At 43.3% G+C, this 249,860-nt stretch overlaps 5 protein-coding genes across 16 annotated transcripts; 4 read left to right on the top strand and 1 right to left on the bottom strand.

Annotated features, from left to right (window-relative positions):
- Positions 1–5,258: 5,258 nt before the first annotated feature.
- Positions 5,259–20,170, top strand: ZNF883 (zinc finger protein 883). 4 transcript variants are annotated; one of them, XR_007477863.1, is made up of 3 exons: positions 5,259–5,313; positions 6,370–6,455; positions 16,341–16,698. XR_007477863.1 is itself a non-coding variant. In XM_049710990.1 (3 exons), exon 3 carries the CDS (start codon positions 18,877–18,879, stop codon positions 19,900–19,902), a length of 1,026 nt encoding a protein of 341 aa, XP_049566947.1. In that variant the 5' UTR covers positions 5,259–5,313; positions 6,370–6,455; positions 18,406–18,876; the 3' UTR covers positions 19,903–20,170. The 4 variants fall into 4 exon arrangements, 2 of the variants coding, with proteins under 2 accessions (XP_049566947.1, XP_049566946.1); XM_049710990.1 differs by lacking the exon at positions 16,341–16,698 and adding an exon at positions 18,406–20,170; XR_004483042.2 differs by having other exon boundaries at positions 5,288–5,401.
- Positions 20,171–40,755: 20,585 nt separating this feature from the next.
- On the top strand, positions 40,756–48,794 carry LCN9 (lipocalin 9). Its single transcript, XM_033427425.2, is given in 6 exon segments — positions 40,756–44,630; positions 44,993–45,129; positions 45,854–45,927; positions 46,621–46,731; positions 47,534–47,579; positions 48,456–48,794. Coding segments are annotated over 6 exon segments (522 nt in total). The 5' UTR covers positions 40,756–44,534; the 3' UTR covers positions 48,514–48,794.
- Positions 48,795–125,126: 76,332 nt separating this feature from the next.
- On the top strand, positions 125,127–135,158 carry SLC46A2 (solute carrier family 46 member 2). Of its 2 annotated transcripts, XM_004269328.4 has the most exons (4): positions 125,127–126,387; positions 127,755–127,838; positions 128,252–128,408; positions 134,297–135,158. In XM_004269328.4, exons 1-4 carry the CDS (start codon positions 125,268–125,270, stop codon positions 134,361–134,363), a joined length of 1,428 nt encoding a protein of 475 aa, XP_004269376.2. In that variant the 5' UTR covers positions 125,127–125,267; the 3' UTR covers positions 134,364–135,158. The 2 variants fall into 2 exon arrangements, with proteins under 2 accessions (XP_004269376.2, XP_049566928.1); XM_049710971.1 differs by lacking the exons at positions 128,252–128,408; positions 134,297–135,158 and having other exon boundaries at positions 127,712–127,826.
- Positions 126,742–248,489, bottom strand: SNX30 (sorting nexin family member 30). 8 transcript variants are annotated; one of them, XR_007477860.1, is made up of 13 exons: positions 248,063–248,489; positions 202,752–202,943; positions 191,701–191,811; positions 181,082–181,240; positions 176,800–176,995; positions 175,217–175,416; positions 158,720–158,806; positions 148,916–149,068; positions 143,488–144,172; positions 138,850–138,957; positions 137,559–137,654; positions 132,259–132,448; positions 126,742–130,073 (listed from the first exon to the last, which is right to left on the bottom strand). XR_007477860.1 is itself a non-coding variant. In XM_004269329.4 (9 exons), the coding sequence occupies exons 1-9, from the start codon at positions 248,216–248,218 to the stop codon at positions 145,279–145,281; spliced, it is 1,314 nt and encodes a 437-aa protein (XP_004269377.1). In that variant the 5' UTR covers positions 248,219–248,489; the 3' UTR covers positions 139,129–145,278. The 8 variants fall into 8 exon arrangements, 4 of the variants coding, with proteins under 4 accessions (XP_004269377.1, XP_033283319.1, XP_049566935.1 ...); XR_007477861.1 differs by having other exon boundaries at positions 138,850–138,932; XR_004483045.2 differs by lacking the exon at positions 143,488–144,172.
- On the top strand, positions 149,182–149,701 carry LOC101271350 (ubiquitin-like protein FUBI). The gene is given in 2 exon segments (XM_033427432.2): positions 149,182–149,523; positions 149,526–149,701. Coding segments are annotated over 2 exon segments (396 nt in total). The 5' UTR covers positions 149,182–149,234; the 3' UTR covers positions 149,633–149,701.
- Positions 248,490–249,860: the final 1,371 nt, after the last annotated feature.

Genomic DNA, 249,860 nt, shown 5'->3' with positions numbered 1-249,860 from the left:
GTGTCCTCCCAAAATTCATATGTTGAAACATAATCCTCATTGTAAAGGTATTTGGAGGTGGGGCCCTTGGGGGTAATTAGGTTTTGAGACTGGAGCCCTAATAAATGGGATTAGTGTCATTATAAAAGAGACCTCAGAGAGCTCTCTTGCCCCTTCCACCAAGTGAGGTCGCAGGATAAGATTGCTGTCTATGAACCAGCAAACCTCATTAGAGTTGTAAATCTACCAGAGCCTTGGTCTTGGACTTCACAGCCTCCAAAACTGTGAGAAATTTCTATTGTTTGTGAACCATCCAGTCCATGGTATGTGTTCTGTTTTAGCAGCCCAAATGGACTAAGACATGCACTGCTGGTAAGAGTATGAATCATCTCAGTCTTTTAGAAAGATAATTAGACAATATCTAAAATTTATTTAATCCTCTGTGATTGTGTCCTAACCAAATAAGGGTGTGGATAAAGATCTGGCTATAAGTGTATTTATTTCACATTTGTCTATGATAGCAAAAATTGGAAATAATATGCTAACTATTGTGGAAGGAAAATAAAAATGGAGTCAGTATTGCTAAGAGGGCTCTCTAAAATGGAGCCAGGATGCCAATAAGGAAGTGTAACAGGCACATCTCAGCCTGGATGGAATATGACCTTTGACCACTTATTGTCATGATGAAGTCATCCAGACATCTGCTAGAAACTCAAGATACCTACCCTAAAATGACTCGTGATTTCTTAAGGACAAAGAAAGACACATCAGAGTCAATCACAGTTCTTGCCAGGCAACTTTTAACAACCTCATGGCTTTTTACCTTTATCTTTAAGATATCTTTATCAGAGAGTCTTTATCTGACTCTCTTCGCTAGAATACTCTTTCACGGACACCTGAATCTGTGTCTCCCGAGCTGCAATTCTTAAGACCCCAAATAAACTCTTCTTATTTGCAGACTCCTGCATTATTTTTTGGTCGACACTATTCAAGTATTTTATTTAGACTCAGTTTGATGGAAAACTATGTTACTGAGATAGGCTGGACCTGGTACCGTTTACTGGAGTGCTTGCAAGAAACTACAAAGGACTAAAAATAACTGCATTCATGCTAGTTGGGGCAAATTATGAACAATAAGATACAAAAAGGCCAAAACCCGATTGCCACTTCTGAGGTGCCTGGAGCAAAATCAGAATACTGTGCATGATCCCTGCATATAGCACCACCAAGGGAGTGGGCAGATCACCTAAGTCATCCCTGCACCCCAACCCACATATCACACCCTACTCTCACCCTATTTAAGGAACCAGCTCGCCCCTCCTCGGGGAGAAAGGAAGGGCACCTGTTACTTGTTTTCACTCCCTAGTGCTGCAGCACGAGTTCCAATAAAGCCTTGCCTGAATTTCTCGTCTGGCCTCTTACCAATTTCTATTGATTAAAGAGTCCAAGAACTTGGGTCAGTATCATTACCATTAAAATAATACTGTAGAATAATATTTAAAGACATGAAGGAATATTTACCAAAAAACGAAATTAAAAAGCACTTTTCAATATATCACATTGCTCTATTTTTAATTTTAAAAGCATATATAATGCATATTTAAGCATATGTAATTATATATAATTTGCACATATACGCATAGAAATAGCCTATTATGTAAAAATATAATAGTGGGTATATAGAGTGGGATTTTATCTGATTTTAATTTTGTTCTTTTTTCTTATCTCTATTTTCTACAGTCTATATATATTCTTTGTATATGAAAAAGTTAAATATGTACATTCCTTTTAAATTAAATCCATTTATTGGACTTATTCTCAAAAATAGATGTGGAGGAGGGCACAAATTAATGTACGAGGATTCACCAAAGAGTACTATTTTTGGTAGTGATAGGGCTAGAGTAGGATAATTAAATAGTTAGTTTAAAAAAACCCACTAGGGGATTAAAGATAGAAAGGGAATTTTAAGGGCGTTTGGGAGACTGTTGTAAGCTAATGACCTCTCAAGGAAAAATCCAGTAACCTAGCAACAATCTACCTTGAAGGAAGACCAGGTGCATTCAAGCGCCAGGCACACTCAAGCCACAAGTCCTGATAATTAAAATGTAAGATAGTAGATACGGATCTACATCTTGTTACATGAAGTCAGGGAGTTAATGGTTCTTGAAGAGTATCATTTCTGCATGTAGCCACGACAGGAATGTAGGTGAAAGGGGACATTATACTGAAACTTGAGATGAATTACCATATTTTAGTATATATCACCACCCTTTTGCTAATATACATATGATTTAAATAGCACTATGACAGTCTTGGTTAGACCATATAGGGTCAAAGAGGAACTAATGATGTAAGCCTTGATGTCTACCCAAAAATGCAGAAGAAGGTGGTCTTCTCCCCTCCCCACCTTTTCTTTGATTATAAAAATGTAGCCCTTTTTGTTTTCAAGGCAGAGCCCTCTCAACAGGCCGATTGTCTCCCACAAGCATACTATGCTAATAAACTCACTCTTTGTCTGTCTCTTGCTGAATCCTTTCTGCATTGAGACAAAAGAATCTGAGCTTCAGTAAATTCTGACACCAGGTGAGTAGTTTTAATTAAAAGACAGTGGGTTCGAGTCCCCTCCTAAGTATAGGGATCAGTGGGTTCAAGTCCCAATCTGAGGTTTGGCTGGACTTGAGTCCCATCTGAGAAGGAGTGCAAGGAGTGCAGTTTCAGTAGCATTAAAGTGAACATAACCTAACAGAAAGACAAAAAAAGCTAGAAAAAAATTATCACAAAATATGGCCTCATTCTTTTTTTTTTAAATGAGGGTGTCTTTCTTTCCTCCTTCCTTCCTTCCTTCCTTCCTTCCTTCCTTCCTTCCTTCCTTCCTTTCTATCCTTCTGGCTGCGTTGGGTCTTTGTTGCGCGCACAGGCTTTCTCTAGTTTCAGAGAGCAGGGGCTACTCTTCGTTGTGGTGTGCAGGCTTCTCATTGCAGGGACTTCTCTTGTGGAGCACGGGCTCTAGGCACGTGGGCTTCAGTAGTTGTGGCACGTGGACTCAGTAGTTTTGGCTCATGGGCTGTAGAGCACAGGCTCAGTAGCTGTGGCTCATGGGCTTAGTTGCTCCATGGCATGTGGGATCTTCCCGGACCAGGGCTCAAACCTGTGTCACCTCTGTTGGCAGGTGGATTCTTAACCACTATCCTACCCCTCTAGGTGGTCACAAAGCACCGAGCTGATCGAGATGCAGTTGCTTCCCACTAGCTATCTGTTTTACATTTGGTAATGTATATATGTCAATGCTATATATGTCAATGCTACTCTCTCCCTTTCTCCCAGCTTACCCTTCCTCTTCCCCGTGTCCTCAAGTCCATTCTCTACATCTGCCCCTTTATTCCTGTCCTGCCCCTCGGTTCATCAGAACCATTTTTTTTTCTTAGAGTCCACATATATGCGTTAGCGTACTGTATTTGTTTTTCTCTTTCTGACTTACTTCACTCTGTATGACAAACTCTAGGTCCATCCACCTCACTACAAATAATTCAATTTCATTTCTTTTTATGGATGAGTAATATTCCATTGTATATATGTGCCACATCGTTTTTTTTTTAACATGTTTATTGGAGTATAATTGCTTTACAATGGTGTGTTAGTTTCTGCTTTACAACAAAGTAAATCAGTTATACATATACATATGTTCCCTTATCTCTTCCCTCTTGTGTCTCCCTCCCTCCCACCCTCCCCATCACACCCCTCTAGGTGGTCACAAACCACCGAGCTTATCTCCCTGTGCTATGTGGCTGCTTCCCACTAGCTATCTATTTTACGTTTGGTAGTGTATATATGTCTATGCCACTCTCTCACTTTGTCACAGCTTACCCTTCCTCCTCCCCATATCCTCAAATCCATTCTCTAGCAGGTCTGCGTCCTTATTCCCGTCTTACCCCTAGGTTCTTCGTGACCTTTTTTTTCCTTAGATTCCATGTATATGTGTTAGCATACAGTATTTGTTTTTCTTTTTCTGACTTACTTCACTCTGTATGACAGACTCTAGGTCCATCCATCTCACTACAAATAACTCAATTTCGTTTCTTTTTATGGCTGAGTAATATTCCATTGTATATATGTGCCACATCTTCTTTATCCATTCATCTGTTGATGGACACTTAGGTTGCTTCCATGTCCTGCCTATTGTAAATAGAGCTGCAATGAACATTTTGGTACATAACTCTTTTTGAATTATGGTTTTCTCAGGATATATGCCCAGTAGTGGGATTGCTGGGTCGTATGGTAGTTCTATTTGTAGTTTTTTAAGGAACCTCCATACTGTTCTCCATAGTAGCTGTATCAATTTACATGCCCACCAACAGTGCCAGAGGGTTCCCTTTTCTCCACACCCTTTCCAGCATTTATTGTTTGTAGATTTTTTGATGATGGCCATTCTGACTGGTGTGAGGTGATACCTCCTTGTCGTTTTGCTTTGCATTTCTCTAATGATTAGTGATGTTGAGCATCCTTTCATATGTTTGTTGACAATCTTTATATCTTCTTTGGAGAAATGTCTATTTATGACTTCTGCCCATTTTTGGATTGGGTTGTTTTTTTTTTTTTTTTTTTTTTGATATTGAGCTGCATGAGCTACTTGTAAATTTTGGAGATTAATCCTTTGTCAGTTGCTTCATTTGCAAATATTTTCTCCCATTCTGAGAGTTGTCTTTTTGTTTTGTTTATGGTTTCCTTTGCTGTGCAAACACTTTTAAGTTTCATTAGCCTACCTCCTAGAGAAATGGAAGTAAAACCAAAAATAAACAAATGGCCTCATTCTTGGTTCCAGACAATCTCTGTCTCTCTCTCCAAAAGGAAGAATGAGGCTGTCAGAGAGATTTATTTTTAGAATGATATATATGCACCACAGGGTTAATAGTGATTATCTCTCTGTTATGGAATTCCATCTAGTTTGGGTGGGTTTGGTTTTTTTTCTGTCCTTTTTTGCCTACCTGTTGAATAAACGGTTATTTATAAATAATCGATTGATATAATGAATAGGCGTTACTTTAAGAGGGAAAAAGTTTGTTAACGAAAAACTTGCATCCCTTTAGACTTCTTTTTTCTTTAGCGAAAAGAAAAGCTTATTTCCCCTTTTTTCCATTTAAATAACGCAGGAGCAACGCACATTCACAACTTGCAAGGATATGGAAAGGCAACTCCAGAGCCCAATAAGCGACACTGCGCGCAGACGCCCTGCCTTTGCGGAGGGTGCTGGAAAATGTAGTTCTAGGCGGCTGAGGGCGCATGCGCATTTGTTGGTTTGCAGGTTCCGACTGAGTCCTTTATTTTTCGGTGGAGCTGGTGAGCTCGTTTTTAACCCGACTTGTGCACGCGGGTGGGAGTTAGGGAGGACTCAGCTTCGGAATAACGTCCCCACCCCAGGGATGAGGTGGGGCTGGAGGGGCCTGAGAGAATGCTTTGGTCGGGCTTGGTTTGGGGCGGGGTGGGGTGGGGGTGAAAGGCGGAGATTAGGGCGTCGGGGTTGGTGTTTGGTTCTCGTTGGAGTCGAGTGCAGAGTAGTGACCTGTACTCCGAATCGGTGTTATGCGGATGTAAGGCTGTCTCTGGGTTAGAGGGAGGCAGAGCCCTAGCTGTGCCTCCCCGCCTTAAGGGCCAAGAATTTGGGCTCTCACTTCTGGGTGGGGGGCTGGGGGGTGGGAAATCTCGAGGAAAGAGCTGGGGGCTTTGGGGGCTTTGGCAGTAATGGAATCGATCGGGCAGATAAATACCCGGACGGGAGGGGCGGGCATCCTGGACTTTGGCAGGAAATTGCAGGAAAACTGATCTAGGAACTAAGTGGCCCTAGAATTTAGGGCTCCGAGCATCCAATTCTTTGCTCTTTTAAATGAAATGCACCTCGCCTAGAGGTTGTTTTTTGTTTGTTTTGTTTCGGTGAATTCCTGAAGCCTCTTCTGTAAAGAGCTGTGGGAATGATTCCCTACTTTCTGTGCGCAATGAAGAGCTGTTGATTGTTGTTCATTGAGATGGCATTTGTGTGTGAATGAGCTTTCAACAACTTAAAATGCTTTGCAAATATTACTATTTTTATTAATAAACGGGAGAGGACTGATGTAGTAGGTATCACCCATCTTGAGAGGGCCAGAGCTTTGGAGTTAACCCTGTGTCTGGATCGCAAGATTGGAGCCATGCCCCTAGACACTGCTGAGAATATAGTGACGGTGTCAGAGCCCCAGACAGCAATGTCAGTGGCCTTTCCCTTTGTACTCTGCAGGGAAGAAGTTTGTTCCTAGACTCATTCTGACCTTATTTTTAGGGAGGGTTTGGGTTACATCCAGGTGGTTAGATAGGGGTTCCATAAAGCAATCCTGATTTCTGAGGGCCCCTTTTCTTTTGCAGCTCTGTTTTCTTAAGTTTCTACTTGACTGGATAAGATGGAATTAAGAAGGAGGACCTGACCATTGGCCCCTGATTACATGTCTTTGGTGAGCAAAACTTTTCAAGCCTTTTGTATTTACCTTGCTGGGTTTAATTTCTAAAGTTAACATCTGCAGTTTGAAAAATCACATGTAGTTAAATAGCCCTTGAAATTCTCTTATATTGCTTATAATTTATATGTATGTGTTGTGTGTATATAACCATGCAGTAATGTATGTATAAATGTACCCAAATATATCCTTTAAACATTAAGATAACTCTTACCCTGGCAAAATGCTCATTTATGAGAGCATTGTGAGAATTGAGACTGAGGAAACAGCAGAATCTCCCATCTCACACTTAACTCCCGATAGCATATTTTCTTGAGCCTATTTGGCAAATTTGTACACATAAAACATACAAGTGAATCAACTTGGCTTTATTTTTTCTTTCCTGAAATATCTCTGTGCCCAGAGGGAGGAAAGGGTTTTTTTCATTCATTGAATAAATATTAGTTAAAGGCAAAAGCCAGGTAATTTTTGAGGCACTGGTGATACCTCCAATGAGTAAAGCAAAGTCCCCACGTACATGGAACTGACAGTCTAGGATGAGCACACAGACAATAAACAATATACAGTGTGTCAGATGGTGGCTGTTGGAGGCAACTGCAGTATAGTAGTGATGTTAGGGAGGGCCTGGGACAGCTGCTTTTTCATGTATGGGGTCAGGGAAGGCTTCTCTAATAGTGTGACATTGAATAAAGACTTGAAGAAAATGAGGATGTGAGCCTTGCAGATATCTGGGAGGGGAAAAGTTCCCAGAGAGAGGAAACAGCAAATGCAAAGGCTCTGAGGTGCAAATGTCCTTAGCCTGTGTGGAGAGCATCAAAGAGGCCATTGTGGACAGAGGAGTGAAGACATAGCATAGTAGAGGTTGAGATGACAGAGGTAAGAGGGGTCCAGATCACACAGGGCTGTGCAGGCAACTTGGAGGAGATTGGCTTTTACTCCGAGTGAGAAGGGAAGCCATAGGGAGGTGGTTGTAGTTGTTATTGTTTAGTCAGCTCTACTGAGGTGTAATTTACATACAATTTACTAATTTTCACAGGAGGATTTTGAGGAGAGAAGTGACATCATTTGACTTATATTTTAAAGGAATCATTTTGGATGCTCTGTTGAAAACAGACTGTAGGGGATCAAGAGGAGACTAGGGACACTGGTTAGGAAGCTAAGGCAGTAATCCAGGTGAAAGATGATTTCCTCATTCCCTTCATTCTCCTGCTGTTTAAGGGAACCGTCTGACACTTCACTCACATCAGACCTTCAACCCCTCCCCCACCTTCACTCTCAGTGATGATCCTGATTTCTATTTCACTGAGAGAAGAGAACAAGCAGAAAAAAACTTCCAAAGTTACCACCACATCCACCAGCCTTCCTGGAAACATTTCCGTAGAGTCTGTCCTCCCTTCTGTTACTATAGAGAAAAGGTCTGTGCTCTAATTTATTTCCAATTAAATGTTACTTGTGCATTAGATTCCACTTCCTCTCACCTACCCAGGACAGTGCCTAGGGTAATCACTGGGCAAAATTCCTGGTCTGTCATTTATATATATTTTTTGTTTATTTGGGTATATGGACAGCATTAATTTTTCCAGAAAAATAGAAAAATTCAAATATGAAACACTGATTTTTAAAAATTATAAATGACCTAATATCCATCAACACTAATTTGCTCTGGAAGAAATCTTTACACATATATTATGCCTTTATCATTCTTCCGTTACAAGGGAGCTTCTATTAAACGTTTAACTATAACCTCATTGGAAGAGAATTAAACACACAGGATTTCCTTCCTTTTCATAAATATCTCTTCCTATTGTTCTGTTCCTCACCGCTTTCCAAGATCCTGTCTCATTTTCAGTTTAGTGTACTTCAAACTTAGAATGTTAAGAAAAGACATCTTAGCCAATTCTCAAAGCTCTGATATGTATATGTTCAACCTGGGTTTAGATCATTTAAATCTATCTTGATCTCACTTCAATTGCAAACATAGTCCAGTGTCATTAGTGAATGTAAATTTTCTTTACAGACAATAAATTGCATCTGTCAACCACGAGGCTTTCCATTTTAAATGTTTATAGTTATCTACCTATTTGATTAAAAGCTAATACATTATCGTGATAATCATTAGCTAAACATTTATTTATTTATTATTTTTAATAAATAAATAAATTTATTTATTAAATAAATTTTAATTTATTTAAAGTAAATAAAGGGAAGTCCCTAAACATTTACTTTATAATGTATTCATGTCTTTCTAAACACTCAGTGATTTGAATGGCTCATTGTTCTTTTAATAAAATCTCTCTACAGAATTCTGAACCAATGACTTAAAAATCATTTTTTTCCCTCTATGAATTTGGTTAATAATTCAAAATTATTCTTTGAGCCATTCTTTTCATTTTCTCTTCAGAAATAGTGTTTGGATTATTTTTAAGTGGAGAGAAATAATATTGAACTCAAGAATAGGGTAGAGGCTGTAGTCCTAGCCTGCCAGTGGCTAACTGTGTGACATAAGCAAGTCTCTTGTGACTGTTGCCTTGAATTGCACATCTTGGAGAAATTAAGGAAATTAACCTTAATATTTCCTGAGCCTCTTTCTAGCTCAAATACTCTGACATTATGACATCAGTTGTGAGGTTTAGAAAGCAGGAGCCTCTAGCATCTGGTCCTTGTGTTCATCTTCTTGTCTTTACTGCTCTAAAAGCATCAGAGTCAGCCTTGAAAAAGCAAAGAATTCACAGTTGGATGGTCTGAAGGATTGGCAAGGATTAGCACAGTCACCCATCTTTGCCTGACTGATTGCTGGGGTGGTTATGAGTTGAGAGCATAGTAACCACAGGGCGTTTTTAATAACAGATGCCAGGTCGCCAGTATATCAGAAAGTAAGAAAGACAGGGTCTAGAATCACATTTTGGTGGGTATTCATGGGTTCTGCCTGGCAACTTAGATCCAGAAGCCACAGATTCAGCAACAACAGCAGAAATACAGTTTAGAATTCTGATAGGCAGGCTTCCAGAGCCTAAACTGATAAAGGAGTAAATATCAGTTTATAGACTATTCATCAGCGAGTACGCATTAAAACAGCTACTGTGTGAGGGGCACTCTACTAAGTACATGGGGATTAAAAAAAAACGCAAAGAACTGGTCATAGTCCTCGCGCAGAACTGTAAGAGCTGACCACAGGAAACATTAACTCGAACTTTGCTTTGCAGTTAGAAGACATTCAAAAATCTTGAATCGAAAAATGTAACTAATAGTGGTTTAGCTGGAGATAGGTCTACATAGAGGAAGGGGAACCGATTAAATGATATTTCAGGATCCTAAAGCCTACCCAGTTCTGAACTTTATAGCAATATCGTGAGACAGTCTGGATACTTTTATACGATGTTGAGACATAGAAAAAAATAGTCTTGAATCCCACTTCTTTAAGATAGCAGGTAACTATCAGCACGCTGTAGTACAAAGACCACTTGATTGGGAATCAAGAGAAAATTTTATACATTCACTAGTTCAAGAACTACTTATTAGTTATGTAATATATGCCAGGTTCTGTGTGTGGCCCTGAGGACAAAAGAGTATATAAGTTAGTCCTATATAACTGTCCTCAAGAAACTTAAAAGTCTAAGGAAGGAAGACAAGACATTGGAAGTAGAACATTGAAGTATAATGACTGTAGTAATTGGGGAAATATAAGGGGCTGTGAGTTAAGTTTTGCAGGTAACATAATTATTATTAATATATATAATTTAAATAAGAATAAATTATTATCATGAACCTGGTATGATTGTAATGTGACTTTAATACATATAAATAAGTGTCCTTCCTGGGAAAGATCTCCTCCCCTTACAAAGGCTATTTTGGCTTAGCATCTATTTCCCCACATGCTAAAACAGCCTGGATATTATATGCTTTTAACATTTTTGCCAATTTGATGTTTGAAACATAATTTACTTTGCATTTCCATGATCAAAAGTGAGATTGAAAATTTTGTTATATGTTGGTCATTGGTGTTTCTTTTGTAAATTTCCTGTTCATATCGTTTGCCCATATTTGTATTGCATTATGTTTTCCTAACTGACTTGTAGGAACTCTATATAACTAATGATCTCTTCTGTTTTATTAGTTGCAAATATTTACGCCCAGTATGACTTTTCACTTTTAATTTTGTTGATTGCCTTGTATGTTTGTGTAGTCAAATCTGAGAGCTTTTTCCTATATAACCTCCAGGTTTTATATATTTTTAAGGACTTTCTCATGCAAGATTATAAAAATATTCTGATATTTTTCTGATTGTTTTATAGATTTATTCCTAATGTCTATTGCAATTATAATTTATTTTTATAAGGTAGCAGTGGTACGTTTATTTTTTCCCCTAGATTGGTAAGCCAGTTGTCCCAAATCATTTGAATTTCCTTCTTTCCCCAAATATTCAAAATGCCCTGTTTAGCATATATTAAGTCCCTATAAATAATGGACCTATTTCTAGAGTCTGTTCTGTTTTATTATTCCTTCAGTCTATCCTTGTTTCAGTAATACAATGTTTTAATTAATGTAGCTGTATGTTTTGTTACCTAGTATGGACAAATCTCCCCTCATACGCATGTTTTTTCTTTTTCAAAAATATGTGTTATATATATTAAGTTGGGGGCATATTAGTTTCACAGGGCTGCTGTAACAAAGTACCACAAACTGGGTGGCTTAAAACAATGGAAATGTATTGTCTCACAGTTCTGGGGACTAGAAGTCTGAAATCAAGGTGTTGGCAAGGCCATGCTGCCTCTATAACCTGTAGGGGAATCCTTCCTAGCTTCTGGCGGTTTGCAGGCAGTCTTTGGCATTACTTGGCTTACAGCAGCGTAATTTTATCATCACATGGTACTCTCCCTGTGTGTCTCTGTGTTTTTGCATGATCATCTTCTTATAAGGGCACCAGTCATATTAGATTGGGGCCTACCCTACTACAGTGTGACTTCATCTTAATGTATATCTGCAGTGACCCCATTTCTAAATAAGGTCACATTCTGAGGTACTAGGGGTAAGGAGATATATATATATGTATGTGTGTGTGTATATATGTATATGTACATGTGTGTACATATATATGTACATATATATGTGTGTGTGTGTATATATATATATATATATATATATATAATTTTTTGGAGTGGGGGACACATTTAACTCATAACAAGAGAGAACTGGCATCTTTAAATTATTGAATGCTTTTCACCCCAAAACATGGATTTTTCAGTTGATTCTCTTCAACTGTTGAGAGTCAGCAGTGTTGCTGCTTTGAAGTTACTGTGCCTGTTTCTTAAACTGCTTTTAAGATTGTTCTCTGCCTCTGATTTTAGAATTTGGCTATGATATCCTTGGGTGTGCTTTTCTTTAGATTTAGCTTCCTTATGGTTTGGGACTTCTTGAATCTATAACTCATCAGTTGGGGATATCTTCCATCCTATTCCTTCAATTATTGTGTTATTTCTATTCTCTCCTCTTGTTTTGAGACTCCTGTTATACGCATGTTAAACCTCTTGAGTAAATCTCATAGGTCCTTTATGCTCCAATCCTTTTATTTATTGGTGCCTGTGAGATCTTAGTTCCCCTACCAGGGATCAAACCTGGACCCCATGAGTGAAAGCTGGAGTCCTAATCACTAGACTGCTAGGGAATTCTCTCTAATCCTTTTTTTAAAAGAGATAAGCTTATATGAAAAGATACATGAAAAGAACTATGTAAACTGCATCATCAGGAAATAAAACATAAAATAAGACTAAATAATGGTCAAAAGAAAAACATAAGTTATAGGAAAATTGTTGTGGTGAAACAGGAGATTAACTGAAATACAATGGGATAACTTTTTGTTTCCTTTGATAAACTTTTTATTTTACAATAGTTTTAGATTTACAAAAAAGTTGCAAAGATGGTACAGAGTGCTCCCTGTATTTCACAGCCAGTTTTCCCAATTAACATCTTACATTAGTTTGGTACATTGTCACAATTAATGAATGAAGGTTGATACATTATTATTAACTAAAGTCTGCACTTTATTCAAATTAACTCAGTTTTTAACCTAATGTCTTTTTTTATTTCTAAGATCCTGTCCAAGATACCATGTTATATTTAGTCATCATTTCTTTTTAGACTCCTCTTGGCTATGATATTTTCTAATCCTTTTAAAAATTATCCTTAGTCTTTTTTTTTAAACCTCTGTTCTTCAATTTGTTTATTTTTATTGATCTTTCCCTTAGCCCAATCTGTTGTTTTATCCATCCAATTGAGTTTTTAATTTCAGATATTCTGTTCTAAATGCTTATTTGATTCCTTTTGGTTGATTCCCAATTGCTGTTAAACTTTTTCATTCTTTTTTCTACTTTGTCTATCCTTCTATTTTGTTTTCTCTTGATATTGGTCAGTGGTACTAACACTTTGTATGTTTACTAAGTGTTGTTGTTTTTTTTTTAATAGATCCACCTTTGTTTCCTTTTCTTTTTTAAAAAATTAATTAATTAATTAAATTTTGGCTGTGTTGGGTCTTCATTGCTGTGCACGGGCTTTTTCTAGTTGCGGTGAGTGGGGGCTACTCTTCGTTGTGGTGTGCGGGCTTCTCACTGCGGTGGCTTCTCTTGTTGCGGAGCGTGGGCTCTAGACATGCGGGCTTCAATAGTTGTGGAGTGCCAGCTCAGCAGTTGTGGCTCGCAGGCTTAGTTGCGCCGCGGCATGTGGGATCTTCCTGGGCCAGAGCTTGAACCCGTGTCCCTTGCATTGGCAGGCAGATTCTTAACCACTGCGCCACAATGGAAGCCCTGTTTACTAAATTTTGATTATGTGCTTGTTGTCATGATAAAAGCACCATAGAGGTTCAAGCTGATGTCATCTTTCACCAGGAAGGGTTCTCTTTTTTTCTCTTTAAAGTAGATAGGATCATCTCAGCCAAGCTGAGTTAGTGCTGGGTTGCAGTTTTGATACGATTTATTTTACCTCTTGGTTGCTTCCTTTCCTAGGATGTGGCCCTCCTGGGCACTCAATTGAAAATGTGGCAGCTCTTTGTCTCCTCAGTCCTGAAAAATTGTGGGAGATTTACTTCTGACATTCAGAGGTTTTCAGCCTAGCTCTCCAGAGCCCCACCCCATACAGCTTAAAAATTCAGATTCTTTGGGAAGAATCTGGTCATGTCGGGGCTTCCCTGGCTGTCCAGTAGTTAAGACTCTGTGCTTCCACTGAAGGGGTCATGGGTTTGATCCCTGGTCGGGGAATTAAGATCTCGCATGCCACATGCCGTGGCAAAAAAGAAGAAGAAGAAGAATTTGGTCATGTGTTTGAGGTCCCTTCCATCCTAGCCAGTTGTAAATGCCAAAATCTATACTGGTTCCTTTGCCCTTCTTGAGTGGCCTCCTGTGAGGCATCAGTCTTGGATTCTCAGCCAGAATTGGTAAGAATTTAGGTCCTCTAGGTGAAAAGTGGCTGTGTATCCTCAGCATCAGTTTATTACTCCTCTGGAGCTTTCTTTTGCTTGTTTTGTTTTCAAGCTCCTCCCAAGTCTCCATTAAACTTTTCTTTCCAAGTAGAGGACATATCTTTTAATATCAAACCGTGTATCTGTTTTATCTGTCCTATTACCTAAAGAGGGTAGCACAAGGGAAGTTATATTGCAGTGTGAAATATGACAGAGTGATATCAGCGTTTTCTGGGTAAGTTGATTAGCTGTTTGACATCTGAGGTATCTCACTGTGGCACTTATCTTGGTGAATTACTTACCATCTATGGTCTGATGCTCATATTTGCAGTTTCAGAAACTTGAAGTTAGTGTAGAGATAGATTTAACCATGTAAGTTTACAAGTGACCGATGAGTTAAACGGAAAGTGGATTTATATTACATTGAGATCCAGAACTACCAAGGAATTCATATTTTTATGTTGTCTGGCAAGAAAGAAAAAAAAAGGAAACAAAATTCTAATCCTAATTTTGCTTGGCAAGTGTGCAGTTATACCAAAGGGAGTTAATGGTGTGATGCAAATATGTAAAGCTCTTAGATAAAGGTATCATATTAGTTCTAGCCCCACAATAAACTCTACCTGCTTACTGAGATAAACAGATCTAGCTAGTATTTGGTGCTAGTCTCTTTTCTTCCAGGTTTTGTGTGAATAGGAGGAGCCTACAATTTTTTGTATCTCTAACACCTCTTTTTTCTATGTTCTGTTACCATCACTTTACTTTTTTTGTTGTTTGTTTGTTTTTGTTTGTTTTTGCGGTATGCGGGCCTCTCACTGCTGTGGCCTCTCCTGTTGCGGAGCACAGGCTCCGGACGCACAGGCTCAGCGGCCATGGCTCACGGGCCCAGCTGCTCCACGGCATGTGGGATCTTCCCGGACCGGGGCATGAACCCATGTCCCCTGCATTGGCAGGCGGACTCTCAACCACTGCGCCACCAGGGAAGCCCCATCACTTTACTTTTGATTGATCTTTTATAGTTGATAGATAGATAGATAATTTCTTATTTTCAGTGTTTTTGTAGGGAAACTTCAGAATTGCTTCCGTATACTCTCAACAGATACATAGTAGGCACCAAATAAGTACTTTTGGCCACTCTTGAATCTAGAACTTTAGAACCCTGAACTCTCTTTGAACAACTTCCTAGCCCTCTACTTTGTCATTTTGAGTTATTAGCTTTACTCTTTCTTTCATAAGTAGTTGCATGAATGATCCCTTAGAAGGTATTTGTTTGCTGTTCTGGGAACCAGTGGCATTGAAGGGTGTGCCAGTGTTTACCTTGTGGTAATGAAAAGAATCAAACCACTGTCAGATACTATAAGTGATAACAACTGCAGGAGCCTTGTCTCATGGGTTAAGTATAGCTTTGTAATTACTAGAGACTGCCATGACTTTTTCCTTAAACGTCAAAATGTGTGGGATTATGGGATTTACAAGTGTTTATCTGAGCTGGGCTTTGAGTTTAGGGACCAGAGATCTTAAAATTTTATTTGTGCATGGAGACAAGATATTTCTTTTATTATTAAACAGATGATTGCTCTTTTCTTCAAAATATTGTACGTAGATAACTTTATTATGTTGCCTTAGCAGCATCAACATTCCTATATTTCATAGTTCCTGAAGATAATTTAGGATACAATTTTGAGAGCCATCATAAACACCCAAGCCCATATCCTTCACCAAGATTCTGAGCATCAGCTTTTCAAATCAGATATTATCTTCTAAGTAGGAAGAACCATATTAATAGATAACAGAGGAAAAAATGGAGAAATGTCACAAGAAACTTAGCCAAGAAAGAATCAGATAACTAACAAGCAAGTCGCAAGAAATCCTTGTAAATAATACTTCATCTGTCCATTGTGGTGGTGGTACCAATGATATTGGTACTAGGTGGTAGATTTGGAAATGCTGGTTAGTGTCCACTGTGCAGAGCCCCCTCTTATCTGTATATAAAACAGAGTTCACCCAGTGGGAGCAACATTCAACTTCATTTCTACATATCTTTATTCATCTTCTCACATATCTTTGTGATCTCAGAAGGAGGGATAACCCTCTTTCATTTATTTATTTATTTATTTATTTTTTGCGGTACGCGGGCCTCTCACTGTTGTGGCCTCTCCCGTTGCGGAGCACAGGCTCCGGATGCGCAGGCTCAGCGGCCATGGCTCACGGGCCCAGCCGCTCCGCAGCATGTGGGATCTTCCTGGACCGGGGCATGAACCCGTTTCCCCTGCATCGGCAGGTGGACTCTCAACCACTGTGCCACCAGGGAAGCCCCCCTCTTTCATTTATTAATGAATCTCTCTATTTGTACCCCAGACTCCATTATTTTATACTTGTTTTAGGACCTTGATTTAATGATTATTTCATAATTCAGTGTCTCCCTCTTCGAATTTTAGATATCAAAAGTTTTTCTGGGTTTCCCTGGTGGTGCAGTGGTTGAGAATCCGCCTGCCAATGCAGGGGATGCTGGTTCGATCCCTGGTCCAGGAAGATCCCACATGCCATGGAGCAACTAGGCCCATGCACCGCAACTACTGAGTCTGTGCTCTAGAGCCCGTGAGCCACAACTTCTGATCCTGCATGACACAACTACTGAAGCCTGCGCCTAGAGCCCGTACTTCACAACAAGAGAAGCCACCACAACGAGAAGCCCGCACACCAGAAAGAAGAGTAGCCCCCACTCACCACAACTAGAGAAAGCCTGCATGCAGCAACAAAGACCCAACACAGCCAAAAATAAATAAATAAAATAAATAAATTTATTTTAAAAAAAGTTTTCCTTACTTTTGAAAGAACATCTTCTGTAATGATGCTCTTTTATTTACCTTTTAATTTTATTCTCTGCTTTCATTATCAAACTTTCATACTCATACCTAACAGCCTCAATTCTATTCAACTTTAATCTTTGAAGTTAGACTCTTATCATCTATTTTTCTACTAAAATTATTTGGAAGAGACCCCTGAATCCTGAATTCTTTCTTGATAGAGATCTGTTCTTAGTCCTTTCCATATTCAAACTTTCAGCTGCATTTGATATTTTGTCTTTGCTTGTGTGACATTGCTAGATTATTTTCTGTTTTAATCTCTTTCCAAGTGCTTTTTCATTAGTTTCACTTCCTCCCTAACACAAATGCATGTCTTTTAAGGTTTATATTTTACTTGTTTATTTTTTATCCCAAAGAACCATGCATTCTGATATCCTCAAAAATAGTCCTTCCATGTCATTAATTCCCTGATCTATTTTTTCAGCTCACATATCTCATTTGAATTCCCCATAGTTTCCATGCTTAGAGTATATTGCTACTTGAATGTCCCACTTCACTTTAAATCACTTTAAACTCAATATGGTAAAAAGTGAAATCACCAAATTTCTCTAAGTAGCCTCTTTTTCCTTCTTCAGTATTTCTATAATTTGTACCAGTATTATTGGTACTATTAGTTCCTCTAAGTACCACTTAGGGGAAGTACCACTATTACTTCCAGCTTTCTTGGCTAGAAACCAAGTATCTTTATGAATCTCATTTTGTAAAAATTCCTCATGATCAATGTTAGTATATTTTTGTTTCTTTCTTCCTTTTTATGTTTTAGATTTACTCCTATACTAAATTCTTTTGTATTATCTAATCCAGGCCCATGTCATTTATATTATACTTTCTTGCTGAATTTGATAGCCTTATTCTATTATCCATTTTATTTATTTATTTTTGTTTTAATTTATTTTTGGCCACATTGGGTCTTTGTTGTTGTGTGTGGTCTTTCTCTAGTTGCGGTGAGCGGGGGCTACTCTTTGTTGCAGTGCATGGGCTTCTCATTGCAGTGGCTTCTCTTGTTGTGGAGCATGGGCTTTAGGCGCATGGGCTTCAGTAGTTGTGGCACACAGGCTCAGAAGTTGTGACACATGGGCTTAGTTGGTCTGCAGCACATGGGATCTTCCCGGACCAGAGATTGAACCCGTGTCCCCTGCATTAGCAGATGGATTCTTAACCACTGCACCACCAGGGAAGTCCCCTATTATCCACTTTATATGAAATTAACAAGCACTTCATCTAAAACATCACACATTTATTGTGTTGCTACTATGACAGAAAACTTCAATTTTTCTCTCTCCTACTACATGACATTTCTCTGTTGGTCAGAATTTGTTATTATATGACTCCATTTCATTTTTCCTTTCTTATTTTTTCCTCTGCTTTCCAAAGACATATATTTGAACTAGTATCATTGACTCTTTGTCATGTCATGTACTTTTTATATCTTTGTTTTTAATTATACTATGAATTTTATCTCAGTGCTGTCATTTCTTTTACCACACTTATCTATATTAATCCTTTCCTTCTTTAAACTTCCATATTAATCAGACCCAATACTGTATAATCTTTTGTTTTATCAGCAGTGGTTTATTTTTATTATATATTTTTCTGTAACTGATGAGTGAGCTTTGTTTTCCCCTTTATATTCCAGAGGGAAGAAATGTTGTCTTCTGCTTAATCCTGAATATTATATCCAAAGTCAGAGCATTAATTCCAAAGCAGAAAGCTTCTGAAAAACAAATAGTGTCATGGCATGATGTTAGAACATTTTTCAAATGATGGTTCTACACATTAGAAGAATTGGAATTCAATAACCAATTTGAGAAACACAAATAAAATTAAATTATAAGGGAAAAATAATTCAAGAGGAAAATCATGAATATAACAGTTTGAGGGAAATATTAAATCTCAGCTCAAATCTTTTAAACAACTGAGAGTTTCTAGAAGATAAAGACCTCATAATTATGACACAAGTGGAGCTTAAAACATAATTCTGCTTCAATAGATTTTTTTAAAAGGCAACTTATAAATGAAAAATAATTTTAAATATAAGAAAGGATGCATTTGTACCTCAAACCTTATTCTGGAAACAATTTAAATGTAAACCCATAATTCAGTATTAATGGAATCTGAGAAAATTTGTATGAGAAAGAAATGTAAATGTAAACTATGTGGTAAATCCTTCAGCCGAAACACTAGTCTTATTCAACATCAAAGAATACATACTGGAGAGAAACCTTATGAATGTAATGAATGTGGAAAAGCTTTTAGTCAGAGCACTAACCTTATTCAACATCAAAGAGTCCATACTGGGGAGAAACCTTATAAGTGTAATAAATGTGAAAAAGCTTTTAGTCATAGGTCATCCCTTAGAAATCATGAGAGAATACATAGTGGAGAAAAACCCTATCCTTGTAATGAATGTGGAAAAGTTTTCAGCCATATTTCAGCCCTTACTCAACACCACAGAATTCACACTGGAAAGAAACCATATGCATGTGCTGAATGTGGGAAAACCTTCAGCCGGAGCACACATCTTATAGAACATCAAGGCATTCATTCTGGGGAGAAATCCTACCAGTGTAAGGAATGTAGGAAAGTTTTTTGCCACAGCTCATCACTAATCCGACATGAGAGAACTCACACAGGAGAAAAACCCTACAAATGTAATGAATGTGGAAAAGCCTTCAGCCATACCCCAGCCTTCATTCAACATCAGAGAATTCATACTGGAGAGAAACCCTATGAGTGTAATGAATGTGGAAAGGCCTTTAATCGGAGTGCACATCTTACTGAACACCAGAGAACTCACACTGGAGAGAAACCTTATGTTTGTAAGGAATGTGGAAAAACTTTCAGCCGAAGTGCACACCTTACTGAACATCTAAAAATACATTCTGGTGTGAAACCCTATCGATGTAATGAATGTCAAAAACTATTTTACTATAGAACATCACTAATTCGACATCAGAGAACTCATACAGAAGAGAAACCCTACCAGTGTAATGAATGTGGGAAAACCTTCAGCTTAAGCTCAGCCCTTACTAAACATAAGCGAACACATACAGTGGAGAAACCTTATCAGAGTAATGAATGTGGGAAAGCCTGCAGCCATAGGTCATCCCTTAACCCTGAGCACTCACAGTAGTAAAAAACTCTTAAGATTGTTATGCAAGAAAAACTTGAGGTAAAATACTCATTTACTCAATATTATAGTGTTTGTACTGAGAAGAAACACTGTTCTTGTAATTCATCTGAAAAATGTGTTATCATTGATATAAAAATTTATAATGGAAACAGTCATCTCTAAAACTGAAATTTGTCTTTTAAAGACATTTAGGAAATTAGTTTTAGAGATAATTTATTACCAATGTATATATTTGCTTATAATTAAAGCCTTTTCAGATACACAGAAGTTTTAGATAGATGATAAAAATTCTTTATATATAATATTTTTAGTAGTTCTTATCTTATTTTTAAATATTAAAGTAGCACCTTTATAGAGGGTTTGAATTTTAAATTTTGACAAGTTTAATTAAGCCATAGATAAGAATGCTTTCCCCCACAGAGATAATATGCATTATTTTCCAGTATTCATGGAATTAAAAAAATTTTTTTTTAATTTATATTTTTGGCTGCGTTGGGTCTTTGTTGCTACTCGCAGGCTTTCTCTAGCTGCAGCGAGTGGGGGCTACTCTTCGTTGTGGTGTGTGGGCTTCTCATTGTGGTGGCTTCTCTTGTTGCGGAGCACTGGCTGTAAGTGCATGGGCTTCAGTAGTTGTTGAATGCCGGCTCAGTAATTGTGCCTTGCGGGCTTAGTTGTTCCGCAGCATGTGGTATCTTCCCGGACCAGGGCTCGAACCCGTGTCCCCTGCATTGGCAGGCAGATTCTTAACCACTGCACCACCAGGAAAGTCCTGGAATATATTTTTTTAATGGACTATATATATGGCTACAAAGAAAATTTCAACAAATTCTCCCTGAGGGAAATATTCAAACCTTCCCTGTTTATTTATATATTTTTACCACAGTGAGATAAAAGAAAAGAACAACAACTGAAAATAGCACCACAAATTATTTAGAAATTAAAAATAGTTTTCTAAGTAAGTTTTGTGTTAAAGAATAAATCCAAACAGAAAAAATGCAATTATTAGAAAATAATAAAACTGGAACATAAATTTTCAATTTGAAAAGATAGGCAACCAAATAATAATATAAGCCCAAAGAATAAAAAAGGAATGCATTAATAAAGATAAAAGAATACATTAATAAACTAAGTACAAAAAGTACATTTGATAAGTCAATATATAAATTCTAGCAAGTAGGATAATGGGAAAGAAAGGAGAAAACACAATTCTAGGAGTAAGGAAAGGAATATAAATACAGATAAAAGGGAAGTTTAATTTTCTAATTCAATCATTAACAAGTCAAATCTAGCAGTTTAGTAAAATTAATACTGATATTTGTCATAGCACTTCCAGACTAGTTCAAAAGGAGAAACGTACATTAATAAAGAAAGACTGTATTATACTAGATGCAGTAAAAGGATTTGGCAATATTCTACAGTCATTGGCATTGTTTTAAAGTTAGGAATAGAAGGAAACTTCCTTAAATTGATAAGAGATATTTACCAGAAACCTACCAAACACTGCATATAACTAGAATGTTCTTATCAGAAGCAGGAACAAGACAAGTGATGCTTAATGTCAGCACTCTTAGCAATGTTCTACAGGTCTCAGGTAATTCAATAAGAGACAAAATTCTGAGCCAGTAATATTTAAAAGGAAGAGAAAAAATCCTGACATCATGAGATGATATATTTGGTAGCTAGAAAATCCAGCTAGTAGGGCACATATATATTATCAACAATGCCCAAATAAAAAGCTTTCTTAAATAAAAGAAATTAAAAATGTAATGGAAAAAAGTGACAGTCACAGTATTGACCAAAAAAAAATCTAAAAATGCCAGGAATAAAAAAAAATTCCAAGAGATGATTATAGGATAAATTTGTTTCTAAAGGACATAGAATATTATAATAAATGAAGAGGCACGATTAGAAAAATTGTATAAAGATGTCAGTTTGTTTTAAATTTATCTTTGATTTGCAAGCTTAAATCAAAATCTCAGTAGAGTTTTTAAAAATCACAGCTTTATTGAGATATAGTTCTCATACCACATAATCCAATTTTTCAAAGTACAATTCAGATATTAACATATTCACAGAGTTGTGTGACTGCCACCACTATCTAATTTCAGAATATTTTCATTACCCCAAAAAGAAACCCGTACCTATTAGCAGTGACTCTCCATTGCTCTTCTCCCTCCAGCTCCTGGAACTACTCATCTACTTTCTTTTTCTGAGTATTTGTCTCTTCTGGCTTTTTTATTTCAATAAAATCACAGAATATGTGGTCTTTTGTGGCTGGCTTTCACTTAGCATTATGTTTTCAAGGTTTGTCCATGTTGTGGCACACATCACTACTTCATTTCTCTTTATGGCTAAATAACATTTCATTGTATGGGTATACCACATTTTGTTATCTGTTCATCAATTGATGGACATTTGGGTTGTTTCCACTGTTTTGTTATTGTGAATAATGCTGCTACAAACTTCCACATATAAATTTTTGTAATGTCATGTTTTCAGTTCTCTTGCACATATATACCAGGAAGTGAAATTCTTGAGTCTTATGTTAACTCTGTGTTTAAACTTTTGAGGAAATGCCAGACTATTTTCTAAAGCAGGTGTACCAGTTTTCAGTCCCATCAGCAACATATGAGGGTTCTTATTATCCCCTGTCATTGTCAATACTTGTTTTTTTCTGTGAGATAGACATATATACATATACATAACAATATATATATATTTATATACATATACATAAATATATATGTATATTTTCTTTGAGGAAATGTCTATTTGGATTCTTCAGGCATTTTAAATTAGGTTATTTATCTTTTTATTGTTGAATTTTAAGAGTTCTTTATATATTCTGGATACTGGACCCTTATATATCTAATTTGCAAATATTTTCTCCCATTCTGTTGATTGTCTTTTCACTTCTTGATGATGTTCTTTGAAGCACAAAAAGTTTCAATTTTGATGTAGTCCAGTTTACCTATTTTTCTTTTATTGTGTTTCCTCTTGTTATAACCCAAGGTTGTGAAGATTTACATATTTTCTTCTAAGAGTTTTACAGTTTTAGCTCTTTTAGGTCTATGATCCATCCATTTTGAGGTAACTTTTTAATATATGGTGTGAAGTATGGGTCCAACATCATTCTTTTGCATGTGAATATTCAGTATTCTCAGCACCTTTGTTGAAAAGACTGTTCTTTTAATTGTCTTGGCATTTAATTGTCCTGGCATCCTTGTCACTCAGTGGGATTTAAACATGAAATTTAGGGCTTCCCTGGTGGCGCAGTGGTTGAGAGTCCGCCTGCCGATGCAGGGGACATGGGTTTGTGCCCCGGTCCGGGAGGATCCCACATGCTGCAGAGCGGCTGGGCCCGTGAGCCATGGCCGCTGGGCCTGCGCGTCCGGAGCCTGTGCTCCACAACGGGAGAGGCCACAACAGTGAGAGGCCCACGTACCACAATAAAGAAATAATAATAATATCTCAAAACAGAGAAAGAATGGACTATTCAATAAGTGATATTGGGATAACTGGCTATTTATTTGGAAAAATACCTCATAACATACACAAAATTAAATTCCAGAAGGGAATAATTGAATGCCGTCTTGGGGTAGTTTTCCAGAAGACAGGAACTGGGCACACAAATCTGAGGTTTTCTTCAGATCCTTCCGTAACTGAGGCAGGAGATAGATGGGCCCCAGGCTGAGCAGCTTGGAGTTTGCCCCCACCGTGGACAGATACTCCAAAATAGCAGAAGGGAGGAGAAGCTAAGCCCTGCCCAGATAAGAGACCAAATATTTCTCATTCTCAAGGTCAAGTAGACCTTCCTGACTACACATGAGCAGAAACGCTCCTTGAAGGTCAAAAAGGGGGGTGAGCGCCAGAGCATAGTAGGTGATGTCAACCTACCCATAGGCCTCTTTGCTAGAATCCATCTTGCCTAAGAGATGCGTGTGCACACGTGGGAGGACCCTGAGATATACCAAATATGGACTCAGAGCAGGCAAAGCAAGATTATTGGCCAAAGGAAACCAGGAAGAAATGCCCCATAAAAGTGATTCAAACTATCACAAGGGTGCAACTCTTTCTCTAAGCCCACTCGTTTTTCTGTGCACCCGTACTCCTTTTCCTCCTAATAACCCTTTACTCCTTTCATTGCTTTTCATCTTTGTGGGAATTCTATCCTGCAGAGCTGAAGAGCCAGGGCCTTGTCACTGGCCACTGGCCTAGTGGCTAGGATTCAGTGCTCTCAGTGCCGCTGTCCGACCTCAATCTCTAGCCAGGAACTGAAGCCCTCCTTCAAGCGGCTGCAGTCCGAGGCCATCCAAGATCATAACCCCTATTGGATAAACACAAATTTTAGAGTTTTGGAAAAGTTTTATTATAACTACTGATAGAATTATAATGGCATGTCTCTTCAAATCACTGCAAAAATTGGAAAAACACTAGAAAAGGAATAAACCTAAAACAAAGGAACAAGTAATATTGGGTATAACCATTTTATCAGTGAAGATCCCTTTTAAAAGTTGCAGCTTTTAGATTAGATTTACAGGAAGGAAAACTAACCTTTGTTGGTAGCTAAATTAAATAGTGTAGAAATTAAGGTGCTAAGGTTATCTAACTCATCCATGGTTACCCAGCTTTTAAGGGCAGGACCAGGATTACAAAACAAATACATCTAAAATTATGCAAAAACTTTCACAATAAAAAGGTAGACAAAAAGAAATCTGTAGGGCTCTGATGACAAACCTTGTACGAATTTTGCGATGACACCATACACAAGGGCCTATGCCATAGGGTAGAGCCCATTATTGGGCAGAATACGGACATAGGAAGCCAAAGATATGCATTTTCATTTTCTAGGACTGATGTAACAAATTACCAGAAACTGCATGGCTTAAAACAACAGAAATTTATTGTCTCTCAGTTCTGCAGGCCAGAAGTCTTAAATCAAGATGTTGGCAGGGCCACATTCCTTTTGGAGCCTCTACAGGAGAGTCCTTCCTCACCTTTCCAACTTCTGGTGGCTGTCAGCATTCCTTTTGGCTGCATCATTCCAATCTCTGCCTCTATCTCCATGTGACTATCTTCTGCCTCTTCTCTTCTGTGTTTGTCTTCTCCTCTCCTGTCTCTTATCAGGGCATTTGGATTTAGGGCCCACCTGGGTAGTCCAGGGTGATTTCACCCCAAGACCCTAACTTGTATCTGCAAAGACCTTTTTTCCAAATAAAGTAATATTCACAGGTTTCAGGGGTTTGAACATAGACATATATTTTGGGAGACCACAATTCAACCCACAACAGTGCATGAAACTGGAGGACAAATATGAATCATAATCGAAGCAGAAAGCAAACAGATGAAGGCATTCTGAGTTTTAGGATAAGAGGTGGGGCAGATATTGAGGTAAAAAATCCTGACTATGTTTGTCTATAAATTAGCACATGCATGTAAAATTAGACCAGGGCAATGATTTTCAAACAGGAATTCCTGGAGGTACATGGAAAAATACATGTAGGTATGGTTTGGAGATAATAAATTTCCATATTCTCTTTCCTAAAGTTTATTATCTGAAAGCAAATCTGTATTCACAACAACTCTTCTCTAGGTTTACATAAGAAAAGTATACTCCTCACTCATCCCACACTTCACTAATGCATACCAGACAAAATGGTTATCATTTTCTGGTGATAAATGAAGACACCATAAAGCCTTATGGCTTCCTTCTGTCAAGGGTGAACTATGGGATTAGAAATGATGTACTTTGGCCAATGTTAGGATTTCTAAGATGAGATTATAGTAGAAGTAGGAGGAGGAGTAACTAAATTTTTAAGAACTTCACTTTTTTAAAAAAATTACCCCAACTGTTGCCAAAGAATGTATCGCTCTTGAGGGAGGGTCCCTTGAGAAGACAAAAAGAACATAAAAATATTAATGCTAAAAACAGCCTTCTTTTTTCTGTTTGTTTGGGGTTTTGTTTCGTTTTTTTGGCCACGCTGCACAGCTTGCGGGATCTTAGCTCCCTGACCAGGGATCAAATCTGTGCCCCCGGCCCGCCGCAATGGAAGCTCGGCGTCCTAACCACTGGACTGCCACGGGATTCCCCAAACAGCCTTCTTTATGTAATTAAACAAACAATTATTTTCACCTGTTTTCAACCTTCATCCCCAAGTGTTTTTAGCTGGAAAGGAAAGCATCTTTGAACAACAGTAGTAAAGGTAGTAGTAAAGGTCTGCGGCACTATATTTGGTCATCCACTTGACAGGAAGTGACAGGTGGTCTGAGATAAGGGCCTACAAGGATTCCCGACTAGTGGCAAGTAGCTTGGTTGGTTGGCAAGAGGCCTGAAAGGATTAAGATTGGGATATTGTGGACAAGGAAGTCTGGGCAAGAGGCTTGTGCATGGGGTTGTGCACCAGCTGTAGACTTTTGTGTCTCAGAAACAACCCCCTACAGAAGAGGCACTCAACAACTGGATGTACTAGCAAATGTCAGCCAGGCTCTGTGTTTTTCCACCACAGTGCTTGTGCAGTGGGCTCATGAATTGAGAAACCATGACTGCAGAGATGGAAGTGTTACATAAAAGACTCAACAGTATGGTCTCCTTCTCACCAAAGCTGATCTAGCTAATGTTGCTGTTGAATACCTGAAAGTTCAACAGCAGAGACTGACTCTAAGCCTCTGTGGTAACATCTCTAAAGAGATCAGCCAGCCACTTGATGGCAAGTTGATTACAATGGGCACATTCCATCCTGGAAGAGGTGGTGATTTGTTCTTAACGGAGTTGACAACTAACCTGGGTGTGAGTTTGCCTTTGCTGTGTGCAGTGACTCTGGCTGCATAATTGAGAGCTTACTGAATGCCTAAGTTATGGATGTGGGATCCTCCAAATCATTGCCTAAGACCAATGTACCCATTTTTAAAATTTATTTTAAAAAATTTATACAATTTTATTTTATTTTAAGTTTTTTTTTAATTAATTAAATTTATTTTTGGCTGCGTTGGGTCTTCATTGCTGCACGCGGCCTTTCTCTAGTTGCGTCGAGTGGGGGCTGCTCTTCGTTGCGGTGTGTGGGCTTCTCATTGCGGTGGCTTCTCCTGTTGCGGAGCATGGGCTCTAGGCGCGTGGGCTTTAGTAGTTGTGGCACTTGGGCTCAGTAGCTGTGGCTTGCGGGCTCCAGAGCGCAGGCTCAGCAGTTGTGGCGCATGGGCTTAGTTGCTCCACGGCATGTGGAATCTTCCCGTAGCAGGGCTTGAACCCGTGTCCCCTGCATTGGCAGGTGGATTCTTAACCACTGCACCACCAGGGAAGTCCCCCCAAAATTTTATACAATTTTAAAGGTTACACTCCACTTACAGTTATTACAAAATATTAGCTATATTCCCCATGTTGTACAATACATCCTTGTAACCCATCTTATACCCAGTAGTCTGTACCTCCCCATGTTGCCCCCTGCCTCAACTGGTAACCACTAGTTTGTTCTCTATCTGTGAGTCTGCTTCTTTTTGCTTATATTCACTAGTTGGTTGTATTTTTTAGATTCCACATATAAGTGATACCATATGTCAATAGTACTTGTCTTTGTCTGACTTATTTCACTTAGCATAATGCCCTCTAAGTCCATCCAGGTTGCTACAAATGGCAAAATTTTGTTCTTTTCTATGGCTGAGTAGTATTCTGTTGTATGTATATAAATGTGTATATGTATATATATATATATATGTATATATATCACATTTTCTTTATCCATTCATCTGTTGATGGACACTTAGATTGCTTCCATATCTTAGCAATTATAAATAATGCTGCTGTGAACATTGGGGTGCATGTATCTTTTTGAATTACTGTATTTGTTTGTTTGTTTGTTTCAGATATATACCCAGGAGTGGAAATGCTCGGTCATATGATTATTCTGTTTTTAATTTTTTGAGAAACTTCCATACTGTCTTCCACAGGGGCTGCATCAATTTACATTCCCACAAACAGTGGACAAGTGTTCACTTTTCTCTACATCCTCACCAACCAACATTGTTATTTGTGTTCTTTTTGATCATAGCCGTTCTGACAGGTGTGAGGTGATATCTCATGGTGGTTTTGATTTGCATTTTCCTGATGATTAGCGATGTGGAGTATCTTTTTGTGTGCCTGTTGGCCATCTGCATCTCCTCTTTGGAAAAATGTCTATTTAGTTTGTCGATGAAAAATTAATCAGTCAATCTAAGAAATAAATGGAAAATTTTATTTGAGCCAAATCTGAGGGTTATAACCAGGGAAGAGCATCTCAGAAAGTTCTTAGAAATATTCCACTGGTTAGAAATCAAGGCAGAGTTATATGAGTCTCTTGAGACAGAGGGCTGTACATCAAATGACATATTATTGACAGTTTACATAATCCAGATCTAAGCGTCATTATGGTGGGTCATGTGTACCCTCACAGGATCAAGAAGGAATGTTACCTTTTAAGGAGTTGTCTTGTTGATGCTAGGAGAATGTTGCTTTTTATGGTTGAGGAAGTATTATTGCCAGTGGGGGAGGTGTGGTTGATGCATAATGCAGATACACAATGCACAGTGTGGGGAGAGAGGAGGTTAAAGGGCAGAAAAAAATTTATGTTTAAATATTTCTTGTCTTGCCATAGAATATAAATTTTATTTCACAAGTTCTTCTGCCCATTTTTTAATCGAGGTGTTTGTTTTTTGATGTTGAGTTGTATGAGCTTTTTATATATGTTGGATATTAATCCCTTTTTGGTCATATCATTTGCAAATACTGTCTCCCATTCAGTATGTTGTCTTTTTGTTTGTCCATAGTTTCCTTTGCTGTGCAAAAACTTTTAAGTCTAATTAGGTCCCATTTGTTTATTTTTGCTTTTATTTCCTTTACTTTAGGAGACAGATCCCCCCAAAATATTGCTGCAATTTATGTCAAAGAGTGCTCTGCCTTTGTTTTCCTCTAGGAGTTTTATCGTATCTTGTCTTACATTTAGGTCTTTAAACCAGGTCAGTGTACCCATTTTTGGTGAAGGCTGTGTGAAAATGGGTGTATGATCAAGGAATCCACTGGTCCTCCCGTATGCCGTATGACCTACCAGCTGCCATTCTAGTAGAATTTTCAGCTGGCCTCTTCAAGACTCAGCTAAGCCACCAGTTTAGGAATGACACTCTTCAGAGTTCAAGTGCTGTTGTCCAAGTTGTGGCACATACATTGGAGCTGTGCCCCCCAAGTTGTCCTCCATCCCTGAGCCAGAAAAGCTCAGTTCTTTCCCTCCTGAGTAGGGAAAACCCAGTCCCTCACCTCCTGGGTGACTCTTTTATGTTCACACCACTGCCACGCTCACACAGAACCCTTCACTTCTGGTCACCAAATGTGTGGGTTTGTTGCCTCACAACAAGCAGTTCTGCACAGCACCAGCTGGTGTCCTGTACTTTAACTCAACTCTAACACTATCTACTTGGCAATGGCATCAGATCCCGCAGGCTGAGGGCTCGGTCCCATGAGACTGCTCCCACCTTAATCGGACGCCAGTCACAAGTAGTAGGTCCCTGAGTTACCCACAACTTCTGTCTGGTTTGGCTACAAATCAGAGGTTCACACGGCCTCCTCCTCAGTTTCAATTGATTTGCTAGAGTGGCTCACGGAACTCAGGGAAACACTTATTTACGTCTACTAGTTTATTAAAGGAGATGATAAAGGATACAGAGGAGCAGCCGGATGAAGAGATACATACGGTGAGGCCTGGGAGGGTCCCGAGCTCAGGGGCTTCTGTCCCTGTGGAGTTGGGGTGAGTCACCCTCCCGATGTGGATGGGTTCACCGACCCAGAAGATCTCTGAACCCAGCACTATTAGGACTTTATAGGAGCTTCCTCACACAGGCATGATCAATTATTAATTCCATTTCTAGCCCCTCTCCCCTCTCTGGAGAAATTGGGGTGGGGCTGAAAATTCCAAGCTTCTAATCATGGCTTGGTCTTTCTGGTGACCAGCCACCCTCCAGGAGGCCAATCAGAGTCGCCTCATTAGAACAACAGATACGCTTAGTGCTCTTATCACCTAGGAATTTACGAGAGTTTCAGGAGCTCTGTGTCAGGGACGGGGTCAAAGACAAGCATTAAAACAAGAGATGCTCTTAGTGCACTTATCACTTGGGAAATTACAAGGGTTTTGGGACCTCTGTGCCAGGACCGGAGACAGAGACTAATACACATTTTCTGTTATCTCACAGCCCCCAGTGGCTGTTAGACACAGGCCCAGGAACGAAGGGTTAAAGTAGGACCAGCTCCTGTCACCATCACTCCCAGAGTCCCACTTGTCCTTCCTTTCCCACAAACTTAGGCTGTGCTGGAGTGGAGGTCCTGTTTTCCGGGGCAGGATGTCCACTGAACGTGAAACTATGACCTACCACTGGTCTTTAGGGCCCTCATGTCAGTAGATCAGCTGGTACAGAAAGGAGATATTGGTGGGTAAACTGTGTGACCCCAACCGGTTAGATATTTTCTATTTGTCTCTCTGTTGTTCTTTATTCTTTATCCTATAAAAGCTTCATGCTTTCTGCCCCGTTTTGCAGTTCTCTGAAAAGAGACTGGCCACTTGATGAAGTGTTTAATAAAGTTTGTCTGTATCATCTAAGTGTTTGACAGCAGCAAGAGCAAGTGGTGCAGAAGGGCCAGGCTAGGAGAGTTCAGGGCCTGCTGTGGGTGCTTCCTCGATCTTACTCCTCTTTTCAGAGTGAAAATGGTCCCGGATGAGAAGATTCATATTGGTAGAAAGCACCAGCCTGTGGGACTCGGGCTTTAAATGAACTACCGCAGCACACCCAGACCTCCCACCTCTAACCATTAGCTGCTTCGGGCCTGCACACAGACAGAGGCTGTCAAAGCACCACGTGCCCTCTGCCTAGAGGGAGGATCTGCCAGGTCTGGGACCCTGGCACTGAGGGGCACCAGGGGGCCCAAGGAGCGGAGCAGTGGAGGTCATGCTGGAGGTGCCCACCTCCTCTATTTTCAGTTTACTTTGCTTTCCTTCTACAAGCCTTATGGAGTGAAACGTTGGGTCATTGATTTTTAGACTTTTCTTTTTTCATAAAAAGGAAGTATTTAAAAGCACAAATTTTCTTCTAAACACTGCACTAGCTGCAGCCCACAAATTTTGATATATCACATCTTCATTGTCATTTAACTGACCCAAGTATTTTCTAATTTTCTTGTGATATCTTCTTTGGCCCAGGCCCTAGCTGCCCATTCCCAGCTCCAGTGGGCTTCTGGGCCAAGCTGGATGCCTTCATCTCAGCCCATTAGGTATTCAAGCCAATCTCACCTTCCTGTGATCCTGCCCCTGTGCACTTGGCCTTAGAGGCAACTCGCACGTGCACACACACACACACACACACAAACACACAGCACCACCATGCTCCAAATGCCAAGTGTGGGGCCTGGGCCCTCTGCAGTGCCGTCTGCTCTCCAGCTCAGGTTTGAGTCAGGTTTGTCCTTTCCTCTCCCTTCGGTTGGGCACAGTTGCCCCTTCACTTTCTTTTCATGGTCTCCATTTTCTTCTCATCACCTGCAGAGGTTTCTTTCTTTTTTTTATTTTAAATTTAAGTATAGTTGATTTACAATGTTTCAGGTGTATAGCAAAGTGATTCATATATATATATATATATATATATATATATATATAAAATTCAGGTTCTTTTCCATTATAGGTTATTACAAGATATTGGATATAGTTCTCTGTGCTATACAGTAGGTTCTCGTTGTTTATCTATTTTATATTCAGTAGTGTGTATCTAATTTATCCCTCCTTCCCTGCTTTCCCCTTTGATAACCATGAGTTTGTCTTCTATGTCTGTAGGTTTGCTTCTGTTTCGTACGGAAGTTCATTTGTATCATTTTTTTAGATTCCACATATAATTGATATCATATGATATCTGTTTTTTTTCTTTGACTTACTTCGTATGATAATCTCTAGGTCCATCCATGTTGCTGCAAAAGGCATTATTTCATTCTTTTCTATGGCTGAGTAATATTCCTGCAGAGCTTTCTTGACCGGCCTCCTTGACCTGTTGCCATGGCTTGGTGAGGGCCCTGTGGGGAGAGAGGGAAGGAAAAGACCGAGTGGGTGGCTGATCTCGCGGCGGAAGTCTGGCGGAGCGGGCATTAGACCAGGCATCCAGTGGCGCCAGAAGTGGCCTCACTCTGAGAGCTTTGTTGCCGCCTAGCGGCCACTAGCCTCAACTACAACTTCCCAGGGCCTTGCCTGCCGGCAACTGCTGATTCTTCGGATGAATAAAGGAGTTTTGGCCTCATTTTAGTACGGAACCTGAGACCAGTATGGAGATTTCTTCTGGCCTGGTGGTGAATGAGGAAGTCAGAATTTAGACTCGAGGGCATGTCAATTAGAATGGGAGAAAATAAAGAAATTAATTAAATTCCCATGTGCAGTGTGGGACCTTGGGCTGTGCACCACCAGGGGGCACTCACAGGAGGCTGGACCCCGGAACCGACAGCTCGCCCAGGGCTACGACCCCCAGTGCACCCATGTGCATGAAGAACGTGAATGGAGGCTGGGCACGCAGGCTGCCAAGACAGGTGGCTTGAACCCAGACTTTACATTATTTGGTCCCTTTAAATACGATTTACACTGGAACGTCATAGTGTAATATTACATTATATTTTCTTCTAAAAACTTACATTTTCCTTGGAGTTGTTATTTCTTTATAGGTTTAGTTTCTTCATGTACATTTCCCTTATTCGGGTAGCTGGCAGAAGTGTAAATTGCCTTTTAATTATTTCTTTTCTTCTTCCTCTTTCTCCGTTTTTTCCTTCTGCCCCTCCTCCTTCTTCTTTTAAACCTGGAGACATACTCCTGGAGCTTTTCACTCTCTCCAGTCAGGTATTTGCGCTTGTGCCAACTTTGCTGCTTTGGTCTTGGGATGATCCTTTCCCATTATCCTAAGAGTTCCTCTTGCTTCTCTCTTGTGTATCATCCCATTTCCCATATCTTTCTTTTTCTTTGTTTCCTTCCTCATTTCGTGAATATCTTCCTCCAGAAACTTCCTGATAGAGGATACAAGGAAGTAAAAATGTTCACTCTTCATCTGTGAAACTGTCTTTATTCTCCTCTTACCCTTGATGGATAGCTTGGCTGGATGTAGAACTCTAGGTTGAAAAATCATCTTCTCTCAGAATTTTGAAGACATTTCTCCACCATTTTCTTACTTCCAGTGGTCCTGTGTGGAACGCCATCCTGATTTTGTATGTGACTTATTTTTTTCTTTGTAACTCTTAGGTTCTTTTGTTTTTCTCAAATTTAAGTGGGATGGTCCTGGCTTTTAGATTTTTTTCATTCATCGGCATGTAAATCGGTCGTTGTATCATTTTACCTTCCACCAGCAATGTATGAGAATCCTGGTTGTTCCACATTCCTCCAGTATGTGATGTTGTCAGGTTTGGGGTTTTGCCTTTTTTTTTTTTTTTTTTTTTTTTTTGCCATTCTGGTTAGCACATAGCAATATCACATTGTAGTTTTAATTAAAGAATGTAAATAAACAATAAAATATCAATTTGGTCTCCAAATTACTTAACCAAAAACGATATTACTACTCTTTTTTCTTCGGTGGGAGCAAACATAAATGACATTTTGATATTTATCACATTATTGCTGAAAGTTTAAATTTGTGCAGGCTCTTTGGAGGGCAGTTATCTATTCAACAAATCCTCACTTACTGTCTGTCCTAGGCGATGAGTATAATGGGGAATAAGACAAGTCCTGCCTTCATGGGTGAGACAAATGATAAAAAAGTAATTAAATACAAGATCTTATATATCATTATCAATGCTAAGAAGAAAACAGATAGGGTGCTACAAAGTAAAGCACAGGGGTCGGCATACCTAGATGGCAGGGCCATAGAAAGCTCTTCAGAGAGGTGATGTTTAAGCAAATTTGGATACGTATCGAAAGGTCAAAGGTGCTTACCTCGTGACCAAGAACTCCCACTTCGAGGAATCCAGATTACAGAAGTACACGCACACAGATACATGTGTGAGGATGTGTACCAGTGCTTCCTCTCTTGTCCCACCAAGACTGCATCTTAGCTCACAGCAGCCAGTGTGATCTTTGGAAAACTCAGACCTGACCATGTTCCCCTCCCGGCTTAAAACCCTTCAATTACTTGCACTTTGGATAAAGTCCAAACTCGTTACTTTATAAATCCCACAATAATCTGACCATTCCCTGGCTATATCTTAACTCTGTTTCATACCATTCTTCCCCTGCTTCTTATGATCCAGCTGCCCTGGTCTGTTTTCTGTTCTTCACATAAGCTAAGCCTTTACACATACTGTTCCCTCTGTCTGAAAGCTCTTGCCTGGATTCTTCCTGTGGTTGGCACATTCTTGACCTCAGGTCTCAGCCCAGGGCTCATTGCTCTCTGAAGGTCATGGTAGTCAGATGTGGTGATGGACAGATGGATGCAGAGGTGCCCAGCGGATTCCAGCTGGTAGTTTTCTCCCTATGCTCGCCCCACTGTGTCTGGCTCTTTTTTCCGACTCCTGGCCCTGCTGACAGCCTCAGGCCCACCCGCAGCAAAGGCAAGGGACGTGATTCAGGGATCCCACCCACATGGGCACCGAGAAGCTGAGGCTCGTGAAAGCTGGTCAGTGCAGCCAGTAAAACAGGGAAATGAGATAATTCAGAGGCTTCCTGCCTGTTATGCTTCTTGGCCCCCAACACACATTGGGCAAAGTGGCTGTGATGATTTGCACCTGGGAGGAGAAAAAAGACTGGATATCCACAAATTATCCAATTTGAACTATCTGAGGGAGAGTAAATTAATAATTTTTATGGATTATTTCTGAGATGCAATTTTCCGAGGTCTTTGATTGGCTGTTTTCCTCTTTTCAGAAAAGTTGAAAAATGTTCAGTTGAGAGGATGCAACAAAAAACAACTTTTGCACGAAACATACAAAGCAGGATTTTTGACATGCCGCATAGCCAGTGTCTTACTATTCGTTTATTCTTTATTTGCCATGTGTTCATTTAGCTCCTGCTCTGTGCCAGGTGCTGTTTTGGGCATTAAGGACACAGCAGGGAACAAGCAAACAAAATCTCTGTACTTGGGGAGTTTATATTCTATTCAGAGAGACAGACAATAAGCAAACAAATGAAACAAATGTATAATAAAATTGCAGGGACGATGTGCTATTGAGGTACTAAGCAGGCTACGCAGTGACTTTGGGAAGAACAAGCCTTGCCACCGGGTAGGAGAAATGTGTTTTAGAGGAAATAGCAATCGCAAAGGTCATGGGATGGAAACAAGCTCGACATGTTCAGGGAACAGCAAAAAGCCCAGTGAAGGAGGGAGCCAGCCAGGACATGAGGGTGGGCTTGGAGAGGTCAACACTGGAAGCAGTTTGGATGGTTTTTCTAGGAGTGATGGAAAGATCGAGATTTTCAGCAGTAAAGTGATCTCATTTCCATTTTTATAAGTTTTCTCTGGAAATTGTGTAGAAAATAGGTTACACTTGTGAATGAAAATCAACCAGATGAAGATTCGAGCCAATAGCCATTGCTGCAGTTCTCAAATTTGTTAAAATAGCAGACATTCCAATTTTTAAAATATAAATTTATTTATTTATGGCTGCGTTGGGTCTTTGTTGCTGTGTGCGGGCTATCTCTAGTTGTGGCGAGCGGGGGCTACTCTTCATTGTGGTGCACGGGCTTCTCACTGCGGTGGCTTCTCCTGTTGTGGAGCACAGGCTCTAGGCACACGGGCTTCAGTAGTTGTGGCGCGCAGGCTCAGTAGCTGTGGCTCGCAGGCTCTAGAGCGCAGGCTCAGTAGTTGTGGCCCATGGGCTTCGTTTCTCCGCAGCATGTGGGATCTTCCCGGAGCAGGGCTCGAACCCATGTCCCCTGCATTGGCAGGCGGACTCTCAACCACTGCATCATCAGGGAATCCCCCAGACTTTCCAGTTTTTAAAGGTCGCCATAATGGGTAACACTTCTATACTCTGCTGAGACTCTTCAGCTAATAGTTGCAAATTATATTTACATGTGTGTATATGACAAAAATAAGCCTTCAGTACTCCTGACCTCAGAAACCTCACAATGCACAGAGGAGGAGAGGAAGCCGTAAGAGGCTGCGCCTGCGGGCCCAGGAACAGCCAGTGTGGCTGTGGGGAGCAGGTCATCCCTCCGGCTGGCCACTAGGGGGCAATCCTACACCTTGCTGCACTTTCCGCCTCTGCTCCGCTCTGCGCTGTCTTCCTCGTCTGACTTCAACCAGCTTCAGCTGTGTCCCAAGCTGCTGATGGAAAATGTGGTTATGAATTCTTTCCCTTTCATCTCTGGATGATCTGGGCCAGATCCAAGCATGGACAGTTGCAGAGATCTTGGAGAGGCTGCTGCCCCTCTAGCTTCATAGTAACAGGTCTTTCTAAGGCCACCTGTTATCTTCAGAATACTAAATTACACAGACCTTTTTTCAGTCCTCATTTTACTTGGCTTTTCAACAGCATTTGACCTGCCCCTTCCCTCCTTCATTTTTCTATATACTAAATTAAAACTTTATTGAATAAAGAACCCTCTCCAAAACACATGATTGGATGGACTACATCACATGCAGTTAGACTGAACGCTACAGTCGTTTAACATGGAAAATCACACAAATCGGCACTTCTACAGAATCTAAAAAAGAATGGATATATGCATTTGTTTAACAGATTCACTTTGCTGTACACCTGAAGCTAACACATCATTGTAAATCAATTATACCCCAATAAAAATTCTTTTAAAACTTGGCAGTTCTCACTGTACAAAGCTGTTTATATACCTGCTTTATAATAAACAAAGTGTATGTTACTAGACTTGTAAATAATGTATTTGAAGAAACTGGTAGATTTTTAAAGCATATATTTAAAAAAATCTGTTCCATATATACTATTCAAAAAATTTTTCATTGTTTTACATTCTAAATAAAACCTAAATGCCAACATCAAAACTATGGTCATCCCAGAAAATTGACTCTCAAACTCAGACTGCAAGTTCTGAATTAATGTCTATTAAGTGAATTAAGTAAGGCAAAAATCAGGAAATACCACTCATTTCCAAATTCATCTTGGCACACTTAATAGTCCAGTTTTAAGGATTTCTTTAAGCATTTTTAAAAGTTTCTCACATTAATGACAAAAATATATTTTAAAATTCTATGTTTTATATTGAAGTATAGTTGATTTACAATGTTGTGTTAACTTCTACTGTATAGCAAAGTGATTCAGGTATACACATATATACATTCTTTTTAATATTCTTTTCCATTATGGTTTATCACAGGATATTGAATATAGTTCCCTGTGTTATACAGTAGGACCTTGTTGTTTATCCATTCTATATATAATAGTTTGTATCTGCTAATACCAAACTCCCACTCCATCCCTCCCCAGCCCCCTCCCCCTTGGCAACCACAAGTCTGTTCCCTATATCTGTGAGTCTGTTTCCGTTTCATAGATAAGTTCATTTGTGTCATATTTTAGATTACACATATAAGTGATATCATATGGTATTTGTCTTTCTCTCTCTGACTTACTTCACTTAAGTATGATGATCTCTAGGTCCATCCATGTTGCTGCAAATGGCATTATTTCATTCTTTTTATGACTGCATAGTATTCCATTATATATATATACCACATCTTCTTTATCCATTCATCTGTGGATGAACATTTAGGTTGTTTCCATGTCTTGGCTATTGTAAATAGTGCTGCTATGAACATAGGGGTGCATGTATCTTTCTGATAAAATCCTATAATTTAAGAAAAATAATTACATGTCAGGAAAAGAAAATCATTAATGTCAACAGTAGCATCACTACTATTCAGTTGAACCATAAGAGACTGCCAATTATCAACTGTCTCTTCACCTATAAAAGGAAAATTTTATATGGTTCAACTCAATACATGTCATGTTTTCTGCAGTTGTCCCCTGAATATGATCCAATGAGTTTGGTATAGGTTTCTGAGTAAGCTGGAGAAAGCTGGAGAAACTAACAACAAACAAAATTGTCCCACTTCACATTGAATTAATTAAAATTGAAAGATTATTTCCTTTAAAAAAGACGTTTAAACTTATAAGCAGATCTTAACTGTTCACCTGTGTTATCATGATTCTTATCAATACATCACAAACAAGCAACTTTCTAAGTGAAAACAGCTAAGACACTTTATTTTCTCACTAGTTCTTTCTCCTGGAGGAAAATAAAATCTCTCCTCTTCTGCCACCTTGTGGCCACTTCATTTTCCTGCTTTGCCAGTTTTTAATAAAAGACTCTGAATGGTCTTATGAAGACTTTGTTTTTCCAAAAGAAAAGTATTTGGTTCCTTGGCTTAAAGGACTTGCTTCTTTTCAAGATGCCAGGCAAAAAGGAGAATTGGTAGGCAAACTAGATTTGGTGTAAAAAGTATAAATTTAGTGCCTGTTGTGTACTAAGCCCAGGAGGAAACAGAAGAACGGGGACCAGTTATTTCCCTTTGGAGCTCAAGTCAGTCTCTGGTGGGGAAGAGATCAAGACAGTTGCCTGACGCAAGGCCATAAGCGAAAGAATGAAAAGAAGAGCAGTGTTTTTGAAGGGGATTCACTCAGAATGCAGCTAGGATGCCCCAAGCTTTCTCCTGGAACGCTGGGGTTGCCTATGTTATAAGCTTATTTTTTTCCCTCCTGATGGTAGGAAAGCTCCTTGTCTTCAACTTCCCTACTATTATTTGCACTGGGCCTGGACACTCAGCAAAGACTAGTTGGTTCCCAATAAGGGTGCCCTGGGACAATCTCTTTCTCCAGAAAATAGATGCGCTCACTGTGGCTGGCAGCCGCAAAAAGCAAAGACCTATTCTTCAGACAAGATCCATCAGCAAAATGAGGCTGTGTTTCAGGCACGGAATAATCTGGGGAATTGCTAAAATGTTTGGAAATAAAACATACTTTTTTGTTTAGCAAAACAGGACTGTGTAGTGTACGCATCCTCCATCCTTTGAAAACACACACACACACACACACACACACACACACACACACACACACACCAGAGAAGCATTAATTTGTTGTCAGAAGGTGTACATTTGCAAAGCCCTGTAGATATGGTTCAGTATTTCCCAGTGGGGATGAAACAGTTCCACTTCGTAGGGGGCTGGCCTAAGCACTGCCAAAGGTTCTCATCCCTGGACCCTGGGCACCAAATGTCGGTAATCCTCTCCAGTTACTGTAAAAACCCAAAATGCCACATCCACCACCCCCATTTCCAAAATCTCTCCCTGGACTAGTGTTGGCCGTAGTTAAGAACCACTGAATCTTCTCATTGTATCAATTGAGGCCCAGAGAAGGGAAGGAACTTGCCTAAGTCACAGACAAGACACTTAGCAAACAGCCAGAGAAGATTTATTGAAAGTCTATTACACAGGGAGACTTACAGGCGGAGGGAGCACAGTAAATACAAAATGTGACCTGTGTTCTCAAAGAGAAGGGGGAGAGAGTGAAAGAACTACTATTTATTGGGGACCTATTGCATTCTAGCCCTTTCTAAACCTTTTCACATTATCTTTGCAACGACGCTGAGGAAACTTGAGTCGCACAGAGATTAAGTGTGGAAGCAGAATTTGAACTCAGGCTTTTCTGACTCCAGGGCCTGTCTTTTCACAATTACCTTTCCAGTGTGTGTAAACACAGAAACCAGTGTTTTAAAAAGTTATCCCCAAATGGAGAAAAGGTAAAAGATAACCATGTCTCCTTTCAGAGTCATACAAGAGTGCTACCTAATAAGCCGTCCTACCTGGCTCTCTTTGTTGTGGTCCGAGCGTGGGTTGGAAAAGAATTTCCAGATACAAGGCAGAATGTAAGGAAGACAGAGTTTTCGCTGCAAGGACAGCGGGCCGACTTCCCAGTAGCCAGGGAAAGTCGACCATGAGCACGGCTTGTCTGTTTTTATAGCCAGGGAACAAAGGGACTTCTGAGTTGCCTGCTGATTGGATAGGGTCTGCATGTTTCCAGTGGGATGAATACCTTTCTGTATATGGGATGGGAAAGGGACAAGGCGTGCTGCTTGGGAAAGCTCAGAGATGTTGAGTGGTTGCTGTGTGACAGAGTGATAAGGGTCTGGTAAGCCTCTGTTCCGGTGACGTTGGCCCTTTGAGTTTATCTTGTTCTTTGTCCTTGGAGCACACCACACTCTTGGCAAATGTGACTGTGTTTAACTTACTGTTTACTGTTGTTTAGGGGCCAGGCTCTGTGAAGTTAGAGATTAATTGATAAAAAACTGAGAAGGTGCAAATTATTTTTGTCTGGTAAATATGTAAATGCTTTCTGTCCAGTGGAGACAATAACCACAAAGGCTGTGTATTTATTGGCTTGTAGGACATTAACCATCTGTGTCTAACTTAGAAATTTTATCCCAGCAGTTTTTTCTTTCACTGACTTATACATACATCAGCTTCTCATATCCTCCTTTGAATCAGCTGTCATTCTTTTGGGTCCTTCAAAAATGATTTAACATGGACTTCCCTGGTGGCGTAGTGGTTGGGAGTTCGCCTGCCGATGCGGGGGACACGGGTTCGTGTCCCGGTCTGGGAAAGATTCCCACATGCCGCGGAGCGGCTGGGCTCGTGAGCCATGGCCGCTGGGCCTGCGCGTCCGGAGCCTGTGCTCCGCAACGGGAGACGCCGCGGCAGTGAGAGGCCCGTGTACCGCCAAAAAAAAAAAAAAAGATTTAACATTAAATCTTTGACACAGGCTCACTATATAGCTGTATGAGAGTTATATTCTTTAACTCTTTGAGAATTATGTTTTGACAGTAGCACAATCCAATAAGGGACGGACTGCTATAAAGTAAGCGTGAAACTCTAGGTGCTGTGGGGACATACAAAGGATGAGAAGAGTGAGCCCTGGGGAGTCAAAGGAATTCTTGAGCGGGGCCTTGGAGGAAGGGTAAATTTGAACAGGCAGAGAAGGGAGGGCTTTCCAGAAGGGGTTGCAGCATGAGGAAAAGAAGAAAGAAGTCAGGGGTTTTTGTAGACGCTACAATTAAAGGAGAGGCACCTAGTTTGGTCTTTTTCCTCAGGTCATGCTCCTGACCTTATAGGATCCAGAATGTGAAGATTAAAAGAAAATGGACCACTGTAGAAGCTCAGTAAGGGCAGGAATTTGAGCTATTTTTGTCAACAGTGTACTCTCAGAGCTTGGACATAGTAAGCCAACGATGACTGCTTGTTGAATAACTAACATGATCAAAAGTAAAGAATATGATTAGCTTCCATTAACTGACCACTTACTATGTGCCAGACACTATGCTAAGCTCTTTTGAAAAAATTTTTATTTTATATTGGAGTAGAGTCGATTTACAATTTTGTGTTAGTTTCAGGTGTACAGCAAAGTGATTCAGTTATACATACACATGTATCTATTCTTTTTCAGATTCTTTTCCCATATAGGTTATTACAGAATATTAAGTAGAGTTCCCTGTGCTATAGAGTAGGTCCTTGTTGATTATCTATTTCATATATAGTAGTGTGTCTATGTTAATCCCAACCTCCTAATTTATCCCTCCCTTGCCCCACCTTTCCCCTCTGGTAACCATAAGTTTGTTTTTAATGTCTGTGAGTCTGCTTCTGTTTTGTAAATAAGTTCATTTGTATCATTTTTTTAGATTCCATATATAAGTGATATCATATGGTATTTGTCTTTCTCCGTCTGACCTTCTTCACAGTATGATAATCTCTAGGTCCATCCATGATGCTGGAAATGGCATTATTTCATTCTTTTTTATGGCTGAGTAATATTCCATTGTATAAATATACCACATCTTCTTTATCCATTTATCTGTCGATGGACATTTAGGTTGCTTCCATGTCCTGGCTATTGTAAATAGTGCTACAGTGAACATTGGGGTGCGTGTATCTTTTTGAATTATGGTTTTCTTCAGATATATGCCCAGGAGTGGGATTGCTGGGTCATATGGTAGTTCTATATGTAGTTTTTTAAGGAACCTTCACACTATTCTCCATAGTGATTGTACCAATTTACATTCCCACCAACAGTGCAGGAGGATTCCATTTCCTCCACCATTTATTTGTAGACTTTTTGATGATGACCATTCTGACTGGTGTGAGGTGATACCTTATTGCTGTTTTGCTTTGCATTTCTCTAATAATTAGTGATGTTGAACATCTTTTCATGTGCTTTTGGGCCATCTGTATGTCTTCTTTGGAGAAATGTCTACTTAGATCTTCTGCCCATTTTTTGATTGGGTTGTTTGTTTTTTTTGATATTGAGCTGCATGAGCTGTTTGTATATTTTGGAGATTAATCCCTTGTTGGTCGCATAGTTTGCAAATATTTTCTCCCATTCTGTAAGTTGTCTTTTCATTTTGGTTATGGTTTCCTTTGCTGTGCAAAAGCTTTTAAGTTTAATTTGGTCCCATTTGTTTATTTTTGTTTTTATTTTCATTACTCTAGGAGGTGGATCCAAAAAGATACTGCTGTGGTTTATGTCAGAGAGTATTTTGCCCATGTCTTCCTCTAAGAGTTTTACAGTGTCTGGTCTTACATTTAGGTCTTTAATCCATTTTGAGTTTAGTTTTGTGTATGGTGTTAGAGAATGTTCTAATTTCATTCTTCTACATGTAGCTGTCCATATGCCAAGCTCTTTACATAAATAATTCCATGAGACACTTACATTGATGATATGAAGCAGATTTTCTTATTTTTCAAATTAGGTCCAGCCTATGGCAAAATGGTTACATGAATGATTTTTATCTTTGGGACTCCTTAACCCTTTCCCAAAGGGCACAGAATCCAATACTTATGATTATTCTTCCCACTGTCCAAACTCTCTTCCAGCCTCCCCAAGCCCGGTGGTGTCAGTACCATTGGAATAAACTGGTCCTACTACTGACCAGCAACTGATGTGCTACCAGGAGAGTCCCAGATGGACCTCTGGGTAACCTGGGCCCATGTGTATGTAAGTACTTGCTCAATTTTGATGAGTGAGTCTGGAGGTGACAATCACTGTTATCCTTGGGTTTCTTACCTACAGGGAACCCTCGTGTTGTGGTAGAAATTTCAAACTAGAAAAGAAGGAAAGGGTTTCTGCTTCCACCCCTAACCCATGTGGGAAGAGAACTCTGGATCCCTTTTGACAGGACTGCCTCTTTCTGGATATTAGGATGGTGTGCCAGACATAGACATGTATTGCTCAGATTCCCTCTTCACGAAAGGGCTCATTGTGCAGCCTTGAGGAGTGTGGTTGGCTCACAGCCACCACTGTTAACTGGTTCAGATCGGCCTCAACTCCTGAGCTGAGGTAGTGGTCTTCTTGGGGTGGCCTCATCCACTGACTGTACAAGACTGTGGTACAAGGTCCCATCCATTTCTGCCTAACACGGGACTCTTCTCACATGCTCAGAGATCCCTGCTGGGCTGACAGAGACTGTCAGATCTGTGTCATGGTCTGGCAACTCCCCTTCCCTAATCCCATTTCCTCCTTTTTCCTTTCACAAGTGTTACTCCCAGTAAGCCTTTTATACTCCTAAATCTGTCTCGGGATCTGTTTTCCGAAGGACCCAGATGACACAGATGGGATGCTGTTAGCTCCAAGCAACCTTTCATCAGTGAAGAGAATGGATATTTTAGAACTGGATTTGAGCCAATACCAGCAGAATATAATCACCCCGGGTGCCAGGGACCAAGGAGTACTTCATGTGGCACATGAATCAAATAAGCTCTATTCCTTGGTATTCTTCTCGGCACTGACTGTGTCTTGCTATTATATAAGGTGGCTTGAAGGTTCCTACTGGCTTTCTCAATGAGTGATTTGTTCAGTTAATTAAGAGTGTGACTAAAGACAAGGTCACTAAGTCCGTTTCCAGTCAGCTGTTAGTTTCAATCAAGTTGCCTGTTATAAATGGATTGTCGTCTGGTCATATGTGGACTCCATAAGCCCTTGACCCATGCTGAGTCATGACTTAGGCTAGTTGTTTCTCAGCCTCCTGGCAGACTGTCACCCTTCCTGTGGGTCACTTATAAAATGCTCTGTGCAGTATTTTGGTTTGGGGCAAGGAAGTCTTAATGTGGTTGGTGACCAGCTACTTAACTTCCGGCCACACATGGGAGGGCATAGTTTTTGCTTTTTTGGTACGGAAGCATCTCCTAATTCCTTATTAGAAGAGCAATACTCCTCAAATTATCCATTCATTCATCAAATATTTTTGGACCAAGAGAGAGTTGCTACTTGCCCTTCCCTTGATCAGGCTCACAGCTACATCCCTAGCGTCACATTTTAGGGAAATCTACATGCAGCTTCTTCAGTAATAACTACCAGCCAGACACACCTGAGGGTCTAAAGCAGTACTTATTCCTCTTCCATCTGTCCTTCATGCTGAAGACATCAAGCCTCAACCTGTGTCGTGGAGTCAATAATTATAGGGGCTCTGGGATCAGATAGTCTTGGGTTCAGATATGGGTTCTCCCACTTCCTGGAGGAAAGGTGGTGCCTTGTGGACAAAAAACTGGACCCAGAACAGATATAAAAACAGAGGCCCTGGGGAGAGGAGCCGCCGTCAGGGAAAGACTCACTCCCAGTGACTGCAGAGAAGACAGCGCTGTCCCCTGCCGAGATGAAGCTGCTGTTGCTCTGTCCGGGGCTGACTCTAGTCTGTGCCCACAAGGAAGGAAACCCTGGTGTTGTGAGAAGCAACTTCGATATTTCAAAGGTAGGGGCAGTGGAGAATAGTGACTTTGGATTTTGGGGGGTAGTTTGGAGGGTTCTGAGGCAAGGTGACCCTCCTGGAGGGCAGCAGTTCCTTGACATATTAGGCAAAAGCGGTGATTTCAGACCTTAGACTAAGGGCAGCTGTGCCATGTTAAAAGACGACAGCACTTGGGGACCTCCATTCTCACTAGAGGGACAGTTGAAAGAGTCCTAGGTGTGTGGTGCCAATTGACCTGAGCTCTAATTTCATCTTCACGTCACCGTGATGAGTCCTGGCCCACAGGCCAGAGTTCAAGGAGACAAGTGTTCATGTTGTATCTCTTTCCTCTTTTCTCACCCAATCATTTTATTGATTTATTGCAGATTTCAGGGGAGTGAGATTCCATTCTCTTGGCCTCAGACACTGAAGAAAAGATAGAAGAAAATGGTAGCATGAGAGTTTTTGTGGAGCACATCCATGCCTTGGAAAAATTTTCTTTGTTCTTTAAATTTCATACAAAGTAAGTGGGTTTTTTGCTTGGGAAGGAAAAAACAGAAGCCTGAATATGGTCTTGGACCTCTAAACACACACACACACACGTATACATACATTCTGGGCCTGCACCTAAAATCAGGGTCCATCATCTGGCACTGATTTGGGGTTTGGTGAACCTGTGGCTTTTCTAGATTCAGAGATAAGAATTGGTGACAGGCATGAATTTAAACGGGAGTAGAGGAGGTAAGGGGTAGAGGGGTATCAGAATCATTAGTGTGGCAAGACAGCATAGGTTAAGAGCACAGGATTCAGAATCAACAGCCTATCTCGTTCTTGAATCTATATGTGTGACCAAGAAAATTCATCTGTTTCTTCCCCAATTTTCCCTAGTGTAAAAGAAGATGATAATAATTGTCTCTCATGGTTTTTTGTGAGGACCAAGTGCAGTTATGTTCGTAAGGCACATATCTAAGAGGCTGGCACATGGTAAGAACCCAGCTAATTCTCTAGACGAGTAGCTATCATAATAGTAATAGTGGGAAGTAGTGGTAGAGTAATAGTGATAGAAGTAGTTGACTCATTCTCAAAGCAGCAAATAAAGTGAATAATGTAAATAAAAGTTCTTTGGAAACTATACCCAAAAATGTTCAACAGTTAATCAGTGGAATCGTAAACTCAAGTTACAGGTAGAGTGTGAAGGAGCCAGCGCCATCAGTATCTCTTGGGCATCAGCTCATTCTGTTTTACAGGGTAAGTGGAGCATGTACTGAAATGTCTTTGCTTTCTGACAAAGCAGGAGAGGATGGTGTACATAGTGTTACCTGTAAGTATGCAAAAAAGAAAGGTCTGTCTAAATTCTACTTCCAACTGCAAGGAATTTGCTAACCCCCAGTATCTTCAGGACCTTGGTCAGTTCCTGATAGGCTTGTTTAGGTAATACAATGGGGCCATCTAATAGCCGATATCCTGAATTTGGGAGAAATGTGTGTGTAAAAGCCAGTGCCTGGCACACAGTACCATCAGGTATAGAAGGCAGTTTGGTCACATGTACCTCCTGCAACAAAAGAAAGTTGGCAGAAAAAAAAAAAAAGTAACTTGGCAGGACAGCTTCTCATTCCTTGCCCGCTTTCTGATGATGTCTGAGGGCCATTGCCACAGCACATTATTCGGGACACAGCCCTGGGTATATAATGCAATGGGGCTTATAGAGAAGACAGAGACACACAGTTGGCAGAGACGGCTGAGGGAGGGTAGGTGAGTTTCAGGGAGCATGATAGAGGGAAAGCTGCTGCTGTGGCTGAATTTTTCTACCCCTAGTGGTCAGTCTACCCGCGTTCCTTAGAAGTTGCCTCATGAATCCCAGAGAGATGCAAATGGAAGGCAGTAGATATCACTCTCTATTTCTTCCAGGATATGCACTTGAATTTGTTTTGTGGGAGAGAATAGGAAGTGAAAGGGTTTCACTTCCTTCCCATGGACCAGAGGAGTTCTGAGCTGTGTTCTGTTTCCTCCACAGATGATGAAGACAATAAATTTCGCATACTTCAAACAAACTATACTGAATATATTATTTTTTGTCTCATGAATGTCAACAACAATGAATCATTCCAACTGCTGGAGCTCTACGGTACAGTATTTTCATGCTGACACTCATCGTGGGGTGGGGAGACTGGGGAAGGAAGGAAGCCTGGAGACAGAGTGGTCTTCCCAATCTTATCCTGGGATGACATCTCTCCTCCTCTGAAGATAGATGCTCACCTTTGGTAAAATTTCTCAGGCTCAGTGTTGGGAACATGATGAATCTCTCATCATGCCAGAAAGATATCCTAAAGATGTCAAATTCAAGACAGGTTATGGGAACATATGTATAACTGATTCAGTTTGTTATAAAGCAGAAACTAACACACCGTTGTAAAGCATTTATACTCCAATAAAGACGTAAAAATTAAAGAGAGATTACATTTAAAAAAAAAATTCAAGACAGGTTATTTTTTCATCCCAAGACTTCCGCCTAAGCACCCAGTCAGTACCATTCATTTTCCCGTCTGGCTGGAGCCCCGCCCCTCTGATGAGACTCAGTGACCAATAAACAAGACAAAGCAGTTACTGTCACTCTTCCCACGCCCAAGAACCAGACGGGAGCCGCAAATCATGAAAAAGTTTGTGAAAATTTACCAAAAATATGGGATTGTTAAGGAAAACATATTTGCACATGTTTCCATATTACCAAAGTCGGTAAGTTGAGCTCTCTCTGGCTTTCTCTGCCTAAATTCCCATTTTACTGAATGGGAACGTTCCTGAAGGGAAAAATCCAAGAGACGTTAATACCCCGGTCAGTCCCCTTTGCCCTAACCTGGAGAATCATCTGGTTTCATTCTGGGAAATAAACCAGGGTTGGTATTTGAATGTGCTCTTCTCTGCCTCTGTAGATCACTGTCTCCAGGCCCGAGGGAGTGGAGTGGCCCAGGCCTCCAGGTTGGTGAGCTCTGCTGGAGAGGGGCTGGCTCAGGGATCAGTGCCTCCCAAAAGCATTAGGGTTTTATGTCCAAAGATTCCAATGAAAATAATTTGGTAAGGACGCTTTTTGGGAGAGCTTGAAATTTGGAGTTGGAGGACCTGCGTTCAGGATCCACTCCTGCTATGAGCTCTTTGAGCAAATGACGTAGCAATTAAAAGGGAAACAATGATGTCTACCTTACAGAGTTACTGTGTGGATATAATGCAGGAGAAAAGGGCTCAGTAATTGATAGTGTGCTAAAAATCATGACTTAACGTTTTAAATGGGAAAAGGGTGTGAGTGTGAAACTCAAATACATTTCTGTGTTCGTGGTCCATCTTCCAAGCCCAGAGGACCATCTCACCCTCCAATTTATGGAAAAATTTTCTTCCTTCAATCTCTTCCTTTCTTCCTGCACATCCTTAACTTCTAATCTGGGAATAGAGTTGTCTGACCTTCCAGTTGTCTTCCAACCTGGAAAATGGACTCTTGAGTTTCCTCATCTGTCTCCTGCCTCAGATTTATTGTGGGGCTTCATTAGCAACTATGGCTTCCATGAAGGAAGCACTTAGTAAAAGATTGCTATGGCTTTCGCCATGATTCCTCAATTTGTCAAAAATTCTTTAAAACTTCCAATGCTGAGGATGGCATTGCTAAGATCCTTCATTGCTTCTTTTCTTTGCATAGACTCAACTGGGGGAAGGTTAAGATGGGATCAGCAATAGAAAAAAAAAAAAGTCATTTACTTAACACCCTCCCTACTCCTATTCTGGCAAATAACATGGGTTAGAATGCAGGTTGATAACTATTTCTTCAACATTTTTTTTTGTAATAGAAATTCTCTTTGTCCTCAGTTCAATCCGAGAAGCACCTAATGAGTCTCGTTGTTCTTGTTCTCGTCGGCTTATTTAGCACTGGGTGAGTGCCACCTCACTTGGGCTCCAGGATCTTCTCTTCCATGGTCCCCACATCATCTTGCGACAAGTTCTGTGACCCGATTTCCATCACTATCGCACGTGAAGGCATCAGCTCTGCATCTTCAGGATCTCCCCTAATTATCTAGGAAGACTCATCAGCTCACCACAAAGCAAAGTTTCCTGCAAATTTCTAACTCTCTTTGCCATATTCAGCACAACAGTACCATGAATAAGACCTTCCTCTACCTGGTCAATAAATGATTCACCTTCCAGTCATGTGATTTGTCTTTGTGTATGTTAAAGAGATGTGGGGTTGACAGGAAGCAAATGAGGGGACTTCCTTGGCCCTGTGTCCATAATCTTCCTCTAGCTTCTCAGAATCTTCCCTGAGTTTCAGGATTCTCCCTTGTCTGCAGTAATTCTCTGTCCCCATGAGTGCTACCTGCCTTTTGATTTGCCCATTTCTTAGTGACCTGGTAAGACAAACTATAAGACTTGTGCTATAAATTGCTCCATCCTAGAATTCTCTTTTTCAGTGGGGGTACTGAGAGATAGATGCTGCTGGGGCTGATACCAGCTCGATATGTTTCAGAATATGCCCTTATACCCCAGCTTCTCTAACCCATCCATCCTATGAGATGGTCAGTGTCCCTTCTTTCTTTCTTTCTTTTCTTTTCTTTTCTTTTTTTTTTGGTACGGCAAATGCTTTTATTTTGTAGAAGCACATCTATGGTATCTAAGTTGAAAATTACCATGATAAGATGCTGTTAGTTTCTGAAAATCTTCATTTTTAAAATTTTATTGAAGTATAGTTGATTTACAGTTTTGATTTCTGCTGTACAGCAAAGTGATTCAGTTTTACATATATACATTCTTTTTCGTATTCTTTTCCATTATGGTTTATTACAGGATATAGAATATAGTTCCCCGTGCCATACAGCAGGACCTTGTTGTTTATCCATTCTATATATAACAGCTTACATCTGCTAATCCCAAACTCCCATTCCATCCCTCCCCCAGCCCCCAGCCCCCTTGGCAACCACAGGTCTGTTCTCTATGTCTGTGATTCTGTTTCTGTTTCATAGATAGGTTCATTTGTGTCATATTTATTTATTTATTTAATATTTATCTTATCTGCTCCAGGTCTTCATTGAGGCACGCGGGATCTTCGTTGCAGCATGCAGGTCTTTAGTTGTGGCATGTGGACTTATTAGTTGCGGTATGCATGTGGGATCTACTTCCCCGATCAGGGATCGAACCCCAGCCCCCTGCATTGGGAGTGTGGAGTCTTACCCCTGGACCACCAGGGAAGTCCCTGTGTCATATTTTGGATTGCACATATAAGTGATATCATATGGTATTTATCTTTCTCTTGGTCAGTGTTTTTTCATACTCTTGGAAAACTTCCTTCAACCACTGCTTTTATCTACTGGGAACGTGTTAAATGAGATTCCATGAAACGTGAGCAATACTTATCTGCAGCAATCTATATGTGGTACATTCAGGAGGCATCAAGGAGGCTAAGTGTTATTAACCTCTTCTTTGGGGAGCTTACAGGCTTTGGAGAAAGGGAAATTAAAGATCCTCTTCCAGTTATAATCCTTTCCCAACATCAGCTGATAATAAAAACAGTGTAAGAGTTACACATGGTTGTTGGGGCAGAGCAAGATGTGGGTAGGGGTTGTCATGCAGAAAGAATGACTCATTCATTATGGACATAAGGCTTATGTTAACAAGAGAAGGCTTTCTAGGCATCTGACTCTCCCCACATCTTACTCTGCCTACAGGTCAGAAGAGTAAGTTAAGTTCAGACTTATTGCTCCTGACTTAAGTGCTCAGTCTGGTTTGCTGAAATATGACAAAAGGCTATGTAGAAAGTCAACCAGTCATGCTAGGATCACCCATTTTTTAAAAGTTTGCATTTAAGGGACAGAGCAGCTGATACCCAGAAGGGCATGGCCTAGCATATCCTTGAGAATGCTTAGAGCATTAACAACAATAGTAATCAATGCACAAGAGGGCCACGTTGATGATGGGAAATGGCTGGAGAGTGCCCCGTGTCAGGAAACTACAGCCAATCGGGAGGCACAAAAAGACCCTCAGGGGTTCCCAGATCAAGTTGGCAGATGAGCTCACACTGAAACCTACACCTCAACCCCAAACATTTTAATGCAAATGAGGCATGAAATGTTAAGGACACTCAAAAGCAAGGAGTGAAGATCTCTGTGGATCAGAAAGAGAGCAGTTCTTTTCAGGAGGAACAAAAAGAAAAAAAACAGACAGGAATGATGTGGGTAAACAGGCCAGAGCAGCATCGTCCTCCGGGTTTGGGGTCTGGGGACAGATCTGGATCACCCATGCAGGGTTGGGGCCAATCATGTGGGGCTGCAGACTGAAGATGTGGACCTCGGAGAAGCAGGGGCTGAGCCTGAATGAATTTAGGACGGTTCCTCTCCCTCACCTGGAGTCACAGAGAGAAGCTGACTGCAAAGGAGGCACCATCACCTCTTTCTTTCATTTGAGAAAGAAAAGAGCAGTCCCTGCTCTCCTGGAATCGGCCTGACTCGCATCATGAGGCTTCAAGGTTATCACCAGCTGGCCTGATGCTCACAGCTAGGCCAAGTTATTCTGTTGGATGTAAACAATCTCCTGAAACATCAACACAGACAAGGTCACTCAGAGATCATTAAAAAAAATCGTGCAATCCAGAAACACGCCCCCCTCTTGGCTAAAATGAGTCACTACTACTTTTCTACTAATTACAGCTTTATCCTCCTGCTGGGCTTCTCTTCCTATAGATAAGATTTACTGAGATATGCATTCATAGACTTGCCCCTGCTTTCTGACAGCACCCAATCTAGAGCTTCCTTAGATCCTCCCCCAAACCCGCAGTAGGTCCTTCCTAATATGCTCCTACTGAGACACCTATGGTTCCCCTGGTGAGCGTTCTTCCTAGCTGCAGTAATAAACCCAATTTTTCAATTACGTGTATGTTCCTGGTGGTCTTTGGCTGAAGAGTATTAACATTTTTAGGACTTGAACCCAGGCCCACTTCATGCATGTGCCGCCCGGAATTCTGGGAAGCACCAAGCTAAATCACAAATGCAAGGCCTGGTTTAATGCTGTGCACTTAAGTAGCACGTAGGATGCCCCCAAGGCTTTTGGCCTGAGCAATTGGAAGGATGGAATTGCCATTTACTCCAGTTACCTAGAGGAGCCAGTTTAGTGGGGAAGGATAAAAAAATCTCTGTTTCGGACATTTAATTTGTTTATCTAGCTAGGCTACAATTCAAAAAAAGAGACCCGGGCTTCCCTGGTGGTGCAGTGGTTGAGAGTCCGCCTGCTGATGCAGGGGACACGGGTTCGTGCCCCGGTCTGGGAAGATCCCACATGCGGCGGAGCGGCTGGGCCCGTGAGCCATGGCCGCTGAGCCTGCGCGTCCGGAGCCTGTGCTCCGCAACGGGAGAGGCCACAGCAGTGAGAGGCCCGCGTACCGCAAAAAAAAAAAAAAAAAAAAAAAGAGAGACCCAACCATAATTTAGTATGGGTTGGTGAAGATAGAATTAATTTCAAAACTTAATAATAGATTTCATTATCAGTAACATAAATGTGAATTTTCTTCAGCAAATTAAAAGGAAATGTACTAAATCTATATTAACATTGTTAGATCTAAAAAACAAATTGTAAGATGAGAAAAGCCAGTTGTTGAATGATATGTGCAGTATGACACCATTTATATAACTTATTTTAAAAAATTTATTTACTTATTTTATTTTTGGTTGCATTGGCTCTTCGTTGCTGCACGCGGGCTTTCTCTAGTTGCGGAGAGCAGGGGCTACTCTTTGTTGCGGTACGTGGGCTTCTCATTGCGGTGGCTTCTCTTGTTGTGGAGCACGGGGTCTAGGCACTCGGGCTTCAGTAGTTGCGGCACGTGGGCTCAGTAGTTGTGGCTCACGGGCTCTAGAGCGCAGGCTCAGTAGTTGTGCCCCACGGGCTTAGTTGCTCCGCAGCATGTGGGATCTTCCCGGACCAGGGCTCAAACTGGTGTACCCTGCACTGGCAGGCGGATTCTTAACCACTGTGCCACCAGGGAAGTCCCATATATAACTTTAAAATAACACACAGAACAATGCAATACATTCTTTATGGATTTCTATTATATGTAAGATAACACAGCGCTTCCTATAATGTGCATACGAATCACCTGGGGAACTTGTTGAACAACAGGCTCTGATTTAGCAGGTCTGGGGAGGGGCCTGAAATTCCACCTAACAAGCTCCCAGAGATGCCAGTGCTATGCCGCCTTGGGAGAGGGGAGATGCAGGTAAAGTGAAACTGTTCTTACTTTCTTCAATTATTTTGCTCTATCTGGGTGCTAGAACCTCTCTGTTGTACTTCTGGACACTCATAAAGGTATTCATGTCCATGAGTGGTTGTTAAAATAGGTGTGTCTGTGGGGTTATGAGGGCTGGCATCTCCTATTCCACCATCTTGCTAATGTCAACCCAAATCAGTTATCATTTTACCCAAAAGACAGAAAGACATTGAGTTTTCAAAACTTTTTTATTTTTCTAGAATATCTACAGAAATCAGGGATCAAATGAAAATTACGGTGGAATTGTTACTGATTTGGGTCCTCGGACTCTTTAATCAATAGAAATTGGTAAGAAGCCAGGCGAGGAATTCAAGCATGGCTTTACTGGGTCTCGTGCTTGCTGCAGCATGCGGGAGTGAAAACAAGAAACAGGTGGCCCTGTTTTCTCCGGAGAGGGCACGAGCTCGTTCCTTAAATAGGATAACAACGGGGGCGGGTCTGCAGGTTGAGCAGGAGAGGCGGCTTATGGGGTCCGCCCACCCCTGTGGTGGTGCTGTGTGCAGGGATCGCGTGCAGTACCCTGCTTTTGCTCTTAGCACCTCAGAAATGGCTTTTTTGTATCTTATTGTTCATAATTACCCTGACTGTGCATGTGTGCAGCTATTTTCAGCCCCTTATCGTTTCTTTGTATTCTGTTGTGGGAGGAGACGTTTGTCCAGGTGCAAGCACTGCAGCAAAGGGTGCCAGGTCCCAGCCCATCTTGGAATCAGCCATCATTGGGAGCTCTACGGCTTCCTTGTCCACTTTGCTCAGGGATAGAGGGCCAAGCTCACAGCCAAGTCCCATAGGGCAGGGGTCCTCAACCCCCTGGCCAGGCCGTAGACCGGTACCAGTCCTCAGCCTGTTAGGAGCCAGGCTGCACAGCAGGAGGTGAACAGCAGGCGAGTGAGCGAAGCTTCATCTGCCGCTCCCCATCGCTCCCATTACCGCCTGAACCATCCCCCCTGCCCTGTCCGTGGAAAAATTGCCTTCCACGAAACCAGTCCCTGTTACCAAAAAGGTTGGGGGCCGCAGCCATAGGGGATTTTTCCATCATGATATTGAAATCCTAAATTGTGTTTTTATTAGTTCCTTATCACCCTACTACCACCTCACTGCCCATGAACACATTCTTAGGGCCTGAAAACAAATGGAGTCGATTAAAGGAAGGGAAATAAGTCTACTTCAAAGAGCACCACAAAATATTATTCCAAATGCAGGCAAGTGTGAGTTAGGATTGCACAGAAGATCATATGTGCTACACTCCCTTCCAAGAGTTAAAAATGTATGTTAGGAAACTGCCGCTGTATCAAAGATACAGTTAGGAAGCTCTATTCTTGGCATCCAGCTGGACAGGAGAAATGGGTCCTATATTAGTTTCTGCTGCAACAAATAACCACAAATTTGATGGCTTCAAACAGCACAAGTTTATTGTATTACAGTTTTGGAGGTCAGAAATCTGACATGGGGCTCCCTGGACCAAAACCAGGTGAGCCCAGTGTCTATAAATGTATTCAGATCATCTTCTATGTCTTTTCTTAGAGTTTTAAAGTTCTCTCCTTGGTGATCTTCTGGTGTATTCTCAGTTGTTAATTCCTATATACTTTCATAGGTTTTTTGTTGTTTATTTTTTGTTGTTGTTTTGTTTTTTGTGGTACGCAGCCCTCTCACTGTTGTGGTCTCTCCCGTTGTGGAGCACAGGCTCCGGATGCGCAGGCTCAGCGGCCATGGCTCACGGGCCCAGGCGCTCCGTGGCATGTGGGATCCTCCCAGACCGGGGCACGAACCTGTATCCCCTGCACTGGCAGGCGGACTCTCAACCACTGCGCCACCAGGGAAGCCCTAATTTTTTGTTTTTTTGACTATTAGTTATTATCATGAGTTTTTGCTGGTATAGAGAAATGTTATTGAGCTTTGTAAGTTGATCTCTCTAGCAACCTTGATGAAATTTTTCATTAGTTATAATAAAATTAGTCCTAATACTTTGTGGATTCTGTTGGCTTTATAGGTACCTATATATGATCATATTATCTGCAAGTAATGTCAGTGTATCTCTTCCAATCCTTACACTTCTCTTTTTCTTCCTCTCTTCTTATAGCTTCAGCCAGAACCTCCAGGAATACTTTAACTATTGAAACCATATTTTCTATAACAGGGGTTGCAAACTATGGCCCACAGGCCAAATTCAGCTCCCTGCCTATTTGTGTATAGACCCTGAGGCAAGAACATTTGCAATTGATGTGAGATTAGAAACACTAATTTTTAACCCCAATTAAGCAAAATGTTATTCTAAAACAGAATTGTATTCTTCTCATTAATAGGCCTGTGTTTTTCTTTAATTGTCCTCAATATTACATTTTGAATTTTATCAGAAAATTTGGAAATGTGTTTTCTCTATTACTCTATTAGTATCTACATAATATCTTCCATTCTGCCTCTTGGCGTGCAAAGCCTAAAATATTTACTCTCTGGCCTTTAGAGAAAAAGTGTGCTGATTCCCTTTTCTACATCCTGCTCTTTCCCCTGACTGTTATTTATGATAGTTATTTGTACTACGTTTTCTCCCAGATAAACAAGTTCATCAAATTGAACCCCTCAGAATGCCTTCAATTAAATGGGCATGAAATTATAGGGTTGTGGATTAAGGAGATATTTTTAAGTTGTTCTGTTACCGTTCCCCTTTAAATATTATGAATAACTTAAACCTGAATGGAGGGAATTTAGATAAATGTCAAATAAACTTCCAGAGTAAATATCAAACTAGGACACCCTGAGTTTATCTGGGGGTTTCAGAGACAATGATGAAGACTCCAAATCTCTGTTCTTGCCTTAGGGGACTTTGTCACTTGATTCTCGCGTCCCAGGACAGACATTTAGTTGAAATTGTCCACTCCCGGGGGCAGCCCCATCAGGATGCTAGCTATTGTTCTTGAAATTTGGCATTTCAGAAACATTGTTTTGTTGGTTTCAAATATGTATGATGGATCTATTTTGGTAATAGTAGACAATCACTGGCTGACCACTTGGTAAAGAAAGACAGAGAATGGAGTGCCGGGTTGTTCAGGAGAGCCTGGCCCCGGAAACAAGGTCTGGTCAGCAGTGCTGACGCGGATTATCCAGCTGCCAGGGTTCCCACAACCTAACACAACTACCTTCCTTTCCCCGTGTTTCCGTTAAACCCGAACTAGTTCTGCACACAGTTTTCCTCAAACACCCCACAAGGAAACCTATCTCTGGACCCCGGTCCTTCCTGCTTCCTTTGTATGAAATACTCGTCCCCCAGATACCTGAATGACCTGCTGCCTCACGGCCTCCTGGCCCCTCTGTGTCACCTGACACAGAGGACTCCTCCAAACCCCAGTGTAAGTAGCACTCTTTCCCCACCTTTCCTGACTGGCCTCTCATATTTCTTTGTTTATTGCCTATACCCACTCCTGTACCCACTCCCTCTAGAATGTAAATGCAACAAAGTCAAGGAGTTTCTTTTATTCACTGCAGTATCCAACAGCTGAAACAGCACTTAGCATGACACAGGCACACCATGTTTGTTGCCTCAGTAAGTGGCCTTCCTGACCTACATGGGAAGGATTAGAGAACCCATCCTCTTTCTCCCTTTTCTTGTCCTAATATTTTCCCAAGTGTGTCTCAGCTCACACCAAAGAATGTGGGGCCTGTAACATTTTTCCCATTGGTGAAATTGGAGACATGGGAACTCTAAGGAGATTGCTTCAGAAAATCTCTTCATAAAACACTGGGCTCTGGGAACCGGGCCTAGTTGTCACTCACACACACACACACACAAGAAGAGCAGGTTTAGCAGTCAACCTCTGAGAGAAGAGCAGGGAATCCATGACCCTTCTTCCCCGCCTCCTACAACCCGGCCATCGTGCTACTCCCATTCCATTTCTGTCCAGCCTCCTGGGGGTCTCGAAAAAAGCTGAGATTCAAGAAGTTACTGACATGGTAGGTACAAGACTTGTCCAGATGGAGGGAGATGGATGTTTCTGGAATGTGACCCAGTCTTCTGAGTTGAGCCTGGGTGGGCTGAAGGCACTAGAGGTCTCTGTATATACAGATAAAAATGGAAGAGCAGATTTGCAGGGTTCAGAAGAAGAGGAGGGACTGTGTGTGGGAGGCTCAGGAGACAGCCTTTGCCTGTGCTTTACTGTTTTACGTTCCCTCAAATCAGTTTCACTAATTTGACTCAGACTCTGGTAGATAAATGAGTCTCAGCTCAACAAAAACAAAGAAATTACTACATTAGTGATCATCTTGTATTATACATATATTGCTATACCTCTTCCGCAAACTGACAGCTGTGTCCACATCTCCACATTCCTTTAAGGCCAGGAAAAAATATGTAGAAAGCTTCTCCCCACCACTGAGCTGCTGCTTGCAATACTCCTTCACTGTACTTTTTCATCTCAGCCCTAAAGCAAGGAATATAATACAAATCCACTTATGTCTTCCCTATCTGTAAAAGGGGAATAATAATCATCATAATATCTAAATAATAGATTATTGTGAAGATTAAATTAGTTAATATTGCAAAGCATTTGGAATAGGGCCGGACACACAGTAAGTACTATCTAATGTGTTGGCTGTTATTATTCTTTTAATACATTTCTTGATTCAGTTTGCTAATAATTGTAATTTTTGTATCTATCTCCATAATTGAGATTCATCCATAGTGTATTTTTATTGAATGATTCTTATCAGATTTCGATTTTACGATAATGCTAACTTCATAAAATATATAAGGGAGTTTTCCACCTGAAAATGATTCAAATAGCTTTGGGAGGATTTGTTCTTTAGAGACTATCATTAAATTACAAAAAATGTATCTGTAAAACCATTGGGCCATCATCTTTGGTAACTGGTTTCTTCTAGTTTTCTATTCCTCTAGGGCTGTGATATTTGTGTCGTCCACCAAAGATTTATGTTTCTTCTAGGCACATGGAAATTAGATCTGGCCTTGTGCCTTGCTTTAATCAGTGAAAGTGAGCGGAAGTTCCATATGTCCCCGGCATCAAGATTTCTTTTAAAGCTTCCCAGGTGATTCAAAGGTGCAGCCAAAGCTGAAAAAGTGCTTCTGTAAGGATGGAATGAGTTGGTTCCACCACGTATCTCTAAACTAGAGTTCTAGAACTGGAGCCGCGGAGACCTCAATGCTCTGCAGATGCAGGCCTGCCGGCCAGGAGGTAAACAATAGGAAAGGAAATTGCAGATTGGCCCCTTTGGATTCTCCCGGTGCCCAGAGGAGCCCCAGAGAATGGCTTAGGTCCCCTCACAGGTGGCCTCCCGAAAGCCGATGGTTCAGGCTTGTCTCCACGCAGCTTGGAGAGACGCAGCCAGCGGCGGGCCCCTGGGGTGGGCAGAGGCGAGGAGTCTGGCGCGACGCCCCGAGGACATTTGCGGGAGGCCTGGCGCCGCCTGGTGGCCGATTGCACGCATCGCAGCCGCCGCCGCCTGCGCGCTGCTGTGAAAGAGCCCGGTGTCCTAGGGCCTGGGCAGGGTCCGCAGTGAAGAGGCCACGCGGCACTTTGGGAGGCCTCTTCCGGAAAGCCTGGGGCCAGGGGCTCATGCTGAGGTCCCTCGGACTCTCTGTGAGCCGGAGAAGCTAAGTCGATGCGGAGCATGGAGGGGAAGGCCACCCAAGAGGGCTGTGGGTTGACAGGGAGGTATGAGGCTGGTACAGAATCTTTTTAGAGCCTGGGTGTCTAGAATCCCCTAGACCTCTCAACGCAGGAGTTGCAGAGCTTAGAATTAGGGCCTGCAGGGGCCCTGTGTTGGCAGAACCTACAGCGGGTGGGTGTTTGGTTGTTCTCTGCTGCCTGCGGGTTAGAGGTAACCCCCAGAAGTGTTTGGGAACCAGAAGTTTTGCCTATCAGAGCCCGGGGCCTCCCTAGGTATGTTCTGAGCCCCCCCCTCAGAACCAGGGCCTGGTGGGGAACTAGCATCGCACTGGAAGCGAGTGAATTTGGAGTCTTCATTTACCCAGCGATCCCAATGCCTTTAGGAACTAAGGAAGCACCCCCCCACAACAGCCTTCCAGCCTCCTCTCTGAGGCCTGCGAGTCAGGACAGTGTGGGGAAGTCATTAGTTTTGTCCTCCAAATATAGGCATTTCCCACTTAACCTCAGAAATGAAAATCAGTTTCATGAAATCAGAGGTTCTGTGTGAAAATGCTAACTGGAAAGTTATTTCCTATTTTTAATAATAGCTTTCTTGAGGTATAGTTGATAGCCTATATATGACAACTGCACATATTTAAAGTACAAAATTTGATGTTTTCACACAGATGTTCCCATGAAACCATCACCACAGTCAGGATAGTGAATATGTCCATCGTCCTCAAAAGTTTTCTCTGTCCCGTTGTAATCCTTTCCTCCCACGGTGCCACCCAAGGCCCCCAGCAACCACCGGTCCACTTTCTGTCTCTAGAGTTTGTGTCCTCTAGAGAGTTATATAAATGCAGTCATCAGTATGTACTTTTTTGTTGTTCTACTTTCACTTGGCCTAATTATTTTGAGATTCATTTACATTGTGTTTATTAATAGTCTGTTCTTTTTTATTGCTGAATAACGCTCTGTTGGATGGATGTACCACAATTTGTTTACCCATTCATCAGCTGATGGACATTTGGGTTGTTTCCTAGTTCTTGGCTATTACAAGTAACTACTATGAACATTCATTTACAAATCCCTTTACGGACATATGTTTACATTTCTCTTGGGTTACACCTAGGAGTGGAATGGTTGGGTCATAGGGTAGGTGTATGTTTACGTTTTGTAAGAAGCTGACATATTTTTCTAGAGTGGTCATGCCATTTTACATTTTCATCAGCAGTATATGAGAGTTCCGGTTCCTCCATATCCTAACCAACACTTGGAATTTTAAGTAGAAAAAATTGTAGTGTGTTACACAGAACCCAGAACTTCCCAACAGTTACCTAAAATCCAGATAAGACACATTAAGTGCTTATATGAAATAAACAGTAAACTGTAATGTTGGGAATTAAAAAGCTTAAAACGTTGCTATTTCATCACCAAAAACTAACAGGGTTGCCTTGTGTTCACCTAAGCCTGTGATGCTTTTCTTAGAATATGAGATGCATATCACTTTTGTTGATAATCCTGAAGTTCTACCAGTTGTATGCGGAATACAATTCAAGCTCTTTCCGGATTGTTAAAAATGTTGCACTATATTTTTTTAATGTAAACATAAGTTTTCCCCCAAAGAACTGCCAAAAAACCCCATTATATTGAGAGAGACAAATATTCCATAAGGATTTGGGTATTAAAAACCAGAAGACTTGGAGAACATTCTGTAGCATATGCCTTTATTTCTGCTTTTCCCCTGGGGCACACGGTAGGTTTGCTCTCTCCACCCACACCCCGCCCTGGGAGTTGAGTGTGAACATGTGACTTGTTTGGCCAGTAACATGTTAGTAGAAGTGATGTGTGTCATTCCTTGGCAGGAGTTTTGAGAGCCAGTGTGCAATTTATCCATCTCTCCCTTTGTCGCATTGCCAGCACCCCATGGCTACTCCATCTACCTGGTCCCAGAGAATGATGGTCCAAAGTCTGGAGTCCTCAGCCATCTTGTGATGGGTGGTTTGGTTTGAGAGAGAAACATTTATGGTGGTAAGCCACTGAAATTTGAAGGTTGTTACCACAATATAACATGACTGTCCTGCCGAATACATGGAGTCAATTTTGGACACGAAGCAAAATTCCTCTAGGCTTTCAAGTTTATTGCCACAGAGTTATACCTAATATTCTCATGTATACATCTCATCTCTTCTAATTATGTTGTGAGGTATGTTGCCTTTCTCATTCTCAATCATATTTTTACTGAATATCTGAATCAATCTTGCCAGGGAGTTTTATACTTTACTGCTCTTTTCAAAGAGCCAGTTTTGGGTTTTATTTGTTCAACTTTGTTTTTTCTAATCCATCAGTTTCAACTTTTATATGAAGGGAAGAGTCTCTCATGGTAGTTAATATCATGAACTCAAATCCTGACTCTCCAGGACTGAATCACAGCTTTGTCAGAGTCTAGATATGTGATCTTGAGCAAGCTTCCTATTCCCTGTGCTTGTTTTCTCATCTGTAAAATAGGATTATGAAAGTACTTACCTCATTTGGTTTTTGTAAGGATTAACACATGTAAAACAGTGCCTAGCAATTGTATATGTTCAATGGTATTACTGTTTCTCTTTGTTTTGTTCTCTGTTCATCTTGGAAGATGGATCAGAGATGCCCTTTGGCACCACTTCTGCCGCCAGCCATCCAGACTGGTACCAGGGTAGGGGTAGGGGAGGCAGTGAGAAGTGGCAAGTGTCTGGATGTCCGTTCACAGTTTCAGAGGGCCAACTGTGCTATGTCATTTTATATAAGGGACTTGAGCAAATGCGGGGGATCCTGGAACGGAACCAATTCCCCCTGCAGATACTGAGGGATAACTATTTTTGTTTTTTGTTTTTTTAAATTTATTTTATTGAAGTATAGTTGATTTACAATGTTGTGTTAATTTCTACTGTATAGCAAAGTGATTCAGTTATATATATACATTCTTTTTCATATTCTTTTCCATTATGGTTTATTATAGGATATAGAATATAGTTCCCTGTGCTATGCAGTAGGATCTTGTTGTTTATCCATTCTATGTATGATAGTTTGCATCTGATAATCCCAAACTTCCACTCCAGCCCTCCTCCACCCCCCTCCCCCTTGGTGACCACAAGTCTCTTCTCTATGTATGTGAGTTTGTTTCTGTTTTGTAGATAAGTTCATTTGTGTCATATTTTAGGGTCCGCATATAAGTGATATCATATGGTATTTGTCTTTCTCTTTCTGACTTACTTCACTTTGTATGATAATCTCTAGGTCCATCCATATTGCTACAAATGACATTATTTCATTCTTTTCTATGGCTGAGTAGTATTCCATTGTATTGATATATATGTACTACATCTTCTTTATCCATTTATCTGTTGATGGACATTTAGGTTGCTTCCATGTCTTGGCTATTGTAAATAGTGCTGCTATGAACGTTGGAGTGTGTGTATCTTTTCAAATTATAGTTTTCTCTGGATATATGCCCAAGAGTGGGATTGCAAGATCATATTGCAACTCTATTTTTAGTTTTAGGGGGAACCTCAATACTGTTTTCCATAGTGGCTGCACCAATTTACATTCCCACCAACAGTGTAGGAGTGTACCCTTTTCTCCATACCCTCTTCAGCGTTTGTTATTTGTGGACTTTTTAATGATGGCCATTCTGACCAGTGTGAAGTGGTACCTCATTGTAGTTTTGATTTGCATTTCTCTAATTAGTGATGTTGAGCATCTTTTCATGTGCCTGTTGGCCATCTGTATGTCTTCTTTGGAGAAATTTAGGTCCCCTGCACATTTTTCGATTGGGTTGTTTGTTTGTTATTGAGTTGTATGAGCTGTTTGTATATTTTGGAAATTAAGCTCTTGTCAATCGCATCATTTGCAAATATTTTCTAGCCATTCATAAGTTTTTTGTTTTGTTTGTTGTTTTCTTTCCTGCACAAAAGCTTATAAGTCTGATTAGGTCCCATTTGTTTATTATTTGCTTTTATTTCTACTGCCTTGGGAGACTGACCTAAGAAAACATTGGTACAATTTAGGTCAGAGAACGTTTTGCCTATGTTCTAAAAGTTTTATGGTGTTGTGACTTACAGTTAAGTCTTTAAGCCATCTTGAGTTTATTTTTGTGTATGGTGTGAGGGAGTGTTCTAACTTCATTGATTTACATGCAGCTGTCCAGCTTTCCCAACACCACTTGCTGAGGAGACTCTCTTTTCTCCATTGTATACTCTTGCCTCCTTTGTTGAAGTTTAATTGACCATAGGTGTGTGGCTTTATTTCTGGGCTCCCTATTCTGTTCCATCGTTCCATATGTCTGTTTTTGTGCCAGTATCATGCTGTTTTGATTACTGTAGCTTTGTAGTATTGTCTGAAGTCTCGAGGGCTCTGCCTCCAGCTTTGTTCTTTTTCCAAATTCCTTGGCAATTTTCGGTCTTTTAGGGTTCCATACAAATTTTAGGATTCTTTATTCTAGTTCTGTGAAAAATGAGTGACAATTATTTTGAAAGAGAGCCAACAGGATTTCATGATGGATGGGACACATAGTGTGAGGGAAAGAGGAGAAAGAATGACATTCTAATAAGAATGTTAGATTTTTCAACCCAAGTGACAGGAAAAGTTGAGATGACACTAGTTGAAAACCACAGGAGTTACAGGCTTAGGAGAGAAGATCAGTTCAGATTTAGATAAGTTTGAGATGCCTATTGGACATCCAAGTGCCAATGGTGATCCACTATCTTTGCAATGCTGGTCAAGAAACAGACATATCCTCTACCCTAGAGAGGGACATTATCTGTCTTCCCAGGCTGTTTGCCACACAAACGTCACAAGATATATAGAAATGCTATTGAGGATTACCTTCCCAATGATATCCACCCCTGGTTTCTATATTGTCTGGCTTCTGGCAAGTTTTCCTATGAATATACCATTGAGTCAGCCATTATGATTAGTTAAGCCAACAGGAGCTTACACCAGATCCATTTAATTTGTATTCTATGCAGAATTAGACCTGCTGGTCATCCTGAAATATTGACCTCAACTATGTCCCCCAAGGTTCCAGCTGAACAAAGTTCAACTATCATTGTCTACCTTAGAAAGCCAAGTGGCTTTCTCCTTAATGTTCTGTATTACCCAAAACATTAATCCAAGTGGGGCAGGATGTATTAGCAATTGCACAGACAGTGTCCTTGGAAAGTTTACAGTTTGGGTAGAGGGGAGGGCCTCTGAAGTAGGATCTATCAATACATCAGTCGGAAAGCACAGGTTGACGGTAGTTACCAGTCAACTGGTAAGCCTTCAAGTTCCCAATTATGTCCATTCGGAGGGTCTGCCTAAGGACAGTCAGTCTAGTTTGTTCCCCGACACCAGCTGGCTTGTATCTATCCACCTCAGAGTGGTCAGAACCATCTGGCTGAGGATAGCAGAGTCAGCCCGTTGAATTTCTTGCAACAGTTTGGGAGAGAGATATCATGGGTTTTCCTCCTGTAGGAAGGCTTTGGGCAGGTTCACCTCCCAGATGCTGCTTTTGTTACTGAGTAAATCAGGTGGATTTGGTCCCACTGATCACCACTTACAAAATCAATTACATACTTACAAATGGTAGAAGAAAAAGGTGACTTTAATCAGAATGCCAGCAATCTGGGGAGATGGTGGGCTCAGCGTCCCCCCAAAACCACCTCTGAAGATTCTGCTCAGCCATGAAACTTTTTTTTAACATCTTTATTGGAGTATAATTGCTTTACAATGGTGTGTTAGTTTCTGCTGTATAACAAAGTGAATCAGCTATATGTGTACATATATCCCCATATCTCCTCCTTCTTCCGTCTCCCTCCCACCCTCCCTATCCCACCCCTCTAGGTGGTCACAAAGCACCAAGCTGATCTCCCTGTGCTATGCGGCTGCTTCCAGCTAGCTATTTTACATTTTGTAGTGTATATATGTATGTCACTCTCTCACTTCGTCCCAGCTCACCCTTCCCCTCCCCGTGTCCTCAAGTCCATTCTCTATGTCTGCATCTTTATTCCTGTCCTGCCCCTAAGTGCTTCAGAACCTTTTTTTTTTTTAAGATTCCATATATATGTGTTAGCATATGGTATTTGTTTTTCTCTTCTGACTTACTTCACTCTGTATGACAGACTCTAGGTCTATCCACCTCACTATAAATAACTCAATTTCATTTCTTTTTATGGCTGAGTAATATTCCATTGTATATATGTGCCACATCTTCTTTATCCATTCATCTGTCGACGGACACTTAGGTTGCTTCCATGTCCTGGCTATTATAAATACAGCTGCAATGAACACTGTGGTACATGACTCTTTTTGAATTATGGTTTTCTCAGGGTATATGCCCAGTAGTGGGATTGCTGGGTCGTATGGTAGTTCTATTTTTAGTTTTTTAAGGAACTTCCATACTGTTCTCCATAGTGGCTGTATCAATTTACATTCCCACCAACAGTGCAAGAGGGTTCTTTTTTCTTCACACCCTCTCCAGCATTTATTGTTTGTAGATTTTTTGATAATGAGAAATATCCTAAATCTATTATTTTTATTTATTTATTTTACTTTTGGCTGCGTTGGGTCCGGGTCTTCGTTGCTGCCTGTGGGCTTTCTTTAGTTGCAGTGCGTGGGCTTCTCATTGCGGTGGCTTCTCTTCTTGCAGAGCACGGGCTCTAGGTGCACAGGCTTCAGTAGTTGTGGCCCGCGGGCTCTAGAGTGCAGGCTCAGTAGTCGTGGCGTACGGACTTAGTTGCTCCGCGGCATGTGGGATCTTTCCGGACCAGGGCTTGAACCCATGTCCCGTGCATTGGCAGGCAGATTCTTAACCACTGCGCCACCAAGGAAGCCCTGGGAAATGAAACTGTTTAAAGAGAAACAGAGAAGTAATCTCAGTGAATCTTTGAGATGGGGGTCAGCGTCATCGCCATTCCCCCACGGTGTGCAGGCTTGTCAATTCCTTGTGCTCTTTCTCTAGATGCTACCTTGTTCACACAGTGTGATCACACAGTTTATTCAGGAGATTACTGAAGGGGAAGTTAGGGAGAAATCTGGTCATCTATTAATTACTTATTCTTCATTTATACTTCTTTGATCTATGGGAGGAACCAATAAATTAGGCAAGGTATTGTGTGATTAAAAGATTTGAAAGATGTGCTTGGGTCAGATATGAGTAGATCATGGGGGTGTCTGGTTTAAAAGTTAGTTACAATATAGCTTTGCTAAAGTGACAAGAAAGGGGCTTCCTAGTGAGGGCGGTTTCCTGAAAGGAGCTGCTTACAAATCCCCACTTGTCAGAACATGATTCCATTTCTATGGGATTAGGGGCGAAGGTCTATCTTCTGTAACTTCTTCATGCTGATATAGAGTACCGTATTCTCAGAGTGGAAGATGTCAACATGGACCTGTAGCATCTCTTTGCTGACAATTTTTGTTGCCCATTTACATATACAGGCAGAACAAGCTACAAATATTTTGATGCCAACAAAGATATATGGTATTATGAGCAATAATGTTAGTCTCATTCTCTTGAGGCCAGGTCCATAATTCTGGTTGACCTGGTTTGCTGGGAAACTTACAAGAGAAGGGTTAGTGTGATGAACTACAGACCCCACTGCCACAGCTAAACTGAGGCCGTGAACGACACTCCCTCCTCCACCTCCCATAGTATATTTCCCTCATCCCCCTGCTGGTCTAAGTGGCTGGAGAAGTGACCCAGATCACTGTCCCTAAGGTGTCTGTGCCTAAATCTACTATGTCCTCAGGCTGTGGCCACCGCCCTTGTCCGTTTACTACCATTAAAACTGGGCATGCAAAGACCAAGAGACACTCCATGGATCCCCCGAGCACCAAACATATTCTTTCCTGCCCTGCTGAGGAGCAGCAGCCCTGTTCACCCCTACATTTCCTTTTTCTCTTGGCACATGGGCCTGAGCAACACCATAGCTTAAAGTTTGATGGGATTCTGACTGTGTCCCCTGAAGGCAGTGGCCCCTTCTCGACATGCAAAGCTAAAGTTACAGGGTTGGGAAGCACATACGTGTGTGAATTTGGTGGGGCACAAACCTTCAGATTTCAGGGCTTTGCCCCTCCCAGAGGCAAAGCCCAATCATGGCAGCCACCCCCCAAGACCCGGCCCAGCCAGGGGAGTGGCCCTTCTGCCCTCCTGGCTGGCTCCCCTTCCTGGCTTTATCTTCCTCCATGGCGTCCTGTATGTTGTGCTTATTCACCTCAAATGCTAGAGTGTTGATGGCTGACGGCTCTCAGCTGAGTCCCCTCTGGGAGCTGGCTTCAGCTGAAGAGCTGCCTAGCCCAGAGTCACGCCCCCTTCTCCAGGGCAGCCTGAATCGAATGGCTGTGGTCAATCTTGTGGGGAGGGGAGCATAAAGGCTTGGTCTCCTTGCCTCAAGGTGGAACAGCCCTGAAGGATCATCCGAGCTGCCTATAAAATCAGCTGAGCCTTCATTGCAACCACATGGCAATTCAATTCTGCCCTCTGAGCCCCTTCTCTTATTCCCCAACGGGCGGTCATCCCCACATCACCCCACAGTAAACCTCCTGCACACAATCCCTGTCTCAGAATCTGCTTCTTAGGGAACGCAACCTAGGCTATTTTCATTTTTTTTTTTATTTTTTAAATAAATTAATAAATAAATTATTTATTTTTGGCTGCGTTGGGTCTTCATTGTTGCCCGTGGGCTTTCTCTACTTGCGGCGAGCGGGGGCTACTCTTTGTTGCAGTGTGCCGGCTTCTCATTGCGGTAGCTTCTCTTGTTGCAGAGCATGGGCTCTAGGCGCATGGCCTTCAGTAGTTGTGGTGCGCGGGCTCAGAAGTTGTGGCTCATGGGCTCTAGGCATGGGCTTCAGGAGTTGTGGCGCACGGGTTTAGTTGCTCCACTGCATGTGGGATCTTCCCACACCAGGGCTTCAACCCGCATCCCCTGCATTGGCAGGTGTACTCAAAACCGTTACGCCACCAGGGAAGTCCCTGGAATATTTTTAGAAGTTGAGAATGTTTGTCTTATTTTTAATGATTAAAAAAATACTTAAAAACTTTATTAGCCCTAAATGCTATATAGGTTAAATTATTTCTCAGTTCATTCTTATCTTTTGCAAAACAAGGTAAGGAAAGCTCTGTTGATACCTAAGTGAGATAGAAGAACAAAGAAGATACACCACTGCGGGGTCAGAAGGGCTGAGGGGGTAGGAGCAGCCAGTGCACATACATTGGCTTGGGGGCCTTGCTAATCTTGGTCTAGCTATCACTCCTGTGAGCTGTGAGATTTATGTAAAAGACCTTGTAAATGTAGTCAGTTCCAACCACATGATGTGAGACCACTGAACGCTGGGTGAATGGCCTATAGAGAAGGTGCCAATGGGAAAGCCCCACCACGCACGCGCAACAAACACTGCGAGAAGCGAAAGAAAAAGTTAGACTCAGTTCACACGGCGTGTGCTTTCTCTGAACTTTAGATGTCTCTCATTCTGGGCAACTCCATGTTACCCTCGTCACTTAATCTCCTTTCTTCTTGTTTAAAAAGCACGATTCTTTTAACAGATCCTCAAATGACCTGAATATGAATTCCCTTTGCCATCCTCACCGCCCCTCCCAGAACAGTCTCAGTTGGTCAATAAAGACTGAATCCCTCAGTGAGCCAAAGCTTCTGGAGATTAAGATGAACACAAAAGATAGGATTGAGATGTTAAACGCTGATTACAGCATGAATATAAACAAGGAAGACTTAAACCTACAACTGTCAGCTAGAAAAATCATAGATTAACTTCTGACTTCTCCATCAGGCTGTTGATAATAGAAATCAACATTTATTGAGACTTTAAAAAACATATTACATGCATTAACTCATTTAGTCCTTACAACAGCCCTTGAGGTAGGTCCTAAGATTATTCCCATTTTACAGATGAGAAAACTAAGGTATGAGAGGCTAAGGTTATACAATCAGTAAGCATCAGAGCCTGGACTCAAGCCCTAATCTGACTTCAGGGACTGTGCTCTTAGCCACAACACAAGACTGCCTTCCAGGGCAAGGAAAACTCTCTTGAACTTTTAGAAGGGAAAAATAAACATGATGAAAAGGAATTACAGCCCAAAGTTAGAGAAGAAGATAGCCCAAGAGTTTATAATTACCTGATTTAATCCTAATCTAAAGCCCAGATGAATAATATTTTAAAACATTGAAGGAATAGTCAGATCTAAAGCCAGAATAATAATTGGTCATCTTTAAGAAATATGGAAGATGATTAGAGGTGCCCAGTATGTGGTCAGGCCACTCAAGATGGCTGTTCTACACTTTGTACATCCCCTGATCCACCAGTCCCCGCTTTCCTGCTCCCTACTCACAGAAGGTGCTTCGCCCCCTGCCCCAGCTAGTGATTGTTCAAATCCTTAGGCCAGACCAGCTCCACCTGCTAGCTTATTGAAGGGCAATATCTGCCCATGTGGTGGTTGTTAATCTGAGGGGCTGCGAGGGACATGCCTCTGCTGCTGGTTTCCTTGGTAACTAATGAGCTAATCTGACGTCAATTCCCCCTATAAATGGTAGCCTCTCCTGTAAGTAGCAAGGGTTGCTGCCAGTGCCCGCCCGCCCGCCCGCCCGCCCGCCTGCCTGCCTGCCTGCCCGCCCGCCCGCCTGCCCGCCCGCCTGCCCGCCTGCCCGCCTGCCTGCCCGCCTGCCCGCCTGCCCGCCCGCCCGCCTGCCCGCCTGCCTCCCACAGTGGGGTGTTGCTCCGGGGCCTTTCGCTTCAGATGTGTAAGCTTCCCCCTGTCCACCAAACTATTGATGTCTCTGTCGCTGTCTCCAGGTTCTTTCTTTGGTCTCAAGGCTGGGCAGCTACGAGGCGTGCTGGCCTGCACAGTGCAGCCTAACAACTGGCATACCAGCCAGGAGGCCGAGGAAACGCCTGTGAGCGCCGAGATGTTGGGAAATAAGGATGGGAAATGGAAAGAGGCGGGGTGACCCGAGGTGGCCGACTGCTAGCAAATGGGGCTCTGTGGCAGCTGACCACCACAAGAGTTGTCTTCCTCTTCCATTACATTGATGATATCCTGTTGACCTCAGAGTCCCTTTCACATTTAAAAGTAGCAGCCCTGTGTTCATGCCTCATCTGACTGCACGGGGATGGCTGGTGAGTACAGACAAAATGTAAGGACCGGGGTTATCTATAAAATACAAGCGTACCCCTGACCAACCACCCATAAACAATTAGAGACATAGGCGTTAGGGGTATTAACTCAGGGACAGGCTTGTGAATGGGACATGGCCAGTCGCCCAGGAGGGTTTGCATGAGGTCTGTGGAAACAGCAAAATAATAAAACTACCCTTGGGCTTCTGGTCTCAGCTATGGGAGGGCCCGAGCAATGATATATGTGATGGAAAACAGCTATAGGCCGCCTACAATGTGTTACAGCAGGTGGAAGACGTTACAAAGGCCTACCCGAGTTGTGGAGCAATGCGAAAAACCATTATTTGGGGTCTAGAAGAGCTGTGTAACAATACGGGACCCCCATGAATATTGACAGCAACCCACTTTACCGGCCAACTCTCAGGACCATAACTTCCTTTTGCCTTTGCCACGGGATCTAGCCCCAGGGGAACACGTTATAAAATGGCCCTGGGACTAGCAGATAAGTTCCAGGTGGTCTGGGTTTGCCGCCCCGTGGGGAATAGGACTGGAAAGGGACTTACAGATCTCACCTGTGTGCTACCTGGCCCCGCCTGAGATTACTAAGGTAATTTACACGGGACCCCTCCTGGAGAAAGCCACCATCATGTTAACCCTGTGGTCTGTTGTTACACGGCCTCTCCAGTATTCGGCTCCAGCTGTGGGGACTGAGGGTAGACAGGCGGTGTGGTCCTGCAGGCCAGGACAAAAGCCACAGGCAGGGGTGGCGGTATCTCAGAATGCTGTTACTGTGGTATTTGGCTTACTGGTCCTGATCTTCCCTGTATTATGCTTGTTAAACATCTGACATCTCCTCCGTAGTCTGAGCGGAGGGAATCTGTTTGTGGACTGGGGGACAATGGTGGCCTCACTGTGAAATGAGTCTGATTGCTGGGTCGACGCGAGATGCCGTTGTCCTCCTCTGCACAAGAAAAATTGACCCGATAAGCGCCTGGATTACTCGTTAGCGGCTGTTAATCTGTATCGCATTTGCCGTATTTGATTGCAGTGCGTCTCTACATTCCAACCCCAAGGATATAGCGGAAGAGGGGTGGACCAAGATGGTAAGGGTCATGCAGAGTATGCAGGGGTGGAGTGTGTAGTCAGGCCACTCAAGAGGGCTGTTCTCTCGCTCTTTGTACATCCCCTACTCCACCAGTCCCTGCTTTCCTGCTCCCTACTCACAGGAAGGTGCTTCGCCCCCTGCCCCAGCTAGTGATTGTTCAAATCCTTAGGCCAGACCGGCTCCACCTGCTAGCTTATTGAAGGGAAACATCTGCCCATGTGGTGGTTGTTAACCTGAGGGGCTCTGCCCCTGCTGCTGGTTTCTGTGGTAACTGATAAGGTAATCTGACGTCAATTCCCCCTATAAATGGTAGCTTCACCCCGAGTAGTGCTCCCATGCCCTGTCTGCCATGGACAGTGGGGTGTTGCTCCAGGACGTTTTGCTTCAGACGTGTAAGATCGCCTATTAAACCATTGATGTCTCTGTTGCTGTCTGTGGGCTCTTTCTCTGGTCTCGAGGCTGGGCAACTACAAGGCTTGTAGGCTGCAGACCAACACCCAACAATTTAAAAAGAGCACCTTTTCAAAACAAAGAATCAATTTGAGAAAACTGACTTTATCTTCAGCTTTCATCTTTCTTCCCGTCTGTATTAGTATCTTTTATTATTGACCAGGCAGTGCTAAACGGCTTTAGAAAAGACTTTGAAATTCTAGCTCTTAACTAATCATCTACTGATTTATTCACAAATACTTATAGAATATCTGCTGTATATGAGATTGCTAGGTGCTGGAGAGTCAAAAACAGATAGGGTTCTATCCTCCTGGAAATTTCTAGTGAGGAATATTAGTGATAAAACAGTGACACGAATGTGGACAAAATTACAAACTAAATCATGTGCTACAATTTAAAAAAACTGCTTCCAGAGCAATTTCTAATTTTAAGTGACAAGAATGTAATACATAGTTTTAATGAGATTTATACAGTGGAAAAAGATTTAAAATCATTCAATGATTTAAAAGCTTGGTCATACTCAGAGTAAGATTATCTCTAAAATTAGAATAAATTATAAAATTACATAAGTCATTGAAACACCATTAAAAACATTGATTTTAATAAACAACAATCTGCTTTGAGTCCATTTTTAGAATTTGAGATATACTTTATATACCATAAAGTTCATCCTTAATGTATCCAATGCAGATGTGGTGTATTTATACAATGGAATCTTACACAGCCATAAAAAATGAAATAATGCCATCTGCAGGAGCATGGATGGACCTAGAGATTCATACTAAGCGAAGTAAGCCAGATGGAGACAAATGCCATATCACACGTGGAATCTAAAAAAGATACAAATGAACTTATATACAAAACAGAAATCGACCCACAGACATAGAAAACAAACCTATGGTTACCAAATGGGAAAGGGGAGGGCAGATAAATTAGGCGTTTGGGATTAACGAATACACACCACTGTATATAAAATAAATAACCAACAAGGACCTACTGTATAGCACAGGTAACTATACTCAATATTTTGTAATAACCTATAAGGGAAAAGAAGAAACAAAATAGATACGTGTAACTGAATCACTTTGCCATACACCTGAAACTAACACACATTGTAAGTCAACAATACTTCAATAAACGTATACACTGCAGTGGATCTTATATATTAACAAGGTTGTACAACCGTCACCATTGTATAATTCCTGAACACTTATCACCCCCACAAGAAACCCCTTACCATTAGCAGGCTTCCCATTTTCCCCCTCCCTGCAGTCCTTGGCAGATAGTCTATTCTCTGTGTCTATGGATTTGCCTAATCTGCATATAAATTGAATAATAGAAAAGGGGGCTTCTTGTGTCTGACTTTCACTTAATGGTTTCAAGGTGTATCCGTGTTGTAGTGTGTATCAGCACTTCATTCCTTTTAATGGTGGAAGAATATTCCATTGTATGGATATACCACTTTTGCATTATCTGTTCATTAGTTGACGGACATTTGGGTTGTTTCCACTTTTTGGCTCTTATGAATGACACTGCTATGAACATTTATGGTCAAGTTTTTTAAGGACATATGTTTTTTTAACATCTTTATTGGAGTATAATTGCTTTCCAATGTTGTGTTAGTTTCTGCTGTATAACAAAGTGAATCAGCTATATGCATACGTTTATCCCCATATCCCCTCCCTTTTGCGCCTCCCTCCCACCTTCCTTATCCCACCCCTCTAGGTGGTCGCAAAGCACCGAGCTGATCTCCCTGTGCTATTCAGCTGCTTCCCAATAGCTATCTATTTTACATTTGGTAGTGTATATAAGGACATATGTTACTTTTCTTCAGTAAACATCTAGGAGTAGAATTGCTAGATCATATAGTAACTCTGTGTTTAACCTTTTGAGGAATTGCCAGAATGTTTTCCAAAGTGGCTGTACCACTTTCCATTCCACCAGTAATGTAGATGGCAATATTTGTCATTGTCCTTTTGATTAAAGCCATCCTAATGGGTGTGAGGTAGTATCTCATTGTGGTTTTGACTTGCATTTCCCTGATGGCTAATGATGTTGAGTTTCTTTTCATGTGCTCATCGGCCATTTGTGTATGTTCTCGGGAGAAATGTCTGTTCATATCCTTTGCCCTTTTTGAAGCTGGGTCAGCTACTCTTTTATTATTGAGGTGTAAGGGCTCTTTATATTCTTTAGATACAAATCTCTTATTAAACATGATTTGCAAATATTTTCTCTCGTTCTGTGGGTTGTCTTTTCTCTTTCTTGATGATGTCGTTAAAAGCACAAACATTTCTAATTTGGGTGAAGTCTATTGGCCAGTGAGTTTTGAGCAGAAGTGGTGGATGTCATTTCCTAGGCCAAGTATTTAATTGCCAGTGTGAGAATCTCTAGAGCTCTCTTTAAATGGTGACCAGCAATGTTTGAGTTGGTGGTGGTTCTATCAGCTTGGGTCCCTGGATGACTGCAGTGAGCAGAGCTCCCCTGACAACCCATGACAGAAATGTAGCCTGAAACAAATCTTGGTCGATTTAAGCCACTGAGATTTGGGAATTGTTATTACAGCATAACCAAGCCTATCATGACTAATGCACATGTCTTCTGTAACTTCATTAGTTATCAGAATATTTCCAAGTAAGAACTAAAACACTTTTAAAAAGTGAAATGAGTTTAAAATCTTAGCTGTATGAACTATCAAGCACTTTATATTGCTTCTCCTATTCAGTCAAGAATTTCAAATATTTAATTCATGATGTGGGAAAACGTCCTTGAGCTATTAAGTGAGGAAAAATAAGTTTTAAAGACAAAGTGCTAAAATTTTAGCAGTGGTTATGTGTCCCTGTTGGGTTGGATTTTTATTTTTTCTTCAAAGCTTGTCTGTATCTTTACATTTATTTTTATAATTTTATACTCAGAAAAAAATATTAGTCTATTTAAAACATATTTCCACCTTAGAAATGGCATTTACATATGTTTATTAGAAAAATCTAGCATGAAAGATGTCTGCCATTCTATAGTCTTTTCATTTATTGGAGTACAATTGATGTACAGTATTACATAAGTCACAGGTGTACAACATACACATTCAGACTTTTTAAGGTTATATTCCATTTATAGTTAGTACAAAATACTGGCAATATTCCCTCGGTTGTATAATACATCCTTGTAGCTTATTGTATACATAATTGTTTGTACTTCTTAATCTCCTACCCCTGTCGTGCCCTTCCCCCCTTCCCTCTCCCCACTTGTAGCCACTAGTTCTCTGTATTTGTGAGTCTGTTTTTTGTTACATTCACTAGTTTGTTTTATTTGTTAGATTCCACATATAAGTGGTAGCATTCAGTACTTGTGTTTCTCTGACTTATTTCACTTAGCATAATACCCTCCAAGTCCATCCATGTTGCTGCAGATGGCAAAATTTCATTCTTTTTTAAGGCTGAGTAGCATTCTTTTGTGTATATATAAATTGCATCTTCTTTATCCATTCCTCTATTCATGGACACTTAGGTTGCTTCCAAATCCTGGCAGTTGTAAATAATGGTGCTGTGAACTTTAGGGTGCATGTATCTTTTCAAATTAGTGTTTTGGGTTTTCTTTTTTTTTTGGTATATTCCCAGGAGTGGAATTACTGGGTCATATGGTAGTTCTATGTTTAGTTTTTTGGGGGAAACCTCCATACTGTTTTCCACAGTGGGTGCACCAATTGACATTCCCACCAACAGTGTACAACTGTTCCCTTGTCTCTACATCCTTGCCAACATCTGTTACTCTGTTTGACAGCCATTCTGACGGGTGTGAGGTGATACCTCATTGTGGGTTTTGTTTGTTTCTTTCAGGCTGATTAATTACAGTTTTTATGTTTCTTCACTTAGAATAACATTACAGAAGTAAAAAAAAAATACCAGGTCAAGGAGGGAGGGAGGTGTGGAGAGAGAGAGAAGGGAGGGGAAGGGAGGGAGAGAAGCTAAGACTAGAGTTAAAAAATAAAAAGCTTTTTCTCATAGCTTTTGTGTGTGTCTTTGGGCTTCTCTATATAGAGCATCATTTCACTGCACATAGTGACCGTTTGACTTCTTCCTTTCCAATTTGGATATCTTTTACTTCTTTCTCTTGTCTGATTGCTGTGACTAGGACTTCCAATACTATGTTGAATAGAAGTGGTGAGAGTGGGAATCCTTGTCTTGTTCCTGAATTTAGTGGGAAAGCTTTCAGCTTTTCATCATTGAGTATTATGTTGGCTGTGGGTTTGTTGTAAATGACTTTTATTACGTTGAGATATGCTCCCTCTATACCCACGTTGGTGAAGGTTTTTTACCATGAATCGATATTGAATTTCATCAAATGCTTTCTCTGCATCTATTGAGATGATCATGTGATTTTTGTCTTTTGTTGACGGGGTGCATCACATTGATTTGTGCATATTGAACCACGTTTGCCAACCTGGAATGAATCCAACTTGATCATGGCATATGATCCTTTTTATGTATTGTTGAATTTGGTTTCCTAATAATTTGTTGAGGATTTTTGCATCTTTATTCATCAAAGATATTGGCCTGTAATGTTCTTTCTTTCTTTTTCTTCTTTTTTGGTAGTGCCTTTGTCTGGTGTTGGTATCAGGGTGATGGTGGCTTCATAGAATAAACATTGGAGTGTTCCCTCCTCTTCAGTCTTTTGGAATAGTTTGAGAAGGATAGGTACAAGTTCTTCTTTGTATGTTTTTACAATTTTTTTGCGGAACGCAGACCACTCACTGTTGTGGCCTCTCCCGTTGCGGAGCACAGGCTCCGGACGTGCAGGCTCAGCGGCCATGGCTCACGGGCCCAGCCGCTCTGCGGCATGTGGGATCCTCCTGGACTGGGGCATGAACCCGAGTCCCCTGCATCAGCAGGCGGACCCTCAACCACTGCGCCACCAGGGAAGCCCCTGTATGTTTTGTAGAATTCCTCAGTGAAGTCATCTGATCCTGGATTTTTGTTTATAAGGAGTTTTCTTCTTTAATTAGAGATTCTATTTCACTTCTAGTAATTGGTCTGTTCAAATTAGCCGTCTCTTCGTGACTCAGTTTTGGCAGGCTGTGTTTCTCTTAAACTTAGACATTTCTTCCAGGTTGTCCAATGTGTTGGCATATCACTGCTCACAGTATTCTCTTAGGACTTTTTGTATTTCTGCTGCTGTTATTTCTCCTCTTTCATTTCTTATTTTGTTTATTTGGATCCTCCTCTTTCCTTCTTGGTGAGCCTGGCTAGAGGTTTGTCTATTTTGTTTATCTTTTTTTAAAAAACAGCTCTTGGTTTTATTGATCTTTTCTGTTTTTTAAATTTCTGTTTTGTTTCCTTTCTGATCTTTATTATTTCCTTCCTTCTGCTGAGTTTGGGTTTTGTTTGTTCTTTTCCTAATTCTTTTAGGTGGTAGGTTAGGTGGTTTATTTGAGGTATTTCTTTTTTCTCGTTTCTTCTTTCTTGAGAAGGGCCTGTATTGCTATGAAATTCCCTCTTAGAACAGTTTTGCAGCATTTATCCCATAGATTTTGTAAGGTTGTGTTTTCATTGTCATTTGTCTCTGAGGTATTTTCTGATTTCCTCTTTGATTTGATCATTGACCCATTGGTTTTTTAGTAGCATGTTGTTTAGTCTCCATGTGTTTATTTTTTGCCCATTTTTGCTCTCTGTGGTTGATTTCTAGTTTCATAACATTGTAGACAGAAAAGATGTTTAAAGTAATTTCTATCCTCTTAAAGTGTTGAGGCTTGTCTTGTGACCTAGTATGTGGTCTAATCTAGAGAATGCTCCTTGCATGCTTGAAAAGGATCTGTAGGAATGGGAAAATCACCATAGGAAAGGCAAATATATAAAAGAATTGAAGATTGCTTAAATAAGCCAGTACATATGTTAAAACGCAATCAAAAATTGTGTCAAAGTGATTATAACTACAATTAACAGCAAAAAGATAAACATGAACATGTAACATAGGACATCATAATCATAAAATGTTGGGGAGGGGGGTAAAAATGTGTAGATCTTTTGGAATGTGTTTGAAGTTATATGACTCGCTCTAAAGCAAGTAGCTATAGGTACGGGTTAGCATGCTTGAAAACCAGGGTAGCCACAAATCAAAAGCATACAGTAGATTCAGAAACCAAAGAGAAAGGAACTCAAGCATAATACAAAAGAGAACCATCAAATCACAAAAGGAAAAACCAAAAGAAGAAGAAATGAACAAATAAATACAACATCAACCCTCAAAATCTTCTGGTGACCAGTGAGGGGCTTCCTGTAGCACCACCTATTGCAAAACATCAATAAACAAGAGGATGTTCTTTATCTTTAAAGCTGAAATGCTTTACAAGGCTCTGAGAACTGGTGGAAAGGATTTGAGAACTTTCTCATGTCCTTTAAATCACTGGAGATACCACGTCTTTAAGCCTCTTCAATTGTTTTTCCTGAATTTTAATTTTCTAAAATTTCCATTACGTTCCTCTAACTAAAACAATTGCCTAATCTCTGATATTTTCCATTGTGATATACCTGATTCTGTTAAGAAAATCACATGCACACATACTACCAGCTTTTATTTATAATAACAAAGCTCCAATGATCTTTTTTTTTTAAGTTGCAGAGGAGCACAAAAAGGAAGGATGACTATGATGAATTTAACATATAAACATATGAAATCCACAAGTAAGGTGTCTAACATAATGCTGTACCTTTTGATGTCTACATGTTTCTGCCACTTAAAGATGACTTACAGGGCCCTGAATCAAGAGGACAAAGTTATCCCCAAATCCATTAAAGTATGGGGGGGCTGCTTTCAAACCCTAAATAAGAATATTTGTCAATGAGAATATCTTTCAAGTAACTCCACTTTATAACTGCAGAACAAAAACCTTACTTTACAATGGTGACACCTAGCGGTCACCATCTTAACCAAATGACTAAAGCATCACCAGTAGTGGGACAACATGAGATTATATGGCTCTTTGTGAGTTGCAACATGAAGTACACTGCATCACCTATGTGAAATTCTTGCCAAAAATGTTTAACTTGAAGTTAATGAAGCCTTTAACTCCACTTTACAGGAAATTCAAGGGATACAGGAACAGATTAAGTAGCACTATGAAACAAACAGACAAATCCAGATTTTGGGCATTAAAAAAAAAACACAAACTGGTCTATATTTTTCAAAGAGTCCATAAATTGCAGAGGTGGGGGTGAAGCAGTGATGGAGAAAAAAGTGGGAGAATTGTTCCCAGGGGACTATTGATCATTGATCTGTTACTTGAAGTTTCTAAAAAGGTTTACTATGGCCAATAGGGTTTTGATAAATAAGGTAAAGAACTACATCTTGCCTTTCCTTTCATTGCTTCCCCTAGTAACATCAGCTAGAAAGAAGGCTCTCCAAGGTTTAAAAAAGTCAACTTCTATTTGACTTAATATCTCCATCAACAAGGTAACTACATTAGTCCCACGATTTGGAAAAGAGTGCAAAGGGTCAAGTGTAACAGTAGCATAGGGCTCGCAGTATATAGCACTGAATGGTCACTTTCCCCTCCCCTCACCCCAGCTGACCTCCAAGACCCCAGTGAGCCCCAGAAGCATGGAATCAGATCTGGTTCCAGTGCTCTTCACCTCACAAAGTCAAAATAAATTTCTCCCCTCCCTCTCTGAGACCCACTCCACTTTATCTTTTAAGCCCTCAAAACACAGAATCGGACTGTTTTCCCTTTTTCGGACAATGAGGCTACTCACCTGCCTCCCCCAAAGGGAGGCTACACTTAGGGAATCCAGGGGAACCCCTCTCTAACCTAAGGAATTCTTCTAAGGAACCTGCTTCTAAGTTCTGGAGGAGTTACCTTTAATAAATCCAAGGAGTGGAATTGTTAGTCCCTTTTTTATAACCAAAGATTGGTTGGGAAGGAGAACCCACAGATTTAATCTCTGGCAACACATCACTTCTGGCAGGATACACCACTACATCATATATTAAAACATGTTTTTTTTTTTTTAACCTAAAGAATAATATGGACATCACACCCACTAGGATGGCTATAATAATAATAATAATAATTTTTTAAATAAAATACAAGTGTTGAAGACATGGATCAGCCTCAGAAATTTCAGGGATTCAACTGACCTAAATCCAATGTAACTGGGTGTTTTTTTGGATAAGTTTATTTATTTAATTATATTGGCTGCATTCGGTCTTCATTGCTGCACGCGGCCTTCCTCTAGTTGTGTCGAGCGGGGGCTACTCTCCGTTGCAGTGCGTGGCCTTCATTGCGGTGGCTTCTCTTGTTGCGGAGCACGGACTCTAGGCAGGTGGGCTTCAGTAGTTGCAACACAAGGGCTCAGTAGTTGTGGCTCACAGACTCTAGAGAGCAGGCTTAGTAGTTGTGGCACACGAGCTTAGTTGCTCTGCGGCGTGTGGGATCTTCCGGGACCAGGGCTCAAACCCATGTCCCCTGCATTGGCAGGCGGATTCTTAACCACTGCGCCACCAGGGAAGCCCGATGTAACTGGTTTTAAGTATGCTTATCTGGTTATGTTTCAATAGCTCCTTTGAGTTAAGTTTTCAGAGATTAGGTTCCAGTTTCTCTTTTATATCTCCAAATAATAAGTCAACAATTGATGGGTAGATACTTCCAACTGTTACTGGAATAAGGAAGGAAGATCTGAAAATTGTTTTATTGAGGTATAGTTGATTTACAATGTTGTGTTAATTTATGCTGTACAGCAAAGTGATTCAGTTACATATATATACATTCTTCTTTTTTATATATATATTCTTTTCCATTATGGTTTATCTTAGGATATTGAATATAGTTCTCTGTGCTATACAGTAGGACCTTGTTGTTTATCCATTTTATATATAAAAGCTTACATCTGCTAACCCCAGCCTCCCACTCCATCCCTCCCCCAGCCCAATCCCCTTTGACAACCACCAGTCTGTTCTCGGTAAGTCTGTTTCTGTTTCATAGACAGGTTCATTTGTGTCCTATTTTAGATTCCACATATAAGTGATATCATATGGTATTTGTCTTTCTCTTTCTGACTCACTTCACTTGGTATGATGATCTCTAGTTGCATCCATGTTGCTGCAAATGGCATTATTTTCTTCTTTGTTATGGCTGACTAGTATTCCATTGTATATATATGTACCACATCTTCTATATCCATTCATCTGTCGATGGACATTTAAGTTGTTTTCATGCCTTGGCTATTGTAAATAGTGCTGGTGCTGTGAACATAGGGATGCATGTATCTTTTTGAATTATAGTTTTGTCTGGATATATGCCCAGGAGTGGGATTGCTTGAGAAGATCTGAAAATTTAAGAACCCGTGCCAGACATCTATTATCCAGAGAGAAGTATAAACGCACACACACCAAGATAACAGTAACTCCTTGGTTCAATACAGTCTTCCTTTGAAATGTACACAGTAGATATACATGAAAAGTTCCTTTATATCAGGTTAGGGTATAAGAAGCGACTTCCCACAAAGGTGACTCAGGGCCCAACGTTCAAACCTTCTACCTGCAGATTATCGAGGATTATCGTCTTTCCTTCCCTGGGTCCCTCTTCTCTGCAATGTTCAAGAACCCATCACTAGGGTAGCTCCTTAGTCATAGAGTCCACAGACTTGGACTGCCAAGTCAGTTTTACCTTTCAAAAAATGCTGATACACCTATTCAATTCTCCTAAGGCCCTGCTTTTCCAAGTTTCTTGCTGTTGTAGGTAAATGGAGTACCCAACGCACAATGAAACCATCTGAATCGGGCTTCTAGGCCTCTTCTTCCCTAGGAATCACTGTGGATAGAGGTTGAGTGGTTTGATGGCAAAATTGGAAGCAAAAGATTCAGTTCTCAATAACACCTATCAAAAGAGAAAATCTGTTGATAATGCAGACCAAACAATTTTAAATGTACCATGAATAGGTTACTATACTACTTAATAAACCAATAAGAAAGAGTGAATTATAGGAACATATAGAAAAAAACATATTTTAATATATTGATGATTTGACATGGAATAGTGACATCAACAAAGATAATATAAAACACTTAATATAACACAAAAAGGACATCATCCACAAACAGGTTCATGTGTCACTAATTCATAGATTATGTAATATTAGTCACTGCCCAAGAAAAAATGAATTGCCCGGAAATCTTGCAGTTCATACTTGAAACAACTTGTTAAAGTCTCCATATGTGACAAAATCCCAGAAAGTCACAAGACATTACCAATGAGGTGTGAAGTTGAGAGAAACTTTTCTAAACTGTCGATTAAAAAATTATTGTCGGGCTTCCCTGGTGGCGCAGTGGTTGAGTGTCAGCCTGACGATGCAGGGGACACAGGATCGTGCCCCGGTCCCGGAAGATCCCACATGCCGCGGAGCGGCTGGACCTGTGAGCCATGGCCGCTGAGCCTGCGTGTCCAGAGCCTGTGCTCCACAACGGGAGAGGCCTCGACAGTGAGAGGCCCGCGTACTGCAAAAAAAAAAATTACTGTCATGTCTAAAGGTGATCAAAGAGCATGAAACAAATCTGAGGGGGGAAAAGTATTACAGAGGTGTGTCAGGCAGTTAATTAATAAAAGTATTAAGTAAAATTCAGAAAAATAATTCTGAAATTTGTGATGTTTAAGGAATATATTTTTTTCACCTACAAGAGGATTTATGTATTTTAACATATTTATTGGAGTATAATTGCTTTACATTGTTGTGTTAGCTGCTGCTGTATAACAAAGTGAATCAGCTATACGTATACATATATCCCCACATACCCTCCCTCTTGCGTCTCTCCCCACCTCCCTATCCCACCCCTCTAGGCGGTCACAAAGCACCAAGCTGCTCTCGCTGTGCTGTGTGGCTGCTTCCCACTAGCTATCTATTTTACATTTGGAGTGTATATATGTCAATGCTACTCTCTCACTTCCTCTCAGCTTACCCTTCCCCCTCCCTGTGTCCTCAAGTCCATTCTCTAGGTCAGCATCTTTATTCCCGTCCTGCCCCTAGGTGCTTCAGAACCTTTTATTTTGCAGGGGGATTCCATATATATGTGTTAGCATACGGTATTTGTTTTTCTCTTTCTGACTTACTTCACTCTGTATGACAGACTCTAGGTCTATCCACCTCACTACAAATAACTCAATTTCATTTCTTTTTATGGCTGAGTAATATTCCCTTGTATATATGTGCCACGTCTTCTTTATCCGTTCATCGGTCGATGGACACTTAGGTTGCTTCCATGTCCTGGCTACTGTAAGAGCTGCAGGGAACATTGTGGTACATAACTCTTTTTGAATTATGGTTTTCTCAGGATATATGCCCAATAGTGGGATTGCTGGGTCACATGGTAGTTCTACTTTTAGTTTTTTAAGGAACCTCCATACTGTTCTCCACAGTGGCTATATCAATTTACATTCCCACTAACAGTGCAACAGGGTTCCCTTTTCTCCACACCCTCTCCAGCATTTTTTTTGTTCCAGCACTTACTGCTTGTAGACTTTTTGATGATGGCCATCCTGACCAGTGAGAGGTTATATTGAGGTGTATTTTATCAGTAGCTTTGTGGAATTTGTACTTTGCTGTGATTTATTTTCTCATGCTTCATAAGTACTTCAGTGTTTACTTTTATTAGGATAATCTGGAATTTTGTTAAGAAGGTCCCCACATTACATGCACTTCGGGCCCCACAACACTTTGATCTCAGGGAATCCCTGGTGGCCCAGTGGTTAGGACTCTGGCACTTTCACTGCCAGGGCCTGGGTTTGATCCCTGATCAGGAAACTAAGATCCCACAAGCCAGGTAATGCAGCCAAAAAAACCTGGTTTCAATGTGATGTCCAATAAGACGCTTTCTCTCTGAGCCGAGAAATTAAAGAGGGTCTGTGGGGAAGAGGCAACGATGACCTTGGAAAAGGGAATAGAGGCTGAACCACAAAGGATCTTGAGGCTAAGGGAGTTGAGGGCTTCTCTTCTGCAGAAATAAGGAGCTGAGGGAGAGTTTTAGGCAAGGGATTACTGTGATCAGAACTTCTGTGAACGCTGTGGGAGAGGCTCTGGAGTCGGGGAGACCCTCAGCAACCCAATGCCGGAGTCTAGGTGAGAAAGCATAAGGATCAGCTTCTGCCTTTCAGCAGCTGAGGATCCAGCCATGAACTTAGCCAAACTTCAGGAGGGACTGTGGCGAGAAGGGTTGCTTCAGGTTATTCCCTTTAAAATGTTTAAGTATCTACTTGCATTTTCTGCGCCCTTTAGATATCTCTGTAGAAATAATTTATTACATGATTCCACAGCTGAATCAGATTGCCAACATAGTTTTTCAGTCAAGTGTAAACACATGGGAGTTTACTTCATTTCACTTATAAGCAATATTACAAAGGTGCTGTAGCTCAAGCATCAGACCACCCTTCGGCCTAACACACAGCATAAAACTGAAAAAAAAAAGAAAATTCACAGTATCACTTGTGTAAATCAAATTAGATCCCAATATGCATATGTTTCACACAATGGACAGGTGTTGCTACTACCACAGTCAACCTGGGCCAACCTACTATTTTATAAAACAAAAAATTATCTAGCAGTGTTGATTTGGAATGCCTCTCTGTTTGGAGACTTCCCCAAATGGCCACCATATATGAGAGAACCATAAGTCATTTAGCGTTTTTCTCAAAGAGAAACAGATACCTTCAGTAGCCATCTTTCCAAATACCAAATAGATTTGCACTGGCAGAAACAGTCTAGGGTAACGCAGATTATAAAATAATGACCTTAAGAGGATCATTCATTCCACAGAAGTGGTATACATTAATTTGATTCAACAGCGAAACTAACATGTCTCTGGCCTTGATTTGCCAAGAGCCAGAATCCTTTAAGATTTCGATTAAGCGTGAGCAAATGAGAAAGATAAACTCATGCGTAGAAATGATGAACTTGAGCAACTTTCTGTTGAGTGTCAGATCATGTTTTTAAACAAAAAATCTTTATACTAATTAAACTGTCGAAGTATGAATAGAGAAATTGTTCTTTTCAAATATTTGATTGGAAAATGATCACTTATATTTAACAGAATTTGTGATGGATAGTAATACATCATAAGACACTAAATTATATACTATATTAACTATGTATTCAGCATTTAGAATCATCAAAATGCTGAGAAATTTTTCTATGACCTTGTACTGGGGGAGCTTGAATGTTAATAAACACATATTTTCTACTTTAAGTACATATTTCCCCAAATAAAGCAGATTCTCGGGGGACATTGTCCAAGCTGAAAACAGGCAAAGTCTGTGGGGTACCCATGGCTGATCAGGATGAGCCCCCTGATCTAAGAGCTCAGAAACATGTGAGGGGCAGGGGTGCCTGCAGGCCAATGAGGATGAGGTCAAATCATTACAGAAGGAGCAGGAGGAACGTGAGAACAACACCTCTCTCCCTCTTCTGTCTGTGCAGAGTGTCCTCATCAATAGAGGATTGTTTAATCAGACGCACCTTCATATGCCAGGAGTTACTTTAAGTCACATAGTCTTAATTCTGCAATTACAATGTCCACTTCAATCTATTCAACATTTCCATGTTTAGTTCAAAGATAGGTCTTCTTCCTTCTCCCAGGGCCAAGGCCACCGGAGGCTTCAAGGGAGAGTTTTTTCTTTTCCCCACTTCTCCTCTCAGATTCCTCAGGGCAGTTTCTGGCCTCTCTGAGATGGGAGCACAGGAAGGGGGAAAGAATAGGCAGGAGGGAAAAGTTCACACTTGGCTGATACTATCCTAAGGTGACTTTGTGCTCTCTGGACTTGACGGCTGTTTAAAGCTGATCCTTTCTCATGGTGGTTCCCCTGAGAGGGTCCCCTGACTAGCACCCCATGCTGGAGGCAGTGCTCCTTTGACTGGCTTCTTCCTATCGGTACCACACCCGCACTTAGCATCTTCCTGTGGTGCATCTCAGCATCTCCCTTGCAAGGCCATCCTCGTGGGCAGGATTCTTGTTAATCTTGGCCAACATTTTCTGCAACCCTTTCTGAGAATGCGTCGGCTTTGCCCTGCCTTTTGGAGGGAATGCAGTTCTCTTCCCAATGCAGACTCAACTCTATTCCATGGCGGCTTTGGCTTTCTTAGCCCAAACTGGCATCTGGATCCCTCTGGATCCCCAACAGCAGAGAATAGGTGTTCAGACCCATCAGATAGACTGGATCTCTGAAGGAGGCCAACCTGGGATGACAGAGCAACCACAGACAGAACAGCTGGCAGAACAGACCAGGTGAAATCACCAAGCCTAGAGTTTGGAATGAGCAGTCATTGTAAGCACAGGGTGTGATTTACAGGATTGGATCATGAAAAGGAGAGAGCTCGAGTACAAAACAAAGAATTCTGTCACTAGAGACCCAACTGACAGGTGTTCTGTTCTGTAAGAAAAACATCTGTCCTCTCCTTCTTTTATCCCGGGATTCCAAGAGGATCAGTGATCCTAATATAAGTAACACTTGGGTTCTGTTTGCAAGGATCCCTGGAAATGGCTAGGATTCTTTGGGGAGCTGTTCCTAGGAAAATAATATGCTTCAGGCTAATAAACCAGCAGGGGCTTAGAGCATGCAACCTTGGAGCAATATTCTATATGTGAGAGTGGACTCCAGGAGGGTAGAGATTTTTATCTGTTTTAATTGCTGCTGTATCCCCAGAGCCTAGAATATTTTTGTGTGGTAAAGAATTAACCTTGCCCAAAGAGAATTCTGGCCTTTGCCCTCCGTTCCTAGGAGGTGATCTCTAGGCTTTTAGAATATCCTACCAGAGAAGAGTGTCTTTGTTTCCCTAGGAGCCCTGGGCCACACAAGATAGTCCAGCAGTGTGATGTAGGATGGGGGTTTGGGGCCATGCAGTATTCCCTTGGCCTTCAGAGGGGCTAGAAAGTACAGCTCAGCCACATGGGCTGTCAACCATGTCTGCATAATGGAGCTGCAATAAAAAGTCTGGACACCAGGTCCCAGAAGATCCTCTCTGGTTGGCCATACTCCATGCATATTGTCATTCATTTTAGGCAGGAGAGTAGTGCTCTCCATGACTCCCCTGGGAGAGGACTACTGCAGGCGCTGTCTTGGAACCTCCTTGGACTCTGCCCTATGCATCTCTTCTTTTGGCTGATTTTAATCTATGTACTTTTTCTGTAATGAAGCATAATTGTGAGTATTACAGCTTTCAGTGAATTCTGCAAGTCTTTTGAGTGAATTAGCAAACCCGAGGGTGGACTTGGGAACCCCCCGAACTTTCCATTGCTGTCAGAAGTGAGGGTGATCTTGCAGGCAGTCTCTCTAACATTGCAAGTGCCTTGCACAAGCAGATGTTCAAACAGTGTTCACTGAATGAAGGAGAGGATGAAGGCATTTCTACTTACCAACTGAGGAAGCCATGCCAGTTACCTAAAGATAGTGTCTTCTCAAATACAGCATAATAAACTTTTGTGTTTACATGATTTGCACAACAAAATTAGACTTTAGAATCCTGTGGGTGTTCTTCCCAAGTATACTTGGACTTTGCTGGCCACATCTTAAACATTTCAGTTACCACATGACTTGAAAAAACCAAACACCAAGCAGATTTCTGCCTGAAGAGTGGGAATAACAGGAATGTTATAAACCTCTTGACAGAGCGTTGGCAGGGTTGAGGCTGGCCCAGAAGGAAGGTGCCACTGTACGTCTTCCTCTGGAGCTGCTCCCGTGTGGACACCTAGAGAGCATCTGGCCACAGGAGCGACGCACCCTCTATGCATGGTTGGCAAGAGCCCCTCAGGGGCATAGCGCACTCTCTAAACTGCTGCCCATGGACAAGATGAGGTCTCTCCTCGTATGAGATAATGTTATTTATGACCCCAGAAAAGGATAACGGCTAGAGATGTAACTTTGAGCGCTTCTCCCTACTCTCCCTTCCTTGGAGACCCAGGAAGGGTCTTCTTTGTCTCCTTTGGCAGCTTTGAGTTCAGGGACAGATACATCACCATTAACAGGTCACTCTCCACAGGCATTTCAGGGCTGCAGCTTCTTCTCACAATGTTTTCCACACTGAATAGCTGTGAGGCAGCTGCTATCAAATCATTAGCAGAGAACAGAGTGTTAGTATGATAATGAGGCACAGCCATGGGAGAAAAGAACTTCATATTCCTGATTCCTATCAGCTTTTTGATGGTGTGTTATCTGAGTTTTCTCCCAGAATGCAATTCTGGCCTCAGAAATCATTGAAGAAGGGGGAAAGCGGGGTGGGGGGTGGTGGTTGGTGGTGGGATGAGTTGGGAGATTGGAATTGACATATATACACTGATATGTATAAAATAGATAATTAATTTTAAAAAAAGAGAAAACACTGAAGAAGTATTGGCTCCCTTATCCAGACCTGGGATCACTGGCCTTTCACCTTTAGATCCCCAGTTTTGATCAGATACCCTCAGGTGGTGCAAAATTTTGCCACATATACCCATAGTCTCTTTCCAGGAGTTCCTACTTCATTTCCAGAACTATAGACACAACTTCCATGTTTAAACTTCCCTAGTGGGTCAATTCTGCATGAATGTAATCCAGATATTATTAGGTGGTGCTTCTAGCCCTTTAAGTTCTAGAGAACACTGGCTTGAACCCCCCTTCTAGAGTCTATGGGAGTCCAAAGCTTTTTCAACATCTCCTACAAATACCCAGAGGGTATATTCTCATGTTCACTCAGCTTCCATGCTCCAGCCTCCTCGTGGGCTGCTCCTTCTACGCTTTTCACAGAATTCCTATTTGCAGAAACAACTTAAGTGTTTTATATTTTCTTTAAAATTTGGAGCAAGTCAGTAATGGAAGCAACCTCACTTGACATCTCCATTGAACTTGACATATCTCCATTCTTTAAAATATCCTTTAAACTTTCAACTACAGAGAACACCCTGTCTGATCATACCACCTCGCTCCATCCTTTCCTTTCCAACCTCTCCATACAAATTTCATTCTTTATTGCAGCAGAGCAATTCAGTCATTCCACTTTGTTGCCGTGGTTCTTGCTATTGAGTCCCATTCCCTACCAGTCAGTTTATCAAGATATTTTCCTAAACAATACACAGTTCTCTGCCTGATAAGAATCCTTGTGTAATGAATTCAAGTGTTTTTCTTCATTTCATAAAGAACTACAGTTTACCCTTGAACAACGTGGGGTTACGGACGCCCACCATCTGCACAGTAGAAAACCAGCATATAACTTATAGTTGGTCCTCTGTATTCACATTTCCCCCATATACTTGGTTCCTCCGTGTACGTGGTCCCACATCCATGTATTCAACCAACATGGATCGTGTAGCAATGTAGTATTTACTATTGGAAAAAATCCTGGTACAGATGAACCCATGCAGTTCGAACCCACTTTGTTTAAGGGTCAACTGTATTTTGGCACTATTGGGTTCAGTCAACCAGTGATCATTCCTGATGATTGCTCATTCGTGGAGATGGACACCGTTTTATATTGGGCTCTCTGGAGACAGACTCTGAAACAGAGGACTGCTTGTAGAAGGTTTATCGAGGAGTGTTCTTAGAGGTACCCTTGTAAGGGAAGCAGGAAGGCAGGATTGGGCAGAGGGAGCTGCTGACCTGCAATGAGATTGCAGTTGACACCTAGCTCTGTGGAGGTTGAACAACTCTGATTAGGACCTCTGGAGTTGTCCCAAATTGAAGCAAGGGAATTGGGTTTTCGTATCCTCTCAATAGCCAGTTGTTAGCTGGGGGATGCTCCCTGGGAAGGGCGTGGAAACTTGGACAAAGCAGTCCACTGTGCCAAGTGGAATTAACCATTGATGGACAGAGCTGTGGGCAGGCAGTGTCTGATATTCCCAGCAGCTGGGGATTAGGTGCATTTGCCCTGAAGAGGGGGTCTGAATAAACACTACAGTATCCATTGTAGCTCACCTCTGGCACCTCTCAGTTCCATCTCATCCATTCCATAATTCTGTAATTCCATAATTCTGAATTTCGTAATTGATAAATACAGTTGACCCTTAAACAACGTGGGTGCAAACTGCATGGGTCAATTTGTACCAGGATTTTTCCCAATAGTAAATTCTACATTGCTACACGATCCATGGAATTATCCATTCCATACTTCTGGTTGACCTGGTTTGCTGGGAAACTTACAAGAGAAGGGTTAGTGTGATGAACTACAGACCCCACTGCCACAGCTAAACTGAGGCCGTGAACGACACTCCCTCCTCCACCTCCCATTGTATATTTCCCTCATCCCCCTGCTGGCCTAAGTGGCTGGAGAAGTGACCCAGATCACTGTCCCTAAGGTGTCTGTGCCTAAATCTACTATGTCCTCAGGCTGTGGCCACCGCCCTTGTCCGTTTACTACCATTAAAACTGGGCATGCAAAGACCAAGAGACACTCCATGGATCCCCCGAGCACCAAACATATTCTTTCCTGCCCTGCTGAGGAGCAGCAGCCCTGTTCACCCCTACATTTCCTTTTTCTCTTGGCACATGGGCCTGAGCAACACCATAGCTTAAAGTTTGATGGGATTCTGACTGTGTCCCCTGAAGGCAGTGGCCCCTTCTCGACATGCAAAGCTAAAGTTACAGGGTTGGGAAGCACATACGTGTGTGAATTTGGTGGGGCACAAACCTTCAGATTTCAGGGCTTTGCCCCTCCCAGAGGCAAAGCCTAATCATGGCAGCCACCCCCCAAGACCCGGCCCAGCCAGGGGAGTGGCCCTTCTGCCCTCCTGGCTGGCTCCCCTTCCTGGCTTTATCTTCCTCCATGGCATCCTGTATGTTGTGCTTATTCACCTCAAATGCTAGAGTGTTGATGGCTGACGGCTCTCAGCTGAGTCCCCTCTGGGAGCTGGCTTCAGCTGAAGAGCTGCCTAGCCCAGAGTCACGCCCCCTTCTCCAGGGCAGCCTGAATCGAATGGCTGTGGTCAATCTTGCAGGGAGGGGAGCATAAAGGCTTAGTCCCCTTGCATCAAGGTGGGACAGCCCTGAAGGATCATCTGAGCTGCCTATAACATCAGCTGAGCCTTTACTGCAACCACATGGCAATTCAATACTGCCCTCTGAGCCCCTTCTCTTATTCCCCAACGGGCGTTCATCCCCACATCACCCCACAGTAAACCTCCTGCACACGATCCCTGTCTCAGAATCTGCTTCTTAGGGAATGCAACGTAGGCTATTTTTATTTTTTTTATTTTTTAAATAAATAAATAATTTATTTTTGGCTGCGTTGGGTCTTCATTGTTGCCCGTGGGCTTTCTCTACTTGCGGCGAGCGGGGGCTACTCATTGTTGCAGTGCGTCGGCTTCACACTGCGGTAGCTTATCATGTTGCGGAGCACGGGCTCTAGGCACGTGGGCTTCAGTAGTTGTGGTGCGCGGGCTCAGAAGTTGTGGCTCATGGGCTTTAGGCGCACAGGCTTCAGGAGTTGTGGCGCATGGGTTTAGTTGCTCCACTGCATGTGGGATGTTCCCAGACCAGGGCTTAAACCTGCATCCCTTGCATTGGCAGGCGTATTCTTAACCCTTGGGCCACCAGGGAAGTCCCTGGACTATTTATAGAAGTTGAGAATGTTTGTCTTATTTTTAATGATTAAAAAAAACTTAAAAACTTTATTAGCCCTAAATGCTATATAGGTTAAATTATTTCTCAGTTCATTCTTATCTTTTGCAAAACAAGGTAAGGAAAGCTCTGTTGATACCTAAGTGAGATAGAAGAACAAAGAAGATACACCACTGCGGGGTCAGAAGGGCTGAGGGGGTAGGAGCAGCCAGTGCACATACATTAGCTTAGGGGGACTTGCTAATCTTGGTCTAGCTATCAGCTTTGATCCTGTGAGCTGTGAGATTTATGTAAAAGACCTTGTAAATGTAGTCAGTTCCAACCACATGATGTGAGACCACTGAACGCTGGGTGAATGGCCTATAGAGAAGGTGCCAATGGGAAAGCCCCACCACGCACGCGCAACAAACACTGCGAGAAGCGAAAGAAAAAGTTAGACTCAGTTCACACGGCGTGTGCTTTCTCTGAACTTTAGATGTCTCTCATTCTGGGCAACTCCTATGGAAGGCATGGTACAAATGACCTCCCTCCAACGTGACTATGCATACTTTAGACTGTTGACCTGCACCCTGAACCTACTTTCAGTTTCAACTCTCAGTCCCCAACGTATAGGGCCCCCAGCTCCTTAGACTGCAAGACTCTTCACCCCCCGAGACACACTTCTCCTCCCCTTCTAATCCCAGATTCAACATCTCCGTCACCACTACACAGACACAGCCCTATTCTTTCCCTAGCCTCGACAGTGCCCCACTTGGCCAGCTGTTCCTGGTCCTCACAGAAATGATTGCTCCTCTCGTATGCTGTATAACAGGACTCTGCTAACCCCCCTTCCCCATCTCTCTCTTCTGAGCCAAGACTTCGTATTTGATATGGAGGAGATTGTCGGCCCAAATCCAGGTCACTCGCAAACTCCTGACCTGGAGGCTCCCATGTCCGAGCCCTTCTCTCATAGCACAACAGGTGCTCCAGTGTCTTGGTCCTCCAAGGGGGTAAGATGGTGAGAGATTGAGCCCTACTCTCTTATCTCTAAAAAACAAACAAACAATCAAAAACAACTGAGGCCTCAGCTAAGAAGGGTTGAGGTCCAAGGAAACCAAAACAGGGCTGTGTAAGCTTGGGTTCAGGGAAAAGAGGGACGGTGAGCTAAGAGGGGATTGGAGAGAATTGCCATAGTGAGGGAAGTGAACCAGTAGAAAGGAACTTCTCCCACATGGGGAGAGAATGAGTAATTGTTTGTCCTCTGGACCCAACTCCATAAAAAGTCTAGACTTGGGCTCGCTGGTCTCCCACATGACAGAGGGACAAGAGTCAAGAATCTCTGATTTCAGAAAACAGAGTGGGTATCATTTTCTTGGTGAAAAGTGGTAAGTTTGGGAACACTTACATAATGTTTTCCCAAGACATGTGCAGTGGAAAAGTATTTATCTTTGAGTAGTTTAAAAGCTCAAAAATGTCCAGAGAACAAGATATTCTCCCGTATGGTGCCTTCTTCCCACATAATATCTCATCTACATCTGGCCCATCCTACTTTCTTCCGTGACCTTCTCTAGTTCAGAGGGAGGCCAGCCCCTCTATCCCTTCCTTTTTACTATAAGATCTTGATCCATTACTTGTTCCCTCTCCATGATAATTCTTCCACCAGTTCCTTTCCACTGGCTCTTTCCCGTTAGCCTAAAATCCTTCCCAATAACCACACTTGAAGGCCAGGAATGCCATGTTGCACAACTCTACAAGGCACCATTGACATCATCGTCTATGTAAATGGCCCCACCCCTCCCCCGCCCTTCCCCGCTGGAGTTGAGCAGAGCACATAATATCAATAAAATGAACAATGATGAATGGGAGAAGGGGCATTTCCTCTGCTCACTAGGCAGCGGTCTAGCAATTTTCAACTACCTGCTCTGGCAGTGGTTCAGAGATTCCATTCAGTGAGCTCACTGCCATTTTCTTAGCAAGGTAAACCTTTTCATGACAAGCGTCTGGGATTACAGAGTTAGATTCTCAAAGAAATTTTGAGTTTGCATAGCCTCCCCTTAAAAAATCTTCCAGTGGAAGGAGTATAATTCCCACTTAAAACAACTCAGTCAGCCGTTCAGTCGTTTCTTTGCACAGTCAATCAAGAAGCACTGATTGAGCACCTCCTGTGTATCAGGCACTGTGCTCCATGCTGAAGATTCAGGTGAGGATAAAAAGAAGAAAGCATGGAACTTTCAGGCATTCATCAAAAGTTCACACAAACACCATTAAATTCTAACAGTGGAAAGAACTACCGATTGGAAGTGCATAGTGTTATGAGAACATCTAATAGACCTAAACAAGAAGTTCAAGGAAGACTTCCTTGAGAACGGGATGGTTGAGTTAATACTTGAAGGGAGAGTAGGCGTTGATTAGACAAAATGGAAGTGAAATGTCCTAAGCAGAGAAAAAACATGTTCTAGGGGCTCTGTGGGGAGTTCAAGGAAGTGAATGATGAAAACAAATGTGGCTGGACCACTGTGAGCAAGGAGGAGGGTCGAGTGAGATGAGACTGGAGGGGTAGTGAGGGCCAGACCTGGTAAGCCTTCAGGCCATCATATGGATTTTGGTCTTTATTCTAAGAATAACTGGAAGTCTTTGAAGGGTTGTAAGCAGGCAAATGACAGGATGGTATCTGTGCTTTAAAGGACTCTCTTTGGCTGTAATGTGGCTAATGTGTTGGAGGGGCCTTTGGGATGTGGGAAACAAGTTGGGAGGTTACTGAAATAGATCAGGGGAGAGAAGCCGGTGGCTTGTACAGAGGTGGGTTTAAAAAGCTTTATTAGAAATTCCTTCCTTATATCAAAGTCAGGCATGTCCAGTGGCCCCAGCTCTTTCTCTGGGACCACAAAGAACAAGTCAACTCTACACCAACAAGGTAAACCTTTAAGAAGATTAAGGAATGCATTGTGCCACCACCTCTTGTACTCTGCCCCATGTTACCCTCATCACTTAATCTCCTTTCTTCTTGTTTAAAAAGCACGATTCTTTTAACAGATCCTCAAATGACCTGAATATGAATTCCCTTTGCCATCCTCACTGCCACTCCCAGAACAGTCTCAGTTGGTCAATAAAGACTAGATCCCTCAATGAGTCAAAGTTTCTGGAGGTTATGATGAACACAAAAGATAGGATTGAGATGTTAAACGCTGATTACAGCATGAATATAAACAAGGAAGAGTTAAACCTACAACTGTCAGCTAGAAAAATCATAGATTAACTTCTGACTTCTCCATCAGGCTGTTGATAATAGAAATCAACATTTATTGAGACTTTAAAAAACATATTACATGCATTAACTCATTTAGTCCTTACAACAGCCCTTGAGGTAGGTCCTAAGATTATTCCCATTTTACAGATGAGAAAACTAAGGTATGAGAGGCTAAGGTTATACAATCAGTAAGCATCAGAGCCTGGACTCAAGCCCTAATCTGATTTCAGGGACTGTGCTCTTAGCCACGACACAACACTGCCTTCCAGGGTAAGGAACTCTCTTGAACTTTTAGAAGGGAAAAATAAACATGATGAAAAGGAATTAAAGCCCAAAGTTAGAGAAGAAGATAGCCCAAGAGTTTATAATTACCTGATTTAATCCTAATCTAAAGCCCAGATGGAAAATATTTTAAGACACTGAAAGAACAGTCAGATCTAAACCCAGAATAATAATTGGTCATCTTTAAGAAATATGGAAGATTATTAGAGATGCCCAGTATATTGTCAGGACACTCAAGATGGCTGTTCTACTCTTTGTACATGCCCTGCTCCACCAGTCCCTGCTTTCCTGCTCCCTACTCACAGAAGGTGCTTCTACCCCTGCCCCAGCTCGTGATTGTTCAAATACTTAGGCCAGACTGGCTCCACCTGCTAGCTTATTGAAGGGAAACATCTGCCCATGTGGTGGTTGTTAATATGAGGGGCAGCGAGGGACATGCCTCTGCTGCTGGTTTCCTTGGTAACTAATGAGCTAATCTGACGTCAATTCCCCCTATCAATGGTAGCCTCTCCCCTAAGTAGCAAAGGTTGCTGCCATTGCCCAACTGCCCGCCTGCCTGCCCACCCCAGTGGGGTGTTGCTCCAGGACCTTTCGCTTCAGACGTGTGAGATCCCCTTGCCCAACAAACTATTGATGTCTCTGACGCTGTCTCCAGGTTCTTTCTTTGGTCTCGAGGCTGGGCAGCTACAAGGCTTGCTGGCCTGCGCGGTGCAGCCTAATAACTGGCATACCAGCCGGGAGGCCGAGGAAACTCCTGTGAGCGCCGATGATGTTGAGAAATAAGGATGGTAAATGGAAAGAGGCGGGGTGACCCGAGGTGGCCGACTGCTAGCAAGTGGGGCTCTGTGGCAGCTGACCACCGTAAGAGGTGTCTTACTCTTGCATTACATTCATGATATCCTGTTGACCTCAGAGTCCCGTTCAAGTTTAAAACTAGCAGCCCTGGGCTTCCCTGGTGGGGCAGTGGTTGAGAGTCCGCCTGCCGATGCGGGGGACACGGGTTCGTGCGCTGGTCTGGGAAGATCCCACATGCCGCGGAGCGGCTGGACCCATGAGCCATGGCCGCTGAGCCTGCGCGTCCGGAGCTGTGCTCCACAACGGGAGAGGCCACAACAGTGAGAGGCCCGTGTACTGCGGAAAAAAAAAAAAAAAAAAAAGCAGCCCTGTGCTCATGGCTCATCTGACTGCACGGGGATGGCTGGTGAGTACAGACAAAATGTAAGGACCTGGGTTGTCTATAAACTACAAGCATACCCCTGACCAACCACCCATAAACAATTACAGAATAGGCGTTATGGATGTTAACTCAGGGACAGGCTTGTGAATGGGACATGGCCAGTCGCCCAGGAGGGTTTGCATGAAGTCTGTAGCAACAGCAAAATAATAAAAGGACCCTTGGTTTTCTGGTCTCAGCTATGGGAGGGGCCGAGCAATGATGTATGTGATGGAAAACAGCTATAGGCCGCCTGCAGTGTGTTACAGCTGGTGAAAGACGATACAAAAGGCCTACCCGAGTTGTCGAGCAATGCGAAAAACCATTATTTGGGGTCTAGAAGAGCTGTGTAACAATACGGGACCCCCATGAACATTGACAGCAACCCACTTTACCGGCCAACTGTCAGGACCATAACTTCCTTTTGCCTTTGCCACGGGATCTAGCCCCAGGGGAACACGTTATAAAACGGCCCTGGAACTGGCACGTAGGTTCCAGGTGGTCTGGGTTTGCCGCCCCGTGGGGAATAGGACTGGAAAGGGACTTACAGATGTCACCTGTCTTTTACCTGGCCCCGCCTGAGATTACTAAGGTAATTTCTACGGGACCCCTCCTGGAGAAAGCCACCATCATGTTAACCCTGTGGTCTGTTGTTACACGGCCTCTCCAGTATTCGGCTCCAGCTGTGGGGACTGAGGGTAGACAGGCGGTGTGGTCCTGCAGGCCAGGACAAAAGCCACAGGCAGGGGTGGCGGTATCTCAGAATGCTGTTACTGTGGTATTTGGCTTACTGGTCCTGATCTTCCCTGTATTATGCTTGTTAAACATCTGACATCCCCTCCCTAGTCTGAGCGGAGAGAGTCTGTTTGTGGACTGGGGGACAATGGTGGCCTCACTGTGAATGAGTCTGATTGCTGGGTCGACGCGAGATGCCGTTGTCCTCCTCTGGACAAGAAAAATTGACCCGATAAGCGCCTGGATTACTCGTTAGCGGCTGTTAGTCTGTATCGCATTTGCGGTATTTGGTTGCATGCGTCTCTACATTCCAACCCCAAGGATATAGCGGAAGAGGGGTGGACCAAGATGGTAAGGGTCGTGCAGAGTATGCAGGGGTGGAGTGTGTTGTCAGGCCACTCAAGAGGGCTGTTCTCTCGCTCTTTGTACATCCCCTGCTCCACCAGTCCCTGCTTTCCTGCTCCCTACTCACAGGAAGGTGCTTCGCCCCCTGGCCCAGCTAGTGATTTTTCAAATCCTTAGGCCAGAACGGCTTCACCTGCTAGCTTATTGAAGGGAAACATCTGCCCTTGTGATGGTTGTTAATCTGAGGGGCTGTGAGGGATGTGCCCCAGTTGCTGGTTTCCCTGGTAACTGATAAGCTAATCTGACATCAGTTCCCCCTGTAAATGGTAGCCTCTTTCACCCCTGAGTAGTGCTGCCATGCCCTGTCTGCCATAGACAGTGAGGTGTTGCTCCCGGACCTTTTGCTTCAGACGTGTAAGATCCCCTATTTAATAAACGGTTGATGTCTGTGTCGCTGTCTGTGGGCTCTTTCTCTGGTCTCAAGGCGGGGCAACTACAAGGCTTGCAGGCTGCAGGGTGCAGACCAACACCCAACAAATTAAAAAGAGCACCTTTTCAAAACAAAGAATCAATTTGAGAAAACTGACTTTATCTTCAGCTTTCATCTTTCCTCCCATCTGTATTAGTATCTTTTGTTATTGACCAGGAAGTGCTAAACGGCTTTAGAAAAGACTTTGAAATTCTAGGTCTTAACTAATCATCCACTGATATATTCACAAATACTTATTGAATATCTGCTGAATATCAGATTGCTAGGTGTTGGAGAGTCACAACAGACAGGGTTCTATCCTCATGGAAATTTCTAGTGAGGAATATTACTGATAAAACAATGACACGAACGTGGGCATAATTACAAACTAAATCATGTGCTACAATTTAAAAGAAACTGCTCCCAGAGCAATTTCTAATTTTAAGTGACAAGCAAGAATGTAATACATATTTTGAATGAAATTTATACAGTGGAAAAAGATTTAAAATCTTTCAGTGATTTAAAAGCTTGGTCATACTCAGAGTAAGATTATCTCTAAAATTAGAATAAATTATAAAATAAACACTTGAAACACCATTAAAAACATTGATTTTAAAAAACAACAATCTGGGCTTCCCTGGTGGCGCAGTGGTTGAGAATCTGCCTGCTAATGCAGGGGTCACGGGTTCGAGCCCTGGTCTGGGAGAATCCCACATGCCGCGGAGCAACTAGGCCCGTGAGCTACAACTACTGAGCCTGCGCGTCTGGAGCCTGTGCTCCGCAGCAGGAGAGGCCACAACAGTGAGAGTCCCATGCACCGCGATGAAGAGTGGCCCCCACTTGCCACAACTAGAGAAAGCCCTTGCACAGAAACGAAGACCCAACACAGCAAAAATAAATAAAAAAACTCCTACTCCCAATATCTTCTTTAAAAAAAAAAAAAAACTGCTTTGAGTCCATTTTTAGAATTTGAGATACAATTTATATACCATAAAATTCATCCTTAATGTATCCAATGCAGATGTGGTATATTTATACAATGGAATCTTACACAGCCATAAAAAATGAAATAATGCCATCTGCAGGAGCATGGATGGACCTAGAGATTCATACTAAGTGAAGTAAGCCAGATGGAGACAAATGTCATATCACACGTGGAATCTAAAAAAGATACAAATGAACTTATATACAAAAGAGAAATAGACGCACAGACATAGAAAACAAACCTATGGTTACCAAATGGGAAAGGGGAGGGCAGATAAATTAGGCGTTTGGGATTAACAAATACACACCACTGAATATAAAATACATAACCAACAAGGGCCTACTGTATAGCACAGGGAACTATACTCAATATTTTGTAATAACCTATAAGGGAAAAGAAAAAAATAGATATGTATAACTGAATCACTTTGCCATACACCTGAAACTAACACAACATTGTAAGTCAACAATACTTCAATAAAAGTATACAATGCAGTGGATCTTATATATTAACAAGGTTGTACAACCGTCACCATTGTATAATTCCTGAACACTTATCACCCCCAAAAGAAACCCCTTGGGCTTCCCTGGTGGCGCAGTGGTTGAGAGTCCGCCTGCCGATGCAGGGGACGTGGGTTCGTGCCCCGGTCCGGGAGGATCCCACATGCCACGGAGCGGCAGGACCCGTGAGCCATGGACGCTGAGCCTGCGTGTCCGGAGCCTGTGCTCCGCAAGGGGAGAGGCCACAACAGTGAGAGGCCCATGCATACCGGAAAAAAAAAAAAAAAAAAAAAGAAACCCCTTACCTTTAGCAAGAGTCCCATTTTCCTCCTCCCTGCAGTCCCTGGCAGACACAAGTCTATTTTCTGTCTCTATGGATTTGCCTAATCTGCATATAAATTGAATAATAGAATACGGGGCATTTTGTGTCTGACTTTCACTTAATGGTTTCAAGGTTTATCCGTGTTGTAGTGTGTATCAGTACTTCATTACTTTTTATGGTGGAAGAATATTCCATTGTATGGATATACCATGTTTTGCGTTATCTGTTCATTAGTTGACGGACATTTGGGTTGCTTCCACTTTTTATCTCTTATTAATGACACTGCTATGAACATTTATGGTCAAGTTTTTGTAAGGACATATGTTTTTCTTCACTGGATTATAATTGCTTTCCAATGTTGTGTTAGTTTCTGCTGTATAACAAAGTGAATCAGCTATATGCATTCGTATATCCCCATATCCCCTCCCTCTTGCGTCTCCCTCCCACCTTCCTTATCCCACCCCTCTAGGTGGTCGCAAAGCACCGAGCTGATCTCCCTGTGCTATGCAGCTGCTTCCCAATAGCTATCTATTTTACATTTGGTAGTGTATATAAGGACATATGTTACTTTTCTTCAGTAAACATCTAGGAGTAGAATTGCTAGATCATATAGTAACTCTGTGTTTAGCCTTTTGAGGAATTGCCAGAATGTTTTCCAAAGTGGCTGTAGCACTTTACATTCCACCAGTAATGTAGATGGCAATATTTGTCATTGTCCTTTTGATTAAAGCCATCCTAATGGGTGTGAGGTAGTATCTCATTGTGGTTTTGACTTGCATTTCCCTGATGGCTAATGATGTTGAGTTTCTTTTCATGTGCTCATCGGTCATTTGTGTATGTTCTCGGGAGAAATGTCTGTTCATATCCTTTGCCCTTTTTGAAGCTGGGTCATCTATTCTTTTATTATTGAGGTGTAAGGGCTCTTTATATATTCTAGATACAAATCCCTTATTAAACATGATTTGCAAATATTTTCTCTCGTTCTGTGGGTTGTCTTTTCACTTTCTTGATGATGTCGTTAAAAGCACAAACATTTCTAATTTGGATGAAGTCTATTGGCCAGTGAGTTTTGAGCAGAAGTGGTGGATGTCATTTCCTAGGCCAAGTATTTAATTGCCAGTGTGAGAATCTCTAGAGCTCTCTTTAAATGGTGACCAGCAATGTTTGAGTTGGTGGTGGTTCTATCAGCTTGGGTCCCTGGATGACTAGAGTGAGCAGAGCTCCCCTGACAACCCATGACAGAAATGTAGCCTGAAACAAATCTTGGTCGATTTAAGCCACTGAGATTTGGGAATTGTTATTACAGCATAACCAAGCCTATCATGACTAATGCACGTCTTCTGTAACTTCATTAGTTATAAGAATATTTTCAAGTAAGAACTAAAACACTTTTAAAAAGTGAAATGAGTTTAAAATCTTAGCTCTATGAAGTATCAAGCACTTTATATTGCTTCTCCTATTCCGTCAAGAATTTCAAATATTCAATTCATGATGTGGGAAAACATCCTTGAGCTAGTAAGTGAGGAAAAATAAGTTTTAAAGACAAAGTGCTAAAATTTTAGCAGTGGTTATGTGTCCCTGTTGGGTTGGATTTTTATTTTTTCTTCAGAGCTTGTCTGTATCTTTACATTTATTTTTATAATTTTATACTCAGAAAAAAATACTAGTCTATTTAAAACATATTTCCACCTTAGAAATGGCATTTACATATGTTTATTAGAAAAATCTAGCATGAAAGATGTCTGCCATTCTATAGTCTTTTCATTTATTGGAGTACAATTGATGTACAGTATTACATAAGTCACAGGTGTACAACATACACATTCAGACTTTTTAAGGTTATATTCCATTTATAGTTAGTACAAAATACTGGCAATATTCCCTCGGTTGTATAATACATCCTTGTAGCTTATTGTATACATAATTGTTTGTACTTCTTAATCTCCTACCCCTGTCATGCCCTTCCCCCCTTCCCTCTCCCCACTTGTAGCCACTAGTTCTCTGTATTTGTGAGTCTGTTTTTTGTTACATTCACTAGTTTGTTTTATTTGTTAGATTCCACATATAAGTGGTAGCATTCAGTACTTGTGTTTCTCTGACTTATTTCACTTAGCATAATACCCTCCAAGTCCATCCATGTTGCTGCAGATGGCAAACTTTCATTCTTTTTAAAGGCTGAGTAGCATTCTTTTGTGTATATATAAAGTGCATCTTCTTTATCCATTCCTCTGTTCATGGACACTTAGGTTGCTTCCAAATCCTGGCAGTTGTAAATAATGGTGCCGTGAACATTAGGGTGCATGTGTCTTTTCAAATTACTGTTTTGGGGTTTGTTTTTTCCTTTTTTCTTGATATATTCCCAGGAGTGGAATTACTGGGTCATATGGTAGTTCTATTTTTAGTTTTTTGGGGGAAACCTCCATACTGTTTTCCACAGTGGCTGCACCAATTTACATTCCCACCAACAGTGTACAACTGTTCCCTTGTCTCTACATCCTTGCCAACATCTGTTACTCTGTTTGACAGCCATTCTGACAGGTGTGAGGTGATACCTCATTGTGGTTTTAATTTGCATTTCTGATTAATGATGTTAAGCATCTTTTCATGCGTCTGTTTGCCATCTGCATATCCTCGTTGAAAAAAAATGCACATTGAGGTCTTCTGCTCATTTTTTTTTTTTTTTTTTTTTTTTTTGCGGTACGCGGGCCTCTCACTGTTGTGGCCTCTCCCGTTGCAGAGCACAGGCTCCAGACGCGCAGGCTCACGGGCCCAGCCGCTCCGCGGCATGTGGGATCTTCCCGGACCGGGGCACGAACCTGTGTCCCCTGCATCGGCAGGCGGACTCTCAACCACTGTGCCACCAGGGAAGCCCCTGCTCATTTTTTAATCCAGTTGTTTGATGTTGTATGAGCTGTTGATATATTCTGGATATTAACCCCTATTGGTCATATCATTTGCAAATATACTCTCCTATTCAGCAGGTTGTCTTTTCATTTTGTCAGTGGTTTCCTTTGATGTGCAAAAGCTTTTAAGTTAGGTCCCATTTGTTTTTTCGTTTTATTTCCTTTGCTTTAGGAGACAGATCTAAAAAAAATACGGCTGCAATTTATGTCAGAGTGTTCTGCATATGTTTTCTTCTTGGAGTTTTATGGTTTCCAGTCTTACATTTAGGTCTTTAATCCATTTTGAGTTTATTTTTGTATATGGTGTTAGAGAATGTTCTTATTTTATTCTTTTACATGTAGCTGTCCAGTTTTCCAGCACCCCTTATTGAAGAGACTGTCTTTTCTCCTTTGCATATTCCTGTCTCCTATGTCATAGGCTAATTGACTGTAGGTGTGTGGGTTTATTTCTGGGCTCTCTATTCTGTTCCATTGGTCTCTGTCTGTTTTTGTGCCAGTACCATACTGATTTGATTACTGTACCTTTGTAGTATAGTCTGAAGTCAGGGAGCAGAATTCCTCCAGCTCTGTTCTTTCTCAAGATTGTTTTGGGTATTTGGGGCCTTATGTGTTTCTATACAAATTTTAAAATTATTATAGTTCTGTGAAAAAATGCCCTTGGTATTTTGATAGGATTGCATTGAATCTATAGATTGCCTTGGGTAGTATGGTCATTTTAACAATATTCTACCAATGCATGAACATGGTTTATCTTTCTGTTTTTCTTGTCTTCAGTCTCTTTCATCAGTGTCTTATAGTTTTCTGAATACAGACCTTTTACCTCCTTAGGTAGGTTTATTTCTAGGTACTTTATTCTTTATGATGTGTTGGTAAATGAGATTGTTTTCTTAATTTCTTTCCCATAGTTCATTGTTAGTGTAAACAGATGCAATAGATTTCTGTATATTAACGTTGTGTTCTGCAACTTTACTGAATTCATTGAGCTCTAGTAGTTTTTAGTGGTGTCTTCAGGATTTTCTGTGTATGGTATCATGTCATCTACAAACAGTGACAGTTTTACTTCCAATTTTTATTTCTTATTTCTCTTCTATGATTACTAGGACTTCCAAAACTATGTTGAATAAAAGTGATGAGAACGGGTATTTTTCCTTGTTCCTGATATTACAGGAAATGCTTTCAGCTTTTCACCTTGAGTATGACATTAGCTGTGGGTTTGTCATATATGTTGAGATATATTCCCTCTATGCCCACTTTCTGGAGAGATTTTATCATAAGTGGATGTTGAATTTGGTCAGAAGCTCTTCCTGCTTCTATTGGGGGATGATCATATGGTTTTTATTCAATTTTTTAAATGTGGTGTATCACGTCGATTTTTGTGCATATTGAAAAATCCCTGCATCCCTGGGATAAATAACTCTTGATTGTGGTGTATGATCCTTTTAAGGTACTGTTGGATTCAGTCTCCTAATATTTTGAGGATTTTTGCATCTGTTAATCAGTGATATTGGCCTGAATTCTTCTGTAACATTTTGTTTTGGTTTGGGTATCTGGGTGGTGCTCGCCCTGTAGAATGACTCTGGAACTATTCCTTCCTCTGCAATTTTTAGAATAGTTTGAGAAGGATAGGTGTTAACTCTTCTCTAAACGTTTCGTAGAATTCACCTGTGAAGCCATCTGGTCCTGGACTTCTGTTTGTTGGGAGGTTTAATTACTGATTCAATTTCATTACTGGTAATTGGTCTGTTCATATTTTCTACTTCTTCCTGGTTCAGTCTTGGGAGATTGTACATTTTAAAGAATGTGTCCATATCTTCTAGGCTGTGCATTTTATCAGTGTATAGCTGCTCATAGTAGTCTTTTCTGATCTTTTGTGTTTCTGTGGTGTCAGTTGTAACTTTTTCATTTCTTTTTAAAAATTTTTATTGGAGTATAGTTGATTTACAATGTTATTAGTTTCAGGTGTACAGCTGAGTGAATCATATGTATATAATCTCCATTCTTTTTCAGATTCTTTTCCCTTTTAGATTATTTCAGAATATTGAGTAGAGTACTCTGTGATATACAGTAGGTCCTTATTAGTTATCTATTTTATATATAGTAGTGTGTATATGTCAATCCCAATCTCCTAATTTATCACTTCCCCCACATTTTCCCTTTGGTAACCATAAGCTTGATTTCGAGATCTGTGAGTCTGTTTGTTTTGTCAATAAGTTAATTTGTACCATTTTTATTAGATTCCACATATAAGTCATATCATATGATATTTGTCTTCATCTGACTTACTTCACTTAGTATGATAATCTCTAGGTCCACCCATGTTGATGCAAATGGCATTATTTCATTCCTTTTTATGGCTGAGTAATGTTACCTTGTATATATGTACCACATCTTCTTTATCCATTCCTCTGTTGATAGACATTTAGGTTGCTTCCATGTCTTGGCTATTGTAAATAGTGCTGCAGTGAACACTGGGGTGCATGTATCTTTTTGAATTATGGTTTTCTCCAGATATATGCCCAAGAGTGGTATTGCTGCAACATATGGTAGTTCTATATGTAGTTTTTTAAAGAACCTCCATACTGTTCTCCACCATGATTGTACCAATTTACATTCCAACAAGCAGTGCAGGAGGGTTCACTTTTGTTCACACCATCTCCAGAATTTACTGTTTGTAGAGTTTTTGATGATGGCCATTCTGACTGGTGTGAGGTGATACCTCATTGTAGTTTTGATTTGCATTTCTCTAATAATTAGTGATGTTGAGCATCTTTCCATGTGATTTTTGGCCATCGGTATATCTTCTTTGGAGAAAAGTCTGCTTAAATATTCTGCTATTTTTTGATTGGGTTGTTTGTTTTTTTGATATTGACCTGCATGTGATGTTTGTGTATTTTGGAGATTAATCCCTTGTCGGTTGCTTCATTTGCAAATATTTTCTCCCATTCTGAGGGTTGTCATTTCATTTCATTTATGGTTTCCTTTGCTATGCAACAGTTTTTAAGTTTAATTAGGTCCCATTTATTTTTTATTTTCATTACTCTAGGAGGTAGATCAAAAAAGATATTGCTGCGATTAATGTCAGAGAGTGTTCTGCCTATGTTTTCCTCTAGGAGTTTTATAGTATCCAGCCTTACATTAGGTCTTTAATCCGTTTTGAGTTGATTTTTGTGTATGGTGTTAGGGAGTGTTCTAATTTCATTCTTTTAAATATATCTGTCCAGTTTTTGCAGCACCACTGATTTAAGAGGCTGTCTTTTCTCCAGTGTATATTCTTGCCTCTTTTGTCATAGCTTAGGTGACCATAGGTGCATGGGTTTATCTCTGGACATTCTATCCTGTTCCACTGATCTACATTTCTGTTTTTGTGCCAGTACCATACTGTTTTGATTACTATAGCTTTGTAGTATAGTCTGAAGTTAGGGAGCCTGATTCCTCCAGCTCCATTTTTCTTTCTCAAGATTGATTTGGGGCTTCCCTGGTGGCACAGTGGTTGACAGTCTGCCTGCCGATGCAGGGGACAAGGATTTGTGCCCCAGTCCAGGAAGATCCCACATGCCACAGAGCGGCTGGACCCATGGGCCATGGCCACTAAGCCTGCACGTTCGGAGCCTGTGCTCCGCAGTGGGAGAGGCCACAACAGTGAGAGGCCTGTGTACTGCAAAAAAAAAAAAAAAAAAAAAAAGATTGCTTTGGCTATTCAGGGTCTTTGTGTTTCCATACAAATTGTAAAATATTTTGTTCTAGTTCTGTGAAAAATGCCGTTGGTAATTTGATAGTGATTGCATTGAATCTGTAGATTCCTTTGGGTAGTATGGTCATTTTGATGGTATTGTTTCTTCCAATCCAAGAACATGGTATCTCTCTCTGTTTGTGTCATCTTTGATTTCTTTCATCAGCATCTTACAGTTTTCTGAGTACAGGTCTTTTGCCTCCTTAGGTAGGTTTATTCCAGGTACTTTATTCTTTTTGATGTGATGGTAAATGTGATTGTTTCCTTAATTTCTCTTTCTGATCTTTTGTTATTAGTGTATAGGAATGCAAGAGATTTCTGTGTATTAATTTTGTATCCTGCAACTTTACCAAATTCATTGAGCTCTAGTAGTTTTCTGGTAGCACCTTTAGGATTCTCTATGTGTAGTATCATGTCATCTGCAAACAGTGACAGTTTTACTTCATTTTTTCCAATTTGGATTCCTTTTATTTCTTTTTCTTCTCTGATTGCCATGGCTAAGACTTCCATAACTATGTTGAATAAAAGTGGAGAGGGTGGGGCTTCCCTGGTGGCGCAGTGGTTGAGAGTCCGCCTGCCAATGCAGGGGACATGGGTTCATGCCTTGGCCCGGGAAGATCCCACATGCCGCGGAGCGGCTGGGCCTGTGAGCCATGGCCGCTGAGCCTGCGCGTCCAGAGCCTGTGCTCCGCAATGGGAGAGGCCACAACAGTGAGAGGCCTGCATACTGCAAAAAAACACACAAAAAAACAAAAAAAAAAAAGTGGAGAGGGTGGACTCACTGTCTTGTTCTTGATCTTAGAAGCAATGCTTTCAGTTTTCACCACTGAGAATGATGTTAGCTGTGAGTTTATCATATATGGCCTTTATTATGTTGAGGTAGTTTCCCTCTATGCCCAGTTTCTGGAGAGTTTTTATCATAAATCGGTGTTGAATTTTGTCAAAAGCTTTTCCTGCATCTATTGAGATGATCATATGGTTTTTATTCTTCAGTTTGTTAATGTGGCATATCACATTGATTTTCCATATATTGAAGAATCCTTGTATCCCTGGGATAAATCCCATATAATCATGGTGTATGATCTTTTTAATTTATTGGTGGATTCTGTTTGCTAGTATTTTGGTGAGGATTTTTGCCTCTATGTTCATCAGTGATATTGGCCTGTAATTTTTGTTGTTGTACCTTTGTCTGGTTTTGGTATCAGGGTGATGGTGGCCTCATAGAATGAGCTTGGGAGTGTTCCTTCCTCTGCAATTTTTGGGAAGAGTTTCAGAAGGATAGGTGTTAACTCTCCTCTAAATGTTTGATAGTATTCACCTGTGAAGCCATCTGGTCCTGAGCTTCTGTTTGTTGGAAGTTTTTAAATCACAGTTTGAATTTCAGTACTTGTGATTGGTTTGTTCATATTTTCTATTTCTTCCTAGTTCAGTCTTGGAAGGTTGTACCTTTCTAAGAATTTGTCCATTACTTCTAGGTTGTCCATTTTATTGGCATATAGTTGCTTGCAGTAGTCTCTTATGATCCTTAGTATTTCTGTGGTGTCCATCATAACTTCTCCTTTCTCATGTCTAATTTTATTGATTTGAGTCCTCTCCCTTTTTTTCGTGATGAGTCTGGCTAAAGGTTTATCAGTTTTGTTTATCTTTTCAAAGAACCAGCTTTTACTTTCATTGATCTTTTCTATTGTTTTCTTCATCTCTATTTCATTTATTTCTGCTCTGATTTTTATGATTTCTTTTCTTCTACTAGCTTTGGATTTTATTTGTTCTTCTTCCTCTAGTTGCTTTACATGTAAGGTTAAGTTGTTTATTTGAGGTTTTTGTTGTTTCCTGAGGTAAGATTGTATTGCTCTTAGAACTGCTTTTGCTGTGTCCCATAGGTTTTGGATCATTATGTTTTCATTGTCATTTGTCTGTAGGTATTTTTTTCCCCTCTTTGATTTCTTCAGTGATCCATTAGTTGTTTAGTAACATATTGTTTAGTCTGCACATGTTTGTGGTTTTTTTACAGGCTTTTTTTTCTTGTGATTGATTCCTAATCTCATAGCATTGTGGTCAGAAAAGATGCTTGATATGATTTTTTTTTCTTAAATTTATTGAGACTTCATTTGTGGCCCAAGATGTGATCTATCCTGGAAAATGTTCCATTTGAGAGGACAGTGTATTCTGCTTTTGGATGGAATGTTCTATAAATATCAGTTAAGTCCATTGGTCTAATGTGTAATTTAAGGCCCATTTTCTTTATGATTTTCTGTCTGGGTGATCTGTCCATTGGTGTGAGTGGGATGTTAAAGTCCCCTACTATTATTGTGTTACTATTGATTTCCCCTTTTACAGCTGTTAGCATTTGCCTTATATATTGAGGTGCCCCTATGTTGGGTGCATATATATTTACAATTGTTATATTTTCTTCTTGGCTTGATCCCTTGATCATTATGTAGTGTCCTTCCTTGTCTCTTGTAACAGCCTTTATTTTAAAGTCTATTTTGTCTGAGTTTTGCTACTCCAACTTTCTTTTGCTTTCCATTTGCATGGAATAACTTTTTCCATCCCCTCACTTTCAGTCTGTATGTGTCCCTAGATCTGAAGTGGGTCTCTTGTAGACAGCATATATAGAGTCTTGTTTTTGTATCCATTCAGCCAGTCTATGTCTTTTGGTTGGAACATTTTATACATTTACATTTAAGGTAATTATCAATATGTATGTTCCTATTACCATTTTCTTAATTGTTTTGGATTTGTTTTTGTAGGTCTTTTTTCTTCCCTTCCCCTTTTCTTCTCCTCTTGTGATTTGATGACTGTCTTCAGTGTTGCGTTTGGGCTGCTTTTTCTTTTGTGTGTGTGTATACCTATTGTAGTTTTTTGGTTTGCAGTTCCTGTGATGTTTTGATATAGCATTCTATATATATGTATCGACATAGGTATAGTTTTTTCTTGTTTCCTGAGGTAAGCTTGTATTTCTATAAATTTTCCTCTAGAACTCCTTTTTGCTGTGTTCCATAAATTGTTGACTCTTTTTCATTTTTATTTGTCTTCCGGTATTTTTTAAACTTCTTCTTTGATTTCTTCAGTGACCCTTTGGTCATTTAGTAGCATATTTTAGCCTCCTTTGTGTTTTTTGTTAGTTTGTTTTCTGTTTTTTCTGTGTGTGTGTGTGGGGGGGGGTTTGTTGTTGTTTTGTTTTTGCAGTTTTGTAGTTGATTTCTAGTCTTAGAGCATTGTGGTTAGAAAAGATGCTTGATTTCAATTTTACTGAGGCTTGTTTTGTGGCCTAGATGTAGATCTATCCTGGAGAATCTTCCATGTGCACTTAAAGAATGTATATTCTGTTGCTTTCAGATGGAATGTTCTATATATAATCAGGTCCATCTGTTCAGATGTGTCATTTAAGGCCAATGTTTCCTTATTGATTTTCTGCCTGGATGATCTGTACATTGATGTAACTGGGGTGTTAAAGTCTCCTACTATAATTGTGTTACTGTTGATTTCTCCCTTTAAGTCCATTAATGTTTGCTTTATGTATTTAGGTGCTCCTACATTTGGTTCATATATTTACAATTATTATGTCTTCTCAGATTAATCCCTTGATCATTATGTAGTATCCCTCTTTGTTGCTTTTAACAGTCTTCATTTAATCTATTTTGTGTGATATAAGTATTGCTACCCCAGCTTTCTTTTTCTATTTGCATGGAACCTTTTTCCATCCCTTCACTTTCAGTCTGTGTGTATCTTTAGATTTGAATTGAGTAATGTTGGCAGCATATATGTTTTTGTATACATTCAGCCACTCTATGGAGTCCTCCCTCTAGCTTGTTAGTCCCTGGACCCATCCCTGTTCTGGCCCAATAGCCTGTAGGCACCAGTGCTGGGATGCCTCAGGCCAAGCAACTAAATAGGCATGGACACAGTCCCACCTGTCAACAGACAGGCTGTCTTAAGACCCCCTGTGCCCACAGCAGCCTCTGGACAAGGCCCTGCCCACTAGAGAGCCCAGGACTGAGCTCTACCCACCAGTGGGCAGGCTCCAGCCCCAGAATCCCCTGAACCCCAGCCTTGTCCTCCAGGAAGCCTTCTCTAGCCTCTGGACCAGTTCACCCACAAGGGGAAAGACACCAGATGCAAGAAAACCACAACCTCATAGCCTGCAGACCCAGCCTGACCATCAGCATGCCATCCCCTGTCCTGAGAACAGCTGGCCCCAGCCCTGCCCACTAGTAGGACAACACAAGCTTCAGGACACCACAGACCCTGTATCCAGCTGTGTCAGAAACCAGTCTCCCTCCCCCACCAGTAATCTGACACCAGCTCTGAGACCCCTGGACCCTACAACCAGACTCCAGGGTATGGCTCTGCCCACCAGTAGGCTGGTGCTAACCTCAAGACCTGGTTTCACCTACCAGTGGGCAGGCAACAGCTCTGGAGTCTTCTGGACCCTGGCTCTGCCCTCCAGTGAGCCAGCACTAGCCCTGGGGCCCCCTGGGATTCCATAGTCAGCCACCTTGTGACCTGGTCCTGCCAACCAGTGGCCAGCAGCCTCTGTGCAAGGCAGGGCCTGGCAACCGATCAGACTGGGGGCCAAACAGGAATGCCCATATAGCCCACCACAACAGGAGGATCCACACAGCCCTCATAGGGGGAACTCCTAATGCATATAGCTTGGATGATGAGAGGTGAGTGCACTGCTGGGACGCATGGGACGTTTCCTACAAAAGGCCACTTCTCCAAGGTTGGGAAACATAACCAACCTACCAGATACATAAAAATACAAACAGCAACTTAGACAAAGTGAGGCAACAGAGGAACATAGTACAGACAAAGGAGCCAGATAAAACCCCAGAAGAACAGCTAAGTGGAGATAGGCAACCTACCTGAGAAAGAGTTCAGGGTGGTGATTGTAAAGATGATCAAAGTATTCAGAAAAATGGATACACGAGAGAGACGTTAGTTTTTAACAAAGAGTTAGAAAATATAAAGAACAACCAAACATATGAAGAATACAAAACTGAAGTAAAAAATACATTAGAAGGCATCAACAGTAGACTAAATGATAGAGGAATGGAACAGCAAGCTGGAAGACAGAGTAGTGGAAATCATTGCCGCTGAATAGAAAAAAATAAAAAGAAATGAAGACAGTTTGAGAGAACTCTGGGACAACATCAAGTGCAGTAATACTCGCATTATAGGGGTTCCAAGGAGGACAAGAGACAGAAGGAGGTGAGAACATATTTGAAGACATAGTAGCTGAAAACTTCCCTAACCTGGAAAAGGAGACAGACATCCAAGTCCAGGAAGTGCAGAGTCCCATACAGGATTAACTCCAAGAGGAACACACCAAGACACGTTGCAACTAAAATTGCAAAAAATTAAAGAGAATATTAAAAGCAGCAGGGAAAACCAACAAATAACATACAAGGGAACTCCCATACGGCTATCAGCTGACTTTCCAGCAGAAACTCTGCAGGCCAGAGGGGAGTGGCCTGATATATTCAAAGTGATGAAAGGAAAAAACCTACAACCAAGAATACTCTACGAAGTAAGGCTCTCATTCAGATTTGATGGAGAGATCAAAAGCTTTACAGACAAGCAAAAGCTAAAAGAGTTTGGCACCACCAAACCAGCTTTACAACAACGTTAAAGGAACTTCTCTAAGCAAAAAAGAAAAGGCCACAACTAGAAACGAGAAAATTATGAAATAGCTTACCAGTAAAGGCAAACATACAGTAAAGGTGGAAAATCATCCACACACAAAGCTAGCCGGGAGGTTAAAAGATGAAAGTACTAAAATCGTCTATATCCACGATAAGCAGTTAAGGGATACACAAAACAATTAGATGTACAATGATATCAGAAATAGTAATCATAAGGGGAGGAGAGTACAAATGCAGGGTTTTAAAAATGTATTTAAAATTAAGAGATCAGCAACTACCCACCTCCTAGAGAAATGGAAATAAAAACAAAAGTAAACAAATGGGATCTAAGGAAACTGAAAAGCTTTTGCACAGCAAAGGAAACCATAAACAAGACAGAAATTTCTCCAGAGAAGATATACAGATTGCCAACAAATACATGAAAGAATGTTCAACATCACTAATCATTAGAGAAATGCAAATCAAAACTACAATGAGGTATCACCTCACACCAATCAGAATGGACATCATCAAAAAATCTACAAAAAATAAATGTTGGAGAGGTTGTGGAGAAAAGGGAATCCTCTTGTACTGCTGGTGGGAATGTAAATTGATACAGCCACTATGGAGAACAGTATGGAGGTTCCTTAAAAAACTAAAAACAGAACTACCATACGACCCAGAAATCCCACTACTGGGCATATATACCCTGAGAAAACCATAATTCAAAAAGAGTCATGGGGCTTCCCTGATGGCACAGTGGTTGGGGGTCCGCCTGCCGATGTGGAGGACACAGGTTTGTGCCCCGGTCTGGGAGGATCCCACATGCCACAGAGCGGCTGGGCCCGTGGGCCATGGCCGCTGAGCCTGCGCGTCCGGAGCCTGTGCTCCACAGCGGGAGAGGCCACGGCAGTGAGAGGCCTGTGTACCGCAAAAAAAAAAAAAAAAAAGTTATGTACCACAATGTTCATTGCAGCTCTACTTACAATAGCCAGGTCATGGAAGCAACCTACATGTCCATCAACAGATGAATGGATAAAGAAGATGTGGCACATATATTTAATGGAATATTACTCAGCCATAAAAAGAAACAAAATTGAGTTATTTGTAGTGAGGTGGATGGACCTAGAGTCTGTCATACAGAGTGAAGTAAGTCAGAAAGAGAAAAACAAATACCATATGCTAAAACAAATACCATATGCTAACACATATATATGGAATCAAAAAAAAAAAAGGTTCTGAAGAACTTAGGAGCAGGACAGGAATAAAGACGCAGACATAGAGAATGGACTTGAGGACACGGAGTGGGGGAAGGGTAAGCTGGGATGAAGTGAGAGAGTGGCATGGACTTATATACACTACCAAATATAAAATAGATAGCTAGTGGGAAGCAGCTGCATCACACAGGGATATCAGCTTGGTGCTTTGTGACCACCTAGAGGGGTGGGATAGGGAGGGTGGGAGAGAGACACAAGAGGGAGGGGATATGGGGATATATGTATACATATAGCTGATTCACTTTGTTATAAAGCAGAAACTAACACACCATTGTCAAGCAATTATACTCCAATAAAGATGTTAAAAAAATTAAAGGAAGTAATCAGGCAAAAAATAAAGAGATCAGCAACTTAAAACAATCATATATAATAATATAGAGTGCTATATTAAAAGCTCATGGTAACCTCAAACCAAAAATCTATAGTAGATACACACAAAAAAGAGAAAGGAATCCAAATATAGCACTAAAGATAATCATCAGGGGGCTTCCCTAGCGGTGCAGTGGTTAAGAATCCACCTACCAATGCAGGGGACGCTGGTTCAATCCCTGGTCCAGGAACATCCCACATGCCACGGAGCAACTAAGCCTGTGAGCCGTAACTACTGAGCCTGTACACTACAACTACCGAAGCCTGTGTGCCCTAGAGCCTGTGTGCTGCAACTACTGAGCCCACGAGCTGCAACTACTGAAGCCCATGCACCTAGAGCCCGTGTTCCACAACGAAAGAAGCTACCGCAATGAGAAGCCTGCACACCTCAACGAAGAGTGGCCCCTGCTCGCCGCAACTAAAGAAAGTCTGCATGCAGCAGCAAAGACCCAACACAGCCTAAAAATAAAAATAAAAAATTAAAAGATAATCATCAAAAAAAAAAAAAAAAGATAATCATCAAATCACAGAAGAAAAGAAAGGAACAAAAAAACCTGCAAAAACAAAACCCAAACAATTAACAAAATGGCAATAAGAACATACATATCAATAATTACTCTAAATGTAAATGAACTAAATGCTTCAATCAAAACACATTTTTTATACTTTTATCTCACCATCTAACAAATTTTATAAAAAATCATGACAAGAATTTTTACCATAATCAACACAATATATTTTCTATAATATTTTAAGTGACTAGCCAAAAGGACACAATTTTACATGCACTAAGTATCACTGCAATAGATCTCACTAATCCTATATTCATTTAATTTCTGGATTCAGGAGTTAGGTCTTATAATCACAAATATGAGTTTATATCAAAGAAGCCACAAGCTATCTCTCATACAAGAGCCTTGCCACTTGAAGATAGTCTATGGCTTTTATCTCAAGATGGGGGGTGGATATATGCATTACCTCTCCTTCCTCTCAGAATATTATTGAATGCAGAGGGAATATAAGTGTAACTCCACTGAGTCAAAGGCAATCAGAGTAGGTGCCATGAGTGAACCAGAACCATCAAGGAACTTTTGGAAAATGTTGAGCAGATAGTGAGATTGAAGGTGAAATCCATGAACAGAGAAGTCCCAAAACATAAGCTGGTCGAAAAAGGAGATGGCACTGTTATTAAAGGGTAGTGATGTGGAATAAACTCTAACCCAGATCTATGATGACACAACCTAAATCTTCAAAACGTTAACTCGATTTTTTTTTTTTTATAAAGAGAAAGGTGAATATATGATCCAATTTTTAAAAAAAATATTTATTTATTTATTTATGGCTGTGTAGGGTCTTTGTTTCTGTGCGAGGGCTTTCTCTAGTTGCGATGAGTGGGGGCCGCTCTTCATCGCGGTGCGCGGGCCTCTCACTGTCGCGGCCTCTCGTTGCGGAGCACAGGCTCCAGACGCACAGGCTCAGTAGTTGTGGCTCACGGGCCTAGTTGCTCCGCGGCATGTGGGATCTTCCCGGACCGGGGCACGAACCCGTGTCCCCTGCATTGGCAGGCAGACTCTCAACCACTGCGCCACCAGGGAAGCCCTAACTTGATTTCTGAAAGGGGATGCAGATGGGTTTTATTTTCTCCCAGCCCTACTGTGATCCTAACAGTTTGGCAACATCTACGTGTGGGAAATGCCCTTGATTGATTCTCTTCTTCCTCTGGACTAGTTTCAGCCTTTTTCAAGGCGTTTGTGTTTCTCTGACACTTTCACTCTCTGAAATCAGAAAGTGATCATGTCCTAACTTGATTTAACTCATTACAGAGGTGTTTCCAGGCCTGTGCCAACCATGTCTCTCCAAGATCTGCTTTTTCTGGTTCACAAAGAAAAATCTGACTCCTAAAAATGATAGTGCAGACAAGAAAATAGTGAGTCAGGGTGACACATTATATTTCAGTTTTAAAACAGGAAAACTGCCTCCTTTTTTTTTCCCTTGTCTCCTCTCCTTTCTGAATTATGCAGGATGGTATTTTGAGACAAAGCTTCTTTAATGAGGAATAGGAACTTTATTTTAATTTCTTAATTTTTTTGGTAACATTGTGGAGATTTTTCACTTTGAGGTGGTTGAGCATGTGTTGGGTAAGGACTGTAGCTTAGAACTCCACTCCCTAAATTAGGGAACTTCAAGTCTCTGTCAGCTCCTGAAAGATAGGGATCTTTCCCCCTAGAGAATCCCTATGGTGAAGCACCTGAGTGAAGGGAATGGTGACATTAACTTTTGACTGAGACAGAGAAGCACAGGTGTGTGTGTGTGTGTGTGTGTGTGTGTTTTAAGGGTTGCTATATCCTGACCAAGGAGAACCAACAAGGTTCTTAGCTGAGATTAATATGATCCCAAAGGTCCTTTTGCCAAAAAAGTTTCTTGGTATGTTAGGGGCTGCCAGAAGGTGATGAGACTGGAAATATGGGCTGTAGCTTCTGCCTCTACATCCAGCTCCACTGACTGCAAACTTTAAGTAAAGCAGGGCTTGCAGGAATAGCAGGATTCTGAGTTCACCTTTGTCACCACTAAATAAAATCTACAGCCTGTCCAAAGTATAGTGCTGATGAGGCTAAGAGTCTCATCCCAAAGGTACCAGTGACTCAAACTTAGCCTCGTGGCCACATGCTACTCTGCTACAAATACATGCTAAGATGTCAGAGGGTTTGGTTTAGTGTAACCCATCACTACTGCTGGATGGGAGGGAGAGTGACACAATGGAAGGTGTGAGTCACAGAATTAGAAGACTAGGACTTACAAACTGTGGGTTTGGGGCCTCAAGTTCTTTATAAGACTGCTTTAAACAGTGACTAATATTTAAATTCTCTGTATCTCAAATCTAAACCCATGGGTTTCCCAGACAGTGGGAATGTAATATCTTTATTCACTTACTTAACAAATACCGATTGCACGCCTGCTAGGTGCCAGACAATGTATCAGGCTCTGGGGCTTTGGCAATGAAAATATGGTCTTGGCCCTCATTGATTTTTACAGTCCCATGGCACCAAGAGACATGAATCAAATTTATCACCAAAACAAATGTGAAAATTGCAACTGTGACAAGAAGAGGAGTTACATGGTGCTGAGGGACCCTTTAATGGGGGTGGGGTGGAATGACAGCCAGGAAAGTCAGGGAATACTTTCCTGAGGAAATGGCACTTGAGCTGAGACCCAAAGAATAATTCGATGTTAACTGGGCAAAAATAGGATTTTAACGGGTTCTAGAGAGAAGGAATAGTACGTGCAAAGGCCTGTTGTAGGAAGAGTGCAAAGAACATTTGAGAAATAGAAAGCCAGTATGGCTGGAGTAGAGAAAACGAGGAGCATGGTACGAGATCAAGGTGTAAAGGAAGGTACTCACCAGACTATGCAAGGCTGGCGGACCATGGTAAGAGGATTTGGCTTTAGAATAGGGTGTGTATCTTGAAGAGAGAAATCTGATTTCATTCCTGGAGAAGAATGAAAATAGATAAAGATGAACCAATTAGTAGTTGATGGTGTAGGTCAAGCAAGAGATAATGATACTTTGAACTAGGGTGCTAAGATGAAAATGGAAAAAACTAGATGGATTCCAGAGATATTTAAGAGGTTAAGTAAAGATGATTTGGTAAAGAATTGTACAAATAAGGCAAGAGAGGAAGATATCAAGGATACCTTTCTAGTTTATACATCTGGATGGATGGATGGTAGGGAACACTATAATGGGGGTGGGGAAAGGAGACTATGAGTATGGACTTGCACACGTTGGAAAGATATCAAGTAGGTAGTTGCTATGTGGGTCTGGAGCTCAAAATGGTCTGGGTTGGAGACATAACAATGAGTCATCTATATATACATGGTACTTAAAGCTATATGTGTAGGTGAGATTGTTTAGAGAAGAGACTGAGAAGAAAGCCTATGACTGAGCCAACAAGGAATTTTAATGTTACATTCTTATATTCTTTTCCATTATGGTTTATCATAGGATATTGAATATAGTTCTCCGTGCTACACAGTAGGATCTTGTTGTTTATCCATTCTATATGTAATAGTTTACATTTGCTAATCCCAAACTCCCAGTCTTCCCTCCCCCACCTCCCTCCCCCTTGGCAACCACCAGTATGTTCTCTATGCCTGTGATTCTGTTTCTGTTTCATAGATAGGTTCATTTGTGTTATATTTTAGATTCCACATACAAGTGATATCATATGGTATTTTTCTTTCTCTTTCTGACTGACTTCACTTAGTATGATAATCTCTAGGTGCATCCATGTTGCTGCAAATGGCATTATTTCATTCTTTTTTATGGCTGGGTAGTACTCCATTGTATATATGTCTTCTTTATCCATTCATCTGTCAGTGGACATCTAGGTTGTTTTCGTGTCTTGGGTATTGTGAATAGTGCTGCTATGAACATAGGGGTGCACGTATCTTTTTGAATTATAGTTTTGCCTGGATATATGCCCAGGAGTGGGATTGCTGGGTCATATGGTAATTCTATTTTTAGCTTTCTGAAGAACCTCCATACTGTTTTCCACATTGGCTGCACCAATTTACAAGGAATTTTAACTTTAAAGACTGGTTAGGGCTTCCCTGGTGGTGCAGTGGTTAAGAATCCACCTGCCAATGCAGGGGACACGGGTTTGAGCCCTGGTCTTGGAAGATCCCACATGCTGTGGAGCAACTAAGCCTGTGTGCCACAACTACTGAGACCGCATGCCACAACTACTAAGCCCGCATGCCACAACTACTGAAGCCTGTGCACCTAGAGCCCATGCTCTGTAACAAGTCACTGAAGTGAGAGGCCCACACACTGCAATGAGAGGCCCATGCACCGCAACGAACAGTAGTCTCTGCTCACCGCAACTAGAGAAAGCCTGTGAGCAGCAACAAAGACCCAACACTGCCAAAAATAAATAAATTTATTAAAAAAAAAAAAAAGACTGGTTAGAGTTTGAGTCTCCAAAGGTGAAAGGGAAGTGTGGTCAAAGAGAAAGGAGATATACCAGGAAGATGTGGTATTACTGAAGCAAGAGAATGAACTCTCAAAGATTTAAGAAAGAGGCTAAAACTCTCAAAGGTTGCTCAGAGTCAAGTAGGATAAGGACTGAAAATGTCCATTAGATTTAATGACATGGAATCACTGACCTCAGAAAATCCATTTTAGTGACATGATAGAGCTGAAAATAAAATAGAAAATAGTAGAGTTTGAAGGGACTGGCTGAGTAAAATGGAAAATAGTAGAGGAGTCTGAAAGGTTGAAAGGAATGCAAAGTTCTGAACTTGTAATTTTGGAGCATGAAAGAGTGAGACTTGACTGGAGAAACAGCATAGGACTGCTGGGTAGTTTAGAGGGCTCGTTTGAGATTGGAGTCTGTAAATTTATAGTTAAAATCTGACTAACTGTGAGGCTTCCCCCCAACTAGCCCTCAGCTACTTGAATGCCAGCAGATAACTGGTTTATCCAAGGTTGGCATGCAAAGATAAAAGAACCAGAGAGTTTGATCTATTGAAAAGGGTGTTACCAAAATGATGTACCTCTGCTACCTAAGTTAGATAGATAGAGGTAGATAGCAGAGGAAGAGAAGAAAGGAAAAATCGTACATCGATTTGGAATGATTTGGAAAAATCATACGTTAGTGTAGGGGTGTGTGCATCCTGATAAGATCAAAGAAACGTTGAAGTAGAAGTAGCTGAACAAGCAACACAGGAGAGGAGGCTGTAGTCAGAGTGGGGTATTTGAATTAGTGATTCTGGAGGTGGCACAGCTACGGTTGATGATCAGATCCAGGATCCAAGGGAGTTTGTGGCTGAAGAAGGGCGGAGGTCACTAGAGATTAGAGGCCTTGGGTTTGACTCCATCAAATCTCTTTCACTTGCAATTGATGGAAAACCTAAATCAAACTGGGATTGGGAAAGGGGAATACAGAAGTTTTTGTTAAGAAGCAACATTGTAAAAATGACTATACTACCCAAAGAAATCTACAGATTCAATGCAATCCCTATCAAACTACCAATGGCATTTTTGGTAGTTTGAACTACTACAGAACTAGAACAAAAATTTCACAATTTGTATGGAAACACAAAAGACCCCGAATAGCAAAGCAATCTTGAGAAGGAAAAACAGAGCAGAGGAATCAGGCTCCCTGACTTCAGACTATACTACAGAGCTACAGTAATCAAGACAGTATGGTACTGACACAAAAACAGAAATATAGATCAATGGAACAGAATAGAAAGCCCAGAGATAAACCCACACACATATGGTCACCTTACTTTTGATAAAGGAGGCAAGAATATACAATGGAGAAAAGACAGCCTCTTCAGTAAGTGGTGCTGGGAAAACTGGACAGCTACAAGTAAAAGAATGAAATTAGAACACTTCCTAACACTGTACACAAAAATAGACTCAAAACAGATTAAAGACCTAAATGTAAGGCCAGACACTATAAAACTCTTAGAGGAAAACATAGGCAGAACACTCTATGACATAAATCACAGCAAGATCCTATTTGACCCACCTCCTAGAGAAATGGAAATAAAAACAATAATAAACAAATGGAACCTAATGAAACTTAGAAGCTTTTGCACAGCAAAGGAAACCATAAACAAGACAAAAAGCCCTCAGAATGGGAGAAAATATTTGCAAATGAAGCAACTGACAAAGGATTAATCTCCAACATACACAAGCAGCTCATGCAGCTCAATATGAAAAAGACAAACAACCCAATCCAAAAATGGGCAGAAGACCTAAATAGACATTTCTCCAAAGAAGATATACAGATTGCCAACAAACACGTGAAAGGATGCTCAACATCACTAATCATTAGAGAAATGCAAATCAAAACTACAGTGAGGTATCGCCTCACACTAGTCAGAATGGCCATCATCAAAAATCTACAAACAATAAATGCTGGAGACGGTGTGGAGAAAAGGGAGCCCTCTTGCACTGTTGGTGGGAATGTAAATTGATACAGCCACTATGGAGAACAGTATGGAAGTTCCTTAAAAAACTAAACACAGGGCTTCCCTGGTGGCACAGTGGTTGAGAGTCCACCTGCCGGTGCAGGGGACACGGGTTCATGCCCCGGTCCGGGAGGATCCCACATGCAGCGGAGCGGCTGGGCCCGTGAGCCATGGCCGCTGAGCCTGCGCGTCTGGAGCCTGTGCTCCGCAACAGGAGAGGCCACAACAGTGAGAAGCCCGCGTATCGCAAAAAAAATAAAAAAAATAAAAACAGAACTGCCATACGACCCAGCAATCCCACTACTGGGCATATACCCTGAGAAAACCATAATTCAAAAAGAGTCATGTACCACAATATTTGCAGCACTGTTTACAATAGCCAGGACATGGAAGCAACCTAAGTGTCCATCGACAGATGAATGGATAAAGAAGATGTGGCACATACATTAATGGAATATTACTCAGCCATAAAAAGGAAACGAAATTGAGTTATTTGTAGTGAGGTGGATGGACCTAGAGTCTGTCGTACAGAGTGAAGTAAGTCAGAAAGAGAAAAACTAATACCGTATGCTAACACATATATATGGAATCCAAAAAAAAAGGTTCTGAAGAACCTAGGGGCAGGACAGGAATAAAGATGCAGACATAGAGAATGAACTTCACACGGGGAGGGGAAAGGGTAAGCTGGGACGAAGTGAGAGAATAGCGTTGATCTATATACACTACCAAATGTAAAATAGATAGCTAGTGGGAAGCAGCTGCATCTCACAGGGAGATCAGCTTGGTGCTTTGTGACCACCTAGAGGGGTGGGATAGGGAGGGTGGGAAGGAGACACAAGAGGGAGGGGATATGGGGATATATGTATATGTATAGCTGACTCACTGTTATACAGATGAAACTAAGACACCATTGTAAAGCAATTATACTTCAATAAGGATGTTTAAAAAAAAAGGAGAAAAAAGGTGAAGAGGTAGTTTAGCTTCAGGCAGAGCTCGTAGGATGTGATCAGGATCTGACTCTCCATCTTTCAGCTCTGTTGTCCTCTATAGGGAGATCTCAGGCAAGCTCTGCTCTAGGGGGAGCAAAACGGCTGCCAGTAACTCCAGGCTTTCATCCTCAGCAGTCTAAGGTGAGCAGAGAAGAATAAGTGTCTCCTCCCTAACTATTTAAGTCAGAGTCCTGGGCCTCATTCTTAGTGGTTCAAATTTGGGTCACATTTCCATCTCCAAACCAATCACTGTCATCACAGGCACTCAGTGCTGTGATTGGCCAGACCTGAGTCTCATTTCCAGTTGGAAGATGGTTCATCAGAGGAAAAATGGGGTGTTCTTACCAGAAGAAGAATCAATGTATCCTGGCCAGTAAAAACAGATGTCTTACTTCTTCTACAGTGTTGAGCAGGTTGTTCATGAGGTCATTCATGTTGGGAGCAGAGCTTGGGGTAGACAGGAATCCCATTAAGCCAGAATCTTTGAAAGAGGAGGCGTGGCCTGGCGTCAGTGACTACAGGTGTAAAACAGAACTCGGAGTGTTTGTACAGTGCCTCTTGAGAACTCTTCAGACTTGAAAGATCCTTGAGGGCAAAGGATTTTGTATCCCTGGTACCAAGTAGTGAGCCTGATACTCAAAAAATGCTTGTAAATGATGGCTGGATGGTAGATGAATGGATGATGAATGAACAAATGAATCACTGAGTTTGAAAATACCTTAGGAATAGGCTTACAGTATTTGACAAAGTTTTGAACACAAAAATGCATTTTGAAAATGTCTCTCTTCAATTATGTCAGAAATGGAGCATTGTGAAAATAGCATGGACTGTCAAGTCACACAAACCAAGATTTGAATTCTGGCTCTGGGTGACCTCGTGCAAATGATTTAGCCACCCTAAGTCTGTTTCCTCATCTATAAAATTGGGCAATGTTAGGGTGCCACCCTGAGGGGGAGTAGCCAATGAAACAATTTCCCAAGAAGATCCGTGGGTGGCATTCATTATTTTGAGAGCTTATTATAAATGAGGCGTAGCTCTCAGCCTGACAGAATAAAAAACGTCATCAGCACTCGGAGAGGGAGGTCATTTCCCAGACAGAGGCCTACATTAACCAAATTAGAAAGGCAGAGAAATCAGAATGCCAATGTATTAACTTACCATGAGAAATTATTTGGAGTATTCGCGTAACTAGCACATTTTCTTCCTGCGCTCAGCTCTATTGGGAGGTGAAATCACAACTAGAAGATTGCCTGCGCTCAGGCAAGGGAACTTGGGGTGGCCCCTGCATGTAGCGATGGGCCAGCCATTGGGAAACCCTAGAAAGAAAGTTCTTGGATGGTCACTGACAAGGTTTATCTCTGTCTCCTAGGATGAGTTTGTATACCTTTGCTTTGTTCATTATATATTTATGTCTTGGAGGGCATCTTCTTTCCTTCACTTGTAATGTCTTGGGAAAAGGCTCACCTCAGCCCCTAAAATACCAACAATAGAGAAGAACACTTTTCCCAGCAGTGCAGCCTGCGTCAGCAGCGAGGGTCTCCCTGGCCCTCAGGAATCTGGGTCAGATGGCTTAACCACCCAAGTCCACAGCCTGGGACATTCCCAAGCCCGTCCCAGATTTCAGCAAGTCCCTGGGAGACTGGTGTTCTTGTGGTCTCCTCTCCTTCTGCTTGCTCACGATCTCTGCCCAGAGTTACGTTAATCCAGACATGAATCACAGATTATTCACCAGCTTCCACCAAATTAAAAAAATAAAAAATCCCACTTACACAAAACATTCATGAGTAGACTTTTCTAAAGAACCAAGGACGTAGGGTGAGGTCTCAGGAAGGATTCATATACACACGTGAGACAGCAAGCTGTTTAGAGCCCTATTGGACCTTCCTATTCTTCTAAAGTTCCTCTGACCACACTGACACGGGGGTTCCTGTTGTCACCAGCAGACCCGAGTCTCACTTCCCCACGCCTCTTTTCTGCCTCCCCCGCTCCCCACCCCAATGGAAAGTCAAAACAAACACTCCACCTCTCTCCCTGTCTGCTCAACCCCGACACAGGCCCAGCAGCCCTGGCGAGCAGGAACCTGAAGTCATACAAGGGAGACTCAAGTCAGAAGAAGGTCCTCTCTGCAGGAGTGTGTACTTAGAGGAAGCAAGCCAGCCAGGGAAACCGGTCTCCACCTAGTCCAAGGCAGTGAGCCCGTGAGACAGAAGAAGAACAACTGCAAAGAGATAGAAAGGGTCCTGGGGACTTCATTCAGCAGCAAATGATCCTGGCTGTTCTTGTGGGATCTACCCCCTGCAAGAGTCCAATTTTAGCATCTGCAGGGACACACAGGGCTGGCAGGACCTCCCCCTCTCTCCCTTGGCGCTGGGGTTTAAGGACAAAGCCTCCAGGCTGGGACCCACGCTGGCTTGGGTCCTGTGCTGGCTCCTGGCCCTTTAATTCAGGTGCTCAAAGAAGGACTCTTCTCCAAGAGGCCTTTGTCTTGCAGGAAGGGCTGAGCCTAGCTGCTCCTGAGGGTCTTGTTTGGGGTTTTTGTTTGTTTTTTGTTGCTGCTGTTGTTTAATTGTGGTAAGAACACTTAACATGAGAGCTTCCCTCTTAACAAATTTTTAAGTGTATATAGTGTTACTGACTGTAAATACAATGTTGTACAGTAGATCTCTGGAGCTTCTTCATTTAGCTTGGCTGAAACTTTATGCTACTTGACTAGTAATTCCCCATTTCTCCCTCCCTCCGCCCCCAATCCCTGGCAACCACCGTTCCACTCTATGAATCTGACAATTTTAGATACCTCATATGGGAAATCATGTAGCATTTGTCTTTCTACAACAGGTTTATTTCACTTAGCATAGTGTCCTCAAGGTTGATCCATGCTGACACGAATCTCAGGATTTCCTTCTCTTTAAAGGCTGAATAACATTCATTTGTATTTATATACCACGTTCTTTTTCCGTTCATCCATCAGTGGACATTTAGGTTGCTTCCACATCTTGGCTACTGTGAATAGTGCTGCAACGAACACAGGAGTACTAATCTCTCTTCAAGAACCTAAAAATAGGACTTCCCTGGTGGTGCAGTGGTTAAGAATCCACCTGCCAATGCAGGGGACATGGGTTCGAGCCCTGGTCCGGGAAGATCCCACATGCCGTGGAGCAACTAAGCCCGTGCACCACAACTACTGAGCCTGCGCTCGAGAGCCCGCGAGCCACAACTACTGAGCCCAGGAGCCACAACTACTGAGCCTGTGTGCCACAACTACTGAAGCCTACGCACCTAGAGCCCATGCTCTGCAACAAGGGAAGCCACCTCAATGACAAGCCCGTGCACCGCAACGAAGAGTAGCCCCCACTCGCCACAACTAGAGAAAGCCCGTGCGCAGCAACAAAGACCCAATGCAGCCAAAAATTTATATATTTTAAGAAAAAACCTAAAAATAAACAAGTGGGACTACATCAAACTAAAAAGCTTCTGCACTGCAAAATAAAAAAAATCAACAGAGTGAAAAGGCAACCTACAGAATGGGAGAAAATATGACACATCATATCTCTGAAAGGGAGTTAATCTCCAACATATATAAGAATTCCTACAATTCAGTTGTAAAACAAACATGGGCTAAGGACTTGGATAGACATTTCTCCAAAGAAGATATACAAATGGCCAAGAAGCGTATGAAAAGATAAGCTAATCATCAGGGAAATGCAAATCAAAACCACACTGAGGTATCACCCCACACCTGTCAAGATGGCTATTTATCAGAATAGGTAAGTGTTGGTGAGGATGTGAGACATTGGAACCCTTGTGCACTGGTGCTGTGAAAGGAAAATGGGCAGCTTCTATGGAAAACAACGAAGTTTCCTCAAAAAAATAAAAGCAGCACTATGATCTAGCAATCCCACTGCGGGGTCTGTATCCAAAAGAATTGAAATCAGCACCTCAAAGAGATACTAGGACTCCTGAGTTTTTAAAATTTCTCTCAAAGTCTCTGCTACCCAGCTCCCCACAGCACATAGGTCCCTGTCACTTTTAAACCCCAAAATAAAACCTCACCGCCGCCCCCCCGCCCCGCCGCCAACACGCTGATCCCAGGCACCTCACGGCTTGCCCCAAACTGCCTTCCAGGTACAGAATTTTGCTCCCTGCCTTGAGGGGGCCAAGTCCCAGGGGAAGGTGCCCAGCGACCTGCGGGAGGTCCAGGCACGCCCGGCCGTGCGGAAATCGGCCCTTCAAGCGGCCGCGCTGCCCGGAGCAGCGTGACGCGGGGGCGCAGCCGGACTCCAGACTCACCGCGCGCTCCCCCGCGCCTCGCTTCCCTGGGCCGCCGCCAGTCCGGCTCCGCCGCCGGGGGCGGAGCATGGCCCTTTTTGGTCCGGGTAGGCGTGGCCGTGGTCCCAGAGGCCCTGGGCCGCCCCGCTGGCTGCTGTCACTTGCGCCCTGCGCCTGGCTCAGCTCGGCTCGCAGGTTTCCCCGCGCGCACCCTGGCTGCGCGCCCGCCCTCCCGGGAGCAGCTGCGGCGGCAGCAGCAGCAGCAGCGGGCAAGCCCCTCCCTCCATCCCCCATCGGAGAGACGACATGGGCCCGGGGACCACCTGCCCGTGCAGGGGCCCCCTGTCTCGCCCCCAGGTGTCGACCTGGATCGAGCCCGTGGTGGCCTCCACCCAGATGGCCGCCTCCCTCTACGACGCGGGGCTGCTCCTCGTGGTGAAGGCGTCCTTCGGAGTCGAGGCCTTGTCCAACCACAGCGCTAGCCCGTCGCCCCCGGGGGCTCTAGAGAACCAACAGCAGAGAGCCATCTCCAACTTCTACATCACCTACAACCTTGTGATAGGCCTGACACCCCTGCTGTCGGCCTATGGGCTGGGCTGGCTCAGCGACCGCTACCACCGCAAGATCTCCATCTGCATGTCTCTGCTGGGCTTCATGCTCGCCCGCCTCGCGCTGCTGCTCAAGGTGCTGCTGGACTGGCCCGTGGAGATGCTCTACGGGGCGGCAGCGCTGAACGGGCTGTGCGGTGGCTTCTCGGCGTTCTGGTCGGGGGTCATGGCCCTGGGATCCCTCGGCTCCTCGGAGGGCCGCCGCTCCCTGCGCCTCATCGTGATCGACTTGATCCTGGGCTTGGCGGGATTCTGCGGGAGCATGGTCTCTGGGCACCTCTTCAAGCAGATAGTCGGGCACTCCAGCCAGGGCCTGGTGCTGACCGCCTTCAGCGTGAGCTGTGCCACCTGTGCCCTTTTCTACAGCCTCTTGGTGCTGAAGGTCCCTGAGTCCACGGCCAAGCCCAGCAAGGCTGTGGATACGGTGTCTGGCACAGTCTGCGCCGATAACACCCTGGATCCTGATCCGACAGACAAGCAGTGTGTGATGAGGCACCCTTCGTCTCCTGCAAAAGCGAAGCCCAAGAAAACCATTATTGCTCTGCTCTTTGTGGGTGCTATCACATATGACCTGGCAGTGGTGGGCACAGTGGACATGATGCCCCTTTTTCTGCTGCGGGAGCCTCTGAGTTGGAACCAAGTGCAGCTGGGCTATGGTATGGCTTCAGGGTACACCATCTTCATCACCAGCTTCCTGGGCGTCCTGGTCTTCTCCCGCTACTTCCAGGACACCACCATGATCATGATTGGAATGGTCTCCTTTGCGTCTGGAGCCCTCCTCTTGGCTTTTGTGAAAGAGACATACATGTTCTACATTGGTGAGTCTGGCATTCTTGGGGAGGCAGGACAAGGACACTGCGCATCCCCCGAGTCATGGGGCTGACCCCAGGGATGCTGTGGTCTAGGTGTCCCAGCTCAGCACCGGAGATTATACCTGCTATCTGGGAGACACAAGGGAGACAGGATTATGTGCACTTGAGTTTGTCGGTATTGTTACCGACAATGTGTGGCCCCTGAAATGTTACCAGAGTGGTGCCCAAAGCTCTAGGAAGTCAAGGGAGGGCTGGTCAGTGGTGCCGGGAGTCAGCAGAGAGCCTTCAGGATGCCCTGGAGTGGAGGAGATGGGGTTGAGTTTCTTCTCCCCGGTTTTAAAGGGATAAAACATTAAGTAATCCAGCTGAAAAAGTCCTTTAATTAAAATCATTTCAATCATTTTGGGTCAAGCACAAGCTTTCTAAAAAGAGAGAAAAATTCTCCATAAATGCCTTCCACAACCAATGTAATACATTCATTCCCTCAAGGAAGCAGAATGAAGCTCCTATCTGAGGACAAAGACAGCCCACAAGCAGAGAGCTCTGGCCCGTGCTCCAACAGACCTTTCTACAGTGATAGAAATGTTCTGTATCTTTCTGCCTAATACACTAGCTATTAGCCACGTACGGCTAGGAAGCCCTTGAAATGTGGCCAGTGCAACTTAACAGAATTTTTCGTACTATTTCATTTAAATTAATAGTCACGGGGCTGGCTAGTGGCTAACATATTCGAACAACTCAAGATGGTTCCCAGAGACCGTCCTTTGGCAGAGGTCACACAACTCAGAAAAACCCCTCACAACATGGCAAGATTACCTTTCGCCAGCTCCCAGTTCAACAGGCCGTGTGCAAGAGCCAGAGTCCCCCCTCCCCTTCCTTCCCTACCCCCCCCCCCACACACACCCGCCAAGGGATAATGAACAGGGCTTGAGGGAAGGAGGGGTGTGTGGCAGGTGAGTTAGTGGCACACATTTCTAGATGCAGTCTGCCAAAGCTCCTGGGACCATCTCCCAGAGGTGACGATGAACGGCAAGCGCAGACACCTCTCTCCCAGGAGGCAAGGAGTTCTGAGTGACATCAGCTCCACTTCCCTAGAAACAACTCTACCAATAAAGACACCCTTCACCCTCTGTCACCACTGTGCTTGGCACCTTGCAGACGGGTCTGCAGCAATGTGCTGGGAGAATCAGCCTGCCCGGGGCAGGGGGAGGAGGTGGGGGGGGGGGTCCTAGTCTGCCAGGAGAGAAACCATTTCTTCAAGGCCACATAGGATTGTGGGAGAGGGGGTAGGGGAGGCCTTTGCTCTATTCTAATTTACTCTTTGGCCAAGGCTGGGCTACAGTGAGGAGTGTTCTCCTGTGATTCCTTTCCAGCTCGGGCCGTCATGCTGTTCGCTCTCATCCCCATCACAACCATCCGATCGGCAATGTCCAAGCTCATCAAGGGCTCCTCTTATGGTGAGTGAAAGGAATTTCTCGGAGGTTCTCTCTGTGTGGACGGTTTCAGAGCCAGTCGGCTTGAGGCGCACAGGGTTTGGACTGGCAGAAGGCACAGGAGAGAGTTCCAGAAGCAGCCTTGAAGACACTAGAAACACACTGGTGTCCAACCAGAGTGGAGCGAGTGAGAGCAGGAGGGTGGGAAAGACTCGGAAAGTCAGCCGCTGAAAAGCCACGGTCAAAGGGAGATACTACCGTCCAGGGGCCACGGGAAGAGTCAGCTGGGTGGAGGCAAGGATCCTGCAAAATGAGCCAGGAAGACAGAGGGAGTCTGGGGAGGGGGAGGGGTCTCCTGAGAACCCCCCGGAGACTCAGCTCTCAGGGAACATGGAGGGGCAGCTTAGTAACCTTGGTAACCTCGGTCCCTTCCACAGGAAAGGTGTTTGTCATCCTGCAGCTGTCCCTGGCTCTGACCGGGGTGGTGACATCCACCATGTACAACAAGATCTACCAGCTCACCATGGAGAAGTTCGTGGGCACCTGCTTTGCCCTCTCCTCCTTTCTCTCCTTCCTGGCCATCATCCCGATTGGGTAAGACAGAACCAGCGTCTGCTCTTTGGGCTGGGGCCTGGGGCTTAGGTCAAGGACTGCTGGAGCATTTCCAGCCCATTATCATAAAGTATTATTTATTTTCAACAATTACACAATGGGTTCTGAGTAGGCTCTCTCACAGAGAAAAAGTTCTCCTGTTTCCCCAAACTAATAATCTGGAGATTTGGAAATTCCCTCAAGTTATAAGTAGTAAACAGAGGGCCCTAACAAGCTAGCTCACTTCCTGGCGGTTTTGTAATACAACTTATTTATAGGCAACTCATATACTTCCTTGTAATCAGGGGCTGGGATGAGAAACCTTCTTGTACCACTCAGACCTCTTTTGTTTAGTCTCCTTTAGGTGAGAGTCAGCCGGCCTCACTTCCAGGTACTCTTTCTTGTCTGTACCTTCCAAGGGCTTGGCAACTTCTGTGCTCAGTGCCCTTTAAATCTCATGGCCACTGGACTGTGTGAGCTTCCCTGTAGGACGTGGGCGATTCCTTTGATCTCTCTGGGGGAATTTTCTTGTTTGCAAAACAACAGCGCTGAAGTCTGGAAGATAACAGGCAGGAGGAAGGATAGAGAAGCAAAGGAGGGGTACTCCAGGCCCATGGGGAGAGTGCCAGCCTAGATCGTCACCAAAATGGACCACATCGAACAGTCTAGTCTTCGACCAGCCCCATCCAAGGGAAATACGGTACGAGCCACAAGTACAAGCCATATTATGTGATTTAAAATTTTCTAGTAGCCATGTTTAAAAACAATAAAATAACAGGTGAAATGATTTTAATAACATTTGATTTGGCCCAATAGATCCAAAATATCTTTGTAATCAATTTATGAAATCAATGAGTCTTTTAAAGTAAATCTTCAAAATCTGGTATTTTATACTGACAGCACACCTCAATTTGGACTCCATTTGAACACCTTTCAAGTGTTCAGTAGCCGATGTTAACTAGTGGCTACATATTAGCTCAGTTTCGGTCTGTTTAGGCCCCCTAAGGTGTGGTTATCTCACACTTGTATCAGTCCCACCAGAGGATTATTGATATCCGCAGTTAAGATACAAGGGACTTGACATAGATTTGCATTTTAAAGGGACCAGTAGTAGCACACCAGAGCCCTACATATCAGTAACGGTGGTGTTATAGGCAGCAGAGTAGACCAGAATTGAAGGCAGGTTGGAAGTGGGAAGTGGATGGTGGAATTCTCACCATCGTCTTTGAATTCTCACATTGCATTGCATAGGTCCCTGCCTGCACAGAAGGCTGAGCCTCCTGAGACAGGAGCCATCAATCATGAAGGCTCTTTGCTTTATTTCATAGTTGAGAAAATAATAAGACGAGGATCAAACAGCTGAGAGAATTTGTACAAAACAGCAGACTTGATTACTAGTGCCTTCTTGGGCCAGTTCTCATTTTCTCAAGGTGTGGGACTGAGCCAGACCTGTCCTCAAGCTGCCCAGCCCTTAGGCCTTTTCATGTGCCACTGTTTTCATGAGAGTCTCAGCTGAATAGGTTGGGTTTAGCTAGAGCTGGCCCACAATGCAAACTTCTCAGGAGTCCCAGCTCTCTGTCCATGTGAGTAATGGGTTAGTAGCCGTGCCGCTTGGAAGTTATCCAGTCCTGTTTGATTGGCAGTTGGTTGAAATATAGTCTCTTTGACCTAAACAAATCAACAAAAAACAACAAAAGAAAACAAGTCTGACTAGTTAATGTGTGTCATAGCTAGAGATATAAACAAATGAAAGCATTGAGAATATGCAATAATTGGTTCTTTTCTGCAGTTTCATTGCTTCATATGTGTGCTAAGGAGATGCTTTCCCTTTTTTAAGAGACTTTGGGGTGCATGAAACAGGTTGCTGCCCTTGACACCTACCCCCCAATGTACTATGTAACATGCACCTGGACCCAGCCCTACACTGTGTGCATGGAATCTTGATTAAGATATGCACGATCTTCATGATCTTATATCACAGAAGCAGGGACAGGATCTTGAACCAGTCTTAAGTAACTGAATGCTTATGTGAATTGAGGCACTTAAGTAGTTGCTAATTGTTTCCCTCTGCTGTAGACATTTAGCTGTAGCGGGACCCATGTGCAACCGAAGCCTCCTTTGCTTGCTGTACATTGGAATCACCTGGAGAGATTTAAAAACTACTGATGTCTGGCTCCTACCCGCAGAGATTTTGACTCAGTTGATCTGGGATGCAGCCTGGGCATGGGAATGTTTTAAAGCTCTCCAGTTTATTCGGATATACAGCCAAGGTTGAGAACCTCTGGTATAAAGGGAGTTTTTCTATTACCTTTCCCTTCCACGAAGTGGCAAGTTAAATAAGATCCTGAAAAATTATTACAAGAGGCCAAGGCTGCACCATCAATCATTAAGCGCTATTAGCAGGAAAGACCAGAACTCTCTAACCACAGAAAGAAAAGCTACATTCCAATGACATAAAAGCCCAGGAAGACGTGTCACAGCAGGGAGTGGAGGAGGCCATGGAGGGCAGAAGGCTGGGAGGAGAGGTTCCTGGGCTGAGCTGCCAACAGCCCATCTGCAGGCAGGGTGTGCGGCCCCAGCCCTTCCTGGTACCAAAGTGAGTCAATTTCATGTCACCGTGAGAACCTGGCCTCTCCTGCTTGTTGTTCTTTACATGCGACAGGGAGATGCTGAGGGAATAACTGTCTGGCTCTGCCCATCCGCAACCCACTGGCCACCCAAACCTCGTGCTTCATAGAGAAAACAGATGCCATCAGAGGGGAGAGTAGGCTCATTTTCTCCAAAGTAGATCTACAAGCCTACGTTCTTTTGCATCCATCCTGTTCTTCTCCTCCCCACAACCTCTCTGAAAGATAATAATAGCAAACACTTAAACAGCCCTTATTATGTGTGGGGCACTACTTTAAATATTTCATATATTTTAACCTTCTCAAACAATCCTCTGAGACAATTACTATTTTATCCCCATTTTGCAGATGAAGAAACAGACTCTAAGATGTCATGTAACTTGCCTACGATTACAGAGCTAATAAGTGGCAGAGACAGGATTTGAACCCAGGCAGTTGGTTCTCAGCCACTCCCTGACTTGCTTCTTAGAAGAGTCCCTGGGTACCTGGGTGCCACCTCTCCCCTTCTCCTTAGAGAGCTTACTTGCACTACTTAGCTGCTCCCTCTCCTGAATTCTTCCTATCAGAAGTGACACGTGATCTACCACCCTCTCTCCTCCTTTGCTACAGCCATGTTCTCCAGTTATGGTCTACACCTGGTCTACATTGATTCTACCTCCAACACATGCCTCCAATTCACCCTTTTCTCTTTATGCCTACTGCTGCCACCCAAGCACTTGGGGGACCAAATTCGCCTCTGAGCCGTTCTCCCCACATCCACACGTGTTCCCCTCTCATCCTCTCTCCACCAGGCGGCCAGAGGAATTTCCTTCATGTGTACATCAGTTCACATCATCTCCTGCCCAAAGCTCTGCGCTCGGCTTTCACTGCTCTTAAGACCCCAATTTCTTACCGTGGACAACAGGTCCTTCATGATGCAGCCTCCCACTCCTGCCACTAACCACCCTCCCCATTCTATGCTTCAGCCCCAGGAGCCTACCCTCGTGCTCTTTCCCCTTCCTTACCCACACATCCTTCTTAACACAACTTAGCTGTGGTCTTAAGTTGAACACCATTTTCTCAAAGAGCATTTGAGAAAAATCCCCTTCTCAAGCTAACTTCGATCCTTCTAGTATATGCTCCCCAAGCTTCCTATACTCTTCCTTCATAGCGTGATAGTTTACAACCTTGCTCACTAACTAGACCGTAGGCTCCCTGAGGGCAGGAACCACACCTGTTTGGCTCACCTCATAGCCTGTGTCCAGCAGAGAGCTTAGTGTGTACTCAAAGTATTTAATGAATGAAAAATCTGTCAGAAGGGTGTGACACCTACTAGCCAGCACTGCTGACCGTCCATATCCCAGAGCTGCCTGTTGACTGGCCATGAAGTCAGGGGTTGGCCATCACCGTATCAACGAAAATTGATCAACAGTCAATCTAAGAAAGAAATAGAAAATTTTAGTCATGCTATCCCAAGGATTATAACCCGGGAGACAGTATTTCAGAAAACTCTGAGGACTGTTCCACCTGTTAGAGGTCAAGGCACAGTTACATAAGCTGTTTTTTGAGTTTTTTAAAAATTAATTTATTTTTGGCTGCGCTGGGTCTTCGTTGCTGCGCGTGGGCTTTCTCTAATTGTGGCGAGTGGAGACTACACGGGCTTGCGGTGCACAGGCTTCTCATTGCAGTGGCTTTTGTTGGGGTGCACGGGCTTCAGTAGTTGTGGCACACAGTCTCAGCAGTTGTGGCTCACGGCCTTAGTTGCTCCGCGGCTTGTGGGATCTTCCCGGACCAGGGCTTGAACCCGTGTCCCCTGCATTGGCAGGTGGATTCTTAACCACTGCGCCACCAGGGAAGCCCTACATAAGTTTTTCAGACAATGGGTTATACATCAAAGTAACACTGCCGGGCGGGGTGGGGGGGCGAGGGATAAATTAAGAGTTTGGGATTAACATGTACACACTACCATATATAAAGTAAGTAAACAAGGACGTACTTTATAGCACAGGGAACTATACTGAGTATCTTGTAATAAACTAAACTATAATGGAAAAGAATATATACATGAATCACTTTGCTGTGATCACACTCGAAACTAACAGGACATTGTAAATTAACTATACTCCAATTTTAAAAAATTTCCCAATGTGGACCAGAAAACAAAACCAAAGTAACATATTGACAGTTTACATAGTCCAACAAGGTGAGCAGTGGGTTATTGTGAGCCCTTACAGGCTTGAGACAGGAATGTGAACTCCTAGGGCGTCACCTGGCTGGCATCAGGAGGAAATTGCTTCTTTTTTTTTGGTGAGTAGGAATTCCTGTGTCTTCTAAGGGGATCTAGTTAGCGTATAATGCAGGCACACAGTGCACACTAAAGGGGAGGAGGTAGTTGCTCAAATGGGCAGAGAATCTTAGGTTTACAAGTTTTCTTGTCCCGCCTTTTTAATTTATCAACCACGTGGCTGTGCTGTCATGGTCCACAGTAGGGAGGGGTGAGCTGTGGAGTCAGACCTACAACCGGAGTTCATGTGGTCCTGGGCTAGCAGCCTCTAAGTCTTGGCTTCCCTCTTACCAGCTCTGTCATACCATGAGCTCTAAGTACAGTAAGTGCTCCCCCCGTGGAGAGCCCTGGGGCTCATGGAAGGTGGGGAATCAGTGTTTGGAAGTTTCCACAAAGCTTTTCCTTAGAAGGGTTTGGATTTATGTTCACACCCCATCCAGCAGCTCCAGATGTGGTCCATCCATCAGGAGGAACTGTGTGCCAGCTTAGAACCTGAGGTTCCTAGAGCTCAAAACGGTTGAGAAAACAGAGGACACCAGAGGTCGAAGGACATGCCAAAGGTCACAAAGACTTCTAAGATTTCAACTAGAGCTCCTCATTCCTATGCATTCACTTATCTCCAAATATTTCTAAACAATGTAATGATTTATGGAAGAGAGAAAAGGGCTATGGAAAGGCAAAAGAGGATGCAGCTAATTCTGCTTGGGATGAGCAAAACTTGATCTTGAGGTCCACATGGGAGTTCATCATCGGGCAGAAGTGAGATGGAAAGAGACTCCAAGAAAAGGAAGATGTAGATGCAAAGGGCTCTTGATGTTATGGGACAGGAAGGAGGCTGGAGTGAGAGAAGTTCCCTCGGGCCCTCTCCCTTCATGCAGTACAGCATTCTGCTGCCATAACCGATAGAACCCCCTAGTCTACCAGTGATAAAGAGGTGGCCAGAGACCTCCCCGCCCCGTTCCAGCTGTTCTCTCATAATTCTCTATTGTAAATTCTTACAGCATCGTGGCCTATATGCAAGCCTCGTGGTTGCAGCATGGAGACATCACAGAGAAAGGAAGGTGCTGAACTGCGGGAGCCGGAAACACCAGCGATGGCCGGGGCCCCCAAAGTCTACCCATTGCTCAAGAAACCCGAGTTCCAGCCAGAGTCAGCTTCAGAGCGACTTGCTCTGGCTCAAGGGTCCCTAGTGGGTAGGGAAAAGCATTTTCCTGGTGATGGAGAAAGTTTCTCAGCTTTCAGATATCACTATCAGTCAGAGGTTAGGTTCTGCAGACAGAGTGTGAACTTTCGTATGAAGGCCGCACACACAGCCATACCAGACACTGAAGCCCCTTTTCTTCCAGGAATGGAAGGGGCTTCTGTCTGGTATGAGGGCTCCAACATATGGTAACTAGTCACACCCAGGAGTCCTGTGTGAGAACTCAAAGGCACACATTTTCAAGAGCCCGAGGGGGACAGGGAAGGGATGTTTTGTAAGAACTGCCAACAGTGAACGTCAGTCAATATTTTTTAAATTAAAATAGAAACTTGAAAAAAAGGTAGCTTTCTTCCCGGAAGGCCTTGTTATCTGTGAACAACTAACTCCAGAGAAATCTGGAGCTCAGGCATTTGACTTCAGGGTAGTTTTGCTGTTACTGTTGTTTTTAAGAAGCAAACATCAAAAGGCTTTCTTCAAAGGAATATAATTGGATACTTTCAGTCAACTGATCCTGAAAGTCACCATATTTCCCAAAGTGGGAGGTGTAAACGGAGAGGGGTGATATACTAAGAGCCATTTTATTTTGAGGTACTTATTTTTACAGCCTATTTTAATTATGTGTATAAAAGACTCACCTCCTAATAAAATCAACATTCACAGCATGCGTGTGTGAATCATTCTTTCTTTGGTCAGGTTCCCACCAGAACTCAGACATAGCATTCTCAGACTGGGGTTAAACTTAAAGCTTGCAAATGCTTAAAAGCTAGCATTTAAATCTCAGAGCATTTGGGCTCAGAGTTGTATCGCTGATCCCTTCTTTATGCCACATCTACTAAGGTCCCGGCACCGCGCTAGGTGCTGAGATGCAGCAAGAGCACGACAGCTCCTGCCCTCCCAGTGTGCTATCGAATGGGTGGAGCAGGCAGAACAGGAGGCAACAACGATGTATCCTATAGTAAACGCTAACATAAGGGAGCATATAATGCAGATACAAGAGCGCAGGGAGGGCTTCTCAGAAGAAGTGGCGTAAGACTGGAAAGATAAGGAGTTATCAAGGTGGGACGCTGAGGGACGTTCCAGGCAGAAAGAACACGCTGGAAGGCCTGAAGGTGAAAATATCCCCAAATATACGAAAGCAACGTGAGGGGAGAAAAGAGGGACGGAGGGAGAGGTATCCAGGGCAATGGAATCAAGAGGTGAGATTGGAACAGTGAGGAGGAACAACATCAAGACAGAGCCTTTAAAAAGTCTCTTTATACCTAGAATAGTCAAATTCATAGAGTCAGAAAGTACACTGGTATGCCAGCAGGTGGTGGGGTGGGGTGGGGAGGCGGAATGGGGAGTCAGTGTTTAAAGGGGACAGAATTTCAGTTTAGGAAGGTGAAAAATTTGGGAGATGATGATGGTGAGAGCTGCACGACAATGTGAATGTACTTAGTGCCACTGAACGGTACAGTTAAATATGGGTAAAATAGTATGTTTTATATTATGTGACTTTTACCACAATAAAAAAATTTTTAAGTTTCTCTTTAGAAGTGCACATCAAAACTACAATGAGGTACCACCTCATGCCAGTCAGAATGGCCATCATTTAAAAGTCTACAAATAACACATGCTGGAGAGGGTGGGGAAACCCTCTTACACTGTTGGTGGGAATGTAAATTGGTGCAGCCATGGAAAACAGTAGGGAGGTTCCTCAAAAACTAAAAATAGAGTCACCATATGATCCTGCCATCCCACTCCTGGGCATGTATCTGGAGAAAACCGTAATTCGAAAAGATATATGCACCCTAATGTTCACTGCAGCACAACCTACAATAGCCATACATGGAAACAACCTAAATGTCCATTGACAGATGAATGGATAAAGAAGATGTGATACATATATACAATGGACTACGACTCAGCCATTGAAAAGCATGAAATAATGCCATTTGCAGCAACATGGATGGCCCTAGACATTATCATACTAAGCGAAGTAAGTCAGACAGAGAAAGACAAATACCACATGATATCACTTATATGTGGAATCTAAAATGCAATACAAATCAACATCTCTATGAAACAAAAACAGGCTCACGGATATAGAGAACAGACTTGAGGTTGCCAAGGGAAAGGCGGGGGAGGGAAGGAATGGTAGTTTGGGATTAGCAGAGGCAAACTATTATATAGGATGGATAAACAACAAGGTCCTACGGCACAGTACAGCGAACTATATTCAACAGCCTGTGACAAACCATAATGGAAAAGAATATGAAAAAGAATATATATAACAGAAGAAATTAACAACACGGTAAATCAACTCCACTTCAATAAAAAGTTTTTTTAAAAGGAAAAAATAGTTTCTCTTTAGAGTAATGGCATAGGTGTTGAAAGGTTTTAAGCAGGAACATGGGATGCTTACCTCTATCTTAGAAAGAGGACTCCCGCAGCACTGAGAATGAATTGGCGGAGGAAGGAGTGGGCAAGACTTGCAGAAGGAAGACGAGCAGAGAGACCTCTGCATGAATCCAGGTGAAGGATGGTGGTGGACCGACACTGGGTAAGAAGCTATGAGGATGGAGAAAGGTTAGATGGACTTGGAGAAATATTTGCAAGCTAGAGGTCAACAGAAGTTGGTGAGGGATGAACTGCAAAGGGTGAGGTAGAGGGAGGCAAGAATGACTCAGATCTGGGGTTCAGGCAACCCCAAATCTCCTTCCTGAGGAGGCAGAGATCCTCGCTGAGACAGGCAACATCGGCAGAGAAGGTGGGATGGGGAAGATGAGTTCAAGGCCATGCTCTACCTCGCTAAACAAACTCTCACCAATATGCTCATTCCTCTGGACCACCTAGCCTCCCCAACCCTAGCCCCTGAACCGGTTCCCCAACCTAAATGAATCTGATCATTGGCTTCTCCATTCCTGTCCTAAAAAACTTGCTCTTAACATCTAGAATAATTTCCTTATTTGTCCACATTGACCCTGCCATAAACTTGTGGGTTTTCACCTAAGCTGGGCTCTCAACACCCTAGTATTGACTCTTTTTCAACCCCCCCTGTCACCAGGGTAGTAGTGTCAAACCTCTTCAGCTTTCTCCAGGTCTTCTAGCAGATGTGCTAACCCAGTGGTTCTCAAAGTGTGGTTCCTCGATCAGCATCATCAGCATCCCATGGGAACCTATTAGAAATGCAAATTCTCAGGCCCTACCCAAATCAAACTCTGGGGGTGGGGCCCCAAAATTGGTGTTTTCACAAGCTCTCAGGCTTAGGAACCACTGTTCTAAGCTACGGGCCCTTTTCTCCTTACGAACTTTTGCTGAGTCCCCCTCCTCCTCTCCCTGCATCCTTAATTCTTGAGGCCCCCCAAAGCCCTGCCCTCGGTTCCCTTCCCAGGTAATCTAGTCTACCAGAACTCTCTTTCCAACAATCTAGTCAACACCTCCCCCTGGGTTTCCTCAAACGTAAGTCCAAACCAAATTCTTCTCCTACCCCACCATCTAAGCCTATCCTTCACCTTCTGTTTTCCTCTTGATTGATTTCATATTTCAGTAAATGGCATCACCTCCCAGCTCCCAGGCTGGAAATCTCCAAGTAATCTCTGACCCCTTCCCCTCACCACAGAAATCCATCCCCCTTTCTATCACTTCTTTTTTATGATCTAGTCCCATCTATTCCCCAGACCTTCAGTCTGACTACAATTCTCCAGCATACTATTTTCATAATCTTCTTTAAAGGAAAACAGTTTAAAAATTGATATATCTCCCTTTTAAATTTTCAACTGGCAAAGCACACAGGAAGGACTGTTATGGGAACATCCTTGATGTTTAAGTTGGCCATATTTGAACAACAGGACAAGTCTTTCCATAAGGGTTATCACATAATGTGGGCCCAGCAGACCCTTAGGTGCAGACCATTATTGCTAGTCCTATCGGCAACCTTTCAGGAAAGGCATGTCTTCATTTCAAAGATCATAATACTGAATTTCAGAGAGATGTGACTTGCCCAAAGCCACATATGTAGAAAGTAGAAAAGCTGACATTTGATCCCAAATCTCTTATCCCACACCTTGCTGCCTCATTTTGTATAACTGAAGCCTTATATTAATGGTGTCTACTATCCGTAAGCCAAGTTTAGCACCAGTTTAAGTCCATTTCCAGTGCATTGCCATCATTAGGTAAGCTTAACTGAGCATTCTGGTCTCTAATTTACAACACACTTGCACGCTCTAACGAGCTACAGACATTTCTTCTTTCTTTACAGATTTTTTTAAAACGTAGGAATCAAAAAAAAAAATCAGGAAATGACTGGCTCTCAGAATATGACATTGTGCTTTGCTACGGGATAGAATAGGAAGAAATCCTTTATGTAATTACCTGCGCTGGCTGCCAGCCTTCCTGCCAATCACGGTTACAGATGGACATTGGGTGGTTTCTTCATGTCCTCAGATTGGTGTCACCTTGTAAGCTGTAGGAGAGGGCAAACTGAGGACAAGTCCAAAAAGAAATGAAGAACAAAAACAGTTAAATTATAGGTTTTTTTCCTGTCGCTATGCATATCCTGATTCTTGCAGGCAAATGGTTACCTCTTCAGAGAAAATAACAAGAGGCACGCACGTTTCCCTGTCCTATAAAGCCGTACAAACGGAACGTGACTCAAGGTAAAGAAAGCGTCTTTTATAGGTTTATTGGTCCATTACTTTAAGTTAATTGAGGTAAAGAAACCTGTTTTAAATTTACAAGCTAACAGTTTATCAAGCAATACAAATTCTTTTGTTTACCTTGAAATGTAATACTAATCCCATAGTACACAATGGACAGAATTTTTTATACGCAGATATATGAAAAAAAGTGGACAAAAACCTCATGCCAGCATGAAAAATGCAACAAGAACTTTTTTCTCTTTATAATCTCTGGGTTCCATAACAAAGGAAAAAAAAAAGGTGACATTCTTTTTAAAGTTTGGTAGCTTCATGAAACAAAGACTTTCATCTGGAAATAAGTTGCCTTCTCATCTAGGACACACATTCTCAAGCACATTTATTTTTTTTTTCCCACAGCTTTTGATGTGGCTGAACAGCAGCATGGAGAGAAGAGCACACATTTACACGGAGGACTTGATCAATACCTCAGGGTTTTTCTTGTAAAATCTTAAATGTAAAGAATGATTTCTAAAATAATAAACAGTCCATAATTTGGACATGACCTAAGCAAAAGGCTTTTTTTTTGCTTGTTTGTTTGTTTTTCCAACAGTTAAAATACAAGTTAGAAAGTTTGCTGGCAGCTTATTTCATGGGAATATATCAGATGTACATCATGTCTGAACGCATTCCCGACACACAGACATCAAGGGAACAGGTACAAGAGTACAACGGACCAAAACCTCAGGGGTGCCCAGGAGAACGGTGCTGACTGCTAAGAACTGCTGGTTTGTTATTCGACGGGGGCCCAGCTGACACGGGCCTTGTTTTATCCCACTGAGTCACATTTTTGTTTGCAATGTACTTTCCCCTCCCCACTTCCCCACTGGGGAAAAAGCAATCCCCCTTCCCTCCTTCCAGTATCATTTGTGACTGGAGGGATGGTCTGAGACTGTGAGCCAGCCTGTCACACAGGGGAGCTGGCAGGTGTCACCTGCTCACACCTGGCCTACCGGCCACCCAGAATCACCCGGTGAGAGGGCAGCGCCGCCCAGAGAGGCGCACGTGCTGTCCCCAATCACTGGTTTTAATAGTAAAAGCTCTCTGACAAAGGACTAAATTACGCGTGTCAACAGCACGTTTCGCGTTTTTGGCATTTCAACCTGCGGAGAATTTCTACGTAAAATATGCTGCTCTGAGGCCCCCACGGTATCTTTTAAGAAGCTGTTCTACAGAATCAGGGTAAACATTTAATATTGTCATAATCTATAGAGTTCTCTGTACCTAAGTGATTTGTCGGTGCTGATACCGTAATATCAAAAAGGTGCCAAAAGGCACTAAATTAATCTTTCACACTTTAAAACAACAACGACAACAACAACAAAAAGGTTTTGTGGTCCCTGTGTTTCCTTACATTATCAAAAATATCATTTGGCAATAGCAAGACTTAGCCTTCTCCTCCCCAAAGGCAGCCCTACTAGGAACCGCACCTTCTTGCTTGTTTGTTTAAGAGGAACAAAGACTGGCTATGTTAGGCCTCAAGTATTTAAACTGAACAACTGATTACACCTCTAAAAACTCTTTCTATCCAGAATCTAAAAAACAGTAGTTGAAGAATAAGGCATATTAGCAGGTGTTGACAACTTCTCAAAAAGTAGAGTTAGGCTTTTAACAGTCTGTGGCATTTCTAAAAGTCTGGATTTGTTGACTTTCAAGTGCTAAATACACAAAATGTTTATGAATCAGACAAATATCTTACTGGTTTGTTAACGTTATTTTTTCAAAGCACTTACTTACAGACTATCTACAGTAGTAAAAACTACCTCGATAACATATTTCTTCTGCCACACAGAAGGGGTCAGACGGTCACACCCGGAGAGCATTTCAAAGACATCTGATTAAGAAAAAACAGTCACACTCCCTGTAACTGCCCCCCACCCCAAACCTTTTCTAACGTAGACAGCCCTGCGCATGCTCTGATCTGTGCAACTATGGAGAGACCAGACATCCTTAATACAGAAAGCAAAACCACCTATTGGGTGGGTTGATGAAAAGTCAGGTTCCTGGTTTATTCACTGAATTAACAAACCGCAAAGAGGCGAACAACTCCCAACACACCCAGCTCAATCTGTAGGTCTGGCCCGGGGGATGGCAGGTAAATTTGAGGGAAATGTCATCTGAATAGAGAAAACACAGTAAGTGAGAGGGCGTGTTCAATCTGGTGGCACATGGAGGATTTTTGAAAGGGAGAAGGTACACCCAAATTCCCAAAACAATTTTGCAGACAGGGATGGCCAAAGCAGTGTTACCCCAGCCTCAGGATGAGATGACCCAGTTTCCACAGACCTTGAAAGTAGGTGTCTGGGAAGGTGGGGGCCAGGACTGGTGTGCCGTACCCTGACAACAGGCAGACCTGTGTTGGGTCTTGGGATGGGTTAAAACTGGGCTCTACTCTGGCTGCTCTAAAGGGCCGTTTCTGCTCAGAAGGCAGGCTGCTCTGGCCCTGGCTCTCCCACCACTCTCACCAGCTCAGGACACAGGGCAGAGGATGACTCTTGTGTGGCCCAACGAATGGCATCAAAACAGAGCCAGGTGCCCGTGATTTCAATGCTATCAACAGCAGGGCCAAGTCACACAACCTCTGGGTGCCTCTTGGGCTGATACCGTCCCAAGGGAAAGTCCATGTGCACACTGCCACACGGCATCGTGCCCTTCTCTAAACAGAACAGCCCATCGTCCCAACACAAACGGCAGCCTCACAGGAAACGAGCAGCAGGTGCGCATTTAACTCCCTTGTGTGGACAGCCACTGAGAAAACACGTTCAAGTCAGTAACATGAAGGACACACTCTGGGTGTGGCTGAAATCTGGCATGAAGACAAGCTTAGGTTACATCCACCACCATCCCCAGAGTCGTGCTGGTATTTGTTATTTCAGCTATAGAAAGGTGTGTGGTGGGTTCAATGAGCAGCACGGTGAAATAAGAGCCCGTCACGTCCATAATCACACTTTTCTGAGGTCACCCAGGAATCATCGTTAAGTCTTAAAAAATGATAAAATCCAATCCCAAACCTGGCTCGAGCAGGGGCAGTGGTTCCTTGCTTTGAGCAGAGCAGCCTAGAGTCTTCTTGGAGATCCAGCATGTGGTAAGGACGAGCAGTGTCCATATCGGCTGCAAATCGCAACTGCTCTCTTCAACCTCACCTGCATCTTTAAGATCTGCTCAGTTTCTAGGAATTCTCTCTTCTGCCCTAGCCTGGATCTCTCACCCAGGTGAACTGAACCTTTCACTTCCCCGGCCCAGGGACAGCTGACAGGGATGACTTTCCACTCCACTGCCACGTGCTCAAGTCTCAACCTGTCCACGTGTGTCTGCCTGAGGTAAGACACATCCTCAAGCAAAAACCTCTTGGAAAATAAATACAAGAGAGGAGTCAGTGATCTCAGCACCCCGACTTTTGTGGAGCCAAGAAGGATGGGGTGATGAAGCCTCTACGGGGCAGTCTTTGGCACATAAGTCTCTGGGTTACACTTCTCACCGGGAATCACCTTCATGCTGATGGAGATGGAGAGGTGAATGCTTGGGACTGCTGACCCTCGGGGGCCCGAGGGAGCCGCGGGGGTGGGAAGGGCTGGAGGGCCTCCTCCGCTGCCTACTGTCCCTGGCATTCTGCGCCAGCCTCCTCACCTCATCAGATGCCAGGCAGAAGTAAGGGACAAAGGTCCCTTTTCTGGAAAGACCATTTCTCCAAGGAAGGCTGCAAGATACCCTGGTCCTCCAAGCTCTGCTATCAATGGCACGCTGGAGGTCGGTTTGCCTTTTCCAGCTCTCTCTGGAGCCTTAAAGCACAGGCACATCACAGGGAGACCAAACAGAGAAAGATAAAAGCCCAAGATGCCTGCATCCCTTCAGAACCAGTCTTCTGCCTCCAATAATGTAAGGGGATGACTGTGTACCCCAACCCCTTCCCCATGTATCCTAGCAAGGAACCTGATGGTTTTTTCTTTTTTTTTTTTTGGTAGGGCTGCCTTCTTGCCCATCTAACCCTTCCACAGGAATGTGCCTGGGCTTTGGCAACTAGCAGCAGACTAGAGTCTAGTCTTCCTGGAACTCCTTCCACAGTTCTTTCCAAGCTTGCATCACACTGGACAACATTTTTAAAGCATACGTTCCACCAGGCAAGACTTCACATGTTCCCAAAGATAAGCATTCGCCTCTGGGTCAGTCTAGAGTTTTCTGCCAAATAGCCGTAGAAGGCCATCAACCCACTATCACATGCATGCCCCGATTCCACCAGCAAGCTTTCAGGCTGGACCTGGACATCGACACCCACACCAACAGGATGGTTTAGAGGTAGAAGGAAACACTGACTCACCACTCGGGGTCTATGGACTGTTCTTACCCTTCTGCTTCAATGAATCATCTCTAATTGTACCAAACAGAAAATTCACATCAAAGGATTTTAGAATGGCACAAATGGGGTCTAACAGTGTGCACAAGTACCAACTGATATACAAATTATCACTTAAACCGCGACTTTTTCAAACACGATGAAGCAGAACCAAACTGTCCTGGGCTATCCAACGGCTGCCCCACCAGCATCACAGCCGTGGCTGCCCCAAGATCTGCAGCTAGAAGCGGAATGCAGTGACCTCAGCAGTCTGCACGTTGACCAGTATTTGCAGGTTCACTTGCAAACGCAGCAGTGTCTCAGCACAGCTGTTTTATTAAAAAAAATAATCCTACCGCTTATTTGAGGCTCAGATTTGTAATTTTATAGAGATGAGCCACAGACGAGAGAACACAAACATGACACAGGTAGCTTTAACTTCATGAGGGGAAAAAAACAAGCTGGAGGAGAGATCCTCTTTGTCTGTCTGTTTTGTGTTGACACACTTGAAAAGGAAACCTGCTAATAGTTTGAAATGAAGACTTCAGATGCAGCCGTCCCCAGGAACGTGGCTGCAAACTGAGGAGGTTTCCGCTTAACCAGTAGCAAAGAGTTCGCTGTCACACTTGGCATCTTCGAGGCCCACCTGGATACAGACTCTTCTTCCTGACTAGGAAAGAGTAAGGTTAAAGCACTTCACGTAGAGCATTCAGACTGAGTTTACACATCTTGACTGTATCATAAGAATATGCCAGCCTCTCCCCAAAAGGATGCCCAAACATTCAGCCGACACAGCAGGAGACATTAAACTAGGAGTTTTTGGTGAGGTAAAGGCAAATTGCACAAAGCAGACATGGGAGGTGGCGCTTGGTATATGCCCGCTGACCTCAACACCTCGGAGCTACTCTGACTTCAAGACAACAGATGACCCCTAACAGGCCTAACTCTCTACCCTGATGACATTTAACAAGCAAAAGAACATCGAAGAACGTCACACAGAAAAATGCACCTTTTTTTCATTTTACACAAAACAGTTTCCAATCTACTACATTTTAGTGTCAGAAACAAGTTCGGGGAGCACTGCCCCCTCAGCTTCCCAAGGCATCGCATAAAGGACAAGGATGCTAGCTTGCTTGCTCTAGCATGGACGCACCTAGACACTGATTAAACGGTCCTATGCGAACCGGAAACCATAACACAGGTGTCACTCATGACAGGCAGGCAGCAGGCCACACTCAGAGCTACACTGTACATTAAGGGCTTTCCACAGAGGCGCCGACGCCTCCTTCTAGGCCAAGACGAGTCGAGGCCCGTGGAGGTCGATTCCAGAGCCACTGTGCATCCACGGAAGGCAGGAGCTGCCTTCTGTCCATGCCTTCCTCACGGCCTTGCAAGGCAGGACCCGGGTTCTCTTCCACGGCAGGCAACTCTGCCGTCCCCAAAGAGGGGACTGTAACGAGATGTCAGAATGTCAGCTGAGGGCTGTCTTGTCCCTCAGTTTCAAATCCTCGTAGTGTCCCACCGAACAGGTTCCTTCACACCACGGAGGTATGCTTCTTCTGCTGAGAGATGATGACAGCCTTACAGACGCCACCAAGGAATAAATACTCACTGAAAACAACTGTCGGACAAAGGTGGGGGGAAGGGAAAGAAATACACAAACGAGAGATGTTTCTGTGTTGTTTTCTTGGTGCTACCTCTCTAGCACTGCAGGGACATTCCGGTGTGGGCGCCATGCCCGGCATAGGTAGGAGAGTCTCTGTCCCAAGAAGGAGCTTACTTGGCCTCTTGCTTCTCCTGCAGTAGTGGGATAATCGACTCCCAAGCCATGAGGCACTGGAACGACAACACACACACACACAGAGCATCAGCGTGGAGTTTCAGATTTCAGGGTCAGCGTCTTCATTCTGCTTTGATCTATACCCTCACACTGTCAATCCTGCTGGGTCACCTTGGTCTAACGACACCTACATGTATTACGCAGAGCTAGCAGCAAGAAGGGCGGCAACAGGTATTTGACTACATCTCCCCCTGCCCCCATCTCTAAGAAAGACTGCAGCGTCTCTATGAGGCCTAAATGCACTGTCCGTAAAGATCCTATCAGTGAGTGGAAATGTATTCACTGAAAGAAATTCCTTGCATTCCAAAAGCAGGAGAGAGGGCAGGCTGCAAACCCTTGGTGAGGCCCTAGGTTCTCAGCCAGGATGAAGACACTGCTCCAGGTGTGGGTGGCGCCTGCAGGAGTATGTAAATTGTCTTGGAACGGGCCAGCCACCTGACTCAGAGGGGGCGGAAAACCCGCTCTTCTTCAGCCACCTCAGATCTCCTTGTATGGGCCACTCCCGGATCTCCCATAAAGGAAAATGGGGAGAGGGAACTCTACTTATTGAGTTTTATCATGTCCAGACACTGTTATGTATTTTACATTCATTGTCACTAGTCCTCGGAACAACTCCAGGAAGTAGAATTATTATTATTTATTACACAAACCCACATTTCACAGGTGGGGAAAATGAGACCCAGAGAGGTTAAAAAAAAAACTTTCCCAAGACACACAGCTCGTGAGCGGCAGAGCCCGTGATTCCAAAGTGGATGTTCTTTCCACTACACACGTGCCTTTCATTCCAGACCCTTCAGAGGAGCCAAGAACCTGGAAGATGCTGGCCCTCTCCTCTGAGAGCACGCTGCTCGGCAGAAATGACCTGCCCTTCGAGCAGTCTCTTGCATAAAGAGGAGAGAAGAACCACATAAGGCCTTTCTTAGGAGCAGCCCAAGGGTGAAGCAAGGCTTTGTGTTAAGTCATTTGGGGAGGAGACCTGAGGATGGGGGAGGAGAGACGCATCCCTAGATCAAGCCGGATGAAGGGAGTGGTGCAATAGCTCCTTGCTTCCTTCCTTGGTGACTCTGAGGTTGGAGAAGAAGCTGGACTCAGACCCTGCCCTACAGAAGGAAGCCCAGGAAAAAAAAAAAAAAAAAAAGAAGGAAGCCCAGGGAGCTTCAAGGAGCTTGCTGTCAGCAAGAGACCCAGTGTGGGGTCCGTGGCACCCTGGGTCCTGTTCTCTCCCTCGGCCATCATCTCTGATCTGGAAGGTTCTTCTATGTCAATGATGGGAACCAAGGCCACACCAGCTTGCTTTTTCTTTCTTTTCCTTTTAGCATTTTTAAAACGTATTTTATTATACAACTGTTACATGGAAACATTTTCATTGTAAAAAACTTCAAAAACTACAAAGGAAGCAAAAGGTCCCCTTGACCAGAGACCCAACTAAATACCAGCTTTCTTCACAAAGTTAACCACTGGACAAACACTCAAGCTTTTTCCCACCCCAGGACCCTTAAATACGTTGCTCCCTTTGCCTGGAATACTTGTTGTCTCCGAGACTCAGGTTAAATGTTACTTCCTCAGATTGGCCTTTCCTGCCCACTCTACTTGCCCCCTTCCATCCTGATCTGAATGATGCCCCCTAGTCTTTCCTCCCAGTTTCCTGTTCTTTTCTTGTAGGGCACGTATTTCTCTGAAGAGGTGGGATTCTTGGATTAACGTCTATCCTCCACTAGACAGACGGCTCCTTAATGGCAGGAGTCCTGCCACTTTGTTTACCGATGTGTACCTGGTCCCTTGTACACAGACAGTACACAAAAAGCATCTGTGAAACAGAAGTAGGAGCCAAGACGAGGCCCCAAGACAGTGGCCCTGTTTGCAGTATAGCGGCAAGACGTGGATAAAGGCCCTGGGTTTGAGTCCTGGGACGCGGGCCTTGGGAACACTGGAATTAATCACCAAGAGGAGGAATGAACATCCAACTGAGTCAGCACTGGTGCAGTGGGAAGCGGGGCTAGAGTGAGCGCACGAGGGAAGGAAGCACCATTCACTGAGTATCCACCATCTGCCAGGCACATTAGAGGTTCTCGGGTATCATTTCATTCTTTCTTCACCATCATTCAATGGATAAGGATCACTCCCCTTTTGCAGATGAAGAAACAAAGGCACAGAGAGGCACCCTGTCTAAGAGCACAGTCAGTAGAGGAATGAGGCCTTGGCTGCACACGGAATGATGTTTCCACCTTTGGGCAGTCAGGACTGTCCCCAAAGATCCGTGGTCTCTGTCCCCCTCACTGACCGTGTGTGGTAATTCTCAGACCTGTGGACCCGGAGAGCCAAGTCCGATCCTAGTTCAGTCATCCACAAGGTGAGTGACCTTGGGCAGAGTTTTAAAACCTTGCTGAGCTTCCATTTCTTCAGCCCTCAATTGAAAACCCCTAAAACTCACTTCACAGTGTCATGATGGGGGTTAAATTTAAATTTAATGAGATCACATATGCATTCAGCCCAGTGCCAATGCAGACACACAGTGGGGGTCCCATGAGAAAGGTACTGAGGAGAGGCATATGCCACCTTCCCCCTTCCCTGTGAAACAGCCCTTACTAAGACCTGGCAAGGAAGGGCCATTCCATGACTTTCTTCCTTAACCCTCCCGATCAAGATGCAGACACACTGCCTCTGCACAGCAGCCAGAACCAGCAAAGCTTTTGAAAAAGATGGATCCTTCCAGCTTGAGATGACGACATGTTTCTAGAATTGTGATGGGAGTAGCTGAGTTAATGCTTGTTCGGCTTGATTTTAAGTCTACAGGTTACTCGCTGAATTACCACTGGGACATTCTTCAGCGATAACGTTAAGCTTTAAGGAAGATGAGAATTCGTCAGCAGCAATGACCTAGGGTTGGATACGCTAGGAGCAAACTTCGAGGATACTCCGCTGCAGCCTGATGACAGCTGCATGTGTGTGAGGGTGGCGGGCGGGACGCTTACCTTGAAGTCCACAGCTTAAGGGGACTCAGCAAAAAAACTGTTTTTAAAAGTTTTCTTTTGTAATCCTACATCCCTTTGTGTTAGGTACTTAAAAACAGTACTTCAAAGTCTATTTTTAAAAAACAAACAGTATTTTGATAAGGGGTCTCTAGGCTTCACCAGATGACCAAAGGGACCCACGGCACAATAAAGGGAAGAACCCTTGTGTGAAGAACCACAGAACAGCTTAAAGGAACCCCGAAGCCTCTATCAACTGGGGACATCCCTGCGCTGTAGGCCTGACTGACTGGGAAGCAGCTGCTGGAAGGACTAAAGGGCTTGGAGGATAAAACTGCTGCTTCCATCAGCAGGGTGTGCAAGTAAAACTCCTGTGGGCACCCAGGCACCCCCCGCCCCACTCCCCGGCTTCCAAACCCAGCACCACATCCAGCACAGCAGGGTGAGGACACACAGGGGTTGCTAAGACTAAACACATAAATTAAGGGAAGGAGATGGGCCCAGCAGGACCCTTCTGGACTTCTGGCAGGCCCTGACCAGAGGCTCTGGCCATTAGAAACGCTTCCTCAGGAGAAGACTGTCATCCTGTCAGCCTGCTCATTACCTTCTCATAATACTGGATGTTCTTGTCGGCCATTCCCATGAGCAGCTGCCGGAAGTCCTGCCTCTTGCTGTTCTGCCACCTCTCCATGTCGGCTTTCAGATCAGCATTGAAACACTCCATCCGATCCTGACATTTCTCCACATTTGCTGGTACCTGGAAGGGGGATGCATACACAGGAGCTCTGTATGTGTGACGGGTACCTCATGCCCCTATGCTCACACATTTGTGAGAGGCCAGATTACTGCCTTAAAATGCCATGGCTCTTTCTCGACTCCACCTTCGCGGTAGCGGCAGCGGTATCTGCGGTTCAGTCGCCAACATGCAGCTCTTTGTCCGTGCCCAGGAGCTACACACTCTCGAGGTGACCGGCCAGGAGACGGTCGCCCAGATCAAGGCTCATGTAGCCTCATTGGAGGGCATCGCTCCAGGAGATCAAGTGCTGCTCATGGCAGGCACGCCCCTAGAGGATGAGGCTACCCTGGGCCAGTGTGGGGTGGAGGCTCTGAGCACTCTGGAAGTAGTCGGCCGCGTGCTTGGAGGTAAAGTCCATGGTTCCCTGGCCCGAGCTGGGAAGGTAAGAGGTCAGACACCAAAGGTGGGCAAACAAGAGAAAAGAAGAAGACGGGCCGGGCCAAGAGGCGTATGCAGTACAACCGGCGCTTTGTCAATGTTGTGCCTACCTCTGGCAAGAAGAAGGGCCCCAATGCCAACTCTTAAGTCCGTTGTCATCTTGGCTTTCTCTAATAAAGTCACTTAGCCCGATAAAAAAAAAAGAAAGAAAGAAAATGCCCTGAACACACTCCCTCCTCTGGAGGCATTTATTTGTAGGCACAGCCTTGGGTTTCCAGATGTAAGAAAGAATTCTGAAAAGTGCTATCCTGACCCAAATTTTTAAACCCATCCAAGCCAAACAGTGACCTGTGGGGGAAACACCTGCCTGTTTACAAACAGGAAGAAGAAACGCTGTGATTCAGAGTCATGTCTTTGGCTCCTTTTAGGACTTACCCATCCAAAAATGAAAATGTGTGTAGATTTTGCAAGTGTACAGCAGTAGCTGGTATTGCGCTGCTATTCTCCTAGGCCCCATATTGAAACTAGAAAAGAGGGTTTTCCATATAACATGAACTGTTCCATTAACCGTGACGTTTTGGTGATGCCTCTCTCCATTAACCAGAGAATGCACTGCAATAAGACTACTGGCCCACTTTATAAATCAACTGGAGACTTGTCCATGCAATCCCCAGACAGCAGATCACCAAAAATAAAGAACTAAAATTGGGTAAGTCTGGGGAAATGGAAAGAAAGGTGTTTATGCATGTCAAAAACCGTGAAATACAAAGAAGAAATATACAGCAGGCTATTCCTAGTATTTCTTAAGGAAGTTTAGAAGGCTTTCTCAAAACGGAACTAGGTCCCCTGAATTTCACAACTTTCACTTTGCTTTGGTGAGTTTCATCCATCCTACACAGCTAGAAAGAAAATACCCAATATTATAAGAAGGTAATGGGAAATGATCACCCTGGTACCCAAAGCACAAAGCTGGCTTCTCTCCTAACACAGGAGCTCCACTGGACTTTGATGGTGCGCGCGAGGAGGGGGGCGGCCAACATGCCCAAAGCTGGGTCACACACCCACCTGCCAAATGCTTTCCCAAAACAAGTGAGGCCTTGGACATTTTGTGTGCTGGGGCCTCTGATCCCAAATGTAACCATCAAGGTCAATCTCTACCAACCAGGGAAGTTTTATGCCCAGACCTTATGGGCAGGAGCTGACCCAGAAACACCCCAGACAAGGCCAAGCCTGAGGGAGCCAACGCCTTCAGGGCTTCCAAAGTGCTGAGGGCACTTAGCCGTCTGCCACCTAGACCATTTGGCCATGGCTGCAGTACACAGGAGCAGGGAAAGTGGAGCCGCCTCGGTGAGGGGATTCAAATGTGCCTGGCACAGGCACTAACCTTGGGAGAGACAAGGATGAGTCAGAGAGGAAGGTATACAGTCAGGCATCCTGGGAGACTTAAAAGCAAGGAACTTTGGGGAATACCCTGGCGTCCGGTGGTTAGGACTCGGTGCTTTCACTGCCATGGGCCCAGATTCTAACCCTGGTTGGGGAACTAAGATCCCACAAGCCGCTCAGCATGGCCGGAAAAAAAAAAACCAACAAAACCAATAACAAGGAACCTGTTTTTTGGGGGTGGGGGTAGGGGAGCGTTCTCCAAAGCACTTAAACTTCCGGAAGAAAGTTTTAAAAGGACTCGATTTTCCCTCCTGATCTAGGACTGAAGTCACTTTGCCTTTCCCTGCTGATTGACCTGTTACTGTTGGCCACCTTGAGGGAAACCAAAGTGTAAACAAGAGTGCCCTGGCTTTGCCTCTCCAGAGCCATTCCCTGACAAACATCCCAGGAACCAGCCTCAACAGGCACCCAGCGAACCAGTCTCTGGGCTGACCTCCCTTCCCTCCCCGCAGGCACAGGCCAGTTCCCTTCTTCCTCTCCTGGCCACTGCTCATTTTAGCATCTGGGGAAAAGTGCCCACGATCAACTTCCTGTTTAGTTAACTACTGCAGCAAGGAGGAAAGCAAAGCTCTGAGAGGAAAATCTCCTGGGACACGGTGAGAAGAGAGGAGCTAGGCTCTCTGATTCCAAGGAGTGCTCACCTAGCAAAGATTCCTGGGTCTGGTCTGGGCATGGAAACTCCGGACTGCATGACTGCCTGAGCCTCGATGTGGGAAGGATTTTTTAGCTTATCATTTTCCCAACACACTCCACGCTGGGTACAGAGGGAAAGTGCTTAGGTCTCAGCAGCGAATCTCATCTCAAGTCACCCAGTCTAGTTGGGAAGAAAATGAACGTGGCTGGACACTGCGGGGAGATGTTTCGAGCGCTTTCACTTCACTTGGAGCCTGTGATACGCACACTGTGAGGAGCAGCTGGCGGCTGAGGACGGCTTGGATGGGGGAGCGGGCTTCCCTGAAGAGGCGACTCTTCAGAGATGATGGAAGTGGGGCCTGTGACTCCAGAGGGATGGTACATGCAAGTGACAGAGATGAGACAACACCTGGACCCACCTCAGGAACAGCCAGCTCACAGGCCACAGAGCCCTCAAAGGCAGAGAGAGAGAGAGCGAGCCCCAGCTGGCGGGGAGCAGATGAGAAACCTGGGGTTCTTCCTGAAGGCCAGGGGTTCTGAGGCCCATTTAACTCAGGAGTCCTTTTTGGAAAACAGAAACGCCCTGTGCTTCCTCTTACTATAGAGACAGTTCTAGAGCCAGACTTCCAGGGTGTGAATACTGCATCTACCACTTCCTAGATGGGTGACGTTGGGCCTCTCCACGCCTCAGTTTCTTTTTCTGGATGATACCCTCCACCTTATAAGGTTGGAATGAGGTTAGATGAGGCAGTACATGCATAAAACTCCTGGTACCTGGCATGTGTTAAGCGCCGAACCAATTATTTGTTAGTTCTGATCAGTATCAATACTGTAAAGTGCTGTTCACAAAAGATAATCTATCATTTGCATAACCCCTCAAGTCAAGAATATTTTACTGAACTTTATTCCATGTCACATCAAAAGGTTTCTTTTTTATTTTCCAAATATAAAATATTATAATACGACTAAACATGTTCTTTCAAACTTCATGCCACCCTTCACCCATGCTGCCTCACCCCAAGATTTCACCAGAGATGAGAGATGAGTCAACACCAAACTATACTGGCCTGTGCTCACCCTCAGTACCCTGGAGCCAGGGTGATGGCTGAAATACCAGAAGGGACAGATCAGACCAACCTGGTGGAGACAGAACTGACAGATTTGGCAACCAACAGCACACAAGAAATAAAACATAGGAGGTCAGAGAGGAGACTAAAGTTTGGGTGGCGGTAGTCCACCATACGGCTCACGGTAAAGGACAGGTCCACAGACCAGATAAAGGAGGTAGCTGCAGCCATGGTAAGGGTGAGACCTCCCTCCACAAGAGGGGGCTGAGACAACTCAATAACAAAAACAAAGAACCCATTTTAAGATGAGTAAAGGTCTCCAACAGACATTTCTCCCAAGAAGTTATATAAATCGCCAACAAGCACATGAAAAGATGCTCCCATCACAAATCCTTAGGGGAATGCAAATCAAAACCACCCCACGTCCATGAGGACGGCTACTGTTAACAAACCAACCAACCAGAAAATACAAGGAGTGGCAAGGATGGAGAAAATTGGAAACTTTGCACATGTGGAAGAGAGTATGGCAGTTCAACAAAAAATTATAGAATTACCATATGATCCAGCAATTCCACTTCTAGGTATATACCCAAAAGACTGAAAGCAGGGCCTCAAAGAGATATCTGTACACCCACGTTCACTGCAGCATTACTCGCAAAAGACATAAGATGGAAGCTACTAAAGTGTTCGTCCACAGGTGAATGGATAAATAAAATGCGATATACACCTACAATGTAATATCACTCAGCCTTGAAGAGGAAGAAAATTCTGACACACGCTACGACATGGATGAACCTTGAGGGCATTGTGCTCAGTGAAACAACCCAGTCGCAAAAAACAGATACTACTTCATTGTAACTACCTGTAAGCGGCACCCAGAGTAGTCAAATTCAGAGCAACAGAAAGGAGAATGGTGGTTGCCAGGGACCAGAGGGAGGGGAAACAGGGCTTTGTTGTTCAATGAATATGGAGTTTCAGTTCCGTAAGACGAAAGGAATTCTAGAGATTGCTTGCAACAATAATGTGAATTTACTATAACACTACTGAACTGCACAGTTAATAATGGTTAGGATGGTAAATTTTACATTTTGTGTATTCTGCCATGATTAAAAATTTTTTTTACTATATGGGGGAATAAAAGAGGGGGCCTAAGGAGGGGAGAGCCAAAGGGTAGAAAAACTCATGGAAAAGCCTACATGTGTAGGCTTAATAAAGGAGTCAGCAAAAGTTACTAAGAAATATGGGCACAGAAGCAGGAAGTGAGTCAGAGACAGCAGAGCCATAGAAGCACAAGGGTGGAGGAGGTTAGAAGAGGGAGGAGATGGGAGGGCTTAAAAAGAAGAGAATAAGAGAGATTGCTTGAGCTGCCTGAAGTGACCAGCTGCTGAAGTTGCCCAACTGCGGAGGAGGGCTGCTGGCAGCAGGTGCTTGGGCTTGCATTCCTCTCACTTTTGTTTCTTTCTGGATGGTGTCTTTGTGACAATCGATTCACTGACTAGTAACACCCTGCATTCCTTCCTAACTCAATGTTCTGATTTTTTGACTGAGGTACTGTTATCGAGTTATGCTACCTTGTACCTGGAGCAGGTAGAGATGGGAATAGCCGATGTTAACGGTCAGGTGTTGCTGATCACAAGATACCAAGAAGGGAAAAGAATCTCCAGACAAGACCTCAAAACACAATAATTTCTAAACAGAGGACAAGACTGCATTCTTCACATTGGTTCCCCTACCTCTCGTGAGAAGTTCCATTACAGAATATTGGTTGTGGAGCGATGGGAGAAGGGTAACACGGGATGAGATTCAGCACGTGTGTGCTGGAGAGCAGGGTGGTAATGTGAATTCACTCAACATTCACTGAAAAATGTATTAATGAACTCTTTCCACATGCCAGGCATCTCTCAGCCCTACGATATGAATCTCTACCTAAGTATCCTTCTTGGAGCTAGGCTGGAGGCATCACATTATCTGCTCCCATGAGGGCAGTAGGTTAATAAAGTCCCCAAAGATTATATAAGGCAGACATGATCCCAGTATCGGGGGAGAGGTGCCAGGACCAATGACAGAACCAATTCAAGACGGTTGTCTTCTCGGCTATATGCCACTAAGTGAAAAGCAGGGCACAGCTTCCTAACTGGTGCTGTGTGAACGACAGCAATATTATCCCCCCAGCCCTCTGGGAAGTCAGAGTTCCAGGCTGGTCACCTCCAGTTTCAAGCAACCTGGTCTTTGATCTCAGTGCGCCATACAAATATTTTCATTTTCTATGGAAGCTGTGAGATGAAGAGAAGTTGAGGAAACACTGAGGCAGGGTAAAGATTGAGAAGAGGCTACTGAATTTGGCACACAGGAAGTCACTGGTGCCCTGAAAGAATGCTTTGAAAAAAAAAATACATAAAAAGAAACAAGCTTCAGAGAATGGCAGCTGAGGAGGGAAAAGCGAGCGCCCAAGTGGAGAGCGGATGCAATGAGAACAGGAGCCACGAGCTCCCCAACACCCGCTGAATGGACTAGCAGACACGGACGGAAGAGCCAGCAGCAGGCCCAGGTTCTCTGCCCAGTCCCTCTAGCATCAGCCGTGCATCTTACAAAAGCCGGAAGCCTCACCCCTCAGTGAAGCAAAGATTGCTGGGAGCCCTTGTGGTGGGGATAAAGGGCTCCCACTTTGGAACCAGACACATCCGTGGCCCAATTCCAGCTCCACCGTGTGTGAGCGTTGGCGTGTAAGTCATATAACTCCCCTGAGCGCTGGTTCCTCATCTTACAGATGAGGAACCGCATTGACAGAGTTTGTTATAGGAATCCAGTAAGGGAGGTGACAGAGTCCTGCCCTTCTGTGGCCGATGAGTCTGGTTTCCTAAGCTAGGCTGAGATCACAGCCGCCGTGGACAGGACTGGGAATTATCAGGTGTGTGTCTCCTCACTTGTCGAAAGTATCTGGAAACAACAGATACCCCTGCAAAACTCTCAGGTCTGCCGAAGCTCCATATTAACAAGTCTCCCTGTTCCTATCTGCTACTTCACAGCTGGAGTTCTTGCTCTCTGCCACATCCTCCCCATTCCAGAATGTGCACCATTCTGGTGATTCTAAGAGACTCTGAAGGTCCACAGCCTTCAGGAGGCCTGTCCCACTGACCGCAGGTGCTCCTTCCTCTCCTCACCTGCTCTCACCCCGAGGAGTGGCACTTCAGCCCCTCTCGCGGTCCGCTCCGCCCGGCCCCGCACCACAACACCTCAGCTCCACGATGACACTGCCCACTCCCAGCAGCCTCTTCACCTGGCCCGTAGCCAGTACAAGCTACCAGTGGGTCAGGGCCTGAAATACTCCCTCTCTTTCTTTCTTTTTTAACGTTGTATGAAGCATTCTCTCCTAGCATCCCTTCTTCTTTTATTTTTTGAACCAGCGACCTGTGAATATATTAGCATTTGAAAAGAGTCAAATGCAGAATAAAATGTGCAGGTTCCCCCCATGGTTTACCCTCATATGAGTCCACAACAGACTGTGCATGCTTCCCGTCCAGTTTTAAATGCCATTCCTCAGCCCCCCTGTGTTTCTAGTAATAGCTTTGTCTCAAGCTTCTAAGGAGGGGCAAATTCTCAGATTTCCCCCAGTCTGTGGTCCTGACAGATGCAGCAGAAGGCAGCCAGCCACCCCCCCCCACCCCCAGCTGAATGCCTGTAATTTGTCCAACCTCAAAATTAAAGTGAGGAAGGCCAAGCCTGCAAAAGCAAAGCTCCATCTTCCTGAGAATAAGCCACCTCGGGGTCTGCTGAGTTTCGTCAACCTAAAAACAAAGCACAACTTCAAATTCTGCGACGCAAACGTTTCCCCTCAGCTCTAGAGGCCTCACTGCTGCCCGCCCTCAGCACACGCCGAGAAGCTGTAGCCACGGGGCCCTCCGTCCGGCAGCCAGAGCCACGGGGCTCAGGCCTCTGGCCTCAGATGTCCACGCCAGTGTGAAATCCCGGTGAGGGACACGGAGACCCAAGAGGCCATTTCCTTCTTCTGGGTTACAGAGAAGTGACCTCCCCATGGCTTCACATAAAATCAACTTTCCCTCACTCCTCAGAGCAACGTTTCAAGATTTCACCTCAAAACAGAATCAGCCCCAAGATTCCCTCAGATCTTCCGTTAACATGCCCAGACTCGGCCCCTCCCTGTGAAAACTCTCCATCTTTCAGTGGGAATCTGGAAAGTGAAGCTCAAAACATAAAACAATAAACAAAGCACAGAAACATCTTAAGCTACTCATTTCCTACAACAGGTCTCTCCCTGCTGATGGGTGGTCAGGGAGGAAAGACGCTCAGGAGGCGTGGAGAAGCAGGGGACTCTTTGGGACACAAGGAAACGATGCCCCCAACAGTGCAGTGAGAAAAAACATTTTTAATAATTAAGAAAAAAAAAAGTGGCAACAAACCCAGAAAATGAAGCTCTCATTCAGCAGTCCTACTAGAGGCAACAGGAGCTAGTTTGGAAAACAGAGGATCTACCAATGAAGCATCTGTTACTACATCAGACACTGGGCTGATTTTTCTATCTTCACAGCAATCCCATGTACGCATCCCACAAAGGCTAATGAGCAAACCAGTCCAAGCTGGGGGACAGAGCTGGGATTCAAACCCAGGGCCATGTGATTCTAAATCCTGTGCTCTGTCTACCAAACCATGGTTGACTTGGACAGGCTGCCCACTGAGCCCTCCTTTGCCCACCAAAGTAGTGGCTGCCCCAGACCCTCAACTGGAGACACAATTCCTGCTGCCCCCACCATTGGATCCCACTCACTGGTACATGGTCGGGACGGCCCCTGTTTTGTTAAGTATCACCACTGCTAAATAAGTAGCCAAGTTCACTCTGGTGTAGCTCAGCATCCCACGAGAGAGAAGGAAGACAAACTCCGCCTCCCCACGGTGTGCTGAGAGGGTATAGGTGTGTTTGGGACCTATTGGTTGGTCTCCTTGGCTAGAAAGAAACCCTTCCCCATCTCGTAAGGACTCCTGTGGCCAAGAGGATGAGTCGTACGGATAAGTGATGCTCCAGGGAGGTGAGAACAGCAGCAGCAGGAAGATTTCAACACTCCCTGGGAGGAGAAGGGAAGTCACCCAGGCCAGCAAGAAGGGTAGAGCACGAGGTGGGAGCTCTCCCAGGTGGAACACGTGAGCCAGAAACAGCTGTTTCCTCTGCTCTGTCTGCTCCAGAGTGGGTGTGACCTGCAGGCAGCCAGCAATCCAGGGCACAGTCAACATTTAATTCGGCCTATTACTCATAACCTTTAGTTCCTGTCTTTGGAAAGGAACTGTCCCCAGTAGGGCTGAACATATACTAAATGCCAAAACCAGCCTCTGACAAAGCTTGCATTCGGTGCTGAGCAGGTACGAATGCTGACAGAACTATTTAAGTGACATCATTTAAATACAGGACCTTCAGCTTCCAAACTAGGCTAGTGGCAGAACTTGCTGTCTTTCCTTCCCTCCCTAGCCAGGAAGAGTGACTTCTATACTTATATTTAGAAGCTAAATTGTTAAGAGTGAACTTTTTAAATACAGCATTCCACGTCATCCCTTTAAGTGACACTGAGACGTGGGCTCAGCAGGCCGTGTTCCACAATATCAGAGGGACAGCTAGGAATTAGTCGGCGGGACGGGCTGCTGAAGACAGAGGGCAGCTGTGCACACAGTGCTGTAAAAGTGCTCACTCTCAGCTTCTGTGCTTTTCTCCTCCTGGGTTGGTTACAGTTTGTGGACCAGTCCACAAATCACACTTCTGAGAACACTGATCTAGACTGTTCTTCCCCAGTCTCCTCAGCCCCATTTCATAGACAGGAACTGCCTATAAATGGCAGAGCTGGAAACCTTAAATAAAAAAAAAAAAAAAAAAAAAAAAACACAGGAAACAGCAGGAGAGTCAACCGCCAACGTACATTAGACATAAAAGGGAGCAAAAAGAGGAAAAGAACAGCATCAATCCTGCCCAGCTAGCACTGACCATCTTGGTCATATGGATCTAGGGACACGAATTCGCTCGTCATCCGGGGGGCATCACTGCCGGAAGCCCGGAGCAGCCCGCCCGCCCACCCCGGGCGGTTCCCCTGACCTTGGGCCGCTCTTCCTTCCTCAGAGCCACAGCTTCCAGTTTGGCTTCGTACTCGGCTTGCACTTGGTCCCTTTTCTTCAGCACGCTCTGTGGGAGGGAGAAAGGGCAGCGTGAACACAGCTGTTGCTTCTGTACCCCGTTCCTCCTTGAATCATGGCCCCAGCCAGCCAAGTGCTCCTAGGACGGTCTGGCTGCAGCATGACACAGGCTCTGGAGGCAGCAGGGGTGGAGGAGGGAGAGAGGGAGAACCGTGCTCAGAGACGGAGCTTTCTAGCACGGTAACTCAGCCTGACGCTGAAAGCGACAGAGGCCTGGGAAAGGGCGAGGTAGGGGGAGCGGTGCCCACCAGCAGGCATGCGCACAGGGAGAACTCAGCTGTGCCAAGACGTGGAGCCTGGCAGGTGACAAGGCGGGACGTTCTCTGAACCGTTAATGAGAAAGTCTAAGTCACGAGAGTTCTTGTCTCTTTAATTCACTGAGTTGACCCCTGGTGGACTGATTTGCTCATTGATCATTATTAGCTACTTATCTGTCCTCCACTCTGGGCCAGTTATGCAAAGAGCAAAGAGATACAGCTCGTATTTGAGGGGTTCCAGCTAAGGGAGAGGTTCAGACACGGTAGGAGGCTGCTTGTGCTCGAAGAGCCATGGACGAGGCCAGAAGCCCTGCAACCATGCGGCGAGCCCGCCAGAGTGAGCGGTGATGGGAGCCAGGCTGGGTGGAACGAGGCGGAGGCAAGCCAGGCACCCAGGATGCAAAATTTAAGGAGACCCTCAGTCTTGGGCCCTGTGCAAGTTCAAGGTTGGCACCTGAGCGTGTTTCCCTAAATCTGTGCCCTGGGCGCCTCCCTTGCCTCATCTGCTCCTGGCTCTGCCGCTAAGACCTCACCAGATAGAACAGAAAAGTATCGGTTTCATCCCAGGGTTTCTTTTTTTCTTCTTTTAGTAGAACCACAAGTGACAAACCAAGAGTAATAAGAACTTTCTTTGCCACTAACTCAGAAGACACAAACTGCTATGAGAGCTTCGAATCTCACGCTCTCTGGCAGAGCATGGAGTCCGGGCAGGAAGGAGCCATTCCTTGGCTGAAGAAGTGGACACCCTGTGTCCCTAGCACGTGCTAAAAGGTGACGAGTGACTGAATCACTGACAACGCTCTGATGCTTCTAATGGAAGGCGTCAGCATGGGGAACCTCAAGTCTCCCCTAAGTAAGTATTTACTTGGAAAAGTGTTTCACCACTAGAAGAACGTGAAGTAAAACTTGCAATAGCTTCCCTTTTCATTGCTGGTCATTCAGCATTCTCTTCGGCGCTCTGAAGTTACCTCCCCACACTCATCAGCGGGAACACTGATGGTGCCGCTCATAGAACTTTGTGTTGTGATGGAAACGTTCCATGATCTGCACTATCCAGTACAGCGGCTGCTCGTCCCACGTGCTGACTGAGCTCTTGAAATGTGGCTGGTGTGACTGAGGAACTGGATTTAAATTTTTATTAATTTTACCTGATTTGATTAAACTGAAATAACAGGACTTCCCTGGTGGTCCAGTGGTTAAGAATCTGCCTTCCAATGCAGCGGATGTGGGTTCGATCCCCGGTCGGGGAACTAAGATCCCACAGGCCGCGGGGCAACTAAGCCCACACGCCACAACTCCTGAGCCTGTGAGCCACAATGAGTGAGGCTGCATGCTGCAACTACCGAGCCCGTGTGCTCTGGAACCTGTGCGCCACAACTACAGAGCCCGCACGCTCTGGAGCCTGCATGCCACAACTAGAGAGAAGCCCGCACACCACAACTAAGACCCGACACAGCCAAAAATAAAATTAAATAAATAAATAAATATTTAACTGAAATAGCCACCCATGGCAAGGGGCTGCCATACTGAACAGAACAAATCAATAAAGTAAAAAAACAGAACAAAAAAACAGGGGTCCTTTCTGGATTTCACAGAGCCGAAAGCATTCTAAATCTACTGGTCTGGTATCAGCACTAGCTGCTCTCCATGGAGACACAAATATGGTTCCCTCGGGGCCAGGGGCAGGGGCACCTAGAATCCATGCCATGGACTCCCTTCACAGGACGCCTCACATCTTACTGGGAAAAGCGCACATCCAGGCTAGGAACAGGGTTCCAGGAACTAGGGTGAGTTGTTCCAGTGACACACCCCCGTCAGTGTGGCAAGAACCTCACAACCAAAGCTAGAAATGCTCTTAAAACAATACCTTGGGACACAGCACAGCTGTGTGTGTTGTGCTCTCTGCTGTATCCCCAGCACTTCGGTAAGTGAACGAAGGAATGTTCAGGCAGGACAGAAACAGGGTGCGGATGGCTGTGGAGGGCGGGGCAGGGGCACGCAGAGGGGAACGCAAGTATCTCCGCGCCCCTCACCTCGTTGACTTCTGGTATCCACTGGAATCAGAGACCCCTACAGATCTCTGGGAGAAGCTCAGATGGTAAATGTCTGCAGGGACTAGCCTCCCACCCAAAACAGCAGATTCTGCCGATAAACCTGGCCACACTAGCCTGTGGTTGAGGGGGCCTGAGCCTACGATGGAGTGAAAGGGCCAAGATACTTGTCAGCATCTGCAGAGAAGTTCCTGGGGCCTCCTGTCCCCAGTTCTGCTCCAAGTCTCTCTGCAGAGGTTGCCCAGGCCCCCAGGCACGGAGGGATGGTGAGAGGAGCCCTGTCAGCTCCACTCAGCTAAATGCATCTCCTCTCCCTACCCCCAAAGCAGGCAAGGGGGCCCCAAGATTCAGCCACACACGCCCCCTCCCACTACTGGGACCGTGCCTTCCTTGGCCCAGAGGAGAGGTAAGGGCTCTGTCTCCTCAGCCACTGCAATCCCAGCCTCGCCTGGAGCAACCAGACACTGCCTTCTCATGAAGCCTGACTGGAGGATTTGGGCTAACATCCCTGCCTCAGTGGACAGCGGAAAAAACTCCCAACAACAACAAAAGCTCACAACGACCCTGCGGCAGTGAAAGGATGCCACCGCCATTCTACAGGCGAGAACGCTAAGGCACCGTGGAGGGACCTGGTTGAGGCCACACTGCTGGCTAAGAGCACGGTGGTGACTCACCCAGGCTTCTCCTGCTGCCTTCCAGGGCAGAGCGCGGTTTCCCAGCCTGCCTGCAATCCAACCAGGCTAAAGGCTAAAGGCTAAAGGCTGGGAAACCTGTTCTGAATCAAGATAAACTGTGGAAGACTACCATGCTCGCTGGGAGCACCTTTGAACACCACGGTTGACGGTCTGTAGGGACTGGCCTGCCAGCCGAAACAGCACAGATTCTGCAAATTAACCTGGCCACACTAGCCTCTGGTTGAGGGGGCCTGAGCCTACGATGGAGTGAAAGGGCCAAGATACTGTGTCAGCATCTGCAGAGAGGCTCTTCTATCACTGAGTGACAAGCAAAAGACATTTGTCATCTGAGCTTCTCACAGAGACCTATAGGGGTCTCTGATTCCAGTGGACACCAGAAATCAACAAGGGGAGGGGCGTGCAGATACTTGCATCCACTCTGCATGCCCCTGCCCCGCCTTCCACAGCCATCCTCACCCTGTTTCTGCCCTGCCTTAACATTCCTTCATTCACTTACCCAAGTGCTGGGGACACAGCAGAGAGCAAAACACACAAAACCCCTGCCCACCTGGAGCTTACATTCTAGAGGGGAGGCAGATAACACACAAGTAAAATGTAACAATACAGCGCGTGTAAGGCAGTGCTAGGTGTCCAGGAAAAAAGATAAAATAGGAAAGGAGGATGTAAAGCACTGAGGGTTTGGGAGATGACGAATTGTACACTGGGTGGCCAGGGAGGACCTCAATGAGAGGTGACTTTTTTTTTTTTTTTAATAAATTTATTTTTGGCTGAGTTGGGTCTTCGTTACTGCACGCGGGCTTTTCCCAGCTGCAGGGAGCGGGGGCTACTCCTCGTTGTGGTGCGCCGGCTTCTCATTGCGGTGGCCTCTCCCGCTGCGGAGCATGGGCTCTATGCCCGAGGGCTTCATTAGTTGTGGCAGACGGGCTCTAGAGCACAGGCTCAGCAGTTGTGGTGCACGGGCCCAGCCGCTCCGCGGCACGTGGGATCTTCCCGGACCAGGGCTCGAACCCGTGTCCCCTGCATTGGCAGGTGGATGCTCAACCACTGCGCCACCAGGGAAGCCCGAGAGGTGACTTTTAATTAGAGACACGGAATACATTTCTCTCAAACGCTATATATATATATTTTAATGTAGAGCATTTCATCACAATTTCAAAATGATCCTAGTAATCTGCAACTTCACTACCCTTCTTTTCAAATGCAGAGGAAAAAAATGACTTGTTTCTTTAATAAATAAATTGCAAGGAAAAACAGAGGGGGAGGGATTTCTAAAATATTAAAAAAATATATCAAGCAATGTATGGATTTTATTTATATCCCAATTTGGGAAAAAACTATAAAAACAGTGTCTGAGACAACTGGGGAAATCGAACACTAACTGGATATTTGAGGAAATATTAAGGGGAAAAATAATCTGTTTAGGTGTGATAATAATGTGGTCCTTTTTCTTTTTTAAAAGAATGCTTGCATTTCAGAGATATGTATTTTTGTATGAAGTGATGTGATGCCTGGGATTTGCTTTAAAATAACCCAGGGGGCGGGGGCTGGGAGCAGGGGGAGGAGAGCTAGAACAAGATGGACCGTGAGTGGGCGACTGTTGCAGCTGGCTGATGGGTACGTGGGGGATAGTTATACTTCCACCCTACTTTTGGATATGTTTGAATTTTTCCATGATAAAAAAGTTAAGCAATGGAAACATAACACCTGTCATCCAAAATGTTTACTTTACAAACTAACAACAGCCATTAAACAAAAGTGTTTGGAAGTTCAATCACAGATACATTCTGTGTTTTGGCTCTCAACATCTGCACTGGATTTTCTCCAAGAACGTGCCACAATGGTCAGTGTCAATAGGAAAGTCCAACATCCAGGAAACAGGAAAGTCTCCACCCCCAGAGCTCATGCTCATGTCTCCCCCTGAGAAGGCTGTCGGCTCACAAACGTGGAGGAGGAGGAGAGAGCAGCCAAAAACAGCCCCAATGCAAATGGTCCACAGGTCCGGAAGGTTTTTAAGCTTCAAGTCTTTCCGTAAGAGGGACATTAGGATGCAGGGTTGACAGTACAGAATGGCTTGTATTCTGGTGCGCCAAGGGCTGACAGCCCAAAAGACCCAGGAGGAATTTGTGTAGAATAATGAGGGTTCCGTAATAAAGAAGCTCAAATGAGAATAAAAATCAAACACCCAAAACCAAACAAAACCCAGACTCACAGATACAGAGAAAAGATTGGTGGTTGCCAGAGGGAAGAAGGGTTCGGAGGGTTACAAAATGGGTGAAGGGTATCAAGAGGTACAAACTTCCAGGTATAAAATAAGTAAGTGGACTTCCCTGGTGGCACAGCGGTTAAGAATCCGCCTGCCAATGCAGGTGACACGGGTTCAATACCTACCTGGTCTGGGAAAATCCCACATGCTGCGGAGCCACTAAGCCCGTGCGCCACAACTACTGAGCCTGTGCTCTAGAGACCGTGAGCCACAACTACTGAAGCCTGCGTGCTCTAATGCCTGTGTGCCACAACTACTGAGCCCGCATGCTGCAACTACTGAAGCCCGCACAACTAGAGCCCATGTTCCGCAACGAGAAGCCACCGCAATGAGAAGCCCGCGCACCGCAACGAAGAGTAGCCCCCGCTCGCCACAACTAGAGAATGCCCATGTGCAGCAACAAAGACCCAATGCAGCCAAAAATAAATAAAATTTAAAAAATAAAAATAAACAAGTCATGGGGATGTACTGTATAGCATGGAGAATAGTCAATAACACTGTACTAACTCTGTAAGGTCACAGGGTAAATAAAGTTATTTTGGTAATTGTTTTGCAATGTACACAAATGTGGAATCATTATGTTGTACACATGAAACTAATATTATATGTCAAATATACTTCAATTTTTAAAATTTATAATAATTTAAAAAGAAATCTGACACCCGACATAGCCCTATGGCCTGTCTTTGGGTGCCCCTCTAGGAGAGCATTTTCCTATGGGGAGGAAAATTAGTCTGAACTTGGTCCTGATGACATAATTTCTGATTAAATGACTGAACTTAGGTTGCCCCATTCAACATGCTCTTTTTACATATTCATTCTTTGATGACAGACAACCTGTGAGTTAAATTTTCTAGGGCAATGTTGGTAATACTAAAACCACACATTTTGCCTTAGTTTTAAAAAATACTTGTTACAGAAAATTTGGAAAATAAGGAAAAAGGTAGAGGAGGGGGGAAAAAGCACCCAGAATCTCATCTTTCAGGCACAACCAGTAACACGTTTTGTCTTTACTTCTAGTCTTTTCTCTTGAATGACTCCTTTGATGCTCCCCACTTCTCTGTGTCTCTTCCTGGCACGTCTGTTTTTCAGATGTTGGATACCTGAAATATTTTGGTCTGGCCCTCTCACTTTTATATTCTTTTTCTCTCCAATCCTCTATCTGTCTTTCTGTTTCATTTTAAAGTGATTTCCTTAACTTTTTCTGCTAACTCTTCTCTATTGATTTTGTTTTTTCATTTCTATCATGATCTGCATTTCCATGAGCTCTTTGTTTATTCTCTGGATTTTAAAAAATGCTTGTTTTATGGCTGTGACATCTCTTCTCTTTCTGAAGATACTGATTTTTTTTTTTCCTGGAAGTTTTCTTCTCCCTCAATGATGCTTTATGTTTTTCCTTCTCTGTATTTACTTGAAACTCATATTAGAACCTTCCCTTAAATATCTGGCGACCCTTATCTGCACACTCACCTAAGAGGGAGACACTAAAAAACTGGTTGAAAGCTCTGTGACTTCGAGGTCTTGCTGACAGTTCTCTACAGGGACTCTGCTGGGTCATTTCATTGAAGATTCCCCTATCCCTCTCAATATCAGTATATTCTAGTCTCTTCTCCCAAAACCTGTTTAGATTTTTCCAAAAGGCTCTTTTAATGCTTGCAGGGAAGGTATAAGGCTGAGAGCCAAGCAGAGGAAGACGACTAAGAATCTCAAATCTCAGTAACCTTTTGCTTTAGATTTTAGGATCTTAGCCGCCACCTTTAACTTTGCCTGGCGGCTCTCGGTCCAGAGACCCTCTATTTTTTTTTTTATCACCCTCCAGCTCTGCCCGAGTGGCAAAGCGATAGTGGCCCCTGTGTGAGGAGGGAGGACAGAATCGGAAGCTCTAACTGCTTCTGAAACAGACCCCTGACTAATCCTTCTCTTTCACTCCATCTTTCCCTCAGTCCCGAGGTACTTGGTGCTGCCAATTCTTGACCATTTTGAAGGAGTCCCCGGTGTAAACCAGGTGGCTCTTAGTCTTTCCCCACCGTCAGCTTGGGCGGCTTTGAGTCACCTGAGTCCCTGTCACCTCTCAATTTGCTTTTAGTTCCTCACTGTACTGTGATTGTTTCCCTTCTTGCTGCTCTTTGTCTTTGCGGAAGATACCTTTAAAAAAAAATCATTCTAGTGTCATTTTGGTTTCATGAAAAAGAGGAAGTTTCAATATGTATCCAGTCTGCCCTAACTCAGAATCTCAGAGTTTTAATTTTTATACTTTTCTAATTTTTAAAAACATTTGAGATCATCATGTACATTTCTACATCCTGATTCTTCACATTTTCAAGAAATCAGGCCCTCAGTCCATAATCACTTTTGTTTAGGAAGGAGGACTTTCCTCCCCGAAATCAATCTTCCAGAAAATCTTTTTGGTTTTTGAAAGGCACCACAAGTGGGCAACCTAAAGCATTGACTAGTCACTTGACTCATTAGCTCCGCCTTGTGGCCTCTGAGGAGAAAAGGTGGGCAGGCTGAAGAAACCATCCGGCAATTAAATAACCAGCATTTGAAAACAGCAATCCTGGAACGTTGCTCAAAGTATTTATCTCCAACTCAAACTGTCCTCAAACCCAAACTTCTGCATCCACATCTTACACCTCTAATCACGATCAGCAATGACTTCCATATTATTAAATCCGATGGCCACCATTTATCATGCTCTTTCTAAAAACACTTCTCTTGGTTTCCCCTAAGGTCATCCTCTACTCTTTTTCTCCTACCACACTGACCATTCCTTCTCAGGCTACTTTCCTACTTGTTCCACCCCCTAATTACGTGCTACACCACTAAATATTGCCAATATACACCACTAAATATTGCCACTAAATATTGCCAATATTGCCTAATTAGGTGCTACACCACTAAATATTGCCAATGCCTCAGGAAGCAGGCCTGGACTATTTACCTCGATCTCATCTCACCAGATAATCTCCCTGACTCTCGTAGATTTAAACGCCATCTATACAGAAATGACTCCCAAATTTCTATTCCCACTCTAAACTCATAACCAGCTGCCATGACATCACTACTTTAATGACTAACAGGCATTTTCTTAACTGAATATGGACAAAACAACCTGATTCCCAACTGCCCAATCTGTTCCACCCCAAACTTCCTCATCTCACTAAACAGAACCACTATCAACACAGCTGCTCAAGCCAAAAACCCAGGAGTCATCCTCAATTCCTCCATTTCTCACTTCACATTAATACAGCAGCAAGTCTAGTTCTCCCTTCATACAAAATATACCCCAAATCCACCCACTTCTCCAAGCTCCACCACCTCAGTTATCTGCCACCTGGCTCCCTGCAACAGTTTCCTAATGGTCTCCGGACCTCCTCTCCCCGTCCCCCACCCAACAACCCATTCTCCATACTGCAGCACTAGCTGTCTTCTTAAAGTAAAAACCGTATCCTGTCATTTCCCTGCAGGAAACTAACTGGCTTCTCTTTTATTCCTAAGTACAAAATCCAGACTCTTACCAACCATGGCCTTTAAGATATTACCGTATGTCCTGGCCTTTACTTATCTCTTTGACCTCCCCACCTGCCACCTGCTCCCTTGCTCAACTGGCCCCACTCACACTGGCCTTTACCTTATCACCCACTCTTCTGACTCTCACCTCACTAGTCGTCACCAAGACCTCTGAGATAAGCATGCTCTTTGACTAGCAGATAAAACTCTCTTAAAAATAACAAGGTACATAACAATGAGCAGAGCTCCCTATGCTTTGAAAAAGAATAGATACAGGTATATGTATAACTGAATCACTTTGCTGTACACCTGAAACTATCACAACACTGTTAATCAACTATACTCCAATATAAAATAAAAAGTTAAAAAAAAAGATACATGACATACAATAGTTATATATCTGTAAATGTTCCAATGGCACCACACTGCCAACTTCAATATCTGCCAACTACCTGCTATGAATGAGGCAGTGTGGGATATGAAGTATAGGGCTCTGCCCTAATCTTCTTAAATAAAAATTCTCCAACTCTTGGCCTGGTCATAGTGATGCCAGTACTCAAAAGGCACTGCCAGAACTTTGCTAAAGACTCTAACGTGTTCTCTTTCAGCCCGTTACTATCATAATTACATTTTACACACACATTGTGTACAGGATGTGAGCCCACGGAAGGGCTCACCTGCAGATGTCTACAGTGTGCTTAACTTGAGTCTTGAGCCTGAGGGTAACTTTGGTACCCCTCTCTCTCAAGCACTGTTCACTCCATAGCAACTTTGGAATACACATCTTCAACCATCTTTCCAGTACAAGCTGTCCTCATTGTTCCCTGAACATTATTCATCTGTTCCACATGGCCTGATAACGACCCTCCTTTTTCGGTGCTTTCTCTCTGCCTCCAAAGGGAACAGAATGTACCCAGCCACAATTATACTTAGAGAGAGATAATTTGAGCCTCAGCTTTGAAAAGCAGGAACCGATCCAGTTTCTCTCGCCAACAGTAAAGACACAAATATAAGGTGGCTGCTCATTAGAATTGGGGCCATGGAACAGAGAAAAGATCTACCCATGGGGCTCTGCTTCTTCATCTATAAAATGAGCAAGTTAGACAAGATGAACCTTGTCTACAACCGTAGTAGTCCCCAGAAGCTATGCTCTCCAACCAGTCTAAGTGCAGACTGGGGCAGTTTCTAATGTGGACATTAAAGCATTTGATCCTTACCACTTTTGTTCTAAAATTTTACAATGATATGCTTTGCATTGGTTCTCTGTCCATTCCTTTTGCTGGGTGGTTAACCTGTCATGGCCTTCAGCTTAGAGAGATTTTCTTGTATTATTTCTTTCATAATTTCCTTCCCTCAGTTTTCTCTGTTCTCTCAATCAGGAACTCCTATCAGTTGGATGCTAAACTTCTGAGATTAACCCTCCACGTCTCTTATCATTCTTTCACATTTTCAGTATTTTCGCATTTTTGTTCTACTTTCCAACTACTTTTATTTTTTATACAGTAGGTTCTTATTAGTTATCTATTTTACACATAGTAGTGTATATATGTCAATCCCGATCTCCCAGTTCATCACACCACCACCACCACCCACCCCCGCTTTCCCCCCATGGTGTCCATACAACTTTTTAAAATATAAATTTATTTAATTTTTTTATTTTTGGCTGCTTTGGGTCTTCGTTGCTACACATGTGCTTTCTCTAGTTGCAGCAAGCAGGGGCTAATCTTCATTGCAGTGCATGGGCTTCTCATTGCAGTGGCTTCTCTTGTTGTGGAGCACAGGCTCTAGGCACGTGGGCTTCAGTAGTTGTGGCACACGGGCTCAGTAGTTGTGGCTCATGGGCTCTAGAGCACAGGTTCAGTAGTTGTGGTGCACGGACTTAGCTGCTCCACAGCATGTGGAATCTTCCCAGACCAGGGCTCGAACCCATGTTCCCTGCATTGGCAGGCGGATTCTTAACCAGTGCACCACCAGGGAAGCCTGGTTGTCCATATGTTTGTTCTCTACATCTGTGTCTCTCTCTACCTCTGCCTTGCAAACCGGTTCATCTGTACTATTTTTCTAGATTCCACATATATGCATTAATATACAGTATTTGTTTTTCTCTTTCTGACTTGCTTCACTCTGTATGACAGTCTCTAGGTCCATCCACATCTCTACAAATGACCCAATGGCTGAGTAAGATTCCATTGTATATATGTACCACATCTTCTTTAACCATTCGTCTGTCAATGGGCATTAAGGGTGCTTCCATGACCTAGCTATTGTAAACAGTGTTGCAGTGAACACTGGGATGCATGTGTCTTTTTGAATTATGGTTTTTCTCTGGGTGTATGCCCAGTAGTGGGATTGCTGGGTCATATGGTAATTCTATTTTTAGTTTTTTAAGGAACCTCCATACTGTTCTCCACAGTGGCTGTATCAATTTACATTCCCACCAACAGTGCAAGAGGGTTCCCTTTTCTCCACACCCTCTCCAGCATTCACTGTTCGTATGTTTTCTGATGATGCCCATTCTAACCAGTGTGAGGTGACACCTCACTGTGGTTTTGATTTGCATTTCTCTAATAATTAGTGGTGTTGAGCAGCTTTTCACATGCCTCTTGGCCATCTGTATGTCTTCTTTGGAGAAATGTCTATTTAGGTTTTCTCTCCGTTTTTGAACTGCGTTGTTTTTTTGATACTGAGCAGCATGAGCTGTTTATATATTCTGGAGATTAATCCTTTGTCCATTGATTCATTTGCAAATATTTTCTCCCACTCTGAGGGTTGTCTTTTCATCTTGTTTATAGTTTCCTTTGCTGTGCAAAACCTTTTAAGTTTCATTAGGTCCCATTTGTTTATTTTTGTTTTTATTTCCATTACTCTAGGAGGTGGGTCAAAAAAGACCTTGCTGTGATTTATGTCAAAGAGTGTTCTTCCTATGTTTTCCTCTAAGAGTTTTATAATGTCCAGTCTTACATTTAGGTAAGACTTTAATCCATTTTGAGTTTACTTTTGTGTATGATATTAGGGAGTGTTCTAATTTCATTCTTTTACATATAGCTGACCAGTTTTCCCAGCACCGCTTATTGAAGAGGCTGTCTTTTCTCTATTTTATATCCTTGCCTCCTTTGCCATAGATTAGGTGACCACAGCTGCGTGGGTTTATCTCTGGGCTTTCTATCCTGTTCCATTGATCTATATTTCTGTTTTTGTGCTAGTACCATACTGTCTTGATTACTATAGCTTTGTAGTATAGTCTGAAGTCAGGGAGTCTGACTCCTTCAGCTCCATTTTTTCCCCTCAGGATTGGCTATTTGAGGTCTTTTGTGTCTCCATACAAATTTTAAGATTTTTTGTTCTAGTTCTGTAAAAAATGCCATTGGTAACTTGATAGGGATGGCACTGAATCTGTAGATTGCTTTGGATAGTATAGTCATTTTCACGATATTGATTCTTCCAAGAACATGGTGTATCTCTCCATCTATTTGTGTCATCTTTGATTTCTTTCATCAGTGTCTTATAGTTTTCTGAGTACAGGTCTTTTACCTCCTTAGGTAGGTTTATTCCTAGGTATTTTATTCTTTTTGGTGCAATGGTGAATGGGATTGTTTCCTTAATTTCTCTTTCTGATCTTCCGTTGTTAGTGTATAGGAATGCAAGAGATTTCTGTGCATTAATTTTGTGTCCTGCAACTTTACCAAATTCATTGATTAGCTCTAGTAGTTTTCTGGTGGCATCTTTAGGATTATCTATGTATAAAACCATGTCATCTGCAAACAGTGACAGTTTTACTTCTTCTTTTCTAATTTGGATTCCTTTTATTTCTTTTCCTTCTCTGATTGCTGTGCCTAGGACTTCCAAAACTATGTTGAATAAAAGTGGAGAGGGTGGACATCCTTGTCTTCTTCCTGATCTTAGAGGAAATGCTTTCAGTTTTCACCCTTGAGAATGATGTTTACTGTGGGTTTGTCATATATGGCCTTTATTATGTTGAGGTAGGTTCCCTCTATGCCCAGCCTCTAGATAGGTTTTATCATAAATGGGTATTGAATTTTGTCAAAAGCTTTTTCTGCATCTATTGAGATGATCATATGGTTTTTATTCTTCAGTTTGTTAATATGGTGTGTCACTTTGATTGATTTGCGTATATTGAAGAATCCTTGCATCCCTGTGATAGATCCCACTTGATCATGGTGTATGATCCTTTTAATGTGTTTTTGGATTCTGTTTGCTAGTATTTTGTCGAGGATTTTTGCATCTATATTCATCAGTGATATTGGTCTGTAATTTTCTTTTTTTGGAGTATCTTTGTCTGGTTTTGGTATCAGGGTGATGGTGGCCTCATAGAATGACTTTGGGAGTGTTCCTTCCTCTGCAATTTTTTGGAAGAGTTTGAGAAGGATGGGTGTTAGCTCTCTCTAAATGTTTGATAGAATTCACTTGTGAAGCCATCTGGTCCTGGACTTTTGTTTGTTGGAAGATTTTTAATCACAGTTTCAATTTCATTGCTTGTGATTGGTCTGTTCATATTTTCTATTTCTTCCTGGTTCAGTCTTGGAAGGTTATACTTTTCTAAGAATGTATCCATTTCTTCCAGACTGTCCATTTTATTGGCATAGAGTTGTCTGTAGTAGTCTCTTATGATGCTTTGTATTTCTGCAGTGTTTGTTGTAACTTCTCCTTTTTCATTTCTAATTTTATTGATCTGAGTCCTCTCCCTCTTTTTCTTGAAGAGTCTGGCTAAAAGGCTTATCAATTTTGTTTATCTTCTCAAAGAACCAGCTTTTAGTTTTATTGATCCTTGCTATTGTTTTCTTTGTTTCTATTTCATTTATTTCTGCTCTGATCTTTATGCTTTCTTTCCTTCTGCTGACTTTGGGTTTTGTTTGTTCTCCTTCCTCTAGTTCCTTTAGGTGTAAGGTTAGATTGTTTGAGATTTTTCTTGCTTTTTGAGGTACGACTGTATTGCTATAAACTTCCCTCTTAGACTGCTTTTGCTGCATCCCATAGGTTTTGGATCATTGTGTTTTCATTTGTGGGAGTCATTTGTCTCTAGGTATTTTTTGATTTCCTCTGATTTCTTCAGTGACCTCTTGGTTATTTAGTAACGTACTGTTTATCCTCCATGTGTTTGTGTTTTTAACATTTTTCTCCCTGTAATTTATTTCTGATTTCACAGTGCTGTGGTCAGAAAAGATGCTTGATATGATTTCAGTTTTCTTAAATTTACTGAGTTTTGATTTGTGACCCAAGATGTGATCTATCCTGGTGAATGTTCTATGTGCACTTGAGAAGAAAGTGTTATCTGCTGTTTTCGGATGGAATGTCCTATAAATATCAATTAAATCTATCTGGTCTGTTGTGTCATTTAAAGCTTGTGTTTCCTTATTAATTTTCTGTCTGGATGATCTGTACATTGGTGTAAGTGAGGTGTTAAAGTCCCCCACTATTCTTGTGTTACTGTCAATTCCCTCTTTTAGAGCTGTTAGCAGTTGCCTTATGTATTGGGGTGCTCCTATGTTGGGTGCATATATATTTATAATTGTTATATCTTCTTCTTGGATTGATCCCTTGATCATTATGTAGTGTCCTTCCTTGTCTCTTGTAACATTCTTTATTTTAAAGTCTACTTTATCTGATATGAGTACTGCTACTCCAGCTTTCTTTTGACTTCCATTTGCATGGAATATCTTTTTCCATCCTCTCACTTTCAGTCTGTATGTGTCCCTAGGTCTGAAGTGGGCCTCTTGTAGACAGCATATATGTGGGTCTTGTTTTTGTATCCATTCAGCAAGCCTGTGTTTTTTGGTTGGAGCATTTAATCCATCCACGTTTAAGGTAATTATTGATATGTATGTTCCTATTACGATTTTCTAAATTGTTTTGGGTTTGTTTTTGTAGGTCCTCTTCTTCTCTTGTGTTTCCCACTTAGAGAAGTTCCTTTAACGTCTGTTGTAGAGACGGTTAGGTGGTGCTGAATTCTCTTAGCTTTTGCTTGCCTATAAAGCCTTTGATTTCTCTCTCAAATCTGAATGAGATCCTTGCCAGGTAGAGTATTCTTGGTTGTAGGTTTTTCCCTTTCATCACTCTAAATATATTGTGCCACTCCCTTCTGGCTTGTAGTTTCTGCTGAGATATCAGCTTTTAACCTTATGGGAGTTCCCTTATATGTTATTTGTTGTTTTTCCCTTGTTGCTTTTAATAATTTTTCTTTGTCTTTAATTTTTGTCCATTTGATTGCTATGTATCTTGGCATGTTTCTCTCTGGGTTTATCCTGCCAGGGACTCTCTGCGTTTCTGGACTTGGGTGGCTATTTTCTTTCCCATGTTAGGGAAGTTTTCGACTATAATCTCTTCAAATATTTTCTCGGGTCCTTTCTCTCTCTCTTCTTCTGGGAGCCCTATAATGCGAATGTGGTGCATTTAATGTCATCCCAGGGGTCTCTTAGGCTGTCTTCATTTCTTTTCATTCTTTTTTCTTTATTCTGTTCCATGGCAGTGAACTCCATCATTCTGTCTTCCAGGTCACTTATCCGTTCTTCTGCCTCAGTTACTCTGTTATTGATCCCTTCTAGTGTATTTTTCATTTCAGTTATTCTACTGTTCATCTCTGTTTATTTGTTCTTTAATTCTTCTAGGTCTTTGTTAAACATTTCCTGCATCTTCTCCATCTTTGCCTCCATTCTGTTTCTGAGGTCCTGGATCATCTTCACTCTCATTATTCTAAATTCTTTTTCTGGAAGGTTGCCTATCTCCACTTCATTTGTTGTTTTGGGGTTTTATCTTGTTCCTTCATCTGGTACATAGTCCTCTGCCTTTTCATTTTATCTATCTTTCTGCGAATGTGGTTTTCATTCCACAGGCTACAGGACTGTAGTTCTTCTTCTTGCTTCTGCTGTCTGCCCTCTCTCCAACTACTTTTTTTTTTTTTTTTTTTTTTTGCGGTACGCGGGCCTCTCACTGTTGTGGCCTCTCCCACCGCAGAGCACGGGTTCCGGACGCACAGGCCCAGCGGCCATGGCTCACGGGCCCAGCCGCCCCGTGGCATGAGGGATCCTCCCAGACCGGGGCACGAACCCGCGTCCCCCGCATCGGCAGGTGGACTCCCAACCACTGCGCCACCAGGGAAGCCCTCCAAATTTAAAATTTGTTTTACTTTCCAAGATTTCCTCAGCCTCATCTTGCAACTTTACTTTTCAATTTTATTTCAGCAATCATATTTTAACCTCCAAGAGCTCTAACTATCCAATTGCTCTTTTTCCACAACATACTGTTCTTAATCAGCAGATGCTATTCTCAAACTCTCAGAGAACACTAATAAGAATCTCTTCCAAACTTTTTTTCTTTCATTTAATTCACACACTTGGTTCACCATGTGTTCTTTTTACATGTCCATGAGGTCAGTCCACATGTCTGATACTGCCCACCCAGGAAGAAGGAAATCTGTACCACATGCAAATAGGCAATAATCAATTACTTTTTTTTTTAAATTTTATTTTTATTTATTTATGGCTGTGTTGGGTCCTCGTCTCTGTGCATGGGCTTTCTCCAGCTGTGGTGAGCGGGGATTCAATTACTTTTTGATTAATGACTAAAACAAAGAAAGTACCTAAGTGCACAAGAAGTGAGTCAGCTTACCTTCATGCAGTCAGAGTATAAAATATATTCCCTGAGCACAGGTAGAAAGTCTTCTGTCATGTCCTCTGTCAGCTCTTCCAAGGCTGTAGAGCAGTTGCCAATGCAGGCTGACACACCCTCCAGGGGCTCAGCCAGCTCCCCCTCTAACGCACTCCATGTGGAGTACACAGGCCCATATTCTCTCAGCTCTACAAGGTACTCTAAAGGGGGAAGAGAAACCAATTAAGATCGTCTGGGTAGCAATCACTGGTATTACTGACTCAATAACCAATGCAGCCAAGAGCTCTCTGAGTATGCTTTCCTTTAAACACAACACTGTTTATAACCAATTTTTTTAATCTCCAAAAGCTGATATTACAGCTAACACTGTAACATCAATCAACTCTACTCCATAATAGGAATGTCATGCCTCTGGATAATGGGGACCACAATGCCTTTGGGGGAAGGTGGTGGGAGCTACATCCACCAAATATCTTCCTAGAACCCTACTCACCTACCCCTACAGTGAAGCCATATTTTAACAGGCAATGGAGGTAGAATTTCATATAGGTTTAGGGGGGTGTTTTTAAAAATTAAAAAAAAAATCAGTCACAATGGAAAAATAATGGAATTTTAGGAAACAGTTGATACAAGAAATGTGGTCTTACCTAAGCAGACTCAACTCTCTCACTCAGGGGTCACCCCAACACCTTGGTCCCATCAGAATTTACCCCACATGATCTTTAGGTGTAGATGGTACCTAAAGCCATTTCCAAAACCTGCAGGCCCTACAGGATACCAGCAGCAGGTAAAGGAGAATCAAAGCACAGGGAACAAGGAAAAATGTTGTTTGATTTCTCCCACAAAAAAACCTGGCCTATCATTTGTCACCAGGATTCTTGCCATTACAACAAAATGTTGTTGCCATTTCTTAGTAACCAATGGATGGCAACTACCGGAGAATCCTTCTCTATGTGTTTCACATCACATGCCAGCATGATCATTAACACTGTTCAGGTCTATTTGGCCTACATATGTGTAAGAAAACAAAGGGCCCCAACATTCTGGGACACAAAAAAGCAAGTGGCCATGAGAAGGGTGGGGAGGAAGTGGTGGCAAGAACAAAGGCCTCATAACTCCCTGGGTCAGGAAGAGTGGGTTTGAAATGAAGCAAGGGTAGGCAGGTGAGTCAATTTCAAGCCTGAAGGCTCATTAGGATAGTAACTTTGGCAAACACTGCTCTCATTTTGAACCATCTTTCTGCCAGAAAAGATACTTAAGTTTATTTTTTAAATGATTATTGCTATGGATGAAGGGAAGCTGAGCGAGAGAAAAGTGGAAAAGCCTAGAGGCTCAGAGTGGTTGTTTGCTATGGGGAAAGCAAACACAAGGATGAAATGCAGGGCAAGGGACGGGGTGCAAAATTATACTCTGGTCACAACTACCTCCCCCGCTTCTTGTATTTATTTATTACTTTTATAAGCAAAATGTGGCCTGGTTCTGCTGCTCCGGCATTTCTGCATTTTGATTCTGCTTGGCGCAATGAATGCCATTTCTGCAAACGTGGCCCCTGGGCCTGATCAAGAACTCAACGGAGAGCTCACCTATTTCCTCCTTGATGATCCGCTGGGCTATTCGATCAATGGTTCCCAGCTTGAGCGCAAATGTGTCTAAGTACTCGCCTATGGCTGCAAACTCGAGAGGCCGACTCCTCAGCTTGTAGCCGCCAGTGACATGCTTGACCGACTCACCCACCCGAGTCAGCAACGCCATCCCTTGCTTCTTATGGGCATTCAGGTCCTAAGGATGACATACGAACAAACAAACTCAAAGGGCTCGACTGCTCACATGGCCAGGACTCAGTAAGCCAACTCCTTTAGGCAGCTTCCTTTTGGAAATGGAAGACTCAGAAAATAAGGAGGTGAGTTAGGTTAAGGCGCTCACCCCCACCCCCCCCACCCCCCCCACCCCCCCCACGTCTCCTCTCCTTGCCATCACAGCCATCACAGCCACCACGCTCATACTCCTGCACCTTTACGCCCAGGTCTCTTTATACAGAGCTGGACTCCTACCTTTCCAATCAGGTTCACTCACCCAGCACACCTTCCTTTAAACACAACTGTTTAAATACAAGTTTTTAAAGAAGTGTCCCTTTGTTCTATACAAAAGATCCTAAATTGTCTTTAGGACCAAATTCAAGAGCTGAGATTCATTCCATTCATTTATTTATATCCTAACCAAAGCCATATAAGGGAAGTGGAGGGTGGGAAGCAGGAGACAGTGACAGGAAAGGTGGTGCTACAAAACCCAGCCCAAGGATAGATGCTGCAAATGACAAAACATTTTACCCTGGATTTCTTGGTTGAGGCATTAATGGGAAATACGTTCAGCTGCATAATCCACTGAACTGAAACCTAAAGAGCATATTAGTCTGCCAGGTAAAATAAATTTCTTCCTATCATTAAACTCTAAGGGGAATCTTCAGTATCTTCCCGTTGTTCTATGTCACTTACTTTAATGGTGCCTTCAAAAGTGGTTTTACAGAAGATGCAGGTGTCTGTTCCTTATGTCTACCCTCGATACTAACAGAATGATAATTCCCAGTCCTAGAGGGACAGGTCTACAGGGAGAGAAGGGAACACGGCACAAGGCCACTGCTTTCTGGTGACCTCGCCTCATGTAGGGATAGAGCAGAGGTTAACACAGCTGTCTGACAGCCCCTTCCCACGTGACACACCATCCCAGGCTCAGGTCTCCCAAAGTGCCTGAAATGTAGATCCCTCCTGATTTCACGTCCTCCTCCTCCATGCAGCCAAGGCCTTCACTTCTGCTCTTGATTCTGCCCTCTCCTGTCCACACTCCCCCCACCAGCCAAGGCCCTTGCCCTCTCAACCATCCCTTCTCTCCTGTCTATAATTCCAACTTCTAATCCGTCAGCATGTGAAATATATGCAAAGCTCACTGATCTTAAAAACGGCAGCAACCTCCTCTAAGCTCCCTCCTCCATCTCTGTCCTTCCTTTCTATGCCACCTGCCTGAGACAATGTTCTAAAGATCCCATCTCGGGGAAGTCCCTGGCGGTCCAGTGGTTAGGACGCTGCGATTCCACTGCAGGGGGCGAGGGTTCGATCCCTGGTTGGGGAGCTAAGATCCTGCATGCCACAGCCAAAGAAAAACATTTTAAATAAAATGATGATCTTATCTCCCCTTCTAACCTCATACACTCTAGATAAAAGCATCCCTGTAGGCACCAGGCTTTCACAAGACCATAACTGAAGCCCTGGAGTTCTAGGAATTGCTCCACAATGTTTTTTTGGATCAGGGTTCGATCCAAATGGACTCACTGGACTGCATAAACTCGACTTCAAGTAGCACTTTACAAAGAATCCCCAGTTAACCAAGTTCATTAACGTGTTGAGTACAGTTATTTAGTCGTACCTATCTGACTGCTGCACCCATTCTGCCAACGATGAAAACACTGATTTGAACACAGCTGATACTAACATCCTCCACCTCCCCCAGCATCAGTGGTTTCTTCTTAAGGACCCTTCTAATTTGTGGTAAGATCATGTCATCACAAGGAAGAGGAGAGCTTCTGCGTTCCCTATGGCAGAGCATGTCAGTGGCCTATCTAAGGACAGGACCAAGTTATTCAAAGCGTTTTAAGAGAAAAGATGGGGGTACGGGGTGGGTGAGATGGGGAGTTATTGTTTAGTGGGTACAAAGTTTCAGTTTTGCAGGATGAAAAAGTTCTGGAGATTAGATGTACGACAGGGTGAATATACTTAACATTTCCCAACTGTACACTGTAAAATGGTTAAGATGGTAAATTTTTTTTTTTTTTTTTTGCGGTACGCGGACCTCTCACTGTTGTGGCCTCTCCCGTTGCGGAGCACAGGCTCCGGACGCACAGGCTCAGCGGCCATGGCTCACGGGCCTAGCCGCTCCGCGGCATGTGGGATCTTCCCGGACCGGGGCACGAACCCGTGTCCCCTGCATCGGCAGGTGGACTCTCAACCACTGCACCACCAGGGAAGCCCAAGATGGTAAATTTTATGTCATGTGTATTTTCCCACAATTAAAAAGAAATAAAAGAAAAGATGAGGTTATTTAGTGCATTTGCTTCAGCAAATAAAACAACTAAGGCAGGAGGCTGTTGTTTTTAAACAAGCCAACTCCCCCGTACTCACTCACGTCAAGTTAGATTTTGATTAAGACTTTGAAGGGCTTAAAAAAAAAAATCAGTTATCTCTGATGATAGAAATCAGGATACTGTTTACCCTGGGGAGGAGCGGGGTGGTGGTGATTGGGAGCAGAGATGAGAGAGGCTTCCAGTGTGCTGGGGATTTTCTGTCTTGATTGGGTAGTGATTATAAAGGTATGTTCATTTTGTGATCATTTACTGAGCTGTGATTTATATATTTTTCTCTATGTATGTTATACTTCAGTAACAAAATTGAGCAAATTAAAAATAAAATCAGTTCATATTGCTTGGTCCACAGATGAACACCACATATACCCCCCCCCCAAAAAAAAAAGAAAGAAAAAACCACCTTTCTTACTTATTCTTTACACAAATTCCTAATGACCGGGGGTCCAAGCTTTCTCCTCCTTTGTCTCTTTATTCAATAAAAATGATGAAACTTGAGGGCCTGCCTGGACAACGAACCACTAATCTGGGTGAAACAGTGAGCTGCACTTTTGGGGAAGAGAGTGGATTTTACTTTGTGTAGTCACTGGAAGAACTACGTCCGAGAAGCAGTTCACCAGGAAATACTTATTTTTAAAAAGAACACAAGTTTGACCTGTGTGGGAAAGGTTTCCAGGAAAAAAAGAAGAGGAACAGGAATGTCATCAAGGAGGCTAAGTGCCAACTGAGGTCCAGGAAAAAGTAAAAAAGAAAACCCACAACCCTGGAGGACTTTGCCAGGTGGCTCTTACGTCCGGAGAATGGCATCCCCTCCAACGTCTTTACGGCAACTGATGCTGTCTGTAAATATTTCTCCATTTTGCCATTTTGAAAAAGAAAACTGAAAAGTACCTGGGCCTTAATACCCTTGCCAACATGGAATGAATTACCTATGGCCTGAATGTGAGAATAGGATACATGAAAATAAACAGATGGGGCTGGAGGGAAGCTGGCACAGGAGTCTGAACACGAGCTCCCATATCTGCAGACAATCAGAGTCGAGCACCTCAGGCTGCCGGTCAGTTCTGCCAACAGGGAAGTTCAGAGAAAAGTCGGGGGCGCCAGCTTGAGTTTGAATACATAGAATCTGGCAGCTGTGTAGGCCCCAACTATTTCCCTGGCAAGTGCCTGGGAAATGCCCACTGGCTAGGAACTTGGCCGTGGGCAAGTAATGCTCAACTACTCTTGGTCGGGCAGTCTGTGCAAACGGTGGCCTCAGGAGCCACAATGACCCTATTTCACAACCTAGTGATGCCAGCTGAACTAGTACACACGCCCTGAACTTTAGTTTCCTTGCCTGTGAAATGAGGCTATAAGCAAATACTCACAGGGTTCCTGTGAAATATGTCCTTACCAAACACTCAATAAACATTCTTTCCCTTTCGTGCCCACCGTTGGTCAGAACGGCCTCACCCAGTAATATCGCCGGTTAAGTGTGTAGGGAAACACTTATCCCTGCTTTTGGTAAGTGAAACTATTCTAACTTCCTTGACTGCTGCAGGGGGATATTTCTCCTAAATTCTAACATGGAAACCGTGCCAGGGCCGATGAGCACCAGAAACAAAAACAAAAAAAACAAACCCAGAGCAATTCTATGACACCCACTACGGGGGTGGCTTGTGAGAGATCAAAACAGCTTTTAAGAAAGAGCCCAAAGAATGCTAACCTGGGAGAGGAACATGAAAAATGCTGCTTACCTTAGCAGTAAGGAAAACATTAAAGTGTTCATTGAAAGAAAGCACAGGATGATCCGTAATTCTTTTCAGGAATTTATCCAAAGCTTTTCTTCTGGTCTCCACAAACTCTTCTGAAAAACGATCCACAACACCTTTCACCACAAACTTCTCAGGAAGTGGCTACAATGACATGAACAAAAATATTCAGAGTAACTGATAAGGAAGTGCAGAGAAAAACCAGGCTAGCAAATAAGTCCTAGGACCATCTGTCAAGAACAGTCTTTCTTCATCGGTCAGATCTTTATGTAGTCATCAGTATAAATATTTCTGAAAAAAAAATACCCATGGAGTAAATCACAACTACCCAGTCAATTTTATAATACAAGAAATGAAACAGTAGAGCATGGTCCCTGGAACACAGAAAACAGTCAGTTAACGTCTACCGGTAAATCGGACGGTATAGTTACCTTTACGTTGCTTGAGGCACAGGTGATATAATGGGAAAGTTAAGGCAAGATAAGAAAGAAAGGAAAGGAGTCAGACAACATCAGCCACACAAAAATTTATTTAAATATCTTAACATCCTACTCCCAGTTCAAGGGGTAAAAGAATTTGGTGAATGAAAAGATAAGTACATTAGGGAAACCCGTGTATCTAAAAAAATACCTTTTCCAAGGCAATTTTTTTGTTTAGGTTTATGCTTAAAGGTTCTTAATAATATAACTTCCTTTACTCCTCACTCAAATAAATCTCTCCATCGTATTTACTCTGAGCCAATATTGTCGGCAATTTAAAACTACCTGGCTTCCAAGGGATCCTTGAGCTTTAACCTATTTCCACAGCAGCTTGATTAAAAGGCCTTCCTCATTACTGCCACCACAGGGAAAGAGAGTATCTGCTAATGCACAATTTGAAAATGTTTTGGTTATGAAATATTAAAAGAACATTTATATTTAAAAAAGGGCAAATGACCCAGTAGACATTTCTCCAAAGAAGATGTACAAATGGCCAAAACGCACATGAAAAGACGCTTGACATCCTTAGCCATTAGGGAAATACAAACCAAAACCACAGTGAGATAATCATTAGAGAAATGCAAATCAAAACTACAATGAGGGGCTTCCCTGGTGGCGCAGTGGTTGAGAGTCCGCCTGCCGATGCAGGGGACGTGGGTTCATGCCCCAGTCCGGGAAGATCCCACATGCCGCGGAGCGGCTGGGCCCGTGAGCCATGGCCGCTGAGCCTGCGTGTCCGGAGCCTGTGCTCCGCAACGGGAGAGGTCACAACAGTGAGAGGCCCGCGTACCACAAACAAACAAACAAACAAACAAAAAACTACAGTGAGGTATCACCTCACACCAGTCAGAATGGCCATCATCAAAAAAACCTACAAACAATAAATGCTGGAGAGGGTGTGGAGAAAAGGGAACCCTCTTGTACTGCTGGTGGGAATGTAAATTGATACAGCCACTATGGAGAACAGTATCGAGGTTTCTTAAAAAACTAAAAATAGAACTGCCATATGACCCAGGAATCCCACTATTGGGCATATATCCTGAGAAAACCATAATTAAAAGAGACATGTACCACAATGTTCACTGCAGCTCTATTTACAGTAGCCAGGACATGGAAGCAACCTAAGTGTCCATCGACCGATGAATGGATAAAGAAGATGTGGCACATATATACGATGGAATATTAGCCATAAAAAGAAACGAATTGAGTTATTTGTAGTGAGGTGGATGGACCTAGAGTCTGTCATACAGAGTGAAGTAAGTCAGAAAGAGAAAAACAAATACCGTATGCTAACACATATATATGGAATCAAAAAAAAAAAAAGGGTTCTGAAGAACCTAGGAGCAGGACAGGAATAAAGACGCAGACGTAGAGAATGGACTTGAGGACATGGGCGGAGAAGTGTAAGCTGGGACGAAGTGATAGAGTGGCATGGACATATATACACTACCAAATGTAAAATAGATAGCTAGCTGGAAGCAGCCACATAGCACAGGGAGATCAGCTCGGTGCTTTGTGACCACCTAGAGGGGTGGGATAGGAATGGTGGGAGGGAGACGCAAGAGGGAGGAGATATGGGGATATATGTATATGTATAGCTGATTTACTTTGTTATAAAGCAGAAACTAACACACCACTGTAAAGCAATTATACTCCAATAAAGATGTTAAAAAAAAAACAACACAGTGAGATACCACTTCACACCCACTAGGATGACCATAATAGAGACAGAGAAAGACAGGAAAGGAAAGAACAAGTGTTGACGAGGAGACGGAAAAACTGGAACAAGCATTTAAGTCTGCAACCTCCTTAAACTCTGTAATGTGTGAAAATAGAGATTTTTTTTCTTTTAAGTTATAGACCCCCAAGCGCACACACACACACACACACACAAATGCTGAAATAAATAAGATACAGGAACATGGACATAGGCAATGTGGAAACCTAAGCACTTAGAGTGAGAAAGCCAAGAAGCAACCCAATTTATAACACGAAAGCGTTCAAATATTTAGGAATTGGCAACACCAGCACTGCTGGAAAGGAAGCACTTGGGTATGAGAGAATTCAACAGCCTCGACTTGAAGAGCTTTGGAAAGCCCGTATGTTTTAGATCTCAAGAGTAGAGACTCTACTGGGTGCCACCTTTGCCTCCGTGCCTCAAGTGGCTGTAGAGAACAGCCCCCTCCCCAAAGCTAACTATTCCATCTGTGTCCTTGACCCATTAGTTTACTATCATGCACCTTGTCACCATCAATTAATTATACCTTCTCTACTGTTTATCTTCAACATCCCCTCATTCAGCTCTATTCTGAGTCTACAAAAACATGGTTGGTTCTCTTTCTACCTGAAGAAAAAAAAAATCTATCTCTTGACCTTACATCGTCTCCACTCTCCTTCCTGTCTCATTCAACCTTTTTGAAAAGAATCATTTACCTTTACTTCCACTCTTCCCCTTGATTTCTCAACCCCCAACCTTTCTTCACCCCAAAACGAAGCCATCATTGGTACTGCCTTCAATGCTGTGTTTCTCTGCCCTATCCCTGCTTCATGTAGAAACCGCTCTTTTAAAGATGATCAGTGACTTTGTAATTACCAAACCCAGTGGATATTTTTGTCTCAGGAGTCCTGTTGAGCATACTCTCATTTGCCTATGCTGAAGAGGACTTAGGGAAAAGGCCTAATGAGCAAATAAGTAGTTAGGTATGCCTCATTTCACGTAACAGATAACCTTCTGAAAAGAGTTATCCATTCTTCAGATTTAGTACATTGAACTTTGTTTAATGAATCAGGGGAGCTTGCTAGTTAAAGGAACCCTGGGGTGAATCCTTCTGCGAACAGAATTTCCTTCTGTAATAAGCATCATTATTGCCAAATGTACATGGCTTCATAAATTTGTTTCTTCCTATTTCAAGCTTCCTTAAAGCGATATACCTACTCTCTGCCTCACCCTTATAATTACCTTCTGGGTTGTCTATGCATAGGAATCTGGATTGCTGGTAAAATCAAGGGCATCTACACTCCGTAAAAGAAATAATACAAGTGAAGAAAAAGTTCAACACAGCTCCAAGCACATGGTAGATACCAAATGAATGCCAACTATTTGTATTAATTGGTAAATACTGAGAACAGAAAGCAAAAAAGGGAAGTGGACTAAACATAAAACTACCACGTTTTAAGCCAAAAAAAATTTTTTTTAAATCACCTGGGATACCATTCTGAACCCACTAGGATGCTATAAAAGAAAAGAAAAAAAAGGAAATCACAAGTGTTGGCAAGTATATAGAGAGGTCGGAACCCTCATACCTTGCTGGCGGGGATGTAAAATGGCACAGTCACTGCAGAAAACGGTTTGGCAGTTCCTCGAAAACTTAAACATAGAGTTACCATGTGATCCAGCAATTAATTCCATCCCCTGGCATACAGCCAAAATAATTGAAAGCAAGTTTTCACACAAAAACTTGTACAACAAATGTTCAATCAACATTATTCATGATATTTGGGCTGGGGAAAAGAGGGGATGGGAAGTGATTACTTAATGGGTATGGGGTTTCTTTTTGGGGTGATGAAAATGTCCTGAAATTAGATGGTGGTGACTGCAAAACATTGTGAATATAATAAAAGCCACTGACTTATACACTTCGGTGAACTTTATGTTATGTGAATTTTATCTCAATTAAAAAAAAAATGCAAGGATGGAAGCAGATGTCAGAGAGGAGAGGAGATGCAATGCTGCTGGCTTTGAAGAAAGAGGAAGAGGTCTGAGCCAAGGAATGCAGGCGGCCTCTAGAGACTGGAAAGGGGAGGAACAAATTCTCCCCTAGAGCCTCCAGAAGGGACACAGCCCTGCCTGCCGCCCCCCCCTTTTTTTCTTTAACATCTTTATTGGAGTATAATTGCTTTACAATGGTGTGTTAGTTTCTGCTTTATAACAAAGTGAATCAGCCATACATATACATATATCCCCATATCTCCTCCCTCTTGCATCTCTCTCCCTCCCACCCTCCCTATCCCACCCCTCTAGGTGGTCACAAACCACCTAGCTGATCTCCCTGTGCTATGCGGCTGCTTCCCACTAGCTATCTATTTTACGTTTGGTAGTGTATATATGTCCATGCCACTCTCTCGTTTTGTCACAGCTTACCCTTCCTCCTCCCCATATCCTCAAGTCCATTCTCTAGTAGGTCTGCATCTTTATCCCCGTCTTGCCCCTAGGTTCTTCATGACCATTTTTTTGTTTGTTTTTTAGATTCCATATATATGTGTTAGCATACGATATTTGTTTTTCTCTTTCTGACTTACTTCACTCTGTATGACAGACTCTAGGTCCATCCGCCTCACTATAAATAACTCAATTTCATTTCTGAATTAATTAATTAATTAACCTGATTAATTAATTAATTAACCTGATTAATTAATTAATTAACCTGATTTAATTCAGGTACTGGAAAGTTCAACTAATGATTCACTATTTATTAACTTATCTACTTGGTAAACTAAAAGCATATATATTTAACAGTACGAGAAAAAGGAGCCAACTAGAAAGTGAAGTTAGACTTCTTACTGATTATTTCATATTAAGAAAAACAAATGCTGCATTACAAATCTCTTCCTATTAATTCCCATGAGTTTACCACTACCCAAAACAAAACTGGGTCCATAATAAATACAAATGCATCCTTCCAGCAAAGCTCCCTTCATAAAAACTGAAGCAAACATTAAATTTCTAAGTGAAATTAAAAACTAAAGACTTTAATAAATGTATTTGCTTCATCTTCAAAATGTGCATTCACTGAGTCATGAAATCTCTCTGCTGTGTAATTATTTGTGCCCCAGTAAATGAAGCGGTGTTAAAACCAACTTCTGAGACAAAAAATACATTAAAAAGCAAAAACCACGTCACAATGAAGACCCTCTGGTGGCTCCAACTATTAGATTACAAAGAAAACCAAAGTGAATTGCGATTATGAGATGACAAACATAACACATCCAGCACAGTTCTAGTTTTAGGTTGGCATTTGAAGAACATATGATTATTTCTTTCTGCTTTTAAAATTCCAGAAAAACAAAGCCATATAAAAATAGAAAAATCTGTTGCAGCACCAGAACATATAAAGGTACTGTTAACAGGACAGAATTTGTTAAAGACACAAAGCAGAAAAGATTGGATTGAGAGAAAAATCCATCAGTATCAACCATCTTGTGACACGACTCAGGCAAGGAAGCAGTCGGCTAAGGAAGTAAGGGGTTGGATTTCCCCAGCAGAGCCCCAGAAGCTGCCAAGTTCAGAGCCACAGGGGCTGGAAACAGGGCAGGTCTCAGGACAGCCAATGCGGAGAGGCAGATGAAGGAACCTGGGGCCTCCCCAGAACCACAGTCTGGCTGGCTGTTCACCTACAATTTCACATGGTTCCAGTGAAGCTCAAAAAAAGTGGGAACTTTATCTCCATGCTCATAACGTAAGCAATAGACTCTGAAAGCTTCGGAATTCTCACATATTTTTAACCACAGCTGTAACTAAAACTGGCAAAAAGAAAAACCCACAAAAAACTCCAAGAACCCACCACCACCCGCCATTCTCCAACTGATCCAAAAGATTCTAAAATTCACCGGAAAAACAAAACGTGCAAATAGGCAGAACATCTCGGAAAACAAAGACTACTGTGGGCATAGATGGGGGCCTATCCAACCAGATGATGAAACGTTCCGTAAACTTGTAATGATTCAGTAGTGTAGCAGGGACACCACACGAAATAGAAAAGAGATCGATGAACCAAAGTGTTCAGAAATAGCCCCAAAATGTACAAATCTAATGCATGACATAGTCTAATACACAAACGATTACACCGGCGACTGATTACTCCTAAATGGTTCTGGAACAACTCACCATCTGAAAAAAATAAGATCCTCCCATCTCGCATCAGAAAAAATTCTAGATTTAAATATAAAACATGAGGACATAAAAGTAATAGAAGAAAATACAGAACATTTTTTTTTTTAACATCCTAGGTTAGAAACAAGCTTCAAAGCCAGAAACTGTAAGGGAAAAATTAACTTGGCTGGGAGGGAAGGGATGTTATCTTTTATGGAGTCAAGCTGAAGACAAAAGACAACTAGAGAAAAAAATAGATATTCTCAACTGGGTTAATTTCCTTCGCAGATATGGAGTGTTTACAAACCACTAAGAAAAAAAACAGAAAAATAAAGAGGCAATTCATTAAAGAAATGCCGACATTCAATAAAGTCATAAGAAGATATGTAGCTTCACTGGTTAAAGAAATGAAAACTAACTGTATAAAAACAAACTCAAAATGGATTAAAGACCTACATTTTCTAAAAGCTAAAATCATAAAAAATTTTAGAAGGGACTACCCTGGTGGCACAGTGGTTAAGAATCTGCCTGCCAATGCAGGGGACACGGGTTCGAGCCCTGGTCCAGGAAGATCCCACATGCCGCAGAGCAACTAAGCCTGTGTGCCACAACTACTGAGCCCGTGAGCCACAACTACTGAGCCCATGAGCCACAACTACTGGACCCGCGTGCTTAGGGCCCATGCTCCGCAACAAAGAGAAGTCACCACAATGAGAAGTCCACGCACCACAACGAAGAGTAGCCCCCGCTCGCCGCAACTAGAGAAAAACCCGTGCGCAGCAACGAAGACCCAATGCAGACAAAAATAAATAAATTATTTAAAAAAAGATTTTTAGAAGACAACATAGGTGTAAAACTTTATGACCTAGGAATGAGCAATGGTTTCTTAGCTAAAACACCAAAAGCACAGGCAAACAAAGAAAACATAGGTAAAGTGGACTTCATCAAGATTTTAAAACTTGGTACTCCACAGGGCACCATCAAGAAAATAAAGAGACAACCCATTAAATGGGAGAAAATTTTTGCAAATCATATATCTGGGAAGAGATAAGTATCTAGATTATATAAAGAACCATTTTAACTCAACAATAAAAAGACACAACCCAATTTTAAAATGGGCAAAGGATCTGAACAGATATTTCTCCAAGGAAGATAATAAAGGTACATTAAAAAAAAAATTCAACATCATTAGCTGTCAGGGAAATGCAAATCAAAACCACAAAGAGACACCATTTCATACCCACTAGGGTGGCTATTATCAAAAAGAAAGATAATAACGGGTGTTGATGCAGACGTGGAGAAAATGGAACCCTCATACACAGCTGGTGCGTACGTAAAATGATGCAGCCACTTTGGAAAACAGTCCGGCAGTTCCTCAAAAGGTTAAATATAGAGTTATACATGATTCAGCAATTATATTCCTAGGTATAGACCCAAGAAAAATGAAAACATATGTGCACACAAAAACTTGCACATGGATGTTCATAGCAGCATTACTCGTAACAGCCAAAAAGTGGAAACAACCCAAATGTCCATCAAAGGTGAATGGACAGACAAAATATGACATATCCATAGAATGGAATGTTACTTGACAATAAAAACAAAGCACTGACACGTGCTACGACATGAATGAACCCTGAAAACATTATGCTACGAAAAAAAACCCAGTCACAAAAGGCCATTGTGTATGATTCTACTTACATGAAATGTCCAGAACAGGCACATCTATAGAGACAGGTAGAGTAGTGGTTGCCAGGCAATGCGGAATATAGAGGATTTGGAAGCAACAGGCAAGAAGTAAGAGGTTTCTTTTGGGGGTGATGAAAAGGTTCTAAAACTGATTGTGCTGATGGTTACACAGCTCTATGAATATACCAAAAGCCCCTGACTTGTACATTTCACATGGGTGAATTGTATGGTATACTGAATTATACCTCAATAAAGCTTTTAAAAAAAAAAAGAAATGAAAATTTAAACAATAATTATGTTACATGTTTACTGGGTCTCCATCTGATAGTTAACTCCCCTGGGCAGGAGTCCCTTGTCTATGTTATTACCCTTCACCTTCCCAAGGGCAGTAAAAAGGCCTAGTAAAAGGACCAAAGTCGATTATTAATAACAGATACCTCCCAGCAAAGGTGCTGTAAGACGAATTTCTCTGGGGGGGGGGGGGGGGGAAGAGTTTGTTTGCAGTCTGACTTTCACGTTTAAGGCAGAGATGCTCTCCTACATTAAATCTCTCTCCACCGCAGATATGCACTAAAAAGTTATCAAGAATTTAATTCTCTAGATGTTTCTACTCACTGCTTTTACCCAGACCGTAGGAAACCAGACTTAAAGATACTCTGGATCCACCATGGGCATTCTGGAGACTTCCATTCTCTCAGTTCTGGCTTCAGTGTCTATGCGTGAGTCTACTATGTTTCACCAGCAGGTGTCGCTGTCTAACCTTTGGTCTTTAAGTACCGAACTTCATATACTCCTAGTTGCCAGGAAGTGCTGCATAATTCCCCTCATGCATAGTGTGGGCTACACATAAAAAGCAACTTCCTTCCAGTACAGTACGGAGAGGGGGAGAAAAAAGAGTAACTGTACAGTGGAAAAACCTGATAAGCACTATCTCAAGTCAGGTGATCAAGGTTAACATCAACAGTGATAAAATACTGTCAATGATAGCATATACCCCTCATATGATGTAATGAGAATGGTACTTCACCCCTGTGCTTTTCCTCCTCAAAACACATCACCCCAGGCTAACTATGAGAAAAATATCAGACAAATCTCAACGAAGGGACATTCTACAAAATGCCTGCCTGGTACTCCTCAAAACTGTCAAGGTCATCGAAAACAAAGAAAGCCTGAGAAACTGTCACAATCAAGAGGAGCCTGGGACCAAGGAGACATGACAACTAAATGTAATGTGTTACCCTGGATAGGATCCTGGAACAGGAAAAGGGCATCAGGCAAAAAACGAGGAAATCTGAATAAAGGACTTTTAGTCAATAATAATGTATCATTACTGGTTCATTGTTTGTGACAAATGCGCCATACTAATAAGCAAAACTGGGTGTAGGGTCTATGGGAATTTGCTCTACTATCTTTGCAGTAACTCTGTAAATCTAATGCTGTTCTAAAATAAAAGTCTGTTTTTAAAAACTTCACTAGCTGCCAATTTTGCCACATTAAGATTTTGAGGAATAGTTCCAACTGTTTAAAACTATAGTTTCTTTTTTGGCATGTTTTTAAGTGATTAGAAGACAGAAAAGCAAAACCTCAGGCCTGGAGAGCAGAGGGAATAGGTGGGGTGGGTGGGTGGGGGGGGGCAGTGGTTTCCCTGAGAAAGAATGGAGCCCCAAGCAAAACCCATCATCCCCATCACAGCACGAGCAACGTGGCCACTTCTGCCTTGAAAACTAAGAAAACTGCTAGTGCGTTCACAGCACAGTCAGCCTTTTCCAACCATGAAGGGAAGACTAGAAGATGCAGTGGTAGCAGGAAAACTGGCAGTGCTAAGAAGTTACCCAGCCAAAGTTTTCCTGAAAGATAAAGCCCTGCTGAAGAGTTTTATGATCCAAATTGCCCCAAAGCCCCAAAGCCCAAGAAACATCTGAGGTCTAAACAGTTATTTACACTAAAATTAAAAAGTAGAAAAGTACTCAATACATATGTTGATTTTAAGTAGTCTTCTAAATTTTATTTGCTCTAGTTTTGTTTTTTAAAATGTGTAGCTAAAATAACAAATAAATAGTATGCTTCTTCAATAAATAGTTAACTGGCTTTTGGTTTGTTTTCTTAAAGGAAAAACTGTGGTTGAGTGGATCGTGTGCTAGATTCCTGCTCTCAGAATTACCCACGTCTAAAGAAAGCCCAGCCAGCTGTAATCTGAGACATCTTTCTCCACCTGGGGGCAGCTATCCAAACCGCAAGAATGGAGTCTAGGAAGGGTGAAACAGTCTTTAAGGAGGCAGCAAATGAGAATTAGGATTCTCCATACCTCAAAAAATTGTTATAATAAAAGTGAAAATCTAACCCAACCCACCCAAGAAACCAGCATACTGTATAGCGAATCAGAAATCAAAACCCTGAAGGTGAACTGTATTATACAGCATCCATAAAATGTACATTTGATGGGTGAATCTGGTATGAAATGTAAGGTAGAGTTCATCCATAGTTTAAAGGGTGAGAGCTGAGTGAACACCGTCAGAAAAGAGAAGGCAGGAAAAGTGAGTAACAAGCTGTACTGACTTAGTACCTACGGGAATGAGATGAGTGGGCTGGGATTCTTCCAGTTTGTTCCTCAACCAGTCAAAATCCTGGTATCTTCGACGAACAGAATATTCTGGCAGGTCAAACTCCACCCGAGTACTCTGCAAATGAGGACAGTGGAACAAAATCAGGGTAAGGGAAGAGTAGCATACCTTGGCAGAATGGAAGGAAAAAAGCTCTCTTTGAATAACCTGGGCAAGAACACACTTTTCTTCCACCAAACGCACCAGCCAAGTGGCAGGGCTCACCAACACGGAATGACAAGTCCGGGCCACGGGGTCCAGTTAAAAATTTCAAGGATCTAGAATGAAAATGTCGAGGTTTCATTTCCCCCTATCTCAGGAAATGGAACTATCCCTCAGAATTGTGCTTGGAAACATTTGATTCATTTCCTCCAAGTTTAACTCTGAGAATTTCTTTTAGCAGAATAATTCCACTGAGGATATTGCTACTGAATCCAAATCTGTGAATCTGTTTTAAAAAAAAAAAGTCTCCACCATCTGCTAAATATGCTGACAAGTTTTGCCAAAGGCAGAGGGGAAACAAGCAGAAAGTAGAGAGAACAGATCACCTGCTCATTTAGGAACCAGACTAGGTGAAAACGGAAAAGGTTTTGCCCACTCTTCCATATTCTGCCAGGACCATAGGCTTGAAACTACATTGTATTTTAGATGATTTTTTAAATCTAGAAGGAAATAATTGTAAAATATCATTGTATTGCAAAAAAAAAAAAATTCCCTGAATTTAAGTTTTCTGAAATGTGATTGCAACACTTTGATAACAAAAACCAATATTAAATAAAATTAATTTATACCAAAGCAGGATTTTTATACATTAATTTGCCCAAACCAAAATTATGTCTCAGATAAGCCATTTTTCCTTGTGAGGGTACCAACTATATGACGGTCACAGTTCTCAGAGGTTAAAGCACAAGATAAAAATGGTTCAAACTACATTTTATAAATTTATTGAAATCTTTCAAGCCAAAAGTCTGTTTAAATCCATGGAACCAAGAAAATCTTAAAAACACATGAACAAGGGACTTCCCTGGTGGTGCAGTGGTTAAGAATCTGCCGGCCAATGCAGGGGACACGAGTTCAATCCCTAGTCCAGGAAGATCCCACATGCCGCGGAGCAACTAAGCCCATGAGCCACAACTGCTGAGCCTGCACTTTAGAGCCCACGTGCCACAACTACTGAAGCCCACGTGCCACAACTACTGAAGCCTGCGTGCCTAGAGCCTGTGCTCTGCAATAAAAGAAGCCACAGCAACGAGAAGCCCGCGCACCACATGAAGAGTGGCCCCCACTCACCACAACTAGAGAAAGCCCGGGCACAGCAACGAAGGCCCAACGCAGCCAAAAAATTAATTTTTTAAAAGGACAGTAACTTAAAAAACACATGAACAAGAGTCATCCATCAAAGCAGCAGCCAGTGAACAGCTTTGGCATCAAAAATTATGATTTCATCCTTCCCAGAAGCCAGGCTCACGGTCTGAGCAAAACTGTGAAGTTAAAGGACTCAGTCTTGGACTAAACCCCAACTAACAATCTTTCTGCCTCTTCTCCCCTTTTCAAAGTTTCACACACCGGCATACGCCCATGAAACACAACCTTCCCGTATGATGCAGGGGTAGGGGTGGGAAGACATGGGGAAATTTGTTTAATTTAGGCATTTGTGATTTATTAGAAGACTCCCCAAAAGAATTAGCATTTCCGAACCAGAGAGACAGACAGATAGATAGATAGATAGAGATAGATAGAGAGAGAGAGAGAGAGAGAGAGAGAGAGAGAGAGGCAGAGAGAGGGAAAAAAATAAATAGAATAGTTAAATCCAAATCACTACTGATGGATCTTTAGGCATAAGGGTGACAGAAATATTGGCAGCAGTAGCCTGGCGCTCCTTCTGAGGCAGGGGCATGAGCAGTCCTAGCATCCCTGAGATGCCACCAAGCCTCCCGGAGCCTCAGTTTCCTCAACAGTAAGGAGGCAGTTTGGAAGGGGCATTCTTCAAGACCGCACGGAGTCCCCCAGCAGATTCTGTCTGGGGACTTGTCGATGATTATGGGCTCAGGAAAGGTCGATTTTGAAGGGTGACAAATGAATGCAACTCATTTTCATTGTAAACAGAACTAATAGAGGGCTCTACTTTCTGTCCTCTTCTGTCACATGATATCCACTGGTTGTTCCTCTTTATTATGGCTTGCAAAACCACTTCATTAAATTATAGTCTATGTAACATTTCTACTCTAACTTTGAAATCAATCTTTGGTAACTACAAAAAGCAGTATGTATGATAAAACACAAGTTTTGTTTCTGCTGTAACCAATTTCACTTTCAAGCAACTGCTTTTTTTTTTTCCTTCTATTTATTTAGGTTCGACACACTTACTTTAAAACTTCAGGAAAATTAAAGAAATAAAAAATAAAAGATCAGCCATAATCCCTCTAAATGGAGATAAATGCAATTAATATTATGGTTTATATCTTTCCATGTTTTTTTCTATGCACAGGCACTCATATTTTCCTATGTCTCTTTAATATATCTTGGACATCTTTCTGTGTCAGTAAGTTCAGATCTACATAATCATCTTTAACACACATGGAGATACCATAATTAAACCAAATCCCCACTTAGGTTGTTACCAATTTTTCAGTCAATAAACCATACTATGGTAAACATCACTGATAGTTCTATTGAAATTACGAAAGAATATACATGAAAGAGTATACGTATCTTTAATCGACAAACTGTTTCCAGTTACAGACTGATTTATATTCTTAGCATATAGTCTCAATACTGAGACTATTTATTTATCTTTGATGGAAGTCTAACTGAAAAATAACATGTCATCTTTGTTTTACTTTTGTTTCTTTAATGACTGTCGTGGTTGAACATCCTTTCAAGTGTTTGTTGGCTGTATATTTTTCTTCTTTTGTGAGAAGTCTTTTTATATATTTGTGAGTCTAGTCTTTTCCATTTGTGAAAGCTCTTTATAGCGATCTACCTATCATAACTGCCAAATGGCTTTTATTATACAGAATTTTAAAATTGTTAGTCAAATTCATCCATTTTTTCCCTGTATGGTTGCTACTTTTAGTGTCATTGATAAGAAGTCTGTCTTCATTGCAAGCTTTTGAAAATATTCACCTGAATTATCTCCTTTATTTATGGCATACATGTATACATATATATAAAATTGCTGCTATGCTACTTCTAGGAATCTATCATTAGAAAATAATTTTTAAACTGTGGCAAAGATACCTGTTATAATGATGTTCACTGCAATATTATTTAAAATAACAAATTCAAAGCAACCTAAATGTCCAACAATTAAAAAACAGTCAGGGAAATTATGGTATATTTATTCTATGGTTATCAGTAATCATGTCTGTAAAACATTTTTAATGACAAAAATGCTTCAGTAATAGTTTTAAGAAAAAACAGCAGGATATAAAATTAATTATACATATTTTATGATTTCATTGGTGTTGAAATTTTCGACATAAAAAGTTAGAAAAATCTAGGACTTATGATGACAACTTTACATTCAACTCTATTTCCAAACTTTCTAACATTCTTACACAATACTTATAGTCACACACACAAAAAACTCATTTTTTAAAACAGCTCCTTTAAGGACAGGGGATTTAATAAATCAGTAAAATTTGTTTGATGCTCTGGAAAGCAATAACATAAAAGAAAACCCATCATGAAAGAGAAGGATGTTCACACTCTCTGACCTGATAATTATTTTACTTATTTTTACCACCACTTGTTCTAGAAAAGATAGAGCGATATGTGGAATATGATCAAATGACATAAATTAGAAGTAGGTGAGCAAGATAAAGAAAAACAAGGACAGAGAGAAAAAGTAGAGCTGGGAACGAGGCTAGCAAAACACACTCACCTTGGAATTCTGCACACTTGTTAAAATTGGGCCACAGACATTACTGTGAATTTCTGGAAAGAAATCTAGTCCGTTATAGGACATACAGTGCTCATAAAATATGCAGGCCAATAAAACCCCAACTATGAGTCTGTAGTAAGATTTTCCTCTGTGAAATTCAGGGTCTGACTTAGAAAGAAAAATAAAGTACTAATAAGTGTTTATCTCTATTTTCTAGTATCTGTGGTAAACAAAACAATAAAAAAGGAAGTGCACACCCACAATTCCATGACCAGAGGCGACCACTTTACAGTTTTGTTCTGTGTCCTTCCTTACTGTGTTCCAACTCTAGAATGCCCCACCAAGATCATAAGGTCATTCGTACACACCTAAAGTCAGGTCTACAAACAGGTAACCGAGCACAAGAGTTGTAATGAAGAACATTCATTCTCACCACTGCACCCTGTGAATATCTCCTTGGTCATCTCTAGGCATCACTGCCAAATTTTGTTAAGTTTAATACGTTGGAAGACCCAGCACGGAGCCACAGTAAAATCAATCCCCCAGGAGCACATCCAGTCCCTTGGGCCTCACCGTCCCACAGAAGAACTCCTCTTTATTCCCTAGGAGCTGATGGGTCCAGTGACTCTGGCCTGGAGCCTTTCCCAAGCATTTTCAGTCAACTGAAAAGTTGATTTTACAGTCAACTCACTCTAGAGAGGCTTTGTCTCTATCAGAAATGCCATCCGTCCAGGCCACAGCTGGATCCTAACAAGTCTGAGTAACCCCCTCCCCCCGAAAGAGAACCTCTTCCCTTATCAAATATCAGCCAGCCAGCCCCATTCTGTTTCAAAGCCCTGTAGCTCTCAGAGCACCCGTGAGTGATGCTGCAGAGTGTTCCGGCCTCCTTCTTCCGAAACGAGCTTCCATTTATTTCCTCCTCCTCAGATCTTCCCACCCAGCTCTCTGGAACACCCGTCCCGTAAGTAATAACGTCCTGTGGTTCCTCAACCTGCTCAAATTCTGAAAGCTGGCTCTCCCGAGAATACAGCCCCCTTGCTGTCCCATCAAGTGGAAAGCTGCTGGTGTTCTTACATTTCACAAACCTCTAAGACCAAGACCAAGAGTTGCTGTTGAGGGCTTCCCTGGTGGTGCAGTGGTTGAGAGTCCGCCTGCCGATGCAGGGGACACGGGTTCGTGCCCCGGTCCGGGAAGATCCCACATGCTGCGGAGCGGCTGGGCCCGTGGGCCATGGCCGCTGAGCCTGCGCGTCCGTAACCTGTGCTCCGCAATGGGAGAGGCCACAACAGTGAGAGGCCTGCGTACCGCAAAAAAAAAAAAAAAAAAAAAAAAAAAAAGTTGCTGTTGACATCCTGCTCCCTCCACACCACTCCTCCCACCCCGGAAAATCCTTTCAAGGCTCATGCCATCAGGTTACAGACACCTCTACCTCTCCTCACACCTGTCATCTGCTGACACCTCTGGCCTTCCTCCTGATTCCCCTGAGAGCACCTCGTTCTCGGGCTTCATAACCTGGTGCCCTCAAGACGCAGGTGGTTCCCACACACAACACCCACCGCTAAGCCAACTACACCTCACTCCACTGCCACGGCCTCTCCACAGACTCTGTCATCACACAGAAGTTCACACATCTCCCTCTCTAACTGGCACCTCCTATATTTCGGACTCTTCCAGCTCCCAGTACCCCTGGTTTTTCAGCCTCGGGACCTACAGTTCTTGACAATCCATCCACTCCTGTCTTTACTTTCTTCCTTCCTCAGCATCAATTCCACCAACCATCACTTCAGCATCTCACTTGCCCACATCCTGAATGCCCCTTCCACACCGTCATTCATACAACTGGCAAAAGTGCAGCCACCTACTGCCTGCCTTTCTAGACTTAGGCACAGTCTGGAAGAAAGAGAAAATCAGGGAAACACACTGACTGAAGCAATAAATTCTACAACTGGACGCGCAACACTGTCAAACAATCTCTTGATACTTCCTTAGTCAACCCTCTTCCCCATTTTCCCCATACTTCCTTAGTCGGCTCTCCGTGAGTTAACGCGAAGCCTGTAGAAGTTTTGAAAGCTTCTAAGCCCCACTTCGAAACCTCCCCCTTCACTCTTCACGAAGACCTCATCATCTATTCATAGAGAAAACTGCAGATATAAGCAAAGAACCCCTCAACATCCTGCCACAAAACAAAAACAAACCACTTCCCTTCTTCCAGAAACAATGGGAAAAGTATGCTTCCCCCATGAGAGGCCACTCCCTCCCCTCCACTTCTGCCGGGGACACTCTCCGCCCACCTCCTCAGAGGCTTCCATCCTACTCTCCAACCTTCAACCCACAGTCTCCTCCACCAACAATGGCCACGTGGCACTTAAACAAGTCTCTTTCACCCTTAAAAAGCAAACAAAATGCCTCTCCCCCTCAAAGCCACATCCCCTCCTCCAGCTACTGTTCTCTCACTCACTTTCACTGCCAAACTACCAACACTCACCACGTCTTTTCCTTACTTCCCACTCATCCTAACCCACTGCGCACTGCTGTACCACCACCCCAATGAAGCTGCTCTCACCGTAGTCATCAATAACCTTCTCATCATTAAATCTAACATTCACTTTGTAATTCTTACATATAACTTGACCTCAGCAGCATTTAGCCTGCGTTGACCACTGAGACACCTGAAAAGAGGAATTAATTGGGGCATAAGCCTAGGAGATGACTATCTGGCGATGGGATAAAAGACAAGAGGAGGACGGCTTCCAAAGGGAGCTGAGGGCTGCTCTCTGTTTCCCCAACCTCCAGTCTATCTGCACATCATCATCAATTTCAACAGTCAGGCCATGGTAGTAGATGACCGTGCTGGTGGGGGGGGGTGGGGGTGGGAGGGGCGGTGCGGGTTACTTTCTGGAAAACCATGTCTTCTGAAAGCAGAGCACAAGACAGAACTGGGTTCAAGACAGATCTGGGTTCAAGTTTTAACACGTATTAGTTGCATGTCTTTGAGCAATTTTCTTAATATCGCTGTGTCTTAGTTTCCTCATTTGCAAAAGTTAAGAATACTACCAGTACCTACTTCACGGAGTGTGAGGATTAACTGAGGATATATTTAAAGCACATTTATTTTAGCACAAAATAAATGACAGCTCATCCACATGGCGGAGCACTACTGCAGTCTTAGAAACAATGGCATAAGTGTGCTCACTGGCATTTACTAGCAGAGGAAGACATTTGCATTGTATTAAGTGAATTGGCCGCAAGTAAAATACTCATTTTTGTGAATGGATAGAGACAAATAGTTCAGAGAATTATAAATGATTATTTCTGGCTGGTGAGCTTGTAAGTGTTCTTTTATTTTATTGTTTTAGCTTACTTGAGTTTTCCAATTTCTCTATAATGAGCACATATTACTTACATAAAATAAAATTTAAAGGGTTTCTACTGTAAAAAAAAAAAAAAAGTACAGCATATGGTAAATGCTCAATAATTAGCTATTATTAAGATGTTACTTTCTAGACGCCTACAGAGAAAACTGCCAGGATCTGCCAGCCCTGAGAAAGCCTCTCTCCACCACTGGAGAGAGAAGACAGCCACGCCTTAGACCTCGGTGGGGAACACTTTCCCCGCGTTGGCTCTCAGCCCTAGGCTCATTTTACCTCAGGCAAAAGCAGCTCTGTACTTTGTCCAGCTTTTGTCATCAGGAATCTGAATCAGGCCTGGGAGTCAAAGCTCAAAGTCATAAAGTAAGTATTTGTACAACCTCGTCCTCTGACCATTAACTTTGCTTGAGAAGCTCAGCAGGAGTGGGGTGCTGGGACAAGATCAGGAGTTTGGGACCCTCTGTTCCCGTCTGTCCTCTCTCTCATCCCCACGCATCCCTACACGTCCTTTAATACAACACTCAGAAAAAAGGTTCCAGATGCATCACCAACGTATTAAACCTGGTGTCACTATTTGAAACAGGAAAAGAAAAGGACTCTGGTTTGAGATCAGAAGTGGAATTCACGGTAAGAAGTAAAATTTAATCCTGCAACAAGTTCACCCTTAAGGTGCTGTCCTCGAAGCCAAGTGAAAATGTGGGACTGGAACTTGGAAAGGTTATCCTAAGACATTATCTGACTCAGAGGAAAAGAGACAGAAATAAGAGCACAATGGAGAAAGGGGAAGGAAGGACAGAGAGACAGCAGAGGAGAGAGTGGTGAGCTGCAGCACGGGCATCAGCCTGAGAATCCGCTGACAGGGAGAGAAACTGCAGGGTGGAGGACAAGCAGGGCTGGGGAAGCATCAAGACAGGTGAGCACGGCTGTGCCAGGCGATCACCTTGACATTCAGCTGTTTAGAGCACAAATTCAAGAAAAGTGTGTTTTGCATTTCACTGACTACAGGGTACAAGTTGACACTAGGGAGAAAAAAATAAGTAACTGGAAATGATTCATGGGGGGTATGTATATCATCCTAAGACCTCTGAGGATATAATACACATCTAAGCACCTAGCAATGTTGAGAAATACTACCCAGTGCCAAAAGAGACAGGGGCAGACTGTGTGAGCGCATATGCCTCTGCACACATACAAATTTTCAAATGTGAACCAGGTGTGGAAAAGACAAGGCAGTAATATAGTGGTACAAGGCAGAAAGTTAATAAATATTAGTTCCCACTCTTTTACTCCTCCTCTCCCTGACATTAAGACTAACTACCTGTATGCAGAAAACTATAAGACACTGATGAAAGAAATTAAAGATGATACAAACAGATGGAGAGAGATACCATGTTCTTAGATTGGCAGAAACAACACTGTGAAAATGACTATACGACCCAAAGCAATCTACAGATTCAGTGCAATCCCTATCAAACTACCAATGGCATTTTTCACAGAACTAGAGCAAAAAATTTCACAATTTGTATGGAAACACAAAAGATCCTGAATAGCCAAAGTAATCTTGAGTAAGAAAAACGGAGCTGGCAGAATCAGGCTCCCAGACTTCAGACCATACTACAAAGCTACAGTAATCAGGACACTATGGTACTGGCACAAAAACAGAAATATAGATCAATTGAACAGGACAGAAAGCCCAGAGATAAACCCAAACACATATGGTCACCTTATTTCTGATAAAGGAGGCAAGAATATACAATGGAGAAAAGACAGCCTCTTCAGTAAGTGGTGCTGGGAAAACTGGACAGCTACATGTAAAAGAATGAAATTAGAACACTCCCTAACACCATACACAAAAATAAACTCAAAACGGATTAAAGACCTAAATGTAAGGCCAGACACTATCAAACTCTTAGAAGAAAACATAGGCAGAACACTCTATGACAAATCACAGCAAGATCTTTTTTGACCCACCTCCCAGAGAAATGGAAATAAAAACAAAAATAAAGAAATGGGACCTAATGAAACTTAAAAGCTTTTGCACAGCAAAGGAAACCATAAACAAGACCAAAAGACAACCCTCAGAATGGGAGAAAATATTTGCAAATGAAGCAACTGACAAAGGATTAATCTCCAAAATTTACAAGCAACTCATGCAGCTCAATAACAAAAAAACAAACAACCCAATCCAAAAATGGGCAGAAGACCTAAATAGACATTGCTCCAAAGAAGATATACAGATTGCCAACAAACACATGAAAGGATGCTCAACATCACTAATCATTAGAGAAATGCAAATCAAAACTACAATGAGGTATCACCTCACACCAGTCAGAATGGCCATTCATCCACAAATCTACAAACAATAAATGGTGGAGAGGGTGTGGAGAAAAGGGAACCCTCTTGCACTGTTGGTGGGAATGTAAATTGATACAGCCACTATGGAGAACAGCACGGAGGTTCCTTAAACTAAAAATAAAACTACCATACAACCCAGCAATCCCACTACTGGGCATATACCCTGAGAAAACCATAATTCAAAAAGAGTCATGTACCACAATGTTCACTGCAGCTCTACTTACAATAGTCAGGACATGGAAGCAACCTAAGTGTCCATGGCCAGATGAATGGATAAAGAAGATGTGGCACATATATACAATGGAATATTACTCGGCCATAAAAAGAAAGGAAATTGTGTTATCTGTAGTGAGATGGATGGACCTAGAGTCTATGATACAGAGTGAAGTTAAGTCAGAAAGAAAAAAATACTGTATGCTAACACATATATATGGAATCTAAAAAAAAAAAAAGGTTCTGAAGAACCTAGGGGCAGGACAGGAATAAAGACGCAGATGTAGAGAATGGACTTGAGGACACGGGGAGGGGGATGGGTAAGCTGGGACGAAGTGAGAGAGTGGCATGGACATATATACACTACCAAATGTAAAATAGATAGTTGGAAGCAGCCACATAGCACAGGGAGATCAGCTCGGTGCTTTGGGGCAACCTAGATAAGTGGGATGGGAGGGTGGGAGGGAGATGCAAGAGGGAGGAGATATGGAGATATACGTATATGTATAGCTGATTCACTTTGTTATAAAAAACTAACACACCATTGTAAAGCAATTATACTCCAATAAAGATGTTAAAAAAATTGTAAAAAGACTAATTACACCAGATTATAATCATGTTCTCATCACAGAGCTTCAGGTTGATACAATGGTTGATACAATGATTAATAAATTTCAAGAGTAATGAGATATTAACATCTTAAACAATATCATGATAGAAAATAAGTGAAAGTACGGGGTTTAAAAGTTTCATTTGAGGGCTTCCCTGGTGGCGCAGTGGTTGAGAGTCCGCCTGCCGGTGCAGGGGACACGGGTTCATGCCCCGCTCCGGGAGGATCCCACATGCCGCGGAGCGGCTGGGCCCGTGAGCCATGGCTGCTGAGTCCAGAGCCTGTGCTCCGCAACGGGAGAGGCCACAACAGTGAGAGGCCCGCGTACCGCAAAAAAAAAAAAAAGTTTCATTTGAAAGACTGTAGTACAATTTCTCCTTCATTTTAAGGTTAAAAGAAAAAAAACTTATGCATAATCCTTTTAAATCTGAATATATCCACTCTCCCAAAAAGCTACACTCACAATTGTCATAAAGGTGAACAGAGTTGTACAAAGGAAGGGAAAAAGGAAAGGCAGGAATCATGGCGGTAGGACTTCAATTCTCCAAGACACTCTAGACAGGTGGAAGATAATAAAAAGACCTACTTTGGTGGTGATCCTGTAAGTGATGTAGGTCTCCATCGTACAGACATGCTTCTTGGGATCATCAACCGTGACAAAGAGGTCTCTGGTCTCACCATCGATGTCATCATCAAGCTGTAGTCTGTTGAGAAGGGAAGATGAAGAAGCCGGACTTGCAGGGCCTGCTGGAGTACCGCCGTTGGGCAAAATGAGATCCTGAAAGAAGAAAAGAATCATCTTACAAAGTAGCTAAAAACACACACCCGGAGAACACCAGCAACAGAGGCTGGTTTAGCCAAACCAAGAAACACCTCTAAATACAAAAATAACTTTCAAAGAATCTGATCCTCTCCTTACCGTTTCTTAAGTGAAAGAGTCTTTTACAACCAACAGAAACACGACGGGCAATGCTCTACACCAAATCCCGTCGATTCACGTGTCAGCAAGCGCTGCAGGAACCAACAGTTCAAGGACAGAGAACATGACAGCCACCACCGGCGTCAGACTTCGACAGAGAAAGAACTCCTGAGCACACCACATTGTCTCTTTTTCCCACTTTCTCAAGACCGCCACTTGGGCCCAGGTAAACATTGAGGGGCCAGAACCCTCTTAAATATCCAACACATTTAAAAACCTAATCAACCATCACAAAGAGACAGCTAAACATTACGTGCCTCCTGGAATAAGTTCACACCACCACCTACGAAGCATGCTTGCCAAATATGCTGGCTATGAGTCCTGAACAAATCTCTAGACACACCACCAATTTATAGGCAATACAGCAAGAGTGAGGAACATGTAGAACAAGTACTGCGAGGACGCAGTCAGCGGCATCTACACAATGTGAAGCTAAAGAGAACCGAAGACCCAGTTTCTTCAATAAATAAATAAATTGTAAGGAAAAAAGAAATACAGGGTTGGAAAGAGCACCTACAGATGTAATGAAACTTAAGAGACCTACCAACAACTGCAGTGGGTCACGATTAAAACACAGGGTTAAAAGACTTTGAGACATTCGGGAAATTTTGAATATTGATCAATTATTTGATGACATGAAGGAATTATTAGGTGTGATAATGGAAGTATTATGATTTTACAAAGTCTTCATCTTTTAGTAACACATAACTAAAGTATTCACAGATGAAATGATAGGATGTGTGGTATCTGCTTCAAAATAATTAAGGTCAGGTAGTTGGGATATAGATGATACAAGATGGCCCAAAGCTGATCACTGTTGAAGCTGGTACTTGCAGGTTCACTATAAATTCTCACCTCTTCTGTATGTGTTTAAAATTTTCCGCAATAAAAAAGTTTAAAAGGGGTGGGGAGGGGAGCAAGTACCAGAAAAGAAAGGGAAGGAAAGATTAAAAACTTATGGACTTCTTTCTTCTTAGGCCTCAGTAGGAAGCCACTTGAATCAATTATGTCCCTATACTATTCAAAAAAGATGCAGTCTTCCAGTTACCTTTTCTGGCTTTAAGATTTGATAAGAGAACAAAGCCCTACCTAGCAGTAGATGTGAAAGCCTCTGAATGTCACCTTGGAATCATTAGAAGGCAAAGACTAAGGAATATGGCAAGAAAGTGACATGATACTAAGCAAAGAGCCTTGGTCAGGAATGTTTTTTTGCATTCCTGACCTGTGGGTAATCAGATCACAGGCTGGGCGTGGGTCTTTCCCCAGAAGGATCTCTTCTTGTGTGCAGGCTGGATATGACTTAGCCCCCAGAGAAGAGAACATACAGGAAATGAGAAGTCAATCTAGCCGTCATGTCCATAAGCTCCAGATGAAGATGGCACATCTGGAAAGAGAGTATGGAACAAGGCAGAGGGAAGCATGGTCTGGGGTCGAGGGCAATGTCACCCAACTCAGTGGGTGATGGAAACTAAACAAAAAAGGTACCCTCCTTTGTCTCCCTGACCACAGATAATTTAATCACATCCTTACTTATGCAATGTCAAAAATACTTTTGTAATTACTGAAAGGGTACCATTTCACAGAAGGTACTCATGGGAATGGACCCCACCCCTCCACTTCTCAGCCCAGGGTCTTGTCAGCTGGGAAGGCAAGCCCCTCAGCAGCTGCTCTCCGTGTGGACCACAGAACCTGGCTACAGCAGCATCCCACGACCTGCTTCCTCAGCACACTGATGTCACTGAGGGCATGCAGTGTCCAAATCCCAGGGTCTAAGGATCAGCAGGGGGACATCTTCTCTGGAGCGCTGAGACAACCATCACATCTTCATCATTTCAGTAAATATTTAAACACTGACCTCAGGCAAGGCACCATGCTAGGCACTGAGGGGCCCACCCTTATATTTTAACAACACTAGCTCACTGGGCCTCAGAAAGGCTCCATCACCTATGGCTAAACATTGCACAAAAGAAAGAATGAATTCAAAACCTTTAGTCAGATAAGCCAACATCAGCTCAGACAGCAATTTTCCACAATCTGGCCTGAACTGATCCTGGAACCCACTATGCTGTTTCATATTTTCTCATCGTTGCTTACATAGTGCGCGCACGCACACACATACACACACACACACACACACCCCTCTTTTTTATGTAGAGGGCTCCCAGGATCTCACAGAAATCTTCTCAAATGCCCCCTCCTTCTAGAATCCTTCCTGGATCCAGCCCCTGACAAAATTAGTCACTCCCTTCTCAATACCTTGAAGATACTTCCACTGAAGCAATTTTCACAGTTTTATTCATTTATTTACATATATAACTTATCCATAAGCACTGTGCATCCAACAACTGTAACTGTGCCTTGTTCACCTTTGTGTGTCTGTGATTATCCATCCATCTGTCTGCCCGTCTCCCAGTGACTCCAGGACAACTCCCCTAACCTCAACTCCCCTAACCTTTGCTCTGGGGACCTCAGCCAATAATCCTCCAGGAACGGCCCACATAAAGGTCTAAAAGATCTTGGCCAGACAGTGGGAACTGAACTATTTCTCAAATCAGTTAGCAGGGGTTGGGGAGGAGAAAGTCACGCAGACCTTGTCACACAGCAGATTCTTTCCTTTAGGACTACACAACCAGGGAAGATACCCACACCCTTACTACAGGGTGCTTCCCGTAATATTATTTGAGCATATATGAATAGCAAATGAGCTACGGATGCCTGGACTTTCCTATAAAGGGCTGCTACCGTCTCCGCCTTCCATGGCACGTCTGTGCGCAGGGCTTCCACATTCTTATTTCGCTGCCCTCTACGTCAACCTCAACGTGGTGAGGTTAGCAGACAGATACTATCTCTACTGATGAGGAAGCCGACTCAAAAAGGTGAAGGACTTCTGTATCCAAATGTATGGAAGCCAGTTATCACTCTACTGAGTTGAGCTAAGGTATCTGGTTCCTAGTTCAAGGGTGTTATCAAGCTGGATGGCTTTCCCCAACCCAACACTGTCCCTCATCTCCATTCTCTGGCCATAAATCCTTCTGGGTAAACATGAAGCTTCTGTTTTTAAAGCCAGTTGAGGAATGTTTACATTTTCCCTTAGGGTCTTAATACAAGTTATCCCCCAGATAACTCCCCTCAAGATATGGTCCCCATGAGAAACAAACGTGGAGGGAAAAGACAAAAATCTCAGGAGGAAAGGGCAGGGGCTTAGGTGGACTCAGTGACCCAGGCTCCTCTACCCTCAGAGTCCTCCGGTAGCGGGTTTGCTTCACTGAGACCTGAGTTCTAGAGCACGTATTGTGGGAGGGCAGCACCTTTACAACTAACACGAATTACAAGAAGTGAGAGAATCCCTTGGCTCAACACAAAAGCCTCCTGTTTCATTGTTGCTGCCCTACAGTCAGTCCTCCTTACTGCAGCCAGAATGCTCCCTAGAAAAGGTCAATCAAAACATGTTACCCCCCCTGCTCAGAACTCTGAAAGACATCCATCCAAACACATTCAAAATAAAATCCAGACTCCCTCCCATAACCCACAAGGGCCAACATGATCTTATCACAGTCTCTGACCTCATCCCAGACATTCTCCCCACTGCCCTCCAGCTCATCCTGCTCTACACACCTGGCCTTGGCTCGTCTGGACCTCAGGGCCTTCACACTTGCTGCTCACTCTGCCTGGAACACTGCTCTCCCCTCCGATTGCCACTGGCCTGGCTCTTCTCCTCAAACAGGTTTCTGCTCAAATGACACCTACTCAGAGAGGCGTTCTCAGCCCACAAAAATCTAAAAACATTCCTGCACCCTCCATCATTTTCCAGTCCCTTCCCTGGCTTTATTTTCATCATAGGACTTACCACTGTCTAAAAATATATTATATATTAATTATCTGTCTGTCTGACTTCCCACCAGTCTGTAAATTCAACAGGAGCAGAGACTGTGTCTTCTGGAACACAGTAGGTACTCAGTAAGTATTTGATGAATGAATGAGTTTTAGAAGTGACCCAACTCAATCTCTTGCCAATAGAAGGTACTCAATAAACGTCTGTTGAATGACAACAAAACTGAAGCTAACCTGGACGGACTGCCGAGTTTTGAATCCCGGTTCTACTCTTTACTAGCAGCATGACTTAAGTAAATTCCTTAATCTCTCTATTGCCCCAGCTTTGTCATTTATAAAATGGGTATAATGGGATTGAGTTAGTTAGCCTATGGAGCAATTGGAACAGTGCCTGGTACATGGTAGGCGTTATATCACTATTAAAATACTCAAACAAACAAACAAAAAAGTCAACGTGTCTGCAAGTATTCCGGCATCCCCTTTAGACTATGGGGCTGGGTTCACAGTAGACCATAAGTGCTGCTGAAAATTAAAATCGCACCTAGAGTCACAGTTGGTGCCCTAACCACATCTTCCTTAATGACTTCCCTGTGGCAATAGATATATCTACGGTAGCCTTTGTGAGAGTTACAACTACATAGCTGATAAATACATGAAAACTCCTCAACGCTCCAAAATATCAATTCTTGCTATGTAGTTTCAGTTATAAGAGAATTTCTTCTCCCCATCACCCCTTTTTACTTAGGAAGAGGAATACATAACCAGGACACTTTGGAAACTGCCCTCGCTCAAAGAATTTCAGTTATAAGATCCACCATTGCGGTCAGCCAGCTGCAAGAGAGATTATTAAAATAACGTTAGTCACCAGCAAAATTCTATATTACATTAAACATAGGGTTTATGAAAGAAAGTGGTATACCTTAAGGGCCAATACAGACTTAATAAAAACAAGTCATGCGAAAACACTCTAATTTCTCTTTTTGATACTATTAGAGGAGTGTGGGCAACGTGATGATCTCGTTTCAGAAAAGCCTGCCAAAGCCTCTCGGGGCATCCCGACCGCTACAGGAGAATGAGAGCTCTCTGAATGCACAGACTGTACCTGACTTGTCTTAATGGACCTCTCTCCTGCCAGGCACACAGGAGATGCCTGAAGAATGAATGTGCCCTGCACACACTGAACAGAACACTCCTGACTGCTGACTTTGCTGTAAAGTTAAATTTAGGCCAACTATGGGCAATAACTTCAAAGGGAAAACCTCAAAATTGTTCTGTTCACAGATGTTCATAACAGATCAAAGAACACAGAGTGAACCCTGGAAAAGCTCCAAAGGCTCGCTAACCAGGAAATGATCGTGTTTACATTAATAACAATGTTACACACTCATTGAAAAATTATAAATCTAGACTTCTAGATAAATGCAGTGAATTAATAAGCTCAGGTCTTTGCTTTCTCCCTCTTTCCCCGTTCCAGACAACAACCACCTGAAGAACGGGAGAGAAAGAGCAGTGGGGGTGCGGCGGGGAGGGGCGGGCGCATAGTGACTGGAATGAGTACCAGATTAGAAACTAGGAAAGGGCATCACCCAAATGCCAAAAGTTTTGAAGATTTCCTACAGGAGACAATTGGGACTCAACTGAGAAAAGAACTAAGAGGTATCTTTAACCCATGTCACTGAGGTTACTTAGAGTTCTCAAGGTTACCTAAGAAGTAGAAAGTGTCCCGAACCCTCACAGACACTCTAGTTTGAATTTGCAATTGTCTGGAGGGATGAGGGTATGGAAGGGCCCACAGTGGGGCAAAGGAGGACCCCCAGAGTGTCTGGCTGCTGTGAGCAAGGGGATGCCAGCACAGGCAGATACACCATGTGAGGCCCACCAGCAGATGGTGCCTTGCCCCCAGGGCTTCATCTAGCCAGGAGGGGTAGAGAGGCAAGAGAAAGGTCAGGGGAACAGAAGGCGCCTGCTTGCACCTTCATGAAGTCAGCTTCCCTGGGTAGGTCCACCAAGCACAAAGGAGGCAAGACCGCAAATTCTGAAAAGGCTGGACTCTACCGAGATGGGGAGAGCACCTAAAACAAGATGGAAGCCAGGCTATACTGGATCCAGACACAGAGAGGAACTAGGCCAAGTCTTCCTGACCGACTGTCCCTGACCCTGGTTTTCTTTCTTCTGATTCCTTTTCCCAAGGGGAGACCACTCAACTGATTTGTCAACTATTATTCCACTCAACCTAAGATCCAAGAAGACAATTCTAACATCAGGTAGAAACAGGGAGATCCAGGGAATTCCCTGGCAGTACAGTGGTTAGAACTAGGTGCTCTCACTGCCGGGGAACTAAGATCACGTAAGCCGTGCAGTGAGGCAAAAAAAAAAAAAAGAAAGAAAGAAAGAAAGAGAGAAAAAGAAAAAAGAAACAGGGGATCCAATAATTCACTTCTGGTGAGAGGCAAATAGCAGGCCTGTATTACCTCATCAGACACAAGAAAACCGAAAAATATACCAGCCTATATCAATTCATCATTCAGACCCAAGAAAACCAATACATGAGGAAAAGCAGCACAGTCCTTAAGAGCAGATAAATATATACATTTGAAAAGATTTATCCCATAAAACACTACACTTTAGTCCACATCTACCTTGTGCTCCCATTTAAAAAAAAAAAGTCAAAGTGGAAGAGAACTGTACTTTACTTCACTGTACAGTAGAAACTAACACAACATTGTAAAACAACTATACCCCAATTAAAAAAACAAAAAAAAAGAAAGAAAGTGGAAGAGGGGGAATTCCCTGGTGGCACAGTGGTTAAGACTCCACACTCCCAATGCAGGGGGCCAGGGTTCGATCCCTGGTCAAGGAACTAGATCCCATGTGCATGCCTCAACTAAGAGTTCACATGCCACTGCTAAGGAGCACTCAATCTGAAACTAAAGGAGCCCAGCTGCCGCAACTAAGACTCAGTGTAGCCAAATAAATAAATAAATATCTAAAAAAAAAAGGAAAGTGGAAGAGGGAATAAAAAAATTAAAGCAGGGCTTCCCTGGTGGCACAGTGGTTGAGAGTCCGCCTGCTGATGCAGGGGACACGGGTTCATGCCCTGGTCCGGGAAGACCCCACATGCCACGGAGCGGCTGGGCCCGTGAGCCATGGCCCCTGAGCCTGCACGTCCGGAGCCTGTGCTCCGCAATGGGAGAGGCCACAACAGTGAGAGGCCCGCATACTGAAAAAAAAAAAAATTAAAGCATAAATTGAAAACAGAAAAGAAAGAGTAAAAGTTATAAATAAAACCAAAATTTAATTCTTCTAAAAGAATTAAATATAGAATTGTATTAATATAGAATAAATATAGAATTAAATATAGAAAGAAGGAGGGGGAAAATGAGCAGGCAATAATGATTTAAATCTTACCTCTGTGTATGATTATAAATTACAAGGATGTGCTATGAATAGCTATGCTAATAAACCTGGAAGCCTCTTTGGCCATACATTGCAGCAAAATGTACGGCCAAAGAGAAATTAAATTGATGTAGAAAACCTAAACAACTAAATAACCTCAGAACTGCTGTCAGAGAACTTTCACTGAAAGGTGAGCTAAGCCCCAATGGTTTTACAACTGAGCTCTAATGAACCTCCAGGAGCAAGTCCTGTTTTATTTGAACACTCTAAAACACATTTAAAATGAAAAAACTTTCAAATCAGTTTATAAGGGTTACCTATATCTGATATCAAAATAGTATGACAAAAAAGGAAATCAGATGTCAGTGTAGACTTCGTCAGTAAAGTAACAGCAAATGGTACATTGGAAGAATGTTTTCAAAACGAAAGAAAGAAAAGTAATATACCAGGATTGAGTCAAACATAATCCAAGAAATCAAAAGTGATTTAACATTAAGAAATTTATTAATGCTATTCATTACATTAACTGATAATAGGATCACTGTCCAATATAATCATGCCCGCAACTACCAAAATGCTTATTGGTATCATACACTGGTAAATATCAGCCATTCTATTAAAATCTCTAAGTAAAATTGAGAAATAAAAGGAAGGTTCCTAAATCTGTTAAAGGGTATAAATCGGAAAACATCAGCAATGAACCTCGAAAACACTGCTCTAAGTGAAAGAAACCAGACATGAAAGGCCACGTATATAATTCCATTTATATGAAGAATCCAGACAGGCAAATCCACAAAGATAGAAAGAAGACTTCTGGTTGCCAGGGGCTGAAGGGAAGGGGAAAACAGGAGTGAACACTTAATAAATATGAGGTTTCTTTTTTGGGTAACAAAATATTCTGGAATTAGATAGTAATGATGTTTGCACAATGCTGTGAGTATACTAAAATCCACTCAACTGTAATATAGTTTGAAATGGTGACTGTTACGGTACGTGAATTAGATCTCAATAATCTATTTCTTAAGCAGGAAACAATATAAAACACTGGAGGCATGTCTACAAAATTCAGAAACAAGACTGATACAGAATCACCCCATTATTCAAATTGTTCTGGAGCCTTGAGCTAGCGCAACGGCGTACAACAGAGCTCCACGCACTGCAATCGTTCAAGAAGAAACACGCAGTGATCCACCACATCACTTCCTTGCAAAAGGTTCGTTTCTTCGAAAATTAATCTAAAACTATATGACGCATAATAGGGTGAAAATGTATTTAAAACTTTTAAAAATGATAAATCTAAACTGATGTCAGGTATTTACTAAATAACATTCAGTGACAAAAGGAGAAGACACAAACTACATGGTAGATTGTAGTATCGTTTGCAATTATTAACTCTGTACCTTTAAGCGGATTATACACACTCACTATTGCCAAGTGACTGCCGACCGGAGGGCACATCTCCACTCGAGTCCAGTGACTGTTGGCTTGGCTACGTAACAGGCTCTGGCCAATGGCACATGAGCAAATGTGACGTACACCAGATGGGAGCAGACACTTTAAGAGCCACTGCATGTTTCCATCAGCTCTCATGTGCTCTCTCCTGCCTTCAGAAGGGAAGACTTGTGGAAAAGAGCCATAGCAATGGACTCCCAGCCACTGACACATAACTCGATCTAGAAATTAATGTTTGCTGCAAACCTCTGTATTTTTGGAATTTGTGGTTTATTAACCACAGCAAGACTAATACATATAATTATTAAAATGTCTATGTCATTTTAAAAATCTAGGTAAGAGATAGTGTGTAAACAATATGGAATTTTAAGATGTAGGGATTTATCTTTTTTTTTTTTTAAGTAACTGCAGAATTATTCAAAATGCATCTTAACCATATGACTTAAGTCCTAGGACCCTATTTGATTATCAGTAGAAGTTCAGTCTTCCTTCTTTCCCACCCCTGCCCCAGAATCCCATCTCCAATATTCTCCATAACCTCCAAGGTTGCTTCCACAAGTTTCTCCAAGTTCCCAAGGCCCAGCAGTCTGTGGTTTCTAGGTTAGCATCTTCTCTGAACAGTCTTACATTTTCCCACTTTGGATTCTGGATCATCACATATGAGGGAAAGACTCTTCTTCTTTACACATAGGTTAAGAGATCACCTTTAATTATTTGTAGGTTAATAAAGTCGTTTCAAAACTGAAAATGTGGGCTTCCCTGGTGGCGCAGTGGTTGAGAGTCCGCCTGCCGATGCAGGGGACGCGGGTTCGTGCCCCGGTCCGGGAAGATCCCACATGCCGCGGAGCGGCTGGGCCCGTGAGCCATGGCCGCTGAGCCTGCGCGTCCGGAGCCTGTGCTCCGCAATGGGAGAGGCCACAGCAGTGAGAGGCCCGCATACCACAAAAAAAACCCAAAAAGAAACCTGAAAATGTTTCCCCAGCTTTTCTATTAGAAACTCTCCCTTCAAGTAAAATCCATCCATTGGCCTGATGCAAAAGACGACCTCCAACAAGATCACAAAGGAAGTCAAAATGTAAGAGCCCAAGTCCACATTCCTTGGCTCAGTTTCCAATGTCTATTACTAGCTTTTCTAAGGATCTCCAGACTAGCAATCAGCTCTCCAGACATTCTTGTGACTGTCGGGAGCAGAGATTTTTCTCCCGCCCTCAGATGAATTTAAACATGATCTCTTTTCATTCCTTCTAAAGAGGATACACTGTTTCAACCACAGCGTGAAACACCTAACACACATTGGACAAAGTGCTGACACAGAGCTACCAGGATGTGTTCAAGTGACTCAGTCTGGCTGGGCAAGCGTACACAAAAACCTCTACCTATGATGCAACGCAATATGGGGTATAACGAAGGTCCATGCAAAATGAAGGAGGGGCACAAAGGATGCTGGGGCCACTGGAGAAGAACAAGAAAATTTGCCAAATGGAAAAACAAGATGGTGGGAGAGCTTGGCATGGACATTCCATGCTGAGAAATCACGACCTCTGAAGAAGGAGAGGTATTTCCAAAAGCTTGTCCCTAACTGAATGATAACTAGGACCCACCACACAAAGGTTCTGCCTCTGCTGCTGGTCAAGTACGTGCATGATCTGGAGGACTCAAATGCCCAAGCAGACAGCTTTTTAAAGACACGAATTAAACCTCCCCCTAAAGTACACAACAAAGAGAACGTGACTCTAACTGAACACCTGCTCTCTTTCCTTCCCACCTGGATGCATTCTGCCAACTGAAAGCTAAGTGATAAAGGCACTCCCCTCTGACATGTCTGCACCAAAATCGCGCGAGGGCCTGGGGCGGAGAATCCCTCAGATCACCCAAGTTGTTTGTGTCACTTACAAGAAAAGACTCGGAAGTAGCATGCATGAGGCCACTCGGGTGGTAACGTGACCACCAGGTCTTTGGTCACTCTCTCAATACTGTGGTACCACACAAGCTGGATGCTCCACAAAAGGGGAGTGATGCACACAGCAGATAAACAGTTCTAAAGACCAACTGAGAAACAGTTACATGATGGGTGGTAATTAACAGAGGAGAAATAATGTTTCATAAAGGTCATGAAGTTAACCTACTGGGGATACTCAGTCTAAGGGTCTCATTTCTACACTCTCCCAACACTAACCCACTCCATCCACCTCTGGTCTTTAACAGAAGAGACATGGGAGGGAGGGAGGGAGGGAGGGAGGGAGGGAGGCAGGGAGGGAGGGAGGGAGGCAGGGAGGGAGGGAGGGAGGCAGGGAGGGAGGGAGGGAGGCAGGGAGGGAAGGAAGAAGAAAGATAGATAGATAGATCTGAGCTTAGAGTCCACATGACTGGGCTTGAATTCTGGCTTTGCTCCTCAGAGGTCTGGAGTAAGGTACTCAATCTCTCTGAGACCCAGTTTCTCCATCTATGACATGGAGGGGGTAAGGATTAAAGAAAACACAAATAATGTGCTACTTAATCCCTTAATATACGTTAGTTCTTTCCCACCCTTCATACAACACTCCTTAACTGTGCCATTTGTTCACCTTTCAAAGCTGGTCCTAATGGACATGTTTTTGTGCTGCCACCTGACACAGCACTGCATATGTGGAATGCCCTCAGTGTCTGATGAAACAAGTCAGATGCCTACGGGAAGTTAAAGGAAAGCGCATTTTCACAACAGGGACCTAGATGAAACAATATACTATACAGAGCTGAATATCTACTAGGTGATCAAATACTTGTTGATTAATCATCACCTCAGACCAAACCTTTTCAAGGGCAAAAAGCATTCAAGTGAGCAACAGACCGGGGCAGGACTCTACTACCAATTCATGTGAAGTGGTTACTGTTAAGTCCACGCTTACAGCCACACCACTCAGCTGTGCTTTAAAAAGCCTTGAGCACTGAGCAAGACTAAAAGTGTCCTTGCCTCAAAAACTACCTGAAGCTCACCATTCCTCTATAATAGGGACTCTTTCTCTAGAATCCAAAGACACCTCATGCCAAAAATTATGTGCAAGGTTCTGCACGTGCACTCGTGAATTTGAATTTTCCTTTGGAGAGAACCTATCATTTTTAGAGTCCCAAAAATACCTATGGGGGAAAAAAGTTAAGCACTCCTGATTCTAAACTGTCTCTCTCAAAAAAGGAAGCAGAAGTATATTTGAACTTCCACGAGCTCTCCAAGTTCAAATTGCCCCTCAGCAGAGTACTCTCACGATCAATGATTTGTGACGTTCAATGATTTGTGACGCTCAGACCCTACCATTAGGGGTAGGGAAGTCCTTAAACCCTCAATCCAAACCTGAAACTAACCTGAAATGAGAATTTGTTAGGAAATATGTGACCATACTCAAATAGGTCACACTAGCTTGAAACAAGTGTTCACCTAAAAGGATTCTCTCAATACTGGTCTTGTGGCATTAAACACTGTTGTGTTGATTCAGCAGCTAAAAGAGTTAGGAGCTAAAAGAGATGTTTTTCTGTGAAACTCTTTGAAGCCTGAGACACGGGTCCCCCCATGGCATCCTTTTTAGAAGCCTGAAGCATGCCCGCCTCCCCCCAAAAGTGCAGATGGATTTCCAGGCTTGAGATTCACCTGGCTACCTGGCTGCTCCAGCTCTAATTCCCACATTCCCACTGACATGACTCAGACTGGACATAGGGGATTTCTTTTTTATTTCCACGGTGAATAGATTTATTGGGAAAGAAGAAGGAACTCAACAACCAAGAGTCTGATCATAGTCTAAACAATAAGGAGTGAAAGAAAAAGCGGGAATAGGACATTCTAAACCAAAACAGCTTAAAGGAGTTTCACAACTAAGTAACCAGACAAGAAAAGTGGGAAAAAGGCAGGAAGGAAGGACATGCAAGAAAAGGGCCCTGCACTTCATACTGGTCGGTGGGGCCCCCTCATGTGGGCATTCTGAGCTCAGAGGCAGAAACAAGCCCTGTGAATAACAGTCAGTGGAAGGAGGGTACAAATGTCAAAGGGGCAGAAACAGATAAAGGAAGTCAAGGAATGAATGAGGGAAAAAACTGCAACCTTATTTTCCTATAAACCATGAGGATAAAACAAAGTCAGAAAGGAGGCAGCTCCCACATGGTGGTGCTGGTATCCATCCCCATGGGGAGGCGGGGAGGCTTGTCTTGAAGCCAATACACAAGAGATCAATAAACAGCAAGGATTTCTCAAGATGCTTTCATTTACATTTTACGTATGACAGAGAGAAACGTCAACTGTCCAAAGCGAAGACGACTAATATTTTTCAGTTCAGGTTGTGGTCGTGGGGTGGGTGGAGGCTGATAGGTTAAAGGAGGGTCAGCTTTCCTCAAAGCCACTCCTAGGTCTAGCTTGTTTGACAAAATTTCGCTAAAAGATTACATTCCTACAATATATATAATTAAATATGTTTTCAGCATCTTTCTCCAAGGAATCTCTGTGAGATGGCAGAGGGAATGGGACAAAATAATTATCACTTTCTATTTCTTCTATAGACCAAAAGAGAGATGTTTTCCAACACACGGGAGTTTTAAGTAGCCTAATTACCAGGGTACTAGCCTCCCTCAAACCACAAATTAGAGGATATGGAAAGAAAAAGCTACTCATCCATGCATTCATCCAAACAAACATTTATCGGGTTCCCGCTGAGTACCAGGTACTATTCCAGATGCACGGGAAAGCAAGCTGATAAGGGATTTGTTTGAGGAAACAAGTTTTGGGGTGGAGTACGGGGGTGTGGCCCAGACCCAGGACAAACAGCTACGTGAGGTAATGAGATAAATACGTGAATAAGGAAAAACTGCTGTGCTGGAGCCCAGAGCAGCCGCGAGTAACTCTGCCCTCCGAGGGCAGCTCCGGAGAGGCAGCCTGACCGCACAAGGCCTGGCCTCACATTCCAGCTCTCCCACCAGCTATGCGGCAGTAAGAAAACCACTTAAGTTCACCAACGCTCGCTGGAAAATGGCAAGGTCACCCGATCCAGGTGGCCAGGCCGCACGGAGAGTATGGAGGATGTCTGTGAAAGCCCCTGTACACAGTGACTAGCCACTCGGCAGGGAAAAGGTGCTCCTGGCATGGAGCGCGGCCTCAGCAGAACTGCCACAGGGTGAGGCGCGGAGGGCACAGCTGGGGACCATCACTGTGGACAGAACATGAGCCGCCCAGGGGCGGTGGCTGGAAGCAAGGCCTGGAGGTCCAATGAGCTCCAGACTCTGAGGGATCTTAAATAACAGGCTTAAGAATTTGAGGCGCACCCCACAGGCCCTGGCTAAGCTTTTAAGCAGAAAAGTGGCACTCGCACGTAACTTTTTCAAAAAGACTTCAGAAAAAACACACAGATCAGAGAGAAAGGGGAGGAAATAGGAGAAAAGAGAGGGCTCATTTAGGGAGCTCTTGTAATTGTCCAGGCACACCTCCCCCCGCCCCCGAATGGTACCTGAGCCAGGTGGTAGATGCCACAGAGAGGAAAGGACAGGTGAGAAGTGTCGTCAACAATAAGGTCCGGTGCCCTGGGAGACTCTGATGAATGTCTCCTCAGCAGAAAAAAAGAGTCTGGCCACACCAGGGGGATCATGTTTCAAACACAGGTAAATTACAGAGGATTAGAAATTCCCGCAGTTCTAGCAAAATCGAGTAAACACAAGTTCAACTGCCGTTTGTGCTGTGGTTAAATCCACAAAGCCCATCCTTAGGACAAGAGGGCGAGTCCTGCAAAAATGACCGTGCTCAGCAAAGGCTTACACCAAGGTCCACCAAGGTCACCAGGCACTTGACATTCTTACCCAGGTGGGAGCTGCCTCCCAGAGGAGACTCCTCCCACTCACCTTCCATCACCTGCTTCAGGGATACCTGACTCAAGTCACTTTTCCACTGTCACAGTCAGCACGCTCACGGCAGGAACTCACGTGGGGAATCTCGCACCGCCATCCACTTAAGGCCAGATGAACAAACAGCTCACAGGCTGTTAGCGCCGCCTGGCTCCAACACCTGGCCAGCGGGATCTCTGTCACCTGAACCCACCTTTGGCAGAGAGCAGAAGGTGGCCAGCTGAGCGCTCTGGGAGCCTGGGCTCTGAAGTGACTCACGACACAACAAAATTCCAAAACAGAAAGCAAACTCTTGGGGCTAAGAAAGATGACAGGACTTGGAGACAAAAATCCATACTTTTTCACAGCGATCTACACACCACACCTCTAAGTCAAGGGAGAATAAAGAAATTAAATATTGTACGTTCATACTATCTTCTGAGCACTGTGCAAGCTTTACACAGTATTCTCAACCCTTCAAATAACACAAGGGTGGGGACGGGGGTGGGCTTTATTATCCGTGTTCCTACTAGGAGAGCAGGTCCAGGGAGGTTACAGGACGGGCCCAAGGTCACTCAGCCAGTAACAAGCAGAGGCACAACCGGAGCCCAGCCCCAAGAGGCCAGAGCAGAGGCTGGTGGCTGGCCACCGCCTGCCCCCTGGTCGCAAGAGACTTTATGGAACAAGCACCTACCCGACAAGAGACCCCGTACCCACTGCCACCACATTCACCTTTGCATCTGCAGTAGGGCCTGGTGGTGAGCAATCCTTCACATGTGTCCCTTCAAACAATTAAATTCCTGATCCACCAGTGCCAGAGAAATAAACCAAGTCACCTTGCCTCTCAAAGGATTTTTAAGAGCCAGCCAGCTCCAGAGAGGATCCAACATAAAGGACCAGAAACCATTAACAAACAGCTCCATTTGGCCATCAGCAATCCCCCATGGACTCCAGAAAAATAAAGCTAGACCCCACCACAGTGTCTGCACATGGAAATAAACCTGAGTGGTTAGACACCATGGTGCACGGGCACATCTGGCTTGAACACTCAGTGTTAATGCAGGGGGTGAGGGCTTCTCATCCCCAGAGAACTCTTGGGTAATATATATCCTGCCCACATAGCTCGATGATTCACCCTGTCATTCCCTAAACTGATGGGACAGATTTAGTATATGATAACTATGGAACTTCAAATAGTGAGGAGGTAAGAGATTAGTCAATAAATGCTGATGGAGAATTTGGTTAACCAGTTAGGGAACAATTAAGTTATATCCTTTTCTAACGCCAAATGCAAAAATAAATATCAGGTCATGTAAAGAAATAAACGCACTACATCAACTATACCTCGATTTAAAAAAAAAAGAATGAAATGCAAGATTAAAAAAGAAAACTAGATGATGATTTATATCAGGGGTTGGCAAGCTTTTTTGGTAAAGGACCAGAGAGTAAATATTTCTGGCTTTTCAGGTCACAGTCTCTGTTGCAACAACTCCTGTCTGCTGTTGTGGTGCAGAAGCAGCCTCATACGTAGGTGGACAAATGGGTGTGGCTACATTCCAATAACATTATGGAATGGACACAGTTATGTCTTAATTATGGACATAACTGTTATGGACACAGAAGTCTGAATTTCACTAATTTTCACATGGCATGAAATAAACATCTTTCTTTTTTCCAGTCATTTAAAAATGCCATTAAAAAACTCTTAAGGGCTTCCCTGGTGGCACAGTGGTTGAGAGTCCGCCTGCCGATGCAGGGGACACGGGTTCATGCCCCGGTCCGGGAAGATCCCACATGCCGCGGAGCGGCTAGGCCCGTGAGCCATGGCCGCTGAGCCTGCAGGTCCGGAGCCTGTGCTCCGCAATGGGAGAGGTCACAACAGTGAGAGGCCCGCGTACTGAAAAAAAAAAAACAAACTCTTAGGACTGAAGGTGTCATGGGTTGGGGATGGAGGATGGGGTGGGCATGGCTATAAAAGGGCAGCAGGAAGGAGCCTTGCTGTGGTGGAACTGTCTGTATGTTGACTGTGGTGGTGCTGGTTACAGAAATCTACACACCTGATAGAACTGCACAGAATAAACTACACACATGCACGCACTCACAAATGCGTGCTTGTAAAATGGGTGAAATCTGCATGAGTTCTGTCGACTGTACCAATGTCAATTTGCTGGTATTGTTATGCAAGATGTTATCATTGGAGGAAACTGGATAAAGAGCACCTGGGACCTTCCTATACACACCTTTGGTAACTCCCTGTGAATCTATAATTATTTCAAAATAAAAAGTTAATAATGGGGGCTTCCCTGGTGGTGCAGTGGTTAAGAATCTACCTGCCAATTCAGGGGACAAGGGTTTGAGCCCTGGTCTGGGAAGATCCCACATGCCACGGAGCCACTAAGCCTGCGCGCCACAACTACTCAGCCTGAGCTCTGCAGCCTGCAAGCCACAATTACTGAGCCTGCGTGCCACAACTACTGAGCCCACGTGCCACAACTACTGAAGCCTGCGCGCCTAGTGCCCGTGCTCAGCAACAAGAGAAGCCACCGCAATGAGAAGCCCGCGCACCGCAACCAAGAGTAGCCCTCGCTCGCTGCAGCTAGAGAAAGCCCGCACACAGCAACGAAGACCCAACGCAGCCAAAAGTAAAATAAATAAAATAAATTTAAAAAACCAAAAGCAGAATCCATAAAGGAAGAGTAACTTATTTAACAAATTTTTCTCTATGTCAAGAAACAATAAATGTGAAAAGATAAACAGCAAACTGGGAAAAGGATTTGAACATCTATGACCATAGGTTGTTTGCTTCAACGTATGAAGGATTTTGAAAATAAGCATTAAAGACATACTATGGAAAAAATAGACAACTGATGGGAACATATTGTATAGCACAGGGAACTCTACCTTACGCACTGTGGTAACCTAAATGGGAGGGAAGTCCAAAAGGGAGGGGAGGGACTTCCCTGGTGGCACAATGGTTAAGAATCCACCTGCCAATGCAGGCGACATGGGTTCGAGCCCTGGTCCAGGAAGATTCCATATTCTGCAGAGCAACTAAGCCTGCCACCATAACTACTGAGCCCAAGTGCCACAACTACTGAAGTCCACGCACCTAGAGCCTGTGCTCAGCAACAAAAGAAGACACTGCAATGAGAAGCCCACACACCACAACAAAGAGTAGCCTCTGCTCGCTGCAACTAGAGAAAGCCCACGCTCAGCAATGAAGACCTAACACAGCCATAAATAAATAAATAAATAAATAAATAAAAAACATATACACATCTACTTTAGCTAAAATAGATAACAGGGGATTCCCTGGAGATCCAGTGGTTAGGATTCGGCACTTTCACTGCTGTGGGCCCAGGTTCGATCCCTGGTTGGGGAACTAGGATACCACAAGCCACATGGCACAGCAAAAAAAATTAAATAAATTTAAAAAAATAGATGACAAAGACCTATTGCATCGCACACGGAACTATACTCAATATTTTGTAATAACCTATAAGGGAAAAGAATCTGAAAAAGGATATATATATTATATATATTATATATATACATTTATGACTGAATCACTTTGCTATAAACCTGAAACTAAGACAACACTGTAAATCAACTATACTTCAATAAAAATAATAACAATTGTTCAACTTCAATAGCAAACAACAAAATGAAAATGAAAACAAGATATCATTTCTCCTATCAAACTGGTAAAGATTAAAAAGATTACCTCTGGTTCTAAAGCCACACAGTTTCTACTACATCACACTAAAAAAATTTTAGGACAACAACAAAATAAAATGGCTTTGTCAAAGCTCTGTTCAGAGCCAGAACAGCAAGGAAGGACTCTGTAAACAAGAAGAGAGACTGTGGGACAACACTATGGTTCAGGGACTCTGTGACTGGCTGAACTACCTTTATCAGCTTCGAGAAAATGTTGGTGATAGAGCTGGTGTCCCCTCCTCCACCTTCAGCCACGCCTAGGCGCCATCAATGCCTCTGCCAAGAACAAAGATGCAGGAGACGTGACCCGCAAGTATTTGTCTTCAATGACCAAGTCCTTGTCCTCTGTCAGTTGGGACTAATGGCAGATGGTAATATTTATACCCAGTGAATTGCATCTTCCTATGAAATTCAAGCCCCAGGAAAACAAACAGTCCTCAAAATCACCCAAAGAAGCAAAGGACACAAACACCAGCCAAATGCTGTGCTCAAACTCAGTGTAAGGAACATGTCTGATTCTATGCGACAGTGTTACTCACCAAGGGAGGAGTCCACATAAAGAAGGCAGTAAACCCATTCTTCTTGGGTTCTGGTGCAAAGACAAGTTTCCAAAAGTACACGTGAAAGGCTTAGAGATCTCACCTCCTTCCAGCTGCCATCAGCAAGCCCACACGTCAAGTGTTTTCAGGACTCTAGAATGACTTCCTTAGGCTGTGCCAAACGGGTATTACCACATTTGCTCTTTCTTTTTTTTTTTTTGACTGTGGTAAAATACACATAACATAAAACTTACTGTCTTAGGCATCTTTAAGTGTACAATTCAAATAAGTCCATTCATATGGCTGTCCAATTGCTCTCCAGAACTCTTTTCAGAACCTTCTCTTTCTAACCAAAGGAGTTTGGGGTTATGATTGGGCTTGCCCCCTCACCCAAGTCTGCCTGCCTGTGCACACATGCACATGTTTATACACACACACACCCCAGGTGGCACAAGTACAAGTCTCACTGCCTGGGGACGACAGCATGTGCCTCCCCAAGAAGGGAGGAGCAGCAGCCCCCAGGTGCAGACCAGGTCGGTGCACTCCCGTCTAAAGGTGGCCAGCTCCTGCCCTAAGCCGGGATCAGCATCTTGGACACACAGGCTGGAGATAAGCGTGTCTGAAGGCACTGGGGGTACAGTGACAAGTAACCCTGTCCCATGTCCACTCCTAACAAGCTGAGAGAGTCCAGCCTTAAAACAGAGATAATATTTTTATTATTTGCCTGTCTCGGAGAGCATCAGATGAGAGAGAATCTAAAAGGCTCAGCCAAGGGACTTCCCCGGCAGTCCACTTACTGGAGGCATAAGACTCTGTGCTTCCAGTGCAGGGGGTGTGGGTTCAATCCCTGGTCGGGGAACTAAGATCTCCCACATGCCTCACGGCCAATAAAATAAAATAAAATGCTCAGCCAAGCACCTAGGTGCTCCAGCTCCCATCCTCCTCTTCCCACGTCTGCCCTTATTCTTCAACCGCAAACAGAATCCTTACCGACATGCTCACTTAAGCTACAGACTGAGAAGGGAAGCACAGTGTAAGGAACAAGGGGAACTGAAGGATGAAGAATGGAGAGGATCCAAGGGAGGATCCCCAAAGTGGAGCTGCTGAGGCTTGCTCTTCCACCATCCTCCTCAGCAGCCCGGCCATCACCCCTAATATACTTTGGATACAGAACCAACTGAGGGCTCAGAGGCCAGGCCAAGGACGCACAGAATCTGAAGGTAGAACATACCTACTTTTGCTACAGTTTCACCTCCCGTCACATGTGCCAGCAGCACCCAATTACTTGCCAATCCTCAGTCTGCCAGCAATTCCCCCAGAGTGCCATGAGCTCTCACACACCCTACCACATCTCAGAGAGGGATGCTTCCTCTCCCTGGGATGCCTCCTCCCTCCTTGTTCACCTAGCTAACGTTCCCTTGTGCTCCAAGACTCAGCTCCAAAGATATCCCCGCTGAGATGCCTTCTTTCTCCACTGACCTCCCATCCATGCCAGCGCTTGCCCAGTCTGGGTTAGATATCCCCCACCCTGCTCTCATCACGCCCCCGTGCCTGGTCCTCTCAAAGCACTCATCATCTGCGCTGTTACTGCCTGTTTATGTACCTGCCTCTGCCCCGTAAGGTCTGAGGATCTGTGGTCCTGGGATCGGTTATCGTTGTATCTGCAGCATGGCATCTGTGTCAGTTCATATATTTTAAAGGATGGCCATTACGGTATCTCCCGACCCACATGTTTATCTGCAATGTGCCCTGGCCGCTTCTGCCATCAGGAGATGGAGTCTATCAGTCTCCCCTTTTGAATCTGGGCAGGCCCTATGAATGCTTTGAACAAAAGAATATGGCAGGGCTTCCCTGGTGGCATGGTGGTTGAGAGTCCGCCTGCCGATGCAGGGGACGCGGGTTCGTGCCCCGGTCCGGGAAGATCCCACATACCACGGAGCGGCTGGGCCTGTGAGCCTTGGCCGCTGAGCCTGCACGTCCGGAGCCTGTGCTCTGCAACAGGAGAGGCCACAACAGCGAGAGGCCCATGTACCGCAAAAAAAAAAAAAATAATACGGCAGAACTGATGTCGTGGCTTTTCTGGGCTCAGCCCTCACCTGGCCCAGTAGCTTCCACTTCCTGTCTCTTGGGATGCGCATTCTTGGGATGCATCCTCCAGGAGCCCATCCAGCCTGCCTTGAGCAGCCCAAGCCACATGGAGATGTCACTCGAGTCAACTGCCAGCCACAAGTCACCTTAGGCCCCCAGCGCAGTTGAGCCTTCAGATGACATGAGAGACTCCAAGCAAGAACCATACAGCTGAGGCCAGGCAACTCATACAGCCACAAGCGACAAGAATAAATGTGTATTTTAACCTACTTCATTTTGGGGTGGTTTGTTAAGCAGCAGTGCATAACCAAAACAATGTCCACCTGGTACACAGCGGGTACAAAGCGAAAGAACAATTAAATCAGCTCTGACGTGAGATACGGCACATAGCACTCAATTTAATAGCTGCTGCTCTTATTGAAATTATGTGGAAGGGGAACAAAGAAACTGGTGGAAGAGGCCGTTACATCCCTGCCAGTGAAAAATAATGAAATCCACTACATCCACGGTGGGGATGGGCTGAGCCCTGGGCTTGACTCTCATGTTCCTCCAAATTCAATGACAAAGGAAACATAAAATTAAGAATAAATCTATTTTTAGGGACTTCCCTGGTGTTCCAGTGGCTAAGACTCTGTGTTCCCAATGCAGGGGGCCCGGGTTCGATCCCTGGTCAGGAAACTAGATTCTACATGCCACATTAAAGATCCCGCGTGTCGCCACTAAAGATCCCGCATGTGACAATGAAGATCCTGAGTGCCACAACTAAGACCCGGCGCAGCCAAATAAATAAGTGTGTGTGTGTATATGTGTATATATATATATATATATATATATATATATAATATAAATGATAATCTATTTTTAAAATCCGGAAAATGGGGATGGATGTCATCAGTCAAAAAAAAAAATTTTTTTTTGCATAATTTCTGGAAGAGATGTGACAGGATCAAATTTACAGAAAAATCAAATTTAGCCAGAGTTGAGAAACCGAAACCTAATTGGGCCACAGTGGGAAATGCTGGACACGGGAAGGGTCTGACAAAAAACCCCCAATTCAGAAGTGAGTGACTGAGAAGAGAAGCAGGCACTCACTGAGCTGGCGGGTCCGGTGAGGAAAGGGTTGTGGAATGCTGAGTTTCTAGCGCAGCTTGAAGAAAGAAAAGAGGAAGGGTATTTTGGGATCAGCTGTGAAGTTCTCCAACTGCAGGGCAACTCTTTCCCCACTTCCTCAATTAAGAAGGGTCCACCCAGCCTATTGTCCTGTTATCAGCCAAGCACACACACAGGAAGCCTGCCCAAGAGCAATTCCAAGGATCTACTCTCCATTCTCTTCTTACCGCATCCCATTCCAACCCTAACCACTGCAGCCAGGCAAAGGCTGACTGCAGAGTCTGTGCGCCGCTTACGCGCACATATGTACATGTTTATACGCAAACACAGGTACGCATGGCCACACAAATACATGCCCCAGAGGAGGCCCAAGAGCAAGTCTCATTACTTGGGGGTGGGCAACAGCATGTGTCTCCCCAAGAGGGCAGAAGCAGCAGCCCACTTGTGCAGCCCAGAAGGTCAGTGCACGCCCGTCTGAAGGGGGTCAGTTCCTGCCCTAAGCCAGGATCACCATCTTGGACATCACAATCTGAAAGCAGGTCCAAAAACATGATTGCTAAAACAAACATAAGTGAGATTAAATTTAAATTAAATAGAGAAGTAGAAATAGTGGAATGGAATGAAATTAAAAATAAATCCATCATTCAGAAGATCAAATCAAGAAATTCCCTGAACATAAAGAATGAAAATATAACCTGATAAAATGAGCCCAGAAAAAGTGAAGACCCAAAAAGGAGAGATTAAAATCCAAATATCCACAAGTCCTTTCTCCTAAAAAAGAGAATAAAGAATAGAAAAGCGGGCTTCCCTGGTGGCGCGGTGGTTGAGAGTCCGCCTGCCGATGCAGGGGACACGGATTCGTGCCCCGGTCCGGGAGGATCCCACGTGCCGCAGAGCGGCTGGGCCCGTGAGCCATGGCCGCTGAGCCTGCGCGTCCGGAGCCTGTGCTCCGCGGCGGGAGAGGCCACGACGGTGAGAGGCCCACGTACCAAAAAAAAAAAAAAAAAAAAAAAGAATAAAAAAGGATGTAGACAAAGTGGTAAAATTGAAAGGGTTTAAAGCAGAAATACCTGAGAAAAATATATACCTAAATACAAGCAGGCTGGTAAATTTCTCAATTTAAGAAGAAAACTCTAGGGATATGTGGAAGATTGGGTACAGAAGAAAAAGAATCACTGGCACAGGCTTCTCATCTGGGACTGTAGGCACTGAACTAACAGAAATAAAGGAATACTAGAGGGTCATTAAAAAAAAAGGAAGGGAGTGGAGGGAAAGGGAGGGGAGAGGGAGGAAGAGCTTTATGTACCATGTGGAACGATCTCCAAGATCTATGACTGTGTACAGCAAGGTACAAGACTCTGTGTACGGTATGCTGACATCTGACTTTTAAAAGAATTACATGTATGCACTTTCATATTTACGCATAACATCTACCTCTAGAAAGTTTCTCCAGAAACTGGTAACACTGGTTGCTTCTGGGGAGGGAAACCTGCTGCCAGAGGAAGGGAAATGATGGGGCCTGGGCAAATGGGAGACTTTTCACCAGATAAAATTTTGTATCTTCTGAATTTTGTGCCATGTGAATGCACTGGCCACATCAAACACCAAAAAATTTTCGATCTCTCTCTCTCTCTCATATGCGCGCGCACACACACACTCAAAAATTTAAGTAAAAATGACAAGCCACAGAATGGGAGAAAATACAATACATATATCTGATGAGCACTTGTATCCAGAATATATCAAAAACTCTTAATAAGGATATATGTGGTATATACATACAGTGGAATGTTATTCGGCCTTAAAATAGAAAATTCTGCCGTTTGCAACAACATGGATGAATGTGGAGGACATTATGCGAAGTGAAATAAGCCAGTCACAAAAGGACAAATACTGCATGATTCCACTTAGCTGAAGAATCTAAAATAGTCCATGTCATAGAAGCAAAGCGTACAAAGGTGATTGCCAGGGGATGGGGAAGGGGAAGATGGTTTGGGGGCGGGGGTATTAGTCAAAGGGTACAAAGTTTCAACTATGCAAAATGAGTAAGTCCTAGAGATCTAATGTATATAGCACAGGGTCCATAGTTAACAATACTGTATCGTATACAGTACTTTAAGTTTTGCTAAGATATTAGCAAAATTGTAACGATATTAGTAATAATTGTAACAAATTGTAACGATATTAGTAATAATAATATAAAGAAGGTAGGAGGAAACTTTTGGACGTGAGGTATATGTTTATGGCACAGACTGTGGTGACAGTTTCAACAGATGTATACTTATCTCCAAACTCATCAAGTTGTATACATTAAACATATACAGCTTTTTGTATGTCAATCATACCTAAAGTGATTTTTTCACCTTACTGAAGAATATTTAAGTAATTCAGTATAGATATTACATTCAATATATAGATAGATACGTATATATCTCAGTAAGAACAACAATCCAATAAAAATAGGCAAAAGGTGCTTCCCTGGTGGCGCAGTGGTTGAGAGTCCGCCTGCCGATACAGGGGACACGGGTTCGTGCCCCTGTGCGGGAGGATCCCACATGTCGCGGAGCGGCTGGGCCCGTGAGCCATGGCTGCTGAGCCTGCGCATCCGGAGTCTGTGCTCCGCAACGGGAGAGGCCACAACAGTGAGAGGCCCACGTACCGCAAAAAAAAAAAAAAGAAAGAAAAAAAAAATAGGCAAAAGATTTGAAGATACTTCACAAAAGACATACAAATGGGCAATTAGCATACGAATATAGGTTCAACGTCATTAGTAACCATGTAAAAGAAAATTAAAACCACAATGAGATACTACTACACATCCACTAGAATTGATCAAACAATACCAAGTCTTGGCAAAGATATGGAGCTACTAAAACTCTCGTACACTGCAACTCCACTATTAGGTATTTACCCAGAGGAATGAAAACATGTCAACTAAAGACATGTACATGAATGTTCACAGCAGCTTTATTTGTGTCTAAGAATTTGTCCATTCCGTCTAAGTCATACAATTTACTGACAGAATTGTTTGCAGTACTCCTTTATAACCCTTCATTATTTCTGTAAGGTCAGTAATGTCTACCCTTTCATTTCTCATTTTAGTAATTCGAATCTTCTCTTTTCTTGGTCGATTCAGCTAAAGGTCTGTCAATTTTGATTTTTTCAAAGAACGAAATTTTGGTCCTATTAATTTTCTCTACTGTTTTTCTATTCTCTATTCCATTAATTTCCACTCTAATCTTTAGTTCCTTCCTTCTGCTTGCTTTAAGTTTAGTTTACTCTCCTTTGTTCAGTGTAGTAGCTTAATTTGTAATAGCCCAAAGCTGGGAACAACCTACATGTTCATTAATGAGTGAACAAATAGTGATATATTCATTCAATTAATGAATGAATATATTCAATATATTTTTAAAAAAGAACAAACTATGGATATAGCAACAATAAAAATGTTGAGTAAAAGAAACTAGACACAAAGAATATAGATTTTATGATTCCAATTACACAAAATTCTAGAAAATGCAAACTAACATAGTGACAGAAAGTAGATTAGTGATTGCCTAGGCCAACGGTGGAGCAAAGTATGGACTACAAAAGTGCATGAAAACTTTTGTAGGTGATGTTCTGTATCTGGATTGTGAGAGTGGTTTCAAATCAGGAACTCAAAACTCAGTAATTTCACTAAAACCTAGAAAGGGAAGTAAAAGCAAGCCCAAGGTCTCTCCTGGTTCTGGAGAAAGTTACAGATACTAATTAAATCTTGACTATGGTAGAAAAATATAATTATAAACATTAGTCAAATAGAAACAGGAAATAGAAATTGGAAGAAAATAAAATTGAACAAAGCACACCCGGATCAACGTAACCAGAGTCAGGAAATGGAGAAAATGAGGAAAAAAAAAAAAAAAAAAGCATAATAGACAGAAAATAAAGACTAAAACTAAAATTCCACATAAAACACTAGCAAACTGAACCCAAGACTAAGTAGGACTTATCCTAAGTATAAATGTAAGTAATTTCAGTATTAAGAAATTAATTTAATTAAATGATAATTTCCATAGATGCTGAGAAGGCATTTTATTAAACCTGAATTCCATTCCTAAATTTTTTTAAATTAGTAATATATGAATTAAAAAAAAAACTTTCTTGACAAGAAAACAACAGCAAACATATCTAATAAGAAAATACTCAAATACCCTTCAACAAGGAACAAGAATGCTCTCAATATTTTAAGAATTTCCATAGGTCTTGGCCAATGTAATAAAATGAAAAAAAACATACATTTTTGAAAAGAAGCAGTGAGTTGCAAAATATATGATTCTCTGGATTTCTAAGTAGAAAATAACTGAAAAATTATTCAAAACGTGTTAGGAATTCAGTAAGGTGGCTAATGCATGATAACATTACAAAAATAAATAGCTTCCCTATATACTGGCAGTAAGAAACTGCAAACAAGAGTAACTTTTATTTTAGAACTTTATCTTTTAATCTTGGGGCAGAGGAAGAGAAACTGGAACCTGAAAAGTCGCGAAATGCAATGGTCTGTCCAAAGGGGATTTAGCTAGAAGCACCTAGAACAGTGCCAGGCACTTGATAAATATTTGATGAATAAATGAATGGAATATGAGCTTCCTGATTAGGTCTGGTTCCTCTTATCTACTTCCTTTGGGAGGGAATTCTGTTTTCTTGCCAGTTGAAACAGACCTTTCTTTTCAAGGTATATAGCTCACATATCAGAAAGATTCCTCTTTTCCTTTTTTAGCATCATGTTGAATGAGCCAAGAGTAATTTACTTACTCAAATAAAATGAAAATCCAATAAAGGAGAGGAAGTGAAAATATCTACCATAATCAAATCACAGTAATAATCAGATCAACGGTAATGTAAACATAACATGATTGTAAATGTTTATTGTGGCCTGTTTATTTTTGTTAAAGCTATCCATAACCTGGCCTTGAACTGTAGAAAATAAGCCTAGAGCTGACTCAAGATTTTCTTTCCCACAATTTATGGATTCTTTCTGCAGAACTGGGTCTGTTTCTTCTTCCTTTTTCTGTTCAGTCTTATAAAAATCCTTAACTATACAACCTTGCTATATTCTAGGAAGCATTTTTCCTTTCTTTCATCTACTATGTTCTGAATGTTAACACACCACACGATGCACCTATGCTTACCATCGGTACCTATCAAAAACAGGCAAGGAATCTTCGTAGTCATCTAAAATATGTTGTTCAGATGAGTTATGAGAATCAGTTATGAGAATCAGTTATGAGAAGAGCTTTTGGGGGGCTACTATGCATAATCTCATTATGTTATCAGAACAACCTTATTAGGTAGGTACTACTAGAATTCCCATTTTATTGACAGGATAACAGAGGTTCAGGGCAGGGAAGTGACTGCCCAGCCAGTAAGTGACTGTATGAGGACTCCCTTGGCTGAGTCTGAAAGCTCCACTTTTTCCTACTCAGCTGTGTCTGCTTCAAACCTACAACATTAACCTCTAAGGTAGCAGTTCTAAATTACTTTACATCGTGTACCTCCTTGATTTGGAACCAGAGGGAGCAAATAAACTTTATTCCTTCTGCCGCTGGCAACATTGTTTCTCATGACGGACAGATCCTCTACCCATTTCCAGCAATATCATAAACCTATATAATACGTGAAGTTTCCTTGATTCATGAATAAGTCAACAGCAAGACTTTTCTATCAGTTTCATCATAATTTAACCACAAAGAAAGTTTAAAATGGACAGTGTCGTAATTTTTTTGGCTTTAAATAAGTAGCCAACCTGCCGAGGTCAACACCTGAAAACATACTCACCTGTGTGATACCAAAACTGGTTTATGTAAAATGCAACCGCTGCTTCTACAACTTATAATCTTGGAACACTGCGATGTGTCTTTAATAAATGTTACCCTTTTCCACTCACATGTCCAAGAGAAGAATGCTTTGAGGAAAAACAAAAAACAGGGGCTACCTTCTTCTTCAGAGTCAAGTTGAAAGTGGAGAGGTGACCATTTTGCTCAAACCTCGGCACTTGAGATTTGCTTAGAAATCTGTAGATGCACATGTTAGCCCCAAATCTGGATCTCATTCAATCTAAAAGTCTGAACAGTGCAGTCTAAAATACTATATAAAAGACTACCTAGGTTACTCAAAAAGCTCCACAGGTACCTACAATAATGTGCCGAGCCTCCCAGTAGACCAGGGGAGGAGAATTTGGTTACATCGAAAGACTCAAGTCAACTGCACCGTCTTAGAAAGAGCTGTCAGTCTATCCCTAACATAACCACCTCCTAACACCACGTCTTCCACGTCCACGTGTTTGAAAGTTGGCCGCCCCTCTCTCTAAGAAGCTGCAATGAAGCCCAGAACCCCTCACCAGGATAAGGATTGCCATGAAGAAAAGTGGGAGGAAGAAGAACTGACGTCACTGGGCTGAAAACACCTCATTCTCTTTCATGGAGACAGGCAAGGTCCACGGCAGTCCTTTGGTCAGGGAGGGCAGAGGCAAGAGCATGAAATGAGGGTTGGACGAAGTCTGGCCAACTGGTGAAACAAGGGAAGGTCTTGCCCCTCCTCAGTGACTTGAACCAGGAAAGAAAAGAATTTCTTAATTCTTAACTCAGGGGAAAAACAATAAGTTCAAAATATTGACTGACCATCAGGAGAAAAGGGAAAAAGCTCACTCTGAGCCAGTATTCACCTGTATTTGATCAGAACAGAGTAAAGACTACAGAAGAGCATTCTCTCTTCTAGCCCCTCAGTAACAGTTTAGCTCTGTCCTCTTTAGGTTTTGAGTGGTTATGACTCAGTTTCCAGGCAGGGACAACATACACATCCTACCCCACAGGACTACAAGTGACAGCCCCATTTTTCTTGTTTGCCTATTTGAAATTTAATTGGAGTTAGGGGTTAGTCAACTTTTTCCTTTTTAATCTATATCAACTTTTACTAACCAAATTAGGGAGCGAGGAGGAGGGCTCTTTCTCTCTAATTTGGTCAGTCTCCAAGGAAGGAAGACTACATTCTCAAAGGGTCAGAAAATTACCCTTTTGAGAGGCAATGGTGCATCCTTCCAAGGCTAGTGTACACATTCACACCTGTACTCTTACACACACACACACACTTACAAATGATAGCAAACTATACATGGCTTGTACTTTTTCTACTTACTATATCTTGCCATTATTTCATATCAGTATATATAGGGGCTGCCATATATATATTTTTTTTTTTGCGGTACGTGGGCCTCTCACTGTTGTGGCCTCTCCCGTTGCGGAGCACAGGCTCCGGATACGCAGGCTCAGCGGCCATGGCTCATGGGCCCAGCCGCTGCGCGGCACGTGGAATCTTCCCGGACTGGGGCACGAACCCGTGTCCCCTGCATCGGCAGGCGGACTCTCAAGCACTGCGCCACCAGGGAAGCCCTGCCATATTCTTTTTAATACTACATTTTTTAAATGACCCTAGTTATAAAACTAGCTCCCCACTGATAGATATTTAGGCTCCTTATCTTTTGCCATTAAAACTAATATTGCAACAAATACTCCTGTACATGTCATTTAGCTCATGTCCATTTACTGACTCAGCAAATATTTGGGTACCCACCCCATCCTAGGCTTTGTTCGTACACTGACATTACAGCAATAAGCAATCAGATAGAGCCCCTGCCCTCAAGGAGTTTATAGCACAGTGTAGGAGATATACATGTCTGATGGCGCATTCCCCCTGAGTGAATCAGAAAATTCTTCTAAGGCAACTGATCTCAACCTTGGCTGCATGTTAGAATCACCTGGAAAAGCCTTTTTACAAAATACTGCTCCCTGGGCCATCCTAGCTTCATTATATCCAAATTTCTTGAGGTGGGCCCTAGGCATCAGCATCCTCTAATAGGTCCTCAGATGATGTGAGTACTTAGCTAAACTCAATAACCTTGTTCTAAAACAGTGCTTCTCTATTTTTAATGCGCGTACAATGACTTAGGGAGCACGTCAAAATGCATATTCTGATTCAGTAGGTCTAGAATTAGGCCTGAGATTCTGTATTTCCAACAAGCTCCCAGGTGATGCTAATGCCACTGGTCCATGGACCACACCTTGAATAGCAAAGGTCTATGGCAATAGCAGGGGGCAGCTGGAAAGGCACACAGAGGACAAAAGCTCAGCAAAGGTGGGCAAGCAAGAATTCACATGACGTGCCAGGCAGCTCATGAGTAAAATCCTTTGGCAGGGACATAACTTCCTAGGAGAGGATCATAGAGGTAAATAGGTACCTGATCACAGAAGGCCAGACTAAGGACTCAGATCACTCCTGTGTAAGCAATGGAAAGGTCTCCAAAGGGAAGGTCTTGCCGCAGGTCTCCAAAGAGGGGAATGACACATACAATATTTTAGGAAGGTGAATTCTGGCTACAGTGTTCAGAATAAAATAGTTTGGGGAGGAGGGACCTGACTGACTCAAAGCAGGAAAGCCAGTTAGATAATCATACATCTTGACTAGGATATTCACAATGACAATGGAAATGAAGACAGGCATTAAAGGACAGTGATGTTTATATACAAAAGTGGGATATTTAAAAGGGGAGGTGAAGAAAGGCATGGTTTTTAAATACTCTCACCATGGAGTGATTATAAGGTGCTAAAAACAAGAATCACAGAAAGACTTGGAAAGATGGGTTTAAAGCTAGAAATCCTAAGCCCTGCTGCAGTAGTGAAGTCCATCCAGAGATGGTACATAAGGAACTAGCAAAGGCCAGGAACCATGGCTGGGTGGGCTCACAGTTAGAGCTCAGGAAAAAAAAAAAAAAAAAAAAGAGGAGGGTCCAGAGAAGCAAGGGCAGACCAGGGGAGGGTCAAGAGAGGAGAGAACCAATTCATTCAGTGAATGAAGCATCTGCTATGTGCCAGGCACTGGGCTGGGGAATATAGCAGTGAACAGAGTAAGACCCTGAGAAAAAAGACAGGGAAAAAAGCATTGAGGGAAGTTGGTTAATGATGTCAGTCAAGGAAAATGAGCACTGAACCAAAGGTCTGGAAACCTGGGTCCTAACCTCAGCTCTAGCTGGGTTACCCTGATTTGATAAATCACTTCTCTCCCTGGGCCACAGTTTCCTCCATCGTAAAAAGAGGGTCTTGGAGGCAGTGACCACCAAGCCCTCTGCAGCTCTAAAGGCCTGGGATGCTACAGCAGAAGAACAGCCGCTGCAGTTCTCCGTGAGCCGTGAGTGGTAGAGGCAGGACCTGGCCCATGGGGCTCGATGCTGAGGCAAGAGGAGGCAGATGGCAAGGCAGATGGAAGCGGTGCACAAAGACCGCTCATCCAAGGAGCCTGGCAGTGACGGGAGAGTGAGCAGGCAGAAGGCAGCAAGCCTTGGGAAACTTCTCTCACAAGGGAGACTGGTTACAGTGAGGAGTAAGAGGCTGAAAAAAACAAACTGAGATGAGGGAAGAAACAGCCTAAGATACAGAAGGGGCTGGTTTCATTTCCCTTGGGCTGAAACTGTGCTTTGCATAAGAAATGCAACCTACAGTGTCTAATGCATGTAAGCACTGGAAAGAGTGGGAAGCAGGTTTGGAAAAGGATGCCAATTTGTAGCAGTGGTGGTGGTGAAGAGAGTGGGCTCTAAAGCTGAACAAACCCAAGTTCAAATCCCAGCCCCACTCTCATCTAGCTCTGTGACCTTGAACACGTTACTTCACCTTTCAAAGCCTACATGTCCCCAGCTGTCAAAGGGGAAGGAGACAGTAACTTGGGGAGTGCTTCAAGATGATGCAGTACAGCTCCCAACCAAAGGAAGTGCTCCCCAAAGGTTCACAAGGATCTTGTGAACACACGTTACTATTATCTCTGGGTAAAGGTGAGGATAACTGAGGGGACATATGCTGGACACCCTCGATGGGGAAGAAATCAGAAGAAAAGGAAAAGAGAAGAGAAGCAACAGTTAGGGAAATGACAACAGTCCCAAGCGTATGTTAAACATGAAAGGCTGGGCATACAGGAGACCGTGTTAAGATGCTAGAATGTTGACAGGGGATGGAGTGTTCCAGGCAAGCCACAGTCAACCCAGACTGGAGAAGCAAGCCTTGGGGACCCCAACTCACTACAACACACCCTCAGGATGGTAGCAGTCCTGACCCAGAACACCAAGATGGGTAGGAGGTGATTTTAACAGGACCTGGAAACCAGTACCTCCAAAGGATATACTCAGGGCCAGCTTCACAAGGATCCTATACTCAGAAGGGTTCCATACTGGGTTTAATGCTCTGCTGTCACTATCATGAAATTCTTAATAATTTTTTTTAACAGGGGGATAAGAATTTTAACTTTGCACTGGGTCCCACAAATTACATGGCCAATCTTGGATTCAAATTCAAATTCTCACTCATATCCCAACATTGACCATTGTTACCTATAACAGGTAACCCAAGACCTCCTTCCAACGTGCTTCACTCAAAAATGTCTTTAACGCTAATAAATCACTCTGATTACCCCCCTGGCATTCTGCACATACCCTTGTCATCATGTTAAACAGCAATGACTCACTTGTATTTCTTTGTCTCCCTTCCTTGGGTAGCTAAAAGGTAAGGCCATCTGTTCATCTGTGTATCTCCTGAGCATGGCACAGAGAGGCTCATATAAATGTTTGAGAAATGAAAAAAAAAAGTCCAAGTGTCCTTCACAATTGCTGATGCAAGTCATGAAATAAACAAGATGTACTGGACCGGACAGTGCAGAAAATGCCTGCTATATCACATTTTTGCAGCACAGATGCTGATGCAGCAAGATGATAGTAAGCCCAGTTCCTGAGAACATACCTCTGCTCGAATTAAATAGCCCAAAAGAAGGTCTAGCTTTCCATTTTTGCAATAAAACAACTACTCCACAACCATTTTTATTCTAATTACAGTAAGACATCTTTCGCCTGGCATGTCTGAGACCTGACCTGTCCCAGGCTAATGTTATTTCCAAAATGTAGATATCTTAACTCCCAAGGAACATGATGCCTCACACAGCACATAGTACAGAGAAGTCACTCAAACACATGTACAAAATTCATGTTAGCACTTCAAGTATTAACACGGTTTATCGATTCTAGTTAGAAATTAGATTTAAAAGTATATACACCCTCAAAGGGTAAAGAACAGTCTTTTCAGCAAGTAATACTGGGAAAATTGGATATCCACACACAAAAGAATGAAATTGGACCCTCATCTTACACCATATTCAAAAATTAACTCAAAATGGATTAAAGACCTAAACCTAAGACCCAAAACTATAAAACTTCTAGAAGAAAGCATAGGGCGAAAAGCTTCATGACACTGGACTTGGCAGTGATTTCTTGGATATGACACTAAAAACACAGGCAACGAAAGCAAAAACAGACAAATGGGACTATATCAAACTTAAAAACTTTTGTGCAAAGGACACAATCAAGAGAGTTAAAAGGTAAACTATGGAATGGGACAAAACATTTGCAAATCATATATCTGATAAGGGGTTAATATCCAGAATATAAAAAGAACTCCTACAACTCAACAATAAAAAAATCAAATAATCTGATTTTAAAATGAGCAAAGGACTTGAACAGACATTTCTCCAAAGACGGTACACAAATAGCCAACAAGCACATGAAAAGATGCTCAGCATCCCTAATCATCAGAGAAACACAAATCAAAACCACAACGAGATACAACCTCATACCCATTAGGATGGCCACTATCAAAAGAACAGAAAATAGCAAGCGTTGGTGAGGAGGCAGAGGAATCGGAATCCTTGGGCGCTGTTGATGCGACTGTAAAATGGTGCAGTCACTATAGAAAACAGTATGGAAGTTCCTCAAAAATTTAAAAACAGAATTACCATATGGTCCAGTTTTTATATATAAACATTTGGGTTTATATGTCCAAAAAAACTGAAAACAGGATCTCGGAGAGATATTTGCACATCCATGTCCACTGCAGCATTAGTCACAATAGCCAAGAGGTAGAAGCAACCTAAATGTCCATCAATAGATAACTGATTAAAAAAAAAATGGTATATACATAAAACGGAATACTTTTCAGTTTTAAAAGAGGATATCCTGGGGGGCTTCCCTGGTGGCGCAGTGGTTGAGAATCTGTCTGCCAATGCAGGGGACATGGGTTCAGTCCCAGGTCCAGGAAGATCCCACGTGCTGCAGAGCAACAAAGCCCACGCACCACAACTACTGAGCCTGCACTTGAGAGCCCATGAGCCACAACTATTGAAGCCTGTGCGTCTGGAGCCTGTGCTCTGCAACAAGAGAGGCCGCGACAGTGAGAGGCCCACACACCGCGATGAAGAGTGGCCCCCGCTCACCACAACTAGAGAAAGCCCACGTGCAGCAACGAAAACCCAACACAGCCAAAAATAAATAAATTAATTTAAAAAAATTAGGCTAAGTGCAAGGAGCCAGACACAAAAGGCCACATATTCTATGATCCCATTTTTATGAAATACCCAGAATAGGCAAATTCATAGAGAGCAAAAGCAGATTAGTGACCGCCAGGGGCTGAGAGTGGGGAAAATGGAGCGTCTGCTACTGAGTGTCAAGTGTCTTCTGGGGCTGACAAAAGCCCTCTGGAATTACATAATGGCGGCAGTCGTACAATCTTGTGAATATACTAAAAATCACTACATTGTATGTTTTTAAAAGGTGGATTTTATGGTATGTGCGTATGGTATTGCTTATAGTGTGAGTAAGATTCCTACTGTTTGCAAACAAGACTCCTGACCAGTACACCCCTGAATCCAGGAGGTCAAAGCCCCTGTGAAACTGCCTCCCCTCACCCTCCACACCTGCAAACTGACACTGCCAAGCTTTGGCACAGGCTGGGTCTTCTGCTCTGGTTACTCCTCCTGCCTTGTCCATTTGGGAAATATCTACTTTTTCACTCTCCGGCTCAAATATCATCTCCTTTGGAAAAGCCACCACCCCCCTGAGCACAGTCACTCCTTGCCCCACTCCCTACATGTTATTTCCATAATAACCGTGCAGATGTCATGGGTGTCCACCTATCCCCTCTCACTGGCCAGTTCAGTGCCCACTGGCCCGACTTCCACGCCAGCACCCGCACTTCTTGGCCCGACTGCTCCCCTGGCTGCTCAAGCACTTTCCACCCATGGGGCAGGCTGGAAAGTGCTTGGGAATTAATGCCCAAACACCCCATCCATGGGGCGCTCAACCAAGGACTGACAAGGGCTGCTGTTTGAAGACCCCAGGTCGCTCACTGGGGTGGGGATGACCGAGGTACGTGTTCTGTACAGGCTCCCAGAGGTCCCAGTTATTGCTTCTAAGGCAATAACAACACCTAGCATTTTCATGGTACTTACTGTGTGCCAGACACTATTCTAAACACTCATTTAAGGGACTTCCCTGGTGGTCCAGGGGCTAAGACTCCGTGCTCCCAATGCAGGGGGCCCAGGTTCAATCCCTGGTCAAGGAACTAGATCCCGCATGCCGCAACTGAAAGATCCCACATGTGGCAATGAAGATCCCATGTGCCACAACTAAGACCCGGCACAGCCAAATCAATAAATAAACATTAAAAAAAACAACAAAAAAAACCCCACTCATTTAATCTTCAGAACACCACTGCGAAATAATCCAAAATTTAACTAGGGAGACACTGAGGCATTACCAGGTTAAGAAACTTACCCAAGGCCTCAGAACTAGTAAATATATCTAGCATTTTTCAGATTCTATTGCAACAATCTGGATATACGTCTCTCTTCTGCACCGGACAATGACCCTCTCAAGAGAGTACTTTTTTTTATCTTTCTCAACTTCCCCAGCATCCAGCACAGAGCCAGGCATGCAGCAGACATTCAAGAGATTCAAGTTTTGGAAAGTGCCTGCACTCTGCCGCCCAAACATGCCGTGTGCTTTTCTCGCCTCTGTGCCTTTTCTCAAACAGGACCCCTGAAACACCTTTTCTGCATGTACCTCTTGCCCTTGTCTCCTCCTACCCCCAACACACACACACACACACACACACACACACACGACAATAATTCCTGATCCCTGCTCTGTGGCAGCCAAAATGAGGAATTCTGCTGGGCAAGGCAAACAGGAGAGAGCATATGATCCCCTCTAGAATCTAGTAAACAAACCCAATTGCTCATACATGAACTACTGCACCTTTGCCAAGCTGTTATTTATGTACTTATTTTGAGAGACTTTCATCTGCCTTCTTCCCGGTAACCTCCACTAACCCCCAACTCTTCCCTGTCCTAAAGACCTTCCCTCAACCCTGCTTTTTCCCCAAGCTACCACCCTTCTCACTACAAACTGCTACGACCTCTCGCCTTACATCTGATTGCTAATATTCACTTTGTTTAAATTCTGACCTCAACCTCTACATCTTCCACTCCCATCTCTCTTTGGATCTGCTGGGGTCACACGTTTATATAATACAGAAGAGCTCCCAGGAGGCAGCATGTGTGCTAACTCTTGAAGTCTGAGTGGGCTTTCAACGGCAGTGTTCAGACGAACTTTGACCCAGCTCCTGACTTTACGCTGCATTCTAGTCATCTTTACACTTGCTCACACTTGCTTCCCAATCTGTGTTCCCCCTCTCAGTGAGGGCACCAGTCGGCACCAGTCTCCTAGACTAGAAAACCAGTCATCCCCACTGTACCAAAACTAGTCACCTTTACATTTTCTGTTCTTTGTTCTTCCAGGCGACAACTTCAACCTAAACCAAACCGACACATTTCTAACTTACCTCTTTCACTGCCAGTCTCTTCCCGTCCCAAGCACTGATCACACATTCCCCTGCTCAAAAACCCTCTACGGCTGGCTCCTGCCTAAAGAATAAAAGCTAACCTCCACATCAGAGCATTCGGAGCAGTCACAGCCTCCTCCTGCTGTGTCCTCCCACCTCCTCTCTCACTAATCCCCACCTCTGGACTCTCCAAACCCACTCCCAACACATGACCCGACCCAGGGCAACCCCAGCAGGCACAAGTCTTTTCCATCTCAGGAGCTTTGCTCAAGCTGCTCCCCTGGCCCATGACGCCTTCCCCACCCGGCACCTGAAAGCCTCCTCAAACTTCAAGGACCTGGTGAAAACACACCTCTGCCACCAAAGCTGATCTGCAGATAATACACTCTGAGAGTGGGGCTGACCAATAGGAACTAAGCACCCTCCTCTTAACCATCCCAAAGTAAAACTTGATTTTCACTTAACATTTTAAGGTCGATGTATTGGTCTTTTTTTTTTTTTTTAAGTTTCAAGTGACAAATCAAATCAAATTGAATAGTATAAACAAAAGGGCATTCATGACCTCCTGTAACCAGGATGCCCGCTGAGCAGCAGTGCCAGCTTCAGGCACAGCTGGCACAGGTGGATCCGGGACTCAAGGGATCTTCAGGGCCTGTCGCCCTCTTTTTCTACAGCTCCACATTCCTCTCTGGCTTCATTCTTAAGCAGGCACTCTCCACATCACAAGAAACAAAGGCTCACAATCTAACAAAAAGAGAGATTCTTTCCCCCAGCAGCCATCTGAGCAAATCTCTTTTTGGCTATTTGACTCTGCTAGGGTCACATGTCCACCAAGGAAGCTATTTGGGCCAACGGATGATACAGGTGAAAGACCAAAAGCAGGAGGAGGAGAGAAGCCAGGGTGCTTCTCCCCTACCCCAACCCCTCCTCTCTGGTTCAGATAGCATCCCTGGCCTTAGCTGCTTCCTCTCCAGGGCTCCCTCCGCCTGAGGTCCCTGCTCTTGTTGAGCAGCCCTGCCATGGTCTAGTTCCCACAGAAGCTCCTGGATTCTTCTAATCTCACCTCCTCCCATTGACCCCCCCCAGCCCTGAGGGTGACTGCAGTTTCCTGCTATCGCTACTCTCTGGGTTACCTCCCTGTCCTCTGCTTGACTTCACATGTTTCCCAGCACCTATGTAGCTAATTCCCTGTATTAAGTCTCTCAGTTTGAAAAACCTACAGTGGTTTTTATCTCCTGACCAGACCACAAATGATACTGAAATTGACAAAGAATGGCAACAATGTACAAAGAAAATGTGGAGAGGTCAGTATCAGGGAATAACCACCACCTTCTCACTGTTATTAAAGGCTCACTATGCATCAGGCACTACTCTAAGTATGAACGCAATGGATCTTCAATGTCAACCCTGTGATGCAGGTACTTCTGTTATCCCCTTTTCACAGAGGAGGAAACTGAGGCTCAGAGAGGTTAAATAATTTACTGTCACAAAGACTGTAAGCAGTGGAGCTGGGATTAAAATCCAGACGACCTGGCTCCAGAGTGCACGCTCTAAAACACAAATCCCAGCGAGGAGAGTTTCAAGCAGTGGGTTACTCAACAGGATCAAGTGCTACCTAGCAAGAGGTCAGGGAAGACAAGGATGTGAAGTGTCTACTGGATTTAGCAATAAGGAAGTCACGAGGGACCTTGAGTAGTAAAGCCAGAAACCAGACAGCAGTAGGCTGAGAAGTAAGCCAGAGGTTAGGAAGTAGAGACAAGAGGCGCAAACCTTTCTTTCAAAAGGTGAAGAAGAGTCAGAAAATAGGGCATGAGATGGAGGAGAAGGAAGCATCACAACAGTTTTCTTTACTTGGTTTGTTTTAGAAATGAGAGCACCTTGCGCATGTTGAAACATTAATGGGAATGCAGAAACAGACCCACAGACACAGAAAACAAACTTATGGTTAGCAAAGGGGAAAGGGGCAGGGGGAGGGATAAGTTAGGTTGGGATCGAAATACACACTAGTATATATATAAAGTAGATAACCAACAAGGACCTACTGTATAGCACAGGTGACTATACTCAGTATTCTGTAATAACTTACAAGGGAAAAGAATCTGAAATATTTATATATATCATATATATACATCAGGTGTACAGCAAAGTGGTTCAGTTTTATACTGATGTATATATATAACTGAATCACTTTGCTGTACACCTGAAACTAATACATTGTTTATCAACTATACTTCAATTTAAAAATTAAAAAAAAAAATTTGATGGGAATGAGCCAGTTGATAGTCTGAAGACACAGGAGTGACAGCAGGGTGTCTAAGAGGCCAGAGGGGGCAGGCCACATGCTCCAGGATCAGCCTTAGCAAACGGGGGCAAAGAATGGGCGGCCACAGATTCTGATCATTTTGAGTTTGGTGAAAGTTCTTTTCCAGTGGCTTCTATCTTCTCTAAGGTAGAAAGTGAGGCCATCAGCAGAACAGGAGGGTGGGGTAGGGGCGTGGAAGGGGTGAGGAGCAGAGCAAAGCTTCAGATCAGCCACGGTACAGAGTGGGAGCCTCTGCGGAAAGGAAGGATGGCCCATGGGACCTCCCTAGCAGTCCAGTGGTTAAGACTCTGCACTTCCAACGCAGGGGGCGCGGGCAACTGGTCGGGGAACTAGGATCCCACATTAAAAAAAAAAAAGAAAGAAAGGATGGCTCAGCACCACCGAGGCCCCAACTGTGCTTGGAAGCTGTGAGGTTACACCGGCAGCAACTCTCAAGGCACCTCCACACCTGAGGTGCAGGCAAAAGACAGGAACAAATGGAATGACCCAAGCTGGATATAAAGGGAGAGCAAGGGAACTGCGTAAAGGACAGTGGCAGGAGCAACTGACAAGTTAAGCCGTGGAATCTAAAGGAGGCAGGTGAAAACAAGGGGTCAGGGAACAGGTGTAGGCAGTTCTCACTGACTGGGAGGAGGGCACCGCAAGATGAGAGCTTTGTAATGGCATTATTTCAGGGCAGGAACAGTTGTAGGTATTATAATGCAGGGATGTGGCCGGGGGAGAGGGCAAATGAACTGGAAAAAAGGGGAAGGTGACTAGATAAAAGGTCAAGAAACTGATAGTTTTAGAGATCTGGACAGAGTCCCCTGAAGTAAAGGCATGATTTGAGAAGACAGTTAGTTGGGGGGTTTCAAGATTTTAATGAACAAGAGAAACAGGGAAGTTACAAAGTGACAGCAAAGAAGGCAGTGGAAGGTCTGTAATGGACATCTGTGAAACAACAGACGCTGGTCCAACATTCATTCGTTCCTCCTCCTTCTAGGGGGAGCATCCTGACGTTGCTTTGGAAACCACCTCTTTCCTCCCCAGACACGGAGAGGGCTTCCAAAATACTGGTAAGAGTCTATGCCTTAACTTTATGTGTGTTCATTTTATTATTCTTTAAACTGTATAGATACATTTTATTAATACAGATGCATTTCTATACTTCACATATTTATATTTCACAGTTAAAACATACACACAAAAACTTCCCTTCTCCACCCTCCAAAGATAAGGACCTGGTCCAGGCCTTGGGCAGTCAGAGTTACAAAGACTGGCTTCAGCACCTGACCCAATTTAGGCCCAGGAGACACTAGCCCAGAGCTTTTGCTGGAATTATCAAGAAAGAGGTGCTCTCTTTCTGCTGGAGTTGCAAAGTTATATCCCTTCACCGGCTTGAGAACAGAGCTAACACAGAGAGGAGAAAGCAGAGTCAAGAGATGGAAAATGACAGACTCCCAGCATCATTTGAATACCTAGTTCCAGCCACTCCAGAAGCCAAAATACCTGGGGCTTTTCAACATGAGCCAATAGATTTTTTTCTTTTCTTCAGCCAGGTTGCATTTGATTTATGTGTTTTTGACGGAAAAGAAACCTAATTCAGTGGAATAGTCAAATAAAGGATTCTCAATTCAACAGCCTGTGTGATCCTTTCAACACATAAATCACACCCTCCTTCTGCTCAAGTCCCTGCAATGGCGCTCAAAGTAAAGGCCAAAGTTCCCAGAGTGGCCCCAGACTATGTGGCCCCCTTCCTCCCAGCCCTTGGCCAAGGACTCCCCATTGCTCACTCTGCCCCAACCACGCTGGCTCCTAGGGTAGTCCCCGTCACAGCGGGCAGGAGCTGCCAGGCCTCTGCTTTGGCCATTTCTTCCACCAGGACACTCCTCCAGACATCCACTCGCCAACTGCCCCACCTCCTTCAAGTCTTTGCTCAAATCTCAAGTTCTCAGTAGCGTCTAACTGAAGCTGCCTCCCTTCAGCCAGTGATCCTGAACATTCCCTTCCCCCCAACTTTTTCTTCCTTTCACAGCATTTATTACATAAAATAGTACGTACTCACTAAAATATACCCAATGAGGGCAGGGGTTTTCAACTGGTGCATTTGAGTTCCTAAAACAGTGCCTGGCTCGTAGGAGGCCCTCAAATATTTGCTGAGTGAGTAAATACAATGACATGAGCCTCAGAGGGGCAGCACTTGATCGTTAAAAGGCAGTGGAGAGGACTTCCCTGGTGGTGCAGTGGTTCAGAATCCGTCTGCCAATGCAGGGGACACGGGTTCGAGCCCTGGTCCGGGAAGATCCCACATGCCGCAGAGCAACTAAGCCCATGTGCCGCAACTACTGAGCCTGCGCTCTAGAGCCCGCGAGCCACAACTACTGAGCCCACGTGCCACAACTACTGAAGCCTATGCACCTAGAGCCCGTGCTCTGCAACAAGAGAAGCCACCGCAATGAGAAGCATGCGCACCGCAACGAAGAGTAGCCCCCGCTCGCCGCAAATGCAAATAGAGAAAGCCCGCGAACAGCAACAAAGACCCAACACGGCCAAAAAAAAAAAAAAAAAAAAAAGGCAGTGGAGAGAAAGGACACTACTGACCCGCATCTCCTAAACCTGAAATAAGTGGAGTGTAGGAGGAAAAGACACCTCCATTTTGAAGACTTCAGGGGAAGCAGTGACTTAAGGGGGCAGGAAGTAGGTGGAAGAGTTCAATGAAGAGACTGAGGATGTGGGTAGAGGTGTTAACCACAGGTGGGGCTTGAGAGGGCTTGGTGTCAGGCTTTGGGAGGTACACAGGAGTTAGAGGCTGAGTCAGGGGAGAAGCAAGCCCACAGTGGTTTGCAGATGAAAGTAAAAAAAGACAGAAAGGGCCAAGTGGTGTATTTACATTTCAGGTGGAGATGAAAGATACAGGGCTAGAAGGCCTGGGGAGTTTAGCCAGCGTCAAAAGAATTCCTAGCAACCCTTGGTAGATAGAAAAGATTCTTCCCTTCACACCATGGTTTGAATGATTTTCAATTTTGTGGATGAAGAGGCCATGACATTTGGTCTTTTCCTCCTTCCCAGAACCCCAGAGGCCACTGAGAAGCGTCCGCTGGACCAAGACGAAAGGCTTTCTTGTTCGTGGCACCTCAGCAATTCCCCTCTGCATAATACAATAACCCTGTACTATGAGCAGCCTGTCAAACCCTCAGAACTGATTTTGAATCAGGCATCCAGGATCACAACCCCAAGGTCCATTATAAAAGGCACAGGCTTCTTTTCAAAGACAGACCATAGCACTCAACGCTCCTACCTCCCCTCCGGTGAACCCCACACTTCCTGGGCAAGAGAAAGAGCAAAGGGAAGGCTTCCTTCCACTGGTCCTGACTCACCTCTGTTGCTTGGTAGCTTCTCTCTGCAGAAATTTCTCCAGAGTTACGAGAACATATGTGTATGCCAAGATTCAAGGAAAATGTTACTCCCAGTCAGAGGAAGAAATTATACTGCCCTCTAAGGAAAAGTGGCTAACTATAAATCAGGCCTTCGGGAGTCATGTCATTTTGATGCTCCTCGCAGCTCTAAGGAGACTTATTAAATATTCAATAATTAATAATAATGCCTTCAAGACCATCTCTCTCATGGAACTGTCCCTGTGAAGGAAGCCAGAAGTAATTAGACTTAGGCTCGACTTCCTGTCCACCAACTAGATCTCAGGGATACAGGGCATCTGTCCTCCCAGTACTTAGTAGCAAAATGCCCACACTTCTGCATCACGTGTCCTCCAAGAATGGATCATTAAGCAGATATTTAAAAGAGCCATCTGTAGCAGGCAGTTTCCAGGATACCTCGATGATTCCCGCTTCCTGGTATTATTCATACCTTCTTCCCAGGTTGTACCAGTGATGGCCAGTGTGACCAATAGAATACGGCAGAAATATGTCGCTTCCGAGACTAGATTACACAGGACTGTGGTTTGAGTCTTGGGATCTCTCCATCTCTTGGATCACTTGCTCTGGGGGAAAGCAGGTGCCACCTCAAGAAGCCCTATGGAGAGGAACTAAGGCCTGCCAACAGCCGAGAGAGTGAGCTTGGAAGAGGACGTACCCCCAACCCAGTCTTCAGTGACTGCAGCCCTAGTCAAAGTTTGAATGCAAGCTCATGAAAGACCTGAGTCAGAACCACCCAGATTTAAGCTGCTTGCAGATTTCTGGCCCACAGACACTATTTTCAGATGCTAAATGTTGCAGTAATTGGTTACACAGCGATATATAATTAATTCACTATCCTACACAGACCTGAGAAAAAAATTATAAGTTTAACCTCAATTCCTATCCTACATGCACATAGGACCAAGTTCTCTGTACATAAGAAAGCAAATTGGGCTTCCCTGGTGGCGCAGTGGTTGAGAGTCCGCCTGCCGATGCAGGGGACACGGGTTCGTGCCCCGGTCCGGGAAGATATCACATGCCGCGGAGCGGCTGGGCCCGTGAGCCATGGCCGCTGAGCCTGCGCGTCCGGAGCCTGTGCTCCGCAACGGGAGAGGCCACAACAGTGAGAGGCCCACGTACCGCAAAACAAAAACAAAAAAAAAGAAAGCAAATTATTCATTCAACAATTACTTATTGAGTGTCAAATATGGGCAAGGTACTTCCAAGCGACTCAAGCCTTCATATAGTCTATAATCTTCTATAAAATAAAGAGAAATACTTACAAAGACACACACACACACACACACACACACATCCAGCTGCTCAATCCATTGGTTTTATTAGCTTTTTAAAGTTTACTTGCTACTAATGCTTTGCCTCCTCCCCCCCCCAACTTGCCCCACTCTTTGCTTTCACAAACCCTCTCGGGAAGGTGCATCAATTCCCACTTCCTGGCTAATTTGACTGCTTAGTACACTCACACTCATTTTTACTGTACCACATGCCCTCCCATCTAAGGGGGAAAGAAATTTGGGTCCCCTGATTCCATTCAGTATTGGGACAAGGAGGCCTTCACTTAGTATTTTACTAAGAGGCATTCACTTAGTATTTACACCTGATCACAGGTGTGGAGAACAATTCTAATTTCTGCAATTATTGACTAAGTGGCAACAGCAGCGCTGATACAATCAGCTCAAGTCCTGATCACAGCTGAAGTGGCAACGGGGGGGGGGGAGGGAGATGCCGCCCCTAACCCCTCACTGTCTCTCAAAGCAGCAGGAGGGTCATATGCTGCTCTAAGAAAATCAGGAGCCCCCCTCTACGCAAAAAAGGTCAAAGGGCGACCTTTCTTCCCTTCAGCCACAAAACCAGCCTCTGCCAAACCTAAACAGCGTGGGAGACAGTGAGAGGTAAATGGAGCCCCAGACAGAAAACCCCAGGGCCACTCTACTCCCGCTGCCGGCTGGGGTCGGAGTCAGGTGACTCCTCAGGGCACAAAGCAAACCTAAACAAAGATCACTGCCCCCATGACAGACAGGGGTAAGAAGCCTCTGGCAGTAAGACCACGGAAAACCATTAACTCTTGCTTCTTTGCAGTCGCAGCAAACTGGAGGAGCTACAAGTGACTCGGCAGCTCAGCCTTCAGAGATGCACCTGGAGGAACCGGGACCCCATCCCAGGACACAGACTCTGAGCACTGCACGCACGCCTCCAGCCACAGCGGGCAGGCGGGACCCCTCCCCACCAGCTGTCACTGGCCTCGCGACCAGCCGGGCAAGCCCGTCCCCTCTGGCCGCTCCGCCAGAGGCTGCGACCCCGCGGGGGCAGTAGGGAGGAGACGCTTTTTCCCCAAGGCTCTGGGGCGAGGGCACGCCTGTCCCCCGGAAAGGGGCGCCAGAGTGGGCGCGGCCCGGTGCCCAGCGGGGACCAGATCCAGATCCCTCATCCCGCTCGGGAGCGAAACGAGCCTCCCAGTCCCCAGCCCCGCGCGCCCCACCTTGTCGCCGAAGCTGCGGGCCGTCAGCAGGTCTGGGCTGGGCGTGCTCTCGCCGCCCACGGCCTCCTCACTACTGGAGCCGGCCAGCGGGTGCGGCATGTCGCGCAGGGACTGGGGCCCAGTGGACGGCAGGGCCTTGGGGGGCCCGCCCGACATGGCTCGCACGGCTCGGGACGCGCCGCCGCCGCTTCCTCCTGCAGCCCGCCGCGGCGGGCTTCCCCAGAGCCCGGGCCAAGGCCCCGCTCGGCCGCAGCTCGGTCGGAGGCCCAGCACCAGCCGGGCTGGAAGCCACCGCCACCCGCCGGCTCGCGTATGCCCGCGCCGGGCTGCGCTGGGCTGGGCCGGACTGCTCTGCGCCGCTCCACTCCGCTCCACGCCGGAGCCCGCAGCGGACCCGCTCGCACCTTACCCAGGGCGCCCAGCCCGCCCCGCCACGCCGCCCAGCCCGCTCGCCGCCCCGCCCCCGCGGCCCCCGGCAGCCCACGGAGGGGGAGGGGGCGGGGAGAGCGGGGGAGGGGGAGGGGGGAGGCGGGCAGCTCCGCCCTCTCCCGCCGTCCCGCAGGAAGTGCGCCCTCGGCCCTCCACCGCTGTCCACCGAGAGTCCAAGCTCGCCTCCTGGCCCGTTGGGGGCTGCGCGCAGACCCCGGAGCTAATGTTTAACGGAAATCAGAGGTGGAAAAAGACGTTGGAGGATCCTGTTCCATTCCACCCGCGTTTACTGCTGCGCCCAGGGGCAGCCACGCTTGGGGCTGGGGGCTTTAGGACACGCACGTGCGTCGGCATCTTCTGGCCTCTGAAATAACCCAGGATAAGAGGAATTATGACACATTTTATAAGAGTGGCGTAAAAAGGTTATGAGGCTCCCAAGAGATAGAGACATCAGGCGGGGAACCTAGAAGGAAATTCAAAGACGTAGTGTGGAGTTTCTTCAAATGCACGCTGAGATCCCATGCCATCTTGCTTCTGCAGTTCACCGGGTTTATGTAAGGTTAAACCTCAGAAGAGTGAGCATCAGTAAATAAAGAGGGAGTGCTACACATGATCTATGACTCTTTAACTCACACCTTGACCAAACTGCCGTTTGAAAGAATCGTGAGGTTCCCGTTTTTATTTTTCACGCTTCTGTGCTTCCTTTCCAGGTCTCTGGCTGGGCTGGATTCTGTGCTTTATTTGCTAGCAGAATGGAGATAGTCAAGGCGTTACTTGGCTGTTTGAGGGTGGAAGTTCACCTCTTTTTTCCACCTTACCTGGCTTCACAGCTTCTGTGCTCAGGGCCAAGTCAGTAGAGGCCATCAGCCCATGTAAGAACAAGTTGATACTAGAAGAGTAATGGGGAGGAGGCCCGCTGTAAGGGAGCACATTTTCCCGATCTATTCCCAAACTCTTTAGGTTCGTCCAGTTTTACCTGACTAATCTTGAAGTCGGGATTCACTGTGGTCTCCACCACCCTTTTCTTCTAAAGAAACAAGGGATACTTCAGCAGGAGGAGAATGCCAAGAGTTGAAGCTGACCCAAAATATCATCCAGGGATTCCCTGAGCTTCAGAGACCTCCCCTTATTTCCCCTGGTCTAAGTCATCCGGCCTCAGTCCTCAAGTTATCTTTTGTCTCCCCCACGTGGGTCTGCCCTGGTTGGGGAAAACAGAACTCAGAGGACACTGGGAACAATTTTTTAAATGCTGCATCTACCTCACAGGAATGCCAGTGTCCGGTCCTCTTGGAGTTGAGTAAAATTAATACTTTTATATTCAAGGGCTGCTTACAACTACAACAGACCCTATTATCTGTTCTTCTGATTA

Source organism: Orcinus orca, chromosome 6, assembly GCF_937001465.1.
Source record: "Orcinus orca chromosome 6, mOrcOrc1.1, whole genome shotgun sequence".
Classification (NCBI taxonomy): Eukaryota; Metazoa; Chordata; class Mammalia; order Artiodactyla; family Delphinidae; genus Orcinus; species Orcinus orca.
The sequence above is the reverse complement of the archived record's forward strand: the minus strand, read 5'-3'. Positions and strand labels throughout refer to the sequence as shown.

What these genes read in the sequence shown, in the direction of transcription:
- ZNF883 (XM_049710990.1), top strand. Translation starts at nt 18,877, where the DNA reads ATGGAATCTGAGAAAATTTGTATGAGAAAGAAATGTAAATGTAAACTA.
- SLC46A2 (XM_004269328.4), top strand. Translation starts at nt 125,268, where the DNA reads ATGGGCCCGGGGACCACCTGCCCGTGCAGGGGCCCCCTGTCTCGCCCC. An exon ending in CATCAAGGGCTCCTCTTATG is followed by an intron (nt 127,839 to 128,251) that starts GTGAGTGAAAGG and finishes TCCCTTCCACAG; the next exon opens with GAAAGGTGTTTGTCATCCTG. An exon ending in CTGGCCATCATCCCGATTGG is followed by an intron (nt 128,409 to 134,296) that starts GTAAGACAGAAC and finishes AAATTCTTACAG; the next exon opens with CATCGTGGCCTATATGCAAG.
- SNX30 (XM_033427428.2), bottom strand. Translation starts at nt 248,218, where the DNA reads ATGTCGGGCGGGCCCCCCAAGGCCCTGCCGTCCACTGGGCCCCAGTCC. An exon ending in GATCATCAAGGAGGAAATAG is followed by an intron (nt 175,417 to 176,799) that starts GTGAGCTCTCCG and finishes TTCCCCCTTTAG; the next exon opens with AGTACCTTGTAGAGCTGAGA. An exon ending in TATACTCTGACTGCATGAAG is followed by an intron (nt 158,807 to 175,216) that starts GTAAGCTGACTC and finishes TCCCTCCCACAG; the next exon opens with AGCGTGCTGAAGAAAAGGGA.